This window comes from Phyllostomus hastatus, unplaced genomic scaffold (genome assembly GCF_019186645.2).
Source record: "Phyllostomus hastatus isolate PE091 unplaced genomic scaffold, TTU_PhHast_1.1 phas_contig_524, whole genome shotgun sequence".
NCBI classification, from domain to species: Eukaryota; Metazoa; Chordata; class Mammalia; order Chiroptera; family Phyllostomidae; genus Phyllostomus; species Phyllostomus hastatus.
This window is the reverse complement of record NW_025333900.1, coordinates 13,814,789-14,019,365: the sequence shown is the minus strand read 5'-3', so window position 1 is coordinate 14,019,365 and position 204,577 is coordinate 13,814,789. Positions and strand designations below refer to the sequence as shown.

Here is a 204,577-nt window from a genome sequence, read left to right as displayed (position 1 = left end):
GAAGAGAATGGGGGAAAAAGTACAGAAAATAAGAAGCAGAAATGGTAGGTACAAAATAGACAGGGGGGAGGTTAAGAATTGTATAGGAAATAGTGAAGCTAAGGAACTTACATATATGACCCATGGACATGCACTAAAGTGGGTAATGCTGGTGCATGGGGGTGCAGGGTCGAGGAGAATAAAGGGAAGAAAAAAATGGGACAACTGTAATAGTATAATCAATAAAACGTACTTAAAAGAAACACAAGACCGAACAATATGTTGCCTTCAGGTGACTCAACACAGCTATAAACACAAACACAGACTCAAAGTAGAGGGGTAGAAGATGATACTCAAAGGAAATGACACCCAGAAAAAAGCAGGTGCAGCCATACTTATATCAGATAAAATAGATATCAAATGAAAATGTAACAAAATAGATATCAGATGAAAAATGTAACAAAAGACAAAGATGGACAAGACATAACATACCAATATATATGCACCCAACCAGGGAGCACCAAAATATGTAAAAGAATTACCGAGAGACCTAAAAGGAGAAACTGACAAAAACACCATCACAGTAGAGAATATATATATCCCATTGATAGCAATGAATATATCATCCAAACAGAAATATCAATAAGGAAATATTGGCCTTAAATAACACATTTCATCAAATGGCCATAATATTTACAGAGCTTTCCATTCCCAAAAATATACATTCTTAAGTGCAAGTGGTACATTCTCAAGGATATACTATATGTTGATCCATAAAACAAGTCTAAGTAAATCTAAGAAGACTGAAATCATACCAAACATATTCTCTAACCACAACTGTATGAAACTATAAATTACAACAAGAAGAAATCTGGAAAAACCACAAACATGTGTAAATGTGCTACTGAACAAATATTGTGTCAGAAGAAATAAAAGAGATTGAAAGATCCATAGACACAAATGAAAATGACAATATGAGACATGAAAAATTTAGGATGCAGCAAAAGCAGTACTAAGAGGCAAATTTATAGCATTACAGGCTTACATTAAGAAACAAGAAAAATCTCAAATGGTCTAACATTTCATCTTAAAGAACTAGAAAAAAACCAAAAAACCCAAAGTCAGTACAAGGAAAGAAATAATAAAAATCAGAGCAGAATTAAATTAAATAGAAAACAAAAACACAATAGAAGAATTAAGGAAATAAAGAGTTGGCTCTTTAAAAAAATAAATAAAATTGACAAACCTTTGGCTAGAATCACCAAGGAAAAAAAGAGAAAGGAGTAAATAAAATCAGAAATGAAAGAAGAGAAATTACAATGGACAACACAAATACAAATGATTATACAAGAATACTAAGAAAGGTTATATGCAACCAAATTCAATACCCTAGAAGAAATGGACAAATTTTTTGAGTGTGTGTGTGTGTGTGTTTTTCTTAGACTGAGTCATGAAGACTGGAAAACCTAAATAGACCAATCAACAATAAAAAATTTGGAACCCATCAAAAACCACCTCCCCCCAAAAAACAAAAGCCCAAGACCAGATGGCTTCACTGGTAAATTCTACCAAATATTCAAAGATTTAATACCTATCACTCTCAAACTCTTCCTAAAAAATTTAAGAAAAGGGAATACTTCCTAAATCATTTATGAGGCCAGCATTACCCTAATACAAAAACCTGCAAGGACAACACAAAAAAGTCAAATTACAGGCCAATATCTCTGATTAACAAAGATGCAAAAAATCCTAAACAAATTACTAACAAATAAAATACAACAATACATTAAAAAGATAATACATCACGATCAAGTGGGGTTCAATCAAGGGACGCAAGGATGGTACAACATATACAAATTAACCAATGTGACATACCACATTAACAAAATAAAAGATAAAATTGTACGATCATATCAGCAGATGCAGAAAAAACACTTGACAAGATACAACATCAATTTATTATTAAAACACTCAAAACAATGGGTATAGAAGAAAAGTACCTCAACATAATAAAGGCTACATATGATAAACCCTCAGTTAACATCATACTCAATGGTGAAAAACTGAAAGCATTTTCTCTAAGATCAGGGACAAGAGAAGGACGCCCAGTCTCACTACTGTTATTCAACACAGTCCTGGAAGTCCTAGCCACAGTGATCAGGCAAGAGAAAGAAATAAAACGCATCTAAATTGGGAATGAAGTAAAACTGTCACTATTTGCAGATAACATGACTGACATAATTCTATATATATTTAAACCCCCCTAAAGACTATACCAGGCAGCTTTACCTGAGCCTCATGCTGTTGGACAAGTCCATTGTTGCATTTTTTCCTTTCTTAAAATAATTTAAGAAATTATTACCTGTGTAGGTAAACACAGCTCACCTCCTCACACAACCACAGCAAAAATTACAACAAAATTACAAAACAACTATTGCCCAGAACTGTCAGAAAACCGATCTATATGGAAATCCAACAACCAAGAAATAAGAGTAGTCACACTCATTCAGGTGGGTAGGAGGGGTAGAGACATGGAGATGCAGAGATGTGAAACAGGCTGGTCCCACACCCAGATGCGATGGGTAAAAATTGGGGAGGAACCTCAGGAGTGAGGGATCCCAGTCCCACACCAGACCTACCCATCCCAGGTTTCTAGTGCCAGGAAGATAAGCCCACATTAACTTCTGTCTGTAAAAACCAATGGGGCCCTGGCTGGAGTGGCTCAGTGGATTGGGCATCAGCCTATAAATCAAAAGGTTGTTGGTTCAATTCCCAGTCAGCACACATGTCTGGGTAGCAGGCCAGGTCTCCAACTGGGGGGCGTTCAAGAGGCAACTAGTTGATATTTCTCTTACACATCAATGTCTCTAGCTTTCTCCCTCCCTCCCCTCTCTCTAAAAATAAATAAATAAAATATATTTTTAAAAAATACCAGTGAGGGTTGGGGTGGTGAAAGAAACTTCAGGAATCTCAGGCATCTCCTCTTAAAGGGCCTGAAACAAACTTAGGACTTACTCAGACTCACTCCCTCTGGGCTCCAGCACCAGGGCAGCAGCTTAAGGGCACCAGTCATGTATGGGGAGAAACTGAAGTGTCTGGCATCAGGGCGAGTGTCAGGGTGTAGCTTCCTCCCAGACAAAACTCCAGAGGCCAGGCGGCAGCCATTGTTTCTATTCTAAGTCCTCCTCCACATAGAACCACAGAGCTGTGGCACCTGGATAAAGATTCTGTCAACCTGGTTCACAAGGGTTGTCCAACCTGAGCCATTACCTAAGGTTCTGTCCCATCCAGCTTGTGGTGCACTTTTTAACTTTAGGCCATGTTACTGAGACAGGGGGTCAAAGCAGCTCTACCTAATACACAGAAACAAACACAGGGAGGCTGCCAACATAAGGAGACAGATAAACATGGCCCAAATGAAAGAACAGAACCAAACTCCAGAAAAAGAGCCAAACAAAATGGAGATAAGCAACCTATCAGATGCAGAGTTCAAAACACTGGTTTTGAGGATGCTCAAGGAACTCAATGGGTACTTCATCAGCATAAAAAAGACCCAGGCAGAAATGAAAGTTACACTAAGTGAAATAAAGAAAAATTTACAGGGAATCAACAGTGGAATGGATGAAGCCGAGACAATGATTTGGAACATGAAGAAGAAAAAAACATGCTATTTTCTTGCTACATTCAGAGCAGCAAGAAGAAAAAGGGATCCAAAAAAAAAAAAAACCAAATATAGGATAAGAAGCCTCTGGGACAACTTCAAACATACCAACAATTGAATCATAAGGGTGCCAGAAGGACCCAGGGAAGGGTCTGGGCCCAGGAGAACGGAACTGCCGCCATTGTTCCCTCCAGTCCCCGCTCCCACCCCCGCCCCCACATATAACGTCACAATCTAGCAACTGGGGTGCCCAGCCCTGGTGAACACCTAAGGCTCTGCCCCCCACCGTAACAAGAGTGACCAGACCGGGGAAAAAAAAAAGGAGAGACAGGGAAAGACATGTTTCCAACAGAGCAGATCAGTCCCCCAGGACTCATCCTTTTGAGCGATCAAGAAATAGCCAATCTATCAGATGCACAGTTCAAAACACTGGTGATCAGAAACTCACGGAATTGGTTGATTTTGGGTGCAATTTAGATGAAAGGATGCAGGTTACCATAAAAGAGATGCAGGAAGATACGCGGAGGAGAGCCAATAGTGAAAGGAAGGAATCTGAGTCTCAAAACAATACAGTGGACCAGAAGGAAGACAGAATCAACCAAGCAGGAAAGCATGATGAAATAAGAATTCAAAAAATCGAGGAAAAGCTTAAGAGCATCCAGGACACCTTTAAACGTTCCAACATCCGAATTATAGGGGTACCAGAAGGGGAAGGAGAAAAGCAACAGATTGAGCACGTATTTGAACAAATAATAAAGGAGAACTTCCCCAATCTGGCAAGGGGAACAGTCTTCCAAGAAATCCAAGAAGCTCAGAGAGCCCCAAAGAAGTTGGACCCAAGAAGAAACACACCAAGGCACATCATAATTACATTAGCCAAGGTAAAAACGAAGGAGAGAATCCTAGAAGCAGCAAGAGATAAGGGGACAGTAACCTACAAAGGAGTTCCCATCAGACTGTCAGCTGATTTCTCCAAAGAGACCTTACAGGCAAGAAGGGGCTGGAAAGAAGTATTCCAAGTCATGAAAGACAAGGACCTACATCCCAGATTGCTGTATCCAGCAAAGCTCTCATTTAGAATGGAAGGGCAGATAAAGTGCTTTTCAGATAAAGTCAAGTTAAAGGAGTTCATCATCACCAAGCCCTTATTTTATGAAATGCTAAAGGGACTTATCTAAGAAAAGAAGGTAAAGAAAAGACATGTATAGTAAAAGGACAGCAAACTCACAATTATTAACAACCACACCTAAAGCAAAACCAAAAGAAACTAAGCAAACAGCTAGAACAGGAACAGAACCACAGAAATGGAGATCACATGGAGGGTTAGCAACAGGGGAGTGGGAGGAGGAGAGAGGGGGAAATGGTACAGAGAATAAGTAGCATAGATTGTAGGTTGAAAATAGATAGGGGGAGGGCAAGAATAGTACAGGAAATGTAGAAGCCAAAGAACTCATAAGTATGACACACAGACATGAACTAAAGGGGGGAAACGTGGGTGGGAGTAGGGGTACAGGGTGGAGGGGAGAGAAGGGGCGAAATGGGACAACTGTAATAGCATAATCAATAAAATACATTTAAAAAAAGGGTGCCAGAAGGAGAAGACAGAAAGTGAGAAATTGAAAACATTTAAAAAAATATTGAAAGAAAAGTTCCCTAATTTGGTGAAGGAAAGAGACATACATGCCTAGGAAGCACAGAGAGTCCCAAACAAGATGAATGCAAAGAGGACGACTCCAAGACACATTATCATTAAAATGCCACAAGTTAAAGAGAAAGAATCTTAAAAGGAGCAAGGGAGAAAAAGATAGTTACATGCAAAGGAGTTCCCATAAGACTGTCAGCTGATTTTTCAAAAGAAAACTTTGCAGGCGAGAAAGGACTGACAAGAAGTATTCAAAGTGATGAAAAGCAAGGACCTACAACCTAGATTACTCCATCCAGCAAAGCTATCATTTAGAATGGAAGAGCAGATAAAGTGCTTCCCAGACAAGGTAAAGCTAAAGGAGTTTATCATTACCAAGTGTTATTATATGAAATGTTAAAGTTACTTATTTAAGAAAAATAAGATCAAAACTATGAACATTAAAATGGCAGTAATTTCTCAACTATCAACAATTGAATCTAAAAAACAAACTAGGAAATAAGCAGAACAGAAACAGAATCATAGATATGGAGATCATTTGGAGGGTTATCATCTAGGAGGGGGAAGGGGAAAAATGGAAGGAAAAGGTGCAGGGATTAAGAAGTACAATTGGTAGGTACAGAATAGGCAGGGGGATGTTAAGAACAGTATAGGGAATGGAGTAGCCAAAGATCTTATACACATGCATGGTTATGAACTAAGGAGGGGGGATTGGCTGAGGGAGTGGAGTTGCTGCATGGAGGTTGGAATGGGGGAAAAATTGGGACAACTGTAATAGCATAATTGATACAATATATTTAAAGAGAAATAATAAAGCACAATGCATTGGGAAAAAACCCTAAGGACTATACCACAATACTGTTAAAAACAATAAACCAATACGGTATAGCTGTAGGATACAAAATCAGCGTGCAAAATCCATTGCATTCCCACATACTAACAATGAAATATCAGAAAAAGAAATGAAGAAAACAACCCCATATGCAATCAAAATAAAAAGAATAAAATACGTAGTAATAAACTTAACAAGAAAGGTGAAGGACCTATACACTGAAAACTATAATACATGCTTAAGAAAAACTGAAGAAGAAGAAAAAAGGAAAGATAGTCTGTAATCAAGGATGGAAGAATCAGATTTAATGCAATCCCCATCAAAATCCTAATGGCATTTTTCAAAGAATAGTACAAAAAATCCTCAAACTTTTGTGAAATCATAAAAGACCCCAAGCCAGAGTAATCCTGAGAAAAAAACAACCAAGTAAAAAGTATCACACTGCCTGACTTCAAATTATACCACTGAGCTACAATAATCAAAACAGTATGGTATTGGATAAAAAGTAGACACACTGACCAATGGAACATAATTGAAAACTCAGAAATATACTCACATGTGTACAAGGAACTAATTTTTTACAAAGGAGCCAAAAACATGCAATGGAAAAGGAAAGTCTCTTCAATAAATAGTGGTGAGACTATTGGAAAGCCACAAGCAAAAGAATAAAACTAGACTATTCTCTGATACCATACACAAAAATTAACTCAAAATGTTTTAAAGACTTGAACATAATACCCTAAACTTAAAATACTTACAAGAAAACATAAGCACTAAACTTATGGACCTTGGTCTCAAAGAGATTTTCTATGAACTTGATCCCAAAGACAAGGGAAATAAAAGCACAAATAAATCAATGGGACTATATCAAACTAAAAAGCTTCTGTACAGAAAAAGAAACCATCGACAACAAAAAAAGGCAACCACCCAATGGAAGAAGGTATTTGCAAAGGTTATCTCTGTTATCCTCCAATATCTGTAATATCCAAAACATATGAAGAACTCATAATTCAACAACAACAACAAAAACAATTTAATTAAAAATGGGCACAGGACCTAAACAGACATTTTCTCAAGAAGACATACAGATGTCCTGGCTGGTAGCTCAGTTGGTTAGAGTGTTGTCCCAATATACCAAGGTTGTGGGCTCCATCCCCTGCCAGGGCACATACAAGAAGCATCCAATGAATGCGTAATAAGTGTGATAACAAATCAGTATCTCTCTTTTCTCTCTCTCTCTCTCTCCTTTTCCCGCTCCCCCCTTGCTTTCTCTTACTAAAGTCAATAAAATTTTCTTAAAAAAGAAGACATGCAGATGGCCAACACATATAGGAAAAGATGCTCAAATTCATTAGCAATAAAGGAAGTGCAAGTCAAAACCACAATAAGATACCACCTCACACCTATTAGAAGGGCTATTCTCAATGAGACAAGAAATAAATGTTGGAGAGGATGTGGTCAAAGGGGAAGCCTTATACACTGCTGGTGGGAATGTAAACTGGTACAGCCACTATGGAAAACAGTATGGACATTCCTCAAAAAATTACAAACAGAGCTACAAGGTGACCCAGCATTCCCTTTTCTGGGTAACTACCTAAAAAAATGGAAAATGTTTTTTCATAAGAATATATGTATCCCTATGTTCAGTGCAGCACTATTCACCGTGGCCAGGACACGGAAACAACTGAAGTGTCCTCCCATAGGTGACTGGATGAAGAAGATGTGGTACAGCCCCGGTCAGGTAACTCAGTTGGTTAGAGCATCGCCCTGATACATCAAGGCTGCAGATTCAATCCTCAGTCAGGGCACATATAAGAATCAATCAATGAATGCAAAAATTTCTCTCCCTCTTCTCTCTCTTCAAAATCAATAAATAAACTTTTTTTAAAAAAGAAGTGGTATATATATAAATGGAATGCTACTCAGCCATCAGGAAAGATGAAACACTTGCCCTGACAAGTGTGGCTCAGTTAGTTGGGTGTCACACTGCAAAGGGAAGGGTTGCTGGTTCAGTCTCCACTTAGGGCATATGCAAGAGGCAACCTATGGATGATTCTCACATCGATGTTTCTCTCCCTCTCTTTCTCCCTTCCTCCCCCTCTCTCTAAAAGTAAATAAATAAAATCTTTTAAAAAGAGGAAAAGATGAAACACTGCCTTCTGTGACAACATGGATGGATTTTGAGAGTACCATGCTAAGTGAAATACATTAGATGGAAAAACACAAGAACTATATGATTCACTGATAAGTGGGAAATAAACAGAAAGTAACAAATGGAGAACAAACTAACTCATAGACACGGACAACAGTATGCTGGCTACCAGAGGGGGAGGTAGGGGGAAGCGGATGTAGAGGGTGTGTAGGTGGGTCAAATATATGGTGATGGAAGAAGACCAGATTTTGAAACTGTATGCCTGAAACTTACATAACCAATACCCATTAATAACCAATGTTACCTCAATAAATTTAATTTAAATAAGTAAATAAATAAACCTAAAGTTAATTTCCATAGAGATTGTTTCCTGACCCTGACAAACCATTGCATAGTCTGATAGAAAAGACATTTGAACAAATTGAGCAACATACTGCTCTTTTTGTTTATGTACCATACCCCAGCATTTAACTATTGGAAGAGTAACAAAATCTGCATGGATAGAGATATTATTGTAAGAGAGAAAGAAAATCTCAATGCAACTGACAGTGATTTATATGACAATATCAAATATCTAGTAATAGTGTTTAGGAAAACAGTAATTTATTATATGACACTGTCACATTTTTTTAATTTGATATGAAAAAATTATAGTTCATTTCCAAATTTAAGTATTGCTTTGTGAATTTGATTTAAAATTCCAATTCTTCTTGTTTCAGCACAGCAAAATTTCTCCTACATGAAATTAATAAAAATTATTTAAGAATTACAATGACCAAAAAGTTTGTTCAATTTGACATTACTATCTGTAGAACATAAATGACGTGGTAGCTTTGTGATAACATAGAAGTTTTGCTGAAATGAAGATATGAACAAAAACCTTTATGAAAGAAATATATTATAATTTAGGAATTGTGTATGCTTTCATCTCATTAGTCGTTCAGACATCAGTAGCCTACGAACAACACTGAGACATACTCAATCATAATTGCATGGGGTTGTCCTTGATATTCAACTCTTGGGCCCATAAAAACCATAGCTTTACACTTTTTAAAAAAAGAAACAAAGATTATTCTTTCACTTAAGGCTATTTTTTTCCCAGATAAAAGGTACAGGTCTAAAATATTTTAAATGTTTCTAAAGGATTAAATTCAATAAAGGGGATTCAACCAGAAAGCAGTCCACTCCATTTGCTACCCTTCATGAATAATCATAAACTAATGTAAAACAAAAAGCAACTGCAAAGAAAAACCATTTTGAAATAACAAGATGCTTTTAGAGAATAATCATGAAAGTCAGTGGTTTCAATACAGAACCTGCTGATTAGAGCTGTAAGCAGGTTCCTCACAATCATAATATATGGGAACTTCATAGAAATCTTTTCATATTTTGCTGTTAAATAATCACTACCAGAACTAAAAGTCGCTGATTTATATTCTATTTATAATGCGTTTGACATATTTAATAAAACTGAGTTTACTTTCATTTCAAATAATAAAAGAAATATTTCCCATTCCACCAGGAATCAATGTTTTATTTTTTTACTTTGAAATAATTTCAAAATTACAAATTATTTGTAAGAACAGTACAAAGAATTTCCATATACCCTTCTCCCAGATTCCCCATTGTTAACATTTTAACACAATTGCCTCATTTTTTTCTTTTTACACACACATATGTATCTATATACATATATATGGGATTTTTGTAGTCATTTGCTGAGAGTAAATCACAGAAATAATGCCCATTACTCTAAAAGAGCTCAGAGTACATTTCCTAAAGAGCACTCTCATATACAACCATAGCGTATCTATCAAAATAAAATTTACATTGATTGATTACTACCATCTAATCCACAGACTCCATTCAGACTTCACTGACTGTCCTGAGAATGTCCTCTGTACAAAAGAAATAAAAAGCCTTCCTTTTTCTCATTTTCCTCTCTTGTCTAGGATGCATCTGGGATCACACATTGTATGCAGTTGTCATGTCGCTTTGGTCTCTTTCAATCTGGGATATTCCTTTTGTCTTTCCTTATCTATCATGATTTTGTCATTTTTTTGAAGAGTACTGGACAGTTACTTTATACAATGTTCCTCAATTTGAGTTTGTATGCAGATTCATCATGTATCAGATTAGAGTTAAATCATGTAACTAGATTAGCTTATATAAATTTGGCACAAAATGTTTCTGTGTTCTTCTCAGTATATAGTATCAGCAGGAACACAAAGTTCACTTGCCCCATTACTGGTGATTTTTAACTTTTACCTTGAACAAGGTTAGTTGGCCGAGGCTGCCAGATGAGTTTCCCCTGGCTCCCGGTGTCACCACCTGCACAGGCTGAGCCAACCATGCTAGCGGCAAACCCCCAGCTACAACCACAGCGAATAGATACACATATTTCAAATGTTTTTGTTATAAATATTTATAAGGTAGGAAGAAGCAGGTTAAGAAAAATAAAACATTTAATTCAACAATGGGCTAGCTTGCTTCAGAACTTCTAAATATTCAGATGAAGGGTATGTGGGTCTTCCCATGTGCTATTGCCCTAAAACATGCAAAAGTTAGGGGCAGGCCCATTTCCATATAGCCTTTCTTCCCTGATGCCTGCCCTTCAGTGTAAGCAGGGCCTGACCAAGGCACCTGTCATAGGCTAATAATTAGATGAACCACGAAAATAAAGGCCTTTCAATATTATATAAATACAAATTGCATGTCTCTTTCTTTGTATTTCTAAAAGCCCCTCAACAAAGATAGAACCATACTTGCCTTTGAGGAGTGTTTTAACATTTCTCCTTGACGGCTCTGTTTCCATTGGCCAGAGGGGACTCAATGTACATTTTTCTGGTTTTATGGTGAGTTACAAATTGAAACCAGAGTAAACTAGCATCATAATTCCGATTTGTTCTAGTAGCAGTTTTTTGGAACCACTTAACCTTGTCATCTGGTTTGGCAGATCCTCCTCCCAGCTCTGACAGTGAGCAGTTGAGACACTGATTCTTTCCTGCTAAATTAAAATCGTGCATACCCATCTCACAAGAGCGGGCTTAAATCTTTGGAGGATGAGGTATAGAGTTAATATTCATTGTGAGGATGCCATTATTTTAAATTGCTGTTCTGGTAAGTAATTTGTCTTCTTTTCCTACTATGTAGGTAATCCATTATTGGGCAAAATAGGATTAGTTTTCTACTTTCCTGAGACCTGTTGATTTGAGTAAGACTTAAGCCAAATTTAAAAGGCAGGTTTCCACTCCCCAAACCAGTGAGGTTGATTCAAAAGAGGTGACATATATTCATAGGCCTGCATTTTAACTAATACCCAAATAATTCCCATGCAGTAGTCCAAATACCACCTTTAAAATAATGTTAGATAAGGGAATATTTTCTCCTGAGGTGCTTTCTTTGTTTAATAAGTTGGTTCATTGGTTGGTTCTCTTCAGTCTCCGTGTGGAGAATACGACTTATTAAAATTAGTGTTTTTATTTTATTTATTTATTTTTAGAGAGTGGGGAAGGGAGGAGGGAGAAAGAGAGGGAGAGAAACATCAATGTGTGGTTGTCTCTTGCACGCCCCCAAATGGGGACCTGGCCGGCAACCCAGACAAGTGCCCTGACTGGGAATCGAACTGACGACCCTTTAGTTCGCAGTCCGCGCTCAACCACTGAGGTAGTGGCCAGGGCTATTCGTTTTAAAAGAATGAATTAAAAAAGACATAAGCAGAAAAAAAGTTAAGCTGACTAGATATGAAGGAAGGAGGGAGGGGAAAGGAATGAGGAGGTCAGAAGTCAGAGAAGGTGATGGAGGTAAAGAGGCAGGAAGGAGAAAGCAGTTCTCTTACCATTATACAGAATGTCAGCACCGCGCTAGGTGCTGGAGATTCAAAGGTTTACAGTTCAGGGCGGGCCGAAGCAGGTAGGAAGACGTTGTAGGAAGGCCGAAGAAGGGCCCCTAACCCAGGCTTGGAGCGCTAAGGCAAGGCTTCCTGGGAGGACTCTGTTGCAGACCAGGATGAGAGTAGTTCAGGAGGCAGAGTCCCGGAGGGGGCAAAAAGCTCCTGGGCAAATTCTTTCTATTTAGTCTTTAAACTTTTTTCCTGCTTACAAAAGTAACACACATTATGAAATAATTTCTCAGCCCATAAAAATGAAAGCCTCCTACAGGTAATCCTCCCTATTACTGCTTACCGTCCGTCGCAGTGGGATCATCCTCAGCCAGGAGCATTAAGGATTTGCGGCAAAAAGACGAAGGCCCGCGTGGGTCCTCCTACCAGCAGGGGGCGGCATGCCGCACGTGTGACGGCAAGAGGATCTCTCTTCTACACGTCGCTAGCGTGATCGCGGGCGCTACATACTGCGCCTGCGCACGGGTTGCGGCCTTTTCCCTCTACCCGAGCGTAGCTGGGCTTGTGGGTCTGTGGCAAGCTTCGGACCTGGGTCTTTGATCCGCAGGATGGTAAGTGGGTATCCCGATCTCAGGAATACAGGTGGACAAGGGTTCCCTCACGTTGCCCTAATGCCAACCTACGCTCGATCTTGCGCAGCCCAGGGGTCGGATGGCATTAGATTGCAGGCTCTGCCCTGGTTGGGCTGCCGCTCCCAGCGTGGCCTTAATGGCTGCCGCCCGGCGCGCAAGCTTGAGGGGAAAGGGATTGGGAAAGAGAAAAAGCTGAGGCACGGATTGAGGGTGGGAGTGCGGTGAATTGGGTAGACAAACTGAGGGAGTAGTGCCAGCTCATCCAAGGGGGGCCTGACAGGCGGCAGCGCTGGGGAGATTGCATTAGTCGGTCTCACACTAGCTGGAGGATGCCCAGTGGAGCCGGGCTGCGGCTCCTCGTAGCCCGGCTCCATGCCTGACTGCTTCGTGGCTTTTCCGGGAGAGCGGCGAGTGCTTCAGAAATCCTGTATCGTTGGTCTGAGGAAGTCGCCTATCAGTCTTGACAGATGGAAAGTAGAAAAAGCGATTCTTGACCTTAGATGGTTTGAGATAAGCTGCACTTTACAAAAGTGACAGTTGTCTAGATTTACTTTTGAAATTCAAGTGTTAGTTTGTTACATCTCAGATGTCAAAAGTATCATAGTCTAAGACTTTTAATGATGTTCTTTTTTTCTTCAAGGGGTTTGTAAAAGTTGTCAAAAATAAGGCCTACTTCAAGAGATACCAAGTGAAATTTAGAAGACGACGAGGTATGGTTGGGTTTTCATGTTCACAATATTAAAGGAATCTGCTTTGCAATGGAATAGACTTTCTTTTTCTTTTTTTTTCCAGAGGGTAAAACTGATTACTATGCCCGGAAACGCTTGGTAATTCAGGATAAAAATAAGTACAACACACCCAAATACAGGATGATAGTCCGTGTAACCAACAGAGATATCATTTGTCAGGTAAGTTGCATTCTAGACACGAGCCATGATGGTAAAACCTCCCACCCCCTAACTCAGGGGGCTAGAGAAGTTGTACTTGGGAAATAAAAAGCGGGTGTGTGGATTAGAAGGTCCACCAAGTGTGAGGTCTGGCATGCCAAAAACATTGAGTTGGTTTATTTTTCCTTTTGTGGATCTTAAATTGGAGCCTGAGAAATTGGTTCTTTAAAAAAATACTCTGAAGATCAGCCGTTTTTTGACAATCTTGACCTAGTTTAGCCCCATTTATTTTTTAATTGGGGGAAAAGAGGATTAAAGAAATTTATGGTATTGCCACCATTTTGTGAGGGTGGATGGGGTGGGCGGATAAATTTGATACCAAGTAGAAGGTTCCTGCCCCATCCAACTCCAGCGCAGTGATGGGATTTGCTATGGACTGCATCCTGGCGCTTGCTCTCCGGCCTGAGACACCTCATATCCACCGTGGGTCATTGCAAAGAGGAAATCTCAAGATTGTTTTTATTCCTGCTTACTGTTTGAAGTAGGTTTTAACTGTCATGTATGAAGTTGTCTTACACATCAAAGATCTCCAAAAAGTGGCAGCATGCTCCGAGAAGATAATTTTCTGGAATTTTACCAGGGAAAAGTTTTTTACTTGAGATTTTCTGGGTCTTTGCATGCAGGAGGCAGGCGTGCCAGTTTTCCAGGCAAGGAAATTTGTGGTTGAGAAGGCAGTGTCTTCCTCTGCACCTAGGTACAGACGACTAAACACTAGATGTCTGAAACATTTTTGAGCTTAAAATATGCTTAGTTCAAAAGATGTTTGAAATAATTGGGGATTCTTTTGCCTTTTTAAATTGCCTCTAATTCCCAGCTAAGTCTTTTCAGTATTTAGAAGTAAGGAACTACAGTATAATTTATTTCAGAAGCATTTTTATATTCAGTGTCCCTTTGGTGATTTTGGCCTGACATACTGTGACATATTTACAGACTCATAAATGTACCTGCCTAGTGGATCAAACCATAAACTTCTTGGAGTTTAGTGGGTTTAACAAAGATAGATTTTAAGTGGTGATCTTTGTCAAGTTCTTTGAAAACAAAGTCACTTTTGACAGTGAAAGCACATTACTAACCTGGTTTTTCTCTTATTATAGATTGCTTATGCTCGTATAGAAGGAGATATGATAGTTTGTGCAGCTTATGCTCATGAACTCCCAAAGTATGGTGTGAAGGTCGGCCTGACAAATTATGCTGCAGCATACTGTACTGGCCTGCTGTTGGCCCGAAGGGTATGTACAGGATTACTTTAATTGATGTATTTTGGAATTAGCTCATTGTTTGAAGTTGTCTGATAGATGTTGACACATGAATAAGATAACTTCAGCTGATGGGTCAAGAGAGTTCTTGGTAGCGTGGCTTACAAGGGCATCATTACGAAAGATGATTTAAAAAATACAGGGTTTGAGACAGCAGTGCATTTTCTGATAATTTGGGTAAGCAGTTTTCCTGTTTACTGCCCTGTTATATCTAGACTAATAGAATTTTCTTCAGTGATATCTGTAATCTGTGCTGATAATGGTAGCTGCAGTCACATGTGGTTGTTGAGCACTTGGAGTGTGTCTAGTGCTACTGATGAACGGAATTCTTAACTTTGAATAGTCACTTGTGGCTCCTTAGTGGCTACCTTATTGGGCAGATCTACTTAGAAATGATCTTGTGACCATAAGCATACATTAAAAATGTAGACTGCTCCAGATTTCAGAATCTGTTTTAATGAGATGTCCAAGTGATTTATATGCATGTTAAAATTGAAGAAGCCATGTCGTAAACTTGGGGGGGAGGGGGTTGTTTCAATCATTTTTGCCTCTGGGTGGCAGCATTTTCTGTAATACGCATAAAAGATGAAAATGTGACTTTGCCTTATTTTTTTCTCAGTTACTGACCGTGTTTTGCAGTGGAATTATTAAGCATACGTCATTGTTGGGGACCTACATCTTCACTGGTTATGTGTTTGAGTGGGAGTGGAGAATATTGTCGTTCTATAAGAGTGACTTGATGCAAAGGCTCTGCTTGTGAAACCATAGCTAGGTGATGTGTACTGAGAGGAGTTGCCCATATTAACATAGTGTAGTTAGAGATAGAGCCACAAACGATGTTTTCATCCCAAGATCCCACTCAGAACTACATGTGATAACATTTAATATTTGGTTGTTGAATTAGTGCCAAAGAAGACTGAGTAATAAAATTCTTAAATAAGATTACTTGGTGTTATGTAAGAATCAAATTTATGTACCTCTTAGTTGCTGCATAAATCAAATATGAACATGTGTCAGATTAAGAAGCTGTTGAATAATGTCGATACAGCTGGTGAAATTGAGTGAAGTTTCTGTAGCATTTAAAAATGGATATTTAAAAGTAGATTGGGATTAAAGGATAAGTAACTTGGAATTGTTTTTTTGTTAGAGGTCATTCATGTTGTGACTTGATGTTATTAGAGCTATTTGAATATATTTGGGCAGGTATTTATACTGGCTTCTTTGTTAACAGCTTCTCAATAGGTTTGGCATGGACAAAATATATGAAGGCCAAGTGGAGGTGACTGGAGATGAATACAATGTGGAAAGTATCGATGGTCAGCCAGGTGCCTTCACCTGCTATTTGGATGCAGGGCTTGCCAGAACTACTACTGGAAATAAAGTGTTTGGGGCCCTGAAGGGAGCTGTGGATGGAGGCTTGTCTATTCCCCACAGGTAATACAGCATTCAAGGCCTCATTGCCTGGACTGCAGTACTTTGCTGTTTCTAACTAGTTGGATTGTGGAGATTACTGAATTAGTTAAAAGTAATAATAGCTATCACTGTGTGCCTACTGTATGCTAGACATTGCAAAGGGAACCTGGCAGGGCAGAAAGGAATTTGTAATGTAATTTTCAAGTGAAGAGACTGGGATTGAGAGGTAAGTGAATTGTCCAAGTTTTTGGAGCCAGTAAGTGGAAGAGCCAGGGTTGGAACCACTACCTTTTAGGTGTAGCTTGCTTGGCTTTGGTTAGAAATGAGCAACTTGATTTCACCACCACTTCCTTTTCCCTTTCAATGCATTTTCTTTTTTTCATTCAGAAAGAAAATGGCTTTACTGAGTAATGGAAAAAAGTGGACTCTAGAAAAAGTTTGAGGAAAAAGGCTTAAAACAGATTTCTAAACTTTCAACTGGAAATAAGATTGTAGGCCGTGCTTAGAAGCTAAGTAGGTTTTAATTTGGTTGTTCCTTTAGTTTGAAATAATGATTTTTGTTATTGTGTAGATACATCTTAAAGTGATTTATCAGCTTTTTACAAATAATTTTAGTGGTTGGTGATTTAACCAAAAAAAACCTATCTATATATGTACTTATATTTACATATTTATAAGCCTATAAAATGTAACCTAACTGGAACATGCTCTTATAATGTGGGGGAGGGGTTTTCATTTGTTTTTGAGGATCTGCAGCCCTTTTGGAGAGGCATCTATGTGACTTTGAATAAATCACTCTTATTGCTCTGAGACACCACTGAGAAATTGTAGGATTTGGGGGGAGCAGTTTTGAAACTCTTTTTCTATGATAATAAAAACTAACATAGTAGTGAAAAACTTTGGTTCATTTAATGGTTTTAAAGGTACTTGAGGCATGATTTTTCTACTCTGGAATTCAGAGAATAGCTGCTGAATGATGATATCCCACCAACTGAGCAGTCAGTAGTTGGTCCTTTGGTTGCATATGATGCAATTAATTGTTTCAAGACGGGACTGATGGCAGCTACTGAAATGAATTCCTGTTAGTGAAGAGATTTCAATTAGTATATACTAAAATGTGAAAAACTTTTATTTTAGTACCAAACGATTCCCTGGTTATGATTCAGAAAGCAAGGAATTCAATGCGGAAGTGCACCGGAAACACATCATGGGTCAGAATGTGGCAGATTACATGCGCTACCTAATGGAAGAAGATGAAGATGCTTACAAGAAACAATTCTCTCAATACATAAAGAACAATGTGACTCCAGACATGGTAAAAATTTTATATGAAACTGGGTTTACTGTTTGTTTTTTGGTGGATACATTATATAGTTTTATTTTAGTTTCAGTTAAAAGTTAAATGTGGGTATGTGCATAGGTATAGACAGACTCATAAGCTGCCCTTGGCTTAAAATGAAATGGCACAAACCCAGGGTAGGTTAAAGGATGAGGTAATATAATGAGCTAGACTTGCCAGCATGCTTTCAGGAATCTTTTAGATGCTGAATGATGGCAGGTTTTAAGCATCCAAATCTAAAGCTTTTGGTGGCTTTTATGTATTTGGCTGTTCTGTATTTCAAGATTTCATTCCTGCGGTCATAGTTAATTTAATCTACTCTGCTGCTTTGAGGTGCTAGTTATTAAACTTCATTTTGATACCATGGGGAAGAAAGGTTCTTCATAGCCAACAAGTGCTATGTTCTGGACTTGCTGAATGTCTTAGGCATATACGCAGAAAAGGAGATGTAAGGATTCTAACATTAGTTCTGCATAATGCTGAAGAAGTAAGGGGAAACAATATTTGCAAAAGTGAGTTTAATATTGGAAAGTTGATCACCCCTAAACTTGAGTCTCCAGGGCTACCTCTGTGAACAGTTTGTAGTAATTGATGATAGCACCAGTTTTGAAATTGTAGTGAAAAGTGTAGGAAAATCACACTGATTACTGTAAAGCTGTTACAAATATAAGTGGATGGGTTATGTATTAAGTGTTTTCTGTTAGTGCATGGTTTCTATTTTTGGCATAGCTTTGGTTATGAAGTTATTTTTAAAATAGTTATTGTGAAAAGATTTCTTTGTAATTTGTATGTTTTGTACAGTACATAGTCTAGGGCAGGGTAAACACCATAGGTTGAGTTTTGAACTAGGAAAAAGGTAGTTTTATATTGCTTATATAGAAGCATCTACTACACAGGAGTATATTCCCTTAGGTTACTGCTGATAACTGTCCTCATTCACCCTGCTAAAAAGGTCTTTTTGACTGATTCTATTTGACCTAACAAAATTTTTCTTCCTAAATGGCTTCTTGCTCTGCTCTAGGCATATATGCTCAAGACATTCTAAACTCTCACTCTGTGTTTTCAAGTGTCTATTTCCTAATGCTTTCCTGTATAGATTCTATGCTTTGGCCAGAACGCTCTTAGGTTAATGTACTTTGCAGCTAGCTCCTTAATTTTATCTATGGAAGCATCTCTCCTTATGCATGTACACTGAAGTCCTATGCAGACACCTGGTATGTTTCCAACAGGAAGTGTTTTTTACCTAAATTCTTGGCATTATCTACATAACTGATTGTGTTTCTTGCTTGTCTGATCTCTTGGAAGGAATGAACTGGGTTTAGATTAATTTTTTTAATGTCTACATGTGAAGTGATCAAATGGGTTTGTTAAATACAGTGGAGAGCTGTAATAGAGTGCTAAAAGAGGTGCAGAAATTAACTTTCAAAAGGAATTTAGGTAGTTCAGGTCACATGTAGTGAAAATTTTTGTTTTCTTTCCCTAAGCTTTACACAAATGCATGTAGTAATCTCCACATTGAATAATTTTAAAGACCTGGATTACCTGTCTCATTTTTTTAGGGGGCTGCAATTCTTACTAGTTTTAATAATGAACACACAGTCATTTTATAGCCATTCTTCATGATGGTCTTGCACAGGATCAAGTCTTTTACAGTTGACTTTTGAACAGTGTGGGGATTAGAGGCACCAGTCCCCTTGTGTGTGTACACACAGTCAGAAGTCCATATAAAACCTTTGACTCCCCCAAAACTTTACTGCCGCTGCTCCCTGTGGATGGAAAATAAATTTTTCGATCCACAGATGGGAAACTCAGGGATATTGAGAGCCAACTGTATATTGATTGGAAAAAATCTGTATATAAGTGGACCTGCATATTTCAAACCTATATTCTTTAAGAGTTGAGGGCAGTAGTTGAAACAATATAGAGTTGCAACACTGTTTTGTTTTTTGTTTTGATATGTTTTAGAACAAAATTTTCTTTTATGATAACTAATTGGATGGCCTTTCGGTATTCTGGAGACATTTTAACCTTTCTGGTTCCAGAAGCCTAATAATACTGCCAGAAACTAGTGGCTCCTAGTAGTAGTTGATATAAGAGGTCCCTGGTATATGATACTAGAAATAGCTTTGAAAGAACTATCAGATATTAATGGAAAATGTAAATCTGGGGAATGTGCGAGGACAAAAAAACTTGGCAATTGCTAATTGGCTTTTTTTCTTTTCTTTCTTTTCTTTTCTTTTTTTTTTTTTTTTTTAAGATTTTATTTTCAGAGAGGGGGGAAGGTGGAGAAAAAGGGAGAGAAACACTATACAAGAGAAACAGCAGTTGGTTGCCTCTCACATGCCCCCAACCCAGGGACCTGGCCCGCAACCTAGGCATGTGCCCTGAGCCTCAAACTGGTGACTTCTTGATTCACAGGCTGGCGCTCAGTCCACTGAGCCACACCAGCCAGGGCTCATACACTCTTTTTTAAAAATTTATTTGAGAGAGAACATTGATTTGTTGTTCCACTTACTTATGAATTCATTGGTTCTTTTTTGTGCCCCAACCAGGAATTGAACCTGCAACCTTGGCATATCGGCATGATGCTCTAACCAATTGAGCTACCCAGCCAGGGCAGCCCCATACACTCAATCTTTTTACTTTTAATTGGAATGACATTGGTTAATAAAATTATGTGTGTTTGAGGTATATAATTCTACAATACAATACATCATCTGTGTATTTACCATCCCAATACTCAATCTTAACATCTTAAAGACTGTTTTTGGCATGTATCCTCCCTTAAATGAAAGAATTTAGGTCAGGCAGCATTTTAAATGAGCATAAAATGTATTTCTACAGAAATCAATTTGCTCTAAGCTTGAAGGACTTAAAAAATACAGCTAAGGTCCTTAGAAATGCATTCAAATTTCTCTTCAAGAAAATAATATGAATAATGTCAACTTATATTTCTTATGGTAAAAATTGGGAATTTTTTAGGAAAAGAAATTTAGAAATTTGAGCAGATACCAGCGCTGACCTAGTTGAGTGCCTTTTAAGAATCTGGCTTAGACAAAATTGAGTAAGTAATAGATTACAGTCTGTCATGTTATTGTTTAGGGCATATGAAATGAAACCAAGTACTGTTTGCTTTGCTTTGTTTCAGATGGAGGACATGTATAAGAAGGCTCATGCTGCTATACGAGAGAATCCAGTCTATGAGAAGAAGCCTAAGAAAGAAGTTAAAAAGAAGAGGTATGCATCTTAACTGTTTTTTTCAAGGGAGAGTTAGCAGGGTTCCCCGCCTTGTTTCATCTAACTCAGACTGAGTCAAGTGCAAACTCGATCACTAACTCTGCATGATGTTGCAGAAGTGAAGGGAACCAGGTTTGCTAAAGTAATCGTGGTGATAGAAATGTATTGGCCTCAGAAGCTACTGAGGTGGTCCATTCTATCCTAGGACAGTGTAACTACCAGTTACCGCTAATACTGAATAATTCTAAACATTGTACTAAGATGTTTATTTGATTTTTGGCACTGGTAAAAGGACAGTATCACAAAAGTTGGGGTTTGGGAAAGTTAGCTTAAAATCATAAATAAGTACATGTATTAAAAATCTTACTACAAAGTTTCTTTTTCAATCCAAGTCAAATATTTTCTATCCTCATTAGTTGTGGTTTTAAACATAACACTCCTGTCTCTTTTGTTTTATAGGTGGAATCGTCCCAAAATGTCTCTTGCCCAGAAGAAAGATCGAGTAGCTCAGAAGAAAGCAAGCTTCCTGAGAGCTCAGGAACGAGCTGCTGAGAGCTAATAAACCAAACCACAATTTCCTGTGCAAAGTTTTGAGATGATGAAAATAAACTTATTAAACAAGCACCTATTTCGATGTTACGCTCTTGTCAGTAAAACTGGGGGAAATACCCTGAAATTGACAGACCTTTTCTTCAAGAAACAAGTATAGCTTTTTCCAGAAAAAGATGTCTTGCATATTGACTCAAAAGTTCACATGGGCTTCTTGGGCTTCTGCTCTCCCTGAAATGAGTTATGCCTCACATTACATGGTGTACAGCTTTCCCTTAAAAGTCTGGCAAACAACATACCGATCTTCCACTAGGAAATATTTCATTTATCATAACCAGATGATTAGTGGGAAGAGTAGTTACCTTTAAATTAAAACTGGTACTGGTCCATGCCTTTAATTTTTGAGAGCTGTCCAATGAAGGTCACAAAACTAAGATACTTTGATCAGGTGAAATTTTTGAGCAGAAAATAACTGGGTCTTTTCTCTAAAAGGTGTTTTGTTTTATGGAGATGCGGAAAGATACATCCCAGATCTCAACAAACATGAAAATCAGGACAGGGACTCAAGTCTTTGTACATCTAGTTTACATGAGAATCGCTGGATAAATTTACATGCCTCTAAAAATAGCCCTTTGTCCAACAGGAAACACTGGTGGTAAATACCAAATTTAAAAAGTTCTGACTTAGAGTCTTCTTAATGTGTCACTTCTCTGTAACTCAAAAATTCAAGATACTTGGGTCTGGCCTTAAGATGATCATTTTTGAAGGACTCAATTGGCAGGGTGGTAACAGGATGAACCATTTGAATCTAAGGTGGAAAGCTCATCCGTTTTCCAAAAGTGGCAATTACATGTTGCTAAGAACACTTGATTCTGAATTTTTAGAGGCTCAGGTAGAACTTCAACATTCTGAAGCCACATGGTGTGGTGTCGAGTTAAAATGTGTTTTAAGTCTAATATAACAAAGCATACTATTAACATGTTTATAAATGAGTCATTTTAATTTATCTGTTTTGCAGATTTCTGTTAATGTGCAAACTTGACCATGCTAAGACATTAGTAAATTTACGTATAAATTTTAAACAGCAGCTTCAATGCAAACAATGTTTCCAGCAGTGGTATTTTGGCTAACATAAATCTACAAAATACTCTCACTGTTGATGTTTATGGAATGAGGCTTCACAGCATTACTTTCAGTCAGTCAAAATATTACACAGTGAATGTACTGAGAAATGTACCAGGGCTTCTGAAAGAGCAGGAACAATCTTTTTGGGCCTATTGATCCTATACCTCCTGCCATTACTTCAGCAATTGACATTTTAAGATGATGGCTTCTTAGGACCAGGGGAAAGGAATTTTGTGTGACTGGCAAGGATTTGAATCAGAAGCCATTTTTTTAAATGCTTAAAATTTTCTAAGTTAAATTTCCCACAATGGTCATAATGTGAAAATGAACTAAGAGTCGTTTGTGTAGGAAATTTTCTTCCACAGTAAAGTTTTTAGGTTATTTAGTATCAAGGAATGTTCCATTTCCATTTGATTTGCTGTGACTTTGAGAGCAATACAAGAATAAAGTTGCTTTTCTAATTCTTCACGAATCTCACTTGGAGCACCACGCAGTAGGTAGTCTTTGAGTAACTGACAGGCCTTTGCCAGGTTTGGTTGTATCACTTCAGAAGTGCACTTCATTGTACTCTGATCACAGCTAGTTCGACAGTCCGTGCCATAGACACAGTCCAGGTCAGACTCACAGTGACGATCCTTTATAAGTTCTTTCAGGTTTGTCTCTGGCACAATTTTTCTCATGTCCACCATTTTCAAATCATACTTATCATTATATCCTAGGTTTTTGGCACTAGTATCACACATGAGGAAGTTTCCATAGGGACCATGGAAAACATCTTCCACAAATTCTAGTAGTCCGATGGCTATTTTAGCCTTTCTGGGCCACGATGGTGTGAACAACTGATCCATGCTTCTTCTGAACCCAGATGGAATGAAAAGTTCAATGACCCATGGAAGGCTTATTCCATAAAGAGAGGTATATTCAACACTTTCCATTACATAGAGATCACCACAGAATCCCATTAATTTGGGGGTATGTTCTTTATCTTGAAGTATCACCATGAGAAGAAACTCATTTAATTGAAGAAGTGCCCATGCTGACTTTGCTTCTCCCAAGGAAACCTGGCCATCTTTGTCTCCATCAGCCACTGTCAAGATGAGATTAACCAGTTCAGAGAGATTTCCCTGGTCACCCAATTTTGCCTGTAAAGATAAGATTTTAGCTAATTAAACAGAAGGAATGAAAAATATACTGATTTCCTTTATGGCGATTGCCATACTAAGTAATAATCTTGCTACTGAATCCCCTAAAGGAACTTTAAATATCTTCAAGTATTTATGAAGCTTGCTAAATTAGAACTACGCTTTTTTTTTTTTTTCTCCTCACCTGAGGATGTTTGTTGACTTGTGGGGGACTATGGGAGGGGTGGAGAGGGGGAAAGCGGGGAGGAGAGAGAGAAGTATCTATTGGGTGCCTCCTGCACGGCTATACCCTAACCTGGGATCAAACATGCAATCTAGGTGTGTGCCCTGGCCATGGATTGAACCTGCAACCTTTCGGTGTATGGGACAATCCTACAACCAGCTGAACACCTGGCCAGGGCAGAACTATGTTTTATGTAATTGCAGTAAAACTTGGCTAAGTCTGCTTGCTAAGAAGTGGCCACCCTAACTCACATAGCCTTCTCATTAACTGCATAAATAGAGTTAACCAAGACACTATGTGATTATTTTGTCTTATTCATACATTTACTTGCAAAATTGCAGTGTAATATGCTCATATTCAGTTATAAGAAGGGTCAACTGAAAGTTATTTTCTATTTTGTAGTTATCATATTAACATAATTATTTTGTTTAAGTTACATTGTTCCAATACTGAAGGTTAAAAAGCATTTCCCTGTGAAGGTTCTCTGGGATAAAACAGTCTGAAAATGTAAACTGTCCAGAGAAAAGAAAGATTATACGTGAAAATATAAGAGCAGTAACAATGAGAAAAGAGGATTCTTTCTAAAACTGTAATTATTTTCATCTTTTAATATTTCTAGTTAATTTCTGCATGAGTTTTTCTTTAAATTTTAAAAAATAATTTGCAAATCAGGGTGTACTAATTTTATTTCACCTTTAAAAAGGTGAAATTGTATCAGTTACAATATCAAACTATAAAGCAGCCTATCTAATGAACTCCACTCTCATACCTGCACATTTTTTGTTATTTTAATGTTAAAATAAACATCTTCCACACATTTTTTTTCTTTGTTGAATTATTTCTCTCAAGACAGAGTCCCTGATTGAGGTAAAAAAAAAATAGCAACATTTTTGTGGTTTTAAAAAAGGTCCTGTCAATTCATCCAGAAGAGTGTACCACTTCACACTGACAACATGTGAATGGATATACTTACTTTAAAGAGACTGTAGACCATTTCTTTGAATTTCTGTACAGTAGTTCCCCTCGTTGGTTTATCAAATAACACTATTTCTTTTCTTGGTTCCAATTCAGTTCCAAAATCAAGATGAAGTGCTTGTTCCATCTGACATTTCACAACCCCTGGCAGATTATCCCAAATCCCTAAATACATCTATGTGAAAGAGAATGGTAGGTTATACGTTAGGCAGAGTAGAAAACTCTGCGGTTATAGTGGTAGAAAACTCTACCACTATATTTTTAGTGTCCTCCTCCTCTGAAAACACACATAAACAAACAAGCAACAGAGCACTGAGATTGTGACTTTCTTTTTAATAGCAAGCTGAAAACCATACTCTAAAGCTTTTTTCCTTAATTTTTTAAATTACAGAAGTAATATATGCCTAAATATATATATATTTTTTTCACCATAACCATTGATTTTATTTTCCATTTTTGTTATTGTGGTAAAACTACAAAACCATACAATTTGCTATTTTAACCATTTTTAGTGTACAGTTCAGTGGTATGACATCAATGAAGTTTTGCTACCATCACTACCATCCTTTCCAGAAGTTTTTTCATCTTGTAAAACAGAAACTCTATACCCATTAAACAACAACTCCTTGTTAGCCTTTTCCTTCCAGCCCCTGGCATCGCCATTCTACTTTCTGTCTTTATGATTTTGACTACTCATATAAACAGAATCACACAGAATTTGTCTTTTTGTGGCTGCCTTATTTCACTTAGCATTATGTACTCAAGGTTCATCCATGCTATAGCATGTGTCAGAATTTCCTTCCATTTTAAAGTTGAACAATATTCCATTGTAAATATAATATTTTGCATTTCCATTCATCTGCCAGTGGACACTTGGGATGCTTCCATGTTTTAGCTAATGTGAATAACATTGGCATAAACATGGGTGTCAAATATTTCTTCAGGACCCTGCTTTTAATTCTTTTAGGTATATACCCAGAAATGGAATTGCTGGATCATAATGTCATTCTATTTATTTTTTCCCCAGGAACTGCCATACTGTTTTCTGCAATGGCTGCATCATTTTACATTCCCTCCAACAGTGCACAAGGGTTCCAGTTTCTCTACATCCTCACCACACTTGTTATTTTCTGTTAACAACAGTCCTTTCCCTATTGAATGGTCTCAGCACCTTTGTCAAAAATCATTTGGTCATATATGTGAGGGCTTTCTCTCTATTCTATTCCATTGGTTTATATGTCAGTCTTGATTCCAGTAACACTCTGTTTTAGTTACTGTAGCTTTATAGTAAGATTTGAAATTACAAGTGTGAGTCCTCCAGCTTTGTACTTCTTCTCAATATTGTTTTGGCTACTCAGGATCCCTTGAGATGCCATATGAATTTTAGGACAAGTTTTTTTATTTCTGCAAAAATTGTCATTGGGATTTTGATAGGGATTGCATTACTTTGGAAATCACTTTGGGTAATATTAACAACTTAATATTCAGTATTCCAACTCCTGAACATGGGATGTGTTCCATTTGTTTGTCACTAACTTCTTTCAGAGGTTTTCATTGTACAAGATTTTCACTTCCCTGGTTAAGTTAATCGCTGAGTATTCTTTTGGATGCTATGTAAACAGAATGATTTTCTTAATTCCTTTTTTGGATTGTTCATTGTTAGTATATAGAAATGCAACTGAGTTTTGTGTGTTGACTTTGTTTCATGCTACTTTGCAGAATTCACTTATTAGCTCTAACAACTTTTTTGTGTGGAATATTTAGGTTTTTCTACATCAGATCATATCATCTGTCAACAGAGATCATTTTATTTCTTGCTTTCCAATTTGGATGCCTTGTATTGGGTTGGCCAAAAAGTCTGCATGGTTTTTTCCCATAAAACAAAAGATATATTCTTTTCATTTTCACCAATAACTTTACTGATTTGGATATTTTAAGTATGTCAGCTATCTCCTTCATGGTATAACTTTGACTGTTCTCAATTAACTCTCAATTTGATGGCTGTCAACTTCAACTGGTATACCTGACCATGGAGCATCATCCAGTGAGAAATCTCTAGCACAAAACCTTGCAAACCACCTTTGACACGTCCAATCAGTCACAGCCCCTTCCCCATACACTGCACAAATCTTTTTATGCATTTCAGTTGCATTGTTACCTCTCTTAATATAATAAAGCATAATATGCTGAAAATGTATATTTTCTTCCATCTTCAATATTAAAATGGCTACACAAAAATTCACCAATTTAGATTATTTTTAATGCATGTTGCTTTGGCAGCTGTCAAAATACAATCTAACAAAATGGTTTCAAATGAAGTTAAAAACAACTAAGTGTAACTAGAGCCAGCTTACAGAAAAAAAACGAACAAACTTTTTGGCCAACCCATTATTTCTTTTTCTTATCTAGTTGAGCCAGCTAGTAGCTAAAACTTCTAGTATTTTGTTGAATAGAAGTGGCATAAGTGGGTACCCTAATCTTGTTCCTGATCCTAGAGGAAAAGCTTTCATTCCTTCACCATTGAGTATAATGTTAGGTACAGGTGGATTTTTCATATATGGATTTTACTATGTTAAGGTAGTTAATTGCCTTTTATTCCTAATTTGTTGATTGTTTTTATCATGAAAGGGTGCTGAATTTTGTTAAATACTTGTTCTATATCAATTAAGATGATCCTTCTTGCCCTGGTTGGTGTGGCTCAGAGGACTGAGTGTCGGCCTTTGAACCAAAAGGTTACATGGTCAATTTCCAGTCAGAGCACATGCCTGGGTTGCAGGCCAGGTTCCCAGCTAGAGTATGCAAGAGGCAGCCAATTGATGTCACACATTGATCTTTCTCTCCCTCTCTTTCCCCCTCCCTTTCCCTCTAAGAAGTAAATAAATAATTTTTTAAAAGATTTTATTTATTTATTTTTAGAGAGAGGAGGGAGGGAGGGGGGGAGAGAGAGACAGACAGACAGACAGACAGACATCAATGTGCGGTTGCTGGGGGTTATGGCCTGCAACCCAGGAATGTACCCTGGCTGGGAATCGAACCTGGGACACTTTGGTTCCCAGCCCGCGCTCAATCCACTGAGCTACGCCAGCCAGGGCTTAAATAAATAATTTTTTATAAAAAAGATGATCCTTCTCTTTTTCCTTTATTCTGTTAAGGTGGTGTATTACATTGATCGATTTTCCTATGTTGAACCATCCTCAAATTCTAAGAATAAACCCCATTTGATCAGGGTGTATGATCCTTTTTAATACACAGCTAAATTTGGTTTCTATTATTTTGCTGAGGATTTCTGCATCACCGTTTGGCAGGGATACTGATATGTTTTCTTGTACTGTCTTTATATGGCTTTGGTATCAGTAATGCTGACCTTATATGATGAGTTAGAAAGTATTCCTTCCTCTTCAATTTTTAAAATGTTATTTACTAATTTATTCTTAGAGGGGGGAGGACAGGAGGGAGAACAAGAGGGAGAGAAACACTGATGTGAGAAGAAACATCAATCAGTTGCCTCTGTTATGCGCCCTGACTGGAGACCAAACCTGCATGTGCCCTGAGCGAAACCAAACCAGGCCTTTTGCTTTGTGGGGTGATGCCCAACCGAGCCACACTGATCAGGGCATCTTTAATTTTTTTGGAAAAGTGTGAGGTGGATTGGTGTTAGTTCTTTACATGCCTGGTAGAATTCACCACTGAAGCCAGCAGGTCCAGGGCTTTTCTTGTTAGAAGAACTTTGCTTACTGATTCAGTATACTAGTAGGTATATAGTTCTATTCAGATTTTCTATTTCTTGGTAAGCTTTGTGTTTCTAGAAATTTGCCCATTTCATCTAGGTGATCCAATTTGTTGGTGTACAATTGTTCATAGAACTATAGAATCAGTAGTAGCATCCCTCCTTCATTTCTGATTTTAGCAATTTGAGTCTTCTCTTTTTTTCTTAGACCATCTAGCTAAAAGTTTGTTGATATTTTATTTTTAAGTATATTTTATTGATTATGCTAATACAATTGCCCCATTCTTTTTTATCCCCTTTCTCCCCCTCCACCCAGTACCTCCATTCTCTTTAGTATTCCCCACCCCCTTTGTTCATGTCCATGGGTCATACATATAAGTTCTTTGGCTTCTCCATTTCCTATATGATCCTTAAGCTCCCCCTGTCTATTTTGTACTGACCATTTATGCTATTTATTCCCTGTACCTTTTCCCCCATTCTCTCCATTCCCCCTCCCTACCAATATCTCTCCATGTGATCTCTATTTCTGGGATTCTGTTCCTGTGCTAGTTGTTTGCTTAGTTTTTGTTTTTTTTTAGGTTCAGTTGTTGACAGTTGTGAGTTTGTTGTCATTTTACTGTTCATAGTTTTGATCATCATCTTTTTCTTAGGTAAGTCCCTTTAACATTTCATATTATAAGGGCTTGGTGATGATGAACTCCTTCAACTTGACTTTATCTGGGAAGCACTTTATCTTCTCTTCCATTCTAAATGATAGCTTTGCTGGATAGAGTGATCTTGGATGTAGGTCCTTGCCTTTCATGACTTGGAATACTTCTTTCCAGCACCTTCTTGCCTGCAAGGTTTCTTTTGAAAAGTCAGCTGACAGTCTTATGGGCACTCCTTTGTAGGTAACTGTCTCCTTTTCTCTTGCTGCTTTTAAGATTCTCTCCTTTCTTTAATCTTGAGTAATTTATAATTATGGTGTATCTTGGTGTGTTCCTCTTTGGATCCAACTTGTTTGGGACTCTCTGAGCTTGCTGGACTTGTATATCTATTTCCTTTGCCAGATAGGGGAAGTTTCTTTTCATTATTTTTTCAAATAAGTTTTCAATTTCTTGCTCTTCTCTTCTCCTTCTGGCACCCTTATGATTTGGATGTTGGGATGTTTAAAGTTGTCCTGGAGGTTCCTAAGCCTCTCCTCTTTTTGAATTCTTGTTTCTTCATTGTGTTCTAGTTGAATGTCTATTTTTTCCTTTTGTTCCAAATTGTTGATTTAATTCCTGGTTTCCTTCCTTTCAATGTTGGTCCCCTGTATATTTTTATTTCACTTTGTATAGCCTTCAGCTCTTCCTTTATTTTGAGGCCATACTCAGTTATTCTGTGAGCATCCTGATTACCAGTGTTTTGAACTCTGCATCTGACAGGTTGGCTCTCTCTCCATCACTCAGTTCTAATTTTGGAGATTTGATCTGTTCTTTCATTTGGACTGTATTTCTTTGTTTTGGTGCATCTATTTATGTTCGAAGGGGTGGAGCCTTAGGTATTTGCCAGGGTGGAACAACCCACGTCACTGCATTGTGGTGCTGTATGTGGGGGAGGGGTCAGAGAGGGAACAATGCCACTTGCTCAGCTCTCATTCCACTTTCAAGAGACTGGCAGTTTCAACCACCACCACAACCCCCACAAGTTATTACAGCCAAAAGTTCTGAGGTTTTGTTTTCCTAGTGCTGGTACTCTGGGTTGTACAGTGTATCTTGTTCCCCAGTTGTTCCTCCCATTTTATCCACACATGAATGTGGGACCACCTGGTCTGCCAGCTGTCATCTCACCTGCCTGGTCCACCAGCTACCACCTTGCTGTTTGTCCTCTCCACCCCAACTGTCCATCTCTGCCTCTCCTACCAGTTTGGATGAATGTTTCTTCTTTAACTCCTTGGCTGTCGGATTTCCATATAGTTCTATTTTCTGGCAGTTCTAGTTTTTTTTTGTTTGTGAATTGGTTGTTTCCTTATTTGGTTGTGTGAGGAGGTGAAGCATATCCACCTATGCTTCTATCTTGGCTGAAACTGTATCTGGTGGTATTTAAAAAAAAACGAACTTTTGGTTTCATTGACTTTCTCTATTGTTTTTCTAGTTATTTCTTTTACCTCTACTATAATCTGTATTATTTCTTTTGTTAGCTTTAGAGTTTAGTTGTTCTTTTCTATTCCTTAAGTTATAAAACAAAGTTGTTTATTTGAGACCTTTCTTGTTTCTTCATGTAAGCATTTATAGCTATAAATACAAATTTTAAAAAGTAAAATTATACAAAGGATGAAAGCCAAAGTCCTGCTATATACATTTTCCTAATCCCATTGCCTAGAACTGGTTGCTATCAACTATTTTGCTATTTATCAAACTAACATTATATGGTGCTTACTATGTACTCTGGTCTACTAATTTATTTGATTATTTTACTCCTTGTAACAATGCTATAAAGTAGATACTATTATTATTCTCAAATTCCTGATGGAAAACTGAAGCAGAGAGAGGTGAAGGTAACACTTAGCATGCTAAAGGTAACACAATAGTGGCAAAGCCAGTGTTTGAGCCCAGGCAGTGCCTTCTTGCTTATATATAAAAAACAAATAGTATTATATTAGTTAGTAATAATATTAATCTAAAAAAAAGCAGATTATATCACTGCCCTGCTTCAAACCCTCTAATACAATTTGAATAAAGTCCAAAAGCCCTTTCCATTTGATGTTAGGCTTCATATGAGCTAGCCTGGCCTTATTCTTTAATCTGATCTTCTACTGAGTATTCCTGAGTCCCTATATTCCAGCTACAGCGGTCTTCTTTCTGTTCCTTGAAGCTATCAATCTTATTTCTGTTTCATGACCATGACCTGCTTCATTTGCTCTTGGTTCTGTTTGGAATGAACGCACAGATCTTCACACAGTCAGCTCTTTCACACGCCCTGAGTCCCAGCTCAGGCGTTACCATGGACAGGCCTTCCCTATCCACCTATCTAGACTGGGTCCTTCTTCCATCCCAGGTCACTCTCTAACACATTATCCTGTTTCATTTTCTTTACAGCTTTTAGCACTGTCTGAAAATGATCCTATTTATTATCTCTTCTTTCACAAGAAACACAAGGCACAGGAGGCCAGAGGCTTTATCTGTCTTGTTCTCCGTGGTCTCTCACAACGCCTTCAGCAGTTCCTATCATGTAGTAGTTATTCACGTGTTAGATTTTGTTTCAGAAATCCTCTTAAACAGTGTTAACATTGTAACTTCAAATATATTTTAAATTTCTATAGTTATAAGAGTAATTATAGAAATTTACATTGGAAATTTAGAAATAATATAAAGAAAAAAGATGCCCTTAAAAATTATGTAATATTCCACTGCCCAAGGATAATTGGTGTTGGTTTGTTACAGTTTCCTCCAGCCCAATAGTATTCTACTGTTCTAATTCATGTTTGATGATAAGTGAGGTAGAACATTTTTTTAAGTTTTTAAAGATTTTTTCATTTTATTTATTTACTTTTAGAGAGGAAGGAAGGAAGAAAGAGAGGGAGAGAAACATCAATGTGTGAAAGATTCAGTGGCCTCTTGCACACACCAACCTGTGACCCAACTGGGACCTGGCCTGCAACCCAGGCATGTTCCTTGACTGGGAATCTAACTGGCAACCTCTTGGGTCACAGGCTGGTGCTCAATCCACTGAGCCACACCAGCCAGGACAGAACATTTTTTCATTATGTTTATCAGTTATTTATAGTTCTTCTTTTGTGACCTAGCTCATCCTGTCTTTTGCCCATGCCCGGAGTTTAATTTTTCATTAATATTATCTTAATAAGGTCTCCCCTGATCACCTCCGCCAAAGCACATCTCCACCATCTGTGCATTGTCCATCAATTTGCCTTGTGTACATCCTTATAAAACATATCATATTTTGTAATTATCTTGCTCATATATTTATCTATAAACTGTTTATATCCCCCATGCCTCTGGGATAATGTAAGATCCATAAGGGAAGCAATCCTATCTATCTTAATCACCATTGTATTCCTAGTAACCGAAACAGTGCCTGGAGTATGGGACAGGGGACTAATAAACATCTGTGGGATGAGTGAATCAAAGCACACAAAATTGAAATATATAAGATGTCCTTAAGCTCTGGTTCAAGAATTCTTTTAATAACCCTTTAATTTAAGTTACATTAGAGTGTACCATCAATCTGGAATGTTTATTCATAATGTCCATACCTGATTGTTGGGCTTGGTAGACAAGCATTTTCCAAAGTAAAGAGTTTCTGTAACACAAAGGCTGTTACATGCAGGCCCATCAATAACGCCAGTCTTGTACTTGTCACACTAAAAACAGGACATAAAGTAGTTAATAAAAAAATGTTCACAAGAAGAAACACAATAAAGACACCATAAAGAGACATCTATATTCTCTAAGAGAAGGTTCCACAATAAAAAGGACTCTGGCTTTGGATATGGGCGGACTTGAATTTGAATCCAAGCCTGCTCCTCACTAGCTATGTGATGATGAGAGCCCTTGTTGCAAAGGGTATGTGCAGAATTCTGAAACTTCTTCCCATTTAACATGGTCTGAGGTGGTATGGTATCCATTCTCCAAGAATAGGAACACTCTACTTTTTTTAAATGGCTCTGGTTTTAAAATAAATTAAAAAATAAAGTTTAAATTACAAAAAGGCTTTAAAATAGCAAAATAAAATTACCTCTGTTATCCTTGAGAAGATCCAAAAACAAGAAATAATCTGGGGGTGGTAAACTCACGATACAGTGTACAAATGATGTGCTGTGCAATTGTGCACCCAAACCTGTAGGATTTTGTTAACCAGTGTCACCCCAATAAATTCAATGAAAAGGAAAAAAGGAATAAAGTATAAAAAGAGAAATGCCAGCTCTATCTTTGATAAAATGAGGTACTAATGGAATCCTAAGACACAATACACGAGAATGGCCTGCCAAGTTCAGTGAAAATTACACCAGTGTCCAGAAGCACACTAAGATTAAATAGCTGCCATGACCTCAATTCTCAAAGTTGGCAAAACACTGCATAGGTGGTACATCTGAAGAGAAGAACCATCAGCTTAATTTGCAATGAAGGTTTAAGGGGCACAGCTGTGGGAACTTCCAAGGACTCTATTTGGCATCATGAAGTCTCAGGGCAAGGCAGTGATAAAAATCCTTAAAATGTTATCCATGTTGGAGGTAGTAGTCTGTTAATGAACTATGGGTTACGAAACACTCTATCACGAGCATCTCTGTAGTTGCTAGGGAGATACACAGGCTGAACCAATCTGTGTGTCTGTCTTTCTGTTTCACCTGTGTTCTTTTGCACACACACAACACAACACACATGTAAACTCTGGACACAGAAGCTTCACTACAAGTTCAATTTACGGTCCCAGTTGCTTCTAAAAATTCTCAGTGATGAGTAAATAATCAAAAGAAAATAAGCATGAGATCTGTACAGCACATTTACAAGAAAACAGAAGAAAGGAATAGAAAAAGCAAGTGTCTGATAAATACTTTCCAGGAAAATGCTGCCCCATAACAGAGCAAACATGGCTATGAATTCGAAGGACTTAATGAAACAGTTTAAGACCTCAACAGGAAATAAGTGCTCAGTAACAGCAATGATTGTTTTACATAGCCAAACTTTCTTCCAAGTAAAAGGCATCAAAAGTTTTTGAAACGTAAGGACCAGAAAACACAACACCCAATAGTGTCTCTTGAACTATTAGAGAATGAATTTCAGGCAACCAAGATTTGAATGGAGAAACTAAACGTGGACACCAGTTGAAAGGGAGGACTGGGATGAAAATCACTGAGGAATCTATTTCTTGACAAATATTAATAGAGTGTTTGATGGTTAACAGATGCTTACTGTGTGTCAGGCACTGTCTCAGTGCTATACTTTTATTATAATGAAAACAACCCTGTTATAGCCATAGAATCTATTGTTATATCCACTGTAAAATAAAAAAACAAGTATCTGTTAAATAATTCGCTCAAGGTCACAGAGTTACAAAATGACACCAAGATTCCACCCTAGGCAGTCTGGTTCCAGAGCTCATTCTCTTAAGCAATACTGTATATTGTTTAGAATGTTATTATTATAAACTGTACTAGTAAAAGTAATAAAATTAAGAAGAATCAAGAAGGGACATGTAAGAAGATGGCATGTGGCAAAAGGATGTTGATTTCCTTATCTTTACCATCCAAGGTCAAAAAATAACATTTACATTTAGTAAATCAAATTATAGAGACAGAAATACATTCAAAAGTATAAAAATGATCACCAGAAGAACTAATAATAATAATACATTGATTACAATTAGGTGGAATAAAGAAGATGGGATGATGTATAATTTTATCATTGCTTGTAGTAGGGAGTAAACAGATATGGTCTAAAGAAATAAAGTACATTTTTATAAGTATAATACAGCCCTGGCCTGGTAGTTCAATTGGCTGGAGCACTGTCCTGATACACCTGGGTTGCAGGTTCTATCTCTGGTCAGGGCGCATACAAGAATCAACCAATGAATGCATACATAAGTGGAACAACAAATTGATGTGTCTGCCCATCTGTCTCTTTCTCTCTTCCTCTCTCTCATCAATATAAAAAGTTACAGTATAAAGCTAACCACTGGAAGAGCTAAAAACAGAATACAAACCTTCCTAAATTATCAGAAGGAACATGCATAAAACAACTTAAAGAAATAGACAACCTATAGAAAAAGATAGAAACCAATCTTTAAAAATATAAAGTAGGTCATAAAATGTGATACAGAACTAAGTCATATCTATAAACGTCAATGAGATAAGTTCACCTAAATAAAAATATCCTGAAAAAAACAGTGTCAAAAAAGTTGAAAATAAAAAATGGTACAGATATATCAGCTCAAAATGGAGATTGGAAGATGAAGATCAGAGGAACTCTCTCAGCTACAGAAATATAGCCTTTTATTTTTATTTTACATTGGTTAATTCCTTAATTCTGCTTTCTTTAAATTTTTTCTTATATTTTCAATTTGTAATTCATCCATCTGTTTTGTTGTCATTTACTAATGTAATTAAGACTTCACATTCTTCTCTAAATAGTTCTTCAATTTTATGTTAGCTTTAGTTTCTGATGTATTTTGTTTTATTTTAATTGATTTTAGAGAGAGAGGAAAAGAGAGAGAGAAACATTGATTTGTTGTTCCACTCATTTATGCATTCATTAATTGATTCTTATATGTGCTCTGACTGGAGATCGAACCTACAACCATGGTGTCTCAGAATGAAGCTCTAACCCACTGAGTTACCTGGCCAGGGCTCTGATGTATTTTTTTAAATGTTATTATTGTTATTTCTTAGATACTTAATTTTTTGATTTTGTACTTTCTCTTTAGATGAATAAGTCAAATAGTATTTAGAAATTTTCAGACAGATTTTTGTCAATCTCAAGTTATGTTGTATTGCAATTGGAAAATATTGTTTCTCTCATTTCCACTAAGTGTAATATATAAAGTTTGTGTCTAATACTTTCCACAGTTTTCTACATGAATAAAATAGCTTTGCTAGAGATGGAGAGCCCTGTCCATGTGAAGAGTTAAGTGCCGGCACCTAGGAACTGCTGCCCTTCAGTTATCATTAGCAGAGGAGTCCCTACAAGAGCGCTTGACCATGCCTGCCTTCTCCTTCAGACCTGGTTGTAACCATGAATATTAGGTTTCATCTTCATAGGATAAGAAGAGCGGAGCTGCAGAGCGATAGTTCCTAGACTCAAGTTTCGGGGAGACCAGAGAGAGATGCTCAATATTTTTTCCCAGGTCAGTTTCCGGGGATTTTTTAGGAAAATCATCTTTTTGGCATCTTTGCTTGGTAGCAAAGGGCCATCGATTTTATTGGCATGTTTCTTTACTGAGGCAAAAGGTGGTAGGAGTTCTGAGGCCTTATGCAGGAGCTGGTAGGGTTTCTAAGAAATTAAGACTGCATAAACCACATCCCCTGACCACAAAGAAATGAGAAATCAACAAGAAAAATCATGTAAAAATAAATACAGATATGTTTGGAAACTAAAAAGCACATTTCTTATCTGTTGTAAGGGGCGGGGGAGGTTAGGGGTGGAGGAATTGAGCACAAAGGAAAAAGGACTCATGGACATGGGCAACAGTGTGGTGATTGCTGGAGGGAGCAGGGTATAAGGGGACTAAATGGTAATGGAAAAAATACAATAATAAAAAAAATTAAAAGCACATTCCTAACTAATTTGTGGACTAATGGAGAAATCGCAATGGAAATGCAAAATATCTAGAACTGAACATCAACAAAGGTATACACAAAACTTGTGGGATGCAGCTAACGCAGTTCTTAGAGGGAAATTTTCCTTTAAACACAATGATGAAAAAACAAGAGACAGTATAAGTAGTTAGCACTCAAATAAAGAGGCTTAATAACCAAATGATCAATAACACCAAATGCTAGTTCTTCAAAAACTTTAATAAAAGAGATAAACCTTCAGTACGACTGATCATGAGAAAAAGAGAAGGCACAAATAAAGATGACTAGAAAAGAAAGGGTTGTAACAGTGAATGTTAACAATTCTATGGCAATGCATTTGAAATAAGCATTTTATCCTGAAAAATATAAATAATAAAAATGATGCAAGAAGAAATAGAAAATCTGAGTAAGACTTACAAACATTTTTTTAAAAACCAAATCAGTAGCCCTGGCTGGATGGTTCAGTTGATAGGAGCATCGTCCCACACACCAAAAGATTGCTGGTTCAATTCCCAGTCAGGACACATGCCTGGGTTGCATGTTCGACCCCCAGTTGGGATGTGTTAGGGAAGCAACCAATGGATGTTGCTTTCTCACATCAATGTCTCTCTCTCTCTCTGTCTCTCAAATCAATGAGCATATCTTCAGGTGAGGATTAAAAAAATTGAATCAATAACCAAAAATATTAGGTCACAGTACAGTCTAGGAGGACCTCAGAGTGTGATACAGAATTTTTGGAAGAGTGAAAAATAGGTAACAAAAATGGGGAGATCTATAACAGTGTCAACAATAAACATAAAGAAAAAATAAAGTAAAACAACAACAATAAAAAGGCAACAACATAAATCTCCATCAAACAAATGAATGAATAAATTGTGGTATAGTTGCACAATAAAATACTATTCAGTAATTAAAAGAATTTGGCCTATACATATCAAATGGAAAAATGTTGAAAACTTAATTTCAAATGGAAAAAGTTGCAGAATATATGCAGTTTAGTATCATTTATTAAAGTTAGGAACATATACAGCAATGCTGTGTATTATTTATACTCCCATACACAGAGTGAAATTATGAAAACATGATTTCAAGATGGTGATTATTCCTGGGGAGGAGGAAGGAGACTAGCAGAGAAGACAGAGTTTACCTGTACCATGAAGATTTTTTAAAAAATTTTTTTGATGTTTGAAATTCAAATAACTTTTATTTAAACTGAAAACACAATTCTTTTTCTTTTATTTTTTTATTTTATTGATTATGCTATTACAGTTGTCCCATTTCCCCCCTTCACTGCCCTCCACCTTGCACATCCTCTCCTACCCACATACCTCCCCTTAAGTTCATGTCCATGTGTCATAACTTCTTTAGCTTCTACATTTCTCATACTATTCTTACCCTCCCCATCTATTTTCTACCTACCATCTATGCTACTTATTCTCTGTACCTCTTGCCCCTCTTTCCTCCTCCCACTCCCCTGTTGCTAGCCCTCCACATGATCTCCATTTCTGTGGTTCTTCTGTTTTAGTTGTTTGCTTCGTTTGCTTTTGTCTTTGTTTTAGGTATGGCTGTTAATAATTGTGAGTTTGCTGTCATTTTACTATACATGATTTTTATCTTCTTTTTCTTAGATAAGTCCCTTTAACATTTCATAAAATAAGGGCTTGGTGATGATGAACTCCTTTAACTTGACCTTATCTGGGAAGCACTTGATCTGCCTTTCCATTCTAAATGAAAGCTTTGCTGGATAGAGCAATCTTGGATGTAGGTCCTTGCCTTTCATGACTTGGAATACTTCTCTCCAGCCCCTTCTTGCCTGTAATATCTCTTGAGAAATCAGCTGACAGTCTGATGGGAACTCCTTTGTAGGTGACTGTCTCCTTATCTCTTGCTGCTTCCAGAATTGTCTCCTTCATTTTAATCTTGGCTAATGGAATTATGATGAGCCTTGGTGTGTTCCTCCTTGGGTCCAACTTCTTTGGGACTCTGAGCTTCCTGGACTTCCTGGAAGTCTATTTCCTTTGCCAGATTGGGGAAGTTCTCCTTTATTATTTTGTTCAAATAACTTTTCTACTTGTTGGAACGTTTAAAAATGTCCTGGAGGTTCCTAAGCCTCTCCTCATTTTTTTTTTTGAATTCTTATTTCTTCATTCTTTTCTGTTTATTTGTTTGTTTTCTTCCTTCTGGTCCACTCTATTGATTTGAGTACCAGTTTTCTTTCCATCACTATTGGTTCCCTGTGCATTTTCCTTCATTTCACTTAGCATAGCTTTCATTTTTTCATCTAATTTGCAACCAAATTCAACCAATCCTGTGAGCATCCTGATCACCAGTGCTTTGAAGTACTGTGCATCTGATAGGCTGGCTATCGCTTCATTGCTTAAAAGTATTTGCTTCGGGGCTTTGATCTGTTCTTCCATTTGAGCCACTTTTTTTTTTTTTGGTCTTGTCCCACCTGTTACATATGAGGGGCGGAGCCTTAGGTGTCCACCAGGGCGGGTCAACCAGTCACTGGGTTATGACGCTGTATGTGGGGGTGGGGTCCCAGAGGGAACAATGGCGCTTGCTCCGCTCTCTCTCAGATTTCAGCCCCTTCTGTCATTTCCCAGAAGCAAACTAGGCCCTTCTGGTGCTAATTCCCAGCTGGGTGGGCTTGTGTACATTCTAGGACCCTGTGGGTCTCTCCAACGAACTTTCCTGTGAGGCTAGGAGTCTCTCCCTGTGCCTCAACCCCCACAGATGTTTTCAATTGGTGTTTTGAGGCTTTATTTCCTGGCGCTGCGACCCTGGGTTGCCTGGTCTGTCTTGCTCCCCAGCTTTGCCTGGTTTGTCTGCGAATGAATGTGGGACTGCTTGGTCAGCCAGCTGCCTTGTGTGCCTCACTGGGTCTGCCTGCTGCCACCATGCGCCCGGGGTTGTCAGCCACAGCCTTGCGCACCAGGGTCCACAAGACACCACTTTTTTATTTATTTATTTTTTTTTGCTTCGATCCCTCTCTGCCCAGCGCCCAACTCCGCCCCTCTACCGGACTGGATGAATGTGTCCAACTCCTTGGTTGTCAGACTTCCATACAGTTCAATTTTCTGTCAGTTCTGGGTTTTTGGTTTTTAAATTTTTGTTGTCCTTAATTTGGTTGTGCGAGGAGGCACAGTGTGTCTACCGACACCATCTTGGCCAGAAGTCGATTTTTTTCTTTTTAAAATGAGGCAAATATTGTGAAAGGTTAAGAAATAGTAGGTACCTGGTACTTATTATGTTGTTTTCTACGTGTTAACATTGTTCTAAGAGCTTTTCATGTATATCTCTTTAATCTTTGCAGCCTCTCTATGAAAGGTATTACCATTATCTCCATTTTACTGAAAAATGAACTGAGGCAGGAGAGGTTAAGAAAAGGTTAAGAAGCCAAACTGGTTTAGTGGTGGTGCTGAAATCTGACTAACCCAGATGTCTGCCTGCAGAGCTCATGCTTTTAACCATGGAGGTAAAAGAACCAGAATTACGTGTCTTGGAGAGTAAAGTGTAGAGCAGGTTTAACACTCGCTGGATCAGATACCCGTCCCCAGTGCTCCTGTAAGAGGGTGCAGCCAAGAGGGGGGCCCCAAATAGGAATTTGGAATGGGGTCCAGAACCCAGGGTGCCCAGGAAATATTAGGATGTCCTCACCCCCCCACAGGTGTGGGTTGGGGGAAGGGACACGTTGAAGCAGGGCCATTGAGAGCTGTTTTGCATAGCAATAGCTTTGCAGCTAACCTCTAGTGTGGTCATTTAACATATCTATAACCTTTCACTGGTTACATAGATATGTGAAATAGCTGTGGCCATGATCTGAGCCAGGGAAATGGAAGTAACTTCCCCACCTAGACGTAACAGGGGGGCAGGTACCCCAAGTTACAGCACCTGCATGGAAGCTTGAAGACTGGCTTCATGACATGGGGCCACGCCTGCCCAGACTCATGATGGATACCCAATAAAGCTGGAAGGATATGAAAGTGCTGGCAAATGTAGCCAGTTGTGGAAGAAGTAGGAAATGGGGCTGCAGAGGAAGATTGGTGTGGGGATTTAAACGGAGACGCAGCAGCCATTGTGCTGAGAGGACCACACGGCTCTGGACATGTGAGAGAACCACAAGGCTTTGCCAGAGTGGGGACTCCCACGGCCATTGTGCAGAGAGGACCACAGCCAGTGCAGAAGGAGAGAACCACTCGGGCTTCAGCAGAGTGGTGACTCCCATAGCCCTGTGAGAGAAATCACCATGCAGCTTTAGCAGAATGGCGACCCCCCTCTTTGCAGCCATTTCGAGGGGAGAACCACGTGACTTTGCCAGGGTGGGGACTCCCGCAGTCATTGTGCACAGAGGAGCACTTGGCTGTGGCAATACAAAGGAGAGCCATATGACTTTGCCAGAGTGGGGACCCCTGCAGCTTTAGGAGGGGGAACCACTTCCCAGCTTGAGCAGAGATCCCAGCAACACAGCAGATGGTGCTGGGAACCAAGGGAGGCCTACCAGCTGAGACAGATTACTGGGAAGAACCAGGGGCTGCCTGAGCCACGGACTTCTATTTCTTTTCCTGAGACATGGTACCCCAGGGTGGGCAAAGGAGGCAAGGAAGGACTATGTGTGTTTGTGGGTGTTTTAAGGGACTTTGGGATTTTGATGAAGTCATTAGGTCACTACTAAGTCTGTATAGCATTAAATAAACATTTCCTTTCCTTTTCACAAATCTCTGGCATTGAGAGATGTCTTTCCTATAAGGCGGCGGACATAACGATACTGGGGGGTTCCTTTCGGTAATAGTATATTGCCCTCGGCTCCCCTTGGCCCCTTGTGTTCTATAACACTCCTACTAAGAGGTTCTGGTCACTCTCCTTCCCTCTGGACAAGCAACTCCAAGTAGGGTCAGGACTTTTCATCTTTGTTTCCTTAGGACTTCACTCAAATGTCTGACATATAGTCAAATGCATATAAAAAGCACTCTTGCTGAATGCATGAAATGAACAATTTCTGGGATAGGACTAATATAGCTAACCCCTTCAACTGTACCAGTGTTTGGCTCCTGAATCCTGAGGAACCCTTTAACCATAAATCTTGCCCAGGTCAAGAATTAAATGTGACCCTTCCCATAATACCCATCTTCCAACAAATAACTGTAAGGCTGTGTATTTCCTTCCTGAGCCTATATTCTTCCTCCCTTCTTTCTTTACTGTCCCAAATCTAATATCATTTATAGTATGTTATCTTCCCTGGTAAAAAGTAAGATGATTTGAAGGCAAAGACACTATCATATTCATCTTTGAACTTCCCCCTCCCCTCTAGCAAATAACACAGAATTTACTAAATGTTTACTAAATAAGAGGCCCTGGCTGGTATGGTTCAGTGGATTGAGTGCTGGACTGAGAACCAAATGGTTGTTGGTTAGATTTCCAGTCAGGGCACAAGCCCGGGTTCCCAGCCAGGTCACCAGTAGGGGGCTCGAGAGAGGCAACCACATATTGATGTTTCCCCCCGCCCCAACTCTCTAAAAATAAATAAATGAAATCTTAAAAAAAAGAACATACCAATTTTTATTTTTTGAGCCCAGCTGTGCAACTCGCTACAGAACAGTAATTTTTATTTTAAAACCTCATTGAGGATAAATGAATAAGTTTCTGTAAAAGAAAAGTTTCTGTAAAATTATACCTTATCAGTAAGCTGTTAAGCAGTGAAGATAAATCTGGCATTCAGCTGAAAGAATCACATTCTTGTTTTGAGTAAAGGCCTTAAGCCAACCCTGCATCAAAGAGGCAGTCACAAAAAACAGGCTCTTCAACTTGTGGCTTCCATCACAAACCAAAAGCCAATATCCCTCATGCTTGTACAAAAAGGACCGTTAGCCACACACTTATTTTGTTTTTCAGTCAAGGCCATACACAACTATAATCACTGTCAGTAATCTGATCTTCTAACTAAAAATACACAGATTATAAAGAATGTTCAATTTTACAATAGAAAACTCAGCAGAAAACGTCAAAGGTTTTTCCTTCCCTGAGTTATTCTTATTACTATAATGATTTTACTATACACCCTCCTTTGCTTGCACATAGCAAAGTACCAGAAGATGGCGCTCTTTGGCTAAATTTTACAAAACCCACCTAAAATGAAAGAGTAATTTCATAAACAATGACAATTGTGTCACAGGGGCAATGACAATGAACAGATACACAGTACTAGGTTTTAAATAATTTTCTAAGATTAGTGTTCTAAAAATGTATTTGAGATCATCTTATCAATGTCTCCTTACTTAGGAAAAAACAGAATTGGGTTCTTAATGCCTGAAAATCCCCTAAGTGTCTAGTCAGCATCCTCTCCCTACATCACCCTTTTAAAATCTTCACCGTTCTCTGTGCTCTCACTGTATCTTCAACTTCTCATTTTTTCTCCTCTCTCCTGACTTTTTTCTCGGCCATTAACAGTGCTCATTGCATTCTCTCTTTTCATTTCCCACCACACACACACACACACACACCCACACCCCTCTCCACTCTTTCCTTGCCTCCCGTTACAATGTCTCTAATTTACTTTAAAATACCTCAGCATACACAGTGTGGTGCTGGTGGTGCTGGTGCTGATGGTGCGTGTACAGGTGAATTTACAGTCCAAGTGTTTCTAATATCCTAATCAGGCTTGTAGAGGTGCTCAGCTAAAGTTTTAATGAGGTAATAAAGAAACCCATGCTCCATATCTTGATCAAGATTAATCCATTTCTTAGATCTGTTATTAACAAATTAAGTTTTTATTGATGAAATATGTGGCCTGTTAAATAGCGTGGCAAATGTCAGAAATGCCTATTGGTGCAATGAAAGGTATTGAAGATATGTAAATTGGTTAAAATATGAAATATTCCCTACCTTTCCTGAAGAGGGTATAAGAGCCAGCTGAAGCTATAACCTTTATCTCTAGGGAGGTACCCAGTGCTAATCATTCTACAGCAGAGGTTCTCAGACTTCAGGGAGCTTCAGGTCCTTGGGAGGTCTTATTCAAACACAGACAGCTGAACATCACTCTCAGTGTTTCTGCTTCATTAGGTTTTATGAGGAGCTGAAAAGCATCTGCGGCAAGTTGCCAGATGATACCAATGCTGCTGGTCAAAGAGACAACCTTCTGAGAACCACTGGCTCAGAATTTCTAGTTCCCTGATGCTAGTTATAAGGGTAATAATAAGCCTGGAGCATCATTGCTTCTGCCTTGAGTAAATCTTTCATGCAAGTTGACAGAACTGCTAAAATGACCGAGTTAGAACTTAGGAGTTTACAGATTGATGACACAAAATGTTTTGTGACTACTTGTAAATAAATATGTGCTGAATAAATGCCTGTATGTGTAGCAGAAATAATTTTCATTATAACCTAGTAATGTGGTTGTGTGGGAGTATTAATACTCGCCTCTATCAAACATTTCATGGAGCAGACCTATGGAGCATGCATGACCAAACTGCATTAGGTTAACTTAAAATAATTTCCCTGCCAAAAGGTAGAAGCAACCCAAGGATCCATCAATGGATGAATGAATAAACAAAATGTGGCATAAACAAAACATACAATGGAATATTGTTCAGCTTTAAAGAGGAAGGAAATTCTGAAACATACTACAATATGGATGAAACTTCAGGGTGTTAGGCTAAGTGAAATAAGCTAGTCACACAGAAAAATTACTGTATGGTTCCACTTCCAAGGTCTCTAAGGTAGTTAATCTCATAGAAACAGAAAGGAGAAGGGTGGATGTTAGGTCCTGGGCGTAGGAGGAATGGGAAGTTGTTTAAGGGGAATGGAGTTTCAGTTCTGCAAGATGAAAAAGATATGGAGACTGGTTACACACAATGTGGATATACTTAGCACTACTGAACTGTACACTTAAGAATGATTAAGATTCACTATAGAAGACAGTATGGTCATTCCTCAAGAAATTAAAAATAGAACTACCATATGACCCAACAATTCCATTTGTGGGTATTTATCCAAAGAAATGTAAAACACTAACTTGAAAAGATACATGCACTCCCATGTTCAGTGCGGCATTATTTACAATGGCCAAGATGCAGATTTTTTGTTTTGTTTTGTTTGTTTGCTTGTTTTCACTAAATCTAGCCACACCACTTCCAATCTCAATCATGTGCTTCTCGTTATTTTTCCATATCCTCGACTACTCTATAAGCATCTTCAGGGCCAGGATGTGTCTTATCTCTACACCTTCAGATTCTAGCACAGTGCTAGTAGGCACAGAACTAAAATGACATGGTATTTTATTACTGGCTCGTTCCTTCTGAGCTGGCTTTCACCCCAAGTCTCTTTATGGCTTCCCAGGGATGATGGCGAAGGCTCACAATGACACCACTTGTCTGGGATCACTGTGACCATCACATGACGTGAGCGCAGCACTGTGCACGCAGGCCGCCCAGGCTGCTACTGTAATCAGACCACTAGGACTACCCTTCGAATAACACTTATGTTTGTTAAGACCTGAAATAAACTTGTTCAGTAAATATTTTTCTATAAATTCACAAAGAAAAGATTGGTAACCTAATTCAAGTTGGCACAAAGGAAGACTATGCTTTTCTTCAAAGGAAAAATTAAGCTTGTAGTTTAAAAATAGTGTGTACCAAGTAGATTGGTTCTATATATTTTAAAAATATAAGATAATGGAACAAAATGAACCTCTGGAGTCAAATAATAATTAATACTAAGCAGATACAAAGTTAAATGAAACTGTTCAGCTATCTAACTGAAAACATGGTTATAATAAATACATTAAATTTAGTATATGTTAAGCTAGTTATTTTAAGCAACAGACCATCATCTCTAGAAATTAAATCTTAAAACAGACTATAATAAAATTTAGAGGCTCTTTTATCTTATAATGCTTCAATTTTAAAGCACATGCTCTTATAATAGTCACAAAGGTTCACCAGAATGGCACTGTGATTTCTCACTAGCACCCAGTTAGAACCTCACTCTGATCATAGAGGAACATGCCAGAAATATCAATATTAAACAATGTTGTCCTGAAAATGTATAGAAGAAAAAGTTTACTCCCTCCCTCACCTTTTTGTTTCTTTTTTAAAGAACCCAGCAAACTAGAGTCAAATTGTGCAAAATTTCTTTATGATTAGGCTCCAAATAGGACTTGCTTAAATAACGAGTGAATCAGTGATTTCTATGATCAGAGAAAATGTGCAATACAATGAGTTAGTTATATTGTATAACATTATATTTAGGTTGGTGAGAGAGAGAGAGAGAGAGAGAAAGAGAGAGAGAGAGAGAGAGAGAGAGAGAGCGCAGAAGAAAGAGAAGCAAAACTGAGAAGAAAAAAAAATCCTCCCAACACATCTAATTAGGGTTAGTCAGTGAGCTGCCTTCACACACCTTCCACAGGCCAACCTTGGCCTCCCAGAGTATACCACCCCCACTGCATTTCCCTTCTGGGAAGCTTTAAAAGACTATTATGCACTTCACTGGAAAGTAGTTCTAAGTAACGAATATGACAGTGGGAAGTTTCATACTTTTATTAAAAACTGAAAATAAGAAATTTGAATTCAAATTGTAATCAATGTACAATGTGCAAAATTAATTCCAGTTTTGGCTTCTAGCCGCCTAGAAACTTAGATAAATTAAGAATCCTATTAACCTTATAATATCTTTTTTTAATTTTAAATTTCTTTTAAATTAAAAAAAATTTTTTTTTAAGATTTTATTTATTTATTTTTAGGGAGGGAAGGGAGGGGAGAGAGAGAGAGAGAGAGAGAGAGAGAGAGAGAAAGAGAGAGAGAGAAACATCAGTGTGCGGTTGCTGGGGGTTATGGCCTGCAACCCAGGAATGTACCCTGGCTGGGAATCGAATAAATTTAAAAAAATTTTAAATTAACCTTATAATATCTTTTAACAACAATTATCCAGTGATTAGAGAAAACATCTTGGGGAAATTATAGTAATACTCTATAGTGATTTCCAATGTTGAAATTATAATAGACTTGATTACTAAAAAAGACTAATACACAGAGTTCATAATTTATATGAAATACATACTTGATTTGTTCAACATTTTCAGTTTGTTTTTTAAATTTGTGATAAAAGGACAAAAGAGGAAAATATATTAATTTACAGGCAGCCAAACGGTCCAACGACCTAGGCTGTAGTTCAGTGGCTACTAATACATGGTTCTGGGAATTCTCAGATCTAATGTTAATCAGCACTTTTCTCTTTGGGATAAAAGTACTAAGGAAGCTGGGTTTATAAGTAAAAGGAGAAAGATGCTCCTCAGTGCCTTTCCAAATCCCTTCTATCTTATAAGGCCCTGCAGAAGTTCTATCTCCTCTATGGAGCCTTTCTCTACTATTCTACCCACAGTGATCTCTCTACTCACTGAAGCCTTCTTCCTGTGATTTTTTTGTAGTTCAACTATTTATAGTACTAACTGAATAATTTTAACCTGATGTGATGGTCTTTGGATGTGTCAGCTTGGCTACCCTGAAGTCCCCAGTTAATAAAGCAAATGATAATCTAGGTGTTGCTGTAAAAGTTTGTAGAGGTGATTAAAGTCCTTAATTAACTGACTTTAAGAGATTATCCTAGATAGACTGTGTGGGCCTGATTCACTTAGTTGAAAGGTCTTAAGAGAACGGCTGAGGCTTCCCTGATGAAGACATTCTATCTGTGGCTAGCAGCTTCGGCCCATGCCCAGAAGTTCCAGGCTGTCCTTCTTGACAGCCTACCCTATAGACTTTGGACTTGACTAGCCAGCCCTCACAATTGAGTAAGCCAATTCCTTGTAATAAGTCTCTGTTTTTTTTAAAAATTGAGATATAATTGACACATAACATTGTATTAGTTTCAGGTGTATAACATAATAATTTGATACTTGTATACACAAATAACTAATTTATGCTCCTTGACTTACAATGGCATTACATGCCAATAAGCCCAATGTAAACTGAAAGTATCATTCAATCAAAAATGTATTTAATACACCTAATCATAGCTTAGCCTTGCCTACCTTAAACGTGCTCAGAACACTTACATTAGCATAGAGTTGGGGAAAATTAACTAACAAAAAGCCAACAAAATGTTGAATATCGCATACTTTATGACATGCATTATTTTCACAATCATAATGTTGAAAAATCATAAGTTGAACCATCATAAGTTGGAGGCCACCTATTTTGTGAAGTAATCACCACAAGAACTCTAGTTAACATCCATCACCATACAGAGTTACATTTGTCTTTCTTGTGATAACTTTTAAATCTAGCCTTCTGGAAACTTTCAAATATACAACACAGTATTATTAACCTTTTAATACATGAATTCATTTTATCCTTAAAACCATTTGATGAGACATACAGCACTATTAACCCTCATTTTACAGAAGCTAAATAACATGCCCAAGCTTATATAGCTAAGGAACAGCAAAGGTAGAACTCAAACCTGAAGCTCTTTTATTCCAATGCTTATGCTCTTAACCACTGCAATGGATATGACTCCTCACACACATGTGGGAGGAGAGGGGAAAGAGACAGAGAAGAAGAAAGCTGTGTACGACGAGACAGACTATGATTTTTAAGCACAGTGTAAACTATGTATCACACTCTACTGATCACCTGTCATCCTTAACTCTTAAACAATGATCTCAGCTTGGAGGCAAAGTCCAAATGGGGCAGTCACAGTAATCCTCTGGAGACTTTAATGTCAATTTAATTGATACAAAATGGAAGAACACAATTCTAGTATAATTTAACACTTATTTGCCTTGAAACTCGAAATGATGAAAACATTTTCTAAGCCTAAAGTACATCTTTCCCCTAAGGCTGGCTTTAAAAAAAATTGTAGTTTTTCCACATTTGGGAATTATGTTCTTAAAACTTATGAAAACTGGTAGTAAGATCAGTAGTACTAAGAGAGTACTAATATTGCATAAGAATTATTTGATTAGAACTAAGAAGTAAGCAGAAAAAATATTTTAAATTACATATTAAAGCTTCAAAGAGCTAACAAGATATTACTTAATTAAGACCTGGGAGAGGATAAGATTCCTCTGAATGAATGAACTTAGAATTTGTGGCTGCAATTGCCTTCAGATGTATGACCTGAAATACACAGTCTTATGGCAGATAAAAATCTAGTTCAGTCCCTGCCCAGGTTGGGATCTTGGTACAGTATGCTTTGGGCTGAGACCCTGAAAAGCTGAACCCCAGGGGTACCGGTGAAGCTAAAAGAACCTCAGAGAAGTAAGCTGACTCACAGCCTCTTTTTTCCTTGGGGATTTTGCTGATGCTGGGCATGAGCTGAGGTCTGAGAACCAGAACTGTAAGCTAGCAGAGAGCTGCTGTGAGGATAAGAAACCAGCAAGCCTTTATAGGAAACTAAGGGAGCCTCAAACATACAGCCAGTTATCCTGTTGGGATATGTGCCAAATCCTGAGGCTTTACAGAATGGGAGGCTAAAAATCTCATCAGAAAGCCTTTGAAAAGCGGAGCAGACGTTTTGGCAGTCTCACAAGATACAGACTAGAGTTATGAACCTGCCAGGGGGAGAAACCCCAATAAATTCCCAGGCTCTCAGTTAAAATCCCTAGAGGGCTATGTTCTTGGAATGAAGATGAGCCAAAAATAGCTTGAGCTTTACTAGAGGTGCAACCCAGCCTCCAGTCCAAACTGTCCATGATTGGGTTAAGATGATCAACTACCATTCTAACTGCCTACTCTAGGGAAGGGAAACTATCTGGAGGCATTATGTAAAACATGCTGGGCATGCCACAGCACAAAGTGACAGGACCAGAAAGGAGATAAACATGGACAACAGAAACAGATCCAGGTATTGGAGTCATCCAGAAAGGATTTTAAAATAACTATGTTCATGTTTAAGTAAACAAGAACAAGGGTAGAGTAAAATAAATAAAACAATGGATACTTTCAATAGAGAATTGAAATGTATTTGATAGAATTAGGAATACAATATGGCAGTTCCTCAAAAAGTGAAATACAGAATTACCATCTGATTCAGCAGCTCCACTTCTAGGTACAGACCCAAAGGAACTGAAAGCAGGGGCTCAGATACTTGCACACTCATGTCCACAGCAGCATTATTTACAATAGCCAGAAGGTGGAGACTAGCTGTGGTTGACCCTTGAACAATACAAATTTAAACTGCACAAAAGTCCACTTATATGTGGTTTTTATAAAAAATGCTTTCATTGTCATGGTCGGATAGTTCAGTTGGTTGGAGCGTTGTCCCATGCAGCTCATGGCTGCAGGTTCCATTCCCAGGCAGGGCACATACCTAGATACTGGGTCCTTTCCCCAGTCGGAGCGCATACAGGATGCAACCAGTCATGTTTCTCTCTCACATCAATGTTTCTCTCTCCCTCTCTCTCTAAAATCAATAAACATATCTTCAGGTGAAGAGTAAAAAAAATCTCATTTTATATGTTAAAAATATGTTTTTCCTGCTTGCTTTATAGTTCCAATCAAACAATTCCTATGTAATGTTAGTATGTACTATCTTAGTGCTACTAGTTTTGGTAAGTATTAAAAACATAATTCCCAAATGCAGTCTTTTTTTTGAGCCAGTCTTAGAGAAAAGATATGTTTTGGGCTCAGAAAACTCTTTCAATATTTTCAAGTTTTATTAATATAAGCATTAAATTAGATAGAATTACATTCTGCTTCAATTTCTTATCAATTGAAGGAAAATAATGAAGTACTATAATTCAATCATAACAGAATATGTACCAACATATGCTTGCATTTTGACAGTTATTGTATTAATGTAAGATAAAAACATATCTGTTTCATTTGGCTTAATTTGTTAGAACAGTAGTTCTGACATCACCAGATGATATTAATATTTCTTCCTGGGAGGGTTGTGGTGAGGATGGATTCTTTTCCTAATCAAGTACACTTGCTTTCTCTGGAGATGCACAATGCACAACGCTGCATTAAAGACTCTGAGAAGTCCTCAGTAAAGTCAGCTGTTTACCTTTGTTTAATCTGCTGTTTTCAAATATATCTGGCCTTGGAAATTTTTTATCTGTGAAATACCTTTTAATGTGCTCCCAGGCTCCTAGTTTGAGAAAGGTGTTTTAGAAGAAGGGAAATAAACATTTCCAATTATTTTGATTATTTATATGTTATTATAGTTGACAGTAAAACTTCTGCTTCTTTCTTGTTCATTCAAGGTGAGTTTTGTAGGGGTTTTTGTTAGCTTTATTAAACTTCAGCTTTCTTTGTCAGTCTTTTCTGACATAGGGTAGGAGAGAGAGTATGAGCTTTATATAGAGACAGAATTAGGATCAAATTCTGGTTCCACCGTCACAGGCAAATTCTTCTCTCTCTGAGTCACATTTCTGTATTTATAAAATGGGCTTGGGAGGAGGGGCTCTCATAGTATTATGTTAACTATTAGTGGCCATGTAAAGTACCCAGTACATTGCCTGGCCCCGGAGGTTCCCCCTATCTTAAAATTCCTGAAGGATCTAGAATGACCAATTGGAATGGACATAAGATTGGTATCTTTGAACCCTGATCTGGACTCTCCTTTGCTAATTAATCCCCCTGCTTCTTATACTTCTTATATTATTTAGCAATTCATCCCTTGCCTAGTTATGAGGCTGTAATACTCCTGTAGGATAATTTTTTAAAAATCCTGACTGATAGAGTACCTAGAGTTAAATTGATTTTTATTTTCTTAGAATTTCTGAAAGCTCAGGTCTCCCTATATTATGTTCCTATGACACTTGTTACTGTAATATTTACTTTACCTTACTGTAATTATTCATTTTCTTACCTCATATAAGTTTGTTAAGGTCAAGATGTCTGGTCCCTTGCTATATGCACACACCTAGCACCACTGGCTTGGGTTAAGAGTAATCACTCAATAATCATAGAATCTTTAATAAGTTATAATAATTGGAAAACCAACAATCATTGTTAGCAAAAATGTAATTCTCAGAAGAAATGTTTAAATAGTGTTCACATCAGAATATATTAGCAGAAAACAAGGTGTTAAATTTACTTATCCTCAAACATTTAAAATACAGGGTCCAGCAGAAGCAAGGCCTCCTTGAGTGTGGTTGGTAGGGTAATAATATGAGTGTATAATTTATAGTTTTAATTTGAACATTTCACCTAAAATGTCATATGGTGTGCTTGAGTGTGACATTGTTATGTTACAGAATTACATGCTTATGCTTTTGTAATAAAAGATTTTGTAATAAAAAAGGGGCATTATTGGTACCAGACCCTCTATAAGTGCTATGAAACCAACAATTACTACTAGAAATCTTAGACTGATAGAGTGATCTTCCTAAAATATAGCCAAACATTAGGAGAGAAATTAAATGATAAAAAATGTATGTGCTTTTCAGATAAATTTCTGGTATTTGAGAATGACTCCATCTATTCAAAAGATGTGTTCTGGAAGATTTCCTGTACATAACACTTTCATACTCTACACATTAAAAATCCCATCTGATTAAACTAAATTTAAAATATATTTGAAAAATAAAAATCCCTCTTTGTAATGAAAATGTTCTCACACTAGTCTGTATTACATATTTAGACTTCTGACTATTAGATTTTTTTCAAAGTGAGGAATAGTGCTACTTACTTGTTCATATCAAAATGCTGAGAAGCACAACTCTAAGGTCAAATTAATTTTTACTATTTAAAATTATTACACACATAAGTAGTAACTATAATGTTATCAATATGACTTATTAATCTAGGTTTTTCCATATACCAGAAAATATAAAATACTTACTATAATTTTTTTACAGTCCTTTCCTCTGCATAGTTCTGTATAGGTGGAGTACTGCACATAAATAATCCAGCTTCCAACAAAAACTGCCAACCAGGAAAAGAAAAGATATTTCATCCGCACATGTGAGAAGCGAGCCTGTGAGTACAAAAGCACATAATCATTCATTCAGCACCAAATCAACATCCACTGTCCTAGAACACGACTTTTCCCCCCTTCTTGAAGAACTCAATATATATTCTAGGCTTTCATATGGCAATTCTCCTAGAACAAAGTGTACTTTCACTGAGTTCAAACAGTACTGGTCTTAGAAAAGGAAGCTCCTTGGTCCTGCCAAGGAAAAGGGGAACAAAATACCCTTTAAAATGTATAACCTTTCAAATACCACCAGCATTGAAAGCTACTTATTAAACATAAGCACGTGCACCATGCCACTCCGGACACCCTGTAAGGGTCAGGTAGAGAAATACAATTTCTATTTACTACAAACTCACAGAAGACTGTTTCAATGAGAATCTTGAAGTTCTTTATGGACAATTATGCTAAAAATAACTGTTTTTAAAAAGTAAGAATTAAGAATTTGGCTAGGTGCCACATGCCTCACAGTGAGGTACAACCAGAATAAGAAATCAAACTCCTACTTCACTATTGTATTCACTAATGCCTTATGTTCCTTTCGTTCAACCAACCAAATGATTCACCTGATAGATATTCTGCAAAGCTGAGAATGTTAAACAACTATTAAAGGAGAAATTATTGGAGAAGAAGAGGTTAAGCTATATAAGGAATACTTTACTCCTTGCAAGTCAGCTTGTAAAGCTGCAAAATAGGACCCTCTTTGCATTGTTTTGCTCCCAGTGCTCTATTATACAACTGCAACGTGGGACAGTTGGTACCTTTTCTCCATCAACCTGTCAACAAAAGATTGCTGCCACCAATCTAAAGCCAACAGGTGTCCCCATCTGGGGTACAGTAAAAGGAGAAATTTTATTCAGGTGAATAGTTTGCAAACCAGGGAAACATAGCAACCAGTGGAAATCAAAAGTACATGCCCCCTCTCTGAAAAGGGACAGCTGGCTTATATAGAGAATGTGCCTGCCCTGGTCCTGGATTAGTCCATTTTTATGCAAAAGAGAAATCCAAATTTGCAGTTTCATTGGTTCAAATAGCACTGCTCTGACTGCTTGGAATCCCAAGACCAGATTGGTTCTAATGGAGCTGCTGTGATTAATCAGTAAAGATGCAAATGAGGATATAGCTGTGTAGCTCCAATTGGATGGGGCAAGTCTCAGCTCATTAGTCAAAATATGATTCCAGGAAGTCCTTTATGAGTTACAGCTCAGTAGCAGAAAGTCAGTGCAGAGAGGCTGGCAGCTCAGTCTGAGGCTTTTCCCTGATATGCAGTGTGCATAAGAGGCCTCTACAAACAATGGCTGCTAGACTCCAATTACAAATTTGAGTCCCATTAAGCACAGGTGCCCTTTTTGACAGGTATTCCTTTTTGGAGTTAACAAACCACCTACCAAACAGTTTAATCTTCAAAAGTGCTAGTCAAGACAATTTAACATTTCTTTTTGAGTCTGGAGAGCCAATGGTCTGATTTTATAAACAGTAGAATTTAGGACTATGGGAAAAACTGGGCAGAAAAAAATTAAAGATATGTAAACAAACAGTGAAAAGCTAGTTTTGCTTTTAAAATCAGAAGCCAGTTTCTTAGGCAGGGCAACAGTAGGATCCTGTGAGTACTGTTAACATACAGTGACAGCAGAAAGAGACGAAAAAAACATAAAAGTGCACCTGCAGAAGACAATGAGTGCAAAGAAAAGAAGACTCAGGATGTACTGAATTCTGTTGGCCTTACTTACGGTTTAGATATCAGTCTTTGTAAAGCTAACAGATGGTGAATCCCATTACCAAAAGCATAAGGGCAACAAATTCAGTTAAATAATAGGTCTTTAAGCTTTATTATTTTATTTTATTAAAATAATAAGTTTACTAATTTATATAAAAATGCCTTTAAATGCAGGGTATTTTTCTATAGTCTAAATGAATCCAGTGAAAAGAAAATTCAGACAATTCCAAATTCAATCACATAAGCAACAATGAGGGTATATACCAAGGGGTTTGTTTGAAAGACATTTGAAATTATTTGGCCCTGAAATAAGCCAGTCAGAGAAAAACAAGTACCATATGATTTCAGTCATATGGGGAATCTAATGAACAAAATGAACTAACAAGCAAAACAGTGACAGACTCAGAGAGAGAGAGCAGGTTGACAGCTGTTGGGTAGGAGGTGTGGAGAGATTGAGCAAAAAATAAAAGAGGGCCAGAGAGAGAAACTCACGAACACAGAAAACAGAGTAGTGACTGCTGGGGTGGGGGGAAGGTTGAGGGAGGAAGACAGAAGAGTTATAGGGGGAATAAATGGTGATGGAAGGAGACTTGGGGTGGTGAATACACAACACAGCACACAGATGATGTGTTGTAGAAATGTGTACCTGAAACCTGTATAATTTTGTTAACCAGTGTCACCCCAATAAATTCAATAGAAAGGAAAAAAGACAGCCCTATAAGAGGTCTGATCAGCAGATACAAATGGATATGTAATAGTATTATGAGGCTTAAATATGATTAAATGACATAATACCTAAAGAATATAAGTACATTCCTAGACACATAGAAAAATACTCAATAAATGTTAGCTAAATCAATATGCAAGGCACTAAGCAAAAAGCCAATAATGCAGCCATTATTCTTTTTTGCACCTGCCAAGAAGAAAACTGAATGTGAATCTGATCAAGCCTTTAGCCCCAACTACCAGTTTACAGGAAATACAGGAGACAGAGGAACCTAAGTGACACTTAAGTAAGTGACACTATTAGGATACAATCAGCAAACTCTAGGCTGTGGGAAACACAGCAACACACAACACAGTTTCTTCAAGAAATAAATTATAAGGAGGAAAAAATAGAGGACAGGGAAAAGCTAATGATTAAAAATATTTAAGAAATAGATAAAATAATTACAATACATGAATTTTTTAAATATGCGGATCTTTTTTGAGTCTTGATTCAAATAAAAATATATGGGAGGGTGATACTTATGAGACAATTGAAAACTTGAAGATGGATATGATACCTGATGATATTAAGGAATTATTATTTTATTCAATAGGTATGCTAAGGATCTGTGGCAATGTTTTTTGTTGGTTTGTTTGTTTTAAAGATTTTATTTATTTATATTTGGAGAGAGGAGTAAAGAGGGAGAAAGAGAGGAAGAGAAACATGGGTGTGTGGTTGCCTCTCATGCCCCCTACTAGGGACCTGGCCTGCAACCCAGCCATGTGCCTTGATTGGGAATCGAACCAGCTACCCTTTGGTTCACAGGCCAGCACTCAATCCAGTGAGCCAACCAGCCAGGGTGGGTCTGTGGTAATGCTTACAGAAAAGAGCCCTAATCTTTTAAAGATATTGAAATATTTATCAAAGAATTGCTATATCTGGAATTTGCTTCCAAATAATATGGGAAAGGAAAAGTATGGGGAATATGGTTAAAACAAGATTGTCTGTGAGTTGATAATTGTTCAAACTGGGTGATGGGTACATCCCTTCTTTTGTATATTTTTTTCTCTCCTGTTTTAAAAATCTTTATATTGTACAATAAGACAAACTGTCACACTAAGACACCCCCTTCCCACACATTCATTCAGCAACTATTTACTGATTGTCTACTATGTGCCAAGTACTGCCTCAGGCACTTTCAACACATCTCCAGTTAGAGACAAACACATAATAAATCTACCGCACAAGTACCACTAAAACAGTTAAAAGTATAATGTGAAGAATCATAGCATGACATAATTTTACTTTTAAAGGTCCAATCTTATATTAATATTTTACATGATTTTTCCCTGGTTTTATAGTATTTTTCTTTTATATGTGTATGTGTGTGTATATATATAAATATATATAAATAAATATATTTATTTTTGATTGTTGTTCTAGTACAGTTTTCTCCATTTTATCCCATCATTCCCCCCAACCCCAGCCATCCCCATTCCCCACCCTTGATCCTACCCCTCTTTGGCTTTATCCATGCGTCCTTAGTACATGTTCCTGAAAACCCTTTCCCCCCTTTCCCCCATTATCCCCTTCCACCTCCCCTCTGGTTTCTGTCAGTATGTTCTTAATTTCAGTGTCTCTGGTTATATTTTGCTTGCTTGTTTGTTTTGTTGATTAGGTTCCACTTATAGGTGAGATCATTTGGTATTTGTCCCTCACCACCTGGCTTATTTCACTTAGCATAATGCTTTCCAGTTCCATCCATGCTGTCAGCAAAGGGTAAGAGCTCCTTCTTTCTTTCTGCTATGTAGTATTCCATTGTATAAATGTACCATAGTTTTTTTGATCCATTCATTTACTGATGGGCACTTAGGTTGCTTCCAACACTTGGCTATTGTAAATTGTGCTGCTATAAACATTGGGGTGCATGGGTTCTTTTGGACTGGTGTTTTGGGGTGCTTAGGGTATAATCCCAGCAGTGGAATTGCTGGGTCAAAACGCAGATCCACTTTTAGTTTTCTGAGGAAATTCTATACTGTTTCCCACAGTGACTGCACCAGTCTGCATTCCCAGTAACACTGCACTAGGGTTCCCTTTTCTCCACATCCTCTCCAACACTTATTGCTGATTTGTTTATGATGGCCATTCTTACCAGTGTGAAGTGGTATCTCACTGTGGTTTTACTTTGCATCTCTCTGATGGCTAATGATGCTGAGCATCTTTTCATATGTCTCTGGATCCTCTGTATGTCCTCCTTGGAAAAGTGTCTGCTCAAGTCCTTTGCCCATCTTTTAATTGGGTTGTTTGTCTGCCTAGAGTGGAGTTGTATGAGTTCTCTATATGTTTTGGAGATTAAACCCTTGTCTGAGGTATCATTGGCAAATATGCTTTCCTATATAGTTGGTCCTCTTTTCATTTTAATGCTGTTTTCTTTAGCTGTACAGAAGCTTTTTATTTTTATGAGATCCCATTTGTTTATTCTTTCCTTTATGTCCCTTGCTCTAGGGGACATATTGGTGAAAATACTGCTGTGTGGGATATCTGAGATTTTCCTGCCTATGTTCTCCTTTTATTACATGATTTTTTTCTGAGACAAGGTTTTAAAACAAGATTAACCTCAACTCACTTAATAAAAGAATCGGGGACGACTTGATGCTATATTCTTTTTTCCTCTTCTTGCTTTGCTCTACAGCAGGAATAAGTCACTGAGTAAAGAAAACAACACACTCTCTCCTGGTGAGTAGGGTTCTCAGCCAGTGTTAAAATTTGGTACTACCTTACCTTCCTCTGGACACCCGTCTAAAAAAAGTCTAGTGATGTCAACTGTGCTTTAGAGTCTCCATCAATAATTTTTATTTAGGTTTTTGTACAAATGTTCAATGAAACAACCATAAAATACTTTGTAACGCATAGTAAGTTTAATAGATATTGGAAGCTAAGACTTTTGTTTGAGGGAGTAATATCTCCCTCAAGCATACCCAATTTAATAAATCAAAATCATTTTGCTTTTCTATATAACTCATATAGCTACATTTAAAATTTTTTCTCTGGCATATGTTTAAACTGAAAAACATCCTGTGAATTGGCTTGCACACTGAGTGCTCGTCATGATGCAGAATGCCAAAAATTTTGGAGAGGAAGTTAGATTGATGACATTCCCAGCAGGGCACCAGAGATCACCTGTTGTAGACATAATGACAAAAGGAGTGAAACACATTTTCAGTCCTGCATGCTATGGAAAATCACTGTGACTTTGCTGTAACATAAAACAGTACAATTGTAGAAGGGTGCAGCCAGAGGGTCCCCAAAAGAAGGATTTGTAATGGGGTCCAGAACTCAAGGTGTCCAGGAAATGTTAGAAAGATATATAGGATGTCCTCACCCTCCACCACAGGTGTGAGTTGGGGGAAGGGACACATGGAGCAGGGCCATTGAGAGCTGTTTTGCATAGCAACTAACCTTTTCAGCTAACCTCTGGCATGGTCATTTAACACATCTATAACCTTTAACTGGTTGCACAGATATGTTAAATAGCTGTGGCCTTGCTCTGAGCCAGGGGGATGGAAGGAACTTCCCCCTAAGATGTAACTGGGATGCAACTCCCCCTAGTTACAGCGCCTGTGTGAGAGCTTGGAGATGATTGGCTCCATGACATGGGGCCACCCCTGCACAGACTCATGATGGAGCCCAGTAAAAGCTGGAAGCATATTTAAACCCAGACTTCGTGGCCATTAAGGAGAGAACCATGCGGTTTTGGCTGAGTGAGACTCCTGCAGCCATGTAAGGAGAGGGACCATGCAACTGTGGCAGTGAGGAGAACCATGTGCTTTGGCCAGAGTAGGGGGACCTCCCCGCTCCCACAACCATGAGAAGAATCACCACGTAGCTTTAACAGAGAACCACCACGCAGCTTTAGCTGGAGATCCCGGCAACACAGTCAATGGTGCTGAGAACCGAGGAAGGCCTACCAGCCGAGCACAGATTACTGGGAAGAACCGGGAGCTGCCTGAACCATGGACTTCTATTTCTTTCCCTGAGATATGGTACCCCAGACTGGACAAAGGAGGGAAGGAAGGACTGTGTGTGTTTGTGAGTATTTTAAGCAACTTTGGTATTTTGACAAAGACATTAAGTCATTACTCTTAAGTCTGTATAACTTGAATAAATAATTCCTTTCCTTTTCACCAATCTCTAACATGGAGAGCTATAATTCTCTGGCAAAGGGAAAGGTGAACCTAGCACAGGGAGACCCCAGGAGAAGGAGTGGTAGCTTTAAAGTAATACAACTACTTGTACATACTCAATAAAAGTCCACCAAAACTAGCCAGGAAGGATCCGCCCTGTAAGAATAGAGTCCCTCCAGCCCATAAGGTTAATCTCTGCTTGGAGTTGGCCTGCTCCCATATTCTCTGCTATAACCTCTGGGTGTTTGGTTCAATTCTTTGTCCCAATCACTAAGAACCTGGTTACCTGTGCCCACCTCTGACACAAGGGCCTTCATGTGTGCTCTAACGTCTACAGATCCTGCTGCATCATATTTAAAATAGTGATTGACGAAAAACAGCCATAAATGATAAGGGTAGCTGCTAACTAATTTTATTGCCCTGTCTGGCACTCACTAAAATGTTTCCAGTTTTTATTTATGTTGACCTATTGAACTATCCAAAATACTGCCTAGCAACATTTCTATTCCACTGATTTTGTGCCTAGCTACTGCTGACACACTGCTGTATTCCAAATTATGATCCTGAAGAGCATGATAAGAACTTTAGTAAATATACTATGACCGTGATTCTCAAGTGGAGTCTGTTGTGCCTCCTAGGGAGCTCTTGGCAATGTCTGGAGATGATGTTTGTTTCACAGCTGGGGAGTGCTACTGGAACCCTGCAGGTATAGGACAGAGATGCTGCTCAACATCCTACAACACACAGGAAAGTCACCCCCTCAACAACAACAACAACAACAACAACAACAACAACAACAACAACAACACAAAAATTACCTGGCCCAAATGTCAGTAGTGCTCAGGTTGAGAAATCCTGTATTATGGTTACATGATACAATGAAAACAAAAAATATGGGGTTGAAAGATTCAAATGTACACGATACTATAATTTTATTTTAAATTCACCTTTAAAGGATAATACTGCTAATTATAAAAATATAACCTGTCTGGAAATAACAGAAGTTCTTTATAACTACAGTAATTAGTAGTAATATCTTATTATAAATAAAGAAAAATCACTGGAGGTGGAAAAGATATAAATGATAAAACCATAATGGGGTACAAAGAGAGGGCCCCCTGAAAATTTAAGATACATTGCATAACAATGGCAAGTTAATAGCCATGCCTTCCTGAAGGGAAGAGGGCTGCCGCTTAGGGCAAACTGTGGAATTGTGTACGTAACTGTGAGACCCTGAATTCAGGAACTTGTGACATGGCCAGGATATAGCACCTCCACAACAGGCAGGGGACAAATGCCCACTTTGGAAGTTGCTGGGAACTTTTTCCCTGAGTAAAGATGGCAGCCAAAAGGAGGTAAAAGACACTGGGGAACTGGCAAAAAGGGCAGACACTTACACACCACAGGAAGGGCCCAATATGAGATCATGCAGTAAGTTCCTGGGAGCATTTAAATGAGGGTGGTCTGAAAGGGGGTCAGCCACGAGGTTATGGAGGGTCAGCTGTGCAGGGGTAGGTGGTGGTGCTCTGATGTGGTCTGTAGCTGTCCACTGGATATGCAGGCTCTGGGGTATTCTGGGTAGTGAAGACCAAGGTCAGCCCCCACCTGTGTTTTCCTCAGGGCCACCCTGCATGAACTATAAGGCAATCTGAGATGGCTGATACTTGTGCTGGGCTTGGAGATTCCCAGACAAGCCAAGCTATGAATCTAGGCTGGTTGCTGCTAGTGCAGGATCTAGGGCTCACTGAAGCCAGCTGCTGCTTGTTTGATAGAATTTAGGAAGTTGTGAAGCATGAGCCAAGACCAGCTGTTCATATGGAAAAGCAGCTCAGGTTGGCCTGTAAATTGGGAGGGGCAGAGTCTCTGGGAACCTCCAGGCCAGGGCAAACAGTGTTAGCTAGGTTGATGGAGTCTCAGAAATGGCACCAGTCTGCCAGTTCCGTGGCTTTGTAGAGGGAAGGATCAGAAAGGGAGAATGGCCTGCCTCTCTGTCTGGGAGAAAGCTGTCCCCCAGCTCTCGCCTTGATGCCAGACACTTCACTTTCTCCTTGTGTGCCACTGGTACCTTTCAAAGTGGCACTCTGGTGCTAGAGCTCAGAAGGAGTGAGTCCGATTAAGTCTGTGTGTGAGTTCTTTAAGAGGAACTACTTGGGACTTCAACAGTTTCTTTCACTGACTCAATCCTGGCTCATTTTTTCAGCCAGAATTTATGGGGACTTAATCTTCCCGACACTGGAACGCTGGGCTGGGGGGCCTGGTGTGGGGATAAGACTCCTTTTTCTTGAGATAGCTCTCCCAAATTTTTAGTCACCACATGTGGAAGTAGGACCAGCTTGTTCCTCGTCTCTGCCCCTCCTACCAGTCTGGATGGATGTGGTTTCTTTAATTTCATTCAACTTTATTTCTGATGGTTCTGAGTGATGGCTGTTCTCTATTTTAATTGCAATTTTGATGTGGTTGTGTGACCATGACTGTGTGGTTGTGTGACCTATACTGCCATCTTTGTCTTTTCGCCTGTTGTATTCTTCTAAAAAAACTTTTTATTTATTGATTTTTGAGAGAGAAACATCAATTTGTTGTTCCACTTAGTGCATTCATTGGTTGATTCTTGTATGTGCCCTGACCCAGGATTGAACCCCCAACCTTAGCATATGGGGGACGATGTTTTAACCAACGGAGCTACCCAGCCAGATCCCCAAACTGTTGTATTTTTAAATTAAAGTTTTTCCTTCTAGGGCTACTGGAAATCTATGGCAGGGGCCAACCAACAGGAATAGAATCCCCACTCTGACTCTCAGGTCATACAAATGGTAGCTTCTTTTGGATCACACTTCCTGAGCAACCAGTCTTTTCAATGATATAAAGGCAGAATGCTGTTACAAAGAGGTAAACAACATCTCCCACCTCTTCTCTAGCCACCCCAGTATTTGAACATACACATCTGCTTCTCTCTTGTATCAGAATGACTTTTCCTCAAAGTCTTACAAATGAATACAGGGAAAGGAAGCTTCAGAACCCAGCCTCCTTCATTAACCTCACAGAACAGTAACTAAAATTAATTTCTTTTTTATAATCCTTTTACAGCGATCAAGTTTATTCTAAGTTATAATCAGTTAGCCTCTGGATACTCCAAGATTCTAAAGTGTGTTGAAAATTACATTATATTAATTAGGTTGTATAACCTTGTAAGTAGCTATTCCAAATATATTTTGCCCTAAAATATGCTTTAGAATCTGGGGTTTAAAAGGACCATGCTTTTTAATCTCCAAATTTAGGTAAAAATGTAGCTAAACTTTTATTTTAGTAAGTGAATTGTTAGTGAATTTAAGCACCAACTAGGATTCCCATGTAAGATTTGCATGTGGCTATTGTATGATTTAGTAAGTTTTAGACCCAATGTGGGGCCACTGGCCAATTAAAAGGAGAAAATGGATACCTAACTTGCCCATTCTTGGTGCCAGAATATTAACTGAAATAATAAGATGATGTGACTCTTATTCAGAAACATACCTATAAACACATCTCAAGTAGTTCTTTTATTTAGGACTTTGTGTGTTTAAGCTAAAGATCAGTTGACTATTACTGAGCCTATGATAATAGAATTAGAACTATATGCAGTCAACTTGAAACATATATACAACAACACACTATTAATGGATTTTAATTGCAAGTTCCATTTCTTCCCCACTAAGGAAGAAGGAAGAACCTTTAATCAGAATGACCAAGAAAATTGTCTCTGTTCTGGCTGGGTCCTCCACATTGCTTTTCTCCTCATCCCTAGACCCTGCTTTGCTGATCCTGTCCTACAGTGTTAGCTAGTCTCCAAAGATGACCCCTCAGTGAACCATGCCTCTTGGTACTCATGCCCTGATGTAGTGCCCCTAACTTTCAATCTGAGGTGGCCCTGTGTAAACAAAAGAGTGTGGCAGAAATGATGCAGCTTCCAGCTTGGTCAGTGGGAAGTCAACAGCCCTGTAAGAAGGCTGACTACCCTGAGCACATACTCGGAAGAAGTACGGCTAGCCACATGAAGCTGTTCCAGGCATTCTGGCTGGAATGAGGGGCTGAACATGTGAGTGAAGAAGCCATCTTCAGGTCCAACCCAGCCAGCCCTTCATTATATAACTCCAGCCCTAGTCACAAATGCATGCAAAACCTGAAGTAACTGACCAGCTGGGTGCAGTCAACCCTCAAAACCATGAAAGACATAAATTATTGTTGCAAGCCATTAAGTTTTAGGATAGTTTGTTATATAGCAGTAGAAAATCGGAACACTTAGTTTTCTTAACCCCGTATTTTTACACTGGGATGTTGAAGAATCCAGTGACAGAGTTATTTTCATTTGCTGTTGAGAATGCTAATGTTCCTTTTATGTAGTGTGCTAATAGAGGCTACACCTGCCTTCCAGATGCTCTGTAAAATGCTAGCTGTCTGCTTGTTCATTAAAAGCCTTCTGTGTACCTTCTCTTTTAACCCTGGGATGACTTTGATCTGTTTTCTAGGCCTTGTAGCTCTCTTAAACATGTGCCTGGGCCGTGTTGTCTAAAATAGCAGCAAAGAGAGGATTATAGACTTCAACTTTTGGGGAGAAAAATCATTTTATTGGCTAAGAACTAAAGTTGCATACATACCCCCAGGGAATTCTATGACATTTCCCATGTTATGTCTTTACACTTCCTCCTGGAACAACCAACTCAGGGCCAACGTTGTTTAATCATTCTAAGCCTCATGTCATATCAGCATATGGTTAAACTGTATGTTCTTATTGTCTCTCCCAAACTTCCTGAGTTCATGAGTTCCAGGAACAATGGATGAAATCTGGGACACACAGTGTCTCTCATAGAGTCAGGCATAGACTGTGGCTCTACATTATGTGTTTTTTCCTATAACTTGAAGAGAAATGTATCCATTTTAAAATTTATATATTAATTGTGTATAAAATGAAGTAAATTGCTTAATAAAAAAATCAAACAGTGGAATACTCCACAACAAAGAAAATGAACAAACTGTGTCTCTATGTGTCAGTGTGGATAAATCTCAACATAATGCTGAAAGATGCTAGTCAGTAGAATGTATGTTGTATGCCTCTGTTCTGTCAAGTTCAACAGAGCAATGAACATCAAACATTTTAGACAGACATGATCAGGGCTTAAACTACCTCATATTAATAGCACATAAACGATTGTCATAGATGTTTGGAGCATGTTAAAATTAACCCTTTATTGAAGAGGGGTACATGGGGGTTAGTGAAGGTACTAGAAAAACTTTATTTCTTAATCCAAGCTGTACTTATATGGTCACTTGCTTTCTAATTATAATTTAAATTATGCTTATATATTTTAAGTAAGTCTATATGAATATTTCACAGTAAAAAAAATTTAAAGCAATTAGGAGACTTGCAGATCCTAGAGGTATATTTTTAAATAGATATTCTGAGCACCTATATACAAATGTCATTTTTTCTTATTAAAAAAGTAGTACATAGTCATTATAGAAAATCTGTATCATAGAGATGAAAAATAGAAATCATCCACAATTATACCATCATTGACATTTTGAGATAGCTAAATCTCAAAACTGATATTTTAGTTTATTTCCTTGCTGTTTCTACTGTTGGTGAATTTTTTTAAAGCAAAATTGGGAATATACCATACATGTTATTTTGAAAGCTGATTTTTTCATTTACTATACATATATATACACACAATATATGTATTGAGCATTTTTGCATACTTTGACACCACATGGAAATAGTAGTTACTGTTGAAACTAGTCACAGGCTTAAGGATCACCCCACAAAACTAATTCCCCAGGTGTTCTTGCATTTTTGATGCTGTCAATCTATAAGCATAAGAAATAGGAATTGGGATTCTGAGAAAATGGGAAAACTATCTGCTCCATGTTATGATTTTAATTGTACAGTTTCAATAAAATCAAAACAAAGAATATGCTCATGCAAATAAAACCTTTAGAATTTAGATCAGAGATAACTAGGATTCTTCCTAAAAACGTGAAAATTTACCTGTTAAAAAGATGAAGAATGCTAAAAATCTGACTAGTAGACCAATAATGCACTCTGACAAGGAATTCTTCTCTAAAGTTTTGTGATAAAAAAGCATTTTCATGCTTAAGACAAACTGAGGAGTGTGTTCATTTTTATACCATTTACTTTCTTAAAAATTTTTTTATCCTTACCTAAGGACATTTTTTTTTCATTGCTTTTAGAGAAAGAAGAAGGAAGAGGGGAATAGGGGTGGGAAGGGACAGGGAAAGAGAGAAAGAGAAAACGAAACAGTGATGTGAGAAGAAACCATTGACTGATTGCCTCCCATACAAGCCCAGACGGGATCGTATGCACCCAGGGCAGGGAATCAGAACTGCAACCCTTCAGTTACAGGACAATGCTCCCACCAACTGAGCCACACTGGCCAGGGCATCATTATTTTTAACTTAAATAAATTAAGGTTTTCTTTGTTTGGAATGATATACAAGTTCTTTTCCCATTTTTCTTTGATAGTCATAGTTGTCTTTTCATACTTGTGAAAATTATCAGTAGGACAGTTTAAATTTGGTACATTTAGATACTCTTCTTAATGGTTTTCCAATAGCTCCCTAAATGGTAGTTAGGCACTCTTTAATGAACATAGGATCCACTCCAAATAAGGTTTATCTGCATGTGTCATTATAGCAGTATATATTTACCCTATTAAGTGGTTTCTTCATATTTCTGGTTATTTTCCACAGCTAGCAGTTTTCAAAATTACTATTTAGATATTATTGCTACACATATCTAAAATTTATCTAAAGAAATGGGTAAAGTCATATTTGGGGCTATATGTCAATAACTTTAACTCTAGTTTTTTTTGCATCCAGATTACTTCTAAACATGTTATAAAAGTCAGTAGAAAAAAAAGGACAATAATTATATAATTTTATAAGATAAATAACCTGGGAATATAATATACAGCATAGTTAACAATACTGTTTTGAATATCTGAAAGTTGCTAAGACAGTAGATCTTAAAAGTTCTCATTACAAGAAAAATATTTATTACTACATAGATAGATGGATGTTAACTAAACTTATTGCAGTAATAATCTCAAAATATATACATATATCAAATCCTGTAATATTCCTAAAACTAATAAAATGTTATATATCAAGTATATCTCAATTAAAAAACAAAAAAGAATTATGTAAAAAAATAAATGATGCAGTGTGATGTATTTCTTTCCTATTTTTCCCATGTATGTAAATATATAAAATACATTATCTTTTAAGAAAAATACCTGGGGTTATATAAATACCATTTATCTCTTCCACTTAACATACTATAAATATGTTCCTAAGCTAATAAATGGTCTTGATATTTAAAAGTATATATTTAAATGGATGTATAACATTTAACAGTATCGGTGTGCCATAATTCATTTAATCCTGTCTCTATTGTTGGACATTTTTATTATTTCTAATATTGTGCTATAATAATACTACAAAAACCCACTATTAATGAGAGCCAATATTTATTAGTACTGCTTGGTACCAATTGTTCTTAACTCTTTCCATATATAAATTTACTTAATCTTCATTTTAAAAATCTATGATCTGGTGCAGTAAATGGGTTAGGGCTGGGAAACTATAAGTCATGCACTAAATCCAGACTGCCACCTGGTTTTGCACATACAGTTTTACTGGAACATAACCACCCTGTTTACTGATGTATTGTCTAAAGGTGCTTTCATGCTATAATTGCAGAGTGGAGTGGCTACAACAGAGATTGGATAGTGGGCAAAACCAAAAATATGTTGTGACTTGGATTACAAATATTCATTCCTACCCCCTGTCCAATTTTCCCTGCCCACTGACGTTCGGGTTGGCCATGTGACTTGCTTAACATGTGACAAAGCATAACACTTGCTTTGGCCAATGTGTTATTAGATGCAATGCAAAGACAAGTGTGTGACTGGACTTCCAGCCAAGATGGAGGCATGTATAGATACATTTTGCCTTGTCACACAACCAAAAGAAGTACAACAACAAATTTAAAAACAAAAAATAACCAGAACTGCCAGAAAAACAAGTTATATGGAAGTCCTACAACCAAAGAGTTAAAGAAACATTCATTCAAGAAGGTAGGAAGGGCACAGGTGGGAAGCCAGGGTGGAGAGGACACATCATGGCAAAGTGGAGGCTGAAGGAGCAGAACTGGCAAGGTGGCAGCAAATGGACCAGGCAGTCCCACATTTGTGTGGGGATAAACTGGGAGAACAACTGGGGAGTGAAACAAACTGCAAAACGCAGGGTTTCAGCCTGGGGAAATAAAGCCTCAAAACCTCTGGTAGTAAAAACTGGTGGGGGCTGCACTGGCAGGCAAAAATTCCCAGCCTCACAGGAGAGTTTGGTGGAGAGACCTACAGGGTCCTAGAATGTACACAAACCCACCCATCCAGGATTCAGCACCAGGAGGGCCCAATTTGCTTGTGGGTAGTAGGGGAAGTGAAGGAAAGTCAGCTGAGATCTGAGTAGACAGCATTGCTCCCTCTTGGATCCCTCTCCCACATACAGTACCACAATGCAGTGACATGGGTTGCCCTGCCCTGGAGAACACCTAAGGCTCTGCTCCTTACCACATAACAGTTGTGTGTGTGTGTGTGTGTGTGTGCATGCGCGCGCGCACACACACACACACACACACACGGCCCTAATGAAAGAACAGGTCAAAGCTCCAAAAACAGAACTAAATGATGAAGAGATAGCCAACCTATCAGATGCAGAGCTCAAAACACTAGTAATCAGGATGGTCACAGAAATGGTTGAGTGTAATTGCAAAATGGAGGAAAAAAGTGAAGGCTGTGCAAAGTGAAATGAAGAGAAATGTACAGGGAACCAACAGTGAAGGGAAGCAAACTGGGACTGAAATCAACAATTTGGAGCAGAAGGAAGAAATAAACATTCAACCAGAACAGAATTAAGAAACAAGAATTAAAAAAAAATAGGAGAGCCTTAGGAACTTCTAGGACAACTTTAAACGTCCCAACATCCGATTCTTGGGGGTGCCAGAAGGAGAACAGCAAGAAATCAAAAACTTGTTTGAAAAAACAATGAAGGAGAACTTTCCCAATCTGACCAAGGAACAGATTTCCAGGAAGTCCAGGAAGCTTAGAGTCCCAAAGAAGTTGGATCCAAGGAAGCACACACCAAGGCACATCATAATCACATTAGCCAAGATTAGAGAGAAAAAGAGAATCTTAGAAGCAGCAAGAGGAAAGGAGACAGTTACCTACAAAGGAGTTCCCATAAGACTATTAGCTGATTTCTCAAAAGAAACCTTGCAGGCAAGAAGGGGCTGGAAAGAAGTATTCCAAGTCATGAAAGGCAAGGACCTACATCCAAGATTGCTCTATCCAGCAAAGCTATCATTTAGAGTGGAAGGGCAGATAAAGTGCTTGCCAGATAAAGTCAAGTTGAAGGAGTTCATCATCACCAAGCCCTTATAATATGAAATGTTAAAGGGACTTACCTAATAAAAAGATGATCAAAACTATGAACAGTAAAATGAACTCACAACTATCAACAACTGAACCTTAAGAAACAAAAGCAAACTAAGCAAACAGCTAGAACAGAATCCCAGAAATAAAGGTCACAGGGAGGGTTATCAGCGGGAAGGTGGAGAGGGAAGTGGGGAGAATGGGGGTAAAGGTACACAGAAGAAGAAGTATAAATGGCTGGTACAAAATATACAGGGGAGGTTAAGAATAGTATGGGAAATGGAGAAGCCAAAGAACTTACATGTTCGACCTGTGGGCATGAACTAAGAGTGGGGAGGAATGCTGTTGGAAGGCAGGGTTAGGGCAGATGGGACTAAAGGGAAGAAAAATTGGGACAGCTGTAATAGTATAATCAATAAAATATATTTAAAGAAAAAGAAATTATCCTATTGTACTTTTTGAGGGTGCTTAGTTTGCAGCTTGTTGAAATCTGAGGTACCTCTCTGTGCTCTGCCACCTAGAGCAAATAATTAGCATATTTTCACTTGGGGTTTCTTCTCTTCCCAAACTCCTGGGTGTGTGTGTGTGTATATATATACATATATACATATACATATACATATACATATATATATATATATATATATATGCTTTGAGCTAGCCAGTTGTTCTGTGAAAGTCCACTCTCTCTCAGCTTGAGGCAAGGAGGGATCAATCCTTCCCCTTCCTTTCAAGAGAATTCATAGCAGAACAACACATCTTACCAATGAAACTTCTGCAAATCTGAGCTTGTTCTTTACCCCAGATCTGACTGGGAGTGCAGTCAGAGAACCAGCAGTGCTTAGCTCTTTTTGCTTTTAATGTGTGTGTTTTCTTGGACAGCTCACTTTAGTATGCAGCTTTTATTTTATCATTGTAGCTCACAGTATAAAGCACATAGCACCATGTATGAGGGAGGACCCCAGAAACCCCCAGAATTATCTTCTGGAGGTCAGGTCCTTTGTAGTGCAGTCTTCCCCACTAGGTAAGTGTTCTAGGAACCCACCTGTATCAGTGTACCAGCTGGTGTTGTTGTGAGAGGCTGTGTTTGGCTTAAGTGAATTTTTTTAACTCTTTCAACGTGTTTCCCCATTTCATGATGGGTGATTTACAAGCATACCTGCCCAGACCATGCTGAGTGTTCAGCAGTTTTTGACCAAAAATGGCATGACCCTCGTGCCCCACCCTCACTATTCACCCAATCTCAACCCAAGCGACCTTTTTTGTTGTTATTTCCCTGGTTGAAAAAAGTCCTCAAACAGAAACATTTTGCCAATGAGAAAGAGGTGAAACAACAAATGGCAGAAGCACAAAAAGGCATCAAAATCGATGAGTTCAAAAACTGTTTTGAGCAAGGGAAAAAATGTCTGTGTAGGTATATTGCATCAAATAGGGAGTACTTTGAAGGTGACTGAAGTTTAAACATGTAAGAATAAATACACAATTTTTTATAAATAAATTCCATTTTTGGGGAAACCCTTTGTACTATACATAACTTGGTACTTATGTAATAAAAATAGAAAAATATACAAGGGAATGATAGATACAGACTTGTATATAATGATTTCCTTTGAGGGGACAATGAGGAATATAAGGGGAGAGGGTTTAGGTCTGTTTGCAACATTTTATTTCTTCTTAGAAAACTTTTAAATCAGTATGGCAAACTGTTGATAACTGTTTACATTTAGTGGTGAATACAGAGCTACTTTTTAATATTATCTCTATACAGATATTTTTCTGTGAAGTTGAAATGTTTTATCATTTAAAATTAACTGGAAACACGATATTCTAGGTTACAGTGATTTTCTGCAGGTTTCTCTCTCCCTTTACTCTCAAAGACAGAGAAAATAGAAGTCATCTGATAGAAATGATCCCAACTCCCCACTCTCAGATACACACATGTGCACGCATCCTTTCTTTTTTTCCCTCTAGGTACAGTGGAGTCACTGTCTCTTCATCTCTACTCTGGATCCCCTTCCCTTTAACCTTCTCAGGAACCTTGTGCTGTTAATCTGTCAACACCCTACTCTCTTCAACCTACCTCTACAGATTTCCTGTCCACACTGGAATATGTGCTAGTTTCTTAGTTAAAAAACAAAACAAAACAAAAAACAAAACAAAAACACCCCTATGTCTTTCCTCCTCTTCCTAGTCAAACTTATCTTAAGATGTTTATTTGGTTGTCTTTATTTTCACACCTCCTACTCTTCAGCCTACTCCAGTCTGGTTTGTTTTCCATGACGTTGTTCTTGTCAAGGTCAACAGGTCAACCCACTTTGTCACCTCTCAGCGGCATTTGATGATCATTGACCCCTTTTTACTTCTTGAAATCCTCTTTCCATGAGTTCCTCATTACTACATTTTTATGTTTTTTTTTTCTGTTTTCTCCTCCATGCTCTCCTATACCAGTTCTTCTTTTTTTCAACCAGCTGTTAAATAGTGAAGATTCCCAGGGCTCAGTCCTAAAGCTTTTTCTCCCTCTGCATTTTTTTCTGTAGTGATAGCATCTACTCCCATGGTTTCTATTACAGTACTTTTGCTGTGACTCCTCTGAGCCTTCCTTGTGACTCCCAAACCTCTACTGGAGGGACCATAGTTGAGGATAAGAGGTAATTTAGGTTCCATACAGGTAACTCAGATCTTTATCTTCACAGGTAGGCTGCTTTGGGGTAGTAAAATTCTGGATAGAGACCCATAATATAGTGAAAAGAGCAAGAGTGCTAGACCCGACACTTCTTTGGGGAAAAGAGCAGTACCAGTTCCCACATACTATTTCACTGATCTTTGCACTTTTTTGTCATTGTGCATCTATGGGGAAATTTTTTTTGAGAGTACATGCCTGATATGTGTCACTATTAACATTGTACACATTATTATACTCCCATGAGTAGGAACTTTTAGATATATTTTTCTTTGTCCATGATTTTGTTTAATTTCCACATCTGCATTTTATAGATAAAGATACTAAAGCTCAAGAGAGTTTAGTAACTTGTCCAAGATCACAGAAGGTACTAACTGGGGTATATGTGACAAATCCCAGACCGTTTGAGGCCTCAGTTACAAAGTTGCAGATTTCAGCTGTAGTCTGCAAGGGTTCTTCTAGCTCTAAACAACCTGTGCTCCTATGCAGTTGCTAATTACTCACCTAAGATCTAATCTCTGATTTAAATATTTAGTAGACAATGTGTTGTGATAATCCATTTATTAATAACTAGAAAATTTAGGAATTAGTAGGTGGTGTAAGAGAAAATAAATTCTTAAAGTAGTGTCAGATTATTTTAGTGTTTGGTATATAGCCATGTGCCACTTAATGATGGGGTACGTTCTGAAAAGGCATTGTTAGGCTATTTGGTCATTGTGCAAACATCCTAAAGTACACTTACACAGACCTACATGGTGTAGCCTACTGTGCACCTAGGCTGTATGGTATAGCCTCCTGCTCCTACAGTGCAATCCTATACAGCATGGTACTGTACAAAACAATACGAAGTTAAATCAAACATGAGAAAAGGATGTGATCAAGAGATGCAGTAGACATGAGATGTATGAAGCTACTGCTGGCATAACGTGGCACACAGTTTTACAGAAAACTCTTTTTTCAGTAAGTAGAAAGAGCACTCAAAAATGGTAAAAAGTGTAAGTATAATAAATACATAAGCCAGTAATATAGTCACACTTGCCATCATTATCAAATAGTATGTACTGCATATAATTGTGTGTGCTATATTTTTTATGACTGACAACATCATAGGTTTGTTTGCACTAGCATCACCACAATTATATGAGTGATATACTTTGTGCTGCAAAGTTAGGGCAACTATGACATCACTAGGTGATAGGAATTCTTCAGCTCCATTATCATTTTATGGAACTGCCATTGTATATATAGGTCCATCACTGACCTAGATGTCGTTATTTGGGCATGACTGTAAAATACAGCGACACTCTATTCTCCTTACAGGTATGTGTGGCACAGAGTAGTTCCCCCTTGTCAGCAGGGGATAATTTCCAAGGCCCCCCAAAGATGCCTGAAATTTGGATAGTACCCAATCCTGTGTATTCTATTTTCCCCCATGCATTCAAACTATAGTAAAGTTTAATTTATATATTAGGCCCAGTGAGAGATTAACAACCACTAATAGTAAAATAGAACAATTATAATAATACACTAATAAAAGTTATATGAATGTTGTCTCTTCTTCCAGTAATTGTTATATTTTTCAGTCTAAACCTATTCATGAGTCTGTGTAACCATCCCTTACTTGTAGTAAATGTCTTGGTGTCACTCATTTCAGGGGATCCGTTGCTGAAATCTTTGTATGGGCTCAGTGCTTTCTGGAGAAGCAGGTTGCTGTCAGTTGGACCACATTTTTGTTCATATCTTCCACTCACAAATGTAATGCTTTTTTCCATGTTAACTAAACACTTACCATGCACTGTGGCCTTAGCTTTTACACTTTGAGTTATGACAGCAAAACTAGCACAAATTTCATTTTCCTTCGCAATTTCGTGGATAGATTCCTAAGAATGCTTGATCGTAGCAACCTAAGTGTATGATTTTTTTTCTTAAGTCAAGAACTTTCACTTTTTTTACCTAAAGGAAGGACTTTACAGCTTCTGTTTGGCATAATCTAACTTGCCAGCATCACTACTCTTAAACTTTGGGGTCATTTTTAAGTAAAGTAAGGGTTACTTGACAACAAGCACTACAATGCCATGCCAGTTGATCTGATCACCAAGATGGCCACCAAATCACTAACATGCTGGTGGCATGGACAGCATGAGGGGCTGGACAAGATTCATGTCCCATGTGGACAGAGTGGGGTGGTGCAAGGTTTACAATATCATACTACTCAGAATGGGTTGCAATTAAAAACTTGTGAGTTGTTTATTTTAGAATTTTTCCATTTAATGTTTCCTACCGTGGTTGGCCATAGAGAAGTGAAACAGCAGAAAGCAAGAACACAGATAATGTTGTGGGGTACTACTACATTTAAAAGATCAGTAGCAGAAGTCACTTCAAACGTAAGTTACAAGGCAGCCATGATATCAAATACCATAGGTAATTCTGTTAGAATATTTTCATGAGGATTTGTAGGTAATTACTTTTCAGCATTTTCTCCTACAGCAAACTGAAGCCTATTATTTCTCTAAGTACTTGGGTTGCAGTAAATAACTGCCAGTTTGGTAGGTGCCTCTCTCCCCACAGTGTCAGCAAAAACATTTTCATTTAGAGACCTTCTCAGTTCAGTGCATTTTCTTTCTATCAGCTCCTTTTTTTGCTATATAAAAATTGCTGTGATCAAAATAGCTGTCATTGGCCTCTGAAGCATTTTCTGTAGGCTTTGTTTTGTTTTTAGCTTTCTTTAGAATTTAAAAGAGAACTAGGAAGACAATGTAGATAAACACCTATCTTCCAAAATTAGAGATGGCCATTTGGTTTGCATGATTTGTAATATTTTCACATTAGAATCATACCATTCCAAACAGGCTTTTAGTCTATTCTAAAATAATAATTTATTTAAAAACTGCTGCAACTACCAACATTTAACCATTAGACTGAAAAGAGGATAGATAGACATTGGTGATGTTTTTTCCAATGAGGAGTGCTTCTGAAACCTCTCTGTTCTCTAAGAGATGGATATGGGCAGTATAAAGCCATTATTTCTTATTCCTTAAACCCACATAACCTGAAGCTTAGATTCCTCAGTACTTCTAGTTATTCTAGGTCAGGCCTAAAGTAATCAAACACAGCAGCTCTTAAGATCTCTGAATTTGAGAGAGGGCATCCTTGTGTTGGGAGTACTTTAAAATTTGACTAGCTCTCCTACATCCTGTAATCACTTAGAAATAAATTTCTAGATACATCCATCAAAGTCTGCATTTTAGAAATCCTGAGGTTATTATTCACCTGCTCTATTCAGTTCTTCACTAGTCTAGGTATGCTAGGGCTTTTGCCAAATCTAGTGCTAAAAATTCAAAGAGTATGAAGAAAAGCCAAGACCACTGTCAAAGAAATGAAACTAAAACTGTAATTGATTATAGAATTGGATGCTGGGAAGAGTAAAAAAAAAAAGTGCATTTGAAAAACCAGTGAATGTTAATTGTTGCAATCTTTTTGGAAAGTAGTGTAACATTATGTATCATATATCTATTAAAACTGTGTACCCTTTGACCTAGAAATTTCACTGACTAAAATCTGTCTTGAAGAAGTAATCAAATACTCAGGCAAATATTTACATATTTATTGCAATAGGCAGTTGAGTAGAGCAAGTACAGACTTTGAAGCAAGGTTGCTTCAATTCAAATCCTGGTTCTTCTGCTTACTGCTAGTGTAGATTTGCTTAACTTCTGCATGTTTTTCAGTTTCTCTATCTGTAAACTAATGAATAGTTTCCTACTCATAGACTTCTTGTACAGAGATAATAGTAATCCCTTCTAGTACCTGTTAGCCATCACAGCAATGCTGTTTAACAAGTTGTCCCCAAACTCAGTGACATACAATGAACATTTACTTCTTAGTCATACATCCATAGGTCAGTTTGGATTCTGCTTTTCTAGGGTAAGCTTGGCTCCAGGCCATGGGTTTGGTTCAGGTGGGCCATAGTGTCATTTATTCTCCTGGGATCAGTGTACTACCAGGGATCTATTCTTCCCCAAGCAGTGTCTAAAGTGCAAGAACTCCAATTGCAATATATAAAAAATTGATTACCTATTACAGTTGTCCCATTCCCCACCCCCTTTACTTCCCTCTGCTCTGCACCTCCTCTCTCACTTGCATTCTCCCCATCCTTAGTTCATGTCCATGGGTCATACATATAAGTTCTCTGGCTTCTCCATTTCCCATACTATTCTTAACCCCCCCCCTTGTCTATTTGAGACTAACCATTTATACTTCTTATTCCCCCCATTCCTGCTGATAACCCTCCATGTGATCTCCATTTCTGGGATTCTGTTCCTGTTGGAGTTGTCTGCTTAGTTTGCTTTTGTTTTTTTAAGGTTCAGTTGTTGATAGTTGTGAGTTTGGTGTCATTTTACTGTTCATAGTTTTGATCATCTTTTTATTAGGTAAGTCCCTTTAACATTTCATATTATAAGGGCTTGGTGATGATGAACTCCTTCAACTTGACTTTATCTGGCAAGCACTTTATCTGCCCTTCCATTCTAAATGAAAGCTTTGCTGGATAGAGCAATCTTGGATGTAGGTCCTTGCCTTTCATGACTTGGAATACTTCTTTCCAGCCCCTTCTTGCCTGCAAGGTTTCTTTTGAGAAATCAGCTAATAGTCTTATGGGAACTCCTTTGTAGGTAACTGTCTCCTTTCCTCTTGCTGCTTCTAAGATTCTCTTTTTCTCTCTAATCTTGGCTAATGTGATTATGATGTGCCTTGGTGTGTGCTTCCTTGGATCCAACTTCTTTGGGACTCTAAGCTTCCTGGACTTCCTGGAAATCTATTCCTTGGTCAGATTGGGAAAGTTCTCCTTCATTGTTTTTTCAAACAAGTTTTTGATTTCTTGCTGTTCTCCTTCTGGCACCCCCAAGAATCGGATGTTGGGACGTTTAAAGTTGTCCTAGAAGTTCCTAAGGCTCTCCTATTTTTTTTAATTCTTGTTTCTTAATTCTGTTCTGGTTGAATGTTTATTTCTTCCTTCTGCTCCAAATTGTTGATTTCAGTCCCAGTTTGCTTCCCTTCACTGTTGGTTCCCTGTACATTTCTCTTCATTTCACTTTGCACAGCCTTCACTTTTTCCTCCATTTTGCAATTACACTCAACCATTTCTGTGACCATCCTGATTACTAGTGTTTTGAGCTCTGCATCTGATAGGTTGGCTATCTCTTCATCATTTAGTTCTGTTTTTGGAGCTTTGACCTGTTCTTTCATTAGGGCCGTGTGTGTGTGTGTGTGTGTGTGTGCACGCACGCGTGCGCACACACACACACACACACACACACAACTGTTATGTGGTAAGGAGCAGAGCCTTAGGTGTTCTCCAGGGCAGGGCAACCCATGTCACTGCATTGTGGTACTGTATGTGGGAGAGGGATCCAAGAGGGAGCAATGCTGTCTACTCAGATCTCAGCTGACTTTCCTTCACTTCCCCTACTACCCACAAGCAAATTGGGCCCTCCTGGTGCTGAATCCTGGATGGGTGGGTTTGTGTACATTCTAGGACCCTGTAGGTCTCTCCACCAAACTCTCCTGTGAGGCTGGGAATTTTTGCCTGCCAGTGCAGCCCCCACCAGTTTTTACTACCAGAGGTTTTGAGGCTTTATTTCCCCAGGCTGAAACCCTGCGTTTTGCAGTTTGTTTCACTCCCCAGTTGTTCTCCCAGTTTACCCCCACTCAAATGTGGAACTGTCTTCTCTTCCCTGGCTGCCTGTCTCTGCCCCTCCTACCAGTCTAAATTAATGTTTCTTCTTTAACTCCTTGGTTGTTGGACTTCCATACAGTTTGATTTTCTGGCAGTTTTGGTTATTTTTTGTTTTTAAATTTGTTGTCCTTTTTGTTTGTGAGGAGGCAAAGTGTACGTACACCTCCATCTTGGCTGGAAGTCGGATAATTTCTGTGCATATTTTTTTCAATAACAACCATCATTTTAACTGACTTGACTTCTAGGATTAGGGGAAAAAAATAAGACCAGGTCATACTTTAGTTGAAAACCTCATTTACAAAAAATAAGTAAATAATCAGTACATTACATTCAGAGCTTATAAAGCACTTCAGTCTTTTTGCCTGTGAGTGCTCATCCTAGCAAAGCCTTTTTGCTCATCCTAGCAAAGCATTCCCTTACACAATCTACATAACTGAAACAGGAATCTTTGCCTTCTTTTTACAAAAAAAAAATCATGAGTGGTCAGGCAGGCCAAATAGTTAAGAAATGGGGCAGTACTCCTTCACCCTGAATAAGAGCCAAAGCCAAGCTCCTTTTTGTTCAAAGTTTTTGTTGATTCGGAGCAAGTACATACTTGGTTTGGTCAAACATTCTTTATTCAACATGTGGGTGTTTGAAAAATTTTATCAGTGCTTTGCTCTTAAAATTCTCACCTAACCACAAATCCTGTATGCCACAAAGGAATTTAAAGGGCTCTTAATTTTTTACCATAAAAATTATTTAATATCTCTTGAAGTGTAATCCATTGATCTTTTGAATCAGAATCAGCTGATACAATTTTTTAACAGCAGGTTCCCTGAACCTACCTCCAGACCTGCTGAATCAGAATCGTTATGGGATGGAGCCTGGGAATATGCAATTTTAAAGTCCCTCATATTATTCATATTAAATTCAGGGAGAAAGAGCTATATATAAATAATAACCATTCACAAAACCACTGTCTAGTTATATAAAATAAGATTATTTTGAACAACTAGTTCCTGACAATAGGACCAGGACTGGAATACATCATTCAAGGTACCTACCACTCTATTAGTTCATTAAATAATAAATGATTTAATAATAAATAACAAAAACTGCCCTGGCCAGATAGCTCAGTTGGTTAGAGCACCATCCCCATATACCAAGGTTGCAAATTTGATCCCCAGTCAAATGGTGATGATGAACTCCTTTAGCTTTACCTTGTCTGGGAAGCACTTTATCTCCCCTTCCATTCTAAATGACAGCTTTGCTGGATAGAGTAACCTTGGTTGTAGGTCCCTGCCTTTCATGACTTTGAATACTTCTTCCCAGTCCCTGCTAGCCTGAAAAGATTCTTTTGAGAAATCTGCTGATAGTCTTATGGGAACTCCTTTGTACGTAACTCTCTGCTTTTCTCTTGCTGCTTTTAAGATTTTCTCTTTACCTTTAACCTTTGGCATTTTAATTATGATGTGCCTTGGTGTGGTCTTCTTTGGGTTCATTTTGTTTGAGACTCTCTGTTCTTAGGGACATTTTCTTTCATTATTTTTTCAAGTAAGTTTTCAATTTCTTGCTCTTCCTCTCTCTTTCTGGTACCCCTATGACTTTGATGTTGGTATGTTTAAAGTTGTCCCAGAATTTCCTATGCCAATATCATTTTTTAATTCTTTTTTCTTCCTGCTGTTTTTTCTGATTGAATGCTTTTTCCTTCCTTGTGCTCCAAATAGTCGAGTTGATTCTCAACTTCATCCTCTCCACTATTGGCTCCCTGTAGATTTCTCTTTACTTCACGTAGTGTAACCTTCATTTCTTCCCTTATATTTTTGCCCTACTCAAAAAATTCTTTGATCATCCTGATCACCAGTGTTTTAAATTCTGCACCTGATAGGTTGTTTATCTCCACTTCATTTAGTTATTTTTCTGGGGTTTTGTTCTGTTCTTTCATTTGGGCCCTATTTGTCTCCACAATTTGGCAGCCTTCCTGTGTTTTTTTTTTTCCTGTGTATTAGTTAGGGCTGCTTTGATTCCCTGTCTTAGAAATGGCACCTGAATATTGTGTGGCGCAGAGCCTTAAGTAATCACCAGGGTGAAGCAACCCGCCACATCTTTGTGGCTTTGTGTGGGGGGAGGTTTCAGAGATGGTACTATGCCCCTGCCTGGCTTCTAGAAGTTTGCCCGGCACTCACTCAGGTTTCAGTCACTTCATCCACTTTCCATATGTGATTAGTGAGTGCCCTTTCAGCTTTTGCCCTGGTGCTGAATCTCAGAGTGGGTTTGCATATGTTCTGAGTCTGTGCAGATCTTTAAACGGACTCTCCTGAAAATCTGGCAATTTCTTCTGCTGGCCCCACCCCCACCGGATTTTACAGCCAGAAGTTATAAGGAGTTATTTTACCAGAACTGAAACCCTGGGCTGGGTGATCTGGCCTGGGGCTAGGATTGCTCATTCCCAAGGTATCCCTCCAGAATTTTATCCACCAAACTTGAGTGTGGGAACACCCATTCCACTGCTACACTCCAACTGCATCTCTGAGCCTCTCCACCCACCTCTGCTACTCCACCCCTCCTAACCATCTGAATAAATGTGGCTTCTTTAAATCCTCGGTTGTCAGACTTCCATACAGCCTGATTTTCTGACAATTCTGGTTATTATTTGTTTTGAGATATAGTTGTAATTCTCTCTGTGGTTGCACAAGGAGACAATGCATATCTACCCACACCTCCATCTTGACTGGAAGTCTCCAAACCTTGTTTTATTGCACCTTGTAATTTTTTTCAAATTGAAGGTTTGTGGCAACCCTGCAATGGAGAAGACTTTTGGCACCATTTTTCCAACAGCATTTTCTCACTTTATGTCTCAGCATCACATTTTAGTAATTCTTGCAATAATTCAAATTTTATCATTTTATTATATTTACTACTGTAATCATTTTAGGGTGCTGTGAACCATGCTCATATAAGAGGTAAACTTAATCAGTGAGTATGGTGTGCATTCTGTTTGCTCCACCAGCTACACCACCGGCCCTCAGGCCTCCTTATTCCCTGAAACACAGTAAATTGAGATTAGGCCAATTAATAACCCTAAAATGGCCTCTAAGTGTTCAATGAGAAGAAGTTGCATGGCTTTCACTTTAAATCAAAGCTAGAAATGATTAAACTTAGTGAAGAGGACATGTTGAAAGCCAACATAGGCCAAAGGCTAGGCTTCTTGTGCCAAACAATTAGCAAAGTTATGAGTGCAAAGGAAAAGTTGTTGAAAAAAATAAAAAGTGCTACTCCAGTGACCATACAAATGATAAGAAAGTAAAACAGCCTTATTACTGACATGGAGAAAGTATTAGTAGTCTGGATAGAAGATCAAACCAGCCACACATTCTTTTAAGCCAAAGCCTAATCCAGAGCACGGCTCTAACTCTCTTAAATTCTATGAAGGCTGCGAGAGGTGTGCAAATTGCAGAAGAAATGTCTGAAGCTAAGCACGGGTTGGTTTGTGAGGTTTAAGGAAAGAAGTCATCTCCAAACATAGAAGTCCAAGGTAAAGCAGCAGGTGCTGATATAGAAGCTGTAGCAAGTTATCCTGAAGATCTAGCTAAGATAATTAATGAAGGTGGCTACACAAAATGATAGGTTTTCCATACAGACAAAACAGCCTTAGTCTTTTAATTTTGATTTTTTTAGTACAGAGTAAAATTCAATACTGACTCAACATAATACTGTGGTTTACACAATTTATTACAGAGCTACTCAATTTGTATGTGAAATAGGGTTACAGGTGGATGGGGATATTGACCACCTCAACTTCAGGTCAGTCACCTCCAGTTAATAGTAGCCACGTCTGCCCTAGTGCTTTACAAATTATTGTTCTTTTATACCATGACGTGGAACAAAAAAGTGTGTGGAGGGTGGGGGCGGAGGGATACAGGTCTATTAATTTGTCTCCTTAGTTGGAAAACATTTCTGCTTTGATGTTACAAGATGACTCTGAGTTAATAAATAAAAGAAAAAGATCAAATTTATTCTCCCTATTATCAGTCCCTTTATATCTACTAGGGTGAAAACAGGGTACTTTGCATGTTCCATGATACACTTTTTTTCAGAGAAATGCAATTTTAAATTTTTTTTTTATTTTATTAATAATGCTATTACAGTTGCCCCAATTTCTCCACCTTTGCTGCCCTCCACCCAGCACCCCCACTCCCTCAGGCAATCCCTACACCATTGCTCATGTCCATGAGTCATGTTTATAAATTCTTTTGCTGTACTTTACAGTCCCGTGGCTATCCTTTAACTACCCATTTGTATTTCTTAATCCCCTTACCACTTCACTCATTCCCCCACACTGCCCTCCCACCTGACAACCACCTAAACCCTCTCTGTATCCATGATTGTGTCTGTTCTTGTCTGCTTAGTTTGTTTTTCACATTCATTTGTTGATATGTATTCATTGCCATTTTATTGTTCATAATTTGGCCTTTTTCTTAAGTAAGTCCCTTTAACATTTCATATAATAGTGGTTTGGTGATAATGAACTCCTTTAGTTTTTTCTTGTCGGGGAAGCACTTTATCTACCCTTCCATTCTAAAGGATATTTTTTCTGGGTAAAGCAATTTTGGTTGTAGGTCCCTGCTTTTCATGATTCTGAATATTTCTTGCCAATCCCCTTTGAGCCTGCAAAGTTTCTTTTGAGAATTCAGCTGACAGTCTTATGAGAACTCCCCTTTTCTCTTGCTATTTTTAAGATTCTCTCTTTATCTTTGATCTTTGGCATTTTTATTATGATTTATCTTGGAGTGGGCCTCTTTGCATCCTTTTTGTTTGGGACTCTCTGTGCTTCCTATTCTTGTATGTCTATTTCCTTCATCAAATTAGGGAAGTTTTCTTTCATTATTTTTTCAAATAGATTTCCAACTCCTTGTTCTTCCTCCTCTTCTGGCACCCCTATGATGCAAATGTTGGAATGTTTAAAGTTGTCTCAGAGTCTGCTTACACCGTCCTCATTTTTTTGTATTCTCTTTTCTTCTTGTTGTTCTGATTGGTTGGTTTTTTACTTCCTTCTGTCCTTGATATGATTCTCAGCTTCATCCACTCTATTGTTGTTTCCCTGTAAATTATTCTTTATTTCAATTAGAAAATCCCTTGTTTCTGACTGGATCTTTTTTATGCTGTTGAGGTCCTCACAAAGTTCTTTGAGCATCCCTATAACCAGTGTTTTGAAGTCTGCACCTGAGAGATTGCTTATCTCCATTTTGTTTAGTTCTTTTTCTAGAGTTTTGACCTGTTCATTCATTTGGGCCTTTCTTTGCTCACTTGGGCAGCCTCCCTGTGTTTATTTCTACATGTTAGGTAGCGCTGCTATGACTCCCTATCTTGGTAGTGTGGCCTAAAGTAGTAGGTGTCCTGTAGGGTTCAGTGTCACAGCCTGCCCATCACCCAAGCTGTATATTCAAGGTGTGTCCTTCATGTGGGCTGAGTATACCGTCCTCCTATAGTTGAGACATGACTGCTGTTGGCAGGTCAATGGGTAGGATTTACCCAGGACAGTGAATCTGAACAATTCCATGTGTGGGTTCTTTTTTTTTTTTTTTTTTAAGATTTTATTTATTTATTTTCAGAGAGGGAAGGGAGGGAGAAAGAGAGAGAGAGAAACATCAATGTGCGGTTGCTGGGAGCCGTGGCGTGCAACCTAGGTATGTGCCCTGACTGGGAATCGAACCTGTGATGCTTTGGTTCACAGCCCGTGCTCAATCCACTGAGCTATGCCAGCCAGGGCTTGTGTGCAGGTTCTTTAAGAGGAACTGATTGGAACTCCAAAAATTTCTTTCACTGACTCAATTCCTGCTGATTTTAGTAGCTGGAATTTATGGGGACTTATCTTCCTGACATTGGAACCCTGGGCTGAGGGACTGGTATAGGGCTAGGATTCCTTGCTCCTGAGATATCCCTTCCAAATTTTTAGCCACTTCATGTGGATATAGGACCATCCCATTCCATGTCTCCACCCCTTCTACCAGTCTGTATAAATGTGGTTTCTTTAATTCTGTAGTAAAATTTCCATTCAACTTGATTTCTGATGGTTCTGTAGATGGTTGTTCTATAGTTTAGTTGTAATTTTGATGTGGTTGGGCGAGGAGGCAAGCTGTGTCTGCCTACGCCATCATCTTGACAGGAATTCTCATGATATGCATTTTGCAAGTGAATTAAATAATCTCTAAAATTTCTTCTAGTTCCATGAGCCAAAATGGAACTACTTTACTGAGCTGACACATAAGAGCAACATAATGTAACAATACTGTATATAAACTATGATATGACCAGAATCCTCAGCCACATCTCTGACTCATAGCTCCTACTCTGTCTGTTTTTCATTTTGCCCCACTCTGGCAGTCTCCTCTGGTATACAACTATCCTTCTCCTCCTACCAGGACCTCCTTCCCATTTTGTCAGACTCAGAAAATAAATCAATATTGTAATTTTTGAAAAAAAAAAGATAATTAGTAGTAGTTTTTTATTCCAATGCGTACACAAATGGAATGTCTCATTATATAAAACCAAGGCATTCAAGCAAAACATATGACTTTTGAAATCAATGAAAATCAGTGAAATGATTATTAGAATATGAAGAGACTACAATGTACACAAATATTCCATTCTACAATTTCTTTCTCTTATTTGTCTCTCTCTAACTTACAATCTGGGAATGAAAGGATAAAATAAAAAGTGGAAACAAAAAGCAATGGAGAGCCCCTGGCTGGCATAGCTAAGTGGATTGAGCACAGGCTGCGAGCCAAAGTGTCGCAGGTTCTATTCCCAGTCAGGGTACATGCCTGGGTTACAGGCCATGACCCCCAGCAACTGTACATTAATGTTTCTCTCTCTCTCTTTATCTCCCTCCCTTCCCTCTCTAAATAAATAAAATCTTTTAAAAAAAAATCAATGGAGAAGAATAGAAGCAGCTACCTAAAACAGGGCCTGGTATGTACTACATGATCAGTAAGTATCTGTCAAATAACTGGATTAATAGGCATGAAGGGGAAAAATATATTTCTTTAATCCTCACCCAAGGATATGCCTTAGAAAGAGAGAGGAAGGGGTAAGAGACAGAGAAACAAACATCAATGTGAGAGAGAAATATCAATCATTTGCCCTGCAACCCCCAGAACATGTACTGACTGGGAATTGAACCCACAACTCTGGTATGTGCCCTGACCAGAATCAAACCTATAACCCTTCAGTGCACAGTATGATGCTCCAACCAAATGAGCCACAGCAAGAAAATATTTTTAAAATGTGACAATAAGAGAAAAACTATGAAAAGCATTGAACCATGGCTAGAACTAGGTCTTTGTATGGTCAACATTTTAAAAAATTAAATGTATTAAGGTGACACTGGTTAATAAAATGACATAGGTTTCAAGTGTACAATTCTATGATACATCATCTGTATATTGCATTGTGTGCCCACCAGCTAAAGTCAAATCTTCTTCCATCACCATGTATTTGACCCCTTTTACCCTTTAGTACTCCCACCCCCACCTGTGATAGCCACTATACTGTTGTCTGTGTCTATGAGTTTAATTATTAATCATATATGAAGCTCTTTTATATTAACTTCCCCTTAAAACAGGGATTAGAAGTAAGGGAGGCAGTAAGGGAGTGAGGGAAGAGGCATAGGGCAAAGGAGGTGAGGACTTGAAATAAAGATCACACATTAAGAATGTGAGCACACGCCCCCGCACACCCCACTGCACTTCAAACCTTGGTGATCTTGGTGTTCAAGGCTCAGGTCTCTATTTTTCATTCTCATGCTCCTTTGTTCTGAAAGCCTGCTGTGACATAACAGGCACTGCTGCATCTAACTCTACCACCTCTATTCAAGGCAGCAGGTTAGCTGGTACCCAGGAGGATGAAATAGCATGCCCTGAATATATGAGTACATGTGTTCACTTAATAGTTACAGGCTTCAAAAGAATGTCAAAGTAATTTATTGAAAGGAAGAAATTCACACACACATTTATGATCTCTCTCCCTAAAATATAATTAAGAAAAACACAATATATAGTTATATAAATGTTCTCATTTTGGCTCAAATAAACTCTTATAAAAATTCAAAACAAAAAAGTTAAAATACGGCCTAGTAAAAGAAACATAACAGTAATTTCATTTTACATACAATGTATTCCAGGGCAATTTCCAGTTTTCTCTAATAACAGTGAGGACAATATGAGTAAGAATAATGGCATCTATTCAATGTTTACTAGGTGCCAAGCACTGTATTAAGATCATCAAGGAACTCTCACACATTGCTAGTGGGAGTGTAAAATGGTACAGAAACTTTAGAAACAGTATGGTGGATCCTCAAAATGTTAAACATAGACTTATCATATAACCCAGAAATTCCACTCTTACATATACAGCCCCCCAAAACCTGAAAACATATGTCCACCTAAAAACTGTTTACACATGTTTATATAGCTGTGTTACTTAAAATAGCCCCAAAATTTTGGGGAGGACAACCCAAAAGTCCATCAACTAATGAATGGATAAACAAAGAGTGACATACTATACAATGGAATATTATTCAACCATTCAAAGAAATGAAGTACTGATACATGGTAGAACATGATGAATCTCAAAATCATTACACTAAATGAAAGCAGACAAACACCAGTGCGCACATGTTGTATATTCCACATATGACTCTACTTATATGAAATGTCTAGGATAGGTAGATCCATAGAAACAGAAAGTAGATTAGTGGTTGCTAACAGGCTGGTAGGAGAGAGGAATGGGGAGTGGCTGTTAATGGGCACTTTTTTTTAATGTTCTTTTTTAAAAATATATTTTATTGATTATGCTATTACAGTTGTCCCATTTCCCCCCTTCACTCCCCTCCACCCTGTACACCCTCTCCCACCCACTTCCCCTCCTTTAGTTCATGTCCATGTGTCATACTTATAAGTTCTTTAGCTTCTACATTTCCTATACTGTTCTTGCCCTCCCCCTATTTTCTACCGACAATCTATACTACTTATTCTCTGTACCTTTTCCCCCTCTCTCCTCCTCTCACTCCCCTGTTGCTAACCCTCCATGTGATCTCCATTTCTGTGGTTCTGTTCCTGTTCTGGTTGTTTGCTTAGTTCCTTTTGGTTTTGCTTTAGGTGTGGTTGTTAATAATTGTGAGTTTGCTGTCCTTTTACTATACATGTTTTTTTCATCTTCTTTTCTTAGATAAGTCCCTTTAACATTTCATAAAATAAGGGCTTGGTGATGATGAACTCCTTTAACTTGACCTTATCTGAGAAGCACTTGATCTGCCCTTCCATTCTAAATGAAAGCTTTGCTGGATAGAGTAATCCTGGATGTAGGTCCTTGCCTTTCATGACTTTGAGCACTTCTTTCCAGCCCCTTCTTGCCTGTAAGGTCTCTTTTGAGAAATCAGCTGACAGTCTAATGGGAACTCCTTTGTAGGTTACTGTCCCCTTATCTCTTGCTGCTTCTAGGATTCTCTCCTTCATTTTTACCTTGGCTAATGTAATTATGATGTGCCTTGGTGTGTTTCTTCTTGGGTCCAACTTCTTTGGGACTCTCTGAGCTTCCTGGGTTTCCTGGAAGTCTATTTCCTTTGCCAGAATGGGGAAGTTCTCCTTTATTGTTTGTTCAAATACATTTTCAATCTGATGCTCTTCCTCTTCCCCTTCTGGTACCCCTATAATTCGGATGTTGGAACGTTTAAAGATGTCCTGGAGGTTCCTAACCTTCTCCTTGTTTTTTTGAATTCTTATTTCTCCATTCTTTCCTGTTTGGTTGGTTGTTTCTTCCTTCTGGTCCACTCTATTGCTTTGAGTCCCATTTTCTTTCCCATCAGTATTGGTTCCCTATGCATTTTCCTTCATTTCTTTTATGGTAACATGCATTTGTTCATCTAATTTGCACCCAAAATCAACCAATTCTGTGAGGTTCCTGATCACCAGTGTTTTGAACTGTGCATCTGATAGATTGGCTATCTCTCGGTTGCTTAAAAGGATGAGTCCTGGGGCACTGATTTGTTCTTCTATCTCTTTTTTTTTGGGGGGGGGGGGTCTGGTCACTCCTGTTACAGTAAGGGGCAGAGCCTTAGGTGTTCACCATGGCTAGGCACTCCAGTCGCTATGACGTTGTATGTGAGGGCGGGGTTGAGAAGGAACAATGGCAGGAGCTCCGTTCTCTGTGGGACCTCAGTCCCTTCCCTGGGATTCTGGGTTGCACTCTCTGCCCTGCTCCACAATATGCTCCCGGTTGCCTTATGTGCCCAATTCTCCTTGTTCTCTGGGTTGTGACCCGTGCCCAGCTGCTCATCTCCACCCCTCCTACCAGTCTGAATGAACGAGTCTATTTCAACTTTTTGGCTGTCCGACTTCCATTCAGATAAATTCTCTATCAGTTCTGGGTGTTATTCTGCCTCTAAATTGTTGTTGTTCCCATCTTGGTTGTGCTTGGAGGTACGGTGTGTCCACCTATGCCTCCATCTTGGCCGGAAGTCTAATGTTCTAAAAGGAGATAATAGTTATGGTGATACAAATCTATCACCATATATTAGTTTTAAATAAAAACTACTGATTGTGTGCTTATAAGGGTGAGTTTTATAGTATGTGAATTTTATCTCAATAAAGTGGTTATTAAAAAGTTATCAGACTTAATCCATCTTTGTAATATGAATAAATAAATCAACTACAACCACTTTCTAATTTTGTTTAAAGATTTTTCAGAATGGAGTCTACAATCTCCCCCATGGAAGCCATTCTAATATCACATGCCCTGAGAATGTTCCTTTTTATAACTTTCTAAGAAAGTATAGGTTTCCTATGTACCCCAGTGTTCATAGGAATGTTATTTATAGTAGCCAAGTGCTGAAAACAGCCCATCCATATATGAGTGGATTAAAAAATTGTGGTACATTCACACAATGGAATACTACCCAGCAGAAAGAAAGAACTCCTACCCTTCACCACAGTGAATAAAACTAGAAAGTATTATGCTAAGTAAAATAATCCAGGCAATGGAAGACAAATACCATATGATCTCCCCAAATACCGTAAGTAGAACCTAATCAACAAAACAAACAAGTGAGCAAAATAGAACCAGAGACATGGAAATAAAGAACAAACTGACAGTGACCAGAGGGGGAGGGGGTTAACATGGGAAAGAAGGGGAAGAGTCAAGTCAAGGGACATGTATAAAGGATCCATGGACAAGGACAATGGTGGGCAGGGGAGTGGGCGTGTGGGGGGGGAGGACTGAATGTGGGAGGAGCATGAGCAGGGCAGGAGAAAGTAATGGGGGAAAAATGGGGACAATTGTAGTTGAACAACAATTTAAAAAATTTTAAATAGAAAGTATACGTTTCCTTCTTTCCAGGGGAATAATTCTTCTGATCAATGAATGACAAGGAACAGGCCTCAGATCCCAAAGTCCTTCCTTTTTTTTTTTTTTTTGGCTGCAGGAGTCCCAGAACAATAATCTGAATTAACTGACAATCTGAAACTCTTTAAATTTTTCCAATTTTATTTACTAAAAAGACATTCAATAAAAATTCACTGATAATTTCACTATACCAGGACAACAGCTATTTTTATTATCCACTTTTCCTTCTAGTTGTTCACATGTAATTCATACTATACACAGTTGTATTCAGTGTATATATAATTTTGTTTTATTTCTCTTATTATAGTGTAAACATGCTATGTTATTAACATAGTTTTTATTACAATCATTTTCAGTGTTTCTGTAATACTCTATCCAGTTGATGAATTATTATTTTCCTAACCTTTCCCATAAGAAACTCCTCTTTCCCCAATGTTTCTTTGTGTAGACAAGCTGTATATAGATTCTTGTCTTTTCCTTGTTTTGAATTACTTCCTTAGGTTGTTCTTCAGAAGTGTAGTTTCTGGGTCATTCATATAGTATAACATTTTTATGGCTCTTGCTTTCTAACTAGTATGAGATTGTCAACACAATTTTGCACTGTGGGGTGTGTGGGTGTGTATAGATGTAGATAGCTTAATTTAACATATCTAAAATGGTACTGAAGGCTCTATTATTGAATTTAATTTTTCAAACTTAAACCATTTTTACTTTTTAATTATGAAAATAGCAAATACTCACCATCAAATTTAAATATTTATGAATTATACAAATAGAAAGTTAAAGATTCCTACATTCTTTTTTTGGATTATTAGTTTTTATTATTTTTTAATCATTTTTTAATTAATGTTGGAATACAGTTGTCTCCATTTTCCCACCACCACTTTCCCCCACCCCACCCTCAATCCTACCCGCCTTTGACTTTGTCCATGGGTCCTTTATACATGTTTCTTGAAGACCTTGTCCCTTCTTTCCCCAATTATTTCCCTCCCCACTCCCCTCTGGTTACTGTCAGTTTGTTCTTAGTTTCAATGTCTCTGGTTGTATTTTGCTTGCTTGTTTGTTTTGTTGATCACATTCTTCTTTTGGAAAATTAAACCACATCACCTCCTAAATTTGAGTTTATCGAAATGTAAAGTGTGATTTAATGATCAAAGACTCTAGTCTGGTACACAGAGAAACCCTATGGTGTGACCAAAGTCTACTCTAGCTCCATGAGAGGAAACAATATCCAAGTAGAGGGCTGTGGTGTTGTGAAGACTAATGGGACAAGGAGAAGATGTTGGCTTAATACTTTCTGCAAGGAAAAAGGCAGAGGCTGTGGTTTATTTTTGAGAGTAAAGAGATGAAAGAAGAGGCTAAAATAATCCCAGTGTAGTTTGAACTGAGATTGGCTTGGCAGAAACACAAGGACCCATTCTATATAAACAATAAACAAACTCTAACACAAACTGAATACCTAAAAGTATTAACAAATAAAATTAGTGAAAAATAAGTTTTAACTAAAGACTTTAACACTGGTTCATGTCCTTAGTAGCGTATAAGAAAACAGACTTATTATGAAGGAAAAATAAAATTAGCTCCTGCTTGTATTATAAAGCTCAAAGATGATTATTTCTTGGGATAGCTAGGTCATTTCTTTACTATAGACTATAAATCATTAAAAATTTCTAATTTACAAGTATATTCCTCCATTTTGCATTTTCCAAGCTCAGCTCTGATGAAAATTGTATTTTTTCATCCAAAAATCAGGTTGTCTCTTTATAACACTACACTTCTCTAACCACTCTTATAACCCAGTGTCAAGATTGTACTTATCCACTATCTTTTCAATTTTAATTTGCACTCTAGTTGTAGAAACTGCTTGTGTGAATATGCCCATCCTTGATAAAACAATAAACTCCAGAGAGCATCCTCCATTCATTCTTATCCACCCATCCAATGAACACCAAAATGGAGCTAGATGACCACAGAACCCTCCTTAATTCTATGATAGAAAAGGATGGAAAATTGCAATGCATGGCTTCATGCTTGGATTATTAACACCACCAGCTATGTTAAATATCACCATTCTCTTAATTAAGAAGTTGTCCAGAGAGGAAACATCTTAGCATTCAAAATATTACCTACTACCCTAGCTTCATCTCCTACCCCACCCTATTGAACTTTATGCTGCACAGATACCAAAGTATTGTTGTTTCTGGAACACACGGTGCTATTTCACATCTCTAGGCCTTCACACATGCTTTTTCTCCTCTTGGGAGGACCTTTCACCCACCTGAGCATCTGGAGTATCTTTTCATCCTTTATTATGTCACTCATAAGTCACCTCCTCCAGGATCACCCATGTCCACCTTAAGAATGCTATGATGCTTTCTTCTGTGCTATCTCTATATCTGGAACAAATTCTATTGCTGGACTGAGTGTACTATTTGTAATTAAACCCTTTGCATGTTTTGATTCCATCAGACACAATTCCAGGCTCAGTAAAAATTATCCAGATGACAAAGAATTGAGAAATGGGGAAAGGGAGGCCCAAGAAAGTTTCTGTGAATCTCCTGTGCAGGGACCATGTCTTATTCATCTCCATAGCTCCAGGGGGTAGGAAAGGATTTTGGACACACAATGTTCATCAAATGTTTGATAAATTGACTTGACATGAATCTTAAATGAAAAAGAAGTAAACCACCTTGGCACAAAATTCTGATAGAACAGCAATTGATCAAAACCATGTATTAGTTGAACCAAATCAATTGTGGTACATGCAAGTACATTAGGGGCTCAGCTGGAGAGGCTATGGAACCTTAGCACCAGAACTAAGCTAGACACTCAGAATTCAAAGATGAGACATAATTCTCCCCCTGGAAAGGCTCATGGTTTTGATGATGAATCAGTTCAGGAAAAGATAACTATCATACAGCATGATGAAAATTATATCTAGAACATGTTCAGAATACCACAGGACAAAGAAAAGATATACATTACCTAGCTGGTAATGGGTGGGAGTATGGGTGGGAATTTAGGAAAGACTTCCCAGAGGAGATGGTCCCTGGGTTCAATCTTAGATGTAAGACATGTCTTAATCTGGTTGGTTGGTCCACGAAGGGGATTACTTGCTCTATAGCTCAAATATTCTCTTAGGAAAGTTTCTAAAGGAAAGTGAATCCTAGTACCTAAGCTATAGTGCAGACAATGGGTCAGTGTTGGAGAGGCAGGCGATACTGTGTCTTGAACTGGACTAGCTGAAGAAACAAATAGAAGAATTGGGTTTCTGAGGACATTAAGCATCAGTGCATGAGAGTGGCAGATGACTTTACCATAGTAGCAGAGTATAATAAGAATAAAGAAAGTGTGGGATGTGTGGTGGGAGAGAGGAAAACATTGATAAAACACAGGCTTGGGGAAATGGCTACCCACAAAGTAGTCCAGAGAACTGTATTCCAGGGCAGATTTGAGATATCCTTTGGTACTCTCTGAACTAGCTGGGAAAGAGCTTGGAGGAAGCCAGAGTTCCACAACTGGGGGGCTATTACAGAGCCAGAAAAATATTTACTTGCTGCTGTTATGGAGATTTTATTATTTTTTAAAAATACAAGGTTGCTTTGTCCCCTGTTGCATTAAAAATGTATGAGAACACTATTCCAGCCCACAGGAGTTTACAGTTGTGTTCAGAAAGCAATGGTGGTTGAAGATGAAAAAGTTATGGAAGATTCCCAGAAAATGAAGAAATGAAAGTAAAATGCAGACTTCCAGCCAAGATGGAAGTATAGGTAGACACACTGAGCCTACTTGTACAACCAAAGAAAAAGCAACCAGAACTGCCAGAAAATTGAACTGTAAGGATGTCCAACAACCAAGGAGTTAAAGAAGAAACATTCATCCAGACCGGCAGGAGGGGTGGAGTCAGGCAGCTGGGATGGAGAGGACTCCTGGCAAGGTGGAGGCTGGAAGACGTGGGCAGGCAAGATGGAGGCAGCTGGCAGACCCAGCAAGGCAGTGGCTGGCAGAGCTGACAGTCCCACATTTGAGTGCAGATAAACTGGGAGGAACAACTGGGGAGCGAGACAGAGGGCACGCAACCCAGGGTCTAGAGCAGGGGAATAAAGCCTCAAAACCTCTGACTGAAAAAACCTATGGGGTTGTGGTGGTGGAAGAAACTCCCAGTCTCACAGGAGAGTTCCTTGGAGAGACCCACAGGGTCCTAGAACATACACCAACCCACCCACCCAGGAATCAGCACCAGAAGGGCCCAATTTGCTTGTGGGTAGTGGGGGGAGTAACTGAAAACCCATAGAGAGCAGAGCCAGCAACATTGTTCCCTCTCCGACCCCTCCCCCACATACAGCACCACAATGCAGTGACCTGGGTTGCCCTGCCCTGGAGAATACCTAAGGCTCTGCCCCTTACTACATAACAGGTGATGAGACAAAAAAAAAAAATGGCCCAAATGAAAGAACAGATCAAAGCTCCAGAAAAAATGCAACTAAGCAGCAGAAGAGATAGCCAACCTATCAGATACATAGTTCAAAACATTGGTGATCAGGATGCTCACAGAAGTGGTTGAGTATGGTCACAAAATAGAGGAAAAAGTGAAGGCTATGAAAAGTGAAATAAAGGAAAGTATACAGGCAACCAACAATAAAGGGAGGAAACTGGGATTCAAATCAACAATTTGGAGCAGAAGGAAGAAAGAAACATCCAACTACAACAGAATGAAGAAAGAAGAATTCAAAAAAAGAGGAGCGGCTTAGGAACCTCCAGCACAACTTTAAACATTACAACAACCAAATCATAGGGGTACAGAAGCAGAAGAGGAAGAACAAGAAATCAAAAACTTATCTGAAAAAACAGTAAAGGAGAACTTTCCCAATCTGGCCAAGGAAACAGACTTCCAGAAAGTTCAGGAAGCTCAGAGTCCCAAAAAAGTTGGACCTAAGGAAGCACACACCAAGGCACATCATAATTCCACTACCCAAGATTACAGAGCAGGAGAGAATCTTAAAAGCAGCAAGACAAAAGGAGAGAGTTACCTACAAAGGAGTTCCCATAAGACTGTCAGCTGATTTCTCAAAAGCAATCTTGCAGGCAAAAAGGGGCTGGAAAGAAGTATTCCAAGTCATGAAAGGCAAGGACCTATATCCAAGATTACTCTATCCAGCAAAGCTATCATTTAGAATGCAAGGGCAGATAAAGTGCTTCCCAGATAAGGTCAAGTTAAAGGAATTCATCATCACCAAGCCCTTATTATATGAAATGTTAAAGAGATTTATCTAAGAAAAAGAAGATCAATAATATGAACACTAAAATGATAACAAACTTACAACTATCAACAACTGAACCTAAAAAAAAAAGAAAATAGTACAAAAACAGAATCACAGAAATGAAGATCACATGGAAAGTTATCAGTAAGAAGGGGGAGGGAGGAAGGGCAAAAAGGTACAGGGAATAAGCATAAATGGTAGGTACAAAATAGACAGTAGGAGGTTAAGAATAGTATAAAAAATGAGGAAGCCAAAGAACTTATATGTACAACTCATGGACATGAACTGAGGAGGGGAATATGGGTGGGAGTGGGGTGCAGAGCAGACAGGAATAAAGCGGTGAAAATGAGACAACTGTTATAGTGTAAAATAAAAAGTAATCAGAGTTATTAAAAAACTTGAAGTAAAATAAGGTGGTATATACAGGCTTATTATTGAATAATTAGAGAGAAGAGATTTAAAAAAGAAACAAAAAGACAATTTGCCATATTCTAAGTGCCCCTGAGGAAAGCAGGAGAGTGGAAACTCAGGAACCAGACTTAGATGAGACAGTGGTTGTGGAGCAAAGTCTTGGGCAGGATGTTTCAGGAGTAAAAGCAGTCTGGAAAAGATCAATTCCTCAGGGCTATGGAGTAGCTAAGAACTGGATCCAAGTAAAGGGGCTACAAGATTCTGGTGATTGAATCAGTCAGGGGAGGTGTCTGGAAAGATTTCCTGAGTTCAGAGCAGCATATACAGAGAATTCTCCAAGGAATCCTCAAGAAAGAGGTGAGTTGTTAATAGTCCCCAGCTGTTAACACACAGGAACGCTCCCAACAAAAACGCTCAGACTTAATCACCTTGTGTTCCTCTGCCCAGTGCTGGAAGGCAGAGAATAAGCATGTGGAACTGTCCAGAGTTGGGAAAGTAGATTTCTGGTTTCTCTCTTCAGATATTTGAGGAGGAGTGATCAGGTGGGCTACTAATTGATAAAGGTGGGGCCCGTTAGGTGCAGATGCGGCTAATAATTCAATCTGGTCTCTACTTTGAAGTATGGAACCAGGGTAGTCACTAAAAAGTGCAAGCAAGTCATCTACAGGAGGTACAAGACAAGTGACCAGGAGTTCTTTCCTCAGCATCTTATCTCTCCAAATCACCTGGTAATCCATCACATTTGAAGTTCATCAGAATGTGGTCTTATTGTTTACCTCTAGTTGGAGGACACTGCACAAGGGTATTAAGACCTCACATTTGTCTTCTGGTGTGCTTTTACAATTTAAGAATTTTGAAATTAAAAGGGTTAATGCTTTAAATGTTCCTTTTACATTATTTTAGCTAATAATATACTTCAGCGATATTTGTATTCTCTAATTTCACTGTTTAATGAAACCATCTTTTTTGGCTTGCTCTTGTTCCACTCCTTCATATGCCTTTTTTGCTTAATAATAGCATTTTTATCCCTTTTTCCAATTTTTATTGAAAATGATACATGCTCATTTCAAAAGATGAAGAATACAAGAAAGTAAAAGACTTAAAAAATCATATACTCTAGCCCTGGGCGGTGTGGCTCTTAGTTGGAGCACTGTGTCATAAACCCAAAGATCACGGGGTCGATTCCTGGTCAGGGCACATTGCCTTGGTTGCGAGTTCATTCCCTGATTGAGACATGTACAAGAGGCCACCAAGTGATGTTTTTCTTTCACATTGATATTTTTCTACCATCCTCTCCTTTCCCTTCTCTCTAAAATCAATAAGCATGTCCTCAGGTGAGGATAAAAAAAATCATATAGACCCATAGAAAACATTTAATTTATTTAATTAGTATTTCCTTTCAGTCTTTTTTTTTTCTGAGAAGTTATTCTTTCCTTTTTCAAAAAACATTGAGTTGTAATCTTATTTAACTGAACTTCTAAATCTTTTGCCTGAGGGACAGGATTTTCCAAATGAGTTGTCTGTGCCCAATTACCCAGTTTTGTCCTAGGAGAATAACAACTCATAAGAAATTTGCTTTTGAATTTAATCCCCAGATGCCACATATAACACATTCCCATTCTTGCAGATTCATCAGTTTGATCAGTCCCATCAGTTCCGTTTGCTAAGATGAGGATTCTGCTAAGAACTTGTGATGGCCTTCTGTTTAATGGTAGCCCTTCAGGAAGTCTTTCAGGTCTTTCATAATATACAGGTTTCCCAAGCTATCCAAAAGTAGAGCATTCCTATGAAACCTTTTGTAAGACAAAATGGCATAAAGTGAAGAAGCAATTCATTACCTTAGGAGACATCTTGCCAACAGATGCACAAAATAAACAGAGCACAGATGCTCACAGACACAGTTCAAAGATATGGCAGCTTGATGTTGAGATGATTAGTACCCAGGGAAGGAAGGAGCTGATCTGTTTTTCTTTGCAAGACAATTGGCTGGGATTATGATTGGCACTGTATTGCAAAAATAGATTAATCTGGAAGAAGTTGTGTGTTAACAAAATAGAAGGCTCTAATCCATAAACATTATATACCTTCATGTATTTACATCTAGTTTTTCTCTGTGGTATTCTGTACTTTTCAGTGCAGAGAGCTGTCTATGCATGTATTTATTCTTTTTTGTTGATGCTATTGAAATATAGTTGGTTTTTAAATCTCATGTAAACATGCAATTAATATTTATATTGGTCTTGTATTTAAGATTTTGCTAAACTAAATTCACTGACTATAAGAAATTTTTGTTGATTCCTTAGAACTTTCTATATAAATAACCTGCATATAGGAACAATTTTTACTTCTTCCTTTACGACCTTTATTCCTTTGACTTTTCCTTACCTTATTACGTTGGCAAGGGCATTCAGGAAAATGTTGAGTAGAAGTGGTGAGACTGAGCATCTTGGCCTTGTTACTGGTCTTAAGAGCAGTGGTTTACTATTAAAATGATGTTAGCTACAGGTATTTTGTAAATGCCTTTCATTATATTGAGGAAGTACCTTTCTAATTCCAAGATCCATACATTAATTATGGATGCTGAATTTTGTTAAATTATTTTTCTGCATCTATTGAGATAATCATGTTTTCCTTATTCTGTTAACATGATAGATTATATTTATTTATTTTCAAATACAAAACCAATCTTACATTCCTGGGATAAAACCCACTTAATCATGCTGTATTAATCCTTTTATAGTATAGTGTTGGGTTCAATTTGCTAATATTTTTCTAAAGAGCTCTATGCCTGCTATAGCCAGCATGGCTCAGATGGCTGGGCGTTGTCTCACAAACCAAAAGGTTGCGGATTTGATTCCTGGTCAGAGCACATGCCTGCGTTGCAGGTTTGGTCCCCAGTCGGGGTGTGTGCAAGAGGCAACTGATTGATGCTTTCCTCCAGCATTGATATTTATCTCTTCTTTTTTTTCTCCTTCCCTTCCCTTCTTTCTGGAATCAATAAAAAGGGAAAAAAAGAGTTTTATGTCTATGTTCACAATAAATGCTTTTAATTTTATTGTTTTGTAATGTCTTTACTATGTTTTGGTATTAGAATTATACTAGCCTCATAAAATTAGTTGGGAAGTGTTTCTTCCTTTATATTCTGAAAGCATTTATAAAATTGTTATAGTTCTTTCCTAATTACCAGTGATAATCTCTGGGTCCTGAGTTTTCTTTATGGGAATTATTTAAAATTATAAATTCAGATTCTTTGACATACACAAGACTATGCAGATTTTTAATTTCATTCTGTACAAGTTTTGGCAAGTTGTATTTTTCCAAGAATTTTTCTATTTCACTAAGTTGTCAATTTTATTGGTGTAAGTTGTTCTTAGAATCCCCTTTTCTTTTAAAAGTTTATGGATCTATAATGAGGCTTCCTCTTTTGTTTCCAATATTGATAACTTGTGTTTTCCTAGGGGTTTTACAATTTTATTGAACTTCTGAAACAACCCATTCTGGTTTTGTTAATTGTCTCTGCTATTTTCTATTTAACTGATGTATGCTGCTTTTTTCCTTCTTGGATTTACTTTGCTTATATTTTTCTAGCTTTGGGAAACTTACACAATAAATTTTAACTCTTCTTCCTTTCTCATATAAACAATTAAAGCTATAAACTTCCCTCTAAGCAAAGTTTTCACTGTATCTCACAAATGCTGACATGTTTATTTTTCATTATCATCCAGTTGAAAATGCTTTCCAATTTCCCTTGTGATTTTCTTTTGATCCATGGGTTATTCAGAAATATATGGTTTAACTGCTAACTCTTTGGGAATTTTCCAAATATCTTTTTGTTACTGATTCTAGTTTAAATTAATCGTGATCAGAGATCATCTCTGTTTGATTTCACTCTTTTGAAATTTAAGATATGTTTCATGGCCCTGTATATCTTCGTAAAAGTTCCAGACCACCTGAAAAGATTCTATATTCTGTAATTGTTGGGTTCTATAAATATTAATTATGTCAAGGTGGTTCAGATCTATATCTGTAGATTTCTGACCTACTTTTCCTGTTAATTACTCTGAAATTGGTGTGAAAATCTCCAACTATGATTGTGGATGAGTCCTTTTTCCTTGAATTTTGTCTTATATGTCAAGTATTTTGAAGCTACATTTTAGGCACATGCACATTTGTAATTATGTCTTTTCATATATTGAGTCTTCATCATCATAAAATGTCCCAATTTATTTCAGTAACACAGCCTGTTTTTAAGCATATTTTGTTCATTACTAAAATATCAATCCTAACGTGGTATATCTTTTCATTATTTTCCATTCTTTTACTTTCAACCTTAACGTCTTTGTTTTAAAAGTACATGCCTGTAGACAACTTAGAATCTGGTCATGCTTTTCATCCAGTTTGACAATGTATGCGTTATAGTTACAGTGGTTAGTCTAACATTTACATTAGATTTGCCTGGATTTAGACTTGCCATTTTGCTTTTTGTTTTCTATTTGTGTCATCTCTTTGTTTCCTTGTCCCTCCTTTGGGGTTAATAACTAAAAAAAAAGTTTTTAGTATTTCATTTTTATTTCCCCACTGACATTTTAAAAACAGCTTTACTAAAATACAATTCACATACCATAAAATTTACCCAGTTAAAGTGAATTGTTTGAAAAAACAATTCAATTTTTTTCAAATATATATATATATTCACAGAGTTGTACAACCATCACCAAAAGCTAATTTTAGAACATTTTCATCCCCTTAAAAGAAACCTCATACCCATTAGGTATCCTTCCCCAGTTCCCTTCATCCACCCAACCCTAATCAACTTCCCCTCTATATAGATTTGCCTATTTTGGACACTTCGTATAAGTGGAATCATACAATATATGGACTTTTCTCACTGGCTTATTTTGTGTGGTGTAATGTTCTAATTCAAGGTTTATCCCTGTTGTAGCATGTGTTGGTACTTTGTTTTTCTTTTTTGCTGAACAATATTCCACTGTATGCATACTCCACATTTTATTTTTCCATTAATCAGTTGATGGACATGAGTTGTTTCTAGTTTTTGATATTATGAATAATGCTATCATACACATTCTTGTGCATATCTTTTTGTATGGCTGTATATTTTCATTTCCTGGAGGTATATATTGTACTTGAGAGCAGAACTGCTGGGTCATATGTAGCTCTATGTTACACTTGTTGAAGAACTACCAAATTTTTTTTCCAAAATAGCTACACCATTTTAGATTCCCACCAACAATGTATGTGAGTTCTTATTTCTCTACATCCTGACCAACACTGGATAGTGTCCACCTTTTCCATTATAGCCATCCTAGTGGGGTGTAAAGTGGTATCTCACTGTGGTCCCACTGACTTTTTAGCTGTAACTTGGCATTTTCTTTTACTGGTTGCTTTAAAGATTAAATATTTACTTTTAACTTAACACTATATAGAGTTAACATTGTACTACTAAACATTAAACATTATCATCTTATAAAACCACAGTTCTATTTTTCCCAATCATTCATGGTATTGGTATAAACTCCAAAATATAGTGTTATAATGTTTGTTTTAACCACTACTATTTATTTTAAAGAAATTAAGAGAATAAAATAAATAATATATAGTCTTTTATAGTTATGTACATTTTTAGCATTTCTATTGATTTTCATTCAGTTCTGAAAATATAAGTTACCCTCTAGTATCATTTTCTGTGAGCCTGAAAAACTTCTTTCAGCATTTCTTAGAGTACAGGTCTGCCAAAAATCAGCTATAATTTTGTTGGTTCCTTGTATGTAAAGTGTCATTTTTCTCTGGGTGCATTAGTTTGACTAAAATGTACCTGATGTCGTTATCTTTGTAATTTATTCTTCTTGGGGTTTGTTGTGTTTCCTAGACCTATAAGTTCATATTTTTGCCAAATTTACTATTGCTTCTCAATATTTTCAGCCTATTTCCTCTTTCCTTTCCTTTACAGACTCCAATTACATGTATGTTAGACTGCCTGATACTGCTGTAGAGGTCTCTCTGGTTCTGTCTAGTTTTTTCTTTCTTGCTTTTCCATTTGTAATATATTCCTTTGATCTGTCTCTAAGTTAATTGAGTTTCCTTGACACCCAAATCTGCAATTAAGCCCATCTAGTTTATTCTTCATTTGAGTTACTGTACTTTTCTGTTCTCTAGTTTTCACTAAAAAAAATTTCTCTTTTCTCTGCTGAAGTTTCTCATTTGTTTGATCATTACATGCAGATTTTCCTTTCTAGCCCTTAAGCATATTTATAATGACTTTTTTAAAGTCCTTGGCTTCTAGTTTGAACATATGGATCTTCCTGGAGATGGTTTTTTAAAATTGATTTCTTTTTTCTTGAGTATGGTCTTTTCTCTTTACAGGTCTAGTGAGTTTTTAGTACATAAAATCCTCTATCATTGCTAATTTACTTGTCACAGAAATGCAATGGAAGAGGGTGTTCTTACTGCACAGAAATTCACTGAGATGGTATTGAGTTTGGGGCTGGGCAAATGTTTGTATGGCCTCCCTAAACCAGCTTTTGTGATGTTACTGTTAGTGAATCAATTAGAATAAAGTAATTTTCTTCAAAAAATTAAATAATAATATTAAAAACTCACTGCCAAGCCCAAGTCACCTAGATTTTTTCCTATGTTATTTTTTAGAATTTTCATAGTTTTGTATTTTACACTTAGGTCTATGATCCATTTTGAGTTCATTTTTGTGGCAGATATAAGGTCAGTGTCTAAATTCACTTTTTTGGACCCTGGTCAGGTAGCTAAGTTGGAGCATCATCCAGATGCATCAAGATTGTGGGTTTGATCCCTGGTCAGGGCACATACCAATGAATACATACATAAGTGGTGCAACAAATCAATGTTTCTCTCTCCTACCCCCTTCTCTCTAAAAATAAAATTTAAAAATTAAAATAAATAAATTTACATTATTCACATGTATTCCAGTTGTTCTACAACCATTTGTTGAAAAAGACTACCCTTTCTCCATTGGAATGCCTCTGCTCCTTTGTCTAGGATCAGCTGAAAGAGACATATTCTTGAGCACAGTTTTTCAAACTAGAGGTAAAGAAAACAACTTAATAGACCAAAATGAAAATTTAAAAAGATGAAATAGCCTAGACTACAGAATATCAGAATTCAGTAAAAATAAAGTAGAAAAGGTAAGTATTGCTACTGAAACTTTTGTTTCGTGTGTGTGTGTGTGTGTGTGTGTGTGTGTGTGTGTTGGGTAATGGTCTAAAAAACATATTTCTTACTACATATTGTGGATAGAAAAATTTGAAACTCATTGCTCTAGAAAATGTATTAGAGAAGAAAGGACACAGCCATTTGACTGCTGTAATAATTCTGCCATATTTAGAAGTTTTCAGTGTTATATTTCCAAAAGGTATATCTAATGTCATTTTTCTGCTTAAAACACTTCAAGATCATTCTGAAAGCAATGGAGAGTAATATGTAGTGATATAAGAATAAATGTAGCAAGACCATTTAGAAGACTTTTGTAATGAACTAGGTGAATTATAAAAATAAGGCAGTGGCTTTGGGAACAGAAAGGAGATGGTTCCAAGCCCTGGAGAATGGATATGTAGGGAGAAAAGAATGGGATATATTGTAAAAAAGAATGGTAGTGATATACCAATCCAGAAAACACAGGAGGTAGATCAGTTTTACAGTAAAGGAAGGCAAATATGGTTTTGGTTATAATAAATCTGGAATAGTGATAGGCTTTACAAGTGGTAAAGTCCAAGAAGCAGTTAATTATGTAGCTTGAAGCTCAGCAAGTAAGTAGTAGTTGAAATATGAATATGAATAAAGTCACCTAGGGTAAGTAAATACAGTAAGAAAATAAAAGATAAATAATTACTCCTGGGAACCATGAGCATATAACTGGTGAACAGAAAGTGGCACTCACACACACACAAAAACTAAGAAATACTTAGAAAGGTAGGAAGAGAACCAAGAGAGTAGAATCATATAAGCTAACAGAGACAAAACAAGATCACAGATTTAAACCCAAACAGATTAATAACAACATGAAATATAAATGAACAAAATGAGCCTGCTAAAAAAACAAAGATTAATAGCCTGTTAAAAGACAAATATTTTTAAACTAGATAAAAACAAAATTTAAAAATGTGCTATTCGTTAAGAATTACATGTATTTAAGAATACGAAAAGCTTGAAAGTAAAAAAATAGAAAAAATTATACTAAGCAAACACAGACTGAAAGAAACGTGGTGTAGCTATAGCTGGTACTATACCTGATAATATAGCTGTATTAGTACCAGCCAAAATAGACTTCAAGGGATACTTCCTAACAATAAAATGTGAAACTATCATAAAGAAACAGTGTTTTTGGATTAATAGGCTCTTAATATATAACCTCAAGATGCATAAAGCAAAAATGACAGGACTACAGGAGAAGAGACAGTCCACAATAATTGTGGGAGATTTTAACACCACTCTCAATAATTGATAGAATAAGTAGACCAAAACATCAGTAAAACTGGAAAAGATTTGAATATCACAATAACATGTTTAGGAAACTTTACCTAATATAGAACATTTCACCTAATACTGCTAAACACATTTTATTTTCAAGCATACATGAAACTTTCTCTTTTTTAAGGCTGAGATATAAAGAGAGTCTTAACAAAATGCAAAGGGGTTAAATCATACATACAGGTAAGCAAGTAAAGCATTAACAGGGAAATCTTAAAGGCATAAGTCAGAAAAAAGTTTGTAAATTACTGAGTTAAAAGGTCTGAAGACACCTCACCAAAAAAGATATATAAATGGCAAATAAGCATATGAAAAGATTTGCCACATCATATGGCATTAGGGAACAGCAAATCAGAATGAGATACCACTATGCACTTATTAGAATGGCTAAAATGCTAAACACTGGCAATACCAAATACTGGTGGAAAAATGGAACAACAAGAACTCTCATAATGCTGGCAGGAATGCAAAATTGTACAGACACTTTGGAAAAGTTTGGTAGTTTCTTACAAATGAAACATACCCTTATTATACAACCCAACAATCGTGCTCCTTAGTGTTTAACCAAATGAACTAAAAACTTAATGTCCACACAAAAACCTGCACATGGATGTTTATAGCAACTTTATTCACAGTTGCCAAAACTTGGAAGCAAATGAAATATCCTTCAGTAGGTGAACAGATAAACGGTGATATATCCAGACAATGGAATACTATTTGGTCTTAAAAAGAAATTTGCTACTGAGTGATCAAAAGCCATAGAGAAACCTTAAATATATATTAAGTGAAAGAAGCCAATTTGAAAAGGCTACATTCCATTTCAACTACATGACACTCTGGAAAAAGGTAAGACAATGGAGAGAGTAAAAAAGAACAGTGGGTACCAAGTGCTGGGGGTGGAGCAATGAATAGGTGGAGCACAGGATTTTTAGGGCAGTGAAACTACTTTATATGATACTATAATGGTCGATATATATCACTATGCAGTTATCAAAACCTACAGAGTGTACAATACCAAGAACAAAACCCTAATGGAAACTGGACTTTGAGTGATAATGATGTGTCAGTGTGGGTTCATCAGCTATAACAAATAGACCACTGTGGTACAAGATGTTGACAGCAGGTGAGGCTGCATGCATACAGGGTATATGGGAACTCTCTGTACTTTCTGATCAACTTTGGTATGAATCTGAAACTGCTCTAAAAATGAAGTCTATTTTTTAAAAATCAAAGAGCTAAACACTATCCAAGAAGTTATAAAAAGAACAGGAAAACAGATAAACAAAATGGGGTAAAAACCAAGGAAGTAGAAGGAAAGGAATAATAAAGACAGAAACTAATAAAATAGACAGTGATCTAAAATGAAGATCAACAAAATGGAAACTTTGTCCCTTAAGAAAATGTTCCAGGAAGAAATACAGAATATAAATAGTTTCTATACCTAGAAACTAAGGAAATAAAAAGTGTCAAGGAAGCGGGCATGGTCAACAGTACTCAATGCCATAAAAAAGTACAATTAAGGTTGAAAACTGCCTGATGAATGTGGCAATGAGATCACTGAAAACCTTAGCAGGAACAGTTTTAGTGGAATGGAATGAGGTAGAAAAGTTTCTAAATGGGAAAATAATTCTGGACAAGTTAAAATTAACACTGATATTATACATCTGCAAGAAGCTGGATTTTATTTTTAACTTTGCACAGTGTCTTGCACATAGATGCTGAAAACAATACTCGCTGAATTAATTTGGCTGGGTGGAGAAGAAAGGACCACATGTAGAGGGCTTTAGATGTAGTATTGAGAATTGAATTAAGACATTTTAAGATTTCTAAACAGATATATAGCATGAGAAATCTAAAACAACTATAGCAAGATATTTAATAGTATTTTATCAGAAGTTTTCAATACATGTAAACACACATATAACTCACACAGTTCAAATTCATTTCCAGAGTCAGCATATACTGGGGAAGGTTCCTCACTTTCCTCTTTCATTTCATTTTGGCTCACTTCCGCACTCAAAACATCTTGAAACATAGAGAGTATGGAAACAAATGAACATGAGCTCTCTCCGAGAGCATTTAGAATGAAATAGCTCAGCATTCTTTTTCTTTTTCAGTAAACCATGCACTGTACCACAAAATTAAACAGACATCTCTAGGGATACATATTTGCCAAGAGTGTTTCTGACAAAAATAAAATCTGGCCCTTCTCCAGACTTCTATACATGGACAATAGTGGCTGTTCTACAGATGGAGATTGATCACTGTCTGGCTGGCCTGTGGTTACTCAGTAGTGTCAAGATAAAGAATATTAGGCACAGATCATTTTCATGACCAAAGACTTCTGACAACAAACTTGCTCTGCCTAACTTCTCACATTATGTAATGACAATAATTACTGAAGAGAGTACAATTCTGGCCCTATTTCCTTATTCTACAGGCAAGCAAACCAAAGTCCCAAAAGGGTAGGCCTTCGTGTGACATCACACAACTAGTTGGTGACAGTACAGAACCCAGGTCTCAAGGCTCCCAGTTCAATAATCTTTCAACTTCCCTATCGAGCAGTACTGCCTGCCTAAATAATATCTAAAACACTATGCTGCTTGTAGCTTAAACTTTTATTATATAAGTCATATCAAAACTTGAAAGTCATAGATAGGCTTTTTCTCAGTCCATTTGCTAGACATGGCAACATATTTTTATTTTATAACTTTGTACATAACAGCTTTTAAAAGGACTGTGTATTTTTTTATTGATTTTAGAAAGAGAAAGAAAGGAGAAAAGGAGAGAGAAAGAGAGATACTGATTTGTTGTTACACTTACCAATGCATTCATTGGCTGATTCTTATATATGCCTTGACCAGGGATCGAACCCACAACCTTGGCATATCAGGGTGATGTCTTAACCAACTGACCTACCCAGCCAGGGCAGGACTGTTTATTTTAAGTTCCAGAGTCATCAAAGTAAAACAAGGTTAGAACTGGATTAAAAACTATTAAAACAAAATTAGGAAATTCCAATCTTTAAACTTGGTAAGATTCTTTAAAAACGTATGGCTTAATATATTTACAAGTGGCAGGGCACCAGAGTCAGGATTATAAAACCAGGAATTAAATCTTAGCTCTGTTACTGACTAGCTGTGATTTGAGCCTGTTTCCTCCTTACCTATAAAACAAGCAGGTTGGCTCTGACTGGCATGGCTCAGTGGGTTGTGCATTGTCCAGCAAACAGAAAAGTTTACCAGTTTGAATCCTGATTAGGGCACATGCCTAAGTTGCAGGCCAGGCCAGGTCCCAGGCTGGGGACATACCATAGGCAACCAATTGATATTTCTCTACATTTCTTTTTCCCTCCCTTACCCTCTCTCTAAAATAAATAAATAAAACCTTGGGGGGAAAAAAACAGATTGGATCAGAATCACTAAATCTAATTCCACCATTTATAATACAATTCTAGATAATTGGAGGAAATTATCTTACTATCTTGTAACTTATTCAAATAATAGAGCAAATATATAAATACATCATTCCATACTAGATTAACCAAACAAGTTAGAACACAGATAATATCATCTCTACTATTAAAAAAACACACAGTAGATTTGGTACTAGAGTCAGAACACTACTGTCAGAAAACTGTCGTACAGAGTTGAAGTGATGGTGATTTAGATCATGTCTTTCTGCATTCATTTAACTAAATAGTAGTCATTTTTTAAAAACCCAAGTCTAGTTTTTCTGCAGGGACAACCAGCAAAGGAGAACATAGAAGCAGCTCAGAGTGGCTGTTTCAGTCCAGTTCTACAAGAACTACTACAGTAAGTACCACACATGTCTGTCAGATATCAAGAACCTTGATCTATTACCTTATTTAATACTATTATATATAACCCCGGATGAGTTAACTTTGAGCCTTTTCATGAATAGGTCATTTAGAGCTTTTTAATAAAAAAATCTACCATTAGTAGAAACAACTTTAACCTTCACTTTTCTACTGGAGATAATTATTAATTCATACATACTACAGATGTTCATCATACGCAATTCACTGAAGACTACTCTAGGGAAAATTACACACACAGTCCCTTCTCCCACCAACCACTAGGAGCTTACAACTGAATAGGATAATACAAATCTGATGACCTCTGAGTTACATTTCTGGAATTAAATTCTTAACAGTTCTTATGTCCACTTTATTACATAATTGTATTTAGGTTCTATGTCCATTTGCTAACAGACATAAAACACAAAGTTCATTTGTAGAGTGCTAGAGAAAGAGATAAAGGCATCATAAAGAGCTAATCCAATTGATGGATGTACAATAAAAAGAAGATAATAGGAAAATATGATATTGTCAAGCACTATGAGCCAAAACCCCTTCAAGCTCCAGCTCATTTGTCAGACCTAAAATATTTAGTTTTGATTAAACACTGAAGCTTTATATCCCTTTGAAAGAATAAATCATATTTTGGGGCTGCCTGTATCTCTGGTTCAATTTGCCTACAGCAATCTTGTAAAGATGATTGGATCAGAGAAATACGACTGCTAGGTTATCAGTTTTGTCAAATTATGTATAAAACTAATTAACTGATCTGAGCTTTTTTCCTCTGTTAAACTGGAAAAGTATCTGTCTTGACAACCGTGCAATGCTAGTTACCATAAGGATCAAAATGAAATAATGTAAATAAAATACTATGTAAACTTTTCTATAAATGTAAGGCAATATTATTAAGCTTATTTTTTACAACCTCTCATATAATGTTCAAAACTAGATATCCTCAGATCTACATCCTTCTCCAGTCACTCCAACTTCCTCATAGAACATTTACTGGTAACTAACCCATCATGAATAATTTACAAGTATTACTGTGCAGCTACTGCATGTCACACTTCTACCTAATTCTAGCAGACACGACTTTCAGCTAATGGGGATCTCAAAAGAAATTCCTACCTGCTTTATTGTGCTGGAAACCAAAGGAACCAGGAAAGGGAAAATGGTCTTAAAATGCTCTTTCATTCTCCTTTGGGTTAGGATTAGAACTCATTCTAGCAGTAAATGACCCAACTTTTACCAAAGTATTCATACTCTTCAAAAAATCTCAACATCCAATTTTGACTATCCAATTGGGAAAAAAAGAATCTTAACCTCTAATTATAGCATATACAAAAAATCAGTTTCTGGTGGGCTACAATTCTAAATGTGAAAGATAAGGTAATAAAGCTTTCAGAGAAAAACATAAAATATCTTTGTCATTGACCTTTGAGTATCTTAAGTATTTGTATCCTCTTATACTGGATATAAAAACTCTGACCATATAGAAAAAATTGATAAATCTAATTACATTAAGAGTTTCTGTTCATCAAGAAACAACATCAATAAAGATGACAATCTACCAAAGTGGAAGAAGATCTAACAATACTGTATCTGAAAAATGACATACAGACATTAAATTGATCATAGGATAATCAATAAGAAAACATAGAACGCCCAATAGAATTAGAAACAAAAAGACCTGAACTTTATGAGTTCCCAAAAGAGGCTATCCAAATGGCAAATAAGCCTGAAAAGATGTCTAATTTCATTAGTTATCAGAGAAATGCAAATTAAAACTACAATGTGGTATCATTCTATAACTCTCAGAACATCTTAAATGAAAAAGATACACAATACCAAGTGTCAGTGAGAACATGAAGCAACTAGAATTCTCATAGATTGTGAGTGGTATAAACTGGTATAGTTTTTTGGAAAAATGGCTGTAATTGTTTATTAAAACTGAATATTAGACATATCTATGACCAAGCAATTCCAGTCCAACACAAATGCTTATATATGTTCACCAAAAAACAGGTACTAGAATGTCCACAGCTTGCATGTATGTAATAGCTGAAAGCTGGAAGTAACTCAAACACCCATTAACGGAATAGATGAACAAGTTGGGGTATGCTCACACAATAGCATACTACGCAGATTGATTCAAAGAATTAACATCATCGAAATGTCCATACACCCAAAGCAATTTATAGACTCAATGAAATCCCTACTAAAACACCAATGACATATTTCACAGCTATAGAACAAATATTTCAAAAATTTTTTTTCTTTTTTTAATATATTTTATTCATTATGCTATTACTGTTGTCCCATTTCCTCCTTCACTCCCCTCCACCCTGTACACCCTCTCCCACTCACATCCCCCCCTTCAGTTCATGTCCATGTGTCATACTTATAAGTTCTTTAGCTTCTACATTTCCCATACTATTCTTACCCTCCCCCTATCTATTTTCAACCTACAATCTATGCTACTTATTCTCTGTACCTTTTCCCCCCTCTCTCCTCCTCCCACTCCCCTGTTGCTAACCCTCCATGTGATCTCTATTTCTGTGGTTCTGTTCCTGTTCTAGCTGTTTGCTCAGTTTCTTTTGGTTTTGCTTTAGGTGTGGTTGTTAATAATTGTGAGTTTGCTGTCCTTTTACTATACATGTTTTTTCTTCATCTTCTTTTCTTAGATAAGTCCCTTTAACATTTCATAAAATAAGGGCTTGGTGATGATGAACTCCTCTAACTTGACCTTATCTGAGAAGCACTTGATCTGCCCTTCCATTCTAAATGAAAGCTTTGCTGGATAGAGTAATCCTGGATGTAGGTCCTTGCCTTTCATGACTTTGAGCACTTCTTTCCAGCCCCTTCTTGCCTGTAAGGTCTCTTCTGAGAAAGCAGCTGACAGTCTGATGGGAACTCCTTTGCAGGTGACTGTGCCCTTATCTCTTGCTGCTTCTAGGATTCTCTCCTTCATTTTTACCTTGGCTAATGTAATTATGATGTGCCTTGGTGTGTTTCTTCTTGGGTCCAACTTCTTTGGGACTCTCTGAGCTTCCTGGATTTCCTGGAAGTCTATTTCCTTTGCCAGAATGGGGAAGTTCTCCTTTATTGTTTGTTCAAATATGTTTTCAATCTGATGCTCTTCCTCTTCCCCTTCTGGTACCCCTATAATTCGGATGTTGGGACATTTAAAGATGTCCTGAAGGTTCCTAACCTTCTCCTCATTTTTTTTGAATTCTTATTTCTCCATTCTTTCCTGTTTGGTTGGTTGTTTCTTCCTTCTGGTCCACTCTATTGTTTTGAGTCCCAGTTTCCTTCCCATCAGTATTGGTTCCCTATGCATTTTCCTTCATTTCTTTTATGGTAACCTGCATTTGTTCATCTAATTTGCACCCAAAATCAAACCAATTCTGTGAGCTTCCTGATCACCAGTGTTTTGAACTGTGCATCTGATATATTGGCTATCTCTCGGTTGCTTAAAAGGATGAGTCCTGGGGCATTGATTTATTCTTCTGTGTGAGCTATCTCTCTCTCTTTTGTTTTTTGTTTTTTGTTTTTTGGTCTGGTCGCTCCTGTTACGGTGAGGGGCGGAGCCTTGAGTGTTCACCAGGGCTGGGCACCCCAGTCGCTAGATTGTGACGTTGTATATGGGGGCGGGGGCGGGAGGGAACAATGGCAGTAGCTCCGTTCTCTGTGGGACCTCAGTCCCTTCCTTGGGATCCTGGGTTGCACACTCTGCCCTGCTCCACAATCACCACGTCACTGGGTCTTCCAACTGCCGCTTGCATACTCAGGGTCCACCCACTGCAATCCTGCACGCCGCAGATGCCTTACATGCCCCCAGTTGCCTTATGCACCCAACTCCCTCTGCTCTCCATGCTACAACCTGCACCTGGCTGCTCATCTCCGCCCCTCCTACCGGTCTGGATGAACAGGTCTACCTCAACTTCTTGGCTGTCCGACTTCCATTCAGATAAATTCTGTCAGTTCTGGGTGTTATTCTGCCTCTAAATTGTTGTTGTTCCAATCTTGGATGTGCATGGAGGTACGGTGCGTTCACCTATGCCTCCATCCTGGCTGGAAGTTCCTCAAAAATTTACATGGAACCATAAACAACCCTGAATAGCCACAGCAATCTTGCAAAAGAAGAACAAAGTAGGAAGGATCACCGTGTCTGACATCAAACTATATTGCAAGGCCACAGTAATCAAAACAGTCTGATACTGGCATAAGAACAGACACATAGATCAATGGAACAGAATAGACAGCCCAGAAACAAGCCATTTCTGTATGGTCAATTAATATTTGACAAAGTAAGCAGGAGCATAAAATGGAGTAAAAATAGCCTCTTCAACAAATGGTGTTGGGACATCTGGATAAACATATACAAAAAAAATGAAACTTGACCACCAACTTACAACATACACAAAAATAAACTCAAGATGAATAAAAGACTTAAATATATGTTGTGATACTATAAGAGTCCTAGAGGAGAACATAGGCAGGAAAATCTCAGATATTCCACACAGCAATATTTTCACCAATATGTCCCCTAGAGCAAGGGACATAAAGGAAAGAATTAAAAAATGGGACTTCATCAAAATAAAAAGCTTCTCCACAGCTAAAGAAAACATTAGCAACATGAAAAGGGAACCAACCACATGGGAAAATATATTTCCCAATGATATCTCAGAAAAGGGTTTGATCTCCAAAATATATAAAGAACTCACATGACTCCACATCAGGAAGTCAAACAACCCAATTAAAAAATGGGCAAAGGATTTGAACAGATACTTCTCCAAGGAGGACATACCAAAGGCCCAGAGGCATATAAAGGATACTTAGTATCACTAGCCATCAGAGAGATGTAAATTAAAATCACAATGAGATACCATTTCACACAGGTCAAAATGGCTACCATAAATCAATAAACAACAAGTGCTGGCAAGGCTGTGGAGAAAAGGGAACCCTAGTACATTGTTAGTGGGACTGCAGACTGGTGCAGCCACTGTGGAAAACAGTATAGAATTTCCTCAAATAACTAAAAATAGAATTACCTTTTGATCTTGCAATTTCACTGCTGGAATTATACCCTAAGAATCCTGAAACTCTAATCCAAAAGAACCTATGCACTCCAATATTCATAGCAGCACAATTTATAATAGCGAAGTGCTGGAAGCAGCCCAAGTGCCCATCAGTAAATGAGTGGATAAAAAAAAATGTGGTACATTTGCACAATGGAATACTACATAGCAGAAAGAAGGAGCTCCTACCCTTCACAACAGCATAGATGGAACTGGAGAGCATTATGCTCAGTGAAGTAAGCCAGGCGGTGAAAGACAAATACCATATGATCTCACCTATAAGTGGAACCTAATTAACAAAGCAAGCAAAATATAACCAGAGACACTGAAATTAAGAACAAACTGACAGTTATGAGAGGGGGGAAAGAGGGAAATAACGGGGGAAAGAAGGGAAACAGTCATCAATGAACATGTATAAAGGACCCATGGACAAAGCCAAAGGGGGGTACGATTGATGGTGGGAGGTGGGAGTGGGTGGGGCAGGGGAAAGTGGTGATGGGAAAATGGAAGCAACTGTATTCAAACATTAATAAAAAACACTATACAGAAATGAGAATAAATACATATAACTACACATGTCAATATGGATGACTCTTATAAATATAATGCTAAGCAAAAGAAGCCAGACCCAAAAGATAAGAGTCCATTCATTAAAAAAAAAGGCAGACAAAACTAATGTATTTCACTAGAAGTCAGTATAGGTAGTATACCATTGCAGGTAACCATTATACTGATAGGAAGAGAACATGAAAGGGGCTTCTGGAATGCTGGAAAGGCTGTCAGCAAAAGTTGCTGCCACCAATTCAATCAATACCAACTGGTGTCCCCAATCTGGAGTGCAGTAAAGAAAAACTTTACTCAATATAAAACAGTCTGCAAACCAGGATAATGCAGTCTCCACAGGAAACCAAAAATGCATTCCACCAAAGGGGAGCCTGGCTTATATAGAGGAAGCTTGTGCCCTGGCCACTAATTGGTCCACTTTATTGCAAATGAGAACTCCAAGTTTATAGTTTGATTTGTCCTAATTCTTCTATCCATATTGGTCAGAACCTCGGGTTCTGATTGGTCTTAATGGAGCTGCTCTGACTGGTGGGTAAAGATGCGAATGAGGGTATAACTTCACAGCTCTTATGGGATGGGGACATCTCAGTTCCTTTGGTATAAATATATTACCAGAGCTTCTTTGTAAGGATCTGGCAGAAATGCAGTGCAAGTGGCTTGGAAGCTCAATCTGTGCCTTTTCCCTGATATGCAGTGTGCACGAGAGGCCCCTGTAAACAATGGCTGTTAGACTCTGGTTGTGAATTCGGGCCCTGCTAACCACAGGAGTCCTTCTTGGCAGTTATTTTCTTTCTCAAGTATTAATAGGTTCTTTTTTTATCATATACATTTTCTCTATGTATTTTACACTTCAATGAAAAGTTCAGAAGCAGTACTTTTTCCTACTATCTAATATTACCATTTGGGCTTTTCACATTAAAAAATCAGCCTGTCTTAAATAAACAGCATGGTGTACTTTAAAGGCTAATAAAACTGATTTTAAACTAATGGCAGATTAATCTTTACCAAATTCACGGCTTCACAGAATTAGAGATCTACTAACATTTTAATGGTAGAAACTTGCTCCTTTCTCATTTAAAAAAAACTAAAAGGGCATTAGGAAAAAATGATTTGCATCCTCCTCCCCTTACCACTGTTATTATGAGCACACTATATACATTATTTCATCTAATCCTAATTCCATGAACTAAATATTTTTACTATTTTCATAATTTTACAATTAAGAAGACATAGGTAGAGCCAGGATCTGATCCTGGCATGTCCAACTCTAAGCTCATTTTCTTAACCACCATTTCATACTGCTGCATTGTCATGCCAGGGCTTTACAGCATGAGGTGATGACAATCTCCTTTGGCTTTTGCCTAATCACATTAGAAGGCCAAATATGAACAGAACATTTTTCCCCCAACCATTTTTATAAAGACTCATAGAAATATTAGACTGTTAGAGGGCGAACACTGGATATTAACAAGTAAAGACAGAAAGCCCCTACCAGGCAGAGGCCTACAATAAAAATGTTTGACAGCTTTTAACAACTGGCTAAATGGGAAATTAATTAGAGGTCCCAAGAGATGGGTCTCACATGAGAAAATAATTCAGAGTGAATGTCTTAGGCTATAATGGAAGAAACAGGTCAAGCAATTTTGTCAAAAATGAAAATCAGTGAGAAGATTCTTTTTTCTTTTTAAGTTTTGTATTTATTGATTGACTTTAGAGGTACAGGAAGAGAAAGAGGGGAAAAGAGAAACATCAGTTTGTTGTTCCACTTATTTATACATTCACTGGTTGATTCTTGTATGTTCCCTGACCGGGGTTGAACCCACAACCTTGGCATATAAGATGCTGCTCTAAGTGAACTACCTGGCCAGGGCAGTGAAAAGGTCCTTGATTGTGCAGAGCTGTCTGCTAGCAACTAGAAGGATGCTCCCAACAGTTACTTTTAAGTTTAAGATTTTCCAAACTAGAATGAGTAAAAAGTGTGTCTTTCCTAAGGTACCACATCTGCAACTTGGGAAAGTATCTGCTAAGTGATACTTTCCTGAATACAGAAATACCTGACTAAAGGTAAGAAACTGAGCAACAATTAATAGTCTCGTTGATTGTATTTTTTCTACCAACCAAACTTTACTAAAGCTTTATTTGTATACATATTAAATAAGCAACATTTATTAGTATAATTTTCAGAAATAATATTCTCCAGCAGTGGTGTCCAAACTTTAAGTGTCTCTGGGCCACACTGGAAGAAGAGTTGTCTTGGGCCACACAGTAAACACACTATGACACATAATCACAAAAAAAAAATCTTGCCCTGGCTGGCGTAGCTCAGTGGATTGAGCTCAGGCTGTGAATCAAAGTGTCACAGGTTCGATTCCCAGCCAGGGTACATGCCTGGGTTGAAGGCCATAACCCCCAGCAACTGCACATTGATGTTTCTCTCTCTCTCTCTATCTCCCTGCCTTGCCTCTCTAAAAATAAATAATTTTTTTAAAAAATCTCACAACTTCCAGCCAAGATGGAGGCATAGGTAGCTACACTTAAAAGCAGCAAGAGAAAAGGAGATAGTTACCTACAAAAGAGTTCCTATAATACTGTCAGCTGATTTCTAATCTTACAGGCAAGAAGGGGCTGGAAAGAAGTATTCAAAGTCATGAAGGGCAAGGACCTACAGCCAAGATTACTCTATCCAGCAAAGCTTTCATTTAGAATGAAAGGGTAGGTAAAGTGCTTCTCAGATAAGGTCAAGTTAAAGTAGTTCATCATCACCAAGCCCTTATTATATGAAGTGTTAAAGGAACTTATCTAAAAAAAAAATAAAAAATATGAATAGTAAAATAACAACAAACTCACAACTCTCAACAACCAAAACAAGAACAAAAACTAAGCAAACAACTAGAACAGGACAGAAACACAGAAGTGGAGATCACATGGAGGGTTATCAGCAGGGAGGGAAAGGGGGAAGAAAGGAGGAAAAGGTAGAGAGAATAAGAAGCATAAATGGTAAGTACACAATAGACAGAGGGAGGTAAAGAATAGTATGGAAAAGGGAGAAGCCAAACAACTTATATATATGACACATGAACATGAACTAAAGTGGGGGAAATGATGGTTGGAGGGGGATACAGGGTGGAGGGGAGTAAAAGTAAGAAAAAAATGGGACAACTGTAGTAGCACAATCAACAAAATATTTTTTTTTAAAAAGAGGGGATATATTATTTTTTAATTAATAATTTTTTCACTGTCTCAGAATAAAGTATCCTGTATGATTTTCTAAAAAAAAAAAAAAAAAAATCTCACAATGTTTTCAGTAAATTTACGATTTTGTGTTGGTCCACATTCACAGCCATTGTGGGTTGCATGTGGCCTACAGGCTGCAGGTTAGACATCCCTACAACAAAACTTAAAGAAATGCAGACAGCAATGCACAATCAAAAATCTCACTGGCCCTGGCTGATGTAGCTCTGTGGGTTGGGTGTCATCCTGTGAACCAAAAGGTCACCGGTTCCATTCCTAGTCAGGGCTGCAGGCTGGGTTCCGAGTTTGGGGGTGTGACTTCTGGGTGCAGCGATAAACACATTGGCGTTTATCTCCCTCTCTTTTTCCCTCCCTTCCCCTCTTTCTAAAAATAAGTAAATAAAATCTTTTTTAAAAATCTCACTGATCTTCATTTTTTACAAAATTGCTTAATAAAGCCAATTGGATATTTAAAAAAAATAAGTAACTGTCAGTTGGTGTCAAAAGTCCACTTGAGAGTTAAAAATCACACCTTGACCTGAGGACAATTCCATCCTCCTTCATTTATAGAGAATTTCTAAGTTTACTTCTGAACCATTCAACAAAAATGTCATTAAAACTTAAATGCCATTCTTTATTAATACACAAAAAATATATTGCTTATATTATACAACTATATACTTAATGAGTATGTTAAGTTTTTCATACAAAGTCATAATCAAAACATTAACTAGGATACTCCCCACTTCCATCTCCCCCAACACCAGCAGGTAAAGCAGTCTCCTGGTAGTGCTATAATCCTCACAGCTTCCTATGGAGGCAGCCCAGTGTTTGAATCTAAGCCATACCCAGCAGCATGGATGGAGAGCATCCCATCTAGACAAATATTTACTATTTGCCTCTTCAAATGATTTATAGTTACAGGGGAGAAAACTCACACAGTGCTCTCTTTAGTAAATATAGATAGCATCCATTTATATCTCTATCATGTTATTCTCTCTGGGCCCTTTCCTCAAATAAAAATATAAACTGCTTTCATATTCAAAGTTCTACAACAAATATTAGAAGAATTTTTTTCATAGGGGAATCATATGCCCCTATTTACTTCTTGAAAGTGAAAGGTTTCTTTTTAAGAAACTGTCAAACTGTTTTCCAAAGCAGCTCTATCATTTTACATTCCTGCCAGTAATATATGAATGAATGATCCAGTTTTTCTGTGTCCTCACCAGCATTTAGCGTTGTCACTATTTTTTTTATTTAAGCCAATCTGATGGTATGTCATTGTGGTTTTAATTTGCATTTCCCTAGTGGCTAATGAGGTTGAACATCTTTTCAGGTGCTTATCTGCCATATTATATCCTCTTTGGTGAAATGTCTGTGCATGTCTTTTTCCCATTTTCTAATTGGGTTGTCTGGTTTTTTACAATTGAGTTTTGAAAGTTCTTTATATATTCTAGATACTAGTCCTCTGTCAGATATGTGACTTGCAGATATTTTCTCCCAGTCTGTAGCTTGTCTTTTCATCCCCTTAAAGGTTTTTACAGAGCAGATTTTAATTTTGATAAAATCAAATTTATCAATCTTTCCTTCTAGGAATCATGATTTTGGTGTCAAGTTCAAAATATTTTTGCCTAGTGCTAGACCTTGAAGATTTTCTCCTTTTTTTCCTACAAGTTTTATAGTTTTATGTTTCTATGTCTATGATCCACCTTGAGTTAATTCGTGTATAAGATTTAAGCCAAGTTTCTTTTTTTGCCGACAGATATACAATTGTTCAGCATCACTAAATAAAAAGGCTACCCCTCCTCCATCTGAATTACTCTCAGAGTCTTTGTCAAAAATTACTTACTCCTGTTTTTGTGGCTCTATTTCTGGGTTCCCTATTCTGTTCCATTGATCTACATGTCTATCTTTCTGCCAATACCACATTATCTTGCTTAATGAAGCTATACAGTATGGCTTTAACATCAAGAAATGTGATTCCTCCCATAAAAATTATTTTTAATGTAATACATTTTATGTTTGAAAGTCTTTTTATTGGCTATTCTACATATTCTAAACAAAAATGTTTATAAATTGAAAATAAATTTCTCTTTATTTTCTGTAATAAAGGGCTCCACATGTTAAAATAATTTCTTCTGTTGTGAGTCTTCCTTATAATAATTATTACCACCCAATCAATTAAAATATAAATATACTGTAAATTTTTATTTTAAAAACTTTTTTAAATTTTTAATAAATTTATTTATTTTTAGAGAGAGGGAAATGGGTGGAGAAAGAGAGGGAGAGAAACATCAATGTGTAGTTGCCTCTCAAGCTCCCCATACTGGGGACCTGGCCCACAACCCAGGCATATGCTCTGATTGAGAATCGAACCAGCGACCCTTTGGTTCACAGGCCGGTGCTCAATCCACTGAGCCATTCCAGCTAGGACTTAAAAATTCTTAAACATAAGAAAAACCTTTATTAAATATATGAGGGATATTTTTCTACTTCAATTAGTTTGTGTTTTCATACAGTGACTATTATTCATTGCCAGAATGAAACAGAATGAAACAGAGTTCAGCATCAATTCTACCCTTACTTCTTGTTTTCGTAAGTTTAAGTGGTAAGAAGCCTTCTTTAAATAAATGAGAAGATGAGAATATAAGTCTTGTTAGAGCAATTATTTCTTAATTCTTTGAAATCTTTAAAGCTATGTGATAAAAATAACAGTAGTATACCATAAAAAATATAGTTAATAATCTATTAGTCAATAAGCAAACAACTCAATTAGGTACTCTTTCAGGTTTTTGAGAGCAAAAAAATTGGAAACTACTTGAATTGCAAAAAAATGTTATCCAGTCATTCCCTGAGATAGTGTTGCTTAGTCATTCACTATCTTAACACAGGCACCAAGATTTTCAATTGCCCTTTGTTTAGCACCTGGCAGTTTTTAAATCCAGGGACCTCTGTAAGATCCAAGATGGATGTGCAATATGCCTGTCTTTTACAATAGTGGAAAAAGGACAACTGTGAAAGAGAAGGTGAAAAAGCAGATCCTGCTGCACATTCTCAGACTGAATGTTAAAAAAAGTACATGGGGTATTTAAAGACCTATGAATTGGTTCCCTTAAACTATTCATGCCCCCAGCCTTGTTGGAAAGTGTACGCAACTTGAAGATAAAAGTGAATGTGCATCTGCACATCTGTACATCAGCACAGGGACTACACAGAGTGTGGCAGAAGTAAGCCTTCCTTAGTGTGGCTGGTAGGGTAATAATATGGGTGCAATAATTTATAGTTTTAATTTGAACATTCCACCTAAAATGTCATATGGTGTGTTTGAGTGTGATATTGTTATATTATAGAACTACATATTTATGATTTTGTAAAAAAAAGATTTTGTAATAAAAAGGCATTATTTGTACCAGACCCTGTGTATATAAAAGTGAATAGGAAATACTTTTTGATGAGGAAAAGTATAATAGCAAAATGACAAGCACCAAAATAGCAACACAATGTATAAAAAGAAGAACTCCACCTGAAAGCTAAGAATAAGACTGAAGCAAATTAAGTTATTGCTTAAAGCATAATAATTAAGGCCTTTAAATTCACCAACCATTCTGCTATCACAGACTAAAAAGGCTTGTTTATCCCTTCTCTGTCTTAGGGGAATAAATTATCTCGTGAGTCTTTCTATTTCACTAAAGTGCTATTTAAAAGCTGATGAAATGTTTAAGCAATTCATTACATTAATATAAAAGCCCTTTATAGGACAGCGTATGATCAAAACCAAAGTGTGGGTAGCACTGAATAAAGTGGAAAGGATATGCTCTCTGATGGTAATGTCAAGTCCCCAGTTTTTGCCTGGCTGGCTCCTGCTTATTAGATCTCAGGTAACTATCCCCTCCATGGCAGGGTTCTGCAACCAAATGGCCAACATAGATGTCCTAACGCTCATTATCACATCACCTATTTTAATTATTTGTATTGTGCACACAGCTACCTGATATTTTCGTAGTTTTTTTAAAAATTCATTTATTATCAGTGCACCTCCCCCCAAACAACATGCAAGTGCTATGAAAGCATCTATCACATAACTGCTACAAGTTCAGTATTTAACTGGTACACAGCAGATAATAACCTATAGAAATGAGACACAAAATCAATGCTAATTTAAGACTTTAATTTTTAAATGAATAGTTTTTACTTTTTTTACTAAATTAAAACTGTTGCTATTATACAAGATTTTCTGTATAAAATTGTGCCATTATTATCTTTATGCCTCTGAAATTAATTACTCTAATTCTCTTGCCTCATTTTATTGAAATAATTTATTAATTATGCAACATTTAAACAGATACTGAAGCCATAAAACAGGTTAGGTAGGTAAATATCCAGCAGACAGACAGTTTAAATTCACAACAAGACTTTCAGTTCAAAATGGCAGATTGAAGATATATATGTTTACTAACAGCTTGTAAAACCACACTCAACTAAGAGAGGCAAAATAAGCAATACCTCTAATAGCAAAAGGAAAGGGAAAGTAGGGAGTTCACTAGTGAATCAAAGTTTCAACAAATTTCTAGAATTAAAAAATTGGATGAGCCCTGGCTGGTGTGGCTCAGTGGATTGAGTGCTGGCCTACGAACCAAAGGGTCACTGGTTTGATTCCCAGTCAGAGCACATACCTGGGTTGCAGGCCAGGTTCCTGGTGGGGGGTGCATGAGAGGCAACCACACATTGATATTTCTCTCCCTCTCTTTCTCCCTCCCTTTTCCTCTCTCTAAAAATAAATAAATAAAATAGATGAAATTGTATTCATGTATGAGACAGGCAGAGAAAGCCATAGCCCAGAATGCTCCACAAAGCAACCTGAAAGGAGCTGGAAACCAAACTGCTTTTAGAATGCTGGAAGGAATCTAGAGAGCCAATCTGCCCTGGAACACCTGATGGCTCTGGGCTCTGGCCCAGCAGGTAAAAGGGAGGGCAGAAGTGAGAAGCAGGCTGAAGACAGTGGGGATAATTGAAGGTCTGTACCTGGTACTGTGCTGGTTGGCACTGCCATCTGCTCCCCCCACCCCCACAGAGATCACAGGCAGCCTGGCATTAATCTTCAGCTGAAACAACCAGATAGCTGAAGGAACAAACGACCTGGGGAAAGTCAAGGCTTCTAGTGGGAGTACTGTCTTCCCAACGTAAAGCACTCTGCTGGCATAAGGACCCCCAAAGCCTGCACAAAGGCTCACCCTGGAGCAAGCCAGCCAGCCTAGGCATCCTGTGTACACAAAGAGCTCAGTGAGCCATCCACTCAGTGATAGATTTAAGGTGGGGAAAGACCAACTTTTAAAATAGCAAAGGAAATCCATACCAGTTCCTCAAGAGTTTCTTTCTAAAATATAAATAGACAACCAAGGATTACCAGGCACACAGGGAAATCAGCAACATGAAAAAGAAGAGCTAAAGAAAACATATAGAAAATGGAGCCCTGAGAGAAGCAAATGTAATTAAGGGACAGAAAGAAAACATTTTAAAAACTACTAGAATCCAAAGATTCAAGAGAGCAATGCATTCACAGAAAATGGAAACAGGAATCTACACACACAAAGAAGAACAAATTGAAAATTCTTATAATTTAAAGAGTGATTAGAAAATGAAAGAAAATCAACAGCTGATCTGGAAAACAAAATTGAGCAACTCAGAATGAGAGTACATGGATGAAAACGTAGAAATGACAGAGAAACTGTAAGAGAAAATCAGCTAATCCAAGAGGTACACCATCTGACTAGTAAGAGCCTGAAAAAGAGGGAAGAAACTATTAAATAAATAATAGAATTCAACAGGGGCAAAGAAGGGAAGCAAGTGTTAAGACTGAAATGGTTCAGTGAGTATTCAAAAAAAACCTAACTGAAAAGAACCTCATCTATACATATCCTCATAGAATTCCAAAATATGTATATAAAAAGGACACTCTGAATAGGAAAAATAAGTCACCCACAAATGACTGGTAGTCAAACTGGCTTCTTACCAGCAACAGATGTTAGAAAACAAGGGAAGCATGCTTTCACATTTTCTTGGGAAAATTATTTTCAACCCAGTATTCTACACTCAACCTAACTACAAACAAGTAGAATAAAGACCATTTTAGACATGACTAAGAAAGTTTATTTCCCATACATTTTTCCTAAAGAACTCATTTCAGGATATGCTCCAGTAAAATGATGGCATAAATCAGGAGAGTGAAAGACAGGATCCTGAGAACAGTAATTTGAATCCAAGAGAAGAGAGGAGGAAAATCCTTGGAAAGCAGCTGTCCAGTAGCTTAGAAAAGCATTTGCTCACAAAGGGGGATTCCAAAGAATAGAAAATATAACTGAGAGTGCGGAAAAAGTGAGGCCGTAACAAAGGCATATTATGCTCCCCCCCAAAATAAATAAAAGAACAAAGGCAATTAGAAACTCCCTGAAAATTAAAGAAAAAAAACAGACAAATGGCACAAAAAAAGCTGCATTTCAAATGTGAAGCAAGCTTACATGCATCCTGATTATAAGTAATGAATGGATATAAGAAAAGAGAATCTAGTTGTTATTGATCTTATAATCTTGACAGCCCAGGAGCTGTGACCTTGGCCCTGGAGAGGAGAAAATGTAATCCTAGCACACAAACTGGCTCTGCACTAAGTGTTTATAGAATTATATTTCAGGGGGTACTAAAAATAGAGATGTTCTTCATCTTAGACTAGACCTAACTTTGCTATGTTTGTTCTCAAGACACAAATTTCAGGATCCTAAGAGAAGACTGGGCCAAAAGTGCTTCACTCCCCTTTTATTTTCTGTAAACATGGCACCAAATGATAACCAATTCCTACCCTCAATGTTCTCCTTGAGAGCCATTTTCATTATTCAAATTGTCCAGCAACCCAGAACTAGCTCAGTTCACTTGGATTTGGGGGGGCAATGACAGAAGAAATACCTGCTCCCTACAGCTGAGCCTAACCAGGTAAGGATTCCAGAAAAAGTGTATTTATTGACTGCTCATGGAAGAAAGAAATCGTGGCCCATCATGATCTCAAATCATAACTCTGTTACTTCATTACAGATCCTGTAGGCTAGGCTTTAAATGATTATTTTTCAGTTGGAATATTAAAAAGCAAGCAAGCATGAATTATAAGCAAAAAGGAATTTTATTATAGGGGATGTGCAAGCATCACATGTTCTCTTCCCTACTAGAAGAAATACGGTTTAGCTTCTGGAAAGGAATCAATCCTTGTAGTATTCTGCATAATAACAGGAGGCATTTGTACTAGTCTATTAATTCTACCTGCTTTCCTGACATAGGGAAAATACCTTCATGCTGCAATCAGTGGGTCTCAGGTTCATAAGGGACATTTTCCCTTATGAGAATTAACAAGTAAATGATAATAACAGTACTATTTATAGTTCCCACCTTTTACATTCAACTTATATGGATCCTTTGTTGTGGTAACAGGACAAAATGTAAAAGTTGACACAAAGTGGGAAAAACAGACAGAAATAGGAGCACATTCCCCTTCTTAAAAAATGGGGACTCAACAAAGATTGTCCAAAGTGTATGAAATGAGGAATAGAGTTGTCATTATCTGAAGTTAACTCAGTTAAGCACAAGAATAAATAACACTAATAATACAACTAGCAAACACTAAAAGAGAATATGACTATAGTATAAGAAAGTTAAATACTCATTTTTAAAAGTGGAAAGTCAATAGCTATTATTGAAAGTTGATAAATCAAGAACTAGAGGTAAAGTCTACTATTGAGAGCAGTGGCCCCAATCTTTTTGATTGTGGAACCCCCTTAGGAAAGTATTTTAGAGCACAAATCCTTAACATATATAAATTTACTTACTTACATTCTATATAAACTTATAACTATACTAATAATCTGTTATACATATATTCTAACTTACACAAAAACAGAGGTTAAAAGTATATAAGAATAATTTTCAATAGATTTTAAGGGGGGAATCCTTAATATAATAATAAGCCAAAACAAAAAAACAAAACAGAAAATCACCAGCTATTCTGAAAAACTAAACATTTTAAGATATAGGCTGTCATTGTCGCAGCCGTTGCAGCTGCAGTCACCAGCCCACCCACTCCCAGCACTCAACTCCAAATCCTGGTCCCAGAGCCGATTTTATTCCAGGTTTCTTCCTCCTCTACCATCCTCCCTCCCCCATGCCTGGCCCTCAGTAGGTGCCCAGAAAGCCTGCTTACCTTTCTTATTGGGCCAGTAGTCGCAGGCCACTCAGTGATGTGCAGTGGTCATAACCTCTCTCCACTCCCCACCATAGCATTTACTCGGGTGGCCGCTGCAGGAAGCTCGACAGCAGGGCTGAAGCACTTCCAGGATCACAGAATACTGAACATTGAAGAGACTTAAGATCATCTAATTCACGGCATACAAGAAGGGGTGGGAGTTGTGACTTCTAGTCAGCCAGCTGGAGGGGAGAACACACCAACGAAAAAGGCAACAAGCAAAGCCGAATTATAAGAGAGCCCACACAAACTGAATAAAGGGCAACCCTAGAACATCCAGATCAGGAGACCAAAGAGACTCCACCACTGAGTACCACAGAACTCCTACCAGACACAAAGGCAGGTAAAGCAGAGTAGTCTGAGATGGAGAAACAAACAAAAAGGATCACCTAAAATGGGGAGAAAAAGACAGAACCCCCAATCAAAAGGAATTGAGGTTCCCCCAGAAAAGAGCTAAATCAAATTGAGGCAAGCAATCTATCAGACATACAATTCAAAGAAATGGATATAAGGATGCTCAAGGAACTCAGTGACAACCACAAGGAACTAAGTGGGAACTACAGCAGCATGAACAAGAAATGGAAACTATAAACAAGAATGAGGAAGAAATGAAGAATACAATATCTGAAATGAAAAATACACTAGAAGGAATTAAAAGCAGGCTGGCTGAAGCAGAGGACCAAATCAGTGAGCTGGAAGACAAAATACAAAGAAATACCTACACAGAGCAACAAAATGAAAAAAGAAAAAGAATAAGGATAGCTTAAGGGAACTTCAGGACGTGAAACATAACAACATTCACATCATAGGGTTACCAGAAGGAGAAGAAAAGGAGCAAAGAATAGAAAACCTGTTTGAAAAAACAACAGAAAACTGCCCTAACTTGGTGGGGGGAAAAGTCACGCAACTTCAGGAAGCACAAGGGTCCAAAAATAAAGATCAACCCAAAGAGGCCCACTCCACCACTCCAAAACAAATCATAATTAAAATGCTAAATTTTAAAGACAAAGAGAAAATCTTAAAGGCAGCAAGAGAGAAACAGGAAGTAACATGCAAAGGCACTTCAACAAGGCTACCAGCTGATTTCTCAACAGAAACACTACAAGGCAGAAGGGAATGTCGAGAAATATTCCAAATAATGAAGAGCAAAGGCCTGTAACCAAGACTATTCTACTCAGCAAGGTTCTCAATTAAAATGGAAGGTAAAATAAGAAGTTTCCCAGACAAAAGTAGACTGGAAGAATACACCTCCACCCAACCAGCACTGCAAGATATGCTAAAGGGACTGCTTTAAGAAGAAGAAGAAAAAGAGTGCGAGAGAGAGAGAGAGAGAGAGAGAGAGAGAGAGAGAGAGAGGAACACAGGTACAAAGGGGCAAAATGAGTAAGTACCTACCAATAACAACCTTCAATGTTAATGGATTAAATGCTCCAATCAAAAGACACAGGGTAGCTGAATGGATAAAGAAACATGACCAGCACATAAGTGGCCTATGAGAAACCCACCTCAGAAAAAAAGACCTATACAGACTGAAAGTAAGGAGTTGGGAAAAAATATTCCAGGAAAATGGGCATGAAAAAAAGTGCACGTAGCAATACTTATATCAGACAAAATAGACTTCAAAATAAAAGCCATAAAAAGAGACCCAAGAGGACACTTCATAATACTCTAGGGAAGAATTTATCAAGATATAAACATTAGAAACATATATGTACCCAACATAGGAGCACCCAAATATATAATGAAAATCTTTGAGGACTTCAAGAAATATATAGATAGCAACATACTTATACTGGGAGATTTTAACACCCTACTATCAAAAATGGATACATCTTCCAAACAATTATCAACAAGGATATTGCATCATTGAACAATGTCCTAGATCAAATGGACTTAACTGATATATATATATAGAACCTTTCATCCCAATGAGGCAAAATATACATTCTTTATAAATGCACATGGAACATTTTCAAAGACAGACCACATGATAGGACACAAAACAAGCCTCAACAAATTCAAGAAAACTGAAACCATATCAAGTATTTTCTCAGACCACAAGGGCCTGAAACTAGAAATCAACCTCAAGGAAAAAACACAAAAACACTCATGGAGACTAAAAAGCATGCCATTAAACAATGAATGGGTTAATAATCAGATCAAGGAAGAAAACAAAAAGTTTCTGAAACAAATGAAAATGAACACACAACAGTCCAAAACTTATGGGACACAGTGAAGGCAGTCCAGAGAGGAAGTTCATAATGATACAGGCCTACTTTAAAAAGATAGAAACATTTCAAATAAACAACCTAACCCAACATCTACAAGTACTGAAGGAACAACAACAAAGCCCAGAGTGAGCAGAAGAAAAGAAATAATCAAGATCAGAGCAGAATTAAATAACATAGAGACTGAAAGAACAATTTAAAGGATCAATAAATCCAGGAGCTGGTTTTTTTAAAAGATAAGCAAAATCAACAAGCCTTTAACCAGACTTATCAAGGAAAAAAGGGAGAAGATCGAAATAAATAAAATCAGAAACAAAAGAGGAGAAATTACATTCAATACCACAGAAATACAAAGGTTGTAAGAAATTACTACAAACAAGTATATGCCAAGAAATTTGAAAACCTGGACAAAATGGACAAATTTCTAGAACCATATAATCCTCCAAAGCTGAGTCAAGAAGCAGAAAGGCTAAATAGACCAATAACACCTAGTGAAATTGAAGCAGTAATCAAAAAGCTCCTGACACACAAAAACCCTGGACCAGACAGCTTCACAGAATTTTACCAAACATTTTGGGAAGAGCTAAGCCCAATCCTTCTTAAACTATTCCCAAAAAATCCAAGAAGAGGGAAGACTCTCAAACTCTTTTTGTGAAACCAGCATTATTCTAATCCCAGAACCAGATAAAGACACAACAAAGAAAACTATAGGCCAATATCACTGATGAACAGAGATGCTAAAATCCAGCACAAGATATTAGCAAACCAGATCCAACAATACATTAAAAAGATCATACAACATGAACAAGTGGGATTCATCCCAGGGATGCAAGGATGGTTCAATTTACACAAATCAACAAATGTAATACATCATGTAAACAAAATGAAAGACAAAAACCATGATCATGTCAATAGATGCTAAAAAAGCATTTATAAAGTACAGCACCCATTTATGATACAAACACTCAATAGTGTGGGAGTATACATCAACATAATAAAGGCCATATATGACAGACATACAGCCAACATCATACTCAATGGACAAAAACTAAAAACTTTCCCACTAAGATCAGGAACAAGACAAGGGTGTCCACTTTCATCACTGCTGTTCAACATAATATTGGAAGTTCCAGCCACAGTGACCAGAAAAGAAAAAGAAGTACAAGACATACAATTTGGAAAAGAGGAAGTACAACTGTTATTGTTTGCAGATGACACGACAGTGTACACAGAAATCCTATAGCCTCCACCAAAAAACTACTTGACCTACTAAGTGAATTTTGCAAAACAGCAGGATACAAAGTAAATATTCAGAAATTGAAGGCATTTTTGTACACTGACAGTGAAATATCAGAAACAGAAATCAGGGAAAAAAATCCATTTACTATAGCAACAAGAAAAATAAAATATCTAGAAATAAACTTAACCAAGGAGGTAAAAGACCTGCACTCAGAAAACTACAGAACACTGAAAAAAAATTAAGGAAGACACAAATAAATGGAAGCATATACCATGTTTATGGATTGGAAGAATTAACATTATTAAAATGTCCATACTACCCAAAGCAATCTATAGATTCAATGCAATCTCTATTAAAACACCAATGACATATTTCACAGACATAAAACAAATATTTCAAAAATGTATATGGAACCATAAATGATCCTGAATAGCCACAGCAATTTTGAGAAAGAACAAAGAGGGATCCTAATACCTGACATCAAAGTATATGATAAGGCCACTGTAATCAAAACAGCCTGGTACTGGCATAAGAATAGACACATAAAACAATGGAACAGAACAAAGAGCCCAGAAATAAACCCGTGCCTCTATGGTCAATTAATATTCAACAAAGGGTGCAGGAGCATAAAATGAAGTAAAAATAGCCTCTTCAACAAATGCTGTTGGGAGATCTGGACAGGTACATGCAAAAAAAATGAAACTAGACCACCAACTTACACCATCCACCAAAATAAATTCAAGATGAATAAAAGACTTAAATATAAGTTGTGACACCATAAAAGTCCTAGAGGAGAAAATAGACAAGAAAATTTCAGATATCCCATGCAATAGTTTTACCAATACATCTCCTAGGGCAAGGCATGTAAGGGAAAGAGTAAACAAATGGGACTACATCAAATTAAAAAGCTTCTGCATGGCTAAAGAAAACATCAATAAAATGAAAAGGGAGCCAACTGTATGGGAAAACATGTTTGCCAATAATACCTTGGACAAGGGTTTAATCTCCAAAATACATAAAGAACTCACATGACTCCACACTAGGAAGACAAACAATCCAATTAAAAAATGGGCCAAGGACCTAAACAGACATTTATCCAAGGAGGACATACAAAGGGCCCATAGACATATGAAAGAATGCTCAACATCACTAGCCATCAGAGAGATGCAAATTAAAACCACAAGAGACACTACTTCACACCTGTCAGAATGACCATCATTAACAAATCAACAAACAAGTGCTGGTGAGGTTGTGGAGAGAAAGAGCCCTAGTGCAGTTAGTGGAAATGCAGACTGGTGCAGCCACTGTGGAAAACAGCATGAAATTTCCTCAAAAAAACAAAAATGGAACAAAAATGTCTCTTGATCCAGTGATTCCACTGCTGGGTGGAATCAGGATACTTATACTCTAAGTATCCTGAAACAGCAATTCAAAAGAACCTGTGTACCCCAATACTCATAGCAGCACTATTTACAATAGTCAAGTGCTAGAAACAGCCTTAGTGCCCATCAGTAAATGAGTATATCAAAAATCTGTGGTACATTTACACAATGAAATACTATGCAGCAGAAAGAAGGAGTTCCTACCCTTTGCTGACAGCATGGATAGAACTGGAGAGCATTAAGCTATGTGAAATAAGCCAGGTGGTGAAAGACAGACACGGTATCATCTCACCTATAGGTAGAACCTAATCAACAAAACAAACAAGCAAGCAAAATATAACCAGAGACATGGAAATAAAGAACTGACAGTGACCATAGGGGGAGGGGGAGGGGTAACGGGGGCAAGGGGAGAACAGAAAGGGGCAAATCAAGGAACATGTATAAAGGACCCATGGGTATGGACAACGGTGAGGGCTGAATATGGGAAGCAGGGGCAGGGCAGGGGAGAGTAACGGAAAAAATGGGAAAACTGTAATTGAATAATAATAAAAAAGACATAAAAAGTATATGAGAATAAATAAAATTTCAAGCGACAGCTACCAGTAAGCAAATCAAGCATCTCATGCACCTTCCAGGATGTATAGAGTTCCCTTTAGATACACTGTTCTAGAAGTCAGAGTTGTAGCCACTAGGAAATCAAAAAAGATAAGTGGTTCAAAGAGGCTACCTTTTGGGAGTAAAGCTGGGACTAGGAAAAAGTGGAAGGGGAGATTTTACTATACACATTTTCTTTCACATAATAAGTTAATCTAATTAGCTCCAAAAAGTTTTATGTCTCTACAAGTATGTATGCTGATTTACTCGTTCAACAAATATATTGAGCATCTACTCTGAGACAGGCCCAGGGGATAAAGAGAGGAAACTGCCATGTGGGCAGGCTCTCAAGGAGATCACAGATCAAGGCATGAAAACCACTGATGACAATTCAATTATCACAATGCTATTAAGAGAAATATGTGGCAGATATGATGTACAGAAGCAGTACACCAATATTGTGTTGGATGTTACGGAAGGATTGCTGAAAGGTCACCTTTCCTTTGAATTGAAACTTAAGGGACAAGTAGAAAACTGAGAATAAACCAGGTGAAGAGGAATGCAGGGATATTTAGTAAGGACATCCTAGGGCAAAAAGAAAATAGGTGGGAGAGACAAATTGACATGTGAGAGACAGCATGTTTTATTTATGAAACTGGAAGGTTTCTTTAAAAATTATTTTACTGTTGTTCAGTTACAGCTGTCTGCATTTCCCCCCCACTACTCCCCTCCACCCCAGTCAAACCCACCTCCCTCCCTTGCTTCCACTCCCTCCCTTGGTTTTGTCCATGTGTCCTTTCTAGTAGTTCCTGAAGACCCTTCCCCCCATTATGCCCTCCGGCCTCCCCTCTGGTTACTGTAAGATTGTTCTTAATTTCAATGTCTCTGATTATATTTTGCTTGCCTTTTTCTTTTGTTGATTATGTTCCAGCTAAAGGTGAGATCATGTGGTACTTGTCCCTCACTGCCTGGCTAATGAAACTGGAAGTTTTTGAGGATTACTAGAGCAAATGACGCATGAGGTGGTAGTGGCAGGAATGAAATGGCAAGACAGGAAGGGGTGAGAAATGAAGGGTCGTGCTCAGAACTCTGCATAGTCTCCTGAAGGCAATGGACAGCCACTGAAGTATTTCACCAACAGGGAGGGAAACCCAATCAAATTTGTACTTTGGGGAAGATTACTCTGAAAGCAATGTGAAGGATGTATCTAAAGAAAGGGGTAAATGAAGCAGGAAGGACATTCTGGAGACTACTGCAGTGGGCTTAAGAGACAAAAGGAGTGAATCATGGTACCAGCAGAAACAAATGGCTCACCATCACTAATCATCAGGCAAATGCAAGTCAAAATCACAAGAAGATATGACCTTAACACTTGTTGGAATGGCTATCATCAAAAAGACCAGAAATAACAAGTGTTGGCAAGTATGTGGAAAAAAGGGAACCCTTGTGCAATGTAGGTGAGAATGTAAATTGGTGCAGCCACAATGGGAAACAATATAGAGGTTCTACAAAAAATTAAAAATAGAACTACCACATGATCCAGTATGCCTACTTCTGGGTAAATATCCAAAGGATACGAAAACAAGATATCAAAGAGATATCTGCACTCCCAGGTTCACTGCAGCACTTATCACAATAGCCCAGATACAGAAATGACCCAGGTGCCCAGTAACAGATGAACAGATAAAGTTGTGATACACACACACAATAAAATATTATTCAGCCATGAGAAAAAAGGAAAGTCTGCTATTTGTGACAAAATAGATGGACATTGAGGGCATTAAACTAAATGAAATAAGCCAGACATAAAAGGATAAATACTGAATGCTATCACTTATATATGAAATTTACAAAAAAAAATTCTTTTTGGGGCAAACTCATAGAAACAGATTGTAGAAAAATGGTTGCCAGGGACTAGGGGGTGGGGGAAACAGGAAGAGGTTGGTAAAAGGGTAGAACCTTTGAGTTATAAGATAAATAAAATCTGAAGATCTAATGTATAACATGGTAACTATAGTTGATAAAATTGTATTTAAAAACAAAAGAAAAAACGAACAGGCCCTGACTGGTGTGGCTCAGTAGGCTGTGCATCATCCCACAAACCGAAAGGTCACCAGTTCCATTCCTGGTCAAGGCACATACCTGGGTTACAAGCCAGGTCCCCATTGGGGGTATGCAAGAGGGAACCAATCGTTTCTCAAGAGAGAAACATCAATGTGTCTCTCCCTTTCTCCCTCCCTTCCCCCTCTCTAAAAAATAAATTAAATTTTTTTTTAAAAAAGAGGTGATGCAATCAAATATTATTTAGGAGAGGCACTAGAGGACCTGCTGAGGGGTTAAATATGAGGGTAAGGAAAGAGGGAGAGTCTAAAAGGATTTGGATATATTTCTCTCTTGAGTAACTGGAGAATATCACTCACTGAAACAGGAAAAGAAGTTGGGGTGGGTTTAGATTTGGGCATGCTGAATATGAAGCACTAGTGGATATAAAATAAGCAGCTGGAAATGCAAATCTCAAGTTCTGGGTGAAGGTATGGGCTGGTGACACAGAGTTGAGTCCCATTAGTATTGGTTTATAATGGTACCCATGTGAAGAGATGCAATTACCCAAAGAGAATGTAAAGAAGAAGAAAAAAGAAAGAAGAAGAAGAGGAAGAGGAGGGGGGAGGAGGAGGAGGAAGAAGAAGGAGGAAGAAGGAAGAAGAAGAAGAAGAAGAAGGCGGCGGTGGCTGGAGTCCTGGAGAAATCAGGGTGCAAAGAAAGATGAGACCAAAAGGAAATTGTGGGAGTGTCAGGGCAAGAAAGAAAGAAGGTCAGAGAAGGAAGGAGGTGGTAAGTGAGCACAGAAGAGTAGTTGAAATGACAGATCATGGGATCCTGACTGATAGAAAAAGGAGGGAAGCCAGAGGGGGTCGACAGGACAAGGGAAAATTGGAGTGGCAAGGACCTCAATTGTGATGACAATGATAAGGATATGATGGTGATGGTGTTAACACTAAGAGTAAGAATGCAAAAGGGAGAAGTGTGTGCTTAGTGTTGAAAATCTTAGAGTGATTACAGAATATTTTTAATATATGTTAAAATATATGTACTATGCTGCATCATTCTGTACATCCTCAATGTGTATATGCTCAGGATAAAGGACAAGACCAAGGTAGTAAACAGGCTCTGCCTTCATTGGGGGACAAATTCAGTTCTACTGGATCAGGTGTGATTGAAAATGTTGTAAGCTGACTCGTTAAAACAAAACCAAGTATTGTCTTCTTTAAGGGGTAAAGAAAAACAACTTTAATTAATTATAGTAATAAATAGAAATAAATAGGTTACACTTTAAGGAAGCTTTTCTTAGAATTCAAACTTAAACTAGTTTGTGTAAGGGTAGTAAATATTTAAGAACGGCATCTACATTTGACCCTTCAACAACACAGGGGTTAAGGATGCTGACCCCTCCCCAACCAGAGAAAATCCAAGTATAACTATTGACTAACCCCAAAACTTCATTACTAAATATCCTACTGTTGACTATAAGCCTTAACAACAACATAAACTGTCAATTAACACATGTTTTGTACATTATATGTATTATATACTGTATTCTTACAATTAAGTAAGCTAGAGAAAACAAAATGTTACTTAGAAAACTGTAAAAAAGGGAAAATACATTTCTGTATTTACTAAATAAAAAATCCATGTATAAGTGGACCTGATAAGTTCAAACCCATGTTGTTCAAGAGTCAAGTGTATTAGATTGTTCAGCAGATATTTGCATTTTCTTTTCTTCTAATAAACACCCAAAATTCCTCTCACAGAAACTGCAGGCATGATAAATACAATAACTCTCTTATAAAATTTCTTATATGGCAACATCTTTAAACCTAATAGTAATGGGAAAAAAACAAATAAAATATTTTAGAAAATGATTGATTTTTTTAAATGTCAGAATTCATTTACATTCTTTCTGTGATAGGCAGAATTCTAAAGATGTCTCCCTCTTGATTCCCAACCCCTGATTATTTAATCAAACACTAATCTAGGTATTGCTGTGAAGGAGCTTTGCAGGTGAAACTAAGGTCACTAAATCAGCTGACTTTTAATATAGAAATACTATCCTGGATTATCCTGGTGTACCCAATGTAATCATATAAGCCCTTGAAACAGAACAGGAAGACAGAAGAGTCAGAGAGATGAGACAGAAAGGGAAGTCAGAGACATTCAAAGCATGCAAAAGACTCCAACCACTATTGCTGGATTTGAAGATAGAGAAAGGGAACCATGAACAACAGGATTTAGGCAGCCTCTAGAAGCTGAGAACCACCACCAGCCAACAGCCACCAGGTAATGGAGACCTCAGTTCTACAGCTGAACAGAACTGAATTGTGACTGTATCCTGAAAGAGCCTGGAAAGTCAATTCATTCTCAGAGCTCCAGAAAGAAACTCAACCCTAGCAAAATCTTGATTTGCAACCTGGTGAAACCTAGAGCAGAGAACTAGCTGGGCTACACTGTGCCTAGACTTCTAACCTACAGAACTGTAAGAGAAAAAAGGAACAGTCTCCAAACAACCACTGACAAGCTCATGAAAAGATGATCAAGGCATGCAAAGGACTCCAAACACTGATCATCGGGGAAATGCAAATCAAAACCACAATGAGATATCACCTCACACCTGTTAAAAAGGTGGCTATCGCCCTGCCTGGTGTTGCTCAAGTGCATTAAGCACCAGCCTGAGAACCGAAGAGTAGCTGGTTTAATTCCCAGTCAGGGCACATGCCTAGGTTGCAGGCCAGGTCCCCAGTAGGGGGCACGCAAGAGGCAACCACACACTGATGTTTCCCTCTCTTTCTCCCTCCCTTCCCCTCTCTAAAAAATAAAATCTTTTTTTAAAAGGTGGCTATCAAAAACAAAACAAAAACAGAAAATAAATGCTGGTGGGGATGTACAGAAATTGGAACCCTTGTGCATTGTAGGTTGAAATGTAAAACAGTACAGCCACTATGGAAAACAGTATGGAGGTTCATCAAAACATTAAAAATAGAATTACGCTATGATCCAGTAATCCCACTTCAAGATATTTATGTACTGAAAGCAGGACCTCAAAGAGATATCAGCACTCCCATGTTCACTGCATTATTCATAATACTTTTGAAAGAAAGAAAGAAAGAAAGAAAAAAAGAAAAGAAAAGAAAAGAAAAGAAAAGAAAAGAAAAGAAAAGAAAATTCTGCCATTTGGGACAATATGGATGAACCTGTAGAGTATTATGCTAAGTGAAATAAGCCAGTCACAAAAAACACATGGCCTAATTCTACTTATATGCAGTATCTAAAGAAGTCAGATTCAGAGAAACATAAAGTAGAATGTATAGTAGTTACCAGAGATTGGAGGCGGGGGTGGCAAAATGGGAAGTCAGTTGTTCAATAGGCAGAGTTTCAGTTTTATAAGATGAAGACGTTCTAGAGATCCATTGCCAACAATGTGTATATAGTTAACACTACTTTACCATACACTTAAAAACTGTAAAGATGGTGAACTTTATGTGTTTTGCGGCACAATAAAAAAAAAAAAAAAGAAAAAAACATAACCACAATACCATGATCACATCTAAAAAAGATAATTACTTAATTTCATTAAATACTCAACCAAAAAATAAAAAAATGACTTCAGAAGGAAAACACATCCACTAATATTTTGGGTTTTTAAAACATGTTCATATTACAATATCCTGGTTTTTCTAAACTCCTATACTTTGTAGATTAAAAGGTTTGAAGGGGGGAAAGTATTCACAAGTTATTTGAATGTCTAGAAATAGGTATGTTAAAAAGGTGAGACATTTATCTTTTCAATCAGACAATATAAAAAGTTAGTATTTACCAGAGTGGTACAGTATGGTTTTTAGGGTCAACTTCAAGAAATGAAAGCATTAAAATAGACCTAACTGCTAAAAGAAAGAAAAGAAAGGAAAAGAAAAGAAAGAGAAAGAAAGAAAGAAAGAGAAAGAAAGAAGGAAAGAGAAAGAAAGAAAGAACGAGAGAGAGAAAGAGAGGGAGGGAGGGAGAGAGGGAGGAAGAGAAAAAGAGAAAGGAGAAAGAAAAGAAAGCTTCTATAGAGAATGCAGAACAACACAATAGCCATCAAGTTGAAAAACTGGGGCACTGGGGAGATGACAATGAAGAAGCACTTTTACCATGTGCTCCAGCCGGAAAGTGTGGTGAAGATGAAATCTGCCTGAGAATTCACCGAGTTTCCGACAGGGGTGTAAAAGTAACTAATGGTAATATCAAATGGTTGCATTATAATCGTATGCTTGAATTTAAGACATTATGGGATGCATATGCTCTCTGCATACATACCAATCTCAGAAGATTTAGATTTAGAATTAATCTGAAGATTTAGTTTCAGGCAAAGGCAAAAGATTAGCTAAAGCCTATGAAAATCACACCACCTGTGGTCCTTCTCCCTCTAAAGCCTTGGGGGAATGGGGAACAACCACCAGCTCTAATTATCCTTAGAATTAAAATAATCCTGGAGGCTGAAAATGAGCAAGGAGCCATATTACTTTTACTATGGTATTTGTCAACATTGTCACTATTACCAGTTAATCTGTATCAGTAACCCTGACACTAAATCCCACAAAATATCCACATTAAGTCATAAAGAACCAAACCATTTACAGCAGTCATGTTTGAAAAATAGTACATACAAGCCAAAGAGCCAAGTATCAGAAATGAGTGCTAACACCCTAATTAGAACATGCCATCTACCCACTCATTCATGACAGCCTGAATATTGGATACATAATGAAACTGCTAGAGTAGTTATGTTTAAGAGGATGATGCCTCAAGAAACTTAAAACTTTTGCCATCCCAAAGGGCTTAAAACTTTCAGAAGTACCCAAGTATCCGATATTTCAAATTTCATTAGAATTTTGCTAGTTTTTTATGTGCAACAGGGCATGCAGGCAGAATGACTGGAATGGAAAATGTGTATAACTTAAGCATAGAGAATTACCCTTAATTGTTTCAAGTTTCATTCTTCAGGACTTAAATGACAGTGAGAAGAAAGAAGGTATTCAAAACCAAAACCAACAAATTATAGGCCTGCTATGTTATCAGCCCCACTCAGACTATGAGTAAATGCTAAACAAAGTAGATCCTAATTTGTAGAAAACACACTGCTAAAAACAGACAAATGCAGGTGTCCCAGTCACCACATCAAGTAAGCCAAAAGCAGTATCACATACAGGGAGTGGAAGAAAAAAAAGTCTAAAAATGGTCTAAACTGGTTAACACATCCAATTTCTGATCTCAGAGGCAGGATTCTACTCTGTTCCATGTACACTTAGTCAAACTAGGAAATACTATTTCCCAGGTAAGGTTTCTTCAAAATTGCTGGAAAGAAGGCAAGTGTAAGTTAGTGTGCTCTGGGAAAGATGCTCTGCCATGAGAAGCTGGCTGTGCAGGTCACAGGCCCTCCTGGCTCACAGAGAGGCCACACAGGCAAACAGTATGCCTGCACCACTCCTCTGGAAGAAGTGCTCCCTGCATCAAAAAGCTGGCATTGGTAGAATGCAACAAGAGGTAGAGAGAAGGACCACATCACAATGGTATAAACTCAGTTCCTTATTTTTCACAGCTTTATTGAGCTGTAACTCATATACTATACAATGTATTCATTTAAAGTATACACCTCAATGGTTCTGGGTATACTGTCAGAGTTGTGCAACTGTAACCAGTATCAATTTTGGAACATTTCCATTACCTCAAAAAGACACTTCATACCCATTTCCCCCCCAGTCCTCCCAGTCCCAAGCAACAACTATCTATTTTCTGTCTCCATAGATTTGCCTGCTCTTGATACTTCATATAATTGGAACCACATAATTACGTGGTCTCTTGTGACCGGTTTCTTTCATATACTTAATGTTTACAAGGTTCATCTATGTTACAGCATCTATCAGTTCTTCACTCTCTCTTGCTGAATAATATACCACTCTATGGATATACCACATCAGTTGTTTTCTTCACAAGCAGAATCTCTTTAGCTATATGAACAAAGCCATAAAGCCATGATTAGGCCCCACATTAGTCCGTAAATGCCTATTTAATCCATATTATAGCTGAAAACATATCACTAACTGCATAATACTAAAGTTCTCTAGAAGCATTATCAATTACCCCAGTGATATCTGGATTAATGAAGACATTGGGAATGAAGCTCCTTTATATTTAAGGCAATTGTTAAAAAAGTTTTTCCCCTGTAAATTTGTAGGAAGAAGGGAGAGGCAATTAATTTCAAGCCCTATGGGCTGAACACCTCAGGACACAAATGTTTTTTGATCCCACCCAGCTGAAGACAAACTGCAAACCTGCCAAGTATACAACACTCGTCTCTATAACCTCTTCCTCTTCTTGCTGCGCCCTCCATTTCTTCTGCGTATCTTTGAAATCCAATTCCTTCTGTACTCTTCACCCCTTTCCTTATCCCCAAACAAGATATTTTATACCTGTTGACTAATTACAGCCTCACTTTGAATTAAAATAATACATTTTCTAAAAATGTTACTTAAAGGAGACATTTATTCTCTGAGACATCTATATCCCAAGACATGAAATGAGAATTAGTTTCCCTCAAATGAAGAATTTCCAGTAGGAACAAGCTGGTTAGGGGAGGGGAGTTTTTGTTTTGTTTTTTGCCAAGAGAACCTCTCAAATCACAGGAAATCCACTCCATGGCAAATCGAATTTACTCAGTCCTCTTAGGGTAACGCATTCTAGGAGGGTGAAAAAAATATGGAATTGTTATTAATTTCTTAGGCATGATAATGTGACCGGTTTCTTTCATATACTTAATGTTTACAAGGTTCATGATAATGGTAAAGTATGATTATGTCTAAAAATATCCTTACCTGTTAGAAATGCATACTGAGATATTTGGATAAAATTATGTGATATCTCATATTTACTTGAAAATACTTTAGGTAGTTGGAAGGATGATATAAGGGAGGAGAAATGAAACAAAATACTGATAATTGTGGAAGGCAACTGAAAGGTAGGTGCACGAGAGTTCATTATTCTTTTCTGTTTTTTGTGCATATAAAATGTTTCATAGCAAAATACTTTTAGAGGAGAGAGATACTGTTCTCTTCCTCTCAGATATTCTTTATTCCTTTCCTTCATAGGACTTAGTGTTGTCAATACATATTTCTGAGATCATTTGATTAATATTTGTCTCCCTGACTCAACTATAAGGTGTTTACTTATCTCCTACAGAACACCTACCACCTCACAAAGTTTCTGGCACATGACAAATATTTATTAAGTAAGTGACTGAGTCAATAAAGTAAGTAATATCATGCACTCAGGTCAATAAGTGCTCAATATATAAAGGAAAGGAGGGAGTGGAAAGCCAGGGACCTACGGCTGAAGGAATTCAACATATTTACTCATATGTATTTACAATTTAAGTTCATGTGCTTTTCTATTTAAAATGAAGTCAAGTTATAACAAAACAGATTTAAATTCATCTGGCTTATCCTCACTACATTCATGTGATACATTCAGCTAAGAACTACAATTGCAACTTTATGATATGGAAACTATGAAGCCAAAAGGTTATAAAACTTTTTCAAAGCCATAATGAAATAGATGTGCAAATGAACAAAATTCAGCTCTTCATCATGATTCATGTTTTTTCTAAAGGAACATGATTTTATTCTCAAGAAAAATAAAATAAAAATAAGAAAGGAAAGTAATACTGTATATATTAATTCAACCTTCAGTTGTTGAGAAACTGAGTAGCTGTATAATAGACTCAGTTGAAAATATTTTATTTTGATTTGTGCAAACCAATTTCGAGATTGAAGCACCTACTGATAGAGGAAGCATAAAAAACAGAAGGTGAGGCATTCAGGCAACAGGTAATGGAGGAAGATAAGACTCTCAAGTAATCTGTAGGCCTTTATTTTAAACTGGTTACACTGACAACAAGAAAGTTTGTACAAAGAATAAATACAAATACTAAGACAATGTTTAAAACACCAATCCCCTGGGTTCCCAAGTTTTAAATTTGTCTCAAATAATACCATAATCAATAAAGTTTCTGTTTAATCATTATTTTATGTAGAAATAGCCTACTAAAAATCACTCTTCCCAAAATCCTTTTGAAATGCTTAAAGTCTGTGTTCACCTTAATTTGGTAACAGATAATGATGTGCACAATTAGAAAGGCAAAATACCAAATGTATGCTGTTAATGGAGACATAAATATCTGTAAAACCTAATCGTAATCAATCTGAAAGCTCTTGTGCTATAGTGCCAAAAAGTGTCACAGCCATATATGCAGAGAACCTTTAGAGGCAAGCAAATTAAAGTCTAAAACTAAGACTGCCACAAAATCTAAAAATTTCAAAATAAATAGCTAAATAGTTTTAGTAAAAAGAAAAGTTTTAAATAGCTCAATAAACTTATTTTGGGGATAGTCTGGAAAGGCATTATGTGGTTCACATAAAGACACCACCTAGCCTGGACTGAATTCTAGACTGGGTTGCTGCACGGTTCCTCAGGGCACAGTTACTACTGGTGGAGTCTGAGACAAAGACCCATCATTTCATGGGTTGTCAACCCATGCTTCCAATCTGCAGCACATCACTCATGGCAGGGTAATGATTTAGACATGCAGTTTCCAAACAAAAACGAAAGATTTACTTGGTTCATGATGATTTTTTCTAAACTTTTTAAACAATTTATAAAAACACCAGCTGAGCAGGAATTCCTATCCCAAAATTATCTATCAATTCCTTTTAAGTCTTTTCATGTAAGAGGTAAAAGAATACTGTCCTCTGAATGCAGACAATACCGCTGACCCATGCCAGGCATTGATTTGTAGTTGTTTTTCCAAAGGAGTGATAGATTTGCGCTCAGCTACTAACGATGTCTACTAGGTCCCCCTAGTGACCAAGTAAGTACATGAAGGCAATAGTAGGGTTCGAAGACTGACCGGCAGCGGAACAGAGGGTGGAACGGAAATCATGAAAAATTAACACGCGAACAGTACACATGACATGACTGAGAATAACGTTTGCACCGCTGGGGTATCTGAGATCGCCACCAGACACTGTCCCCTTCCCTTTTAAAAAGCAAACACCCATCCGACTCGCTCTGGCTTAGGAGCCCTACCTCCCATTTAAACCACCGATGATGGAAAGACCGAACCAAGGGGCTCAGCACGAGGCACACGCTGCTTCTCGTGGGGGGGGGGGGAGCGGTTCCGGGAAACACCGATGTGACAAATTGCCATAATTTTCTAAAATATGGAAGAATGACACACCACCTTACCTACCACGGATTGAAAACCCAGGACACAGCATCGAAAACAGCCAACCTGCGGGGCCCACCAGGGAAGGGGAGGGAGAGCACCAAGACCTACGAGAAGACTGAGGCACGTCCCGAGCCCAGACTGCCGAGCCCTGACTGCTAGGGCTATAAGGGTCGCACCCGAATCGCGTCTCGGGGCTCCTGGGAAGCGAGGGGTGCGAGGGCGAGACCGGGCCGGATGACTTGGGTCCCACAGCCTTGCCCGTCCGGGCGCGGGAGGTGCAAGGGCAACGGTTGGGGGCGCGGGTAGTTGCTGCCTTGGGGGCTGCGGCGCCCGGGCGGCTAGGAGGGCGCGCCGCCAGGTGCCGACAGCAGGGGGCAGCGGGGTTCGGGCGGGCGCCGACCAGGGGAAGAGGGAAGCAGACAAGTACCGCGCGCCGAAGGGGGCGCGCGACGGGCTCGCCGCCGGCCTACCTGGAGGTAATAGGGTTTCCTTAGCCAGGCCCCCGGACAGAGACTCCTCGCCATGGTAATCACACATCGCCCCGCCGCGCCGCAGTCAGTGGTAGACCGGAGCGCTGGCAGCCCGGCTCCCCGCCTTCCCCCACCTCCCCGCCCCCGGCGCTGCTGGGCCCGCCCACTCCCCCGCCTCCGCCCCCGCCCCCGCCCCCGGTGAGCGCGGTGCTCCTCTCGGCTCCGCTGCGGTGACGGTGGCCAGCAGCCCGAGGCCCGGCCTCCCGTTCAGCTCGCGCGGCCGTGGTGGCTGTCAGAGCCACTGCAGCCGACGCCGCCATAAAAGGGAGTCGCTCGTCGCCTGAGCCGACACAAATCCTACTGTGCCTCGCGCTTAAAGGGGAGGCGTGCGGAGGAGGGAGGGGGCGCCGCCGACGCCTGGTGTAGCACGCTCCGCGCGGGGAGGGCCGGACGCGGCGAGGGCCTGTGTCGCGCGCGGGTCCGAGGCTGAGGCTCCGGCTCCGGGCTCCCTTGGCTACGCCTGCCTTGCGTCTTGCCAGCCCGCGCGGCGGTACTGACGCTCCCTTTGGATTCTGCTCCTGCAGCGTGGACGTGTCTGGGCCGGTTACATGGAAACTCAAGAAAGCTTGGGGCTCCTTCTTTGGGGACGGGCTTGTTCTGCCTCGCACACGGTGGCGGGTGCCGCTCAAGGAGGGAGCGTCTGTCGCAGACCGAAACGCCGACGGGAGCGTCCCCTGAGGACTCGGCTCTTCGCCTGCTGCCTACCCGACGCGGACAGGCTCTTCTGTGCCAAGCTCACCGTGACCCCCAAATCCACTTTGCCTCTAAGGGCCTTAAACTACTTTTAAAACGTACTTTTTAAAAATTCCGAGCTTTTTAGTTTGTATTGTTTTCAAACAGCTTCAGAGTTTTCCCGGCCCCACCCAGAAACGCTGATTCAAAGAAAAATATTACTGAATTAAATACAGTCCTGAAGACAGGAGACCTGGGATGGCGTAGCTACTCAGTTAAGGCTACATAATGCAGGGTGCGGTGTTTTTTGACAGTGAAGTGCAAATAAGGGAAAACGGAGACACCCTAGTGAAAGAACAGCTGTTGATTTGAGTGAGTTGGAGGAAGATGCGTTTTTGCTTCCTTTCACCAAAGTCCACCTTTCACATGATGCCGACAAAGTTTAAGCGGCCATTTAGAACTCATTCGGGCCTGTGGCTCTGAGAAATGGTTTCCTCAGAAGCAAACCTTAACACTCTCACTGTGGCTTTTATCTAAGCCTTGTCCTGGTGCTTTCCATTTCTGAAGATACCTTCTTGCCTGCCCCTCCCCCAACCCATGCACAGACACAGGTTTTAAACCTGAGCAGAATTTTCTTGCTGGCAGATAAACCCATTTTTCATTGATTTTTAGTTTGGGTTAAGAGATTTCAGTGATTTTTTAAAAATTTTATTTTAATTGCGGTTGCAGTACAATTTTCCTTCTTATTTTCAGAGAGGGAAGGGAAGGAGAAAGAGAGAGAGAGAAACATCAATGTGTGGTTGCTGGGGCAGGGGGTCGTGGCCTGCAACCTAGGCATGTACCCTGACTGGGAATCGATCCTGTGACACTTTGGTTCGCAGCCCGAGCTTAATCCACTGAGCTACGCCAGCCAGGGCTAGATTTCAGTAATTTCTGAAGTAAGCTAAGAATAGATCCTATTGGTTTAATTCATTTTTTTATTCATTCAATAAATAAATATTAACGGAGCACCCAGACATTGTTTTAGTTCATTGGGTTATGTGTGAACAAAACAGACAAAAGCCTCCAGCCCTTGTAGATATTACATTTTGGAGGTGGGGTAACAGGCAATAAATAACATATAAATACAAAAATTAAATGGGATAATAAAACTGATAGGGAGTATGGAAAAATAAAACAAATCAATAGAGATGAGAAAGATACAAGTAGAGTAGGTTTGAAAAGAAAGGTCAGGGGTTCAGTTTTGGACACTTAAGTTTGAGATATTTATTAGAAATCCAAGCAGAGGTCTAGAGTCGGCAGTGGTATATATGACTCTGGAGTTAAGGAGAATGGTCCAAGCTAGGGATAAAGAAAGATGTCAGCATTTACATGATATTTAAATATCATGTAAATGATACCAGGAGACTAGACAATATCACCAAGGGAGTGTGTAAACAGAAGAGAACCAAGGATGAAGTCTTGCCACATCAAGGTGGGAGAAGTGAATGAGCCAGCAAAGGAGCCTGAGAAGGAGCAGCCAATGGAATAGGAGAACCAAACGTAAGTGCCTAGAAGCCAAGTGAAGGTAGTGTACCAAGGAGGTGTGAGTGCTCATATGTGAGTGGAAACAGAATTGACCATTGGATCTGTTACCATGGATGCCATTGGTAACATCAGTAGAGCAAGGGGTGGTGCACAGCTGGAGGGGCTTGATTGAGTTTAAGAAAAAATGGGAGGAGAGGAATTGGAGATGACTAACATTATGGGCCATTCTTTTGAGAAGTTCTTCTGCAAAGGAGAGCCCTGAAATGAGAGAACAACTGTTGGTGGAAGTGAAATCAAAAGTAGGTTGACAAAAAAATTGGGAGAAATATTTGTTTCTGAGGCAAATGGTCTGGAAGAGAAGGAAACATTTATATAGGTGCAAGAGGAGAGAAATTTTGGTGAGGTATCCTTGAGAAGGAAAGAGAATTTGGAACCCAGAACACAAGTGAAAAGATAATGTGCAGACAGGAGCACAAACTGTTCATCTATGGAAATAGGAAGGCAGGTAGGTGGATAGGAGTGGTTATGGGAATCTGTGGAAGTTCTCTTTTGATTGTTTTAACTTTCTCAGACAGGAAGTAAGGTCATCAGTGGAGAGGAGGTGTGGAAGAGTAATGGAGGCTTGAGGACAGAAACAAAGGTGTGAATAGTCATCTAGTAGAATGGAAAGATGAATGGACTAGGAAAAAAAACATGTTTGCTGAGTGTCTTAAAAGGCCCATTTGAGTTCACAGTCATGAATTTCAGTGGGACAAGTCAGTGTGATTGTGCTTTTTTTTTCCTCCAACAATAATCAGCTGCCAGAGTAGAGGCTCAGTGTAGACTTGTAATTCTATTTAATCAGGTTTTACCAAGGAAATAAGAGCAAGGAGAGAGCAGCAAGGAAGCTGAGGATATAAAGGAATGATTATGATTCACCATGGACTTTAAGATGAGGAACAAGTGGATATGGAGAGATTAAGGACAGAAAAAAATTGTTAGGATTGATGAATTACAAGTCTTTGTGGAGGTGAGGGACAATAGGAGTCCAAACAAGAGGAAATGATCTGGAAAAATAGGAGGTGTATAATAAAGAATCTGGATCCATTTTTTATATTTGCTGGCAGCTTTCAAGCCCCACCACTCACTCCTCTTTTTCCTACGCCCACACCTGGAAAAACTGATAAGAAAGCCTGGGTGCTCATTCCTTTGGTGTCAGTGGGAAGTTCAAACCATGCAAGACCCAGACCATGTGAGGGAACCTTCACCCCGGTCCCACCCCTACACCAACCACCATAAAACCCTAAGATGTCTTCTTTCTCTGTCTCCTAAAGCCATATTTGTACCAGCCTGAAGCCTGCCCTGCTCTTCCCAGAAAGCTTCTTTGTGAGTGATAAACCTTTTCATGCTGTCTGGGTACATGTGTAGCATCAACAGTTTTAAAATCCAAACCAAATTTTAGGAGGAGTCCATCTCACTTCTGCAAGAGTTACCACAACAATATGGTAAATTAGAGTGGGATGCATGAAATTAAGATTATGGAGATGTGATGAAGTCCAGGGTGAAATGTGACAATGGCAATCGAATAGCTGAGGAATGTGGAATATGGTACTGGAAGAGTCAAGATGATAGTGTCATAAGGATTACCTATTTCGCAGCAAGACTTAGGACAGGAGAGGTGCTGGAGAGGGTTCCAGTAGCCCAAAGCTGAAGTGCTTGAGAAATAAGGCAGAATGATCTATGAGTGAGTAGGTGACTACCACAATGAATTGAGTGACAACATCAGAGGACATAAGTTAAAAAAACAAATGTTGGTCAGAGGAAGGAATTAGAGAGGAAAGAGGGAAAATAGCCTGAAAGAAGCAATGAAGAGCAAGGAGAATCCCTCTTCTACTTCCAAGTCAGAGGATGAGCCAGGTTTGCTTTAGAGCAAGAAAGCAAAGGAAACATTCAGAAGGAGAGATTGAGGATGCAGAAGGTTTTGCTGATGATGGCCTATGAATTTCAGAGAACAGAGTGGAAGAGTCTCAGAAATTGGGTAGTGGTGAGAAAGGTTTCAAAATAGGTGATATGAAGAGCCTTGAGTGAGTGGAGATAAAGGGTGTCTGGGATTTCTTATGGTAAGGGCTATAAACAGGGATAATAAGGACAAAGCTTCGACCAAATAAGAAATGATTGTTCAGTTCCCATTTAGAGTCAACAAAGATTGAATGTAGTTAAAATTTTCTTATTTGAAAGGGGAAAATTAGATCATTTTCATTTCAAATTTGTTTGAAATGAACAAATTTCAAACAAATGTTTCCCTTGTTATCACATGTCCTAGGGGCCTGAGAGAAAAACCTGGGGCTGGAGCAGCACCCCAGGGTCCAGGCCAAGAAACTCCTTATAGGTGGGTTTGATGAGTTCTCATACTACTAGGCTTGCATTTTTTTGTTTTAAATCCACCTGTATGAGTCCCAAGAAGTATCCAAACAGGTTGGCTGTGATAAAGTTAGGTAAGAAACTTCCTACCCCTTGATCTGGCCGTTCTTCACACTCTTGTTACAGTGGCCCTGTGAATTCTTGATGTCGTACACTGGACCTACCTTACAAACATTCAAATTTACCTGGCACTCACTCTTATGAGGCTTAAAAGTTTCTGTTTTTCTAAGTAAAAGCCAACTGATCCAAAATTAACCCAATGTGATTGTGTTCAGAGGTGGTAATTTGTGGCTTCTTAGTCACCACATGAAATGTAACTTTGACTTTCCAGAGACAGACGAGTAACTCCATTGGTTTCAAAGGTATGAAAATCAAGATCAGTGGTCTTCAAGTATTTTTGTTTACACAATACCAAAAGAATTTTGAAAAGTACATGTATCCCTTCCCTATTTTTATACCAACATCCAAATTTTTTCTCATGAAATTAAACAATTTTAAATGAAGTGATTTCCAGTGTTCCATTGTAAATACGGGCATTTACAAATAAAATTGTCACACAAATCTTAAGTATGGAATGAGTGGAATATTAAGTGCCATGGTGATTTGATACCATTTAAAGAGTAAACAAAAAATTGTTTCCACCCTGGTCAGTGTGGCTCAGTTAGTTAGGTGTCATCACACAAAGCAAAAGGTCACTGGTTTGATCCCTGGTGAGGGCACATGCCTGGGGTGTGGGTTTGGTCCCTGGCTGGTCAGGACACATAGGAGAAGCAACCAGTCAATGTTTCTCCCTAACACTGATGTTTCTCTCCCTCTCTTCCCCTCTCTCTAAAATTAAATAAATAAAATCTTTTAAAATTTTTCTTAAAAATTGTTTCTTAGCTATCATTGTTCCTTTTTCTTCTTGAACTTTAAAAAAAATTATTATCTTTCAGTTACATTTGATGTACAATACATTAGTTTCAGGTGTACAACCCTATGATCAGACATTTAAATAACTTACAAAATAATCACCCCAATAAATTCAGCACCCATCTGACGCCACATAGTATCTAGTAGATATTACAATATTATTGACCATATTCCATATGCTATATTTTACATCCCCATAACTATTTTGTAACTACCAATTTTCTTGAACTTTTGTAATTCCACTTCCGTTATAGACTTTTATCCTGTTACACATTTTATGCATTTTAATCTGTTTTCAACCTACCATACTCTGCAGTAAAAAATAAATTGACTCATTTTTTTCCTCACTGCCTCTTTGATCAGGTTTTTATTCAAAATTAGCAGACCAAAGTGATCTGATCTTTACAAAGCAAACAAATTTCAGTTTATACTGCAGGCTTCTTCTGTGGTGGGTTTCTTTTCTGCAGTCTTCTTAGCTGCTAGGTGTTTAGCTGCAGCCTTTTTTTTTTTTTTTAACCACCAAAGCCTTCTGCTTCATAATGCCAACAGCCTTCTTTCTTCCCTACCACAGCCTTCTTGCCTGGAACCCCCTTATCATCTAGTTTGGCTTCTAGCACTGCTGCTGCCTTATCCACGTGGAGCTTGTATTTCTTTGCCTGATGAAGAATGGTGTTCCAGAGCCTGGTCTTTGCATACGGATTCGGCTTCAACATGACCCTCAGGTATTTCAGTGGATTCTTCAGGACTCTATGATGATCTTCTTGCATGGTGCTCAGAGAGCTCTTTGTATCTCTGGGCTTTTCAAGATTCTGCTAAGGTCTGTGCTAAGTATCTTGTGCATGCAAAAGTTGTAGTTACTCTTGAGGGAGGCAGCTTTATGCCAGATGCCATACAGACCATTTAACTTGGTGGAAAGCATTTTCAGTCCAAATGCAGAAATGGCCTACATGCCCACCAGGAGCAGGTTTCAAAATGTTCAGTTTGTTTACATTAAGCAGGTAATTCCAGGGATGTTCCTGATGGCTTTGATGATACCATTGTCCTCATTATAGATGATGCAAGGTCCCTTGCACTGGATACAATGGTTTCTCATTTTGCCCTTGCCAACTCTCATTTGCTGAGAGGCATAGACCTTTTTGATATCATTCCAGGCCATAAGTTTCTTAAGAAGCAAAACAGCTTCACTGGTCTTTTGGCCTTCAGCTTTAACTTCAACACCAAAAGAAATTCAGGAATTTCCTCAATATAATTACCAGTGCTCTTAAAGTCCAGGCAGGCAGGGTAGAGCAGATTGCATATCTCTTCTGTGTTGTATTTATGCTGAGGTTCCAACAGCACCAGGTTTTAGCTGGTGCAAACATCTGGCTCCCACAGCAAAAGCACACTGGCCAGAACCATGAGTTTCACCACCTTGAACTCTGGGAATTTGAGCCACAGCTCTGTTTTGATGACCTGCCAATTCACTGACAGCATAGGGCTGTCTATTGTTTTTGTATGAGTTGGTGTACAAAGTTTACAGTATCGACAAAGTGACACTTTTGCCAGATGACTTTCTCTTTTTGGAGTACACAGATTTCAATGGATGAGCACATGTCCTGCTGAGGAGGGGAGAAGTCCATGTTCCTCTCAACCCCACAGGACAAGCATAAGTTGACATTTTAATGCTTTTTACTTTCATTTTTAAATTTTATTTTAACTTTTGAATATGTAATACTCTCACCTGGTTCAAAAGTAAAAACTAAATTAAAAAATGTACATTGAGAAGTCTTATTCCCACACTTATACCCTTTTTTTATTTTTTAAGATTGTATTTACTTATTTTTAGAGAAGGGGAAGGGAGGGAGAAAGGAGAGAAACATCGATGTGCAAGAGAAACATCAATCAGTTGCCTCTTGCATTCTCTCAACCAGGGACCTAGCCCACAACCTAACCACCTAACCGTGTTTCCTGACTGGGAATCCAACCAGTGACCTTTGAGTTGCAGGACAATGCCCAACCCGCTGAGTCACACCAGTCAGGGATGCCTTTCTACCTTGTCCCTACTTTGCATTGATAGCTATTTTTGTTAACTTTGAATGCATTTTTCCAGTACTGGTGTTCCATATATATATAAATAAAAGCAAAATTGATATGTATTTTTTAATCAAATATATATTCTATCCCCCTTTTCCTACATAAAAATGAATCACTTTATTACATTTTAAAAAAAACTACAGAATGACAATCTACTGGTTAGACTAATGAAAATGTACTAATTAGACCAATACCAAATTACACTCCTGGTAAGAACCCCTCCTTTCCCTTTCCCTTGATAGTGAAGTTGGACCACAGAACTCACATTCTTCAAGGACATTTCAGAAACCTATAGTGCTTTTATAATAGTTCTTTGAATTCAATACCAATGAAAACAGAGATTGCAACTGGTAGCCCTGGGCAGACCTGTTTTGTTTGGTCCACCATTTACAGGTTGGGACATTTTACAAAAAGATCAAAATTTCCGACTTGTTTGAAAATCAGATGATCCACTGACCAAGCCTTTCGTTCACTCAACAACAATGAGCTGGCACTGAGTGCCACGTCCTCCTTATGGGGGGCTTGTGCTCTGCAGTTTGTCATAGTCCCCCTTATTCCCTAATTTTCCTGCTTCAGCCCCCAGAATGTATCTATCTTTCCAGGCTGATCCTTGCAGGCATTTTGATTTTGTGACCTCTGAGTTAACCTCACAGCGAGTGATTTGGGAAAGTAGACTTAATCAGGAACTTCTTTGAAGTTTCAAAATGGGAAGCAAGAAACAGACTAGTGAAGAGAATAAAAAAGAGGATATTAGGCCCTGAGTTAATATTCAGTTAAAAAGATCCCCTATTTTACATTAAATTTCCCTGAAAACAGAATAGACAAAAAGAATTTTACGCTATTTAGCCTACATCCACTAGATGGTATAGGGTATTGGTAAGGCAAGGTGGTAACTGAAATTGTACCCCAGGAAAAATGGAGTCTGTTGTGAGAAAAATCACAAGAACATAGACTAAAGTCAGAAACAGGGCTCTCTTTAATCTTCTATTAAAAGGCAAATTGTATATTGAACAAAAAAACTACAATGGTCCTCTAATTTTCCACTAACACAACCTCTGAGCATTATGAATCTATCATGTCCAAAATGTTATAAAATTATATTGAGTGTAGGACACAAGGAATTTAATATGAAGTTGGATGAGTATTTTCTGTATCTGGTTTTAATATGAAATGCTTAGAAGGGAATGATTAGAATTTGAGGGCAAATTCTAAGTCATTGTATATCCCTAATACTTAGCACAGCACCTGGCATATAGAAAGTAATACGCAAATGTATGTTGAAAGAATAAAACAATGAGTAAATGAGGCTGCCAGAAGGATAAAAAGTGTAAAAAATAAAATAGATTTTGCTCTGGTCGCAGAGCTCAGTTGGTTAGAGCGTTGTCCCCATCAGCAAGATTGTGAGTTCGATCCCCAACCAGGGCACACATAAGAGTGAATCAATGAATGCTTGGATGGGTGGAACAACAAGTCAGTGTTTCCGTCTCTCTCTCTAAAGTCAATTTAAAAAAAGAATCAATTTTAACAATGTTTTTTAATTTGAAAGTAATATTCAAAATCTGAAACAGAATCATGAATGACAATCATTTTCCATTCCTTATTCTTATTGGTACTGAAGAACTATTGTTTTCTTTTAATAGTTCCTTAAGAAAAAGAACAGCCTATGATAATTTGGTGCTTAGATTTTTGTCTGACTTGAGGCATAACAGTATAATTGTGGAAATTGAAATTCTTTTTAATGAAAATATTGTACTAAAAGACTTATATTGAGAATTCACAATGACTGTAGCAAGTGTGTCCAAAAAAAAATCATACAAAGCCTTCCACATGAGAGTTATCGAAGGGATTACCTTATTATAGTGGGTTATGAACAGGTGATAAACAGCAAGTTATGGAACTTGTTCTGAGATTGCCTAAGAATATTTGCAGCCTCTGGCAATAGTCTCAGGGTTTTGAATAGATAAACTCATTGTCATAATATTCAAACAGCATTCCACAATATGATTTTACTACCCTCTTAATTTTGTCAGTCTTCTTGTGGAGCACATTCCTGATCTTCCCTGAGGCTTTTTCTCTTTTTCAGTGTTTTTTGTTTCCGTGTAGTAATTAGTAGCTATCCCGAGACAAAATCTGTTTGTCTGGTTCTGCCACTTTCTAGCTGTGTGACCTCAGATTTTACTTAAAATCTCTATGTGTCAGTTTCCTCTTTAATAGCAGGTTGATAAATATGTGTGTGGTTTAAATGAGGCATGTGTTATAAAATTCTTGCATAATGCCTAGCACAGAGTAATCACTATACGCACATGGATGTATAAAATGTCATCCTGGAAGGCCATGTATGGTGATTTTTTTTTTTTTAGTTCAAAGGTGTAACTGGATAAGTAGATTTTGGTTTATAGTCATTCCTGTGAAATTTGTTACTGAACAAATTAATGGGGAGCCAGAATCTTCAACAAATCTTCCCCAAAAGCTTTAGGTAAAAACTCATTTTTGAGTTTGAGGGGAATGAGCTTTTCCACACAAATTTGTTTTCTTAGTAAACAATACTAGTCCCTTTAAGTACCAACCTTGTAAAACTTGACTATTACATTAATAGAGATTTTTGGGGGGCTATGTCACCCATGTTCCTGTCTCATTAAATAGAATATAATCAACATAGTATAACACTTTGTTGCTGCTATAGGATCATGCAATACAGAATCATTCATCTGGTACTCAGTTGGGTATGGCCTACTAACACCAGAGAGGAGAAGAAAACTAGTGTTGAACATAGCCACTGGGAGAGGATCAGAGCCTGGGAATACTGACATGCCAGCAGGTACTCAAACTATTTCAAGGTATCAGGCCATAGTTCACAGAAAGTAGTTGTCAATGCATGGCCCAAGGCAGCAGTTGAACATGGAGCCAAGTTGGCACAAAATCAAGTAGCTCACAGGGAGAGAGTACTCTGGGACTCAGACAGACAGGTTGGAAGTGGTAACTGGAAGGTCTGTCCAAAGATTGTCGGGGTCTATAACCACCATGTGTGTGAAGGGCAGGGCTCTAAACCCACCGGTGATCTACTATGCTAGACAGGAAACTGGAAGATAAATTTCAGAATAGAGACAAAGGCCAAGGTCTAATTATAAGAGTAGGGATGCACGGAGAGAGCTAAAGCTGAGAATATTAACTAGGTGAAACCAGTGTCAAACATGACTTGGCCTCAGGTCACAGACTGGGGTTGGAATTGTTTAAAAATCTTTCTCAGGTGAGAAGAGGTTTAGGAATTTGCCCAAGGTCCTTCTGTGAAGCTGCACAGTCAGAATTTTTATCACAGTCTGACTCCCTACATATTTCTGCTGCTCTATTCCATTTGCTTTAAAATAAAACAAAGGTTATACATTATAGTAAAAAATAAAGCTTTACACCAGTTATCTACTATCCTAATGGAGAAAAAAAGCCCCAGAGAATATGCCTCTTTTCTTAGAATGTTAAGCCTCAGAAGAATAAGAAAAGAAATCCAAAAATCAGAAAAAAAATATATCATCTTTTTCAAACCTAAAAAAATATACCCCATTAAATGCTTCTGTTCCTGAAGAAGGGCATGGATTTTTGAAACCCAGTTGCAGTTCCATGGATTTGGTGCTTCTCCCCCACCCAACCTTATGTTGAAAAAAGAACTTGAGTCTTGAGTGTCCTAGTTCCCCTCATCTCCTTTAGGTTTGTCCTGTTGAAGGTGCTGATGAAGAGGAAATGAAGAAGCCAAAGAGTGGGTAGGGAGAAACTGAAGAAAGGATGATTATTTTTTTAAAAAGGGTAAAAGTACTGTATAATGAAACCCAGTGATCTATTCCATGACTTGCGCCCATTGCATTTGCAGAGACTTGAAGTTACGGTGCAATATGAATTTGGGTTAACAATAGGAAAGCATATTGGAACATTTATGTACAATTCTGGAAAATAGAGAAATTACTGATTTTGTTGTTCTGATTTCAAGGAAAATTATAACTGTACAATTCCAGAGTTACATAATTCACAAATTTTTAAGGGACAAGAGTGAGTTACATATTTATTTATAAGAAAAATATATTGTTGATACGGAACAGCTAGCTATCTGTGTACCTTAAGAAATAACTCTCTTGACCTGGTTGGTGTTTCTTAGTGGGTTGAGCCCTAGACTGCCAACCAAAACATTGTCAGTTTCATTCCTAGTCAGGGCACATGCCTGGGTTGCAGGCCAGGTCCCCTCTTGGGAGCGTGTGAGAAACAACCAATCATGTTTCTTTCACACATTGATGTTTCCTTCCTTCTATCTCCCTCCCTTCTCCTCTCTGTAAAAAATAAGTAAAATCTTTAAAGAAATAATTTGAAAGAATCAACTCTTTTGCCCTAGCTGGTGTGGCTCAGTGGATTGAGCACTGGCCTATGAACCAAAGGGTGGATGGTTCAGTTCCCAGTCAGGGCACATGCCTGGGTTGCAGGCCAGGTCCCCAGTAGAGGGCACATGAGAGGCAACCACACACTGATGTTTCTCTCCCTCTCTTTCTCCTTCCCTTCCCCTCTGCCTAAAAGTAAAATAAAATATTTTAAAAAATAAAAGAACTCTCTTAAATTCCTACAACCTTTCAAAAAAGAGCCAGTATGTCCCTATGAACATCGTACAATTCAATTAGATTAATTAATGCTGTCTTCAAACTTGGGACACTAAAAATAAATTCTCTATTTTAAATGTTTGTAAATGTTAAAATACTTTACCCATTTAAAAATCTAAATTCACATGTCTAGAATTTGATAATAAGTTAAAAACACTTATTTCAAAGGAACAAATTTTCCTTTCTTTTAATTTTTTATTTTAATTATTTTATGGTTTAAGTATAGTTATCTGCATTTATCCCACACCACTCCTGGGACAAATTTTTCTTTTTTTTCTTTTTTTAAGGTTTTATTTATTCATTTTTAGAGAGGGAAGGGAGGGAGAAAGAGAGAGAGAGAGAGAGAGAGAGAGAGAGAGAAACATCAATGTGCGGTTGCTAGGGGCCGTGGCCTGAAACCCAGGTATGTGGCCTGACTGGGAATCAAACCTGCGACATTTTGGTTTGCAGTCCGTACTCAATCCACTGAGCTACACCAGCCAGGCCAAATTTTTCTTTATATGAAAAATAGAAAGTTAAGAATTGGTGATCTATCAGGGTGATTATTTTAAATTCTTTGTTGATGATTATTTTATTACTGTGTTACCAACAATAAACAGCTTTCTATTTGAATTCAGGTCTTTTAAACTGTCTTCTGCTTTTGCCTTCCTGAGATTCACATCTAAAGAATGCTAAACAACCCTTACTTCAGTCTGCATTTCTTCTTTCCAAAAGGGTATTTCCTCTTGATTGCTCCACCTTAAGCTCTAAAAAATGTCAGTTTTGGGACTGTGAACAATGGTGGTGCTTTGCAAAAATAATTTTTTTTAAGTCAAACAGGTAAGGGAAGCTGGCAGTGGATATCTGCTAGGCAGTAGGCCATTGAATGTGGAAAAACAGGAGTCTAGAAGTACACAAGAACCAAAGGACAGGAAAGATCAGTGATTCAGAAGCCAAAGGCAGGCAGAATTGAGAATATTCCAGAAACTAGGCAAGCAGACAGCAACCAAGATGAACAGAAATCCCAAAGAAATGTGTTAGAAGACCAGGAATGCAAAAAGCCGATAAGATGGTTAAGAACCCAATGAGCAGAAGAGTGGCCAGGGGGCAAGAGCACAAGCTCTCCAAGAGGTCTAGACAGCAGAAGTCAAGCACCCAGGCAAAGAAGTCTTTCAGGAAACCTTGATGTTCAGACCAAATGGCATCCAACTTGGGACTGTCAGGAGAAGCAGAAAAAAGGAAACCTTAGTTGCCCAGGGAATATGGGGTTGGGCCAGCCAGAGCAGGCCCTCCCTTTTCCTTCTGTTAACAAAAGATTTGACTAGATTCCTTGCTAATTTCTTTACTTTTGGACACTTTTATCCAGATAAGAGTTCACAGCACTCTGTTGCTCTCTTCCCAGGTAATGTGGAATTCTTAATTGGTTCCCTCGGATGCCACCACTGATTCAGCTTGGCAAGAGACTTACAGCATCTCAGGACAAGTTGAGAACTGAAAATAGACCCTGCCCACTGACTCCACAGGATTGGAGAACCTGCTTCTTAATAATCTCATGCAAGTTAGAGCTTGTTTCTAGGACATCTTATTCCATCCATTGTGGGTCTGATTTTGTTCCAAAGGTGGTTTTCTTATGAAAACAGAAGTATTGATAGCTGGTGCCTTGTTTATATTCTCCATCTTTACAGAATGCCAATAAAATTCTACAGATATGAAAGTCTGGTGACGTTTTCCTTCTCTTTATAAAGGACAGGTCTCTCGGAACCCACACCCTGTTAAGACCATCTGTGGAAACACAGAACTTTCTCTGTATAGGCAGAATGATATGTCTGTTTCACTTTCTTCTTTTAAGCTGGGGGACCATCTCATGTAGTTACTCTGGTAGATAGATGACTTTCTGCTCACAACTTACTTGACTGGGTTGATAGCAGAAGTTGAGGGCATTTCCTTAGAAGATAAGATTTTTTTTCCATTGGATTCATGGGATGAGAACTGGTAGATCCCATTTTTCCATGGCCCCCTCATCTTCATAGTCACTACAAGGTCTAACAGGAAATTCTGGGTCACATTCGGCCTTGTTCAGACCCTTGTGGTGAGTGTTATTTTTATGGATTTGGATCAGATTACCTGAGTTTGAATCCCTGCTCTGTAATGTTCTAGCTGTGGGCCTTGAATAAGTTACCTAATTTCTCTGGTCCCCAGTTTTCTCATCTCTGAAAAATAAAAAAATGATATGTAAGTCATAGTCTTGTGTGGATTAAATATATCTGAAAGTAATTTGCATATTGTAAGTTTTCTGCAGATGTTAACAAAACTGTTAAGTAAAAGCCTGGGTACCTGAAGGGGCAGGCATCAGTTCCTCCAGGTTACCCATCACAAAATTATTTATATCTGGGACTTTTTTTCATGTTGCATAATTTGATTTTCAAAAGAAAACCCAAAATCCCCAAGAGCCTTTTTCCATAGATAGCTATCTCTTGAGTAAATAGAAATTTTCAGTGTGCTGGTCCCTAAAGAAAGTTTAGCTTATATCCTCTTGTAACTTGAATGTAAAATAGAAATTTTCAGTGTGCTGGTCCCTAAAGAAAGTTTAGCTTATACCCTCTTATAACTTGAATGGGAAAGTTACAAGTAACTTGTAACTTGGCATAACCATGTACTTAAGGATCAGAGTTTTACACCCAAGGAAAGAGGCTTAGAAAGTTTGGATCATTTATCATAGCTCACATGGTTAGTCAATATTTAAAATGGTGCAGTGGCTTAGTGGCATTCCACCTATCTCTTGCTGTTGCCTCAGTGGGCACCACTGTCCCTCAAATGTCTGCAGTTAGCCAGGGCTCTTCTTTTAGTTCCTCCTTTGCTCTGTGCTCCGCCCTGCCACACGGCCTTTGCACATTCTGTCACCACTTTCCCAAATGCTTCTTCATACTATTCTTTCCCCAACTCCTACTTATCCTTCAGCTCTCAATTCAAACACGTCTTTCCAGACTTCCAAGACAAGTTCTGATTCCACACTGTATGCTCCCAGAACCTATTTGTGACCTGTAATTTTACATTTGTGGGATTATTTGATTATTGTCTTTCTTTACTTCTATATTACAAATTCTACGAAGGCACAGGCCATGTCTGTTTTTTGTTTACCACTATTCGCAGAACCTACCTGCATGCTTGGTACATAGTAAGCTAGTAATAAATATTTAAATAAATGAATAAATTAACTGGGTCTAGACTACAAGTCTCTTTTAATTTTTATTTAATTTATTGGGGTGACATTGGTTAATAAAATTATATAGGTTTCAAGTATACAATTCTATAATACATCATCTGTATATTGTATTTTGTGGTCACTACTCAAAGTCAAATCTCCTTCTGTTATTATTTATCTCCCCTTTACCTTCTTCTACCTCCCCCTACCCACCTTTCCCTCTGGTAATCACCATGCTGTTGTCTGTATCTAAGTGTTTTTTTTTTCCTTAATCCCTTTACCTTTTTACCTAGCCCCTCAAACCCCTCCCCCTCTGACAGCTGTCAGTCTGTTCCCTGTACCTCTGAGTGTCTTTCTATTTTGTTTGTTTATTTTGTTCATTAGATTCCACATATAAACGAAAGTATATGGTTTTGTCTCAATCTGTGTTACTTAGCATAATAGAGAATTCCAAGTCTTACGACTTTTTTTCACTAACCAAACACACAATAGCTTGAGCTAGACAATGTTGACTTTACAGAGGTCTGTAATTCTCATGGTCACTCTAGAGCTGTGACAAAAGGGTTCATTGCTGAGGATGCTGGTGTTAATGTGGTATAATCAGAAACCTTGTAGAACTCTTTGGAATCCGGGTTTGAATTATGTGAGGTCTAACAAAGCACATGCTCCAAAGATAAAGTGGATCTCTTACTACCTTTTATTTAAAAAAATATTGAGGTCATCTATACAAATACACAAGATATAACAATAAACATGTACTAGTATAAATGAGGGAAAGGGGCAAAGGAAAAGTAAAAAGGCAGAAAAATATAATACCTAGGCATAAAATTTTACTATAATATCTTAGCACTATGCATTCATCCATGAACTTCTATAGAACCACTGACAACCACAGAAGTTTGGCTCTGAGTCTAGTGCCCAAGGAAAACAAAGCTGCTACAGGATTCACACTGTCCTTTAGAAAAAGAGAACCAGATCCTCAGGAAGAAACATAGTTTTTGCTATATTGTTTGTGACACCTAGATAATGTTCTCAACAGCAGTCCTACAGCATATATCACAGTGTTGTAATGTGGCTGTTTCTTAAACACTTTTCACTGTAGACCCAAGGCCAAGTGCCAAAATGTAGGTCAGAAAAGGGCCATGTCAAGAGGGAGAAGGGAGTGGAGACAACATGGCCCAAAAAACCTCTCCAAGGATAGAATCTATCTCCAAACCTGATGGAATTGAGAATGACAAGAAAATGAGTCCATTCCCATCAGGCAGTTCTCTCTGAACATATTTTTACAACTAAACTTTTGCTAATAATTCAATACCAGATAATTCAAGGCTACCTTTTTTTAGAATAATCTGAAATGTAGACGTTCTACAGTGTAATTGAGGATGATCAAGCTAACATAGATACCCTTTATGAAAGGAAATTACCTAACCAGTATGCATAACTAAATACTTTAAATAGAGCCACCCAACTTCCTCCTGGAGGTAGACTGGAAAACACAAGGCCAAGATGTTTCTCAGAATTTTTTTTTGCCGGGGGGCGGGGGGGACGGGCAGGGGCGCCATCCATTTCAACACACACATACAATGGGCATACAGCATGAATTATCAGCAAGAAAAAGTTTTAATTGCAAAGATAATAAAAACTTGTAAAATATTTAAAACACACAGAGAGCCTTCGGACACCCATCTTCTCTATTCTTGCTGCCTCTGGGTAACCACCAAAGATGGGTTTTTGTGTCTTCATTCAGACCTTTATCTATGCACAACCTTAAGGAAATCACCCTGGGGGAAGGGAGTCGCAGGGGATAGAGTACTGGCAGGAAGCCTGATGCCCGTAACATAATGATTCTCTTTTTCTCATGGAGAGCAAATCAAATGAACAGACTGTATAGTTACAGTCTGTTTTTCTTAAGCAAGGTGCACTAAGATCTGTGTGGTCATTCCAGGAAGATAGAACTTATATCTGCAATACAGGAGAATTTAAGGAGCATCCATAAATAACCTGCTTTAAGCGTCTTTGTGTAAAAGCAATGCTTGCTTTTTGTGTTTCTGCAAAAGATGGGGGAGAAACCTATCCTTCCACGTCTCAAGTAAAAGACCAAGATTGGCCATATCATGGGGTCACAATTTATACTCTGAAAAAATGAGTAGAGAACATCGGAACATTTTCCATGCTTTGGGACTTTTGCTCACTTGGTTTGACAAAGGTTCGACAGAGGGAGAGGACGTCCTTCCTGTTGTTGATGCTCATTGCTTACTAAGCAGAGCTCACTCTGGAGCCCAGTCCCTTTCAGATCATCAAGCAAGATCACCTTCTGCCAGACAGACAGGGGTAATGTGGTCGGTGTCAGGACAATGCCTGGTAGGGCTACAAAAGAACACACACGCCTCGTCCACAATAAAACGAAACAAACCTCTTTTACAAGTCTCTATCTTGTTATCTGTTGATTTTTTTGTCTCATTGTGATTTATTTAAAAAGCAAAAATAGGGTCCTAGTCAGAGAAGTAAGGAATTCCTAATTTTGACAGGCCCTCTATATATCTTTTAAACAAATGAGGTTGTATTTTACATACTGTTCTGTAATTTGCTCTTTTCATTTAATAGTATATAACCTACATGCTACCACCTAAATTCATTATATTCTTTGTAATAGTTATATATATATTCACACACACTAGGGCCACAGTTATAAATGATGTTGTTATAAAATGTACCATCATGTGAATGTATCATAATTTATTAAAACTTTTTTATTAATAAATATTTCACTTTGATTCCAATTTTTCTTCTTCAAATAATGCTTTAATAAATATCATTATGCATAATTTGATGTAATGCATATCTTTATGCATAGTTTTCTGAAGTGCAGTTTCCTAAAAGTAGGTTTTCTGGTCAAAGTAATGCTCATGCATTTTACATTGTGGTCAGTATTGGAAAAAAAATTTTTATAAATATGGTACTGATTTACATTTTCCTAATAGTATATTAAAATGTCTATTTCCTCCCAGAGATTGGATATTATCCAGTTTTTCAAACTTTGTCAATCTGCTAGGCAAACAAAAATGTATCCTCCTTTGTTTTAACAATTATTTCCCTAATTAGGAGCAAGATTGTGCCTCTTTTTTACATGCTTACTAGCCATTTATATTTCTTATGTTAATTCTTTAGAGAAACTGTCCCCTTAGGAAGCCTGCTCAAGGGCCAAAAATGGTCCCTTAGTGTTTTCTTTGGTTGACATTTGAGCTGTAGAAAGTACATTGTCTCAGATACCAAAAATGAGGGGTGAGTAATGCAGCCAAGCAGGCCTCGGGGGTAACTGGAGGAGGGATTTGAACACCTTCAGAACTCTTCTTTCAGTCTTCACTGCCCTCTGCACACTGGCTTTCCTGAGGATGGTCCCATGACTTCCAGGTGCTCCCAAGTTCCCACCTCTCTTCTTTATCACACTCATTGGCCCATTTGGGTCATATGCCCATTTCTGTGACTAATAAGGTATTAAGATGATTGGCAGTCTTCAATAGAAATACATGCTTTGTAGGAGAACAGGTGTCCCCCCAAAAGAAGTATATATGGCAAAGACTAATTAGATGCTTCTTAATAGTCTTATTCTCCCCTTTCCTTTGACTTTTATCTGGACACATGGAAGCACAGAATGAAGACAGGATTTCCAAGTTCTCCCTGCCTGAGTGTGGTTATGGGACTAAGTTCTAGACAATGGGATATAAGCAGAAGAGTGTGTGCAACTTCTAGGAAAAATCCTAAATAACAGGGGCATGTCCCTTTCCTCCTTCCTACTGCCTGGAGCAGAAATGTTTTGCTGGGCCTAGAATAGCCAGTATCACAAAACAAAAGTTGTAGCAACAAATTAGAAGGAATCTAGGTCATAGAAGGCAATCTTATACCAGAAGAGAAAGTTGCTGGGTAAAAAACAAAAATCCACTGTCAAGATTTGGTTAATTTTTAATAATCTCCCATTAGTTATCCACAAAGCTAACTTTCTTACTTCCTTCAAGTCCTTGCTAAACTATTGGTTTTAGAATTTTTAAGTGCCTTTGTTGAGGTATAATTGATATGCAGTAATCTGCATATATTTGAAGTGTACAGTTTGGTAAGTTTTGGTGCATGTATCCACCTGTGAAACAATCACAGGTGGGTTTTTTGCCCATAATCAACATAGGCAACGTATTCATCATCCACATAAGTTTTCGTGTACCCGTGTACCCTGCCAGCCACTCCCCCCAGGTAACAACTAATCTATTTCCTATCACTATTGATTAGTTCTTATTTTCTAGAGTTTTATGTTAATGGAATAACACAGTATGTACTTTTTTTTGGTCTGGATTCTTTCACTCAGCATAATTATTTTGAGATTTGTTCATGCTGTTCTGTGTATCAGTAGTTCTTTTTTTTTTTTTGGCCCTGACTGGTATGATTCAGTTGGGCATTGTCCCATAGAGCAAAAGATTGCTGGTTCAATTCCTGGTCAGGGCACATGCTGAGCTGTGTATTTGGTCTCCAGTCGGGGTGCATACAAGAGGCAACCAATTGATGTTGACATTTCTCTCCCTCTCTTTCTCCCTCCATTCCCCTCTTGCTAAAAAATATATAAATAATTTTTTTAAAATAGTGCATTTTTTTATTCTGTGTAGGGTACCATTGTATGGCTATATAACAATTTCTTTATCCATCCACCCACTAATAGACATTGGGTTGCTTCTAGTTTGGGGCTATTACAAATAAAGCTGCTATGAACATTCTTACCCAAGTATTTCTATAAACATATGCCTACTTTCCTCTTGAATAAATATCTAGGGGATGGCTGGATCATGTGATGGATGTGCATTTTATATGTAACTTTTTAAAAGACTTCCAGAATGGTTGGGAATGTTTCACATTCCCACTGGCAGTGTACAAATTTTCAGTTTCTTCATGTCTTTACTAACACTGTATATTGTCTATCCTTTTCTATTATAGTGGCTCTACAGTGGTATCTCATTGTGGTTTTAATTTGAATTTCCCTAATGACTAATAATAAACATCTTTACATGTGCTTATTTGCTATCTGTGTATCTTCTTTGATGAAGCTACTCAAATCTTTCGCCCATGTTTTATTTTAATTGGATTGTTTGTCTTCTTACTGAGTTGTAAAAGTTTTTTATGTATGCTGAATCCAAGTCATTTATAAGATATATGCTTAAAAAATGTTTACTCCTACTCAGTAGCTTGCCTTTTCAGTCTCTTAACAATACCTTTTCAAAAGCACAAGGTTTTTATTTTCAATGAAGTCCACTTTATTAATCTTTTATGAATTGTGCTTTTGGTCTATAAAATTAGCACAAAAATTTCCTTTCTTTTTTTCAAAAGTGTCATAGTTTTAGATTTTACATTTAGGTTATGATCCATTTTGAGTTAATTTTTACAAATGGTATGAAGTGTGGATTGAAGTTCATTGTTTTGCATCTGGTTATACAATTGTTTCAACACTGATTTTTAAAAAGACTATCTTTGTTCCGCTGGATATATTTTATACATTTGTTGAAAATCAGTTGTCTGTAGTATGGAGTTTTTTCTTCAAAATTTCTATGCTATTGACTTACTGTATTGTCCACATTTACCCCAATAGCATACAGTCTTGAATACTGTAGCTTTATAACAAGTCTTGAAATCAGGTAGAGTTTGCTTTCCAACTTGGTTATCTTTTTTCTTTTTTCAAAATTATTTTGGCTATTAAAGGATTTTTGCATTTCTACACAAATTCCTATGAAAACTCCTACGGGATTTTTATTGTAGTTACATTGAATCTTTAGAACAAATTGGGGAGAATTGTTGTCTTACCAATATTTAGTCTTCTGACCCATGTACAAAGTATAGCTTTCCATTTATTTAGTTACTCTTTCATTTCTTTCAACAATGTTTTATAGTTTTCAGTGTATGGGCCTTTCACATCTTATGTCAGATTTATCCCTAAGTATTTTATATTTTGACACTATTATTATTTAAAATTTTCCATTTCTAATTGTTTCTTCTATATACATAGGAATGCAATAAATTTTTGTGTCTTGAGACCTTACTAAACTCATTTATTAGTTCTAGTAGATTTTGGAAGTTCTGTCAGATTTTGTGCATAGATAATTATTTCATCTGTGACTAAAAACAAACTTACTCTTTCTTTCTGATGTAGTTGTCTTTTATTTCTCTTAATGTTTTGCTCTGGCTAAAACCTCTAGTACGATAGTGAATAGAAATGATAAGAATGAATATCATTGGCTTGTTTCTAATCTTAAGTGGAAAGTGTCCTATCTTTCACCATTAAGTATGATGTTAACATATGTTTTTGATATATTTCACCATCAAGTTGAGGATGTTTCCTTCTAATCTTATTTTGCTTAGAGTTTTAAATCAGCAAAGGATGTTGGATTTTGTTGAATGCTTTTTCTCCATCTATTGAGATAATTATATGGCTTTCTTTTTCCAGTTTATTAATATGGTCCATTTCAATTATTGATTTTTTATGTTAAACCAACCTTGCATTACTAGGATAAGCCCTATTTGGCTATGATGTATTTTTCCTTTTATATATATATTGCTGATTTGACTTACTAAAAATATTTTGAGAATATTTGCACTATATTCACAAGGCACATAGGTCTATAGTTTCCCTTCCTTCTCCTATCTCTAAAAATAAACAAATAAAATATTTTCAAAGTATATTTATTTATTGCTATAGCTGGTATAGTTCAGTTGGTTGGAGCACTGTCCCATAGACCGAAAGGTCACAGATTCCATTCCCAGTCAGGGTGTGTACAAGAAGGCAACCAGTCAATGTTTCTCTCTCTCTCTCTAAAAGCAATGAAAAAATGTCCTCAGGTGGATAATATATATATATATATATATACATCCCATATATATATATGGGATATATATATATATCTCCCTCCCATATATATATATATATATATATATATATATATATATATATATATATATGTATTTAGTTTTTAGAGAGAAGGAAAGGGAGGGACAAATAGAGGGAAAGAAATATCAATATGAAAGAGAAACATTGATCAGTTGCCTCTCATATATGCCCCAACTGGACTGAACATGCACCCAGGCATGTGCCTTGACAAAGAACTTGCAACCCAGGCATGTGCCCTGAATGGGAGTAGAACCAACAACCTTAGCTTTGTGGAATGATGCCCAACTAACTGAGCCACATGGGTCAGGGCTCTTATTATCTTCTTAATAGCTGTGGAATCTTTAGTCAAAGTCACCACTCTCATTCTTTTTTTTTAAATTTTACTTTAATTGTTGTTCAGTACAATTTTCTATCTTTTACTCCCATCTCAGCCCACTCATTCTTGATATTGGTAATTTGCATATTCTTCTTTTTCCCTAGAAATGTATTAATTTATCAATTTTATTGATCTTCTCAAAGAACCAGCTTTTGGTTTCATTGCTTTTTTATTGCTTTCTGTTTCACTTATTTTTATCTTTACTCTTTCCTTTCTGTTTACTCTGGGCTTAATTTCCTCTTTTTTCTAGTTTCTTACAGTTATTTCTTAAGCTTCAAAGGTATTTTGTCTGTTTTGTATTGTTGTTTCTGGTATAAGAGTAAATCTAGTTCCTGTATCCTATCATGCCTGGGAACAGAACTTAAATTTAGTTCATCAAACTTTTATTGATCATGGAGCTCAGATTTGTTTCTCCCATACTTTTTAGGCCTATAGATTACAAGTCTACCATTTGATACCATTACATCAAACTTCTGTGAATTCTTTCTTTCTCTCTTTCTTTTTTGTTTTTGGTTTTTCATTTATTTCTTTGGACAATATTTGAATAAAATTAGTCATTCTTTCTAAGTAAAAAGCCACTCCTTTTTATAGTCTATGGTCTTTCTTGGTATTTTTGTGACCTTAGAGCTCAACATATTTGGGGGGGGGGGAGTTTGAGGAAAATAACAGCATACTTGGCAATCTAAAAGAAATTGTGCTTTAAAATTTTTTAAGAATCTAATGACACCCTAGGGTTTATCCGCATATGCTCAGGAGGAGTAAGCGTTGACTTCCATAGCTCAATGGGATAATAATTCATGATATGCAGGGCTCTGAAGACCCAGTTTGGGCAGAACTCTGCAATTTGAGGCTATTCCCTGGAGACAGACAGCTTCAGGATTCAGAGGAAACTAATGGGATGGAGGATCTTGCTATATCTGGAAGTCTTTCTAAAGTTAGACTCTGTGATAGTTTTAAAATATGTTCACAAATTCTTTGATATTCTCCCCTTCAAGAGTCTTACCTTCAACTTCCGGCCAAGATGGAGGTGTAGGTAGACACACTGTGCCTCCTCACACAACCAAAAGAAAGACAACAATAATTTAAAAACAAAAAACAACCAGAACTGACAGAAAATAAAACTGTATGGAAGTCCAACAACCAAGGAGTTAAAGAAGAAATATTCATCCAGACTGGTAGTAGGGGTGGAGATGGGCATCCAGGGCAGAGATGAAGGCGGCGGCTGTCAGACCCAGTGAAGCAGCGGATTGCAGAGCGCGCAAGGCTGCAGTTGGCAGGCAAGGCAGCAGCGGTTGGACTGGCAAGGTGGCAGATTGCTGACTGGGCGGTCCCACATTCATGTGCAGATAAACTGGGAGAAACCACTAGGAAGAGGGATGGACTGTGCAATGCAGGGCCCCAGCATGGGTAAATAAAGCCTCAAACCACTGATTAAAAACATTTGTGGGGATGAGGTAGCAAGAGAAATTCCCAGCCTCACAGGAGAGTTTGTTGGAGAGATCCACAGGGTCCTATAATGTACACAAGCCTACCCACCCAGGAATCAGCACCAGAAGGGCCCAGTTTGCTTGGGGAAAGTTGGGAAAGTGACTGAAATCCAGCAGAGAGTGGAGCAAGCGCCATTGTCCCCTCTCGGACCCCTGCCCCACATACAGTGTCACAACACAGCAATGTGGGTTGCCCTGCCCTGGTGAATACCTAAGGCTCCGCCCCTGATATGTAATAGGCACAACAAAACAAAAAAAAATGGCCCAAACGAAAGAACAGATCAAAGCTCCAGAAAAAATACAACTACGCAATGAAGAGATAGCCAACCTATCAGATGCACAGTTCAAAACACTGGTAATCAGGATGCCCACAGAATTGGTTAAATTTGGTAGCAAATTAGATGAAAAAATGAAGGCTACGCTAAATAAAATGAAGGAGAATGTACAGGGAACCAACAGTGATGGGAAGGAAACTGGGACTCAAATCAACAGTGTGGACCAGAAGGAAGAAAGAAACATCCAACCACAAAAGAATGAAGAAATAAGAATTCAAAAAAGTGAGGAAAGGCTTAGGAACTTCCAGGACATCTTTAAACGTTCCAACACCTGAATTATAGGGGTACCAGAAGAGGAAGAGGAAGAGCAACAAGTGGAAAACTTATTTGAACAAATAATGAAGGAGAACTTCCCCAATCCGGCAAAGGAAATAGACTTCCAGGAAGTACAGGAAGCTCAGAGAGCCCCAAAGAAGTTGGACCCAAGAAGAAACACACCAAGGCACATCATAATTCCATTAGCCAAGATTAAAATGAAGGAGAGAATCCTAGAAGCAGCAAGAGATAAGGGCACAGTCACCTGCAAAGGCGTTCCCATCAGACTGTCAGCTGATTTCTCAAAAGAGACCTTACAGGCAAGAAGGGGCTGGAAAGAAGTATTCCAAGTCATGAAAGGCCAGAACCTACATCCAAGAGTGCCATATCCAGCAAAGCTCTCATTTAGAATGGAAGGGCATATAAAGTGCTTCCCAGATAAGGTCAAGTTAAAGGAGTTCATCGTCACCCAGCCCTTATTATATGAAATGTTAAAGGGATTTATCAAAGAAAAATATGAACAGTAAAATGACGGCAAACTCACAATCATTAACAACCACACCTAAAACAAAAACAAAAGCAAACTAAGCAAACTAGAACAGGAACAGAAACACAGAAATGGAGATCACATGGAAGGTTATCAACAGGGGAGTGGGAGGGAGAGAGAGGGGAAAAGGTGCAGAGAATAAGTAGCATAGATAGTAAGTAGAAAATAGACAGGGGGAGGGTAAGAATAGTATAGGAAATGTAGAAGCCAAAGAACTTATAAGTATGACCCATGGACATGAACTAAAGGGGGGAATGTGGGTGGGAGGGTGTGTGCAGGGTGGAGGGCAGTGAAGGGGGGGGAAATGGGACAACTGTAATAGCATAATCAATAAAATATATTTTTTAAAAAAAGAGTCTTACCTTCCCTTAAGTTTGGACTAGACTCAGTGAATTGCTTCTAACAAATTGAATATAACATAATTGGCGTGTCAATTCCAAGACAAGGCCATAAAAGACATTGCAACTGCAGCTTCTGTCTAGGTTACCCTCTCTTGGATCACTCATTCTGAGGAAAACCAGCTGCCATGTTGTGGGGCAAGGTCTAGTCTACAAGGAATTGAGCCAACAGCTATGGAAGTAAGCACTCTGAAAGCAGATCCTCAGCTCCATTCAAGGCTTCAGATAACACCTTGTCGGGGAACATCGTAGGAGACACTAAGCCAGACCCACCCTGCTGAGCTATTTTTGGATTCTGACCTTCCAAAATGATGTGAGATAATAAATGTTGCTTTCACTGCAAATTTAGGGGTTATTATGCAGCAATAGATAACTAACAAAGATTCACTATGAAATAGGAGTTTCTAGGCTTTGAGATAAATCATAGCAAGTTTCTAAAACTCAGAAGGTACCAAGATAAATTTCTTTGCTAGATTCTATAAGAAGCTCTCGGAACATTGATGGAAAATGACAGGCTCAGAGGGTCCAGAGTTAATAGGGGACAAGAGCTTCAGTGATGCAGATTTCTTCAGCAAGTGGTTACAGGGAAATGGCTCTTTGGTTCTAGGGAAATGCTAGAGTTGTTTGTGTGGTTTTTTTAATGGTGACAGAGAGCCACCTAGATTGTAGAGTTTAAGAAAGAAAAGGCAAAGATAATAGAGCTTAGAAGTCAGAGGACTATTTTCTGAAGTAATGAAAAAGGAGTTTTCTTTACTTTTTTCCCTTTAATTTAATACAGATTCAGAAACCGTAGAAAATACAGATAGGCAAAAAGAAGAAAATAAAAATCACTCTATAGAAATAATCACTGTTTGCACTTTTGGTATATTAAATAAGTAGATAGATAGATAGATAGACAGATAGACAAGCAGACAGATTTAGTTGGTACTTCAGTTTCATTTTTAGAAGGTCATTTGGACATTCTTTGAACCTGGCTGCATCTGGATGGTGTGGTCTGTGATATGACCAGTGGAACCCATGCTCACAGGCCCATCCCTGGCCCTTTGCTCTAAGGTAGGTCCCCTGATCAGATATTATGCTGTGTGGGTGGGATTCAATGCCTGTGGATCAAGCAGATCACATGCACTGGACTGTAGTCCTGGCTGAGGCTCTGTGGGCAGGAAAGACAAACTCAAACCTGGAATAGGTATTATCCTTTTGAGAAGGAATCAGTAGCCTTTTCAGAGGAGGAGAGTCCCAATGTTTATGATTTCCTAGAGAAATATGTTGAAATATTATGTTGAATCGGCTTAGCGTTGGTCTCTTGCTGACAAGTTAGACATTCACAGACATCAGTAACTAGATTGGTCTTTTTAAACAGGAGTCCATACTGTTGGGCCCACAGGTGACTTCCATCTCTGCCACATGATCATCTCCATTATGTCAGCTCTAGGACTGCTCTGTGGAAGTCTAGTCAAAGTCACTTGGCTGAGCTATTTTGTTTACTTGCTTGTTTAGAACCTGGTGGATGCTTTCTGGTGGGGGTTAACATCTGATATAAAAATCTTCACACTGTGCTTTGGCTAAAAAGTCCTTATGGGGTTTTTTTTCTGTAATATAAAGGACACATTTTTTATTTTCACCAATAACTTTATCGACTTGGATGTTTTGAGAATGTCAGCTGTCTCCAGCTATTGGCTTCAAGTGCACAGAGGCCAGTGGTGCTGCTAAGTATCTTCCAACGCATAAGACCACTACACAACAAAGAATTATTTGGCAAAAATGTCAATAGTACCAAGAAACTTCACAAACCACTTTTGGCACATTTGATCAGTCACAGCACCTTCTCCATACATTGAACAAATCTTTTATTATGTTTCAGTTGTGTTTCCACATACCTGCTCTTTTCTTGAAATGATAAAGCATAATACACCAAAAATGTTCCATATCTTCTTCCATTTCAATATTAAAATGGCTGCACAAAAATTCACCAATTTTAATAAGTTTTTTTACTTGCGTGTTGATACGATAACTGTCACAATACAACCTAACAAAATTGTTTTGAATGAAGTTAAAGAAAACTGCGCATTACTATAGCCATCTAATAGAAAAAATGTAATGGACTTTTGGGCCAACCCTACACTTATTCTCACACTGCTGTACACATTCCTCTACCCAGACTTCTTTATCCCTGGCCCTCCTGTCCTTTTCCTTCCAAGTGGCCAACAAGACAGCCAAGCTGTTGCCCATGACCCAGGAATCTAGATGTACTCTTCACCCAGGCCATTTCTCTTTCCACCAAAACAGACGACTAGGTCCTCTGTCCTTCACTCTGTCCTTTGAGAAGAATTTCCCTCTCCAGGGACCACCTCTGAATGTGGCTATAATGTAGTCATCCATTTGTAGCCTGTATATACTTAAAGAATTGACCCACCTATGGACCAATCTTGGGCTTTTCCTCCCACTTCAATGGGTTGTAGGAATGCTTCATGAGGCACAGTAAAAGCCACGAGAGGGAGACTAATGTAACTATCTAAGATGGGTGAAATGAGGGCCTGAACTATTTGCTCATACAACCTACTCTTTCCCCCGGCCTTGCTTGAAGTTGATCCTGGATGTATCATTTCCATCTTGTGAAAGATTATTACTGGGCCTATCCAACTTTTTGACTTGGTGGAATCAAGGAACGTAGCTTATAATGGCAAGTTCTGGATGTGGTCACTTTAGGTTTCATAGTCAAGAACTCAGCCTCTATCAGAGTAACTTGCCAAGAACTGGTTTTCAAATGATATGTAATTTTCTGCTGTAAATGGTACAATCTTTCTCCAAAATCTCAGAAGCCAGCCTTGTGATTCTCCCACTAGGGTTCTCCAGATAGGCCCTTACTGCCTTTTTTTTTTTTTGCCATCACTGACACCTTCAACACCATAGGGCCTGCTGGATCATGTGACCCAAGTGGCAGGATTGATTGCATCTCATTTGGGACTTGCTGGAGTGCCTTTTCCTGCTCGAGTGCCTTTTCCTGCTCTAAGCTCCCTTACAGCTGACAGGTTTGCATGTCACCCAGTATATGGCAGGAGAAATCATCTTAAGTGTAGAATAGGCTGCCTCCAGAACCCAAAGAGACTTTCAGGCTCTGCCCTTCTTTTTTTATGGTGAGGGTAAAAGATACAGCAATTTGTATTTCACTTTGAAGCAGTTATCTTGGCAAACTTCTGACACTGGACTCCTAAAAGCCACACTAAAGTAGCTGTTCTCTGAATCTTCGTGAGGTTTCTCTACCGACCCTGGAATGCGTGTGTCTTACCAAGGTGTCCAGCCACCCTGACCTGCCCACAGGACACCCAATATTATGTGACTTGCTTATCTTAAGTGGTGGTTATATGAGCCACGAAATCATAAATTTGGTGAGTCAAGCATTCTATCATCAAGGGGAAATGGCATATATAACAACAGGTTTAAGTAAATCCTGAAGACCCAAGAAGTTTCATGAGCAGGTGTCTCTCATAGCATGCCTACACATTTCACACAGTTCCCTATGGTCAACTAACAAAGGAAAAAGAAATTCAAGCCTGGATTGCAGATGACTATCCATGATATGATATCACCAGTCAAAACTGAAGAGCTATGGTAGTCCAACTTAGGACAGTAAAGAATAGAAATTCTCCCAGTGGGCATAACTATGACCAGTCCATCTTACAGTCCATTTGCCAAGAGAGGTAAACTTAAATGTAGACTGTATCAGTTTGGGTGTAGAAGTTAAGGGTTTCGTCACATGTTCAGAAACTCTAAAGGAAGAACAGAGTACCAGGGGATGGGCAGCTGGAGCTTTAGGGAGGAAGTATGTGAATGAATACCTTGGAATGACCCCAGAAAGTGAGAAAATGTGTGCCCCTTGTGAATGTGCAACAAATAGCCTTTGCAGTAGAAGATACTTTGAATAATCAGGTGAACACGATTACCTACTTTATGACTCAGGTTCTTTCCCCAAACCTTCAGTACCTGCACAATGGTCTCATGGAGAGACTAAGGATGCAGGGATGGAGATTATGCATGGATTATGCATGTTGAAAGGCGGTTCCTTTCAACAAAGCTGATCTGGCTACTACCACTGCTGAATAAGAAGAACCTGGCCTTAAACCCTCAATTCCACCCAGCGTGAGTTCTTGATTCTTTACAATACTTATTGAGAAAACACTGCCACCTGGTGGTATGTTGGTTACATTGTCCCCATTCTATTACTATAACTAGGGAATAGTAATTTGATAATTTGCCCTCACTGGAATATTCCTTATTTTATATTCTAGATAAACAGTGTTTTTTGCCCACTATCATCTTCCAGAAATATCATACATACTTACTTAATGATTCATTCACCATTATGGTATACCATACAACATTGCTTCTAATCAAGAACCTTATTTTACAGTTAAAAACAAAAGGTAAGCCTGTATTTACTAGGTTTACTGGTCTTAACATGTATCCCATCCCTGGAAATTCTAAGCAGAGTAGTGTCATTCAAGATAATCTATTCAAAATTGATGGGGGAGTAATGAGAACATTGCCCAGAGGGGCCCAGCTTCTAAGAAATGAGATAGCAGGAGTGAGATGGGAAAGCAGGACCTTAGCTTTTAGCTGGGCCCCAGGGTAGACGTCTCCCGCACTGCCAGAGCAAGGATGGAGAAGCCTTGAGGCCCAGGATGCGGAAGGCAGTCCGGTTCTTTTCACCAGGACCTCCAGGGGGTTAATTTTCACAGTGTCATTGTAACATTGAGGGGTGCTCTCAATGGGAGAGCACCTAAGGCCATTTTTATTTTTATTTTTAATTTTTTAATTTTTTATTGTTGTTCAAGTACAGTTGTCTCCATTCCCCCCGCCCCATCACTCCCCCCCACAACCTAAAACCATTTTTTAAAACCTTGATGGGTCGGTCCGTGGGCAAGAGTGACTCAACCTATGAAACCTAGATGCTTCTGCAAATAGGACATTAATTTTTCTGGAGGAATGGAGATGTATTTGGAAGAGAGAGGTAAGAAGTAAGGGACTTAAGAGTTATAGCATCTCTCTTCTCAGCTGCCTGCCTCTAGACTCTCTCTGCTAGAATCTCCACACCTGCACTTTCTGCCTCACCATTAACATTGCCTAATAAAGAAAGATAACTGAAAAAAACAAACTGCAGAATAGGCAGGAAAGTAAGCTTCAATTTTACTGAAGTGAAAATACACTCTTTCCTGCCTGTGGTCTTCAGTACCATGACAAAGCAAATACTTTGGTGAGTAATGTCCAAACTCCGAGTTTGGTTTTAGGCCATTCCTAAGGGCATAGGCTCAAATTTTTCAGGCCTGAGTCCTCTGCTGTCACTTGGAATAGTACAGTTCTGACTCCTTCTCTAGCCCCGTGGTATTCTGGGAGGCTAGGCTGGATGCCTAAACAATTACACCATGGGTTAAAATCAGTTCAGGTGAAACAGAAGCCTGAGGCAAACCAAAACCCATAATCCTCTCTGAGGCAAACAGACTCAGATTTTGCATAATTTCTTGACCCTGCTTCATCAGGAGCTTGTGTTTTTAACTTGGTCAGCCACTTGTGGGGTTGAGGCAGATGCAGGGTGTCGGGAAGCACCCTAGGATTGTGAGGAAGGGAAGTGGGGCAGGTTGGCTTCATTATTCCAAATCCCAGACACTCTGGAAGGATCCAGCTGAGTCCAGGATATTAGTAAGCATGGCCTAGTTATGCCTGGAGTCATAGCTTTGCACAGGAGAGCTGGAGAGATGTCAGGCTGTCCAGATGCCTCTTTTACAGCATGTGCCTCCCCGCCCTCCCCAGGTACTCATCGTCCAGCAGATCTGTCCATATATCATGGGATTATTTGCACAGCTTAAATCACTGAGTGTTTTTCCTTAGTCAGGACTCATTTAGAATGGCCACTTATTTTCTTTAATGTCAGTGCCCTGATCATTCTTATTATTTATTATTTTGCCTGCAGTTCTCTTTACTTCCTGGTTTATATTCTATGAAACAGCTGTCTTAACCATGTTTATTCCAATTAATTATCATTTTTCTGCCATCACCTTTATTGCTTAAAAAAAAAAGAGTCCTGGCTGGTGTGGCTCAGTGGATTGAGCACCTGCCTGTGAACCAAAGTGTCACTAGTTCAATTCCCGGTCAGGGCACGAGCCTGGGTTGTAGACCAGGTCCCCAGTTGGGGGTGTGCAGGAGACAACCACACATTGATGTTTCTCTCCCTCTCTTTCTCCCTCCTCCTTTCCCCTCTGTCTAAAAATAAATAAATAAATATCTGTTTTAAAAAGATAATTTTTAGAAACACATTGTGCCAAACTTTTTTTCACTCTTTTAGAATTCTTTTGCTTTATGACAGAGAATTTTTAATGGATTGATTTTATCAGACTCTTTTAATTCTGTTTACTATTTTTAAGAATGGGAACTGATTAATATTCAGAGTTTTCCTTTAGCTAAGACCCTTTCTAAAAATTAAGCCAGGATAGTTTGCTGATCAATAAAAGAAAAAACCTACAGCAAAAAGTCACTATAGAGATTTGATTGACATATTCCAAGATATAATGCCATTGACACCGAAGACACCAGCACTTTTCTGTGGTGGTGGTGATCATGATGATGATGGTGATCATGATGATTAGAAAAAGGACAAGGGAGGGAAAAAGAGAGGAAGAGAAACATCGATTGGTTGCCTCTGGTATCCACCCTGACCGAGTGTCTCTCATCTCTCATGAACACCAATCAGGGACCTAACCTGCAACTCAGGCATGTGTCCTGACTGGGAATCAAACTGGTGACCATTTGTTTTGCTGGCCAATGCTAAACCAACTGAGCCACATGGGTCAGGGCCTTATCTTGTGATTCTTACTGTCAGGATTAAGACTCTTCTTGGTGAGATATAAAACAGAATTTTAAACACTCATAAAAATCATAGCTTCTCTCCTTGCTTGTTTCCCATACTGGATTGGTTGGAAAGAAAGGACAAGCAAAGTATCCATCTGCCAGTTATGCTATTTGTTTTGTATACAAAATCTCAAATAATCCTCACAATGACCCCATTGCCTGTATTTGACAAATAATAAAATTTAAGCTCAGAGTAGTTAGGTAACTTAACCAAAATCACACAGCTGGTAAATTGGCAGCATCAGATCCAAAACTCACATCTGCCTAAAGCTTGGGCTAGTAAGTAGATCCACTGCTCAGAAAAAGACAAGGATCACTTATTAAAGTGGACGGTGAATCAGCATTAAATGTTTTATTCAGGTGTCCGCAAATATTAGAGGCCAATGCAAAGCAAGGAATTATTCATTATAAGCCAGGCCAACAGAAGTTAGGGTAATGTAGGCTTCAGAGGTCAGATTAGAAACTAGCAGGCCCTGGGAGTGTGGAAATGGGTCTGTAACTCGGCTGGAGAGGAGGGTGTGGGCCCAGAATGAGGGCCTCTCAGGATAAACCTGGAGGACAGTGTGAAGTGAAATAAGCCAGACAGAGAAAGACAAATACTATAGTTTCTCACTTATATGTGAAATCAAAAAAGGAAAACATCTGAGCTCATAGAAGCAGAGAGTGTAAGAGCGGTAACTGGTGGCTGGGGAGAGGGTGAATAGGAATAGGTTTTGGTCAAGGGATACAAAATCAATAGTTACATAGCCTGAATAAGCCTGGAGATCTAACGCGTGGGCATGGTGACTGTACTTAGTGATTCTGTGTTGAGCACCGGACATCTGCTGGGCACAGACTTCAGGTGCAGTCACTGTGCAAAGAAAACGGTCACTGCGGGGGACACTGGCGCGTCAACTACTGATTGTGGTGGTCATTTGCTGTGTGTACAAAACCATCATGTCGTGCACCTTAAACACATTTTCATTTAATTTTTTATTGTAAATTATTTGATTCAAAATTACTAAAAATTAATTGTTAAAGGAAAATGTAAGCTATATTTAAGGAATTATAAATTCAAAATTTTCAATGCTAAAATGGTATTAATATTTTAACACTAAATGGACACATTAAATCTGAGCTTCTCAGGAATTTCGCAATCGTTGAAGTCGTTTATTTCTTCCTTTGCCTCTTTATTCTCCTGTCTTTCTCTAACATCTCTAACCCTTAAATGATTATACTTTAGAGCTGGGTTATTTAAATTAATCATTTTTGTTAAATAAAATTGTCTGCTCCCAGCTTTAATTTGTAAAACTAAAGGCAAAATTAAGTTGCCTTTAGCTTCTAAGGCTTTTGATCAAAATTTTTTGGCTGTTATTGAACATTGATATTTAAAGTGTTCAGAAACCAAGCTTCCCCGAGTTCTTTATGCAGCCTTCCCTTCCCCCGCCTCATTCCTGTCTTTTTCTAGGGAAGGACTGTTCCAGGTGGGGAAGGGGCGGCAGAGACTGGGCTGGAGGAGGAAGAGTAAGGGAGAGCGAGATAGCTTTCCACTTCCTTTGTAAGCATCTCTCAACCTACTGTTGACCACTCTACATTACTAATCTCAGGCTGCAGTTCTGCCTCAAGGCAATATTGGCTAACCAAAGTTCTAAGCAGAGAAAAACATACTTCATTTCTTTTAACTTGGAAACAAATATTCTACTTAAGAAAACAGGTCAACATTTATACTGACTTGAAAATCCTGTGACATTTTTGGGAATTGCTGGGCTCAAAAAGCTCTCTGGAGCTAGGAAACCAAAGAACCTGCCAGAGGACATTTTTACTCAAGGGAGAGGGGTGTATAGAAGAGAAGCAAATTTGGATTCACAGCTTAATGTCTGGCTTAGATGTTAAACCTCTCTGGCTGAGAATGTGCTTTCTTGCTTCTGTTTTTTGGTGCAATGCCAAGGGAACTGTCAGACCACAAATAATCATTGTTAACTTGCAGTGGAAACCGGAGCCATTAAGACAAATATTAGAAGCCTGTTCCAGGATCATATCAATCTGGAGGGCAAGGAAATAAGATACGCGGCTTACCTTTTTCACTAGGTCATAGACGGAAAATGTGCTGAGCAGCTGAAGTTTAAGCAAGAATGATGACTTTTCCATGATTTGTCATAGACTTTAAAAGGACAATGTGCTTAGAAAAACAAATTTGTGGTAACTTGGGTAATAGGGAAAACAAAGGCAGAAAGCCTGGGCAGCTCAGATTCATGATGCCACAGAATAATTTTGTTATCCAGCCAGTATTCCCTGGTCCCGATACCTTTAAACTCCAAGGGTTGCCTAGGTTGCAGAAAACAACCCACACACTTGAGCAGGATGCAAAATGAATTCCTTTGAACTTCACTATAAAACTCTTTACTTCTCAAACTGTATTTTAGAAGACCTTGCTAAAAGATTTGCAAAAGCTACAGATACCAAAGATTATTTTCACCAGAATTTACAACTAAATATCCTGAATAATAGATAAGGCTGGGTGGGGGGACTTCCTCCAACAGTTGAAAACATTTCACTTCTTCCATTTTTGTTTCGCATTTAAAATGTTTAAAATCTTTTTTCAACGCAGACTAAGGGGTGAGAATTTGAATTGTCAATTTGATTGGCTGAGTTCCAGCAAGGACTTTTGTTTGCCCCTCCAGGTCCACTCTCTCAGTTCTTCACCTTGCACTGCCCTTCACCTTGCACTGCCTGGGAGCCTGACCTGAACACACTACAGCCTTTCTGGGCCCTCTGGCTTCTGGTCAGGGTTGACCAAAGGGGATCCCAGGTAGTGGACAGATGAGAGGGAGGAAAGTGAGTCAGGGAGAATTTCTACTCCCTCAACTTCTGCCCTGTCCAAATCCCTTGACCAAAGATTATACGACTTCCTCCTTCTGGATCTGGTGAAGGCTCTCTCCCCTTATTAACTCTAATTGGGGCCTAAGGCTACCCTTTGTGGTTCCCTTACACTCTGCCCACGTCTTTATAAGTAACCCTTTGTAAAGAAGCTCACTTAGAAGTATCCTAAGTAAGCCATCTGTTTTCTGCTAATCCTTCTGTAAGCTTTATCACAGTCCTCTAACTACACTCTAAGATATTAACAGGATAAGAAGCAGGGGACTATGTAGGTGTGCCTTGGGATCTAATAAAATGTTCCAACCCTTTGCTAACCCCCATCAGCCAATGCCTATTGTGCAGTGCCCAATCTCTGAGCCTCTCCCACACCCCTGCTCCCTCGAACCTGCCCATGTCCACATCATCCACCTACCTCCCTCTATGCTCACTGCCACCTCCACAGTTCAAACCACCACCATCCCCCACTCTTTACTTCAGAAGCCCACCCACTATTCCTCTGCACTCACTCTTACTGCCTCTTACTCACTTTCCTTATTTCAATCAAATATTTTTTCTAAACTATGAATTTCATGTAGGTAACAGTCACAGAGATGATGCTTGATAAATACATGTTAAATGAGGGAGCAAGTAATGTTCCTCTGAGGCTTAAAATTCCTTTACAGCTTCCTAGTGCTCAAAAGTTTTTATAAGTCGTATAAGGCTGAGAAGACCCTCTAAGATCTGCCTCCTGCTGACCCCCACCAGCTTCGTCTAACATAACTGCTCCTCATTCCCTACTCCAGCCACACCAGCCTTCTTTCGGTTCCTGCAGTGAGCTGTGCTCTGCCTAGCCTCAGAGCCTTCCCGCCTCTCCCTCTTCACGCATCCTTCCAGTCCCAGCTTGACGTCATTTGCTAAAAAAAAAAAAAAAGTTACTAGACAGCTCTCTCACCTCCCAGACCACACCGAGCTGCCTTTTCGTCTCTCTTGTACAGCGAATCCCAATTACATTAATTGTGTAAATACTGACCTAATGTCTGTTTAATCTAACACATCTCACTCCCTTGCTTGCTATCACCATGGTGCCAGCCACAAGCATCGTTTGCCTACATGACTGAAATAACCTCTTAAATGGTTTCCAGACTTTCATTCTTGCCGGCTCTTCATGTTCATCCTCCACTGGCTGCCAGAGTGATCTTGTGAAAACATAAACGGGTCGTGGCACTTCTGCCACACTGAGAAGGAAACCCAGCTCTGCCGTCTGATCCCCCTCACTGTCTTCATCTCCACACGCTCTCGCCACTCACACTGGCCTTCCTTCTGCCCCTCCAACCCCCTCTGCCCCTCACCATAATACCTAGCATTTTCTCCTTTATGATTTTAAGTTGTTGGTTTTTTTTCTGAAATTTCTAATGTGATCAAATAGTTGACAATGTGTTCATGGGCTACCATGAGGACACTACCGGTTTCATTTCCCCGTGACTTCACCCCCCTTCCACTCTGGTCTAATGCTTCCTCCCCACCACCCCAGGGGGCTTGAGACCCACGTCTGATCAGTCCAGTCTCCCCTTTCATGCTGTTTTATTATACATGTTATCAGAGGCTCTCAACTGGAGATAAAGTAAACCAAATCTTAAAGTAAGCAATACATATGGTAAGTAAGAATTTTTAAATGCTTCAGATCCATTTATTTATTCAACATTTACTTTCTATGCTTCCTAACTATTGTGCTAGGAACTAGGGGAATGTATAACAATAAACAAGGCAGACATAATCCTTGCCCTGGATAATTCTGTAACTCAGACAGTATCAGCCACGTAGTTGCTGGAATTCCGAGTTCTGAAAAGGGGTGCCAAGCATCTGTTGGAACCAGCAAAGACTTGTAATCAAATGAGTTTTACCACAGACTTTGTGGATATTAAAAATGCGAGATAGTAATAGAAAGAGACATTAAAATTCTATTTTTTCAAAGAACTGAATCACTTTGTTGGTTAGAGATAATATGTAATCAGTTCTGAATCTAAAATGACTCTGGAAAGTAGAGACATGCCCAAAAACACACTCACAACTTTCTGCAGATTTTCAGAACATCTGCACTACATTAAAAAAGAAAATGGGCCCTGGCTGACGTAGCTCAGTGGATTGAGCACGGACTGTGAACAAAAGTGTCGCAGGTTTGATTCCCAGTCAGGGTACATGCCTGGGTTGCAGGCCATGACCCCCAGCAACCGCATATTGATGTTTCTCTCTCTCTCTCTCTATCTCCCTCCCTTCCCTCTCTAAAAATAAATAAATAAAATCTTTAAAAAAAAGAAAGGAAGGAAATGGTTAAAAAAGAAAAAAGAGATAAATCCTAAGCCTAGGAACTAAAAATGTGAGAATGCGAGTTTGGCATTGCAGAAAATAGTGGCTAAACAATTCCATCAGTTTATTTCAGTAAAAGCCTTATTAGCAATAGTTTAATTCTTCCATTTTTATGATGAATTCTGTTTTATATGATGTTTTATTTAGTGAGGGTGAGTTGAAAATTAATAAAAGAATAAAAAGGAAAATAATCAGCCACATTTCTACCATTCAAAATCATTACTTCCAGCCTTTCCTCATGTTTATACTATTTTAAAACATGTTGCTCTCTGTTTCTGTCTCTAATATGTGTATATATTTAATATATATATACGTATTCAAAGTATTTTATTTTAAAGATATTTATTTATTTATTAGAGAAAGGGGAAATAAAGTAAGAGGGAGAAAGAGAGGGAGAGAGAAACACCGATCAGTTGCCTCTTGCACACCCCCAACTGGGGACCTTGTCCACAACCCAGGCATGTGCCCTGACAGGGAATTGAACTGACAACCTTTCCTTTTGTGGGACAACGCCCAACCCACTGAGCCACACCAGTCAGGGCTGTATTCAAAGTATTATAAATTAAAGCTAAACTCCCTTTTGAATGTTATCCCTCCTGGTTCCCAGAGGTAACCACTATTTTGAATTTGATGAGTATTGTTCTATATATATGACCAAAACTGGGTCAACCAGAATATTTTATGCCCTAGCCAGACTTTTTCATAGCCTAGTCAAGTGAACTAGCATCCCTGATCAGGGATTTTTGGCTTGGAGTTTAGGGGGGAAATCAGTTTCTGTCTATCAGCAAAGCTATAAGAGCTTAGGATGGGGAGTTTTTTTTTAAGATGAGTTCTAATGCAAATGCCTTTCCCTACATTGCCCTAAGTTCTAAAATTATGCTTTCCCCACCCCCTGCTTCCTAAATAAAATTCCTCTCCAAGGTGCCAGAAGAAAATAATCTGATTTGTTACTGGAAGCAATTCACATTGAGACATGGAAAATTTAAAAGCTTCCTCCTGTTGACAAGGAGGGGGGCTGTGCATGTGTGAGGACAAGAGGCGTAAAGAGAAATCACTGTGTGAAAAATCATTAGTTTTTCTTTGAATCTAAGACTGCTCTAAAAAATATATAAAGTCTATTTAAAAAAAGAAAGCTTCCCTTGAGTCTTGACCTTAAGTGCAACCCTTTTTTTATAACTAAGCAATTCTATTTCTGTGTGTATAACCAAGAAAATTGAAAAACTATGTCCATGCCAAAACTTGGACACAAATGTTCATAGCAGCATTATTCATAAAAACCATAAAGTGGAAGCACTCAGGATGCGAGGGCGATCTGGCTGCGACCTGTCACCCCATCCATCGATCGCCAGGGTTGATGCAGCTGATCTGGCTGACTAGGCGGGTGTCCCCTTCCTCCCTCACCAATCCACATGTGTCCCTCCTGAAGCTGCTGCAACCAGTGGAAGAGGACGACCTTCCCAACAAGAGGAGAGGACCGGCCTTCGGTCAAGGATATAGGAGAGGCTGCGCTCCCCACCTAAAACTTCCAAACAAGCTCTCAAGGTCCGTAAAGTGGAAGCAACTCCAATACCCATCACCTGATGAATGGATTTTAAAATTTGGTATATCCACACATCAGGATGTTATTTGGCCATGAAAAAGTAATGGAATACTGATACATGCTACAACATGGATGAACCTTAAAGCATAATGCTAACTGAAGGGTGCCAGTCACAGAAGACCACATATTGTACAATTAATTCCATTTAAATCAAATGTCCAGAAATAAGTAAACCCATAGTTGGTTAAAATAGATTAGGGCCTGAGGGGAGGAGAAAGGTACAGGGGCTGATAATGGTTCAGGGTTTCTTTTTGGGGTGCTGAAACTAGCAATGGCTGTGCAACCTTGTAAATATACTAAAAAGCCACTGAATTGCACATTTTTTTTAAATCTTATTTTTATCATTGTTCAAGTACAGTTTTCTCCCACTTGAATTGCACATTTTTGAACGGTGAATATTATGATACATGAATTATATCTAAATTTCTTTTAAGAGACTGAATGTTGACTTCCTGGTAGGATTTAATGGGGGGATATTTTTGAGCAGGGGTGGCTTCCTGGCATTCCTCTCTTCTCGGCACCAGTGCCCTCACCGCACCTGCAGCAAACCAGAGCCGAGGGTACCGTGGTCTGACTCCCACACGGGTTCTGACACTGGTGCCGGCCCTGGGGTCTCAAAGCACCTACCGTCAAGAGTGAAAATGAAAGAGAATGCATCTTTTTCAATCACAGAAAAGAAGTCGGTGGGTATAATGTTTCTCAATTTTCTTCCGGGAGAATGGAAGGGTTTACAGGAACAAATATAAAGGACACATGGACAAGAACTGGGAGGGGGGGGGCAATGGGAGGGAGGTGGGGAGGGATGGGTGGGTAGGTGGGCTGGAATGGGAGTAAAGGGCAGAAAACTGTATTTGAACAATGATTAAAGTAAAATTAAAAAAAAAAGATTTTCTTCCATAATTTCCTGAAAAGTTTGGTGACACTTCTGCTTATCTATTAGTAAGTGCCCGTGTAATACCTGATACACACAGGTACTTGTCTCATTAAGGCAGAATACTGGAAGTACAACAGTAAAGACCTATACAAACCCCAATTTGAACATTATAGGTGGAGCTGCCATTAGACAAAATTATGAGGCAGGTGAAGTTTGTCTTCAGAGTCTTTCATCTTCTCTTTCTGCCCTTTTCTCCAGGGTGTCAGTGTCTCTCATACACACTCTTCATCTCCCCAGGAATCTGAGATACCTGTCAGTTGGTGACTTGTCCTTGAAATTAGTTTATTACCTCTATTTAAAACTTCAGTCCATAGAAATAGTCACATACCACTTTGTATTGTAGTTTATTTGTGTGGATGAATGCCTCCCCACTAGCAGGAAAGGCTTTTGTAGGCAGGAACCTCATAACAAATACCAAGCACAGGGCTTTGTGTATAATAAGTGTTCAATTAATATTTAATGCACTTGGGCAAAACTGTTTTTTGAGAAACAAAAGTAGTTACTATGATCTAATTACTGTGAGAAACACATGTATATATGTAACATAGATGCGGAACTATAGATAGGGGTTTATTTCCACAGTAGCATCATCCCAGAGCCAACAGAGCCAGTCTGAGGTTCACGTGAGCCAACTGATGCGCACAGTGCCTAGCAGCCCCAGCAGCTCCTTTGACTCTCTCTTCCTCTCTGTCCCTCAGACCGCCTCTCCTGGTGATGATAATTTTGACCTTCACACTGTAAGGAAAGCTGGCACCTGGAAGAGTCAGAAGGTTGCCTCAGTTCGAACAGCAAGCCAACTGTAGAATCAAAAATAGATCTGTCCTCTCAGCCACTCTGGCATGGCTCTGCTGCACAAGCCATGGCCCTGAGAACGTGGGGGTGATTCCGCACATTTAGTTCACAGATGACATACATCAAAAGGAGAAGCTGCTTGTGAATTTCATCCCTCTCCCCATTTTGGAATGGGAGGGGCCTTCTCTATCTGATATTAGGACCTCGATATATATCTGTTTCATGTAGCACACTCTCATTAATGGCTTGTGAACATGTCACAGTCCCAGCCTTAGGCAGGGCACAAGTATCTTTGTGTTGTGGGAACAACTTTGAGGTATAAACTATTTACTATTCTGGGAACAATTTGTAGGTACTCAGCTTAGTCACAAAGTCTGCTTAATGATGCTGACCATGAAAGTCTGGATTGTCTGTTTCCGAGCTATTACCCAGGTTGGCAAAATGATCCATATTACCTCTGGCCTGAATTCCAAGAGTAACTGGGGTTTGGGATTCAACCCAGGGAACCATAGTCAGCTCGACCAGGGTTTCTTCCAACACTGTCAACATTTTGGGCCATATAATTCTTTGCTATAGGGGCTGTGCTGTGCACAGCAGAATTTTTAGCAGCATCCATGGCATCTACACACTAGATGCGCACAGCATCACCCTCCCTTGACCAGTTGTAACAGCCAAAAACGTCTCCAGACATTGCCAACGTTCCCCTGTTACAGAACAGACCCAGAGGCGGGGGAGAGGGGGATGGGGGTGCAGGGAATGATATACTGTTACCAAATGGACCCACCCCTGTGCTGCAGGGGTCCCCCACCCCATACTAGGTTTGCCTTGCCAGGGAAAGAACATCTCTCAATGCCAGAGATTGGTGAAAAGGAAAGGGATTATTTATTTAAAGAGTTTTACAAATTTAAGAGTAATAATTTAATGTCTTCACTGAGATCCCAAAGTCTTTTAGAATACCCACAAACACACAGTCCTTCCTTCCCCCTCTGCCCAGTCCAGGTTACCGTATCTCAGAAAAAAGGAAATAGAATCCTGTTGTTCTCTGCCCAAGCCACATGGTCCCAAAAGGACACTGCATGGCTGCCACGCCTAGGTTTAAATCCCAGCGCCAATCTCCCTCTGCAGCACCATTTCCAACTCCTTTCACAATTGGCCACAGCTGCCAGCATTCCCATATTCTTCCAGCTTTCCCAAGCTGCCATAGAAAGTCCAGGCAGGTGTGGCCCTGTGGTATGGAGCCAATCTTCTCCAAGCTCTCACCCAGGCTTTGTAACCAGTGGGGGTTGCCTCCTAGTTACATCCTCTGTTAAAGTCACTCTCATCCCCCTGGCTCAAAGCTTGGCCACAGCTGTTTAACATATCTATGCAACCAGTTAAAGGTTATATATATGTTAAATGACCACACCAGAGGTTAGCTGCAAAGCTGTTGCTATTCAAAACAACTCTCAGTGGCCCTGCTCCATGCGTCCTATCCCCCAGATCAGACTTGTGAGGGTGAGAACATCCTGTATATACATTTTTTCTAATATTTCCTGGACACCAACTTCTGGACCCCATTCCAAATCACTATTTGCTGCCCCTTTGGCTGCACCCTGTTACACCACAAGGAGCAAAATTGCCCCCAGTTGAGAACCTCTGACATAGACCTTGACCTCTGTGCTCATTACCCTCCAGGCCAGAGACAGATATTCCTAAAATCCTCTTACCTCCGTGTGCCCCAGCCTAAGTCAAGTCTTCTTTCACTGAGCCTTAGCTTCAACTCGTTCTTTCTTATTTGTCTGGCAATTGCTAGTCTCCAGGTTGCCTGAGCTCTTTGATATCATTTTCTGCTGACTTGGGATAACCTCATTGTTTTTCTGTTTCTGCCCATGCACTTCTTGGCCAACAAAAATAAAGCATACCTCAATATTTGCAATATTTATTCAATAAACTTGCATTATTCTATAATCTGCTCCAAAGAGATTTTAGTATTCATTGATTAGAGTTATGTTCCATTGCAAGTGACAGTGTCTTGAACAAGATAGTTTATCCTACGTAAAAGTCCAGAGTGAGGCAGGCCAGAACCAGAGTGGTGGTTTTGCTCCGTGAAGTGGCTCTGCCAGGCCTGGACTCTCTTCTAAGAGCACCTCTTAGCTGCTCACCTCTGGTCATCAGACCCTCCAACCAGCCAGCAGGAAGAAGGAGGGAACAGAGAGGAAAGCTATATTAAAGAAGGTCCCTGGAGTCTGCTGTATAATGCTTATGCTTGCATATCATTTGTCTGAAATTAGTTCCTGGACAGCACCTGTCAGTAAGACAGGCTGAGGAAATGTGGGTTTTATTCTGAGTGGCCATATAACCCACCTGAACCTGGGGGGTGCGGTACCGTGGCTGTTGGAGGATGACTGGAAGCCTCAGCTGCATGAGGGGTATGAGGACACTCGAAATGCACACCTGCTCTCAGGATGCTTCAGTCTAGCGGCAGAACTGGCTGTATACACAACTACTTCTAGTTTAACTTAACTAAAATAACTTTTTAACTAAGGGAGACATATGATTACAATACTGATAAAATTACAATGACCATAATCTAGATGCTACCTAACCAAATGTAGATAAGGACATATGTTTATATTTGTGCAACTGTGACTACCCATAACTCTTTAGGTCTTGACATTTTATTCTACAAGAAATTTGAGTTTAGTTTTTGGAAACATTTACGGCTTAGGAAATGAACACAGGAAACTCAATTACCAGAATTTGAAATGTTGGAAATAATAATTATGAGTCACTAGGTAGGTTCCTTTTTTGTCATCTAGTAGTGGGTGTCAAATGAACCACTGCTTTATTTTTAGCTGTGTGATACGCTCCTTGGTACACATTCCCTGGCGGATTGCATTGGCTGAAACATGAAAAAGATCTACAAAAGATCTAGTGTCAATAGGGTTGCCAAGTCTTTGTCAAAGACTATCTGTAACTGGTCATTTGTTTGTTGGTACAAATTGGCATGCCATCTGCCAGTGCCAAAAGTCACGGTGATCAAAGAGAGAACTGAGACAGCTCTTACTCTTCCAGTTCCCGCATTTCTGTAGCTCTTCACTGTAGAGAAATCTATCCCAAAACAGTGCAGTTCTGTTGGCCTCCATGGAGTGTTGGCCCAATCTCAAGGCCTTGCCAAATATTATAGCCAACACGAGGGAGGAGAGTTTCGTTCCAAACTCTTTGAGCAGGAAGCAAGCAGCCTAAATACGGATCAACAGATTTGCTTTGATTGTATTTAGGAAAAAGCAGCGACTTTTTCTTAAAAGAGTCAAGAGAAGCTTGACCTCGTTTTGCAACTTCCATAAAAACAAAGCTTGGTGTCCTCCAGTTCCGATCCAAGTTTCTGGCATTGTTTGGGTGAATACGGAGTCTTAGAGGTGAGCAAGAAAACGAGGTGCTTCTGAAGCCTCATCCCTGGGTAAGACAGAGGAGGTGGCCATGCCCATGGGTGCCGCGACTGGTAATGAGACAGCTTTAAAAAAAAGACTTGAGGCTGGAGAAGATGAGCTGGGGTGAGAAAGGGGTGAAAGTGGCAGCTGCAGCTAGACCTTAAAGCGCAGTCTTTCTTTACACATGTAAGACAATGTCCCTGCGGTCACCCCCACACACGTAAATAGCAGTCACCATCAGCAGCATCAGCTTCCAACAGGAAAAGCGATGGATCCTTTCATATCTTTGCATGTGTGTGTCTCACACACAAGAGTCCGTTTCTGTGAGAGCAAAGTAGGTATAAGTGCATAGCGCTGCCTGGCGCGTGGTAGTAGGTGCTGAATAAGTGGGAGCCATTGTCATTGCTATTATCCACGTGAAGGGGCACCACAGAACCTCTTCCTCCAGACCTGCAAATCCAATGCTGACATTAGGTATACAGATTAGAAAAATATATTTGTCCCTCACCTTCTTACAATTCTTGTTGGCAGATTCATTTCTATCTATCATCTTCCTTCTTCTTTCTTACTCTCAAAAGCCTACTTTTTTTTCAAGGCCCAAGACAAGTGCCAGCTTTCCTCTGTACCTACACCTCATCACATTCCTGCATAGACATTCATTTTCTTCAATGGGTGCCCACAGCACTTTGATTACACATGTAATATAGTTGTTATCATGCTGTAATTTATTTATGTGCTACCAACTCCAATGACAGTAAACTTTTCTTAGGTAAGGATGACTTCTCTGCCTCTGTGTGTTCAATTATTAAAGAATTGCCTGACTGGACATATTGTACATCCTTTGAATGGGTATTTTTCACAGATAAAAAGAAATGAGCTACCAAACCATGAAAAGACATGGAAGAATCTTAAATGCATATATCTAAGTGAAATAAGCCAGTCTGAAATGGTTACATTCTGTGTGACTTCAATTATATGACATTCGGGAAAAAGCAAAACTAGGAGAGACAGTAAAAACAGTGGTTGCCAGGGTAGAGAGGTGGAGGGATGGGAAGGTGAAGTACAGTTGCCATTTAAAGAGGTGAAACTATTACTGGCTGGCGTAGCTCAGTGGATTGAGCACAGGCTGCAAACAAAAGCATCGCAGGTTCAATTCCCAGTCAGGGTACATGCCTGGGTTGCAGGCCATGCCCCCAGCAACCGTACATTGATGTTTCTCTCTCTCTCTTTCTCCCTCCCTTCCCTCTCTAAAAATAAATAAATAAAATCTTTAAAAAAATACTTTCGAACTGAAAGCAAATACCTACACCTTTATTAAAATTTTTAAAAATATGAAGAAATAAAGAGGTGAGACTATTCTGTATAATACTTTAATGATACATGACATCATGAATTTATCAAAACCTGTAGACCTAGACAACACAGAGAGTGAACCTTAATATATAAAAATTAAAATAAAATCATTTCAGAGGTCAGAGAATTCCAGGAAGGAAAAGCAGACCATGACAGAAATATCTAACTAAATACTAAATATCATACTAAAAAATGTATGAAACAACCTCCCTGAAGGGTGTAGGAGGAAAAGGTGTTGATCTTAAGCAAAACTGGAAGTGAGCGGAATCTGTAAGACTGACTAAAAGACAAAAGAAATTGCATAGAAGAACTCTAGTTTATAAAGTTGTCTCTTGGAGGTTTGGCTTATCAGTGATGATACTGCTCTCCATGTGCACTGGAACCGAACAATTGAGTACATGGACGGAGGATGGTGGGAGCTGCGTGTCTCACTGTTAGAGTGAGGATTTTCATACAGATAAGGAAGGGGAGGAGGCTACACTGATCCATGATGTCATGAATTCAGGTTGGAGACATCAGGAAGAACTCTTGTTTAGCTTTATATAGATACACTGTTACATGGAGAAATACTTACAGATGATGTATCTATATACAGATTAGCATACACCTACATATTTCTGGGTGTATATATCCATATATTTCTAGATATTTCTGTTACTCAGAGGTCCTAAAAGAAATGTCACCCCTAGCATGAACATACCTAGTGCCCAGATCTTGGTTCCTAATATCATTCTTCAATAAAAGGCACTAGGGCTTTTTGAAGAAATGGCTGATTCTAGGACTAGGGCAGAAAATATATAAGATAAGCCTGGATCATCTTGGAAAAATATGATTAAACAATTATATTGATGGGTATATGAAAAAAGAAGAGGTGGGACAATTTGGACAAAAATAATAAAAATAAAAATAATACTTGATAATGATCCAAAGCACAAAAATAAATATCTATGAGTCAATACCTATTTAAGTGAATCATTGAATAAATTAGTAAATGTAGAAGAAGAGACAAATTGTCCGTGCAGGAGAACTGTAGATAATTTATAAAGATACTCTGACTCAAGGAGAGGAAGCATAAATCCCCAAGTGTAGGCTGTGCCTAGTGACTTCCCTCCAAATATGACGGAAAGGGGGAAAATGGAATAATCTTACACTGAAGAAACCTGACAAAAACTACATCAGTCATGTCATTAAGATCAATATCAACTGTCATAAATGATGATAATATAGGATCAAAATGGCACCTTACCTCTGGAATCTTCCTCTCCCAAAAAAGTAAGCCAAATCTCATCAGGTGGAAAACATCAGATTCCAGTTGAAGGACATTCTGCAAAATACTTGATCAGTATTCCTCAAAACCGTCAAAGTCTTGTCCAAAATAAGGCAAGCCTGAGAAACTGCTAGTCAAGAAGAGCCTAGGAGGCATGAACCCTGAGTATAATGTGGCATCCTGGATGGGATTCTGGAATAGCAGAAGGACATTAGGTAAAAACTAGGGAAATCAGAATAAACAATGAACTGTTAATAATAACATATCAATATTTGTTCATAGACTGTAACAAATGTACCATTCTAATGTAAGATGGTAATAATAGGAGAAAGTGGGTGTGGGCTACCTGGGAATTCTATGTACCATCTTCTCAGTTTTTCTGTAAATCTAAAACCATTCTAAAAAATAAAGTCACATCTGACTGAAGAAGATGTGCAGATGAAAAGATGCACCCTGGCTGGTGTGGCTCAGTGGACTGAGCACCGGCCTGTGAACCAAAAAACTGCTGGTTCAATTTCCAGTCAGGGCACATGCCTGGGTCTCCGGCCATGTCACCAGTCAGGGGTGTGAGAGAAGCAACCATGTATCTCTTGCACATTGTTGTTTCTCTCCCAGTGTTTCTCTCTTCCTCCCCATCTCTCTAAAAATAAATAAATAAATAAATAAATAAATAATTTTTTTAATGTAAAGTGCTTTAAAAAAGGAAAAGATGCTCCACATCATATTTTATCAGGGAAATGCAAATTAAAACAACCATGAAATAACACACACCTGTTAGAATGGCCAAAACCCAGAACATTGACAACCCCAAATGCTGACAAGGATGTAGAACAACAGGAACTCTTATTTTTTGCTGGTGAGGATATAAAATGGTACAGCCGCTTTGGAAGATAGCTGAAGTTTTCTTACAAAATGAAACATACTCTTACAGGATCCAACTATCACAGCCCTTGGTATTCAGCCAAAGGAGTTAAAACTGTGTCCACAAAGACACACACACACGGGTTTTTATAGCAGCTTCATTTATTATTGACAAAACTTAGAAGCAACCATGATGTCATTCAACGGGGGAATGAATAAACTGTGGCTTATGAAATATCATAGAATATATTATAGAATATTTCATAAATTATATGAAATATAAAATATCTCATAACATTATTTGAAATATTATTTGTTGTTAAAAAGAAATGAAATGAGCTGCCTAGCCATAAAAGATATGGAAGAACCTTAAATGCTTATTAGTAAATGAAAGAAGCCAGTCTTAAAAGGCTATATACCATATGATTCCAACTCTATGATGTTCTGGAAAGGACAAAACTATGGAGGCCATCGAAAGATCAGTGGTTGCCAGGGGTCTGTGGGAGGGAGGAGATGAACAGGTGGAGCACAGGGGACTTTTAGGGCAGTGAAAATACTCTGTGTGATAGTGTAATAATGGACACATGTCATCACATGTTTTTCCAAACTGATAGAGTGTACAACAGCAAGAGTGAGCCATGTATAAACTATGGGTTTGGGGTACCAATGGTGTGTCAAGAAGCTCATCAGCTGAAAACATGTTCTACGTGTGGGGAACGTTGGTAGGGGTCAGGCTATGCGTGTGCAGAGGCAGGAGGTGTGAGGGAAATCCCTGTGCCTTCCTGTCAGTCTGCTGTGAACTTAAAAGTGCTCTTAAAAAAGCAGGGTTTTTTCCTTTTTCTAGAGAAAGGGGAAGGGAAGGAGAAAAAGGAGGAGAGAAACAGATGTGACAGGGAAATATCGATTGGTTGTCTCTGGCACACAGCTGGACTGGGTATGGAACCCACAGCCCAGGCATGTGCCCTGATGGGAAATGGAACCTCTCACTTTGCAGGATGATGCCCAGCCAGTAAAGGCTGAGCCACACCAGTAAAGGCTGAAAGAAAAGTCTTAATAAAATAAATAAATAAATAAATAGTCTATTTTTTAAATCTCCTGACACATAATTATTTATTATTAAATAAATGTACACCCAGAGAAGGTAAATAATTTTCCCATTTTTGCAGAAATATAAAAAAATGTAAAAATATGGATGTCTTATAGTGATTTATTATAATTTATTTTATTTTATTTTATTTTTTGAAATTCTAGACATTTTTATTTTTATTTTCTTTTTTTATTATTGTGTTTTTTTCTATTACCATTTAGTTCCCTTATACCCTCCTCACCCCTTCAATCACCACACTGTTGTTCATGTCCATGAGTCCTTTTTCCTTTCTGCTCAATCCCTCCATCCCCTCACCTCCCTCCCACCACTACCTGTCATCCTGCTCTCCATCTATGAATCTGTCCCCATTCTCCATATTAGTTCAGTTCATTCATTAGATTCCACACATGAGTGAAATCATATGGTCTTTGTCTTTCTCTGACTGGCTTATTTCACTTAGCATAATGTTCTCCAGGTCCATCCACTCTGTCATAAAGGGTAAAACTTCTTTCTTTTTTACAGCCAGGTAGTATTCCATTGTGTAAATGTCCCATAGTTGTTTCATCCACTCATCTACTAATGGACACTTGGGCTGCTTCCATATCTCGGTGATTGTAAATAATGTTGCTGTGAACATAGCGGTGCTTATGTTCTTTTGAATTCATGTGTTTTGGGGAACGTTTCTTCTGATATATTCCCAGAAGTGGGATCATTGGGTCAAAAGGCAGATCCATTTTTAATTTTTTGAGGGATCTCCATACTACTTTCCACAGTGGCTGCACCAGTCTGCATTCCCGTCAACAGTGCAAAAGCGTTCCCCTTTCTCCACATCCTCGCCAGCACTGTTGTGCTATAATTTAACAAACATTTATTATTATGCTTACTATGTGAATGACACTATTCTAAGTGCTCTTATAATAACAGATCTGTTAATCCTCATAATAATGTCATGAAGAGGACACTATTTTATTCCCACTTTACAGACAGGGAACTGAGACATGGAAGAATTAATTGGCCCTTATCCACCCTCAAACAACCAATAAGTGGCAAAGCTGGACTTGGATTGAGGCAGTCTAGCTCCAGAGATTGTGTGTTAGCCACTGCACTACATGGCCTCTATTACTTAAAGAAAACATTGAAAAATAGTTTTGAATTAGTCTTTTTCATTGTTTTTGTCAAAGTTATTGTAGGATAGTAAATGCAGACAGACAATACTACTATAGTTGGCCACTAGAGGGCATTAAAACCTTTGCAAACCTGCCAAATGACTAGTATTTTTAAAGGAGTAAAGGACAAAAGTTTCTCATTTGTACTGCTTTTAACCTGTTTCCATTTGCTAGCCCAAGAATAAACAGAAAGTCACACAAATAAGATTAGTACATTCACCTTCAAAAGAAAGTATCTTAAAGAAGAAAAAAAAAGTTGAAGAGAAGGACTGTCTGTGAGAGCAAATCAGAAGAGCTGTTTAAGAGAACAGGGATTTGGGTTAGTGATTATCCATTTGTTACAGCATAGCCAAAGGTACAGAGAACCTCATTTAGATTGTGTACACTCAAGTTTTCTAGATGCCAGTTTGTCATTTTAAATGCTAAAATATTTTTATTTTAATCATTTTGAATAAAAACAATTCCAAACTGTACACACAAAGAAAAAGATTAGTAAAGAAATATTTAAGTCTTACAAACTTTTCACTTGATTTTTTTTCTTTATTATCCATATCCTACAAATTTTCCATACTGTACGTTTAACACTTCATTGTATACTGTATTTGCCTCTTGCCCACAACTAAGATGCTACCTTTTTGTCAGTAGGGAACAAGGTTTACATAGTACTTATTATTATTAAAAATCATAGAGCACCTGGCACAATGTTAGGTACTTTCTAAACAGTTGCTAGTATTTATAAACAATTAGTTGAATGCATAAATATCTTAATTTACATAATAGATATGTTCTTGAGGCTAGCATAAGCCAACTTTAAAATTCAGTAGGGGGGGCCGGGCTGGCATGGCTCAGTGGATTGTGTGACCACCTGCAAATCAAAAGTTGCCACTTCCATTCCCAGTCAGGGCACATGCCTGGGTTGTGGGCCAAGTCTCCAGTTGGGAGTATATGAGAGGCCTCTGATCGTTGTTTCTCTCCCTCAACTTCTTCTCCTTTCCTCTCTCTCTAAAAGTAAATAAATAAAATCTTTTTAAAAATAAAATAAAATTCAGTAGGGTACCTATATATTTAAAAGTATCCAGTAGTGGACCCTTTGAAATTAAGTCAAGAAGCACTCTGTATATAATGTAGCCTAGTTTAAATCTCTATTTTCATATGTGGTTTGGCTTAAAGCAGAAAGTGCTTGGATATCATTGGTTGAGAAAAATCCTTCTCTGTATCTTGTGCAAGGATTTCTAAAAGGCCTACTTATATTCTTCCCTTTTCTTGCTGCAGTTGGTGGCAACAAACTGAAGGACAAGAGAGGATGAGTGGTCAGCTGGCCAAGGTGTTGCCCAAGGAGGCAAGGGCCTGCCCTCTGTCACTCACCAGCTGGGCAAACCACTTTAACTTTCTGGGGCTCAGTGTCCTCATCCATAAAACAATGAAGCTGAACGAGATGAGTTCTTTCAAAATCAATATTCACTATGCTAGGTAAGGGAGAAGGTAAACAGACTTGTCCCTGCCTAGTACCTACCTAGAAGAGGAAAGCCTCCACAGACTCTCCCACCAGACTACGGCACTTACACCACCTGTGTTCTTTGCCTTCGATGCCATTGACACTGGAAGATTGTGTAATGATACAGTCATTGTGTGCAAAATATTTACATTTCCTTGATCCTCCCTGGCCATCCTGGACTCTCCATAAATTTAAAGGGAGGTCACATCCTTGTGTTCCAGTTTCAAAAAGGATGTTAAGGGACTAGCAAGACACCTGGCAATGAACATCTGTTTACTTCTCTCCAAAACTAACTCTGAAAAAACACTCAGGTATTTTTTTTCCTAATAAATACTTATAAATGTTATAAAAGTATAAGATTATTCTGATATTTCACTTTCTACCAAGGGACACTATGATTTACTATAGGTAAAGAGGTTCGGGAACCATTAGGAAAGGGTTTATGAGCTATATACTGAGTTCACTGAGAGCAATTAAGCATTTAAATTACAGCAACGTGTAAATTTAACAGCTGGTAAGTGTTGTCAATTGTGAGCTATAGACCACCTGCTTGGCAAAATGTGCCTATAAACAAGAAAATAGATTGTATAGTGGCGAGTAGAATCTGGATTTGGTAATTTGGAGCATAAATTCAGGTTATACATACAGCTAGAGTATCTTAAAAATTAATCTAGAAGTACAGCATCTCCTTTAGGAATGCATGACTGGACACAGATTTGTTAGGCTATTTAAAATGTGCTTCAGTTACAATTTAATTACTCTCATAGTTAATAGCTTGGGATTGTTTCAAAAGAATCTGACCTTGAAAACTAATGTCTATTTATCTCATAATCCTTTTTTGGTACTAAAGAGAACAGTCATAATAAAGACCTAGAAGCTTCTATTTATACACATAGTATTTATAAACTTTATTAAAACAACCTTTTCACCATGTTCCCAGGATCCTCCCTTAAAATTTGCCAAGGGGAAAAAGAGGGAGTTCCTGAGACATTGGTTTTCCAGCTTTCTATAACTGAGCAACTTCTCAGTTAAGTACATCTTTAAATCCTCTGTAATGAAGTGTTGATAATTGTTGAAGGGAAAAAGATCAGGGGATTTGGCTTTATACTTGGTCTGACCTGCACTTACTCCTCCTCTTTTTCATATCCAAACCAATCCTTCCTAGATCTGTTGTTCTCTTAACTTCCTTTAAGGGAGCACCTTTGGTAATTTCTGATAAATCCTGGAAGGATGCCCCCCATGTTCTATTAATTTTAAAAGGGAAAGTTTTGAAAAATTTGAAGAATGTCTTAGGGCTGCTATCACTTTTTTGGGTGCCTTTTCTTTCTTAATTTTATCTTAAATTTTTATTTATTTATTTTTAGAGAGAGAGGAGGGGAGGGAGAAAGAGAGAGAAACATCAATGTGTAGTTGCCTCTCACACCCCGTCAACTGGGGACCTGGTCCACAACCCAGGCATGTGCCCTGACTAGGAATCAAACCGAAGACTTTGGTTGACAGGCTGGCACTCAATCCACTGAGCCACACCAGCCAGGGCTGGTTCCTTTCTTAATCTTCTTCTTCTTGACCCTGGAGGAACCCCATGGTCAAGTAGGAGAGACAGAAACAGAAATAATCACATCATAATAATCATAGCCTTAAGGTTTTGACCACTTACTCAGTGTCAGGCACTTTACTAGATGACTTACACATAATGCACATGTAACCTGACCACCAGCCCTACAGGTAGGTGTGCATCTCCCCATTTTCAGAGGACACCAAGGCTTAGAGAATTACTGTGTCATTCTCTCACTCTCCTTTGCACATTTAATTTCTCTGCCTAAAATTTTCTATTTGCCTGTAATTCCTGTTTGTCCAAAAAGCCTTCTTTTCCTGGCCAGTGTGGTTCAGTTGGGTGTCACCTTGCAAAGTGAAAGGTCTCTGGTTCGATTCCCGGTCAGTCCACATGCCTGGGTTGAGGGCCAGTCTCCAGTAGGGGTGCGTGCAAGGGGCAACTGATTGATGTTTCTCTCACACATCAATGTTTGTCTCCCTCTCTTTCTCCTTCCCTTCCCCTCTCTCTAAAAATAAATTAATAAAATCTTTTTAAAAGTGTCTTCTTTGACCTAGAGAAGGGTCAGTGCCTTGCCTAATGTTCCTTGCACATCTCTAGCAGTGCACTTATCTCTCTAAATTTTAATTTACTATTTGTCTGAATCCTCAACTAGATTGCATTAGGATTGTATTTCTCTCAGAGTGAGCACAGCTTCATCATCTTTGTATTCCTGGAACATGGCTCAGTGTATTTCATATAATTTACACTCAATAAAAGCTATTTAATTGAATGGAGTGTGGCCGTCAGGATCTGACCCTGTGTCTGCCTGGCTCCCAAACCCCAGCTGTTTCACTCTGCTAATTTGCTTACAATTGCGTGAGGTAAGTGCAATTGTAGAAATGAAACCTATTCAAAATATGGGGCACAGAGGAGAGAAAGTCATGGTAGGGTTCACAGAGAAGGTGCTATTTAAGCTGGGTTTGAAGCATGTGCAGTAATTTGAAAGGAGTGAAACAGTTCACAAACAGCATGAGAGAGCAAGGTGCATTTGACCCAAGGAGAGTGGGGAGGGATTCCATATTTATAAAGCATGGGCTGAAGAGGGTGAACGGGAGTGGATGGGAAGGAAAACTAAGGCACTGCAGAATGAGAGGGATGTTGTATGCCATCCTAAGTAAAGAAATTCAGCTACTGACAATTTTTAAACAGAGAAGGTCCCACTTGATAGAGAGGAGTTGGAGTCCAAATACTTGGGTTTAAGACCTAATTTTGTCACGTACCCTATCAACCACCTCACAGAGTTATACATTCAATTAAAATATGCAACCTAAAGAGCTTTGTAAACGGTAAAATTAAACACTACAGGCATACCTCATTTCATTGCACTTCACAGATGTTTTATTTTTTACAAATTAAAGGCAAGACCCTCCACCAGCAAAAGGATTATGACTGACTTTATGGCAATTCTTGCTTTGTTGTGGTGGTCTGGAACCAAACTGACTGAACCTCCAACACATGCCTGTGTAAATGTTAGTTATTATTAGCGTGTGAGTTAGTTTGTTAGGGCCATCATAACAAATACCACAGACTGGGTGGCTCAAATGACAGAAATTTATCTTCTCACAGTTCTGGAAGCTGGAAGTCCCAGATCAAGGTTTTGCAGGGTTCATTTTCCCCTGAAGTCTCTCTCCTGGGCTTGTAGATGCCATCTGCCCTCTGTGTCTTCACGCCTTTTCTCTGTGCATGTCTGTGCTCTGATCTCTTCTTATAAGGACACCAGTCACTGGATTAGGGTCACCCTGATGACCTTATTTACCTTCAGGCACACTCTCCAAGTGCAGTCACATTCAGAGGTGTTATTTTAACATATGAATTTTGCAAGTGATACAGTTCAGGCAATAACAGTGTACATAATAGAAAAAATGTAACAATTCCACAGTGACTACTCAGGTAATGCCAAATGAAAAATGGAAAGCCCAAGTTGTTTTCTGACCACACCACTCAAACCAGAAATGGAGTAATGCCCCCATTCCCACAACTTCTTCCCTATGGAGTGAATGCCCTGGACAGAGGCAATGTTGAGTGGGATTTCATATCTGCAGATCAAGCCCGGCCCCTTCCCCCCGCCAAGGCAGTGCTGGCTGTGACTCTATGAGCAGGAAAGGCAATCCGGTTCCTGGTATCCATCCCTTAAAGGATGGGAGGGACCTTTAAACTGATCTCTTTAAGGAATTGTTCCATAAGAAGACCACAGTGTAGGTCTATGTTGCTGACAGTTTGGACGCTCTGAGGCAGCAATAGCTCGAATGGCCATGGGAAGCAGAAGTCCATGATTTGGGTCAATACATAGTCTTTACTTCTGCCATGATAGCCAGTCTGTTCATGAACCCATCATGCCTGTTCCAGGGTTGACAAAGGCTGGCTAAGATCAACTAGCTGAGAACTTTTGTCTGCTTTGTTCAGTACTTCTGTGGTGGATGCTGCTGGCAGCCATAAACACAGGAGACAAAAATCCTCACCCTCAGTGCCTACTCACTTTGTCCTCGCACATGTCTGTGCTCCTTCTCTCTAGTCTCCCAATCCTTTTCTTTCATGCCTCTGACCAGACAGTCAGGCCATTCATTGTCTGCTGCCAGGAGTCTGTGTATATTTTTGCTTCAAACCATTTCACCTTCCATACCACCATGTGGCAGGCAGAGCAAATCACCTGGTTGGAGACTTTGGAAGAAGATGAGCATCTTCCTTCCTGTTTCTCCACCTGTGAGAGTGTGGGTCAGTCTGCCCAGTTCTACTGTGAACCTACATCCTCTGAACTAGGCTTTGTCAGTAACTAAGGTGATATTTTGATCTCTAACTCTCTGACTCCCTCCTCTTCCTCTTAACTAGTTCCAAGCTCTAGAAGTGTTACTGATTTGGGAGCTGAAACCCAGACAGAAAGTATCAAAGTTGAGGCTTCGGCAAGCAAAAGGTTGTGCTTCCCTGCTCTATGGTTTCCCCACAGAGGCAGGCACTTGCCTGGGCCTGTGGATGTACAGAGTATTTGATGTTGAGGTAGACACAGGAGCTGAAGCCGCTTTAAAGAACATTATCCCTTGACAGAAAGTTCTGAGTGACAACCAGGTCTAGACTGTGCAGAGGTAGCTGTGGCCTGGTTGCTTCATCTCTTGGTCTTCTGCAGGGCTCCTTCTCCTAAGGCCTGGTGTGATGAGAGCCAGAACCCGGCTCTTGCAGCAACTCAGATGCCTAGAATTCATAGTTCATTTGGACTGTATCGTGCAGAGAACTTTGGAAGTAACAAAGTGAAAATACTTTAATTCTCTTTGAAAACACATATTTTTCTTTTCTTTTTTAATGCTCACCTGAGGATATATTTATTGATTTTTTAGAGAGAAAGAGGAAGGAAGGGAGAGAGAGAAAGAGAGAAAGGGGTGTGCAGAGGTGAGGGGAGAGAAATTTATGTAAGAAACATTGATCGGGACTTCTGGCCAAGATGGAGGCATAGGTAGACACACTGTCTCTCCTTGCACAACCAAAATAAGGACAACAAAAATTTAGAAACAAAATAACAACCAGAACTGACAGAATATTGAACTGTATGGAAGTCAGACAACCAAGGAGTTAAAAAAGGCACCTTCATCCAAACCGGTAGGAAGGGTGGAATTGGCAGCCAGAAGGAGGGGGGTCGAGGCACAAAAAGTGGTGGCACTAGGCACATAAGGCATCCCGGGCTCGCAAGACCACAGCGGGCGGACCCTGGGCATGCAGTGGGGGCTGGCAGATTGCAGGCACCGGGTGGCAACAGGCAGACCCAGCGAGGCGGCAATTGTGAAGCAAGGCACTGTGCGCAAGATGGCTGGCTGACCAGGCGGTCCCACATTCATGCGCAGACAAACCAGGCAAAACTGGGGAACGAGGCAGACCGTGCAACCCACGGTCCCAGCACTGAGAAATAAAGCATCAAAACACTGACTGAAAACACCTGTGGGGGTTGAGGTGCAGGGAGAGACTCCCAGCCTCACAGGAGAGTTCCTTGAAGAGACCCACAGGGTCCTAGAACATGCACAAACCGACCCATCCGGGAATTAGCACCAGAAAGGCCCAGTTCACTTGGGGGAAGTGGCGGGAGGGACTGAAGCCCTACGGAAAGTGGAGCAAGCACCATTGTTCCCTCTTGCACCCCGCCCCCACATACAGTGACACAACCCAGCAACTGGGTTGCTATGCCCTGGTGAACACTTAAAGCTCTGCCCCTCAGATGTAACAGGCATGATAAGTTAAAAAAAATGACCCAAACGAAGAACAGATCAAAGCTCCACAGCAAGTACAACTAAGCGACAGAGATAGCCAACCTATCAGATGTACAGTTCAAAACACTGGTGACCAGGATGCTCACAGAATTGGTTGAATTTGGTCGCAAACTAGATGAAAAAAACAAAGGCTACGCTAAGTGAGATGAAGGAAAATGCACAGGGAACCAATAGTGATAGAAAGGAAACTGGGATTCAAATCAATGGAGTGGACCAGAAGGAAGAAAGAAGTAATCAAACGGAAAAGAATGAAGAAAAAAGAATTAAAAAAATGAGGAGAGGCTTAGGAACCTCCAGGACATCATGAAATGTTCCAATATCCAAATTATAGGGGTACCAGGAGGGGAAGAAGAAGAACAACAAGTGGAAAAGTTATCTGAACAAATACTAAAGGAGAACTTCCCCAATCTGGCAATGGAAATAGACTTCCAGGAAGTCCAGGAAGCTCAGAGAGTCCCAAAGAAGTTGGACCCAAGAAGAAACACACCAAGGCACATCATAATTCCATTAGCCAAGATTAAAATGAAGGAGAGAATCCTAGAAGCAGCAAGAGATAAGGAGACAGTCACCTACAAAGGAGTTCCCATCAGTCTGTCAGCTGATTTCTCAAAAGAGACCTTGCAGGCAAGAAGGGGCTGGAAAGAAGTATTCCAAGTCATGAAAGTCAAGAACCTACATCCAAGATTGCTCTATCCAGCAAAGCTCTCATTTAGAATGGAAGGGCAGATAAAATGCTTCTGAGATAAGGTCAAGTTAAAGGAGTTCATCATCACCAAGCCTTTATTTTATGAAATGTTAAAGGGACTTATCTAAGAAAAAGAAGATAAAAGACATGTATAGTAAAATGACAGCAAACTCATAGTTACTAACAACCACACCTAAAACAAAAACAAACCAAGCAAACAACTAGAACAGGAACACAACCACAGAAACGGAGCACATGGAAGGTTAGCAACACAGAAATGGGAGGAGGAGAGAGGGGGGAAAGGTACAGAGAATAAGTAGCATAGATGGTAGGTAGAAAATAGAAAGGGAGAGGGCAAGAATAGCATGGGAAATGTAGAAGCTAAAGAAGTTATGACACATGAACATGAACTAAAGGGGGGAAGGTGGGTGGGAGAGGGTGTGCAGAGTAGAGGGGAATGAAGAGGGGAAATAGGACAACTGTAATAACATAATCAATAAAATATATTTAAAAAAGAAAAGAAACATTGATCAGTTGCCTCCCAAACATGCCTTGATGGGGGATCAAATCCACAACCTAGGTTTCTGCTTTGACAGGAATCAAACCCTCAATCTTTTGGTGTTACTGGATGACATCGACCCAACTGAGCAACCTGGTCAAGGCACATATTTTTCTTTCTTTCTTTCCCCCCTCCCTTCCTCCCTCCTCCCTCTCTCTCTCCCTCTCTCTCTCTCTCTCTCTCTCTCTCTCTCTCTCTCTCTCTCTCTCTCTCCTGCTGCTGTGATCTTTATTCCACTAAGGGACCTCACAACTAAAAAGCAGAAACATACTTTTAATATACTAATAGCATAATCTCATCCTATTGCATTTTTAAAAAGTATATTAAATCATGAAGCCATTTATAAAGGGTATAGAATAAAGTACTTTTAACAAGTCATTTTTTAAAAATTTATTGATTTTAGAAAGAGAAAGGAAAAGGAAGAGAAAGAGAGAGAGAAACATCGGTTAGTTATTCCTCTTATTCATGTATTCATTGGCTGATTCTTGTATGTGCCCTGACCTGGGGTTGAACCTGCCACCTTGGCATATCAGGAGGACAGTCTAACCAACTGAGCTACCTGGCTGGCCAGGGAAACCACCTGTTTTTCTTTATATATGTTTTTATTGATCATTGTAGAAAGATTCTTTCCATACATTGAATTCTACATGAATATTAATTGCCTACTGTATTTAAGGTGTTTATTATGAATGTGTATGTGTGGGGGGAAAAAGCAGTTCTCACATTTCTTACAAATATTTTGTTAGTGACTACATGCCAGCATGGAATAAACAACTTTTTTCTTTTCAAAGCAATGTTGAAAAACTTGAGCTCAAACTAGTCAATTAGTAGAAAGGAAGAAGTATGGGAACTAGAGCGTTTAATTTTACCTCATGAGATAAAAATCTTGTGTTTTTGTCCTAAATAAAAGAAACAGAATATATTTGATGTTCACTCAGTTTTCACCGTGCCAACAGTTTCCCCACATCTGTCATTCTGGTGGCCACACCTGGAGCATCACAAAACTGAAAACAGATGTGTGGGCTCCTAGAAAGCAGAAGTAACTGTCAGATTCAATCAGAGAAGCAGTGGGAACATCATAGGGTAAAGCCTGTGTTTAACCACAAGGTGCCAAATTTGATCAAGGGTTGGTGCTGACAAAGAGAAGCCATGGATGAGTAGCTGGGAAAGGAAGAGAGGCAGAAGGAGAAAAGAGATGGAGGAAAGCAGTTGGAAAGCAGACACAGATCGACGCAGTGTGACTGGATGGTGTGTTTGGGGTTTAGGCTGCTTCAAGTGCGGCTAGTGACACTTATATCCCTCTCACCCCTCTGCACTGCCCAACATTTGACACCTGTAACATACACACTCTCATAGAAGGCCAATAACATGGCAGTTAAAGCCTGGGCTTTGGAGTCAGGAAACCTGCCAAGGCCTAGCATCATTATTTATCACTGTATAATCATTCATTAACTTAGCAATCAACTTACTAACTCTGGCTTTTAGTTTCCTTATCTGTAAAATGGAATGAATTAGGGATTCTTTCTCATAGAAAGCTGCGGTGATGATTATATGAGACGATAGACTCTAGAGTTCTTAGCACAGTGCCTGGAACATGGTGAGCCCCAGTAAAAGTTAGCTAGCATTGTTAACCTGGTCAGCAGTGCTCTGAGCTCCAGAAGACCTACAGGTGTGTGGAAGTGTCTTTGTTTACTCCCCACCTTATTGCATGTATTTGTCTTCTGTGAAGCTTTTACTTGAGTAAAGCTTTGCTATTAAAAAAAAAAACACCTTCAAAATCATGATCTAAATCACTGATATAAATCTTGAATTGGGCAAGCCCAAGATCTTATTCAGAACACTTTAGCAGAAAATTCTCTCCAGACTAGTTTAATAGCCTTTGGGAACAATGTCCCATCAGCTGTGAAGACACTTGTAATGCCATCTGCCTGCCTACTCTTTAACATTTTTTTTAAAGATTTTATTCATCTATTTCAGACAGAGGGGAAGGGAGGGAGGAAAGAGAGGGAGAGAAACACCAGTGTTTGGTTGCCCCCCATGTGCCCCACACTTGGCACCTGACCTAGCCCACAACCCAGGCATGTGCCCTGACCAGGAATCTAACTGGTGACCCCTTGGCTCGCAGGCCGACACTCAATCCACTGAGCTAAACCAGCCAGGGCTCTTTTAACATCTTATTCATAAGGAAACAATGGGGAATTTTTTGTCAATTGCCCTGATCTAATTAGGAAACATTGCAACCATGGCATTCCCCCAATCTACCAGTTGGGGTGATAAAGAAAAAAAAATTGTTTTTCTTTGGCGTCATTGTTTCCACTGCAGCTTCTCCAGTAACAGATGATTGATGCTGGCAATGATCACTTGTAGGTTCTTAGATTAGCAACATAGGTTTACTTCTTTTGGATAAAGGATCTCTTAGGTAAAGCTTGGATTACTGTCATCCATGATAAAGTTGTTGTTCCCTGGATACAGAGTCCAATACCTTGGAAATTCACATAAGTCAAATAAAGGGAAGGGAGAGTAGGCGTAGGAAAAGCTTTGATTTCTACAATTTTATGTCCAGGAAATATAATTGAGTCCAAAGTTTTTTTTAAATCTCATTTTGGCATTAGTTATATAGTTAAATGTTTAAATGGTTTTCTTTAAGAAATAAAGCTAGATGCATCATCATTTTAAAAGGTAAGCTTAGTGCATCTTTTCATGCACTGAGTGTCCTTTAACGTTAGCAGGTCCCAGGTGGGCTCTCCGATTGTTCTACGCTTGAACAATGACATGAAAATGGGTCTGAGATTGTATTTCCCAGAACCCCACCCCTTTTTACCAAACTGCAGTATGTTCTCCATCTGCACAGGGATAAAATTCACACTTGCATCATACAGTTCCCAAAGGTGCACACTGTTTTGATAGACGGGCTTGTGATGCCAGAAGGCAATGAAGTGAATTTCATAGCCTTAGAGGGGCAAGGATCTGGAAAAATTAAAAAATTCACTACATTTATTTGACAATGAAAAAAACATTTTTTAAAGAGTAGAAATATGTTTTTAATGATATATAGATAAGTTTAGAAATCTTAACCTAGAAACCAAATAAAACCTTTGCTTCTTTGAGTATATGTGGCCAGGGAATAGGATGTATTGATAATCAAACACCATGTGTGCACCATAAATACAATGCTATGGGGATTAAAACTTCGAAGCACTGAAATATGATGTTACCAAAATAAAAATTAAATGTAATGACACCATTTTAAATTTTTAAATTACTACATGAGGCCCAGAGTTATATATGAAACCCTATAATTGTTATGTAGTACAAAGTTAAAAAGAGAAATGTCAGTTAACACCTTTTTGTTACAAACAGAATAATGGATAGTAGAATTCATTGAATTCAATAATAACTAGCGGCCCATTACCCCAGCTTGAACTGCTTCTCTTCAAAATTAGATTCTTTCATCTCATTCTATATTCAGTAAGTATTTTTTATTGCCTATTACTGTAACAGTTATAAAATTACAGAAGCATTCTATGCTTTAGCTACATGAACCCTAAAGAAAGTATTTTTTTTTCTGGTTAAATGGTAAGTAATATAAATAATTCATTATTTGAATATTTTTCTTAGGCAATCTGTATAGATGACTTTTATTTATTAAGGCCATTAAATTAGCAGTAGATAAAAAGCTATTTAAAATTTATTATTGAGAATCTGCAATTGTAATTTACAACCTTTTGACTCATTTACTCTGGGAGAGGGTTGGAAGGCTGGAGAGCTTTATCTCAGGCTTCTTCCAGTTTATCTGATGCAAATCCAGACCAGATGCACTGCAACCGCGCCTAGCCATGCTCCTCACAGGCTCCAACTGCTTGGTCCCTCCCCCCTTCCCTCAGTCAACCACAGTTCCTCTTGGAGGTAGAAATCTTCTGAACAGGACGATGCATTCCCCAGTTAGACTCATGCCTAGATATTCAGGTGATTATGGAATGTATTTTCACTAAACTTTTCTTTAAACTGAATCTGGATTTGTTGAGCAAAATGTAATTTGCTCTTGTAGATTTTTCTACAAGAATTACACAAATGTAATTTGCTCTTGTAGGCCAGGTCAGTATAAGGGAAAGATGAAAACATCCAATTAAAGCATGAGAGCCTAAGAATAAAACATATTTAACTCACAGTCACTCAGTTGGAGAAAAGACTAGAGCTTGCACCCTAAAAACCGGCCCACAGACGGTTTATACTCTGCTGTCTCCATTTTGAAATTCTGAAAAATGTTGTCTTAAAAGTATACAAGTATTTTGTAAGTGAAGTCTGATGGGACAATAAAACCTGCACATGAGCAAAGGAGGTATAAACATCCTCCCCCTTTTTTTTTGGCTGTAAAATTTCCATTAGTTCTCTAGATTTACCCCCAGAAACAGAATTCCAGTGTAGACCCACAATGCCTGAGAGTTCAGTAATACTCAAAGCAAGTACAAGGTAGGCATGTTGTGTCCAAAACCAAGCGGGTCTCTAATGGCCCTGAG

At 38.4% G+C, this 204,577-nt stretch overlaps 2 protein-coding genes, 2 non-coding genes and 1 pseudogene across 4 annotated transcripts; 3 read left to right on the top strand and 2 right to left on the bottom strand.

Annotated features, from left to right (window-relative positions):
- The first annotated feature begins 12,604 nt into the window (after positions 1-12,604).
- RPL5 (ribosomal protein L5) lies at positions 12,605-21,559 on the top strand. Its single transcript, XM_045847059.1, has 8 exons — positions 12,605-12,718; positions 13,380-13,449; positions 13,532-13,647; positions 14,781-14,915; positions 16,174-16,376; positions 17,493-17,670; positions 20,843-20,931; positions 21,391-21,559. The coding sequence occupies exons 1-8, from the start codon at positions 12,716-12,718 to the stop codon at positions 21,488-21,490; spliced, it is 894 nt and encodes a 297-aa protein (XP_045703015.1). The 5' UTR covers positions 12,605-12,715; the 3' UTR covers positions 21,491-21,559.
- LOC123824091 lies at positions 17,324-17,419 on the top strand. The gene has a single exon (XR_006786652.1). It is a non-coding gene; the product is annotated as a small nucleolar RNA SNORD21 (small nucleolar RNA).
- LOC123824093 lies at positions 21,011-21,143 on the top strand. Its single transcript, XR_006786654.1, has one exon. It is a non-coding gene; the product is annotated as a small nucleolar RNA SNORA66 (small nucleolar RNA).
- A 900-nt stretch (positions 21,560-22,459) lies between the features above and the next one.
- DIPK1A (divergent protein kinase domain 1A) lies at positions 22,460-141,258 on the bottom strand. The gene is made up of 5 exons (XM_045847058.1): positions 141,142-141,258; positions 52,728-52,862; positions 32,907-33,014; positions 24,944-25,120; positions 22,460-23,747 (listed from the first exon to the last, which is right to left on the bottom strand). Exons 1-5 carry the CDS (start codon positions 141,193-141,195, stop codon positions 22,935-22,937), a joined length of 1,287 nt encoding a protein of 428 aa, XP_045703014.1. The 5' UTR covers positions 141,196-141,258; the 3' UTR covers positions 22,460-22,934.
- A 5,874-nt stretch (positions 141,259-147,132) lies between these two features.
- LOC123823977 lies at positions 147,133-148,369 on the bottom strand (annotated as a pseudogene).
- Positions 148,370-204,577: the final 56,208 nt, after the last annotated feature.

Excerpts from the sequence above, each read along its gene's own strand:
- RPL5 (XM_045847059.1), top strand. Across the intron at positions 16,377-17,492 it reads GGCTTGTCTATTCCCCACAG|TACCAAACGATTCCCTGGTT; the intron begins GTAATACAGCAT and ends CTTTTATTTTAG. Across the intron at positions 20,932-21,390 it reads AAAGAAGTTAAAAAGAAGAG|GTGGAATCGTCCCAAAATGT; the intron begins GTATGCATCTTA and ends TTTGTTTTATAG.
- DIPK1A (XM_045847058.1), bottom strand. The coding sequence starts at position 141,195 with ATGGCGAGGAGTCTCTGTCCGGGGGCCTGGCTAAGGAAACCCTATTAC. Across the intron at positions 33,015-52,727 it reads AGGACTGTAAAAAAATTATA|TGTGACAAGTACAAGACTGG; the intron begins GTAAGTATTTTA and ends TCCTGTTTTTAG. Across the intron at positions 25,121-32,906 it reads CTACCAAGCCCAACAATCAG|ATGTATTTAGGGATTTGGGA; the intron begins GTATGGACATTA and ends TCTTTCACATAG.